Source organism: Myodes glareolus, chromosome 7, assembly GCF_982192425.1.
Source record: "Myodes glareolus chromosome 7, mMyoGla1.1, whole genome shotgun sequence".
Classification (NCBI taxonomy): Eukaryota; Metazoa; Chordata; class Mammalia; order Rodentia; family Cricetidae; genus Myodes; species Myodes glareolus.
Genome location: NC_142032.1, coordinates 15,264,703 through 15,548,668, shown reverse-complemented (window position 1 = coordinate 15,548,668; position 283,966 = coordinate 15,264,703). Strand labels below are relative to the sequence as shown.

General features: G+C 47.5%; 5 protein-coding genes, 1 long non-coding RNA gene and 1 other non-coding gene across 28 annotated transcripts in view; 4 read left to right on the top strand and 3 right to left on the bottom strand.

Moving 5' to 3' along the window:
• Positions 1-91,010, top strand: part of Sufu (SUFU negative regulator of hedgehog signaling) — a 93,465-nt gene extending 2,455 nt beyond the window's left edge. The window contains exons 2-13 of one of the 4 annotated variants that reach the window (XM_085694042.2): positions 2,346-2,480; positions 23,837-23,973; positions 27,422-27,463; positions 52,416-52,558; positions 53,227-53,312; positions 53,554-53,626; positions 56,397-56,553; positions 58,312-58,423; positions 74,811-74,945; positions 76,928-77,066; positions 85,413-85,481; positions 87,794-91,010. In XM_085694042.2, the coding sequence (XP_085550168.1) occupies positions 2,346-2,480; positions 23,837-23,973; positions 27,422-27,463; positions 52,416-52,558; positions 53,227-53,312; positions 53,554-53,626; positions 56,397-56,553; positions 58,312-58,423; positions 74,811-74,945; positions 76,928-77,066; positions 85,413-85,481; positions 87,794-87,883 (1,318 nt within the window). In that variant the 3' untranslated portion in view covers positions 87,884-91,010. The remainder of the gene's footprint in view (positions 1-2,345; positions 2,481-23,836; positions 23,974-27,421; positions 27,464-52,415; positions 52,559-53,226; positions 53,313-53,553; positions 53,627-56,396; positions 56,554-58,311; positions 58,424-74,810; positions 74,946-76,927; positions 77,067-85,412; positions 85,482-87,793) is intronic. The other 3 variants (XM_085694039.2, XM_085694043.2, XM_085694040.2) reach the window with 3 other exon arrangements.
• On the bottom strand, positions 19,293-19,399 carry LOC125403651 (U6 spliceosomal RNA). Its single transcript, XR_007233018.1, has one exon. It is a non-coding gene; the product is annotated as a U6 spliceosomal RNA (small nuclear RNA).
• On the bottom strand, positions 62,849-80,943 carry LOC125403596 (uncharacterized). 2 transcript variants are annotated; one of them, XR_007233003.3, is made up of 3 exons: positions 80,786-80,943; positions 66,839-66,952; positions 62,849-63,056 (listed from the first exon to the last, which is right to left on the bottom strand). It is a non-coding gene; the product is annotated as an uncharacterized LOC125403596 (long non-coding RNA). The 2 variants fall into 2 exon arrangements; XR_015003321.2 differs by lacking the exon at positions 62,849-63,056 and adding an exon at positions 65,018-65,307.
• Positions 91,011-111,857: 20,847 nt separating the features above from the next.
• Trim8 (tripartite motif containing 8) lies at positions 111,858-126,134 on the top strand. Its single transcript, XM_048439042.3, has 6 exons — positions 111,858-112,808; positions 122,118-122,213; positions 122,604-122,837; positions 123,980-124,011; positions 124,142-124,257; positions 124,576-126,134. The coding sequence occupies exons 1-6, from the start codon at positions 112,239-112,241 to the stop codon at positions 125,181-125,183; spliced, it is 1,656 nt and encodes a 551-aa protein (XP_048294999.3). The 5' UTR covers positions 111,858-112,238; the 3' UTR covers positions 125,184-126,134.
• A 14,381-nt stretch (positions 126,135-140,515) lies between these two features.
• On the bottom strand, positions 140,516-198,282 carry Arl3 (ARF like GTPase 3). Of its 4 annotated transcripts, none has more exons than XM_085694050.2 (7): positions 198,137-198,282; positions 178,666-178,809; positions 170,104-170,220; positions 154,122-154,172; positions 151,801-151,986; positions 150,366-150,540; positions 140,516-140,789 (listed from the first exon to the last, which is right to left on the bottom strand). In XM_085694050.2, the coding sequence occupies exons 1-7, from the start codon at positions 198,137-198,139 to the stop codon at positions 140,578-140,580; spliced, it is 888 nt and encodes a 295-aa protein (XP_085550176.2). In that variant the 5' UTR covers positions 198,140-198,282; the 3' UTR covers positions 140,516-140,577. The 4 variants fall into 4 exon arrangements, with proteins under 4 accessions (XP_085550176.2, XP_087763959.1, XP_087763960.1 ...); XM_087907833.1 differs by lacking the exon at positions 198,137-198,282 and adding an exon at positions 182,935-183,016; XM_087907835.1 differs by lacking the exon at positions 198,137-198,282 and adding an exon at positions 182,935-183,016 and having other exon boundaries at positions 140,649-140,789; positions 150,366-150,434.
• Positions 198,283-198,435: 153 nt separating this feature from the next.
• Positions 198,436-218,325, top strand: Sfxn2 (sideroflexin 2). Of its 6 annotated transcripts, XM_085694046.2 has the most exons (13): positions 198,462-198,556; positions 203,399-203,530; positions 205,434-205,616; positions 205,772-205,942; positions 207,924-208,022; positions 210,551-210,626; positions 210,851-210,936; positions 212,703-212,763; positions 213,046-213,112; positions 213,676-213,725; positions 214,017-214,066; positions 214,755-214,911; positions 216,621-218,325. In XM_085694046.2, the coding sequence occupies exons 3-12, from the start codon at positions 205,456-205,458 to the stop codon at positions 214,903-214,905; spliced, it is 972 nt and encodes a 323-aa protein (XP_085550172.2). In that variant the 5' UTR covers positions 198,462-198,556; positions 203,399-203,530; positions 205,434-205,455; the 3' UTR covers positions 214,906-214,911; positions 216,621-218,325. The 6 variants fall into 6 exon arrangements, with proteins under 6 accessions (XP_048294991.2, XP_085550171.2, XP_085550174.2 ...); XM_048439034.3 differs by lacking the exon at positions 203,399-203,530 and having other exon boundaries at positions 198,436-198,556; positions 214,755-214,802; XM_085694045.2 differs by lacking the exon at positions 203,399-203,530 and having other exon boundaries at positions 198,436-198,556.
• Positions 218,326-221,080: 2,755 nt separating this feature from the next.
• Positions 221,081-282,706, top strand: Wbp1l (WW domain binding protein 1 like). Of its 10 annotated transcripts, XM_048439032.3 has the most exons (5): positions 221,113-221,253; positions 230,135-230,218; positions 267,525-267,739; positions 277,083-277,244; positions 279,383-282,706. In XM_048439032.3, the coding sequence occupies exons 3-5, from the start codon at positions 267,616-267,618 to the stop codon at positions 280,114-280,116; spliced, it is 1,020 nt and encodes a 339-aa protein (XP_048294989.1). In that variant the 5' UTR covers positions 221,113-221,253; positions 230,135-230,218; positions 267,525-267,615; the 3' UTR covers positions 280,117-282,706. The 10 variants fall into 10 exon arrangements, with proteins under 10 accessions (XP_048294984.1, XP_085550182.1, XP_048294989.1 ...); XM_048439027.3 differs by lacking the exon at positions 230,135-230,218 and having other exon boundaries at positions 221,081-221,253; positions 267,525-267,627; XM_085694056.2 differs by lacking the exon at positions 230,135-230,218 and having other exon boundaries at positions 221,095-221,253.
• Positions 282,707-283,966: the final 1,260 nt, after the last annotated feature.

The window sequence follows — 283,966 nt, the reverse complement described above, 5'->3', positions numbered from 1 at the left end:
TGAGGGGTGGCTTTTTAGCTAGTGGACCCTGGCTGGCAGGGGTTCTCCAGCTAAAAGTTGAGACTTTCATAAGCAAGGCAAGGATCAAAGCGGGGAGGTAGAGTCTGGTGCCCTGGGTCCACTCTAGTCCTGCAGAGAAGTCCTATAGAGAAGTCAGGGGTTGAGAATTAAGGTCAGGGATGCTGTAGGCCGTTAGATCACATCTTTTTCTAAATATAAAACACGATTTTCAACCTTCATCTGAGTGTGAGTGATAGACCAGCACTCTCTGAGTGTGAGTGATAGACCAGCACTCATCTGAGTGTGAGTGATAGACGAGCACTCATCTGAGTGTGAGTGATAGACCAGCACTCTCTGAGCTTGGTTATTAGGCTGTTTGAATCTTTTTGTTTGTTTGTTTTTCGAGACAGCGTTTCCCAGTGTAACAGTCCTAGCTGTCCTGGAACTAGCTCTTGTAGACCATGCTGTCCTCAAACTCACAAACATCTGCCTGATTCTGCCTCCCAAGTGCTGGGATTAAAGGTGTACGCCGCCACCACCAGGCTCCCTGACTCCTCTTAAGGCCTCTATTTGATGTGACCTCTTCTGGGAGTCTGTCTGAAGGAGCTACAACATGCTGGCAGGTGGAGCAGGGCAGCCAACACAGTATCACTACTTGTTGCTGGACAGACCTAGGCTGCAACAAAGACTCTTGGGATTTCCAGTAGGAAGTTGGAGAGAATAAGGAGCCTGTCTTTTTTAGGATTCTGCAGCCATAATGGGGTCCTCTATCCTTCCCCAAAATGTTTCTAAATTCAACTGATTATGGGTTTAAGTCAAATGATTTGGTGAAATCACAGTTAAAGACAGACAGAGGCCAGGTGGTGGAGCACATGCCGTTAATCCCTACACTTGGGAGGCAGAGGCAGGTGGGTCTTTGTGAGTTCGAGGCCAGCCTGATGATCTACAAAGTGAGTTCTAGGACAGCTAGGGCTACACAGAGAAATCCTAAAAAAAAAAAAAAAATTTAAAAGAAAGGAAAACAAACAAAAAGCAGACATAGAGACTTGTCCCCTTACCTGAATCACTCAGGTGAGAGTTAAGCTGTTTAGAGTGACTTTCTTTCTTGTAAATTCTATAAGTAACTTAGTTTTTCCCCCCCAGAGAATAAAGATTTCTGCAAAGGCTAATAACATCCTGGCAAAGAGGATGAAACCAGACTTACTGGTTTTAAGATAGGGTTTGAATTGCATGGTCCTGGCACACTTGCTGGGATCTCCTGTACCATGTCTTCTGTTTGGTTGTTAGCGTTCCCTCAGTAATTTAGCTCACTTGCAATGTGCACTGCTGTCCATGTCCCAGGCCAGGCAAGGTGTCTACAGTCTGTGGAACAGTCCATGTGAGGCAGCTCAACTGTGGGGTTCATGGGCTCAGTGCACACTCTCTTCTGCTGATGGTTTCCATTTAGTGTGCTTTTCAAGTCTGTTTTCCTGTCCACTCTGAAGAAAAGTACTCTTATCTGTTGTCTGCTTTCTTTTGCCTAGGCACTAATTGCTAAAAGAACTTTTATTGAGTTAAATCTCCAGTGAGGTAATGATTGAATCTCTTCCTCAACTGCTTCTCTGTTGGATTTATGGGGAGACTTAGTGTGATCCTTACAAGCTTCAAGTTGTGAAATGTCCCAGCTCTCCCTTTGAGACAGATTCCTCCTGGGATGCTCTTTAGAATGCATGTGCTGACAGGGTTTGGTCTGGGTCGTGGTGTAGTGCTCTGTGCAGAGCTGGGCTAGCTGATGCTTGGACTTTGTAGCTTGCAGTGACTAAGTTTTGACCTGTGGTGTTCAGGCCAGGGTCTGTGCAGACCAGAGGCTTTGTGTGTATTTAGAAGAAACGATATTAGAAGGCACAGTATAGGCTTTCAGGAACTAGCTGTCTAAGAGACAGGTATAGAATGAAACCTGTACTGCAGGAATGATGTCCATTGGTCATACTCTGGATAGTCATTCAACAGAAGCCATTGATGCATCTCTTGAAGCCTGGCATGCTGTCAGGCACCATAGAAGACTCCATTTGGAGTCAGCAACTTGAAACAGGAGAAAGCAAAATGTGCAACCAGCAAGTCTGCTTCATTTCTAAAAGAGGCCCTGTCTATTGGAGGGAAGAGGAGGGAGTTTCTTGACCGTGTGGGATCACATAGCCTCAATGCTTTTCCTTGGCCCATTGCTAAAGAGATTTTTGCCCTGCTTTAGTTATCTTTTGTTTTAGGTCCCTCTAGGATGGGGATTCGGGTTTGTAGAGCAGAGCCTCTTACTTGATATATTCTGGTTTCCAGGTTTAAATTGACACCTTGTGTTTTGTCTTTTGCAGGTTGGGTGGTCCAGACCCATTGGATTATGTTAGCATGTACAGGAATATGGGGAGTCCTTCTGCCAACATTCCTGAGCACTGGCACTACATCAGCTTTGGCCTAAGTGATCTCTATGGTGACAGCAGAGTTCATGAGTGAGTGTATGCCACTGTCTTTCCTTGACCCTAAGTCTGTTTCTGAGGTTTTATTGGACATGTGTGATGATGTTGGTTTTGTGAGGGTGACACTTTTCAGTGTCCTCTCTCTGCTTCTGTCTTCTGCTTGTGCTGGTCAGCTTGGAACTTGCTATGTAGTTTAAGCTGGTCTTGAACTGGTGATCGAAGGGCTGCTTGTAGAATTGCTTAGGTTGGTCTTGAACCTCTCTATCCTCCCGTGTCAGCCTCCTGAGTGACAGGGTTTGCAGATGTGTGCGGCCAAACTTGCATTCATCTTGCCTGCCCTGTCTACTTCATTGTTAGCACTGATCTGCTTCTGTTCTCTGCCCTCTGTCTTTTAAAATCTTACCCTTTTTGAGCTTGCAGAGATGGCTCAGCCGTGGCTCAAGTGGTTAAGAGCACTGACTGCTCTTCTAGAGGACCCAGGTTCAATTCCTGGCACCCACGTGGCAGCTTACACTGTCTATAACTCCATTTCTAGCAGAATCAGTGTTGTCCTCTGGCCTCTGCAGGCAGTAGACACATAACTGGTGTATAGACATACGTGCAGCCAGAATACCCATACTCTAAATAATAGAATAATTAAAAATTTTTCTTACTCTTCTCCTTGATTTCTTTTTATAATCACCTAGTATATGTTTTAATTCCAAAACATGATATCAAGCAAAATGTAGTTAACTTAGTATTTAATCTTCCAAAATTACAATGAGAATAATTATAAAAGCTAACAACATTTTTTAAATCACTGATTATACACTGGGTACTCTTTTAGTTATTCTATACATGTGTCACTAATGAGTTTAGTTTTCAGCCTAAAACTGTGAAGCTGGTAGATGATAACATGTGCCCCACTTAGGAGCGAGGGAATAGAAACATGAAGAGCTTCTATGACTTAATATTATTTCTCAGCAGTGTGATGACCAGGATCGATTGAATGACTGGGTGATTGATTTGGAGCCAGGATTTAGATGTTGATAGTCTGGGTCCTCAATCAGACTCCTTCAGGATCAAACCCGGGTCCTCGGGCATAGTAGCCAAGTGCTGCATCATGGAACTTCATCTTCAGTTCAGATAGTCTATAGTCTGGGTTCTTTTGAGACAAGTTCTTACTATGTAGCCCCAACATGCCTGGAACTCACCATGTGAAAGTATTTAACAGAGCAACATGAGAAATTTAGGACTACAGCAGACGGGGGTTATGATCATCTTCATTAACACACCACCATCTCCAGAGTCGGTCTCTGGAGGTGACCAGGACCTGTCAGGACAGGTGGAGTCTTATGACTTTCCAGCTGGCCTACACTAAGTACCCACTACCCAGAAAGAACGATGAGGAAAGAGACCTCCCTGTTACTAGATTCTCTTGTTATTGCTGTTTTACGAATAAGGAAACTGAATTGCTCAAGCCTCACATCTTGGTTATAAAAAAATTGGAGTTTGATTTAGATTGAACCCAGAGTTTGAACTCTTAAATTACTGCACTGTACCATACGGACTCCTTGCCCACAGGTCAGGCTAGCTCTCTCTGTCTTTTGTTAGGCTCTGCAGCCAGGCCTCCCCTCTTCTCCAGCACACGGCAGAGGGAGAGAACCAACTCACAGCTGTCCTCTGAGCTCCATACTCTTGGCATGGCACACTGGCACATTCATCCTTGTACAAAGGGCTTAGTTAGCGTTACCATGGGGTGAAACACCGTGACCGAAAACAGCTTGGGGAGGAGTGGGTTTATTTAGTTTACATATCCTGAATCACGGTCTACTGAGGGAAGCTAGAGTGAGAATCAACACCAGGCAGAAACCTGGAGACAGGAACTGATGCAGAACCCATGGCAGAATGCTTGCTCCTCATGACAGCACCTAGCTCCACCAGACCAGGGCAGTACCACCTACTAAGGGCTGGACTTTCCCAGGTTAGTAACTAATTAAGAAGTGGTATACATCTTTAATCCCAGGGCTCAAGAGGCTAACCTCTTCTACATAATGAGTTTCAGGACAGCCAGGGCTATGTAAAGAGACCCTTTCTTAAAAAAAAATAAAAAAATAAAAAATAAAAAAGATTTCTTTTTACTGTTATTATTATTGTTGTTGTTGTTGTGTGTGTGTATATGGGCACATGTGCATGCAGATTCCCATAGAGGCTAGGAGAGGGAGTTGGATCCCTTAGAGCTGGCATTACAGGCAGTTGTGAGCCATCTGATATGGATGATTATAGGAGGAGGGCCCAGCTAGCTTAGCCCCAAAATAACCACACAGAAATTGTATTAATTAAATCACTGCTTGGCCCATTAGCTCTAGCCTCTTATTGGCTAACTCTCACATCTTGAATTATAGAAATTTATCCCATTTCTATTAATCTGTATATTGCTATGTGGCAGTGGCTTACCGGCAAAGGTTCAGCATGTCTGACTCTGGTGGCTGCTCCATAGCATCTCTCTGACTCCATCCTTCTTTCTCCAAGCATTCAGTTCTGTCTTCCCTGCCTACCTAAGTTCTGCCCTATCAACAGGCTCAAAGCAGTTTCTTTATTAACCAATGAAAGCAATACATAGACAGAAGGACCTCCTACACCAGATGGTGGGAACTGAACTAGGCTCTTCTGAGAGAGCAGCAAGCACTCTTAACCACGGAGCCATCTCTCCAGGTCCCCTCCCCACCATGAGGAATTATTACCTCTGAAGTATAGACACAGAAATTCGGGGGTGCTTACTATGCAGTTGGTAAAGTAAAAACCATATCTGGTGGCACCAAAGTCTGTTCTTGGCCATGGTGTTGTGCCACTTTCTCTCTGTTCCTACCATGTCTCTCCTAGTAGCTTTTTTCCACAGAGCTTGTTGAGGCATTTCCTCTTGCTCAGGGGAGTCCTGCTTGGTAACCCTAAGGTGAAGAACAAGTGACTGGCATGGCCATTTCCACCCATGTTCTTTCCCACCTCACATTCACTAGAGAGAACAGGATGAGAACAATTGTTTGCACCAAAATTGCTTGCCATACAGGCATGAGGAGCTGAATTTGGTTCCCCAGCACCCACAAAAAAGCTGGGCACAGTGGTGCACACCTGTAATCTTCACATTGGGCAGGTGGAGACAGGAAGATGCCTGGAGCTCACTGGCTAGTTAGTCTTACTGAGCTCCAGGCTCAGTGAGAGACACTGTCTCAAAATATAAAATGGAGAGCAATGAAGAAAGACTCCTAGTGTCAACCTGGAGTCTCCACACATGTGCGTACCTCATGGACATGTGCACGCACACATACACACATACACACACATGTATATTGATATTTGGATGTTGAGGATTGTCCTCAGTCCTCTCACCCCATGCAGGGTGCACACCCTACCACTATCCTACACATTAAGAGTCTAAAACCATAAAAATTATGTCATAAGATCACATGGTATTTTGATACATATATCAATTATGTAGTGTTTAAACAACTTCATTTCATATGTTATATATATATTTTTTAATGGTTAAAGTGGTTAAAGCATTCCAAATCAGTGGCTGGAGAGATGGCTCAGTGGTTAAGAGCACCAGCTGCTCTTCCAGAGAACCCAGGTTCAATTCCCAGCACCCACATGGCAGCAAACAACTGTCTGTAACATCAAGATCTGATACCCTCACGCAGACATACATGCAGGCAAAACACCAATGCAAATAAAATAAAAATAAGTTATTTTAAAAAATTTCAAATCCTTCTTTTTAGCTTCCTGAAAAGTGCAGTACACTCCTGTTGTGCATGGTACCCATTGTTCAGTTGCTCCGTGTTTCTTGAACTTCGTCCCTTTAGTTGCTTGATCAGCTTCTCCCATGCTGCTCTTCCACTCTCCTCCCCTGGGTCCCTGGTTAGCCACAGTTTCATTCCCCTTCCTGTGAGTGAGTGTATCAATGGGTTTGGGGGGTTGTTTGTTTGTTCTTTCCTGAGACAGAGTTTCTCTGTGTGTATCCTTGGCTGTCTTGGAACTCTCTGTAGATCCAACTGGTCTTGAACCTCATAGAGATCCACATAGGGAACCTCTGCCTCCGAAGGTTATTTTTGTTCTTGATTTTTTTTCCGAGACTTTTTTTTTTTTCCTTTGTGTAACAATCTTAACTGTCCTTGAACTCAATTATATACCAGGCTGGCCTTGAACTCACAGAGATCCATCTGCCTCTGCCTCCCAAGTGCTGGGATTAAAGGTGCTTGCCACCACTGCCTGGTAATTTTTTTATTCTTATGTCTGGGTGTTTCGTATCCCTTGGAAGAACAAACAGCCAATGCTCTTAACTGACTGAGTCATCTGTCTAGCCCTTGGTTTTTTGAAATAGGGTCTCATGTCCTTGCTTTAGATTTGGTATGCTGCTGAGGATGACCTTGAACTTCTGATCCTCCTGCTTGCCCCACCCCACTTCTGGAGTTACAGCCGAGTGCTACCACAGCCAGGTTTATGTGGTGCTGGGCTGGAACCCCAAGCTTTGTGCATGCTAGGGAGACAGTACCAAATGAGTCACACCCCAGCCCAAAAGATTTTGAAGAAGCTGTTTCTGAAGTTGGACGATGACGTAGATCCTAGTTTGGAGCAGCAGGAGAGTTTTCTAGAAAGTGAAAGACTACCCACAATGCCTTCAGTAGAAGAGACTGCCCTTCCCAGCCCCCACACTTGGGAAGTGTCAGTTAACTGCACTTGTTAAGCCTGCAGCTCTGGCCGGCTCCTTTGTGGACAGGCAGCTATGGATAGAGTGGGGACATTTGTGGGGCTGTGAAAGCCATAACATTAGTGCCTTTCTCTGAGGATTTCTGATGGCTCCTGGTACCTCCAGAAACCCTCACTAGCCAAAAAGTTCCAGAGGGTCAGATCATTACATTTAATTGGAGGTGGGGTGCAGATACCTGTGCCCCGATGCATGTGTAGAGATTAGAGGACAATCAGTCTTCTCTTCATCATCCCAGGACCAAACTCAGGTGGTCAGGCTTGATTGACATCAAGCACCTTAACCAGCAGATCCATAGACCTCTAGTTTGTAATTGCTCTGGTGTTGGGTATCAGACCCAGGGCTTTGCGTATGCCGCCAGGCAGGCTCCCTAGAAACCCAGGCTCCAGGCTGAAGTTGTCAATGCTGAGAATTCTGTTTTCCCTGTCCACCAGAAAAACACTGTGGCATTGTGTGTGTGAAAGAGTGCATGTGTGTGTGCGTACATGTGTCTATGTGGAGAGTGTGTGTACACTTGCCTGTTTGCTCGTGGAGGAAGCTTGACTTCAGCTATGTTCCGTCACTCTCTACTTCTTTTTTGTAAATTCATACTTTTTAAAAATATTTATTTATTTATTTATTGTGTATACAATATTCTTTCTGTGTGTATGCCTGAAGGCCAGAAGAGGGCACCAGACCTCATTACAGATGGTTGTGAGCCACCATGTGGTTGCTGGGAATTGAACTCGGGACCTTTGGAAGAGCAGGCAATGCTCTTAACCACTGAGCCATCTCTCCAGCCCTCTGCTTTGGAATCTCTCACTGTGTCTTACTCAGGGTAACTATTGCTGTGGTGAAACACATGACCAAAAGCATCTTGGGGAGGAAAGGGTTTATTTTGCTAATACTCCCACATCTCAGTTCATCATCAAAGGAATTCAGGGACTGGAACTCAAGCAGGGCAGGAACCTGGAGGCTGGAGCTAATGCAGAAGCCATGGAGGGGTGCTGCTTACTGGCTTGGCTTGCCCCTTACAGCTTGCTCAGCAGTTTTCTTATAGGAGCCAAGACTTCCAGCCCAAGGCTGGTCCCACCCATACTGGGCTGAACCCTCCTACATCAATCACTAATTAAGAAAATGCCCCATAGGCTTGCCTATCCCTAGATCTTATGGAGGCATTTTCTCGATTGAAGTTCCCTTCTCTCAGATGACTATAGCTTGTGTCGAGTTGACATAAAAGCTAGCCAGGACATCCACTAAACCTGGAGTTGGCTATTTCGGCTACATTGGCTGGTCATTAGGCCCTCAGAATCCACCTGTTGCTGCCCTCATCCCCACTGGGGCTACAATCCTGTACTGCTGGGCTCAACTTTTACATGGGTGGCAATATGATCTATGTGCTCAGGTTTTCATTGCATAGCGAGCCCCTTACCCACCAAGCCATCTCCCCAGCTTATCTATCTATCTACATCTGAATATTTTTTTCTGAGATAGGATCTCGTGTAGTCCACACTGGCCTTGGAGCTTTATACCTAGTTGGGCAGTGTTGATATATGCCTTTAACTCCAGCACTCAGGAGGCAGAAACAGGTGGGCGAATCTGAGTTCAAGGTCAGCCTGTTCTATACAGTGAGTTCCAGGACAGCCAGGGCTACAGAGAGAAACCCTGTCTTGAACAAATAAAAAACAAACAAGCAAGTAAGCAACAAAAAACTTCAAAAAACCTTTTATATCTGCGGATGATCAAGAATGCCTAATCCGGAGCTGGAGAGATGGCTCAGAGGTTAAGAGCATTGCCTGCTCTTCCAAAGGTCCTGAATTCAATTCCCAGCAACCGCATGGTGGCTCACAACCATCTGTAATGGGGTCTCCTCTTCTGGCGTGCAGGCATACACACACAGACAGAATATTGTACACATAATAAATAAATAAATAAATATTTTAAAAAAATCCTCTTGCTTCCACCTCCCAGGTGCTGGAATTTTAGCTGTTCTCAGAAGCACACCCAGTTTATGGGATGCAGGGATCAACCCAATGCTTTGTGTATGTGCTGCTAGCACTTTACCAAGTTTCAGCTTCTGCCTCCATACCATGTTTGTGCAGGGCTGGGGAATCAAACCCAAGTCTTTATGTCCTAAACCTATCTTAACATAGTGAAGAGTACCTGCCTTCATACTTCCTGTGTTGACTGAGTTTGCCAGCACCTTCCTTGTTCAACATTCTTATTCTAAAATTCTAGCTCTGACCCTTGACTCTTAAATTCCTTCCTACACTCTGCCTCTGATCTATACACTGTATATATACCCTGTACACTGCATCTTCTGCTTCGGGCTTCTCAGTTCTGATCTGCAGTCCTGAGATATGACTAGAATGATCTTGGCCCTCTGACCTGAGCCCTGCAGCTTGCAGGCCTGCCTCTCGGATCCAGAGGACTAGGTTGTGAAGCACGCACACCAGTAAAGCGATATTGACCCCTCTTTAAAATTCACAACATCAGGACCTGGAGAGGAGGCTCAGCAGCTAAGAATGCTTGCTGCTTTTCTAGAAAACCTGAACTTGGTTCCTAGCATTCACGTTAGGCAGCTCACAACTGCCCACAACTCTCCAGGGGATCTAACACTCTCTTCTGGCCTCCATGTGCACCTACACACTCGGGGCATACATTCACATAAATACATAGATACACAAAATAAAAATGCTAAGTTCATAACATTGGGGGCTGAAGAGATGGTTCAGTGGTTAAAAGAATGTACTTCACTTGCAGAAGACCCAAGTTCATTTTCCAGCATCCTCCTCTAGTGACTTTCGACACAACCATCTAATATAACTCCCAGTGGTGTACCACACAACCTTCTGATAACCTGAGTTTGAGCCTTGGAACCCATGGAAAGGTGGAAGGAGGGAACTGACTTTGTGAAGTCCTCTTCCAACCTACACGCACATGCTCAGACACACACACACACACACACACACACACACACACGCACGCGCAATTATAGTAATAAAAAATTAGGTTCTGTACCCTGCCCTTAACTGCCCCAGGAGGAGCTTAGCTCCTGTCTCACCGGACTACTCTCATAGAGACCCCATGGATGAGGAAGTTTCTGGGTAGCAAAGAGCATATTCAGAATCCTGGTTTGTTAAGTGATTAGGGTAGTGGTTCTCCATCTGTGGGTCATGACCTCTTTGGGGGTCGAACAACCCTTTTACAGTGGTCACATATCAGATATCCTGTGTATCAGATATTTACATTGTGACATAACAATAGCAAAATTATAGTTATGAAGTAACAACAAAAATAACTTTATGGTTGGGGGTCCCCACAACATGAGGAACTGTATTAAAGAGTCGCAGCAGTAGAAAGGTTGAGAATCACTGGCTTAGAGGCTGGATAACAAAATGGGAAGCTGTGTCCTCAACCTAATTACTCCATACTGAGGAAGCAATACTTTTAAGCTGAGCATTCCTGTGGTTGGCTCCATGTTACAAAGTGACACTTGGCTCCATTTTTTAAGTGCAGAAGCAGAGGCAGAGTGGCTCTGCATCTGTTGCCTGTAGACACCATCACCTGTCCAGCACCATCACGAGATACTATCAAAATAAAGTAAGTTGTGCACCTAAGTTCAGAGGCTTTTCTCTTTTCTTTTTCCTATTGTTTTTTCAAAACAGGGTTTGTCTTTTGTAGTCCTGGCTGTCCTAGAACTCACTCTGTAGACTAGGCTGGCCTTGAACACACAGAGATCTATTTCTACCTCCCAAGTGCTGGGGTTAAAGGTGTGTGCCACCACTACCCAGAGTTAGTCTGCTTTATTATATCATCCAGGACCACCTGACCAGGGGTGGAACTGCCCTAAATGGGCTGAGTCCACCCACATCAATAATTAAATCAAGAAAAGCCCATAGCCTTTCATGTAGGCCGGTCTGATGGAGGTATTTTCTCAATTAAGGTCTGCAGAGTGAGTTCCAGCCCAGTCAGGGTTCACAGAAAAACCCTATCTCAAGTGGGGGAGAGAGAGAGAGGAGAAAGAGAGAAAGAAACTTGAACAAGCTGGGAAGAGCAGGCCATTAGAATTCCTCCCTGACCTCTGCTTGCTTGCGTTCCTGCCCTGACTTCCCTTCATGGTGGACTGTGAGCTGGAGGACATCATAAGCCCTGTCCTCCCTCCCCAAGTTCCTTTGGTCATGGTGTTTATCACAGCGATAGAAAACTCAGACATCCAGTTCTGGAACTGAACTTGGGTCATCCGGGGATTGAACTTGGACCACCAGTTTTGTGCAAGTACCTTTGCCAAATACTGATCTCCTCACTGATCTAGTCAATCTGTCTGTCTTCCTACCTATATAACTATCCATCTATCCATCTACCTTCCTTTTTTTACTTGGGGATGGGGTATAACAGGGTCCTACTGAGAAGCTCTGGCTCCATAGCACTGGGTGAAAGGTGGCCCAGTTGTAGTTCCTTTCTTTTTGTCTTTGTTTTTCAAGACAGGGTTTCTCTGTGTAACGGCCCTAGCTGTCCTGGAACTAGCTCTGTAGACCAGGCTGGCTTCGAACTCACAGATACCTGCCTTCCTCTGCCTCCCAAATGCTGGGATTAAAGGTGTGTGCCACCACTAACTGGCATAGTTTCTATTTCTTTCTTTTTTAAAAAAATATTTATTTATTTACTTATTATGTATACAATATTCTGTCTGCAGACCAGAAGAGGGCACCAGACCTCATTACAGATGGTTGTGAGCCACCATGTGGTTGCCTGGAATTGAACTCAGGACCTTTGGAAGAGCAGGCAATGCTCTTAACCGCTGAGCCATCCCTCCAGCCCATAGTTTCTATTTCTTAAGAACATCTTGGGGGGCTGGAGAAATGGCTTTCTGCTGGTTATAGAGAGGCCCCTAAGCACCTCCGAAAGTTTGGATGGATAGAGGGGGAAACACTGAGTGAAAACTGACAGGTGACACAGTGATGTGCCCAAATTCAGTCTCCTTCCTGCTCTGGCATTTCCAAGGTCAGGTTGCAGACACTGGATTCTCACCCTGCTGGCTCCAGTTCGAAAACTTTTCATTCTTGTAACCAGGGGTTTTAAATAGAGAAAGGCTTTGGAGTTAGATTTCTAGAAGCATTGGCCATGTGGACCTGTTGGTGTTATACTAGTTCTTTTACAGGGACAGTATGATAGCATGTCATATAGTCAGGCTCTGGACCATCTCTGCTCAGAAGCCCTCCTGTGACTTCTGTTGAGTACTCAGGTAAAAGCCATTGGCCATGCATAGCCTTCCGAGTCCAGCCCTCACTACACTGTGGCTCCTCTCCTGGTGTTCTTGCCCTTCCTCCTCCTGCTCCCTGTTCTCAGCACTCTTCTGCCTCAAGGCCTTCCTACGGGCTTGCCCTGTAGATAGGCTCACCCCGACTCCCTCCCCTCCTTAGGCATTTCCTCAAACAGCCTTCTCTAGCCTCCTTTCTTTTCTTCTCTCTCTTCTCCTCCTTTTTCCTGTTTTTCTTCTTTCGAGACAGGGTTTCACTATGTACAACAGGATGCCTTGAACTCACAGAGCTCCACCTTTCTCTGCCTCGGACGCTGGAATTATCAGACGTGCACCATACTGCCCAGCTTGGCCTCTGTTTAATTTGGGAACCTTGCACCTGTACGTGAAGCACTGTCCTCCTTTTCATGACTAATTCTTTAAAACATGTAGTCATTGCCTTCTAACTTAGGATGTTCATTCTCTGCCTCCCCGAGCGTGTTAGTAAATACACATGTTTTTACTTTATACACTGATGTTTCCTTGATGAATCCAGTATTCATTGGATGTTGAACAAGAACATTGAAGGCGGTTTTCATCCCACATGTTCAGCTCTTGTAGAAAAGCCCTCCACCCCAGAGAGATGTGTCCTAGCACCAAGTCCAAGCACTGAGCTCAGGAGAGAGTGTTTCTTCCATTCAGACTCAACTGTGGAGTTCAGAAACACTCCAGGGCCAGGTCAAGCCTTTCTCTGGGAGTGATGTGTGATGTGGGTAAAGAGGCCTAACTTGGCTTAGGGACTTAAGCTTAGATGAGGGACTCAGCCCTGCACTCAGTGTGTGGGAGCTCTTGGTCTGTTCCATGGATTTCCAGGGTGCATTATGGAATGGTCTTGTGCTCTGTTCAGTGCTGGGGTACCTTGGAGAGTAAGGCAGGCAGGGTTCCTGCTCTCCCAAGTCTTAGGTTCTTAGGGAAGACATGTAAATGTATGGATAGTTTGAGAGTGCAGACCCTGGGTTCAGAATAGAGTGGGGGATGGAGTGTTGAGAGAATAACTGAGAATTAAGGTGAGTGGAGGATAAGGCGCATTTTACAGTGAGACCAGTATCAGTTTGTGTGAAGCTTTGAGACCTTGGTGACAAGGTGACAGCCAGGGCTGCCGTGTTATACAACTCTAGGGACACTGATTGTACTGTTCTGCAGTTGGTCCTCCCTGGAAGGCAAGATGCTTAGAGTCCTGACCATCCAACTCTGTGACAGACCTAGATAGTGAAGACTGCTACTGCAGAGTCGAAGCAGGTGTGACCTTGAGGCATTCTAGGACAGAAGGAAGGCCAGTGTGGTCCTAGAGAAGGCCAGGGGACAGGGTGAGCATGCAGTCTGAAGGCAATGTGAGAAGTGTGGTAGTTAGCTCTGGAGAGATGGCTCAGTGGTTAAGAGCACTGGGGTGTGGTTCTTAGCATCTTTATGGCAGCCCACAGTCTCTTCCAATTCAAGAGGGTCTAACACCCTCTTCTGGCCTCCTTGGGTACCAGGCATCCACATGGTGCACATACATACATTCAGGGGAAAAAAAAAAAACCAACAAAAAAACCCAAAACAAAACAAAAAAAAACCAAAAAACCCAACAGTACTTATAAAATAAAAAAAATAAATAAAAGGTTCAAAAAAATGCGGTAGCCAGAACCGGAAAGATGGCTCAGCAAGTAAGAGCACTTGGTGCTTTTATGGAGAACCAGTTTTCAAATCCCAGCACTCACAAGTGGTTCACAACCATTCATATCCAGTTCCAGAGGATCCAATGCCTTCTGACCTGCTCCAGCATTAGGTACACGTGTGCTGTGTGTACATACATCCAAATAAAACACTCATCACACATAAAAAATTAGTCTTAAAAATATAATTAAAATAAACTGTTTCATTTTGAAAAAAGAATATGGCAGTCAGAAAAATGCATGGTTGGCTAATGGGGACACAGCTATGCCGTATGAATGCAAGAGTGGCATTTCAGTGAACTTGACCAGAGTTGGGGCTCTGCTCTAGTGTGAAGCAGAAGAATGGAGTTAGCTGATGACTGCAAGGGTGGCTGCAGGGCAGCGTCAGGAAGGTGCTTGAACCCGACAGACAGTCAGAGGAGAGAAAGCTCCTGGCTCTTTATCTCTTATCTTGTCTGTAGTTTGATGTCCCGGTCTGATTGTCTCCTTGAAATGATGGGATTGTCAGTACCACTTGGCATTGCTCAACTCTGACGTGATGTACCCCGTGTACAGCACACACAAAAAGAACAACCCTTGCCCTAGGGGGACTGAGACGCTGGAAAGATCATGTCCTTGGTCTTCTAAGGCACTGGCTGCTTAAAGCTTTAGGAGATGGTGGGTGGACAAAGGGCCTCTGGGCAGATCTTCTGGCTCTTGAGTTATACACCTGAGTGCCGAGAGGCCCACTTCCCAAATCAGATTGTGACTTGCCATCATTGGTCTAGTTTGTCTTCTTAATTTTTAAAGGTTTTGTAAGGTTGTTGCTTAAAGTCAGAATGAGGAATGGCAGCTGTCAGAGTTTTTTTTACTTTATTTTATTATTATTTGGGGGGCATGGTGAGACAAAGTTTCTCTTTGTAGCCCTGGCTGTCCTAGAACTCTTTGTAGACCAGGCTAGCCTCAAACTCACAGAGGTCTGCCTGCTTCTGACTCCCGAGTTCTGAGATTAAAGGTGTGCACCACCACCGCCTGGCCACTCACAGCTCTTTTTAGCTTGCCCAGCTGGTTTGGGATTCCTCTGGGTTTGAGCACTGTCCTCTGGAGGTGGTTGTGAATGCAGGGAGCAAGGTCTAGCAGATCTTCCCACAGGGGAGGGTTGACTGAGCCTCCACTGCTCTGTGGGAAAGGGTCTGCTGCTCCTGCCTTTACTTAAATTCCACACCTTGGTCTGGGAAGCTCTTTGCTCCCTGAAAGCCCAGGACAGAGTTAAGCTCCTAAAGTATTGGGAGCAGGAAAGTTTGTCTGGTTGTATTCTTAGCTGAATCTGTCCTGGGAACTACTGCTTTAAACCTGAGGAATGCTGTGGGAACGTGGTCCTTGGCCCCTGGCAAGGCATCTCGGAAAGGGGCTGCTCCAGTGAGTCAGATGTGTGCTGTCGAGTCTGATTGGACAGGGAGTAGCAGACAGCAGGCATTTGAAGGGCAGAACTGACAGTCTCTGCTCTCAGGGTGAGCATGGTCTCTATTGCCTCTCTCTGATTCCTTTTCTCCTTTTGCTGGGAACTGAACCCATATCCCTAGGATGATGTTTTTTCTTTCTTTCCTCCCTGACTCCTCTTTACTATCCCACCCTCCTTTTTTATTTTTTGTTTTTGAGGCTGGCCTTGTGTTTGTTATGTAGCTGAGGATGACCTCAAACTCCTGATCTTCCTGCCCGCCCCTCCCCAAATACTAGAATTATAAGTTCTTGTTGCCATATCCAGCTTCCCTTTCTTTTTATAAAGGTTATAGAGAATGGTTTGATGTAACTCAGAGTTTTAAAGAAGTCTTAAATTCTAGAAGAATATTGCCATATAAGCATATCTAAAAATTTTTAGTTTTTTTTTTTTTGCTAAGTTTTACTACCCAGTATAGTATTGTCACTAAACACTGTTTCCTAATGGCTAATGATGTTATCAGTAATTTTGAATAGTTCAACATGAAAACATCCTCTCTGCTTACGTTTATCCGGTAGTTATTTACAGAATTCCAGCATAGAACACAGTAGTGGTCACCAAGTCTAGGACAGCTGGGGAGGTAGCGATGCATTTAATCCCACCACTTGGGAGGCAGAGGCAGGCAGATTTGAGAGAGTTCCAGGCCAAAGTTACACAGAGAAAGCCTGTCTCAAGAAAAAAAAAAGTCTCAAGCCAGGTTTGAGGTCTTGGGGAGGAATTCACAGCCAGGAAACTGGACAAAGCTGGTAGACTCTGGCCAGTGGTTCTTGAATGGCTGTGTCCATGAGTCCAGGAGTTAAAACTTGAGGTGTGAGAGGGTGGGAACAGAGAGCTCCGAGCTGACTCTAAGAAGACAGTCAAAGATGCTCTCCTGCCTGAGGTTGGCAGTCTGTTGCTCTATATGGAGAATGTACCTGTTTCACTGTGCAGATAGGAAACTGGGGCACAGGAGGGTTAATTTGCCCTTGGGTCACCCAGAAGGTACTTGAGGTGATAACATCAGTTCAGTTGGCTTTGCAGCCTGTCTTTGTGCCAGCCTTTTACTGGGCTCCTGGGGCGGTGTGGCTTTGGAGCCCACCCTGGGCTGATGCTGAACTGTCAGGTGATGCCCCCAGTGTCCATTCTACCTCAGTCATCTGTGTGTGTGTGTGTGTGTGTGTGTGTGTGTGTGTGTGTGTGTGTTCACATGCATATCACAGTACATGTGTGGAAGTCAGGGCAACTTATGGGAGTCAGTTCTCTGCAGCAGGGATGGAACTCAGGTCATCAGATTTAGTGGCGAGTGCCTGTAGTGACTCATCTCAGTGACCCCTTATTTTGACTTTTGAGATAGGAGCTTATACATAGCCCTGGATGACCTTGAACTCAAGATTCTCCCTCCTTAGCCTTCTAAGTGCTAGGATATGGTGTGCACCTTGCCCTCAGCCTTTATTTTTCTGAGCCTCATCTTCCTTCATCCAACTACAGGTATTTTTGATAACTTTTGTTTGCTTTTGCTTCATGGATTTTAAATTTTTTGTTTTTTAATTTTATTGATTTTTATTGAGCTCTACATCTTTCTCTGTTCCCCTCCCTGCCTCTCCCCTTCCCTTCAACCCTCTCCTAAGGTCCCCATGTTCCCAATTTACTCAGGAGATCTTGTCTTTTTCTACTTCCCACGTAGATTAGATCTTTGTAAGTCTCTCTTAGGGTCCTCATTGTTGTCTAGGTTCTCTGGGATTGTGATTTGTAGGCTGGTTTTCTTTATGTTTAAAAACCATCTGTGAGTGAGTACATGTGATAATTGTCTCTCTGGGTCTGGGTTACCTCACTCAAAACGATGTTTTCTAGCTCCACCCATTTGCCTGCAAAATTCAAGATGTTATTTTTTCTGCTGTGTAGTACTCCATTGTGTAAATGTACCACATTTTCCTTATCCATTCTTCAGTTGAGGGGCATTTAGGTTGTTTCTAGGTTCTAGCTATAACAAACAATGCTGCTATGAACATAGTTGAACACATATCCTTGTGGCATGATTGAACATCTTTTGGATACATACCCGAAAGTGATATTGCTGGGTCTTGAGGAAGATTGTTTCCTAATTTTCTGAGAAATCGCCACACTGACATCCAGAGGGGTTGTACCAGATTGCATTCCTACCAGCAATGCAGAAGTGTTCCCCTTTTCCCACAACCTCTCCAGCATAAGTTGTCATCAGTGATTATGATCTTGGCCATTCTTACAGGTGTAAGATGGAATCTCAGAGTTGTTTTGATTTGCATTTCTCTGATGACTAAGAATGTTGAACATTTCCTTAAGTGTCTTTCAGCCATTTGAGATTCCTCTGTTGAGAGTTCTCTGTTTAGGTCTGTACTCCATATTTTAAATTGGATTATTTGTTCTTTTGATGACCACTTTCTTGAGTTCTTTGTATATTTTGGAGATCAGACCTCTTTCCGATGTGGGGTTGGTGAAGATCTTTTCCCATTCTGTAGGCTGTCATTTTGTCTTATTGACCGTGTCCTTTGCTTTACAGAAGCTTTTCAGTTTCAGGAGGTCCCATTTATTAATTTTTTTCTCTCAGTGTCTGTGCTAATGGGGTTATATTTAGGAAGTGGTTCCCTGTGCCAATGCGCTCAAGTGTACTTCCCACTTTCTCTTCTATAAGGTTCAGTGTGGCTGGCTTTATGTTGAGGTCTTTGATCCATTTAGACTTGAGTTTTGTGCATGGTGATAGATATGGGTCTATTTTCATTCTTCTACATGTTGATATCCAGTTATGCCAGCACCATTTGTTAAATATGATTTCTTTTTTCATTTGATATTTTTTTTTGCTTCTTTGTTAAAAATCAGGTGTTCGAAGGTGTATGGATTAATATCCGGGTCTTCAATTCAGTTCCATTGGTTCTCCTGTCTGTTTTTATGCCAGCACTGGGCTGTTTTCAGTACTGTAGCTCTGTAGTAGAGTTTGAAGTCAGGGATTGTGATGCCTCCAGAAGTTCTTTCATTGTACAGGATTGTTTTGGCTATCCTGGGTTTTTTGCTTTTCCATATGAAGTTGAGTACCATTCTTTTGAGGTCTGTGAAGAATTTTGCTGGAATTTTGATGGGCATTGCATTGAATCTGTAGATTGCTTTTGGTAAGATTGGCATTTTTACCATGTTAATTCTACCTACCCAAGAGCATGGGAGATCTTCTCACTTTCTGGTGTCTTCTTTAATTTCTTTCTTCAAAGATTTAAAGTCCTTGTCATACAAGTCTTCCACTTGTTTGGTTAGAGTTACTCTGAGATATTTTATGCTATTTGTGGCTATTGTGAAGGGTGGTATTTCTCTGATTTCTTTCTCAACCCATTTATCATATGTGTACAGGAGGGCTACTGATTTTTTTTTGAATTAATCTTGTATCCTTCTACATTACTGAAAGTGTTTATGAGCTGTAGAATTTTTGGGATAGTTTATGTAAACTATCATATCCTCACGCCCAGACCTGCAGAGGTCCTGGCTCAGGCCTCGTTTCTCAGAGGTCCTAGACTCACGCCCAGACCCACAGGAGTTCTGGCTCAGGTCTACTCCCTTGAAGGTCCCAGATTCACACCTGGACCCACAGCGGTCTCTGGTTCTGGCCCACTCACTCAGCAGTTGCTCCCCTGTACCTGCTCCTGTGGAGTTGCCTCAGGCCTCATCTGGTCCAGGTTGCTGTCTCAGTCCTACTAAAAATACGGAACACTTCACAAATTTGCGTGTCATCCTTGTGCAAGGGCCATGCTAGTCTTCTCTGTATCATTTCAATTTTAGTATATGTGCTGCCGAAGTGAGCACTGTTTTTGTTTGTTTTAATGCCCATTCACTTTTGGTAAAATATTCATGATATGGATTGCCATTGCCACCATGTTTAGGTATAGGTTTTTGCATTAGTGTACAGCCATTACCACCTTCAGTTTCTAGAACGTTTTGGTCTTCCCAGTTGAAACTAGACCTATTCAAAATAATAGTTCTTATTCTCCATGTCTCACTGCTGTGGGAACTCATTCAGCCAATGGCCTTTGGGATGCTAGCACCAAATCCCACATCATCTCCCAACATCTAGAAGCCACAGTTCTATTTTGTGTCTAACTATTCCAGTTGCCCCATCTAAGTGGGTGCTTGCAGGGCTGCTCCTTTGTGTCGAGCTTATTTCACTTAGCATGATGTCTTCAAGATTCACTCATTGTCAGATGTGTGTGTGTGTGCTTGTGTTTGAGACAGGGTTTTCTACAACCCAGGCTGGTCTCAAGGATCACTATGTAACTGAGGATGGTTTTGAGTTGTTGATCCTGCTTCCATCTCCCAAATTCTGGGAATATAGGAATATGCCACTACATCCTGTTTGAAGGCTGAATGGTTGACTGTTTCGTATCTGCACATTTTTCTGTTTACTCGCCTTGGCAGTAGGCTTTTGGATTGCCTCTACTGTTTGTGACCCCCCAGCACTGCTGTGAATAATGCGTCTGTCAACAAGGATTTTCAAGACCCTGTTTTCAGCCTTTTGTGTAGATACCCAGACGTGAAATTTCTGCCTCATTGCAGTAATTGTTTCAGTTTTTGAAAATAGCCATGTTTCTATAGCAGCTGCATTGTCACCAGCCATGCCCAGACATTCCACTTTCATGACCATTTGACTTGATGAGGCACTATTTACGTTTGTATTGTAGAGGCTCTAGTGTATGCTTGGATGTCACCTGGTTCCACCTCATCAGGTAGAGGCACAGAGGGCCCTTTCCTTCTCAGAGCTCACACAGATCAGTCTGTTTCCTGCTAGCCCTGACTTTTAGTCATGGTGGTGTCCTAATGAAGCACCAGAAACTTATATAAGCCCCTACTTATAGAACACTGGAATTTTTTTTTTTTTTGATAAATACTACTGGATATGTTTATGCCAAAGGCTTTTTTCCAAATACAAGATTATTCCCTTCTGGTGAGTTCCCAGAACTAGTAACCGTGACTGTGAACAATAGCTGATATGGCATAAAGGTTTTCAGCAGAGCTGTTAGGAGGCTCTGTGGTTAAGGTAACACCTGAAAACCTGATAGGCTGAGTTTGCTCTCCTGGATCCACATGGCGGAAGGAGAGAACCAGCTCCTGCAAAATGTTCTTTGATGGCCACATTTGTGCCGGGGCATGCGGTTCCTTGATGTCCCCATTCATATGCATGCATGCATGCATGTGTGCGTGTGTGTGTGTGCGCGCGCGCGCGCGCACACACACACACACACACACACAGTGAATAAATCTTTTTTGTTTGTTTGTTCTGAGATACAGTTTCTTTGTTTAGCTCTGACTGTGGAACCTTCTAGGTAGACTGGGCTGGCCTTGAACTTACAAAGATCTGCCTGCCTCTGCTTCTAGTACTGAGATTTAAGGTGTGCCATCACTGCCCAGCTTGTGAAAAAAAAAAGTTATGCCTACATAGGACACTTGCTGTGAATGGCAGTTCCAGGATTAGCGCTTGTCTGGCTGAGTCTGTGGTTAGTGTGAGGCCCAGGACATTGTGATGCACTACTACAGACTTTATAAACAGTGACGCGTAGGCCACACTCAATCTCCCAAAACCATTTTCTTCAATAATTAATTAACCTTAAATTACTATAACATTTTTACTTTATAAACTTTTTTGCATATATATATATATAGTGTGGGTACATAAGTATATGTGAGTTGGGGAGGCATGAATGTATGTGTGTGTATGTGTGTGTGTGTGTGAGAGAGAGAGAGAGAGAGAGAGAGAAAACATGTCTCATTGCTCTCATATTTCATCCTAGAAGACATGGCACACAGCTGTTCCTTTGGAGTGGGTCCATTCTCTGGTTAGGCAAACCCTCTTTGGCAGGAGAAAACCTTTGTATGAAGTGGTCCAGACCAAGCCAGTCCCCTTCGGGGAACTTTAAACACCGAATGATTTTGTTGCTTGGCTGTTATTGCCTGGACAGCCTTCTTTGAAAAAGAAATCTGACAGGCCCAAGTCATGTGTTTATCCTAAGGCTGGGCCATTCCAAACTCATGTTTCAGAGTGTTGAGGTTGTGTCCAGCCATCCTGGTGGGTGGTAATCAAACACAGGTGGGAACCATCCGGCTGGCTTTGCCCCTCCTCCTCAGCCAAGAGAGAGCTGGCCTGACCACCACAGAGCTGGCTTAGAAAGCACCCTGTGTGGAGACAGATGGTGTGCACATGTGTGTGTGTGCATGGATGCACACTCCTGCATGTGTGTGCATAGAGCTCTGCTCAGTGAGATGTGGTGTGAGTGCAAATGGCGCAGTGGCTTCTCTCTCTGTACCCGCAGATTCTCGCCCTTGTGCGGTCTATAATGCATATGTTCCTTTTAGTCTGTTTCTCAAGTTTTTGCAGTTAGAAATCATGTATTTTCCTTGGCCCAAGATGAAAGCCCTGGAACAATGGTCTAATGCATTTTACAAAGCTGTCTCTAATTGGTGGCTGCCTGAGATCTTCCTTTTGCCCTAGTGACCCACGTCCCTGTGTAGAATTTTGTTTAGTTGTTGATTTTTGAGACAGAGTCTCACTGTGTAGCTCTGGCTAGCCTAGACCTCACTGTGTAAACCAGCTGGCCTGGAATTTACCTGCCTCTGCCTCTTCAGTGCTAGGATTAAAGGCTGCTCACCGCCATGCCCCAGTCTTTTACAGAGCTTTAAAGTCAATCTCATAGAGCTCTGGATTTCCACACTCTTCCAAACCTGCAGCCTCTGGGAGGCAGCTTGCTTCCTTAATGTAGCTGTTCCCACAGACTTTGTGTAGACTTGACCCAACAGAGTAATTCATCAAGGAAACAAATAGTCTAAATAGTGTCACTTTAAGCAGTTTCTAGCCTTGTCCCCAGGAATCCATGTGTGCCCTCTAAATAGATTCCACTTCCCACCTGGAAACCAGAAAAACAAGGAGACTGCGTGCGCACTCGCACATCCATAGATGCAGTTGCGGTGACTGCAACGATGTCTAAGGATTTGGAAGGCCATTGCATGCAGCTCCTCAGAGGTGCTCTCTCGTGGAGTGGCACCTGGAGGCTGATCTGCTGGGCACACAAAGCAAAAACTGGGACTCCAGTCAGTGTCTTTCTGCCCAGTCTCCCATGCTAGCCTCTTGGACGTTGACAAAACATGATGCTCTGAGGGGTTCCAGGGTTGAACACTGATGGTGTCTTTAGCTCTCAAGACATAGAAGGAAGGTGTTGGCTGTCATTTTAGTTTATGGCTTGAGTTTACATATGTATAATCATTGTGGTTCATGTTTGTACAAGATATAATTACTGAAAATTACATGATGGACATATTTTAACTCTTAACCCTTCTCATCCTGGCAAACTTTTTGGAGTTTTTGGGGACTCCTCCTTAGATACCTCTCTCACCTGAGTAGATGTGGCAACCCCCCCCCCAACCAAGTTCTGCTCTTGAGTAGACATCACTGCCTTCTCCGGTAGTAACCTGTCTCAGGGACTCCCCTGAGACTTGCACTGTTGTCCTTTGGGGTTCAGTGACTAAGGAATGCTCATGGGAGGTTAGAGAAGGTGGCACTCACTGATAGGTGTGGGGACTGACCTTAGGAAAAGAGTGGCACCTGTGACTTAGGAAGCCACTCAGTACAGCTAGGCATGGTGTCCCTGGAGGTGGAGTGAAAGAAGGCCATGTCTTCCCAGAACACACAGCCACACTATTGGATCACAGGAAATGTATTCTTAGCAAACTCAGTGGGTACTCATTAGCAGTCTGAATAAGAGAGAAGCATAAGGAAGATTTTCAGTAGTGTTTCTTCTGTCATATAAAAGGAATGTCCTAGAACCACAAAATTTGGAACTTATAACTCAAGAGTTCCAGTGTAGGAGTTTGGCTGGGCTGATATCGTACATGTATACCCGCAGCTCACTGGAGGGTAAAGCAGGCTTTGGAGAGACTTCTTTTTTTTTTTAAAAAATATTTATTTATTTATTATGTATACAATATTGTCTGTGTGTCTGCCTGCAGGCCAGAAGATGGCATCAGATCTCATTTCAGATGGTTGTGAGCCACTATGTGGTTGCTGGGAATTGAACTCAGGACCTTTGGAAGAGCAGGCAATGCTCTTAACCGCTGAGCCATCTCTCCAGCCCCTTGGAGAGACTTCTTTACCCTGGCATTCCTTTTGAGTTGAGGAAATCTTGTGATGACCACCACACAAAGACTGTAGAACTTTATCCTGTGCTAGTTAAACTGAAAATGTTTTTCTCCTTTCAGATTTACAGGAACAGACGGACCAAGTGGTTTTGGCTTTGAATTGACATTTCGTCTGAAGAGAGAAACTGGAGAGTCTGCCCCACCAACATGGCCAGCGGAGCTGATGCAGGGCCTGGCTCGATATGTCTTCCAGTCAGGTAATAGCCCAGAGGCTGCTGCTGTTCTGGTCCTGTGACTGTCAGTCTGGTGGGCGTTGGGAGCTTGCAGGTGTATTTTGATGTCTGCAGAGTCCTTTCGTGGGTGGGGAACCATGTGGACCTAGGCAGAGACTGTGCCAGTGTCCGGATGCCCTCAGGCTTTGTTGCTGTCTGTCATAACTAGCCTGTTCCCTGTGCCCAGTGGCCTGACTGTCTCCATGTCTGTTTCGAAGCCTCAGGCACATAAGCTAATCTTGGCTCAGCCTGGGCGAATGATAGAGACTGGAACTTGTTCCTTTCCCTCACAGGGTGGAGGGTTGCTAAAATCAGAACTGAGTTAGATTATTCAGATGCCCTCTAAGAGATTGCTCTTTGCTCCTAGTGCCCACTGGGGACTGCTGCAATGGATCTTGGGTAAAGTCTTTGTGCTGGGAATGTTCATACTTTTTATCTCATTCTGTCAGCACCCTCCAGCCTATGAAGGCTTCATAGCCCCAGAATATCTCTCTGTGGCTAGTTATGTGACCTAGATTTTTATCTTTGATTTGGTGTATGGACTCCTTCCCTCTCCATCCTTTCCTAACTATACATAATGGACTTGACAAGTTTGAATGACACTTCGCTAGCCTCTAAGAGCTAGGATGACAGGTTCATACCTGCACCTAGGTGAGAAAGAGAATGTAAGACAGGGGTTGGAGCTGGGTCTTACACATAAAGGCGAGCGCTCTGAGACTGACCTATAGCCAACATACTTTATTTTTATTTATATCAGCATACTTTATTTTTATTTATATTCAACATACTTTATTTTTATTTATATCCAACATACTTTATTTTTATTTTGAGACAGGGTCTCATTAAGTTGTCCAAGTTGACCTTGAACTCACTCTTTAGCCCGATTCAGGCCTGCACCATCAGGTCTAACTTTGAAAATAGGTTTGTCTTTGATGTAGAATTTTATCTTCTGTGGGAACGGGGGCTCTAAAGATGAGGTGGTACTCCACTGCTTGTTAAAACATTCATTTTTGTCCCTACTTAGGGAAATGTAAAGTAAATGTTACAAAATACTCGTAATTTCTAATGTGAAGTAATTTTATAATATAAATCAGATTTGTATTAGTGACTGTTTTATTTTGCCTTTTTTTTGGTGGGGGCACAGAGAGTCTTTATATATAGCTCAAGTTGGCCTTGAACTCTCAATCCTCAAGTGATTAAAAAGGATGTTGGGACTGGGGAAATGGTTCAATAGGTAAAGGTGCTTGCTGCTACCCTGACCACCTGAGTTGGATTCCTGGGATCCTTATGGTAGAAGGAGAGAACCCACTCCTTCAAGTTGTCCTCTGATCTCCACATATATGCCAGGAAACATGTGCCCACACACATATACACAAATAAATGTAATTTAAAAAAAAAAAAAAGGAGGAGCCTGCTGAGCCGTGGCTTGATCCCTGGAACCCAGATAATGGAGAGAACCAGCTCCTCAAATTGTTCTCTGACTTCACGTGTGCCACGGCATGCACCTTCATCTTCAGTAAATAAGTTGTTAGGAGACAAGAACTCAAAGAATCGCTCTACAGATTACTTATTTATTGATAGGAGGAAAAAGAGGGACTAGAGAGATGGCTTAGTGGTTGTTCTTTTTTTTTATTATTATTAAGCATACAATGTACTGCTGGCAAGGAGGTTGTGAGCCACCATGTGGTTGCTGGGAATTGAACTCAGGGACCTCTGGAAGAGCAGCCAGTGCTCTTACCCTCTGAGCCATCTCTCCAGCCCTTAGTGGTTGTTCTTATGGAAGACTTGGGTCCAGTTCCCAGCACATACATGATAGCTCACAACCTCCTGTAACTTCTTTTCTAGCTTCCATGGGCTTTTACTCATGGATGTACAGACATACGTGCAGGCAAAATACTCATATACATAAAACAAAAATAAATACATTTGAGAAAGAGACTCTTCTGACAAAGAAAGGTCTGAGCAAACGCCTCCACAGCTGAGATCAAGCTCCGCAGCACTTACAGCCAAGTGGTACTTTGTGTCTCTCTGTATGTGCTGTTCGTGTGCAAGCCAAGTATGAGAAGATAGCTGAAGAGCACTTTCCAAAAGGCTGAACCTAGATCCCAGTAAGTTACAGCCAAACGTGGCCATACTGTGGGCCATTCCACAGTGCCGCTTCCTGGATTCTGCCCAGCTAGGATTGTCTCTCCAATTTAAGGAAACTTGGTGGTTTACATGCTGTGTTTGATCCCTGATTCAACCCTGGGAGAAAAGGGCGTTTGTAAGCTGACTGGAAAGGTGAACTGTCTGTTAGGAACTGTCACTGCAGCAGTGACATTCCTCGTGCGGCTGTGGTATTGTGGTTATATAGGACACTGTCTTTGTTCTGGGGAGGCAAAGTTTGGAATGCTTATAGATAATGCTAAATGGTCCCGCAAAAAAGTAAGATGTGGGAGAAAGCAAGCGTGAAGTGTTATTGTGATTAGGGTATCTGGATATTCACATTACGCCTTCTGACTTCCCTATAGAACTGGAAATTTTTGCACTAAAAGTTTCCTAAGTGTGCTGACAACTGTGTGCTCTCAAGTCCCTTCTGCACCAGTGGCCCTCACAGCTTCTCCAGTGTAACTGCTGTCACTTATGCCTGCATATGTCTGCAGAGCAATCAGACACTTCAGAACAACAGGGTGACTCTCTCTTTCTCTTTCTCTCTCTCTCTCTCTCTCTCAAAAAAAAAAGATTTATTTATTTATTATGTGTACAATACTCTGCTTGCAGCACCAGAAGAGGGCCCCCAGATCTCATTACAGATGGTTGAGAGCCACCATGTGGTTGCTGGGAACTGAATTCAGGATCTTTAGAAGAGCAGTCAGTGCTCTTAACCTCTGAGCCATCTCTCCAGCCCAACTTCACTTTTAAAGTACAATACCTACTTTCTATTTTCCAGATTTTCTATGACACCATTGTATTAGTTAAGTAATAGGTAAATCGGGTAGTGGTAGATCACACCTGTAATTCTGGTGCCAAAGAGACAGAGGTAGGGAGACTCTGAGCTGAAGGCCAGCTTGGGCTATGTAGTGAAACACTACCTCAAAACAAAATGAAACAAACCAAAAAAAAAAAAAAAAGTAAATAGTTAAATAAGTCTACATTAAGTTTGTTGTTTTGGAATTTTACAGAGAGTAGTAAGTTATTGAAACGCAGGAAAGTGATGAGAACACAATGGTCCCTGATTGAGACAAGAGCTGCCTCTGGCACACAAAAGGTAGCACCTGGTATTGGTTTTTGCTTTTGTTTTGTTTTGTTTTATTTTGTGTTTAGAGGCAAACTCTCTCTGTGTAACCTAGGCCAAGTACTCGACCTTCTTCTGCCTTAGTTTCTTGAGTGCTAGGCTACTATGCTCAGTTTAAGTACTTTTTTTTTTCTCTTTCATACTGGGAATGGATCACAGGGCCATGTCAACCTTACAGTTGCAGAAGACAACATCGAGAAGGTTAGTAACACGTTCAAGATCACAGATTTCATAGGTGTGAAGGCAGGATTTGAGCCCAGGTAATGAATGAAGTACATTTTACCCCCAGTATTGTGTTGACAGGAACTCTGTGGACATCTGGTCTACCTGATGTCACAGGCTATACAATGAAAAATTTGAAGATCATCCATGTGGATAAATGCTGCTGGTTCACATGGCCACTCTGCTCTATGATGGCTCGCTCAGTGTTAATGCTCAGTAGGGTGACAGTCTGCAGTTCTTGAAAAATGGGGGAAAAAAGCATTTATAAAATCTCCAAAATCCTCTTAAATATGTATCTTTTATTTTTTAAAGCATTTGTGTGTGTGTGTGTGTGTCTGCAGCTACATGTGTGTGGAGGTTAGAGAACAACTTTGGTTGTAGTTCTTCAGGAACTATCTGCCGTATATATTTGATGACTTATTTTTATTTTATGTATATGTGTGAATGTCTGCATGTATGTATGTGTACCACATGTGTGCCTGGTGCCTTCAGAGGCCAGAAGATGGCATCAGGAGTGACAGGCTATTGTAAGCCAGCTACCATGTCAATGTTAGAAATCAAATCTCAGTCCTTTGTAAGAATAGCAAGTACTCATAACTGCTGAGCCATTTCTAGAGCCCCCAGTTCATTAGTTGTGGTTCACAGGAGACTGCCTGGCCAGCAAGCCTGAGATCTGCTTCCTCCTCCTCCAAGTGCTGGAATCCACAGGTGTATGCCACAGCATCCAGCCTTTTCTTTTAACTTTCTATTTATGAAAAAATCTGTGTACAAAATGCATATGTATCTGTGTAGTGTGATGAATTTTCACAAACTGAACAGACCCACATAACCAACACCCAAATCGAGAAATAAGCTAGTCCTCCAGAATCTCCGCATGTGCCTGACGGTGCCGTCACCACTCTTCCTCCCTGAATTTCCAGCACCTTTATCCTCTTGTTTTTGTTGTCTGCCATATTTATTTGTTCTTACAGGCCCGTGATCTTAAGACTGTATTGAATCAGGAGGTGGTGGTGCACGCCTTTAATCCCAGCTCTTGCGAGGGAGAGGCAGTTGGATCTCTGTGAGTTTGAGGCCAGCCTGGTCTACAGAACAAGTTCCAGGACAGCCATGACGTTACGCAGAGAAACCCTGTATAAAAAAGAAAGAAAGAAAGAAAGAAAGAAAGAAAGAAAGAAAGAAAGAAAGAAAGAAAGAAATGAAAAGAAAAAAAAAGAAAAAGAAAAAAGAAAGAAAAACTATATGGATCAGCAAACTCTTTTGCCAGGTTGTGATGGTTTGTTTGATAATGTCTTGCTTGTGCCTGTCAGATGCCTGCCTCAGCAGACCGTGGACATTTGGTGCATTGTCTTGCCCTAATGTAGAAAATCAGCAGTAGTCATGCAAATACAATTATTTAATTTGTATTTCACATTGTAAACCCAACTTGAATGAGATGTTGCTCTGAGGTTTTTGTTTTGTTTTGTTTTGTTTTGTTTTTTTGTTGTTTGAGATAGGGTCTCACTATGTAGCCCTGGCTATTTTCTGATTTTATGTAGTTGATTTGGGTACTTACCTAGGAAGCCCTGTTGTAAATGCAATGGAGTCAGTATGTTTTAGTGGGGCCATAAAGGAAACATTGATGCAGGATCTCTATAGCATGATTAGCTGCTCTTTAGATTGGATTTAGGCTGCTCAGGCTTTCAGAGTGGAACATTCTCAGCTTCAGAGAAAACCCCTCCTGTGGCTTGTAGCTGTCTCTAACCCCTGTGTGGTACACTCTACAGGGTCACATATGATCATAGTACACAGAATTGTGTGTTCTTTACTTGATATGTCCACAGATATACCTACATGAATAAAAGATATCAGAATTCTGTCTGGTAGCCTTGCCTCTCTGTTCTGTCCACTCTAAACCCATTAACTTCATACAAAGTACTCCACCCTCTTCCCCACCTAGTTGCATGTGAAGACATGCTGAGCAGTGTTGTCAAATGAGTGTTGAGACCTGCTTTTCTGTATTAAATATCAGGCAGATTTAGTACCAGATCAATGGCAAGCAAAGGAAAGAGGAATGAACTCTGGTGTGTGTAGAGCAGGGGGCGGCAATTGTCTTCACAGGGCCATCAGACAACAGTAGGCAGCCTCTGAAGTTTGCTCCAGAGTAACTCAGATGGGCCCTTAACTCATCTCTGGCCAACCCACTGGAAGGTTTGCTGAGTGTTGGGAAGCTAAGCCAGAGACAAAGGGGAGCAGAAACAAGTGTGGCCAGGGAAGGAACTTCTATAGATGGCAAAGCCTTCCTCCTGACTTTACTTGGCTTGTGTAACAGGAACACACAGGGGTTCAGGTGTTGCTTGATCTGTGTACTCAGTGGTGATGGTTTTGGTGTCGTGTGCCTGTCTTGTATTACATGATGATAACACTATATCCTTCTTCCAAGTTCTTAGTCTGCGGACCAGCAGTTGGAAGATTTTTTTTCCCCAATGCTTCTATGTCAGTCCTGAGGAGGGTTTCAGATCAGTTCTGCCAGGGTCATTTGACTACAATTGTTGGCAGCAGTGGTCCAAGTACAGCACCAGGGTCTATATGTAAGGTCCCGCTCACCCTTACTTCTAACTACAGAGGGTGGCAAGGGGATTCCTTAAGTAAGGAGTAACTGTTGGTAGAGAAAATAGGTGTGGCTCTGGCTGGCAAAATCAGTTGTTGATGGGGGGTGGGCGGTAGAGACACCTCTTAGTTCCGTGGTGGTGTGCACTGGGAGGATTGGTTAGAGCGGGCACCCTTCGTTCTGTCTCCTTGCGTCTTGATGTCCTGACAAGTGGGACAGCACTCTGACTAGAGTGCCCGACAACGACACTTTGTGCAGAATCAGCCAGAAGGGGGGCTGATCCCGTCTGGGTTGGCTTTCATTCAACACTATGGCTGCGGACCTGTGCTCTGCTCTGCTCTGGTCTGCTTCTCAAAGTGGCTTTCTCCTAGTCCAGGGATGACTGCACCTCAGGTCTACAGACAGTCTGAGCAATGCCTTTCCTTTGAAGACAGGTCTGTAGTGTAACAGCATGAAGGGACTGGAACCTTCTGTGCTGTCTGGCAAGAGAGCAAGCTGTTACAAAGCAAGGCTGGCCACACATTGGTCTCCTGCTCATGCTGGTCTCTTCCAGCTTCTTCACCATTGTATTTGTTACTTTCTTGTGACAAAGTTCTTGACAGAAGCAGCTTGAGAGAGGAATGGTCTGTTTCTGCTTAAGGCCTCCCAGAGGTTTGTATACAAGGAAGCCAGAGCAGGAGCGTGTAGTGCCTTGTTGCCATCTTAACCTTAAAGACCTGTTCCCAGCGTCCCTCTGCACCCACTGGGGACTAAGTATTCAGACACAGATGCCAAGGGGGACATTCACTTTCGGGTAGCATTGCAGATGTGTGACAAAGCTAGGAGCCCCTTACTGGAATCAGAACACTATGATGTTTGGAGCCTCCAACTGTCGCAATCTTGAGCCTAGTAAAACCTCTGTGTGTTATTAGGTTATCCAGCCTCAGGTATTTTGCTATAGCAACACAGAGAATAAGGCTGCAGGATACAGGGTCCAGATGAACAGAACAGTATCTACTGCTCTTTTTTTTTTTTCTTTCTTTCTTTCTTTTTTTTTTTTTCAAGATAGGGTTTCTCTGTGTAGCTTTGGAACCTGTCCTGGAACTCACTTTGTAGACCAGGTTGGCCTCGGACTCATAGAGATGCTCCTGCCTCTGCCTCCCAGTGCTGGGATTAAAGATGTGCACCACCACCACCTAGCTTAGTGTCTCCCACTCTAGAAAGCTGCAGACCCTGCCTGGAGTCCAAGGAACCTTGCCTACTGGTCAGGACCTGGGACAGTACAAAAGTGTCGTGAGGGAAGAAGAGAACGTTCCAGTTGTAGGACAGACAGTTGTCATTTCACCTGCTCCTGCAGATTTAGAGCCAAATCTAGCCTCTGGCAGAGTCCTTTGGAATGTCTGGAAGGTTTTCATGGTAAGCACATCAACACTCAGGAGCAGACATTTCAACCTCTGACTTCTCTATTTTGCAGTCAGTTTCTCTTCCTTCCCATTCACTTTTAACTTTTTGATCAGTTTATTCTTTCTTCTCAGATGGCCAGTGACAGCTCTTGCCCTACCCTCTGGGTTTCATTAGGAGGATGCCCCACCCCCATGCCATCTTGTGCTGCAGGACTTGATTCCTGAGTTGTTCTGCAGGAGAGAGCATCTGCTCTCAGTTCAGCTGTGGGTGGGTCTTAGCCAAAAATTCCAGGCCAACTTCACTTGAATTTTTAGGAAAAACACGGTCCCTACCCTTGTAATTGACACAGCGTAAGTTCACTTGCCTTTGCCTGCTGCTGTTTAATGGCAACCCCGTGACGGTTCAGACTCAAATAGGAAGACAATGGCGATTCCAGCAGGGACCTTTTCCTGAGCTGCCAGATCAGGGCAAAGGACCAACTGAACTGTCTGTGGTACTGACAGACTGGCACCACAGGGCTGGTTTTTAAATATTTCTTTTCTCTATTTATAAAAAAATTTGCCGCAGCCAGGGCGAAGCATGTACACACCTGAAATCCCAGCACTTTGGTGGTGGAGGCAGAAGAATTGTGAGTTTGAGATCATCCTTTGCTCTGTAGCGAGTTCAAAGGCAGACTGGGCTACAGGAAATCCTATCTGAAAAGCAAAAACAAACTCATAAATAATTGTTTGCTGGGCAGTGGTAGTACATGCCTTTAACCCCAGCACTTGGGAGGCAAAAGGCAGGTGGATCTCTGAGTTCAAGAACAGCCAGGGCTACACAGAGAAACCTTCTCTTGAAAAAACAAATAAAAATAAAAATTGTTGATTTTAAAACTCAAACAGATATGGCATTCAGAATTTTCTAATGCTCAGCAGCTCTATGTGTGTGCCTCCAAGACCGTCTAATGAACCCTGCTTTGTATGCTCTGGCCTCTTGAGCCTCCAAGGATCCAGAGGAGGAGCTGGGGAGAGGAACAGTTTTTCTTCTTCTGCGCTAGTTTACTTGTTTGCCTTTTGTGTACCTGGGTGCTAAAGATGCTGGGAATCCGAAGTGAAAGAAACAGGATTCATCCTAAGATAGAGACAGTGACTGGGAGATGAGCAAATGAGAACTAGATTCTGTAGAGAGCCAAGAGGAGGAGCAGAGAGCTCCAGATGCAGTGACTTGGTGGCACCTTTTAGGTCCCAGGGTTGGCGAAGGACAGACTGGAGACAAGAAGGAAGAGAAAGACATTTTTGACAGAGAAACAACATGTGTGCGCCCCTGGAGGAAGGAAAGAGCCTTCTTCAGCCAGCTGAGGGGCTGCGAGGCCTAGATGGGAAAGTGATAAACCTTGAGGCCGTCAGGACTGAGTCTGGATTTGATTCTGGGCAGTGGAGAGCTGCAAATGCCTTTCAAGGAGAGAGAGGGCAAAGGAGGAGCCTGGAGAATGAGGACTTCGTTCCTTATAGTAAGATGTGCTTGGATTTGAGGTACCTGCATTTTGGTTTGGGGTGTTTTGTTTTCTTTTGTTTTTATTTTTTGTTTTTTTGTTTGTTTTTTAAATATTTATTCATTTATTATGCATACAATATCTGCCTACATGTGTGCCTGCAGGCCAGAGAGGGCACCAGACCTCATTACAGATGGTTGTGAGCCACCATATGGTTGCTGGGAATTGAACTCAAGACCTTTGGAAGAGCAGGCAATGCTCTTAACCACTGAGCCATCTCTCCAGCCCCCTTTTCTTTTGTTTTTTTGAGACAGGTTTCTCAGTGAAACAGTTCTGGCTGTTCTAGAACTTGCTCTGTAGACCAGGCTGGCCTTGAACTCAAAGACATCTGCCTGCCTCTGTATGTTTGGGTTTTATTAAACATTTTGTTATCTGTGTATGAGTATTTTGCTACATTTGTAAGTGCATCATCTCGTGCATGCTGAGTACTCTAGGAGGCCAGCAGAAGTGTCAGGTCCTCTGGACTGAGTTACATATGGTTGCGAGCTGCCATGTGAGTGCTGGAAACAACCCAAGTCCTATGGAAGAGCAGCCAGTGCTCTTAAGCACTGAGCCATCTCTCCAGCCTCTTCCTTGCCTTCGAGAGTGGTTCTTCCCCAGAAGGTTCTGATGCTGTTCAGGGTTAAAGCTGAGCCATCACCCGCCGATATCTTGCTCTGCCATCCTTGTCCTTGGGAACCTTAGCTCAGAAAGACATTGCCCTGCCGCAGATGCCCAACCTCCCTACTAGCTCCCTAGCATCCCTCATGTTGTGTGCATTACTGCCTGGGCCTCAAGGGAATTCTGAAAGGAGATGCTCTTACCCAGGAGAGCTGGAGCCCTCTGCTTCCTGATTTGGATAAGCTGCCCTCATCGCCCCAGTCAGCTAACCAAAGCCAAATGGGGCTGCCATCTTGCGTTAGCATCATTTTTCTTCCTTCTAGTCTTTTTGATTTTCCTGACATTTTTCCCCCTTTGGCTGATTTATCCTCTTTTCTGGTTGCTATGGATCTGTAAAATATTTTCCCTTTCATCTGTTAGTAATACTGACCAACTGCAAGTCAAAACACTTTCTCTGCATTTCCCGGGATTTTAGATTAATAGCTGAAAGTTTGCATTCCTACCCACAGAAGGAAAACAGGTCAGTCCTCAGAAACGAGCCTGTGCTCCAAAGTCTAAGTGGTTTAGCCTGAACTAATAAATTTAAGCGTTTTTAGGGAAGACAGAGCAGGGTTGGTAAGTACAGCCCACAGGCCAAATTCTGCTGGCCACCTGCCCTGTACAGGAGACTGCGTGGAGTACTGTGTCCCTTGCCTCTGCCATTGCAGCTACTCTGCCATGACAGCAGGGTTAAGTGGTTGAGGGTGGGGTGTAGCTCAGTGGTAGAGCACTCGTTTCACAAGTGTGAGGGCCTGGCTTCAAATCCTCATAAACAAACGAAAAATCATTATATGACCTGTGAAATGCACAAATACTTAGTATCTGGCCGCTCCCGGAAAGCCTGACTTTTTCACTTGGAAAGTGCCTTCCACTCTGATAATACCAAAGTGCAGAGGTGACTGCCTGGAGTCTGAGGTTGCAGAGACTCTGAGGATAGAATCGCCTTAGCTACCTTCTGCATCCCAGCCACTATCAAAGGGGCCCTGTAGCCTAGTGCTCAGCTAAGGAGGGAGGGAATGCTGCAGGCTTGGGGCAAATTCCTCTGGCTTCCTAGGTCTGTATCCGACTTGCAGGCCTGGAGAACCCCTTGGAGCTTTAGTACAAAGAAGCTGTTTACCAGACCTTAACTGGGATAATTTACCCTCAGGCTGGGTCTCTCTTCTCTGGTGTCCTGTGGAGTCTTATTGCTTAACTGTCAATCTGAATGTGGCTCCTTTGCTTTTGTCACCTGCATTTTAGGGATGCTCCCTGCAGGGGGCACTGAAGACCACTGGCCAGAAGAAAGCATGGCTGGAGAGTTGCAGTGCTAGAGCCAGGTTTCTGACCACTCACGATAGGTTGACTTATTATTTAAATTCATTTGTGTCTGTTTGGTTGGCTTTGATGATCCTGACCGTAGGTTTAGTGAGGACTGAGGAATAATGTTGCAGGGCCCCAAGTGTCAGGCTTCCTGGGTTCAAATCCCAGGTCAACCAGGTGACATGCAGAGAACCTTAGGTCAGAGCCATACTTCCCCACAATGTTTCCTTCATCTGAGGAACACAGTTTTAGGTATGGGCAACTGCTGGTGCACTGCCAGGCACACACACAGAAACAAATAATAGTGTTGTAACACAGGCTGGCATCAAATTCACTATGTAGTCAAAGATGATTTTGAGCTCCTGATCCCCCTGCCTCTACCTCCTGAATACTAGGATTACTTTAAAGAGAAATAAATGGAAAGAAAGCCCAGTACTGTAACTCGGTGAGTTCCGATTCTGCTAACAGTATGTCCTCATCATGGGTATGTGAATGACTGGAGAGGGTAGTGATGTGTGGTGAGTCATTGGTGCTTCCTTTCTTCTACCTGCCATATCGAAATTTTCTACAGAGATGAGATTTGTTATTGAAAAATCAAGGACTGAAAAGATGCCTCAGGGGTTAAGAGCACTGACTGCTCTTCCAGGGACCCAGGTTCAATTCTCTGCACCTACGTGGTGGCTCACAACTGTCTGTAATTCCAGTTCTTGGGGATGTTACACCCTCACATGGACATACATGTAGGCAAAACACCAATGTACATAAAAATAAATAAATTAAAAAAATAACTTTTAAAAAAGAAAAGACAAACAGATAACATCAAAACAAAATCAAAGGGACAGCTGCTGGCTTGATCCATTCTTCCAGCCTTCTCAGTAGGAAATGACTGGCACCTCTAAGACAGTCACAGCACTGCCTGAGATCCCTGGAAGTGGATCCCACAGCTAATCAAGCCTTTCTTAGCTTGAGGTTCCAGCAGCATTTCTGACTTATCACGAAGCCCTTTCCAGGAAACTCGACCAGAGAGGAGAAAGGTGCTTGGTGCCCCTCCAGAGAGATGATGGCAAACATGCTGTTCCAGCTACTCGGGCAGCCAAGGGAGCCCAGGAGTTCAAAAGACACTGAGACCAGCTGGACTCCACAGCCTTTTTCTGCTTGGTGACAGTAACTCCAGGCAGCACATTCCTAGGGTGCCACTCTCTTCTGAGCTCTGGGCCTACCTACTCTAAGCAGACCTTGTTTAGTTTTGATACTTTAGGAGAACAGGATACTGTCTGTCACCTTTCACCTGGGCACATCTGGGTCCTCCCATGCTGAGCAGAGTAGTTACCTGAACCTCTGAAGCCTTTGTCCATTGTCTCAGACCAGACTTGCTAACGTCTGTCTTAGCTGGAGCTCTTTAACTTCCTAAATGTGACTTGATTGTTGTTTTCTCGACTGCTAAAATATTGAGGTGATACTAGAAACATGAAAAAAAGCAAGTCATAGAAAAATAGGTAGAGTTACATTTTTGTGTTTAAAAAAGAAAAAATGGGCTGGGTGGTGGCAGAGGCAGGCAGATCTCTGTAAGTTCGAGGCCAGCCTGGTCTACAATGTGAATTCCAGAAAAGCCAGGACTACATAGAGAAACCCTGTCTCAGAACCTCCTCCCCCAAAAAAAGAAAAAGAAAGAAAGAAGGAAAGAAAGAAAGAAATGTGATTTCAACACCTGGACTTCATTCCAGCCCAGAAAAAGCAAAAAGAAATGGGAATTTGATTACTCATCCTCATAGGAAAGTGGAACTGGCAAGATGGAGAAGGTGCTGGCTGATGCCAAACTTGAGTTAGATGCTCAGGACCCACAAGAAGAGAACCAGCTCCTCAAGTGTCCTCTGACTCGCACAGCATGTTCTCTCTCTCTGTCTCATACACATACACACAAATAAATCAACGAGTGTTTTTTTTAAAAAGGTAGGCACAGCTGAGAAGGGGCCGCGAAGAAATGTCGTCGTTGCTGTGCTTCTGTGCTTGGAGTCTTCGGATGACTGTGAGGACTGTGGAACTGAACATGAAGAAGAGATGTCGTCAGCACTTAGCCCGGGAGTGGCCACTTGATTTGTGTCATCCTCTGAGCATGTCTTTGACAGGAACTGATTGGACAGTTTTACTGAGTACCATACATGACGACATACCTTCTACGCCCATCTAGGAAGTCTTTGATGGTTTTTATTTTTAGACAGAGTATCGCTGTGTAGCTGAGGCTGGCCTGAAAGTTACTCCAGAGCCCAGGCTGGCCTCAAACTCATAGCAATCCCCCTTCCTCAGCCTCCCGAGTGCTGGGATAACAGCTGCACAACAGCATCCAGCTTGACTTCTTTGGAGCTGAGTAAATACAGCTCAGTGGCAGTGTTTGTGACAGCCAGGGTGTAGTGCTTCCTCGCATGGAAGTAGAATGGCAGACCCCTCTCCTGATGCGCTTTCAGCCGCCCACCACCACGCCCCCCAGATTAAATACTCTGCAAGGAACATGTATGGGCAACTTGCAACTACGCCCCCTTAGCTGAGGACAAATTCCTAAAGTGGGTTGCCAGGTTACGTGGTTCTGCACGTTTTGCAGTTTGTTGCCTATGGCCAACTGTCCTTTAAGAAGGAACGCAGGAGCCTTGGCGCTGCTGTCTCCTGCAACTGCCACACTCCCGCCTGCAGGAGCCCAGGCTCCAAGGAGATACTGTATCACCTCTAAAGTCCACGGGGGGTCACAGGAGTCTGCCAAGTTTTAAGACTTGAAAGCAGGCTCCATTCCAATATTAAGAAACTTCTCTGAGACTGGAAACTTACTTATAGGCTAAACATACTGGATCTCAACAAGCCATGCTTCCTGCACCAGTCCTGGCAAGGAGTCTGGCCAAAGCACAAATATTATCACTAGTATTCTTATTGCCTCTTCCTACAGTCAGGTCACATAGAATTGCTTATCCTTCCCCTCTTTCCTTTATCTGGAAGTACCAGGACCAGCGATACGGACAGCTAGGATCTGGACTTTACCATACACCTTTGTGTGCCGTCTGTGACCCAGCAGCCCCTCCTAGGCGCCATTTTCTACACAGCGTGTTGGTAAAGGAGAGTGGATCCAGACAAGGGCTGCTTGGAGACTGCCAGTTTCTCTGAGTTGTGCAGTGGGTGAAGAATGGCTAGAAAGGCAAGGATACTGGAGGTACCCCATTAAAGGGGGGGCTGGCAGAGTGTGGGGCTCTGACTCACAGCTGTGCTTAAAAACATGTGGTCCTGCCGCATGGCAAAGGGTTTGCATTTTTGTGTTTAAAAAAGAAAAAATGGCAGAGGCAGGCAGATCTCTTTAAGTTCAAGGCTAGCCCCCTCCCCCCTTAATGGAATTTAACTAGAAAACTGTTAGCTGCTTGTCAGGGCCTGGGAACATCTCCTTATGTGACTAAGCCTTAGGAGGCAGTAAGTAGATTCACCGTCTCAGACACTGCCCTGGTAAAGTCTGGGCAGTGTCCTGTGAGTGAAGCCAAGGCAAGCGGATCTTCCTTCTGCTCTCTTTTCTCTCTCTCCCCCGAAGAGGTAGCTTCTCCTCTCTTCTTCCTCCCCCCTTTTTCTCTTTGCCTCTTTCCCTCCTCTTCCCCCTTCTCCCCTTTCCCTTCCATAACCTACTAAATAAACTATAACAACTTTCTCTGCATGGTGTGCCTATCCGTTTCCCATGGGGCTCCCTGCTCGTGGCCTGCCGCCGCCCCTTGGGAACTGCGCCACAGCGTTTTACCATTACAGTATGGACTTGCCTGATTTGGCTATTTAGATGACTGACCCCGTGGCCGTTTGGTTTTCTGGATTTTTATTTATCTTACTTATTTTGACAGGGGGTCTGTGCAACCAAGAGTGATCTGAGACTCTCTGTACCTGACCTCGTGATCTTCCTGTTTCAGCCTCCTGAGTGCTAGAGTTACAGATGTGTGCCTTCACACCTAGCACAACCAACCATTCTTTTCTTTTTTTTAGATTTTATTTTCAATTATGTGTGAGGCGGTGTGGGTACGTGTGTGTGAGTAAATGCATGTGCCCTCAGAGATCAGAGTCATCATTGGATCCTCCAACAGCTGGAGTTATAGGCAGGTATGAACCTCCAGGTGTGGGTGCTGGGAATTGAACCCAGGTACTTGGGAAGGGTAGCCAGTGATTTTAACCACTGAGCCATTTCTCCAGCCTTAGGCCTTGGTTTTTGTTGTTGTTTTGTTTTATTTGAGATTTTGTTTGTTTTGAGACAAAATTTCTCTCTGTGTAGCTTTGGAGCCTGGAACTCGTTCTATAGACCAGGCTGACTTCAAACTCACAGAAATCTGCCTGCCTCTGCCTCCTGAGTGCTGGGATTAAGGTAGGCACTACCACTGCCCAAGTAGGGCTTGTATTTTTAGTGGGCAGACAAAACATCTAGTGGATGAAATCAATGGGGTTTTACTTGGAATAGCCATGGGCTGTAGCTAGGGGGACCTGTGAGCTCTTTCAGCAGTGAGGAGATTGAGGTGTCCTACCTGCCCCACAGGGAGTTCAGGAATCCAGGGTCTATCTCTGCTAGCCCTAGAGACTTACTTTGGGCACAAGCCTCTTGCTGTGACTCACAGTTTCAGGTACTTAGCTTCCTGGACTATGAAAGGGATTTTTTTTGTCCTCTCTCTGTAATTGTGGCTTTGAGCAAGAAAAAGGAACCCAGGGAGTGAGAGGTTTTAGTTTTTTGGTTTTTGTTTCGGTTTTTTTTTTTGTTTTGTTTTGTTTTTTAGACAGGGTCTTTATTGTGTAACCTTGGCTAGAGTGGAACTCATTTTGTAGACCAGGCTGGCCTCAAACTCAAAAGACCCACCTGCCCCTGTCTTTTAAGTGCCTGTGTTAAAGGTGTGAGCCACCATGCTCCAGCTGAGTGAGAGGTGCTTCATAACATTCCTATAGGAACAACCTTGTATCTCCCTTGGTTAGATTTCTGATCTTCCCAGCTCCTTTTGATGCCAGGCAAAACCTAGAAGGAATACCTTGTATGTTTCATCTTGCTTTTCTTTTGGTTTTGTAAAAGGGTCTCAGTTTTCACTTCTCCTGTGTCTACCTCCTGAGTGCTGGGATTACAGTCTCGCACTCCTGCCCGTCCTTCTTGGTCACGTGAATTCATATTCATTTCTACTCAGAGTCTTGCAATCACATTTAGCAAAATTCATATCAGGCAGAACTAGTTGAGAACCACACTCAAATAAATTTTTCAAGTTTCAAAATTTTCAAAAGATCCGGTAGGGTTGGAAAAGGAAATTCTTCTACCACTTGAGCAGGTGGAAGAACTTCATAAGAGGCTCCCACCTGCAGCAGCTCAGCTATGGCGACTTGGCCCTTTGACCACACGAACTCCCAGAGAACCTCCTGCCTCCCAAGTGCTGAGATTACCACTGAGTGCACCACTACCACCAACATTGTTCTCCTTCCTTTATTCCTTCCTTCCTTTCTTTCCTTTTTTGTTTTTGGTTGGTTGGTTTTGTTTGTTTGTTTGTTTTTGTTTTTTGAGACAGGGTTTCTCTGTGTAACAGCTCTGACTGTCCTGGAGCCTTGCTCTGTAGATCAGGCTTGCCTCAGCCTCCCTAGTGCTGGGATTGAAGGTGTGCTCCACCACCACCCAGCTTTGTTTTTGTCTCTTAAAGAATGGCTCTACGTTAGCCCTTCTCTGTTAGTAGGGCTTCTGTGTGTACACATGTGTAGAAAGGCAGGGTGCAGGTTTGTACAGCTGAAGCTTCAAAGCTCCAGAGTGTCCCATCATTTCCTCTCCCTGCGGGAGAAGGTGGAGTGTTAAAAGGGAGAGCTAATTACCTAGGATGCACTTTGATTTCACTCCTGTGTGATGTGTACGTCATCCTAGTCTGCTGCTGTCTTGGTTTCTGATGTCAGCCTTGCTGCACAACAGAACTCTTGGCTGGAGCTTAGGGATGGGGGTGGGGCAGACAGAGACGTGCAGGCTCCTGTTGAAGCTCACTCAGAGCTGTATTTAATGTCCTTGAGAGACAGGGTTAGTCTGATTTTCCCCAGCAAGAAGAGAGTCTGCTATTCCCTCTTGATGGGTTAGTGCTGCAGGCCAGGCGGACGTGGAGGCTGACTGGAGGAAGGACACTTAGGCCACTGGGCCACATATGGTACCCTTAGGATTAGTGCTGGGTCAGCCCCATCCACAGCTGATGTAAGCATTGCATGGGTGTATGAAGGGCTGCAGAGACCACTTGTGGCCTCCTAAAGCTCGGTGGGTTCTTTACTTCTGGCAGGAAACTAGGTGTGTGCATTTCACTTCTCTCCCAGTGTGGCTTAGAGTAGGGACAGTGTCCCTGCCTGTAATGCCAAACTTGGGATGGGATTATGGAGAGATGCAGTGGGGGCAGCCTGGGGACCCAGTCAGGACCCGATAAGGCAGAGCCAGGAGGATTGCCTTTGAACTTTATTCCTTGCACTGCCTCAGGCAGGCCTGGTTAATTCAGCGACTTCTGGGGAGTCATGATGCTTGTCCCAACCTGTATGTCTGCACCTAAGTGGACTGCAGCACACGTGGGGAGCTCTCGCCCTATTTCAAAGGAGACCTTCTCTGGACCCAGCTCCATTTTGCTGTCCCCAACAGCTGCAGCAGCAGCTTGGGCCATGGAAGGACGGAGCTGGCAGTTTAGATTCTCCCCATGTGCTTGGGTTTCACCCTGGCTCTTCCATAGATGAAGTGCCTCCCAATTGCACTCAATAGTCTGGGAGCATAAACCCCTCAGAACCCCCGCCCTGAGTATGGAGAAAGGACACCTGGGCCTTGACTGACACTGTGATCTGTGAACACCACAGCAAGAGAAGATAAGCTGGAAGTGCAGCTCTGTGGCACAGTGCCTGCCTGGAACATCCAAGGCCCTGGCTTTGGTTCCCAGCACAGTACTGTAGGAACAAACAAGTAAATGTCAAGGCCCTTTCTTGAGAGACTGTGGTTGCTGTGCCATGAGCAGCTTGACCTCAACATCGCCAGGCTTGAGTCTTCAGTCCATCATGGGCCTCCTCCTCTGTACAGCTCCCACAGACTTGATGCCTGGCACAAGAGTGTGTGTGTGTTCATGTGCATGTGTGTGCATGTTGAGTGTGTGTGGTGTGTGTATGTGTGTAGTTGGACTTTCTTGTTAGACTTCCTTTGGACCACCAGTCACCAAATGATGACATGGAGACTTATTTCCAACTAACTTAAAAAAAATATATTTATTTATTTATTTGTTTACTATGTATACAATATTCTGTCTGTGTGTATGTCTGCAGGCCAGAAGAGGGCACCAGACCCCATTACAGATGGTTGTGAGTCACCATGTGGTTGCTGGGAATTGAACTCAGGACCTTTGGAAGAGCAGGCAATGCTCTTAACCTCTGAGCCATCTCTCCAGCCACCTCCAACTAGCTTTTATAACTTAACCCGTTTCTATTAATCTGTGTTTTATCATGTAGCTCTTCACCCCTCCTCCATTCTGTACTTCTGACTCCCGCCATGTCTTGCTGGCAAAATCCGAGCACCTAGATTTATCTCCTGACCTCCTCTCTCTGCCCAGAAATCCTACCTAATCTCTCCTACCTAGCTATTGGCCATTCAGCTCTTTATTACACCAATCACAGTGACATATCTTCATACAGTGTAAACAACTATCCTCCAATATGTGTATGGTATGTGTGTGTGTGTATGCGAGTGGGGGGGGTGAGTAGTCCAGTTGAGTAGTCCAGTATCGGTCTAGTATCGTGTGACCTGCACAGCACACACAGAAGTCAGATAACAACTTGGGAGCTGCTTTTTTCTCTACCATGTAGGTTCGTCAGGCTTGTTGGCCCTCCACCCATTTCCTTGCTTTGTTGCTGTCCCTGGAAAGCTCATGATTATTCTAGGCTTCTCAAAACAGAACTTGGAAGGAACGTTTGCTTTGGACATACAAACCCCAGAAGGAACACTGTCTTCTCTGCCCTGTGAACACCTTACTTCCAAGGGCTGAGTGTGTATATAGGGGGGTGGGGAGATCTACTTTTTCTGTGTAGACCAATGGAACTGTACTTTTACATAGAATACAGGCAGCCCGCTCACCATGCTCCAGGGTTGGGATGAATTTGGAACCCTTGGAGAATGCATTCATTTTTTCAGTGTTTCAAAGGCAGGGCTAATTATTTTTTCAAACAATACCCTTCTTGCAACCCATTTCCCTAAATTTTGCTAATTTGTTACATCCTGGCTGGTCAGGCTTCAGACCACTGAAACTAAAGCTGGACTCTGGGGAGGTAAGGATGGAGTGAGGGTCAATTTGAGGTGTCCATGAGCGTTTCCATACACATTCAACACTAGGCTTGCAAGCATGTACACATACACAAATACACACGTACAGAAATCATACACAGCACAAGCACACACACATATGCAAGCATACACAGAGTTTTAAGAGGTTTCGCTGAAAGGAGTTGTTACTGAGGAACGTGCTGTGGATTCGAGGGGCTTCCTTCCTAGCAGGGGATGGCACTGCCTGGAACCGGCTCCAGGCTCTCTGCTGCCCTGAGTGCACAGCATTCAGGAGGGCTGATGGGGGTCTTTCATGTACCCTTGGGGCTCACAGGAAGGAAGATATGGAAAACCACTCCCCAGCCCCCCACTAGGGATGGCCTTTTACAGACCCCAAGGATTTCCAGTTCCTCTTGGTGAGGAGACTTAGGGAACCAGAGAGGGAAAGAGCCCTTCTAACCCCTGGCTGGACAGCTGCGCCTCTGACCAAGGCTTTATTAACATTTGAAAACCCCTCTGAAGAGCCTGAGCTTCCTGGGGCAGGCTCTGAAGGTTAGTGCGCAGACCTGTGGGGCTTCCCACAGAATAGGGCAAAGCATCCAGGGCATAAAGACCAGGCCGGACTCAAGAATGAGCCCTTTGTGGCTTTGTCCGTAGCTTGAAAACTGTGACCAAGGCTCTTTCATTGTTAAGAAAGACTGTTTCTTGGCCACTGCAGACCCTGGCTTTCCATGGAAGGTTCTGTTAGTGTCACACTCTAAACATTCATAGCAAGGTTCGACTTTCTGGTCAACTCCTCTAATTCAGTAATGCCTTCTGCAGTCTTGACCACACACACGCTCCGGGGAGTGTGTTGGCTCTAGAGCCACAGCTTGGCCTGATATTCTTTTTGTCTTGGAGTACTTCCTAAATTAAGCCCCTTCCCAAATTAAGCCTAAACAGAGTGCTAGTTGATCATTCTTATTTAAACAGTCTGGTTTGCAATTATTTGTTTTTAAATACTTCTCAATAAATGGTTGATAAAAGATCATAGCTCTAACCCTTTACAACCTTTTCCCTGTGTCCGGTCTAAGCCCTTGCCTGGTTTGTGTGGTTCAGACTGGACAGCTGAGCAGCAGGGCGAGCCTGCAAGGGTCTGGCCATCTGTTCATAAATTAGGGGCAATGCTGCCACCTACTGAGCTCTTGCTATTGCTACAGGCTTGGTGGTTGCTGTTTTCTGACAAGTACACATTGATGTGGTGTCTGTTATTCTAGCACTGTGCTGGAATAAATAATGGCACATTGGAGTCATATGCTGAGTACAGACCAGGAAACAAACACTGTGGTTGGGCAATTAGCCTAAGGGTACAACTAGCAAGGGGCAGAGGCCTCCAAACTCCAAAGTTCACCACTGTACCAGTGTCTGTCTGCCCTTGGAGCAGATTTGTGCCCTTGGAGCAGTTGGTGAATGATTGGGACATCCAAGTAACAGAAATATAAATAGTGAAGGTTTTCTTTTCTTCTGAGCCCTTTAAGTCCTGTTGATTTTGTCTTAGTTTAGTAACTTCTTAACCCTCGTACTGCATTGTGAGCTGTGTTTCTTTCCATTTTTCAAAAATGCGTTGTTTCCGTGGTATTGTTTTAAAACTGTCAGATCGTACTGATGGTAAACAACACTGATTTTCACCTTATTCTCCTTGTCTAGCATGATGATAAAAGTGGGTTGTTTTTGTTTGTTTGGTTGCTTGTTTTAATACATTTGTTGGGAAGGAATGTTTGGTGGCGGAGTACATGCCTAATGTGTAAGTCCTGAGTTCCATCCCCTGCACTGAAGAACAAGTAGCTTAGAGAAAAATTAGGTTTGTTTAGGGACTGGAGACCTGGCTCAACTGTTACAAGAACTTACTGCTCTTGCCCCAGGATCTGGGTTTGGTTCCCAGCATCAAGATGACACTCACAACTATGTATGACTCCAGTTCCAGGGTGTCCAGTTTGTTCTGGTTCCTAGGGCAATGCATGTACATGGTTCATATACATACATGCAGGCAAATGTCAAATAAAAGCAAACAAATATTTTTTATAACAGTTTTTAATTTTTTTTTTAGATTTATTTATTTATTATGTAGACAGTGTTCTGCCTGCATGCATGCCTACCTGCATGCATGCCTGCAGGCCAGAAGAGGGCATCAGATTTCATTACAGATGGTTGTGAGCCACCATGTGGTTGCTGGGAATTGAACTCAGAACCTCTGGAAGAGCAGTCAGTGCTCTTAACCTCTGAGCCATCTCTCCAGCCCCCAAACAAATATTTTTAAAAAGTAAAAAGTATGTTAGTGTTATCAAGTGGTGGTGGTGCACAACTTTAATCCCAGCACTTGGGAAGCAGGGGCAGGTGGATCTCTATGAGTTCGAGGCCAGCCTGGTCTACAGAGTAAATTCCAGGGCAGCCAGGACTACAAGGAGAACCCCTGTCTTGAAAGCAAAATGCTATGTTAGAGTCATGGGGAAACAGAGGTAAAGTAATGATGCAGGGCACAGGTGAGGCAGAGAAAGCTCTTGGGAGTGTTGGTGAGCACTGGGAATTGTCCATCCTCTCTAGCATGCCACCTGACTGACAGTCTCAAGGACCCTTTTCTCAACTGCGGATAATGAAATGTTGCTCATATGTCCAAATGTTCATAGGGGCCTGTAGCATGCTGTGCTGTCATGTCACTGTGAGCCCAGGAGGCGTCATGAGAGACGTGGTTTCTCTCCTTTGCCCCCCTCAGCATCATCAGCATCTCCTTCTCATCATCATCATCTTCTTCGTTTTCAAATAGCTTTTGATGGTCCACATAATGTAATAACTCACACTTGCACCTGGAATATTTTCAATACCTTCCAGAGAAGCACATCTAGCCCTTTGACAGCTCATTTTTTATGCCTTCCGGCCGTTCAGCTACCCAAGTGCTCTGTGTCAACAGAGTCAGATAACAGATACATGGTCTTCTTAGTGCAGTTTTTAAAAATTGCATTCATTAATGATATGCACTTGTGCGTGCACGCACAAGTGTGTGCATGTACGTGAATGTGTTCGTGTGTACATATGTGTGTCTGTGTGTGCCATGGTACACATGGAAGTTGGAGGGCCACTGCAGGAATCAGCTCTTTCCTTCTTCCATGTGAGTTGTGGGGATCAAACCCAGGTCCTCAGGCTTCCTAATCGGGGTACTGGGAACCGAACCTGGGTCCTTGAAGGAAAAGCAAATGCTCTTAACACCTGAGTCATCAATCTAGCCCTCCTTGTTTTTTGAGACAGAGTCGCTCAAAAAACCTGGAGCTCATAGCTCAAAGTGGCTGGCAAGCAAGATTCTCCTGTCTCCATCTCCCCAGGGCTTGAATCACAGGCACTAGCTGCCATTCTCAGCTTTTTTCCTGGATTCTGAGCGATTGAACTCAAGTCTTCATGTTTATATAGTAAGCAGTTTGAGCCATCTCTGCAGCCCTGATTTGTTCACATTCTTTCACCCATTTTCTTATGGTATACAAAGCAGTGGTCTCTCCTTGTGCATTGGCTTTAAATTCCTTTTTAAATGTATTGAGCCTCCTTTTATGTGCTAATTGATGTGTTTCTTCTTTGAAAAAACATTTATTCAGATCTTTTGCCCAATTTTAATTCAATTATTTGTCTCCTATTGAGTTGTAAGAGCTCTTTACATATTCTTGACACAGTGTGCTTTATATTTTATGAGGGCTTACCAAGTTTTTGTCTTGACAATATTTTCTATTTTTTGGATGGTCTCTTTTAAAATTGTGTTTAAATATAAATAACATGAAGATTTCTATCTTAAAACACTTGAGTAGTGCTAAGCCTCATCACAGTGCTATACGGCCATTCCCACCAGTCATCTTGAGTACTTTTGTCACTTCCCCAAACTGAACTTTTCACCAGTAAACCAGTTCCTCAGTTGCTGTTCCACTCAGTCTCCGTAGACATGACTACTGGGGTCAGTTCCTCATGTCAGCGGGATCATAAATTATTTTCCCTTTCTGACTGATTTCACTTAATATAATGTCTTCAAGGCTCATCCATGTTGTTGCATAGGTTAGGATGTCTGTCTTTTGAAGGCTAGATAGTATTTCATTTTATGCAAATTACACATTCTGTTAGTCCATTGGTTTATTGATGAACATTTGGATGGCTTCCATGTCTCTGCTTTTGTGAACAGTGCTGCTCTGAGCATTGGCACACAGTCTGTTCAAGTCCCTGCTTTCAGTTCTTTTGAGTTTGTACCCCGAATTGGAATTGCTGGATCATATGGTAATTTTTTTTTTTCTTTTTAGTTTTTAAGGACCTGCCATACTGTTTCCATAGCAGCTGTACTGTTTGACATTGCCACCAACAGGGTACAAGGGCTCTAATTTTTCCACATCAGTCACCAGTACTTGTCATTTTCTGGATTTGTTTTGTTATTGTTTATAATTACCATTCTAATGGGTGTAAAGTAGGCGTGGTTTTGATTTGCATTTCTTTTTTCTTTCTTGATGGTGATATCTACAGCACAAAATAGTTTTGATTTTGATGTTCAATCTGTCGATTCATTGTTGCTTGTTCTTTTGGTATTACATCCAGGAAACCATCGCCTAATCTACACTTTGTTTTCTTCTAAGTGTTCTGCAGTTTTAATGGTCACAGTTAGGTCTGTGATCCCTTTTGAGTCAGTTTTTGTTCATGGTATCCTTTGAATTTGGATAGCCCCTTGTTCCAGCACCATTTGCTGAACAGACTTTCCTCACCTCAGTCTTGCGTTGCCTTGGCACTGTTGTCAGATCAGTGGCCATAAGTGTGCAGCTTTATTTCTGAGCTCCAGTGTGTTGTATTGATCTCTCCTTATGCAGTACTGTCCTCTCTTGGCTGCCGTAGCTTTAGAGCAAGCTCAACACTGGGAGGGTTGACTGAGTGTGAGTGCTCGCCCATTGGAACTAGCATGGTGTGTGGTAAGGCCCTGAGGTGATCCCTAGCCCTGGGAAGACCAGCAAATAAACAATAAAATCGGGAGATTACGTCCTTCAGCTTCACTCTTCTTTCCTTCTCCTTGCTTATTATTTATTTATTTATTTATTTTCAGTTCCAGGAGTTGAGCTCAGAACCTTGTTGGTACTTGGAAAATGTTTTGTCTCTCTGTCTCTTTTCGTTTATCTATGTGTATGAGCAGTCTGCCTGCATGTATGTCAGTGTTGTGCCACATGCATACCTGGTGCCCTCTGAGATCCCAAGAGGACTTTGGATCCCCTAGAACTAGAATTACAGATAACTCTGAGCCCCATGTGAATGCTGGGAACCAAACTCCGGTTCTCTTCAAGAGTAGTGATTGCTCTAACTGCTGAGCCATCTCTCCAAGTGCTCTCTTTGAGAAACAGCCCAGTCCTTGGTTTTTGTTTCTTTGAGTATTTTTTTCTATTAAAATTAGCATAATTGACTTATTTATTTTATTTTATTTTTTGGCTTTTCGAGACAGGGTTTCTCTGTAGCTTTGGAGCTTGTCCTGGAACTAGCTCCTGTAGACCAGGCTGGCCTCGAACTCACAGAGATCCGCCTATCCCTGTCTCCCGAGTGCTGGGATTAAAGGCGTGCGCCACTACTGCCTGGCTTATTTTATTTCTTTTAGATGGGGTCTCACTGTTTTTACACTACATAAACCATGCTAGCCTTGAACTCAAAGAGATCCACACGCCTCTGCATCTCAAGTGCTGGGACTAAAGACGTGAGCTACCACATGAGCAGCTAGGCCTTGATTTTTGAGACAGTTTTATTTTGTAGCCCAGGCTAGCCTCAAGCTCTCAATCCTCCTGTGTTTGGATGTATGTAACCTGTGTATGTGACCACACTTACCTGATTCTCTTCCTCTTGTTTGTTTCAAAATCTGTTCTTGACTGTCTTTGCCCTCTTGGCATTTTTTATGGATTTCATAATGTTTGTACGACTCTCCCAGAGAGACACCTGACATTCTTAGAGAGCCTGAATTGGCTGTACATGATTTGGGAAGTGCTGCTCACCTACTGGTACTGTCTTCTGAGTGGATGACTTTACATTCGTGTGGGTTTGTTTGTTCATTCCTAGCATCTAGAAATAAAAATGATTTTTGCACATTGCCTGTGTACCCTGCCACCTTTGTAAATGTAGTTTCTCATGCATTCCTCAGATGTTGCATGCACAAGCCCCTGATGTTGGAACACAGTTTACCTCTTCCTTTCCAATCTGGATGTGTTTGATTACTTTTTGTGTTCAAGTCTCCTATGGGAACCTCAACTACAATGATGAATACAAGCGGCAAGACACCTGTCTTGCTCCTCATCGAAGAGGGAAATGAGTCATTTGTTTACCATCGAGTACAGTGTCCCTGCCGGTTCTTTTGTCAGAATGAGAATGCTCCCATCTATTCCTAGTTGCAGTGTTTAGTTTAATCGTGAAAAGGTATTTGATTTTGAGCTGGAGAAATGGCTCAGAGGTTAAGAGCACTGGCTGCTCTTCCAGAGGTCCTGAGTTCAATTCCCAGCAACCACATGGTGGCTCATAACCATCTGTAATGAGATCTGGCGCCCTCTTCTGGCGCGGGCATACATGGAGGTAGAATGTTGTATACATAATAAATAAATAAATATTTTTTTTAAAAAAAGGTATTGGATTTTGTGACTTTTTAAATATTTATTTATATATTATACAATATATATGTAGGCCATATATATGTAGGCCATATATATGTAGATGTCTAGCACCACCCTGGTTGACGCTGAGGATCAAACCCAGGACCTCACGCACACAAGACAAACATTCTTATCAACCAAGCTCCATCCTCAGCCCTATTATATTGAGTTTTGTTTGTTTGTTTTGCTTTGTTTTTAAGAGACAGGGTTTCTCTGTAGCTTTGGAGCCTGTCCTAGAACTCGCTTTGTAGACCAGGCTTATCTCAAACTCCTAGAGATCTGCCTGCCTCTGCCTCCCGAGTGCTGGGATTAAAGGTGTGAGCCACCACCACCCAGCTTGATTTTTAAATTAAATCAAGCTAAAATTTTTGGGTAAATGCTACTTGGTTTTTATATTTAACCTCTTTTATATATTGCTGGGTTCAACTTGCTAGTATTTTGTTGGGATTTTTTTTTTCTATATGTATAAGTGATATTGGTCTATGGTTTCCTTTTTCCATTTTCTTTAATTCTTTTGTCTGATTTTGGTAACAGGATAGTATTAGCATCATCTAATGAATTGAGAAGTGTTTCTTTTTCATTTTGGAAAGGCTTATGAAAAATCATAAATTCTCTGGTGTCAGTGGGGTCTGGTAAGGGTTTTTAATTATTAGTTCATGCTGTTTCTTACTTCCAGCAAGCTGATTATAGATATGGCAGTGAAAGGAGAGGGGGCTCAGGAGTGTGCAAGCAGGAGTGCAGAAACTTGAGGGTTTCTCACTAGCCCGCCTTCTCCTCCTCCTCTTTGTTCCTGGGGTCTCCTGATGAGTGAGCACTGTCGAAGTGTGGGCAGCTCCCCGTGCCTGTGTCTGCCTGGGAAAGATAGTTGGGTAATATCAGGTAACATGGGAAGGAGTTTAGAGTTCAGATCAAGACAAAAGACAATCAAGGGCAGAAGCTTCCAGACTTAGGCCTCGGTGTGCAGGCATGCATGGCATGTATGATGTGTTCTGCTTTGCCGTATGACACAGACGTTTAGCAAAGGAAGTTCTCTGCAGCAGATGTGAAATGAGCTCTAAGATATGTAACTGAGTGAAGTGTGAAAAAGTCGTGTATAATTCCATGTATGTTCAAAGGAAGAAAATGGAAAGCAGGGGGTGTAGCTCAGTTGGTAGAATGCTTGCCTAGCGTGCACAAAGCCTGGGCGCTCTCCAGCTAATGGTTAAAAGAACCTGCTGCTCTTCCAGAGGACTCAGGTTGGGTTCCCAGCACCCATGTCAGCCCATGGTTGTCTAAAACTCCAGTTCCAGGGGATCTGACACCCTCTTCTGACCTCCTCAGGCACCACTCGTCTAAGTGGAACCCGCTCTGTAGACCAGGCTGGCCTCGAACTCACAGAGATCCACCTGTCTCTGCCTCCCAACTGCTAGGATTAAAGGCGTGTGCCACCATCGCCTGGCTTCATGCACATTTTAAAGAGAAACCAACAGCTGGATGTGATGGCACATGTCTGTAATCTCAAGACTTTGAGGTGAAGACAGGAGGCTCAGAAGTTGGAGGCCCCACAGGGAGCTTGAGGGCAGCCTGGGAACCTGCTGGTGCACGTGAGCTGGCAAACACAGCACACTGTGAGCACTCAAGACAAGAGTTGGGGTGGGAGGGTACTTAGTACTACACGGAGTGCTCCCCTGTGGCTTTGCTGCCTTAAACATGTTCTGTTTGGTTTTTTGTTTTTATTTTTTGAGACAGTGTTGGCAGGTAGCCCAGGCTGGCCTCAACTCTTGCCTTAACCTCCTGAGAACTAGGGTTACACACATGTGCCTTCACTCTTGGCACTTGGTTTTTTTGTTTGTTTGTGTGAAGCATGATCCTGAGTCTGGGGTTAGTTGTTGTGCTCTCACGGAGGCAACCAGCCCTCAGCAGTCCTGTCTACTGAGGTGTGCAAGGCACGGTCCTGATCTCCTTTTCCCCGAAGTCTCCAGTGTTCCTCTGAAATCCCCAGATCTGCCTGTGGGAAACTGGCAGCAGATCTCCAAGGCTCTGAGGTTGAGTGCTCCCTTTCTGCACTGATTCACCAGAGCAGAAATCCCAGGGAGCTTTTCCACGAATTCCCACTGTTTCCAGCTTCCCTGCTTGCTGATGGTCCATTGGCCCCAGTGGAAAGCACCTCATCCTTAGCCACTTGATCATGCCCGTCCCCGTGTGTAAGGGTACTGGAGGAGCACAGCAGATGCTCAGTCTGGCCTTCCTGGGCCAAGTGACCATGCAACACCAGTAGCCTGTCCTTTTCAAGTGAAGGCAAACACACTGGGTCATCCAAGACCATTTGGTGTTTTGGGAGTAGCCGCAATTCTTCGCTTGTATTGGGAGTGGGCTCATCTGGCTGTTCTAGGAGGCTGGGAGCCTCCCTGGGGTGCATCTTGCTGTTCTAGGAGGCTGGGTAGCCTCCTTGGGGTGTATCTGGCTGTTCAAGGCCCTGCAACCTCCAAGCCTGGGCTTCTGAGATCAGGGCAGATTCCAGGGCTGGATCCAATGCTGAGGTTCCTGCTGTCTCTCCACAGAGAACACCTTCTGTAGCGGGGACCACGTGTCTTGGCACAGCCCTTTGGACAACAGTGAATCGAGAATTCAGCACATGCTGCTGACGGAGGACCCGCAGATGCAGCCTGTGCAGACCCCGTTTGGGGTGGTTACCTTCCTCCAGGTGAGACACCATCTGCTGCTTCAGGTGGTTCATCCTGGTGGGAAAGTCTAGAACAGAGGGGACTGTGAAGGGAGCGTGACAGGCAGGAGATGATGCCTCTTGGTCCTGTCTTCCCTGCCGTGGTCTGTATTAATTCAGATGGTCTGATTTCATCCTCTGCAATGCGAATGTAAGAGGGACATCCCAGCAGGAAGCCAGCTCCAGGCTTACCTCCTGTTTCCTCAGTGGGTGTGAATCTGCTCAGCTGCTGCCCATGCTTGCTTGCAGTTCTAATGAGGGGAAATTTTAGTTGTGTCCTAGAGATTCCCACAGACCTGCAGCTACTGTTGAAACAGCCGCCTGACCTCACCCTACTTCTAAATACCTGACCTGAGGGAGGATCTACTCTGATATGTATGATTCAAGCTGCCCTTAGTTTCTTCTGTAGCCAAGAGCTTGGTTTTGTGCTACTAGATACCTGCTCAGGCCTTGGTGCCTATCTCTGGACTCAGGGACCTTCCAGCTAGGTAGCACCTCCTGAAGGAGCCATCACATTTGGGGAACACCAGCCTAGAAACACAGACTGTATCTATATGCCCCCTACTTGAGATGTCCCTGAGAGAGCCTGGGTAGCTGGACATCTGGGAGGGATGGCCATAAAACACATAGCGTCTCGTCCTGGGCCACAGATTGTTGGCGTCTGCACTGAGGAGCTCCACTCGGCCCAGCAGTGGAATGGGCAGGGCATCCTGGAACTGCTGAGAACGGTGCCCGTGTGAGTACACGTCCCTCGAAGGTGGAGGCCTTAACCCCTGGGTCTTGGGGGTGGGCGTCCTCCCTCCATCCCTCCTGTCGGGTCCTTTGCTTTGCTGTTTGGGGCACTCATTTCCCTATGGTCCCTGGCTACTAACAGTGCCCTGTGTTGTGTGTTCTGGGTCTGGGACAGCAAACAAGAAAGGCTGTTGACTGATGTTCCGTCCAGACCCTCAGTTCCCACCGTCTCTCCTTGTTCACAGTGCTGGCGGTCCCTGGCTGATAACTGACATGCGGAGGGGAGAAACCATATTTGAGATTGATCCGCACCTGCAAGTATGTCTTGAGTGAGGAAAACCTTGCAAGCATTCTTCCAGATAACACTGGCTTTCATCCCGAGAAAATGGAGGAGCTGTGTGTGTGAGCCAGTAGAAATATGGCAGGGAACGTGTTCCCTGAGTTCTGCAGCCCATATAAGAAAACAGATTTCAGCCCAGAAAAGCAAGCCTGACACATGCATGTGTGCATTTAAAGAGAATGGATTTTATTGTATGTAAATTATATATCAACTTAAAATTAGCGCACTGCCAACAAAGGAAGGCAGTCGTAAGGAATGTTGCTTCCTTGCCCTGTGTTCCTTTCCCTGCTCCCCCTTCTTAGCACACATTTTTGGGGAGCCATCCTCCCTATGTCAAACAGCAGCACAGGCTAGGTTGACCCCACAGCCCAGTTGCAGGGTGAGTCTAGTGATCCAGCCATTGTGAAGGAGTCTTTAGACCCCGCCGTGGCTGCCTGGACAGTGGCATGTTCAGAAGAGATGCTCGTGTGGCACCCAGCTGGATTTTGGAAGTTACAGAACACTGCCGCATTTCTTGCATGCTTGTGCAGGGGCAGAAGCAGCAGGCCACACGTCTGCCTTGTTCTTTGGCTCCTTCTGCTCACCATGCCACTGGAGGCAGATCACGGCCCACACTTCTGTAAGGCTCTGGCAGGCCACAGCAGTGACTGGGCATTGTAAGTCATACAGTAGGGGAGAGACCTGTAAAGGAGTAGCTACTGACCTGTGAGTTCTTGAGCATACACCCTCTTCATTCGCAAATGAGACTCCTCCACTCTGCGGTACCTTTAATTCTAATGCTCACACTGCTGCCCAGATCTTTTGTTACCACTACTTTGAATTCACCTTCTGTGTAGCGTCTGTTTATGCAGGAGCCAGAAGCCATGAAGGCTCCATCCCTAAAGCCCTTGTTCTGCAGCCACACCGAGATTCAGTGTGGGGCATGGTAGGCTCTTGTTTGGCTCCTGTCATGAGTGCCAAGTGCTGCTTGAGGCTCTCTTGAGACCCCAGCCAGCAGGACCCATACCACTGACGGTCATTACCATCAAGCCAGAAGCCGGTGGGAGAAAATGTACCTTGCTTTCCCAATGGTTCTATGTACCAAGTGAGCTTTCTGGGGCCTGTTTGCCATTGGTTGTTTTGAAAGCTGGTTCATGTTCCTTTGATCTTAGTTTACTCCTACTGACCAGCTGTGTGCCTAAACGGGCCTGTCCTTCCACTACCTTTTTTTTTTCCTGACACTGGGTGCTAAATCTAGGATCTCATGCATATGAAACAAGACCTCTGCTCCATCCCCAGCCTAGCCCACATTTTACTTTTTGCGATGGGTTCTTACTAAGTTGCCTGGACTGGCCTCAAATTCACTCTGCACCCCAGCAGCCTCTTGAGTTGCTGGCATTATCACAGCAGCCATGGTTCTTTTTTTTTTTTTTTTTCTTTTTCAGCCATGGTTCTTAACTCTTCCTTTTTACATTAAAAATAAGCAATCTAGGGGGCTGGAAAGATGGCTCAGTGGTTAAGAGCATTGCCTGCTCTTCCAAAGGTCCTGAGTTCAAATCCCAGCAACCACATGGTGGCTCACAACCATCTGTAATGAGGTCTGGTGCCCTCTTCTGGTCTGCAGACATACACACAGACAGAATATTGTATACATAATAATAATAATAATAATAAAGCGATCTGGACTAGTGGGGCCATGAACCAACTGTCCTTAGCATTGCCTCATGAAGGGTCTCAGGATAGCCATTGACAGGAAAACCCAGGTTCTCCCCCAGCAGCTCCTGCCTGCACACCCCATTCACCCTTGCTCATGCCTAGAGCACCTAGAGCTGTGGCTTGCCTGCTGTCAGCCTCACCCAGGCCGATGACAACACAGGAAGAAAGAAGAGTGGTAGGAGGCCACCTGTGCCCAAGGCTTAAGAACAATGCCCTTGTCTGGGAGCCCTGAAGAGGCTCAGTAAAGTGTAAGCTTCTGAGGTGCCTACATGACTGTTTAGCTGTTTATGGACAAGGCTGCTAGAGTCTTCCAGATGACCTTTGATCCAAAGCCCAGCACCACAGAACTATGTTTTACCAGAAAACCCAAGGATGTTTTTAGTACAACTCTTCCTTGAGGCCATTTGGAGAAAGTTTAGTCTGAACAGTGCCAATGTCTACACAAAGGCAGGGTCTCTCGGGGAAGCATGCAGCAGTTACTGCCCTCCAGACCCTCCATTTCAACCTAGGAAATGGAAAAGTACCCTATCCAGAGCCCTTCGCCAAAGTTAGCTGGCACCTATAGACAGAGAGCACTTCTGTTCTGGAATAATAGCCCCCTCTAGCTGTTATCATAGGGAACTGCAGGTATGGGTTCCCAGGTCTGGCCTGACTCACACCCTAACTCCTGAAAATGGGGTGGGCAATGCCCATTTTTGGAAAATCAGGAAGAATAGAAGGCTATGCCTTCCCTGAGAAAAATAGATTTTGTCTCTGCTGCATCAGCTTTGAGGGCTTTCAGGCTTTCAAAGGCCGTGGTGCTGGGGGTTGATGGGAAGGAAGCATCCATGGCATGTTCATTCCTCCTGGCTTCCCTGATCTGCTCCCCAGAGGAGTCCAGGGTCTCAGAAGCCACTGTGCATGCAATCAGAGAACAAAGTCAAAGACCCTGAGCTTGCAGCAGCTGTCCACACTCAACACCTCCAAGGCGTTGGAAGAATAGTGATTGGGTGTAGTGGTGACCTTGGGCCACCAGTTCTCTGAAGGAACTCTGACTCTTTGGTTCTTTTCAAGCAGGAGAGAGTTGACAAAGGCATCGAGACAGATGGTTCTAACCTGAGCGGTGTTAGTGCCAAGTGTGCCTGGGATGACCTAAGCCGACCTCCTGAGGACGATGAGGATAGCCGGAGCATCTGCATCGGCACACAACCCCGGAGACTCTCTGGCAAAGGTTGGGGCCTTCCCCTGCCTTCTCTGCTTGCTTCTCAGACTGCCTAGAACGAGTAGACAGTCCACTCATTTATTTTCTGACAAACACTTTTTTCCAATGTGGATGAACTGTATGAGTGTTATCGGCCTGCTTGTAGCTGTTTCCTGTGTGCATTTCAAGCGCACCAGTGGGAGCTATGTGGACATGCTGTTCCTTGGAATCTGAGGTCATGCATGTGAGTGGGAGCCATGGGACAGTTAACAAGAAAAGTCCACAGTCCACCTAAAGACAAGGCAGCAAATGTCCACCACCCACAGAACTGACACAGGTCCCAGTTCTGGCCAAACAGCCCTGTCAAGCCTGTGGATCTCCCTCCTTGGGCCTGCTTGGGCTTTTGACGAGAGTTCCTGAGTGTGAGCCCCCACATTGCCCTACACTGCACTTCAGGAGGCTATGGCAGGGTGCCCTGCTCCCACTGCCTCCAGGGAAGGTCTCAGACAAGGAGGATGTGGCTGTCCTGTTGGACGCTCCCCATGCTGGTCTTGGCTACAGAAGCACTTGTGGTTTTTTTTTTTTTTTCTTTTTTGCTAAGGCTGTCCCTAGCCAATGCCAAAGGAAAGCAACCATTTGCGTCCTTGTGGGAGGCTTTTTGTCTCCTTCTTTTGTTGGTTCTTCTGTCTTCTCATGCTTATTGAAGAATAAGACGCCTTCAGCCCTGAGTAAAATACCTGGCTTTGTGACTTTGTTTGCTTTAGCGATAGAGTCTCAGTAGGGCAGGCTGGCCTCTAACTTACTGTGTAGCCATGGATGACCTTGAGTTTCTGATCCTCCTACTTCCAATCTTCGAGGTGTTGGGTTTCCAGAAGCACCACACCTGGCTTTCTTTTTTTTTTTTTTTTTTTTTTTTTTTTTTCTTTTCTCTTGGTGCTGGGGGTAGAAGCTAAGCTTAAGCACGGACTCTTCTGTAGAACTGTACCTCCACACTTCATGCCGTGTGTTGCCGTGTGTGAGCTGGAGAGATGGCTCGGTGCTTGGGAGTGCTGACTGCTCTTCCAGAGGACCTGGGTTCAGTTCCCAGCACCCACATGGCAGCTCACAGCTGTCCAGTTCCAGAGGACCCACCACCCATGGCAAAACACCAATGCATATGAAATAAAAAAGCAAATAAATAAATAAAAGAGATTTCTGAAAGGACAACTTAAGCCCCAGTGCAAACATCTGGCCCCCTCTCTACTCTCCAGCAGGAGGGGTTCACACTCAGCTGCCTTTGAGCAAAGACTGACCTAAGGAGAGGTTGGTGATCAAGTCCACAGTTACAGTCATCGTGGTTATTTTACTTATTGTTTATTTTTCAGACAAGCTCTCTTTCTCTCTGTGGCATAGGCTGGCTTCTAGTTTCCTGCCTCAAATGTCCCAGTCCTGGGATTAAAGAGACGCACCACCATGCCCAGCACTGTTGGTTTTTGGTTTTTGTGGGGTTTTGGTAAAGGTAATCAACAGCAAGTCACAGCAACACTGGTGGTCATCCCTTCCCTGCTAGTACTGCCCGCCCGCCTTTTCTTCTTTCTTTGTTTGGAGGCAGGATCTCATCATGTGTAGCCCAGGCTAGTCTCAAACTTGTCAAACTCGTATCTTTGCCACCTAGAGCTAGGACTACTGGTGTGTGCCACCATGCTGGCCTTTAGCCAACACACTGCTGTCCTAGGCTCTAGAGCAGGCTGGGAGGAAGGGCTGCTGGGAGCCCAGAGGGCCATCAGGCAACTTCGGGCTATCTTGCAGATACAGAGCAGATCCGGGAGACCCTGAGGCGAGGACTCGAGATCAACAGCAAACCTGTCCTTCCACCAATCAACCCTCAGCGACATAATGGCCTCACCCACGACCGTCCCCCGTAAGTGTCATGTTCCAGGGCTAAGACAAGAGGATGGTATTTTTCCTGAGGGGCTATAACCAAGGATTGCATGAGAGAGATCAGTGCACATAGTTCTGGGTGAAGGGACCTGGGGTCTCTGGGGTTAAGGATAGCCGTGGTCCAGGGACACACAGACCTGTGGTTGAAGGAAAGGTTCTCAAAGGGGACTCTGTAGAGCATGAATGTAAACAGCAGTAAATATTTATATGGGCTGTGTGAACAGACGAGAGTCCAGGTCAGGGCAAAATCTGACTGGGGGCCTCTGAGCCTTGTGGGAGCCCATTGTGCTAAGCCAGTCCCCTTATCTCAGCCGCAGTCAGAGTTGCCCTTCCTTCCTTCCTGGAGCCTGGGCTCTGGCTGATAGCTGCAACCCCTGGGACCTCCTTGTCTGGCCAGCCCTGCACTGCATGCCTGCTGCCGAGGCCCTTCTTCCTGCCTGCCTTTCCTGGGGCCCAGGGAAGGGAAGGGAAATCCTTAGCAGGCCTCTGCTGCCTGTCTCGGGGTCCTGTAGTCCTTGGGAGAAACCAGCCGACCACAGAGGTCAGATCTGCTTCCTTCCCACCTCTTCCTCTGTTAGGACGCAAGTGCAGAGCAAGGCTAGAGCTAGGAACCCTTCTCATCTAGTCTGGATGCCTCGGTGCTGACAGCTCAGAGCAAGAACCTGGCCTGCTCAGGAGATTGTTGGGCCTCAGGTGAAAATGGAGCTGGGCCAATCCTACACCACTAGGATGATCTGCCTGCCTTCTAAGAACCCTTTACTATAAGCTTGTTATGTGATAACCTCAAGTCCTGGGGGCCAGCTGGGATGTGCAGGCCTTCCTTTGGGGGGAACATGAATGAAACAATGAACTGTTCATGGCGAGTGCCGTCTGACTGCACATACAGTTTGTTGGAAGTGACCACAGCTTTGGAGTCAGGCCCCAGTTGCTGATTCATGATCCCCAGAAAGATGAGTGTTACTGCACACTACAGGAAAGATGCCATCATCTAAAGTAGGCAGTGTGTCTTGGAGAGAGAGGATCAGGGTGCACCCAGAACTGCAGCTAGCATGGGAAGCTGCTGAAGGATCTGAGGTGGGGGAGCCTGGCTGTTTAACACCAGTATGTGTCCTGGGAGCGGATTATGGTGTCAAGAGGGTTACTCTGAGCACCCTTCCATCCAGCGCAGCTCACAGGTATACCTGCCTTCCAGAGCTGGAAGAATTGAGCTCTCTAACAGCATGTAGAGGCTTCCATTGCCACTCAGCAGCCCTTAGCTGCAAGCCAATGACTTTCTTAGGTCACTCGTGTTTTGTCGTGGCAGTAGCAGATAGCCAAGCTGTGTCATGGGGCATCTGGAAGCTTTCCACCTGCAGTCTGGACCCTGACCCAGGACTGTACTCCCTAAGCCCCAAGTGTGGCTTCTTGCCCTGGGCTTCTCTGGCACTGGTGGCAGGTCAGAAGTGGACTTGTAGCCTCGAGTAGTTTGCTGAAAATGTAGCTGCTCCTCCCGCCTCTCAGAGGACGCCAGAGCTCTGACAGAGAGCTCTTGCAGAGATGCCCCTTGTTGCCTCTCTTTGACCTGAGACACGCCTGATATCTCGTTCTGTTTCTTATTTATATGTCTGGCTATTGTGCCCTAGACACTGCAAAGGGCACAGACCGGGCTCTCAGTTTCTGTAGACACAACTGGACAGTAAGGCAGCAGGGCTGGGTATTGGCAGAAGGCCGTCCCCTTTGCCCCTACTCTTTGCCCTCCATTGGCTGATACACAGAGATGGGTGAGAATAGATCAGAGGTGCGAACCCTCTGGAGTCTTCTGCCGTCCCTGCAGCTCAAGTGCCCAATCAGGAACCCAAAGCGCTGAAGTCTGGCATCTGGGGAGGGTGGGGGTCAGACCCTCTCCTGAGGTTCTTGGTCCTTGTTACCAATTTGCTAATAAGCAGTTGAGCAATGGTCCACGAAGACCGTTCTCCTGAGTGCCCTCAGCTCTCCTGGAGCCTAGGTCTCTGCTGTCTCAGGCTTGACAATAGCCAGATCGGCTGAGATTAGCAAGCACCATTGTAATATCTGTGCTGTCCACTCTGGGACCTGACCTCATTTCAGACTCACCATAAAGATGGTGACAGAGAAACCCGGCCCCAAATGTGCTGGAACCAGTGTTTGTCCTCCCCTGGGAGGCTGCCATCACAGCATGGGTCCTATTTTGTCTGCCTGTCCAGTTTCCCCTTAGTCAGGACTTTGGGCTGGGCAGCTCTGATGCATGGGTCTTTGTGGCTCTGGATGTGATCGAGGAGGTTATAGAGATGGGTTCGCTTAGAACAGCTGATCAGGCCTCGGCATCAGCAACTGGGTTCTGGCCTACTTGGGGAATTGGGTACTTGCTAATTTCATACATCCATAGCAGCCAACAGTTCATACCAATATTAATTCAATTCATCCCTGCAGCCACTGTGTGAAGTAAATAGTCTTATATTTTTTCCTTTTCCAGAAGAAACACTTGAGATGTAGGGTAAGCAGTTAAGGGTGATCTCAACAGGTGTGGCCTTCCTTGTCCTGTGCTCCGGGACCCTCTGAGGACCTGCAGGCCATGTCTCTGAGATAATAATGATCTCACTTGGGGAACTCGTGTAACTAACTGGTTGTAGCATGACTAGGGACAAGCTCTCACATGACACTGAGGACAAGCTAGGTCCACGTTAGATGACTGGGTGACTGGGTTTGTTTAGCTGTAAGGAGGACCTCTCATTAGCCCCGATGATTTTTAAAATAATGAGCTGTGTCATAGCTGGCTCGTTCTAAAACAGGCCTCATTTTCTTCTTCAGAAGCAAGCATAAACCTATCTCTGGCTCATATTCTACCTCAGGACCATGGGATTTCTTTCTTTTTGGAGGCCCTAGTTCCTGCTTCCCAGAAGGCAGCCCCTCTGGTAACCTGTTCTCCCCCCCCGCCCCCCGCTGTTGCCAGTCCTCCTCCCACTGCCTTCCTGGAAGGAGCGTCCTGGGCCCTCTTTGGGGCGTCTTCAGCAGTTTCACAACCCTTGCATTCCAGCCATGAAATTTGTATCTGCCTTTTCCCAAGATGATCAGTTGAGAAAAGCCTCCTTCGGCTTGCTGGCGCCTCCCTTCCCACTGCCTGCTTGGGTGAGTTTGGGAAGCAGCCCTTTGTGCCACATGAGGACAGCCTGGCCTAGAGCTGTGCCTGCCAACATTTGTTGGGATCCAGGGTGGGAGTCACTGGACGTTCTCTCTATCTGAGGTCCCGGGTCAGCCAGACTCTGGCATTAGCTAGCTCCCCAGCCTTTCCGTTGTGCTGGTAACATGTGGGCATGTGTGGTCAGGTGTGTGCGGGAAAGGTCTGTTTCTATAAGCTTCTGCCAGTGCCCTCTGCCTCACTTAGCCAGTGACTCACTTACTAAGAAGGGGAGTTCCAGAGGAACTCTCTGGGTCTCACATCTTCCCAAAGACGGGCAGGCATTGTGTGTGTTAGAGAGAGAAGGTAGTCAAGGGAGCTCTCAAAGGCAAACTTAGCCTCCCTGCTCAGCCAGGTCCCTATTCATCTAGAATAGCACCGGAAGTTTATGAGGATGCTTCCTGCTTCACCTCCTGGAGAATGATGCTGTCGTAGCATGAATTCTGTTGTGAGGGTCTATCTGTAAGATGCCCAAATACACACATATACACGGAGAGACAGGTACCTCTTCCTTTTTTCCTTCTTTCCTTCCTTCCTTCCTTCCTTCCTTCTTCCTTCCTCTTTATCTATTTCTGCTTAAGATGGGGTCTGTCTCTAGTCCAGGCCTCCCATGTAGTGGGATTACAGTAGGAGCACAATGCCCGCTCAGTTCTGCTCTGAAGTCTCTGCTCCCATTTGCTTGGCCTTCTGATGGGGTGATTTTCCTGCCTCTCACTCACTTCCATCTTGAGTAGTCTGTGCCCTGGCCGGGGACTAGTTCTTTAGAAAAAGTTGCTTGGTTTTGCTCAGCCCATGGGGCCCATGGGGTGTAATTAGCGTTCTGGTTTTCATCCATCCCACCAGTGGATTTGGGTGAAGGAAGGTGAGTTTCCTCCTAGGAAGGCAGCTGGTTGCTGTGGTGCCACTTTGCACACAGGACAGATTTAGATGACCCTGCTGTCAGGGTTGTGTGTTAGGGCAGTAGACAGCCTGGAGCCACTCTGTCACGGTGGCTTCACTCACAGTTCCCATACTGGCAGAGGACAGTCCTTTGCAATGGAGAACAAGCCCAGAAAGAAAGAACCCTGCTCTCAGGGCTGACAATAGGAAATGTCAGGGCCTCTCCGCTCACTGCTTGCTGAACCAGGGTCTTCCTTTTGGGTCCCTCATGTGAGCCAGGTTGTCCTGCTAAATATCTGTACTGCGTTTCTCAGAAAACACACCCAAAAGGGCAGAGAACACAGGCCCAGCAAATCTGTCACAGGTCAGCTTATGTTCTGACTCCTGTCTTTACTCTGCTTCCCCAAAGAGACCAAACTGTGGCCATTGTTCAAGGTTCCTGGCTGGTGCTTTGAATCTAGGTGCAAGCGCTGCATCCTCTCCCTCAGGTTGCACAATCCAGGGTATTTTTATCATCCATCCTTGATCTTCAGTGTCACCCAACACCAGCAGTGAGTCACTTCTGCAGGGAAGGGAAAAGGAAGGTTCAAAGGTGAGAGCTGAAGAAAGGAAGTGACTCAGTCTCAGGGAAAGGGAAGACGCAGGGGTCTTGCCTTACTCCCCAACCAGTGCGACCAGGCTAGGATGGAGTTGCTGGCACCCACAGCTGTTGATGGGTGGTTAGAGAATCTTCCAGAGCTCAGTGCCACTGTTATAGTCTTGTCCTGCCTGCCTCTGCACTGCCTTTTCCCCTTCATGCTCCCATGTGGGATGGCCTATTTAAAACATTACCCTTACTGTTTGCTTGTTGGTGCTTACCAGCAATACTGTGTAGTCTTGTATTGCTGATCTCATCCTAGCAGAGAGTTTGTCAGCATGACAGTGACCCACAGCCCTGTGCTTCCCTCCACCTCACCCTTCCCCAGTCCTGCCCTGAAGGGAGGCTGACAAGTAGTTCTTTCTCTGGAGAGTTCAGAGCTCCGTCAGCAGTCAGAAAGCAATAGGAATAGTCTCCCAGGCGAAAAGCAGAAGCCAGAGGTGGGGCTGAGCTCTGCCAGCCAATTGTACTTCACTTTTGATTTGTTGCCAAGCCACATGTCCTGCTTCCAGGTGTCCCCAAGGAGAAGGTCTCAAGTCATGTGGCCAGTGCAGCCGTCATGACTGTCACAGGATGAGGACTGTGGCTAACAGGAATTTCGGCTGCTTGATTCTTCTTCTTCCCTCCCTCATTGGCACATATAGAAAACTGCAGTGCTCCTTAGGTGAGCGCGGAGAGGCTAAGACCTTTCCAGATGGAGAGAAAGTAGGTGCTGCCAGTAGGTTGGGTGACTAGGGAACGTGCCATAAACCACCCAGGACTGGAAATCCTGTCTTACCTTGACACTGGAAGGTTGGGGTGTTCTGATATATGTGAAAGCCACCTTATACAGTGAGAAGTGTAAATATAGATGTGTTGTTTAGACTGGAAGAATTAGGTTAATTTCTGAATTGCCAACATAGGATCACTCCTTGGTCTTTGGGCAGAGATCAAGTATAAACCATTCCATATACCAGCCCTTGGTGTTCCCAGCACAGGCACAGCCCTGGGCTGGACAGCTAATTCTTGAGGCTGAGCAGGTAGTTAGTTATCTGTCACCACCTCACATGTTAGAGTACTTTTGCCCAGGTTTTATAAGATAGAGTCAAGCCAGGGCATGGTAGTTTCAGGACACAGGACTACACAGAGAGACCCTGTCTCAAAAACACAATAAATAATTGTTATGTGGTGGCAGCACACACTTTTAATCTTAGCACTAAGGAGACAGAGGCCAGCCTGGTCTATAGAGCAAGTTCCAGGACAGCCAGGCCTACACAGAAAAACCTTGTCTCAAAAAAACAAATAATAATAACATTAGCAACAACAACAATATGGTTCAGCAGGTAAAGTAGCTTTCTGCCAAGCCTGGTGTCCTGAGCTGGGTCCCTGGGATTCATGTGGTAGGAGAGAATTGGCTCCTACAAGTTGTCCTCTAACCTCACATGCTGTGGTTTGTGTGTGCATACACATAAATAAATGTAGAGGGAAATGGCTCAGTGGTTAAGAGCATGTGTTGCTCTTACAGAGAACCTAGGTTTATTTCCCAGCCCTATGTGGTGGTAGCCCTGTCACTCTAATTCTAGGGGACCTGATGCTCTCTTCTGGTCTCTGCTGCCACCAAGCATACACATGATTCACAGACATCTCTGCAGGTAGAATTAAATAAATAAATAATAACAATCCAATATTGTAACATAAGTATTTTAAAGAATTGTAAAATTTCAAAAGAAAATGAATCTGTGAGTTCAAGGCCAGCCTGGCCTACAGAGAACTCCAGAACATCTGGGGCTATACAGAGAAACCAAAGGAAAAGAATAAGAAAAAATAATTTAAAGAGTAAAACACAAACAGTGAGGAATGTATAATAATAACTGATAATCTGAAAATCTACATGTGAATGCAGAGGGAAACTGGTATTTTACTTTCCCTGGAAACCCTTGAAGGCATAGGCAAGTGGACACCATTTGTGAGATCTGCTAGCTGTGAGGACGACAGGTGAGACTTCACTTTCCATTGCTGTGATTAAGACCATGACCAAAAGCAGTGACTTGGCATGGAAAGGGTTTATTTCATCGTGCATTTCCATGTCGCAGTCTGTCACTGCGGGAACCTGGGAAGAGGAGCTGAAGCAGAGGTCATGCAAGAATGCTGCTCATTGGATTGTTCAGCCTTCTTTCTTATTCAGCCCGGGGACCTCCTGAGTAGGAGAGACAGTGCACAGTGGACTGGACCCTCCCACATCCACATCCATCATTACTAAGAAAATATCCACAGGCTTGCTTCCACGCCAGTCTGATGGGGGGCATTTCCTCAGATGAGATTCCAGCCTCTTCCCAGATGACTCCAGCTTGTGTCAAGTTGACAAAAGCAAACCTAACCTAAGCAGCAAGGGCTCCAACAAGGGCGGGCAAGGGACCTCAGGACCAAACTGAAGCATGATTCCAGGTGATGGGTGTATAATAAGAACAGAAGACAAGCAACTAGAAGGCAGCGGCAGGAAGATCCCTGATTCCAAGGCCAGCCCGGTCTGCAGAGAGAGTTCCAGGACAGAGTCCAAAGCTACACAGAGAAACCTCATCTCAGAAAACAAATAAATGAATGAATGAATGAATGAATGTCAAAAATTTTGCTGAGCTGTGGTGGCACATGCCTTTAATCCCAGCACTTGGAGGCAGAGGCAAGTAAATCCACAGAGTGAGTTACAGGACAGCCAAGGTTACACAGAGAAGCCCTGTCTCGAAAAAACAACAACAAAGAAAAATTCTGGCAATTAAAAAAAAAGTATATTAAAAACATAGGGAACCCTTATGTGAGGCTAGTGATCTCTGTGACTTTGAGGCCAGCTTGGTCTTCATAGCAAGCTCCAGGTCAGGTCAGCTAGGGCTGCTACATAGTGAGACAGTGAGACCCTGTCTCAAATATATGTGTGTATGTGTGTGCGTATACATATATGTATATGACTCATGAAATAGCTCAGCAAATAAAGGTTCTTACTGCCATGCCTGAACCCACATGGTTGAATGAGAGAACTGACTACCAAAACTTGTCCTCTCCTCCATACATACATCCAACAAACATACATACACAATCAATCAACAAATGAATAAATAAGTATAATTAAAGACTATCAGGATAGGGCAATGGACCAGTCGGTGAAGTTCGATGTCCTCTTCTGACCTCAGGCGCTTGCACCCATGTGTACTTACCCATAAAGATACAGACACACACACATAATTGTAAATAAAATACATCTTAAAAGAGTCATGCTTCACACCTATACTTCCGGAGGCAGAGATCGGGGGTCCATCCAGCCCTTCTACCTGTATCAGCAAGTCTGGGTTCAGTGAAAGAGCCACCTCAACAATAAGGTAAATAGGAATTGAGAAAGACTCCCAACATGGCCTCTGGCCTACCTGCTGTACACACACGCACACACACACACGCACACACAATACACATATCAAGGAATAGCCAGGCGTGGTAGCTTGTGCCTGGGACCCTAGCACTGGTGAGGCAGGAGGATTGGTGTGGTTTAAGGCCAATGTAGGTTACAGAGTCAAGGAAGAATCTGCCGTGTTGACTTTGGCAGCACATCCACTGAGACTGGAAGGACACAGAAGCAGCAGCTAACAGATGAGTGCTGTCTCTGAGGGAAACCTGGAGTACCCTGGACCAGTAGTGAGGAGCGGTTGGCTCTTTAGAAGAGGAAACGGTGTGTTGGCACTTACCTGCAATCAGCAGCCGCAGCAGGAAGCTGGAAGAGGTCAAGCAAGGTGATTGTGAGTTCAGGGCTGTCCGGGACTTCCGTGGTGAGATTCCCATCTCAAAAGACTGAAACAAAACTAAACCAAAAGAAAAGAAACAGAAACACTGTTCTGTGAGCTGTTTCAGTTTGCCCTGCCCTTGCAGAGACGGGCTGACACATCCCAGGTAAAATACATTATACTTGCTGGGCGTGGCAGTGCACACCTTTAATCCCAGCACTTGGGAGGCAGAGACAGAAAAAAAAAAGAAAAAAAGCAACAACAAAACCCAGTATCCTCAAAGGCAAGCCCGCAGGAACTTTGGTTTCCAGGCATCTGGACGAGTTGGAGGCAAACACTGGCAAACCCTCTGAGAATCCCTTAAGAGCCTCTGTTGAAGAGTGAAGGACTCAAGGTGGATCTACTTCTACCCTTCTAGAAGTGTCAGAGGTGGGACTGGCATGGCCTTGAAAGGAAGTACCTGAGCAGGGCAGAGCTCAGGAGGGGAAACCCCAGCCCTGCCAGAGTGGCACCTGGCCTCTAGTCCCCAGAGGGCATCCCCTCAGCCTCAGGGGATTTCGGTATTCAGTGGAAAGGGAGTTCTTGACTGAGGCTGGAAAATGCTGGCTTACAAAAAATGAAACCAGCTCATTTTTCCTCTGTAGTCCTCAGTTCAAAATGCCAGCTTCTGTGAACTGCTGATGTGAAAGGCAGCATATTAAATCTAGCCTTGCTGTGTCTATTTTTCTAGAAGCACCTCTTAAAATAAATTTTTTTTAAAGATTTGTTTATTTGTTATATATCCAACATTCTGCCTCTATGTATGCCCACATGCCAGAAGAGGGCACCAGATCTCATTACAGATGGTTGTGAGCCACCATGTGGTTGCTGGGAATTGAACTCAGGACCTCTGGAAGAGCAGTCAGTGCTCTTAACCACTGACCCATCTCTCCAGCTCCTTAAAATAAAATTTTTGAGAAACACTATCTTGTATTCCAGGGAGGCAACTCTTTTAAGAGCTCAGGGAACCGGGTGGTGGTGGGTGGCACATGCCTTTAATCCCAGCACTGGAGGCAGAGGCAGGCGGATCTCTGTGAGTTCGAGGCCAGCCTGGTCTACAAGAGCTAGCTCCAGGACAGGCTCCAAAAGCTACAGAGAAACCCTGTCTCGAAAACCAAAAAAAAAAAAAAAAAAGGAGCTCAGTAAGCCTGGTGTGGCGGCACAAGTCTATAATCCCAGTGTCTGAGAAGCAGAGACTGGGGGATTGCAAATTTGAGGCTAACCTAGCTTGCATAGGTAGCCCAAGCCAACCTTGCCTACATAATTGGACTTTGTTTAATAAAGTCAGGGGAAGTGTGGGAAATTGTGTATGAGAGAGAAAGAGGAAGAGCGCATGAGAGAGGGTGCACGCGTGTGTGGAGGCTAGAGATAGACACTGAGTGTCTTTCCTCTGTCTCTCAAACCCTGTTTGAGGCAGGGTTTTTCACTGAACCCTGAGTTTACAGATTGGCTAGACTGGCCAGCAAACTCCAGGGATCCACTTGCCTCTACCGTCCTGCCCAGTGCTAGAGTTACAGACACGTACTGCTTTTGCTAGCATGTATGTGAGCCTGCATGAATGTATGTACCACATGAATTCAGGAGAGCATCCAATCCCCTGGAACTGGAGTTACAGGCTGTTTTGAGCTACCACAGGGTGCCAGGAGCCCAAACCTGGGTCCTTCTGCAAAAGCAATCAGTGTTCCTAACCACTGAGACACCTCTCTACCCGCATATGCCCAACTTTCGCTTGACTGCCTGGGCATCTGAACTCAGGTCTCCGAGTTTGTGTGGCCAGCATAGCACTTCACTGGGCCATGTTCTCATCACTGAGGTGGGAGGTTTTTTTGTTTGTTCATTTTTGTTTTTGTTTTTCAAGAGAGGGTTTCACTGTGTAACAGTTCTGGCTGTCCTGGAACTCTCTCTGTAGACCAGGCTGGCCTTGAACTCACAGAGATCCACCTGCCTCTGCCTCCCCAGTGCTGAGATTAAAGGCATGCACGACCACTGCCCAGTGAGGTGGGAGAGTTTTAGCTAAGATGTTGCTCCAGCTTTTAAGTGTATGTTGAATGACTTGTGCTTATCATCTAAGATCTTTGGGTGACCATTTCTTCATCTTTAAGGTGAGGGAAATGACTCCTATTTATAGGGTTGTTATGAAAATGAAAGGAAGTAATGTATATGAAGAGCTTAGCCCAGGAGAAGCACCATTGTCTACACTCAATAAAAAGGTGTCTGGCTCAGTGAGGTGGCTCCGTGAGTAAAAACACTGGCTGTATAACAGAACCCGTGTGAGGGTGGGAGAGAGAACTGCCGCACACGCGTCCTCTGACTTCTGCCTGCGCCATGGCATCCACATACCACACAATAATAACAATTTTTAAAAATTAGAGATATACCAGCATAATTGTGAATAGATCCCTGAAAAGGATGCATAGTCTCTCTAGATAGCAGGGTAGGTATTTGAGAATTAAGCACGTAATTCACATTGTTTTGAGTTTTTTGTTTTATTTTATTTTTGTTTTTTTGAGACAGGGTTTCTCTGTGTAGCCTTGACTGTCCTGGAACTGACTCTGTAGACCAAGCTGGTCTTGAACTCATAGAGATCCACCTGCCTCTGCCTCCTGAGTGTTGGGATTAAAAGCATATGCCACCACCTCCTGGCCATTTTTAAAATAATTTGAATAATATCTAGAAAAAGAGGTATGTTATACCAGCACAAATTAATAGCAGGGAGGGCCAAGAGAGCTGAAATTTTCTGGATATAGTGGTACATGCCTTTAATACCAGCACTCTGGGGGCAGAGACAGGTGGATCTCTGTGTCTGAGGTTAACCTGATATACAGAATAAATTCCAGGACAACCAGGGCTAAACAGAGAAGCTCTGTCTCAAAAAAGAAGGGAGGGAGGGAGAGAAAAAGCAAAGCCAACAATAAAAGCAAAGCTGGCTAAGCATGGTGCGTACACCTTTAATCCCAGCAGAGGCAGGCGGGTCTCTGTGAGTTCCAAGACAGCCAAAGCTGTTAAGCAGAAAAGCCTTGTCTCGGAAAATAAATAAATAAATAAATTAATTAATTAATTAATAACCCAAAGCTGAAATTCAAGGACTGAGTCTTGAATAATAAGTTATGACTGGCATAAAGGACTTTTATTTGTTTGAAACAAGAAAAAAAAACCTAGACCTTGTTGCTTAGACAGAGTAACACTGGGCAGTGACAAAGGGAGCAAAATGTGCTGGAACTGTATCTGTTTCTACATCAGGACAAATGATTGTCAACCCAGGAAGAGCCACACAGGGCAGAAATCCTGCTTTCACTTCCCTTAGGCCACATATACTGTGCCCCCAGAAGAATTCAACAGCATAAGTAGCAGACGAGAGGCGTGTTCATCCGAGGAGTGGAGGAGATGGGTGCCAGCAGACTGAAGCATTGGAAGTTCAGGCTGCTAAGAGCATCTTGTGCTTTCTGGACCAGTAAGCTCGTTATCACTCTCAGAAAAAGTCTGAACTCAATTATTCAGTAAGGACCTTTGAATGGTCCTGGGGAAACAACCCCAAGAGACGCAGTGAGGCACGGTGCTCACCTGTCTGGTAAGACAGAAGACGTGCCATGACCTTGCCTGGGCAGCGTTCAGTCAGACGTCGTGAATGTGCTCTGACATCACAGGCAAGATGGAAAAGTCCAGAGAGCATACAGGAGGGTAATGGGAAAGGTGGATTTATTTTTAATCGGTTGGATGAACATACCCAAAAAGCAATGTTGCCCATCTCTCTGCCCAGCCCAGGACTTTTCTCAATTTAATCAACCGCTGAGTTAAGAATGTCGATAGCAAATCAATCGATTATGTCAGGGATGTGACGTCAGGAAGGAATGCCGAGATGGTGGATGCCGGAGTCAACTTCAGAATCATCTGAACTGCCTGAAACTCTAACCAGATAATGTAGAGTTCTGCCCTTAGCTTCAAATAATCCACCGCACACACTGGAGAGGAGAGGCGGGTAGCCTCTGGGAGAAAACCTGAGTAAGATCCCGTTGACAGAGGGAGTGCTGTATGAGTCGGTAGTGATGAGGTTACAAGGAAAGACAGTTTGATGACAGTTTTAATAGAAATAAACCGCCCCAGACAGGAGTGATCACAGAGCCTCAGATCTGCACTGGTTAGACCACATACTGTATTTGTTCCCACACATGCCACTTCACTTCCGGACATGACACTCTAGCTTTGACGAGCTCCAGTGAATCCCAGGGAGGGTGGCTTGAACGGATGGAGGATTTCAGAACCTTGTCAAGAATGTAGTTGAAAGTTAGGGCCACATATCCAAGAAAAAGAGGCTGTTGATTGAATTCAAGAACAGCCTCCGGGGTGCGAAAGGCTGCCAGGGAAAGATGGATTAAACTACTGGGCTGCGTAAAGGCTGGTGGTTTGAGAATTGCAAAGGCAGATTGCAAGATGACCTGGCCACCATCTCCCGGAGTGGAGCAAAAGCCTTGATTTTCTTTGCCTTTAACCCGGCGTTCTCGGAGCACCAATAGTTGACCAGAACCTGAAGCGTTTGCTCCTTGTCTCCCTTTCAAGCCAGTCTCAGATCTCCTTTCAAGACCTCTGTAGGTCTGGCAGTGGTGGCGCACGCCTTTAATCCCAGCACTCAGGAGGCAGAGGCAGGTGGATCTCTGTGAATTTGAGGCCAGCCTGGTCTACAAGAGCTAGTTCCAGGACAGGCTCCAAAGCTACAGAGAAACCCTGTCTCGGAAAAGAGAGAGAGGAGAGAGAGAGAGAAAAGAAAATTGCCATTATTTGGAGCAGGGGCAAAAAAAATCAAGACCTTTGCAGATCTGGCCAGGGGCAACTGGACTCTGGGCCCAGGATAAAGGCAAACAAGTTTCTGTTAGCCATCGCCGTTCTTGCACTGTTAGATACTGCCTTAGACTCATCTCACTTAAATATGAGCGTGACTCTGCTACACACCTGGAATCCCACTACTCCAGAGGTTGAGTTAAGATGAGAGCAATATGTGTTCAAAACCAGTCTGGGGGTTTGACAGTGGGGTGCTGAGATACCCCAACAGATAAAGTCAAATGCCACAAAGTCTGATGGGCCTGAGTTTGATCCCTGGGCTTCTGGAAGAGGAGGACCAGCCCCTGCGAGTTGTCCTCCGACTTCTATATGCACACACACACACACACACACACACACACACACACACGCGCGCGCGATAAATGTGATAAAATTAAAGACCAGCCTGGGCTACCTGGCAAGACCTTGTCTCAAAAAAGGAAAGAGAAAGGTTGTCATTTGCCAAGGTCACCTGTGATACTTGATACTCTGCCTCATTGAGCATGCTCCTGGATCCATATCCCCTAGGCCTCCCAGTGGCTGTGGGTCATGTCCCCCCAGAAGTCCCTCTTCTTCCCAGCCCCCCTGCCTTATCCTCTATGGAAAACTCAGGAAGAAAGCCCAGCTGAAGAATTAGGCCATGCTGCCGAGCACACTACTTATTTTTTTATGACTAAGATTAAGCTGACAACCATGCAAAACATTGCAAACCTGTGTTGGCTGCAGATTTAATACCTCACCCAGCCCACACAAATAATTCATGCTTCTGCATCGATGTCCAGAAAAAACAAATCAGCAAAAAGCTGGGCTCCTGCGCGTGTGAAGCAGCCGCCTTTCCACCGAGGCAGTATGCCGGAAATACCCAGGCTCCAGGAATGCAGATCTAGCATTTTGAGATTCTTTTTTTTTTTAAAGATTAAAGTATGTTTTCTCAAATGATTGAAGGTTGGTGGGAGGTGTAAATGTGGGCACTTGTCACATTAATTCTTCAGATGATTAAGTTTTTTGCTGCTTCTTGAAAGCTGTTTGCAGTTGGGTTTGATGTCCCCGTTCTGGGTGAGTGTGTTGTAGCAGTTACCAAGGTGACTTTAGCTGACTTTCAACAATTTATTTTTCCCTCCAGCTTGAGACTCTAGCCCTGTGAGCTGTGTGATTCATCTCTACCAGCCCCCACCCCATCTCCCATGGCTATTCATCAGCATTTTTGCCTGGCCCCCTGAGACCGGGATCCTCCAGAAGGTCCCACCCAGCAGGCCAGGCCTCAACGCCACTGGGCAGCATGGCAGCATAAGGGTAGAGAACCTGTCGTCAGATGTAAGGCACATCCTGGCTCTGCTATGTAACTCTGTGGGGCTTGCTGGGGCTGGTGGTAAAGCGTTTGCCTAGTATGCATGAGCCTCTGAGTTTCAGCCCCAGTACTTCCAAAAGTAAAACTGTGACCTTTAGGTTGTTTCAGCTCACTTCTATTTGTAAAAGGGCTAAGAGAGCGTCCATGCTTGTGTGAGGACCTGCTGAGTGACTGTGCAACAGAGAGCCTGGCACAGAGGAAACCTTGACAAACGGCTGCTCTCATGTCCTGTATTCTGCTCTTGTTTGGGCCCCAGAAGCACCCCCATATGACCTTTGAACCCATCAGTAGTGCCTGAATGAGATGTGGGGTTATCCTCGGAAGGCCAGCATAGAAGGTGATCAGATGTTCACAGTTCATCAGCTGGCCTGCCACAGACATGCTCTTTGGCCTTGGATATGTCCCCTCTTTGAAAAGGAAAGAGGTAAATTAAACAGATTGAGTTTCTTTCCAAGCTTGAAATACTGTGAACTTCTTGGCCAGTGTTTGTCTTCTTCACAGGTCTTGTGAAAGTGCTTGCCAAGGGAAAGGTAGTTCCCAAGGCAGCTTTGGGAAACTGTAGGAGGGGATGCCTTGGTGACAGAGCAGTCACATCTAGGGTTGTATCCACCTGGGGAGAGGAGCGAGCTGAGCCACTGCCTTGCCAGTACAGCCGTGCTCTCTGTGGGGAGGGGCTCTGCCTGTCAGCTGAGCCTCTGTGCTCACTACCTTAGTAAGATGAGGCCTGCACCTGAGTGACTGTCCAACCCAGATGTCCTGAGTAGCTCCCGCCTGCTGCTTGAATGATGTAAAAACAAACAAACAAACAAACAAACAAAAATGATCCTTCCCTAGTTTTTTGATGGACACAAATTTTTCAAACAATTTTTGAAGAATTGTTCTGGGTTTCACAGCCCAAACCAGAACCCCGCCTTTTGAATGCTGTCAGTGGATGACCCTCTTTTCCTGCTGGGTAAGATTTGGGAGGTCAGTAAGGACAGCTGAATTTGAAAAGCAAAACTTAGAATGGCAAGGGACCCAGTAGCCCAGCTGTGGGTGGGACCAGATGTTGGTGAGGAGCTGAGCTTGAGAGAGCAGGAGTGACAGCTTAGTATGGCCAAGGTCACCGTCAGGAGGGATCTAGTTTAGGACTTCCATATATGCACACACAACACAACACATATCCACACACATGCATCTGACTCGTAAGGGCCCAACATTCACCCCTCAGCAAGGGTTGCACTATCCCTGCTTAGAGGCTCACTTACATCACTGCCTTGCCTGCCCTATGCAGGGTGTGCTTGCTCAGAGCAGCTAGCTCCTAGAGCTGCTGTTCCATGTCAGCCTTGTAGAGCTCAAGGCAGGAAAAGAAAGGCTTCTCAGAGCACCTGTTGATTCCATGAGGCAAAACAGGCCACTGTGATGTGAACTTGTATATGTGTTGGCCAAAGATGTGGACTCTAGAACCTGACTGACTTCAGGCCAAACACCAGCTCCACTTCTTCACTGGCTACTCAACCTGAACACATAACTTAGCCACTCCAATTCCAGTGTGCCCACCCCATGGGGCGTCGGGAGGCATGGGCAACCAGTGAGAAGTGCTTGCCACCTGCTGGCCCTTGGCTAGTGCATCGTGAAGGGTGTTACCATAGTTAACAGGCACCGTAGTTGCTAACCAGGAACTTGGCCAGAAAATCCCATTTGCTCCTCCCAGTGGTTTTCCCCATGTGCTTAATCTGTCCCTTGCTTGCCTCACAGGAGCCGCAAAGACAGCTTAGAAAGTGACAGCTCCACGGCTGTTATCCCCCACGAGCTGATCCGTACCCGGCAACTCGAGAGCGTACATCTGAAATTTAACCAGGAATCAGGGGCCCTCATTCCCCTCTGCCTAAGGTGAGCTGAAGCACTCCATTCCACAATACCCTGCAGGCCTCAGAGCCTCCACAGTCTGCCTTCCCCCAGCACAGATCAGCTGAAGCTTTGAGCTAGCCATTTTTACAAGACTGGTATCTGTGGGCAGTTGATACCAGAGTGGAGTCCAGGGCTGGATGGAAGAGAGCCTCAGGCAGTTCTGTCCCAGGACTCTGTGTCACTGGCCCCTGCAGTATCCTCCCGCATCCAAGCCTCTGGGTAGCGCAGGTGATTGAGAAGTCTTCAAGCAGAGTAGTGAGGCCAGATGGCCCAGCAGATTGTCACTAGAGAACGACTGTTCTTGGGGGGGGGGGGGTGAGACAGGGTTACTCTGTAGCCTTTGGAGCCTGTCCTGCTCTTACAGACCAAACTGGTCTTGAACTCACAGAGATCCACCTGCCTCTCCCTCCTGAGTGCTGGGATTAAAGGTGTGCGCCACCACTTGGCTCTGTTCTGCATCTCTTAACCTAGAGCAGTCGTGAGTCATAGAGCACATCCCCCATTGGTCTGTCACCTGGGTTGCTATTTTGTTTTGTTGGAATTGGTCTCACTACTGACTGGCCTTGAACTCGCAGAGATCCTCTGCCTCTGAGAGCTGGGGTTAAAGGTGTGGACTCCACACCTGGCTTTCTTATCCTCTGGTTCTCTGAGAAGTTTCAAAGTCAGAGTCCATGGAGAGTAGACGCTGAGAATACTCTTTTGTCCAGGAAGTGTCCTTCAGCTGTGCTTCCCTTTGGGAGGTCGAGTGACCAAGAGAGTCTAGGATGGCCCCTGCCATCCCATAAGCTAAGACACAGGTCATACTGAGCTGTCAGGAGCAGGAGGGTTCTGATAGGTTGGACTCTCCTCCTCTCGCTTGGTGCTTTTCCCATGCAAGACTCTCAATTCTTTACAAACTCAGTGGCCAGCCCAGCAGCCTCCTGAGGGGACCGGAAGCCCAGCTGTGGCTCTTCTGCTATGAGAGTCAGAGCACCCGCCTTGTGGCCAGGATGCAGGTCATGCAGAACACTGCACTAGGCTGGATCTCTTACAGCTGGCTTCCTCCAAACCCTTGGAGTTCCATCCTCACTTTGCTAGCACAAGAGGCAACAAGAATCCCCCTAAACTCAAGGGCACAATGACAAGGAAGAAGGAATTGCATGGTTTGAACACTGCCCACGGATCCAAGAGCCAGGAGAAGTGGGGGTGAGCCAGCCTTAGCCAGCTGCCCAAGCAAAGGTATCCAGTGGTCTGAGTGAACAGGACCTCCCAGGGCCAGCATTAGACTCCAGCCCTGTCCTCCCTTACAGCTGCTTGGGAACAGGCTTGGGCTTTTTGCCTGGGGAAGGGTTAATCCAAAGCAGCCTGAGAATGCAAAAAGCTGGTTTTGCCTCCTTTGCCACTTGGCATTCCTGCCCATTGGTTGTCACTGCCTGCCCTTCCTCCAAGTACATTTCCAGTCTGGGAATTCATGGTGTCTTCTTGCAGTTACCCTGCTTGGCTTCAGACTTTTGTTTTGTTTTTGTGTTTTTAAAGATTTGTTCATTTCCTCTAGGATAACTGCTTAAACGTTACAGGAAAGCCCAGGAACAAGTGAAAGATCCTACACGGGCACATAAGTGTCTGGCTGGGAGGCATGAGTCTTCCTTCACTCAGGACATGGTGCTGGCACACTGCTAACATCCCTCCTTAGCCTCGGTGTTCTCACCTGCCCTGAGGCCCTTTGAGCTCTGGCCTAGACTGTCCACTGGCTAGGGACTCTCAGAAAGATGCCGTTAGCATCTAAAGGTGGTGCCTTTCGCTAGTGTGCTACAGTGCTACAGTGAACATGTTTGGTTAAAGTCCTGTTAGTGGGCAACTGAGCCCTCAGGAGGCACTGGCCAGGTACTCTGCCTTAGGGAACTTTGCTCTGTAGCCCCAGCACTTTGGCTAGGGACTGTGTTTCTGAGCCCAGATCCCAACTGTCTCCGTGTTCCCATCTCCAGGGGCAGACTCCTGCATGGCCGGCACTTCACCTACAAGAGTATCACAGGTGACATGGCCATCACATTTGTGTCCACGGGAGTGGAAGGCGCCTTTGCCACTGAGGAGCATCCTTACGCAGCTCATGGACCCTGGTTACAAGTGAGAAGCGTTCTTTTTCCCTTCCTTTTTTTCCTCCGGCTCTCTACCTGCTGCCTACCCTCCCTCCAAGGGCAGCTCCCTATGGCACCCATCCTGGGCTGGGAGCTGCCTCTTAGGTTCAGAACCTGAGCTCTGTGTGTGGTTATGGAGAATGGGTGCTGCTGCTGTCTTCACAGCTCCAGGGCACTTCCTGACCTTCTTCCACCCCCTGATGCGAGTTTCTCTGATGACAGTGGAGATCCAGGTGCAAGGGGTAGAAACAACTCATACCCTGGGAAATCAAGATACAGGAAGGACATTGGAGGGTGAACAATGTGTGGCTGCCACCCTATATGGGCTATATAGTGACTATATGGAAACCTCTCCAGAATTCATAGGAGTGAACTAGGTAACCACACTGGGCAGGCCACAGTGACCAGAGCTACCCCATGAGCTCCTGATAGAAACCATTGGGCAGAACCTGATAGCTTGTCCAGAGTGCTGTGATTGTGCTCTCCTGCTTGGAACAAGGATCAGAACTGATGTTGAGTACAGTGCTTGGGCTAAGAACCATCTGCCTCTTTCCAGTGCCTACCCTGCCCAGGGCTCCAAGGGTCACTAGCCTAGTCTGCCATGTTCCTTTCTTTGCTTTTGGCTGTGTTTTAGAATAGGGGAAAAGCAATTTACCTCCTTTCACAAGAATATCAAGAAAAGGAAGCAGGACCAGATGTGTTAATGCACACTTTTAATCCCAGCACTTGGGAGGCAGAGGCAGGGGCATCTCTATGAATTTGAGGCCATCCTGCCCTACAGAGAGAGTTCCAGGACAGCTAGGGCTACAAAGTAAGACCCTATCTAAAAAAAGAAAAAAGAAAGGGATTTGGGGCTGCAGAAAGAGAATCTGACCTCCATTCGAAAGGTCACCAAGCTTTGTGATGTGTTAGAGAAAGCATGGGGGAATTACAGTAAAAAGGAAGAGAATTACACTGGCTTTGTGGGTAACCCAGTCTGGGGTCTGCACTACTCTTTATATGGTATGTTTTTGTCTGCGTGTGTCTGCTTGTAGCTGATGCTCTCCTCCCTCACAACAACCTCCTCCCTGCCCCCACCAAAGTCCTAACCCTTAATTAAAACAAACAGCAAACAAAGACTACCAACCACTCTAAGCCCAGAGGTAGGAATGGGAGCTAGTGCTTTAGGGATATTGTGTTCCATAAATTATCTTGCCTTTTTCCACTGTTGTTATTACATTGTTTCATAACAAAATTACTTTGAACCATAAAGTTATAAATACATTTTAAAAGTCCCACTTGGTAACATTAGATTTCTGTCTGTGTGGTGTTGATAGTTACTGTAGCAAAAGCTCCAAAGTGTAACATTTGAAATGAGCCCAGTACAAGTAGACACGGCCTCCCATACCTCCATTCCCTTCCCTAGCCATGTCCCAAGCTGCCACCCATCTCTACCGACAACCAGACAGACTAGTATGGAGGTGGGAGATGGGGATCCCCACAGGTGACCCCAGCCACACAGAGTCCACAGATCATCGTTGCAGTGGATAATGTCATGCTAGCAGGTCTCAGCAGAAGTGTCCTGGGAGTTCATGAGTGTGTGTGTTGCAGTTCAAGCACATTTGGAGGGAATTAAGAACTAGAGTCTCCCTAGACTAAAGAGTGTCTGCTCTTGTATTCCGTCATTTTTTTGTAGAGCATCTTCCCAGCCTGAGGGCTGAGGTGGTCAGCATCTCTGGCTTTCTGCCTGCTTAGGAACCTGGGTTCCCAGAAGATTCAACAGTTATCTGGCACCCCTCAGTCTTCTGGAAGGAAGCCTCCTGCACCCCACCCAATTCCCAAGTTCTTAATCCCCTGGCTGCTAGTGTTCCTGTTCTTGGCGACCCCCCTCCCCGACACACGTTGGCAGCACCCCCAGTGAGTTGGGGCATTGGGCACCCGCTGCCTCCCAGCACTTGGGTCCCCTCCTGTGAGCTGTTGCCCAGGGAACCAGGGAGCGGTGGGAACGAGTTGCTGGCCTCGGCATGTTTCAATCAAGTTGCTGTGCTGGGAGCTGCTTAATCAAAGGCCTGTTACGGGCTCATTAGTGTGGTCCACCATGGGCCGCCCTCAGGAGAGCTCTGGGAAGGCTGGCTCGGGTCCCGCCCTCCAAGCACGCACCCTTGATCACCGAGAGATTTCTCAGGCTCTTTGCAAGGAGCCCTGGGAAACTCTCCATCTGACCTGCCCCAGCCAGCCGGGTTCTCAGCAGTGAAGCCAACACCCACATCAGCTTCCTCCCTGCCTGAGAGCAGTCAGCGTTTTCTGCATCTGTCTGCTGGCCTAACTTTCCCTTTAGGGTCTTGCCTCTGTGGTCATAGACAGCTCCCCAGCTTGTGGGAACTGGGCTTGTCATGACTTGTGGGCCTCTGGGTTGCCTTGCAAGGACCAGCTGTCTCCCCAGGAGTCTGTAGGACCTGAGGTTCCATTCAGTCACAGATCAAGCCCCGCTGTGCCAAGAAGGGGCCCAGGCCTGTTTGGAGAGAGAACCCAACACCCACAGACCTGCCCCTGCTCCCTACAGGCATCACTCACAGGGTCTGGGGTGTCTCTTTGAGCCTTGTGTGCCCTTGTGTGCCCAGGCCTACTGATGGCAGAGGAGCAGGGGTGACTGAAAGCAGTAAGCATAGGACGGAGAGACCTAAGTTGCTGCTTGAACTGTCCCTGTGGGTCATAGCTGAAGTGGGAGGGGCAGGGAGACTGTCTTGCATCAGCCTTCAGCAGCCTTTAGAGTGCTCACTCCCAGCCTTGGCACCTTGTTCTGGCTGCTAGCCCAGACCTCCTATCTCTGACGGAAGGGAAGACATATTCTCCCCATTCTGGGGAAGGGCGACTGAGAGAAAAAGGGAAGGCTAGAGAGCCAGAATCCTTTTCTGCCCTAGTGGGATGGCCTCAGACCCCATCCCAGGCTGCCACCTGCTCCCCCACTTTCTACCACCTCAGAGAGACCTGAAGAAGAGGCGGGCAAGTATAGTTAGAAACTCACACATCAGGAATTGCTGCAGAGGCAGGAATTGGCTTGAGCCCATACTCTTTCCAGAGAAGAGACCTGGCTGCATCTTTCCTGCCCTGTGTCACCCTTAAGATCATGGAACCTGAAAGCCAAGTCCAGAGCTTCATGAGAAGTCTCCAGACCCTGAAGCAGGCCTGCTCCTGGGGGCTGTGGCATGCTTCTCCCTTGGCCTGTTGTCCTGAACTGTCAATCTTCTGAGCAGAGCCCTGCCCAGCACTCAATCAGTTCAGTCATCAGTTCCTAGGCAGGGCAGTCTGAAGGAGGGAAGCTTCAGTCCCAGAGGTCACAGAGAGGGCAGATCACCAAACACAAGGTTATTTTTTTTTAGGCCCTGCAATGCTTTCTCAGCTGTGTGGTGTCTGACAACTCACCCAGGTGGCGCCCTTAGTCCCAGCCACTCCCCACCGGCCCAATGGGAGGTCTCTGGCTTGGGAGAAGACATCTCACAGCTGTTCCCAGTGGGGTCTGATGTTCCCAGCCAGGCTGGGAAACCACTGCTAAACTCTTCCCAACCCAGGAACATGCTCCCCATACTCCTTCAGCCAAAGTCCTGTGTTCTCCTGTTCCCATGCACCCTTTTGGATTCTTTATAGTGGGCAACCTGGGAGTCCCCAGCTCCGGGCACCCCCTTTCTGATGCCTACCATTTCTCCTGCTGGTGAGCCTGGCTATACCTACCTCCTTTGGAGACTTTGGCTTCTGCCATCTCCAGACCTCATTGTTGAGTCCTGTGCCTGTGAAGGTTTACAGCAACAGTAATTCCCTGCTGTGTCAACAGCTGGAGTCCAAGCCTGCTTCTGGTCACCAAAGCCAACTTCTCACCGCCCACCCAGAGCAGGAAATGAGTGAATGCCCCCCCCTCACAAGTACACGCCTCTGCCCCTCCCAGCACGGGAGTGTCCACAGGCTGTTAGCTGGCCCTTGTCTGCCTGAGATGGGGGAAAGGGGAACAGCAGACCTGAGCCCTTGCGAGTCCCCGCCTCACTGCCATCGAGGGCACCAGAGCTGCTCCTTGGCAGGCCTAGTCTCTGTAAAGAGCACATTTCCTTCCTGGAGAAAAGGAAAGGGAGGGAAAGAAAGCCAAAGTTGCTGGGAAGCAGAACAACGTGTCAACACAAGGAGCAAACAAGGCCCAAGACAAAGTGTGGATTGTCATCGTACCAAAGGGAAGGAATGGCATTGTCAGCCGCTCAGACATCTGTTGACCACAGACCTTGGAATGAGTGTCAGATTTGTAGCCTTCTAGCCCCTGCCTGCAGCGCAGCCGGGCCTGCCCAGGGCAGGCATGGACAAAAGATCACTTTTCAGGTTCCTTTCTGGAACTTGCTGGAACCTGGAGAATTGAGAGGTTGTTGACAGTCCTTTCTCACCACCAAGCCAGGCTGTCTGACTGTACCATACATGGCCTGTGATGTGAGCCCACTGGAGTGAGCTCCCAGCCGAGCCTAGATTCCATTCCCTCCCCAATTGATGGTTCCCTCACAGTCAGTCAAATAGTGGTGGAGCTGCAGCCACTGTTAATTTACCCTGTGCTCACTCCTCCTCTGGGCCTCTTTCCTTACACTTCCTCCTAGTGTGATCTCTTGGGGTGTTGTGAAAATGCTGGTGTTTTTGCATCCCCTTGGTACCCTGTTCTAGGGAGCGGGTAGCCCAGCAGCGCCACATTCTCCAGAGCCCTCCAGGGGAATGTGTCACTCAGATTGGTCCAGGGGCCTTTCCTCTACCATTAGAGAGTGTCTCCTCCCTCCAAGGACTATTTGTACATACTCCTCAGTGTTTTGTCCCAGTTCTTCATGCATGCATGGATGACAGAGTGCAGTGGTCGCTATAATAATTTGTCATTGTTTCTGCCGCTCTTTTCTGGGCTGGAGGAACTGTTGAAATGTGTGGACTCAGAGTGAGGTGTGGCGCCCCATGCTCAGGAGAGAGAGGCAGGAGAGTCTCTGTGAGTTTGAGACTAGTCTGGCTTGCACAGGGAGTTCCAGGACAGCTGGGACTAAATAGAGAGACCCTGTCTCAAAACATTAAAAAAAAAAAAAAAAAAAAAAAAAAAAAAAAAAAAAAAAAAAAGGCTCAGTGGTACATAGCATGCTTTCCTTTCTAATTAGCCAGCTCGCTTTTTTTGTTTATTTGTTGTTAGCAGCAGTGTGTTTGTGATGTTCGGTTTCCAGCCCTGTTGAAATGAGAACATACATACTCCTGGCTGGGCTTGAGGGTGCTGTTCTTCAGGTCATTGGTAGAAGCGACCATTACCTCGCTACCCCCCATCAGCAGTCGGCCCTGAGTATACACACCTTTAGAGTCAGTGCACCTTCCCCAAACAGGAAAAGAGCATGCTCCATCACCCAGGCAGGCAGGCAGGCACTGCTCTGAAGCCAAGAAGACTGTCTTCTCCTCAGGAGCCAGTCATCTGCACACTGGGAACTAGAGTTACAGCCTGTGCAAAGCACATCACAGGATCAGTGAGGAGACGCAGGGCAGCTAGCACAGAGCCTGCACACAAGGCAGGTACTGCCCCTGGGATTGGTCACTCTCACTGTCCTGTATTACTGTGGCAGAGGCTGGTCGCTCCAGGGAGATGGTTAGCCTCAGGAGCTCCAAGCCTTAGCCCTGCACAGGCTTTTCCCACAGTGGCATCACAACAGCGAGTCTGTTCCCAGGGAGAGCTCCCAGGAGCTGCTCCATCATAGCTGCCTATCTCCAGTATCCTGTCGATAAGATCTGTTAACATTCTCAGCTCCAGCTCTGAAATCTGCAGAGAACAGGGCCTGTTTGTTCAGTCCAAGCTTCTAAGATTTAACTCCCAAAGGAAATTAAATCAGGTGCCTGGAGCTATGACAGTCTGTCGTGTTTCTTTGCCGAGAATGTCACCCTTAATATCATGTGGATCTCATGTATAATTTTTCCCCTTTAATTCTTTTAAAACAATGTGGTTTCCAGCAGAAACCAGCAAATCATCAAAAGTGAAAATGGACAGCTAGGATTTGTCCCCGTTTGGGGGTCTTGTTATCCCCTCCCCCAACAGAGTACAAAATTAAGTTCACACACAGATGGTGCCACACTTAGTGGCAGCTCTGCTGAAAGCCTCCATAACTCAGCAGTGCAGACCTTTGACAGGGGCGCTGGCTTCGGATTGGGCTGTTGGTGGCCTCACCTTCCTGTTGTTGAAAAACACCCTTGGGAGTCTCCTTGGGTGGCCACCATCCTTGGAAGCCCTCCCCCACCCCATTTTACCCCAGTTCCAGACCTGGTTACCATTCTGGAGAAAGACCCTCCCTGTGGATTATTTATGGGTTAGAAATGAACCCAACCTGGCCAGGACTGGAGTCATTGTAATAGAACTGGGTTTGAGCTCTGCTTGTGCTTGTGCTAGCATTTCAGAGATGGCAACAGCCCCGGAAATGCCGGAAATATGAATGTGACTTTATATTACTCAAGCAGACTGGTGATAACTAGTGGAGAACTCGGCTTGGGGGAGGGGACCCATGGGGTAAGAGGAGGAGGGCTCAGACTCCAGGAAGGAAGGCCAGGTGTGACTGGATGTGGCCAAGGACCAGAAAGTGCCAGACAGGCTGGAAAGAGCCAGCCAACCCCCTCTGGGGAGCTTGGAGGAGGGAAGGAATGAGTGCTTTGGATGGACACTCCCCTGGATACCATTTGTTCGTTCTCTCTCTCTCTTTCTCTGTGTGTGTGTGTGTGTGTGTGTGTGTGTGTGTGTCCTCTCTCTCTTCTCTGTCCCTCCGTGTCTCTCCCTCATTCTTGGTCAGAGCTGTTTGCTCCTGTTTTGGAAAGGTGGATCTGTTCCTCTAGAGAGCTGCTGGTTGGGTGGGAAACAGGCTTACATGTCCAAGAAGAATGAATATGTGAGTCAGTGTCCTTCACCTAAGAGTCTAAAACAGCAGGTTCCAGGCCAAGACATGACATATGGTCTTACTTTGGCCCACAGGGCAGGTGCCTCAGTTTCCCCATCTGGAAGGAGACTGAAAGAGATCAGGTGTGAACAGTCAGCATAGTGTCTGGTATGTTAGAGCTTTTCCTTCTCACTTGCCGCCACCACGCCATCAACTTCCTTGTCACTTCACCTCATGTCACAAAACGGAAACCCCTGCCCTTACAAACTGATCAAGTCCCAAGGGAAACTTCATGGGTATTTTCCCAACCTTCTGAAAGGGAGGGTTTCTCTGAAAGGAGCCCTTCGGCTGGCTTTGCATCCTTTTACTCTTCTTCCTCTGTGCGCTGCACAGCATCTGCCAGAGAAGTAGAGAGCTCCTATAGACCAGGACAGGGAGGATGGAGTAGAAAGGCCCAGGGTCTATAAGGAGAGCATGGATGAGCTCAGCCTGGACCAGGAGATCTGTCTGAAAGAGCCATCAGTTGAGAAAGGCTTAATGGAGCTCTGAGTTGCTGTGGATGTTCCCATTAGCTGAGAAAACTTCCTTAGGGCGTAGTGGTTTTACCTGCAAATAGTGGTGCTAGACAGTCTTGGTCATCAAACCTTGTGGTACCAGGCATCAGAATAAAGCAGCAGACTGGGGAGATGGAGACACTCAGAGAAGAGGTGTCGCAGAAGTCAACATAGCTGCTGACTGGGGCCTGCAGGGACATCCTGAGACATGACCCTGTGGCTGGAAAGGGAAATTCTGAGTGCCAGCCCCCTCTGTGAAGGGACAGGCAGCTCATTCTGCAGCTCAGATTTTTTTTTCTTGGTTTTTACCTGCTATCCCCATCCCCCAGTGGTAGGGATTGAACCCAGGCTTATGTTCCAACACTAGGGTGCATCTGAATCCCAGACAGGGCTTGTATTCCAAAGTCAAACAGATTTCTTTTGTCCTACATGGTTGGAAGAAGTGGGTGGGAACACTTGAGCCTGATCAGGCAAGGACTTTGGCAGTGGCTCTCCTATGGCCTTGGGCTTTCCTGTCCCTCTCCTTTGCCCTGCAACATCCAGAAAACCACACAGCCCAAAGAAGTGGGTATCTGCTGCCATCCAGTTCCCTTCCGAGGCCGGCACTGCCCATCGTCCAGATGCCACCCCTTTCTCTACTGCCACACCCCACCTCGCCGCCCTTCTCTAGCCTATGGTACCAGCAGGTGGCGGGGGGGGGGCATTGAGAGCGCACAATTTTTTTTTTCAGAAGCCTGAAGTACTTTCCTCTGTCCCTAGCACCGATCAGTAGACCATTCCTCCTCCATAGCGAATAGAAACTCCCCTAACTTGGCAATTGGCAAAAGAATTGCATATAGTTTTTGGTTTGTCATTTTTTTTTTTTCCAAATAAAAACCTGCCTTTTGCTTTCTTTCCCAGATTCTGTTGACAGAAGAATTTGTAGAGAAAATGTTGGAGGACTTGGAAGATCTGACTTCTCCAGAGGAAGTAAGCCTGTTTGGTTTCTCACTCAGAGAGGGGTCCTGGGCTTGAGAATGTGGACCTGTGAGCGTGTGTGTGCACCTGTGTGTGTGCACATGTGCACATGCTCACACTTCAATGGGCTGTTTTCCGAAGTACAGGGATAATGTAGAGAGGACTCTGAGAATGTTCAATGACTTTATTTTTCTTCCGTTTCCATGAACCACCTCTCCCCACTCCCACCCTTGTGAGGACACCCAGCAAACTGTCTGAATTGCCAGCTCTTGAGAACCTCATTGAAGAAGCAGCCAGGGCCTTCAGGCTAGAGTTCTCCCCAGCCCCTGCTGTTCCCTGGCAGGTTCTGAACAGAAAGCCCATGTCTGCTGCCAGAGAACATTCCACTGGGGAGTTCTAGTGGGCAGAAGGGGACTCCTGCTCTTGCCTTGGGCCACCCAAGAGCCACACTCCCTTCCTTCTCCAGCTATAGCTTGCCTCTCTCAGCCTCTTCTTGACTGGCTCAAAGCCTGAGGAACTGGCAGGCCAGGTGGGTTATGCCCCCCCTTGGCTTCTTCTCTGGGGTACAGGAATGGAGTCCATAATCCCTTTTGTTTTTCTTCCTTGTTCCTGGCCTCCTCATTTGCAGGGACTTACCTCATCCTGGAAAGTCCCTTCTCCTCCTGCCTCCTACTAAGCAGCACCCAGGCAATAGACAGGCAAGCCTTGCTGGCCCCAGTGCTCCATGGGGTAGTGAAATATTAGCAAGCTTCCCAAGCCCCTGGAGGACCTTCTTGCCCTCCCCGGGCTGCCTATGGCAGAGCCTGACCTTTCCCTCCCTTTGCCCTAATGTGCTAGCTCTCTTACTTCTCAGAGGCCAGGCAGGAGCACCCAGGGGTTGGCTCTCCCAGAACCACACAAGCCTCGGACTCAGGATAGATAGAAACTGCTCAGAGTTGGTCACCCCAATACAGCCATGTCTTCCGTGTCCCCACTCCAGGAATCCAGCTTGATCAATTAATTCATTATGTATTCCAAGGTTATCTAGCACCCAATCCCTGCCAGCCAGTCACCCCTACAAGCTGCTGCCCCAGAGGCCTCTCTTCCCCATTCAGTCAGGCCAAAGCTAGCTGCCCAGAAGGGCTTCCGGAGGTCTTGTCACACTGCAGTGGCATTATGCCAAGCTGCTACTCTGAGCTTGGGTGCTGAGTGGGCGGGAGGGGACAGTCCAGGCAAGACAAACAGGAGCCAAGGGGAGCTTCAGAAAGTAGGTCACTAAAAATGACTTCCCTTTCTACTCTCCTATCCAGAGGCTATCCCCACACCCTGCCCAGTCCCCACTTGTCCTGAGTCTTCAGTCCCCCAGGAGAGGGAGGGCAGAGGGAGCCAGCCAGGAAGTGTTAGTTTGTCCACCTCCAGCCCCACTCCAGGCAGGCTGGGTCATGATTCTGCCCTTCTCTTGCTGGCCCTGACTTGCAGCCTAGCCCAGCCCTAAGACAGTGAGGGCTCCGAGAGCTCCTGTCCTAACCCCAAGTCAGAATTTATTGAGCACCAGCTGTGTGCTAAGCTACATGAAGGTTCTAGAACCCAGAGGAATAAGAAGTCAGCTTCTCCCTTTTCACAGACAGAAGGCCCAGGTAACTGGGAGAAATAAAACAGTCAGGCTGCCATTGATTTCGGATGTGAAAGACCTTGGCCCTCATCTGGGATCACACTGAGCCAAGAACCCTGGGAAGCAGGGTGAAGGGGCAGTGGGTAGTGAAGGATTTCTCCTTCTTAGAATGTATGTAAACCACCTTCATCCTAGGACATGCTATATCCCAGCAGGGTCACATGGGGGGGCGGAGGTGCTGAGCTACAGCCTCCTTCTTTGTTGACCCTTTGACCCAGCCCTGGAGGACAGGTTCTAGATTCCTTCCCACAGTAGCCTCAGAAAGAGAGCCCATGTCCCCTATCCTCCAGCCCTGGGCCTCAGGGAGCAGATTCCTCACATGCTTGTGGCTGGAGGCAGAACCTAGGAAAAGAGCCGAGGGAGGTCTACACAGTCAAAGAACTAGGAAGACACGCCCTCTCCAGTCTGTTGCACGCTAGCTGTGTGGGAGGATAGGAGCACCTGGACCAGCCACATGCACTCGTGTTCGTGTACACACGCACACACGCACACATGCATGCACACACTCATGCACAGCCTGGGCTAGCATTTGAGAGATCTTCAATAGTCTGTCTTGTCCCCAGCATCCTAGGGACAGGTCTGGGCCAGTTCTCTGCCTCTCTCTGGGTACTGTCTTAGAAGGCAGTGGAGTTTGCTAACCAGAAACTCAGGCTCTGTGTTTGCCCCTCCACAGTTTAAACTTCCAAAAGAGTACAGCTGGCCTGAAAAGAAGCTCAAAGTCTCCATCCTCCCTGACGTGGTGTTCGACAGTCCACTGCACTAGCCTGGGCTGGGCCCCACGGGGGCCAAGAGGGGCGCAGTGGCTCCCAGTGACTTCAGTGTGACAGCAGTGTAAAGGAGACGCGCGTGAATAAAAGGACAAGGGTGAGGATGACTGCCAAGTGCTGCACCCACCACAGGCCCCACCTCACCTCCAGCTCAGGGGCCTCACTACCAGCTGCCAAGCTCATGTGACCAGGCCCTGTCCTGCATGCCAGTGAGTGAGGCTGCACCTGTAAAGGTCCCCACCCACCTGCTGCTGCCACAGGTTTGACTGATGTGCTCTGGGGAAGGACATCCTTGTCGCACAGCCAGGTGTGCAGAGCACACGTGTGGACGCACTGCCCAGTCCTACCCCAGCCTTCGCGCAGTCAGGCTGCTCTGGCCTGTGGAACGATTGCTACTTCACGATTGTTTTTGCCTTCCTTATTCTGTTGTGGAAACCGGATGGTATTTTTATTGCTCAGCAGAGATGGCCCAGAAGCCATGTACATAGAGGTTTTTTTGAATAGGACTTCATTCCTAGATGAACTTCATCATTCTCTTAGACAGGGGTCTGGGGGCTCTGCCTCCCCCACACCATCTGCCCAAGAAGGTGCCTGGTGCTGCCTGTCAGCTCTGAGTCCTGAAGGAACCTGGGATAGGGAACAGCTGACACACTCTCTGTGCAGCCCTGCCTGGGGCCAGATATGCCATGGCCTAGAAGGGGTGCCATTGCCTTCCAAATGAACTAGGCTTCTACAAGGCTGTGGGGACTTTAGGGATTCAAGGACATGGAATGATGGTCCTAGCTATGTCTTCCAGTCCTTTTGTACCCAGCCAGGCCTGCCAAGGAGAGGGTAGAGCCCATTGCCTCCTCATCCTGCTCCTCAGGACCTCCAGCTCTTTGAGTCCCCTGTCCCCTGCATTCCCAGCCCCCTGGGCTATGGGACTCTAGCTTATTAAAAACTGAAGAATCAGCCTCTCAAGGTCCCTTCGCTGTCATTTTGCTGGCTGCTCTCTGCAGCCCCATCCTTCCCACATCCCTCCTTTACTCACCTCTCACCTTTGCCTTTTCCTGCAGCCTGGCCCCTAGTATGGGGCCTCATTCTCTCACCCCAGAACTGTAGATCTCTAGCCTCCCAGGAGCCAGCCTGTCTCTGGCCATGTTGAAACAGGGTTTCTCTGTGTAACAGCCCCTGTCTGTGCTGGAACTCACTCTGTAGACCAGGCTGGCCACCCAGCTAGGATTAAAGGCGCCACCACCGCCCAGCTTCTTCATTCTTTAAGTTCTGATCTCTCCAAAAGAAATTTTTTTCTGTAAGGGACCTTGCAAGAGTTCTGCTTCTCAGCTTCCACCACCTATAATGGGTACTGCCAAGGGTACCCCAGGAGGCCCAGGGGTCAACAGCCAAAGAGCTGCCCCCAGGGGGCACATTGCTGGCTGGGGGCTGGAGGAAGCAGGAATTACCCTTTCAAGGAATGGCCTCTTCTACATAGCCCAAATCTAAGCAGTTAGCTCCAAGGCCAGCACTTGGGGGCAGACCCATCTGGAGCCACTGAGAGGCTGGCTGCAGGCCCCCACCAGCCAGGATTCAAGCTTTTCTGGAGTAGACACCATGCTGCCCTGGGACTTTTCCTTTTCTAATTTTTTTGGTTTTTCGAGACAGGGTTTCTCTGTAGCTTTTGGAGCCTGTCCTGGAACTGAACTAGCTCTTGTAGACCAGGCTGACCTCGAACTCACAGAGATCCGCCTGCTTCTGCCTCTCGAGTGCTGGGATTAAAGGTGTGTGCCACCGCCACCCAGCGGGACTTTTCCACAAGAACACTTCCAACCTTACCTTTTTAAAGCTCTTGTCTTCTGAAAGTTTATGGGCCAAGAGATGCTCTCAGTTTGCCTCTATCCCTTGCTGTCTTGACCAGTGTTGTAAGGGTTCCCCTCCCCCATTCTCCCGGAGACCTTCCTAAGGACCCACTGCTGCATTCTGCCCTCCCTTAACCTGGCTTGGGGGCGAGAATGCAAGCTATGTAAATGAGACTCCTGGTCAACTGCTTGCCCTAGGCCTGCAAGGTCTTTGCCACCACCTGCTAGGTGGCCCCATTCTTAAGGAATAGGGAATGGCAGGTAAGCTCCAAATGAGACGTCTCCAGGGCCTGAGATCTCTCCTGCCCCCATCCTGTCAGGAACCTCAGGAATGTCTAAAATCCTGCTGGGGCCAGGTCTCTAAGGGAGCTTAGCGCAGCAGGCTCTCAGCCTGGGGTGACCAGGCCTCCTTTCCCTTGGGCTCCGGTTCCTTCCAGAGGGATCTCAGGGAACAGGTTTGCCATTAGGCTGCTGCTTGGGAAAGAGAGACCCTAACATTGGATGGAGCAAGGCTTACCTTGTCGTGGCCCATAATGGGGGCCCTTTCTTTCCCTCTCTATAGCCTTGTGGAGCTGTTAACCCATCCTGAGGAGGGGTTTGGGAATGTGTTCCATCATGTCCTCCTTTTCTGCAGACTTCCTCCAGGCTGCCCCCATCCTTTGACCTTCCAGGTCCTCAGGACCAGAGCTTCTGAAAGGAAGGACCTTTGCCCTCCTGTTAATTAACTAACACTTCCCCAGGCCTGTGTGGGTCACCAAGGGTGGCAATGCCGCTGCCATGCTGGGGAACAATGTTCTCCTCTTCCAAGTGTGACATGCTGCAACAGGGCCTGTGGAGGCCTTGGGGAGCCTATAAGGACCAGGACATCTGCAGTCCAGACCCTGGGTCCTGGGACTGAATTTTGAGATTGAGTCGAGAGCAGGGAGAGAGCCTGAAGTTTGTGCCCCTATGGGGCGGACCAGCCCATTACTCCCTGAACTGTATTTTTTAAACTTGGTCTCCCCTCTCTGGCTTCCATGATCTCGGTGCCAGGTGAGGTGTCTGGGTCCCTGTTACAAGTCAGGAGCCCTGTAGGGAGACCCCTTCTTTTGTACAAAGATCTGAATGTTGCAATGAGCAGACTTTTGTACATTTTTATATTAGATTTTAATGTCAGTGGCGACTCGGCTCCTGGAGCTGCAGCTGGCTCAGGACTTTTGTAAGAATTTTTGAGTGACTCACTTAGATTTTGTTCCCACTTGTCCCTCTTCCTCTGTGTAATCTAAGTGCATTAAACATATCTGCAGGAGTGTCTGGTTTGTTTGTGTACTTCTTTCTGGCATGCTAGGGTGTGTGTGTGTGTGTGTGTGTGTGTGTGTGTGTGTGTGTGTGTGTGTGGTGTGAGATGTGTGTGACACCAGGGTTTGAACCCATGGTCTTACTGCGTGCCAGGCAAATGCTCTATCCCTGAGCTGTGTTTCTAGCCCTTATTTGCTTCTTTCTTGATGCCTGAAGTAAAGGAGCAAGAAGACTGCGCCTGGCACCGCTCCGAAGTGGGATGAGCCTGGGGAGTGATGCGGAAGTCCAGAAGTGAAGGTGTGCTCGCAGGCGCAGGCGCTCTGCCGCTAAGGCCAACACACAGCCTGCCTTTGTAGGGCTTGTTTCCCTGGAGGTCAGGAGAGCTGGGTCTGGAACACAGTCTGGGGCAGGGAGTGGGAGGCCACCTCCCTGCTGTCTCACTGCTTCATCCCTCTTTGGATTTTGGTTGTTTTTTTTTTTTTAATACTTTTAAAAATTTATTTAACTTTCTTTTATGTGCATTGTTGTGAAGGTGTCAGATCCCCTGGAACTAGAGTTACAGACAGCTGTGAGCTGCCATGTGGGTGTTGGGTATTGAAGCTGGGTACTCTGGAAGAACAGTTAGTGCTCTTAACAGCTGAACCATCTCACACCAGCCCTCATTTTATTTTATTTTTATATGTTTTTTATATTTGTTTGTGTGTGTACCTATTCCATATCACATGTAGAGACGGAACAACTTGTGGGAGTGATCCTCTCCTACCATGGAACTAAGAGGTGTCTTTACCCACTAGTTGTTCCAGTTGCTGCTGCTGCTGCTGTTTGAGAGAGGGTCTCATTGTTTAGCCCACACTGGCTTCAGAACCACCATCTCCTGCCTCCGCCTCCCAGGTGCTGAGATCACAGGGTGGTGCTTTGCCACACCTCTAGCCTTTACTCCCGTTCTTCCTGCTCTTATCAGTAACACTTTTCCCTCGGTTCCAGAGGGATCCAAAGCTGAGAAAAGTTGGCCTTCCTAACTTCTAGTTCTGGGAGTCTTCTCCGGAACAGCTAGCCACTCTACCAGGCATCTAAATTCAGCCTCCTCTTCAAGGGCCTGGGGCTACACTCAGATCTGGAAGATCTCAGAACCAAATGACATAGGCGAGCTTCCCCTTCTAGCAACACCCAAGCTAGGTAAAGAGGCAGGGTGGTATGCCATCCTCCCCCAGGCTGCCTAATGGCATATGCTGGGGGTGGGGGAGAAAACTGCATAGGCATGGCAGCATCAGCATCCACACAGGATTCTGGAAACACTTGGAACCACCTGAGGCCTCCCACATTCTTTCCCTTCCTGCTAGGCCTAGTTTTCTGTCCTAGCACATGGCAGGGCCTTTCTTTTGATCTTCAGGTTGGGCTGGTAGCACTCAGGGGTCTCCACCAGGACTAGTGACAGGTCATGAGATATCACAAGGCAGAGGGATGTCTGGAGACCTTCCCAAGAAGGAAGTCAGTGTCCACCTTTCCCCAGTGACCTCCTCTTGAACTCTGGAAATGGCTGGCTCCCTAGGAGTGGAGTGGGTCATGCCTGGATCCTTGGTCCCTCTGGTGCACAGGACAAGAGAAGAAGTGAGGTGTCTTAGGCCAGATTGACAGGCCCAGGGTGCCAGGCCATGCCTTTTCCCCTTAACTCACCTCCTTACCTAACTGACCTAGAAAGCCCTGGAAGTCAGTAAAGGTCTCACCCCAAAGAGCATAGAGCAGGGGGGTCCTGTGCCTGTGTCTGGGAGACAGTAGCAGGCCATGGATGTCTGGAAAGACAAGAACTTTCTAGAGACCTGGTCTCTAGAGCAGAAGCCTCATTCTTGAAGACCTAGGAGAGAGAGCTGCAATGAGCTCCTGACGTCTCTTCTAGAAGACCTGGGCATTGCTGTAGGCATCTATTCTGCCCCTCTGGGTCCTTCAGTGGGGGCTGCTGCTCCAGCACCATGGGGCTGCGGAGCCCAAGAGATTTGCCAAACTGGCCCAACCACAAGGGAAATGCAAGCTAAAAGTGACTGCCCAGCTTGCCAGGCATTGAGGCAGCTGCAGGTACTGAGAGGGAGGAGGGAGAGGGAGATGGGGGTGGGGCGAGGGTGTGATGAACAGAATGAAGGATAGGTTCCCTGCCTGCAGAGGCAGGTCAGGATGTGGTGGTGTGGGGGGGCAGCCCTTCTTGGGGGACCTGAGCCAGTCCTCTGCTGACTCAGGAAAAATGGGAGAGGCTAGTGAGATATTTCTGCACTTGCTGCCAAGTCTGCTGACCTGAATTAGAGTACCCCAAACCCACGTGGTAGGCAATAACTGACACCCCCATAGTCTTCTAACCTCCACATGGACATTGCAGCATGTGTGCATAAGCACACATAAATATTAAGGATTTTTTTTTTTGGAAGGAAGGCTGTTTTGAGACAGTTTCTCCATATAGCTTTGACATGCCTGGATCCCCCCAGTGTAGGCCAGGTTGGTCTCAAACTCAGAGATCCACCTGCCTCAGCTTCCTGAGTTCTGAACTTAATGCGCCACCATGCCCAGCACACACAAATATTTAACCGATGCTATTTTTTCATGTCTGGGAGAGTTAAGGGCAGACAGAATGGGGAAGGGCCCCTGCTCGCTAGTGGGTATTCCTAGAGTGATAAATAAGAACACGGGGTGAAGAGAACTTTGAGGGGTTGTCGTTAGGGTAGTAGTAGTGTTGAAGCCGGGGGTCGAGGACAGTTCCTTGTTTCTGTGGTTTTGCCCACCCCACTCACTCCCACCTCAGTCTTTGTGAGAAAGTCTCAGGCCATGGAGTACAGGAACTGTCGGGTGGCAGCCTGTAGACAGCAAGGCAGCTGGCCGTTGTCGAGGTCCTGCCGTGACAGTGTGTGAAGGTGTAAGTCACAGACAATCCCACACCAGTTTGGAATTATGATTAATAGAATGGTTATTTATTCAAAGGGGAAAAAACTTACAGATTACCGTCCCAGACAACAGCCCCTCCGCGCGAACAGGAAAGGAGTCCAGGGGCCGGAAACGGAGCCGGAAGACAAAGAGAGAGTGGAGGACAGCCGCTGCTTTTTTTAAAGGGAGAGACCACGCCCCAATGGGCTGGTAACTCAGCGGCGATTGGCTGAAGGAGCTGAAGGAACTCCCACAGCATCTCCCCCTTTTGTTTAAGTAAGAGAGTTCTAAGCCTACTACGCAATTATATACAATAAGTACAAACCTACGAAATTATATACAATAAATACAAATATCCTATTCTAACTAGCTTAAGTCTTGTATAACAAATAACTTGGCCAAGTCATGAAAGGAAAGTAACTACATTTATATAATCTTCAATCCCATCGAAGATCTGAGAAGGGAAATAATGTTATCTGAGTAATTAGGAAGTGCAATCAAACAACTTCCAGAACATGTACCAAATCGCAGAGACAACTGGCTACCTGGACAAACACCCAAAGTCACATTTGCAGCGTTGAAGCAACCAACTTTGGCTAAGGCCTGATGTAACTGACATACCATTTTCAAAGGCAAGAAACTTCAAAACTATCTTACCCTGTCTTGGCAGGATGACAGTCTTGTTTTATCCATTTACGGATATTCTGTAACTCTGTCAGTAGTTGAGGTATGAGCATTTTTTTACCCAAAGGCCAGTTCTGCCAAGAAGAAAGGCTCCAGGTGGAGTGTCTTTGGTGCTCAACATTCTCTCGGGCATAGATCAGTGTTGCCAGGAGTGATTGTGTCTCCCTACCATAGAACTCTGAATTAGATTAAAGGCCATTTTCTACAGCTCTTTGAAGAGGTTGAAGATTATCTATCTATACTGAATATAATCTCTATATATCTAAAGAACCTGATTAGTCTAATTATAAATGACAAACTTAGATGACTGTTGATCTATATAATTCTCAATATCTATCTAACTTAAAGACTGAGATAATAAACAAGTGTGCAATAAATGAGGACAATGAGACCTCCAAATATAAACAATGTGCAAGTATACATTGCAATATGGTAAATATATATCAATACATAAACAATATATAAGTATCTTAATCAGAGGTAGAAGTGTACAATGCAATATGGTAAATATACATATATCAATACAATATATATATACAAATACATAAAAATGTTTTAAACAGAGGTAGAAGCATGAAGCATGCATGCATAAAATAGTCAACATAATTTAACTTTGTATCAATATATAAGAATCGATACCAATATGTTTGTCTAAAAGCAATAACTCACAAGTACAAATCTATTTATCCCATAATCCAATTATCCCTCCTTTTTTTTTTTTTTTTTTTTTTTTTTTTAAGATTCCTGTGCTTATAAAATTCCTCCCCCAACCCTCAACCGTATACTAATTATAACCAACCCCTAAATGATGTCCCTAAACCCAAGGACAAACTTTATTGGGAGAGGGGACATCGTTCTCTAGAATTACTTCCAGCTGTCATGGGGGCGACGTTCTTTCTGGGGGATCCTGTGAAAGTAAAATGATGGTTAAATTTCAAGATCAATGTCTTTTAAAATTGCAAATAGTCTCTGAGTATTTTGTGGAGGTCTGGCCAGAATGTTGTACAAGATGTGCACCATTTCAGCACGTTGGAACCGTCTTGTGCAGCTGGTACCCAAAACAGGTCTTGTAGTAGCGCTATCAGTATCATGACGTCATATCAACCAGGTGGAGTTGTTGTTATGGGGCCCCATCTTCTTCCTGGAAACTTCAAATGTCACTGTAGGAAAAACTCATTGTTCATTGTGGAAAACTTAAACATTAATTATATAGACATATACATGAATACCTATATTCAATGAGAGACATGATAGATATATTTAATGAAGGTATGATAGATATGAAGAAAAGTAAAGATGTTTTCTAAACTCATATTTCTTTCTGTCCCATATCATGGCTCTTGACATGAGACAGAAACTCCAGAAACTCTGGGTTTTTCTTTAAACAACAGGCTTGGAATTAGAGAGGGACTGAGCCAGAGTTCAACTCTAAAACCAGCTCTATAAATTTAGAAATATGATTTAGTATATGGTACTTACAGAACCTATTCAGTTTTCTTGATAGTCCCTATTGGGCCGTTATTTTCCATCTGTCAGTATTCAAATATCCAGGGTCCCTTGAACTTTTCAAAGATCAGTGTTTTCCTGTGGAGATAAGAACAGAACCCTGCCCCCATTCTATATGCTTTTCTTACCACCTGTATGGTTATCATCATTGTAGATGCTGTCATTTCTCCTTTCCAAGAGGTTTCTCCTCTTCAAATCGAACCTTTATTAATTTTGATGGTATCCACAATTTTTCTTCTCCTGTGGAAACAAGAGCAAAACCCCTTCCCCAACGTAGCACATCTCCTGGCTTCCATTGAGAGGTCAGCACGTCTTTGAAATAAACAGGTTGGTTTAGTTCAGAAGTTTTTTCCATTATCCAATGCCTCTCTGCTGCTGTTGTTCCTTTCTCATTAGCATTAAGAAAATTCAAGGTTAATAAAGCATTATGCAATCTATTTCTGGGGGTATCTTTCATCCCTTTCTGTTTGTTTAGCATATCCTTTATAGTACGATTTGATCTTTCTATAACTGCCTGACCTGTAGGATTATTTGGTATACCTGTAACGTGTTTTATATTATAATAAGCAAAGAAGCGTTTCATTTTCTTAGATACATATGCTGGACCATTGTCTGTCTTTATTTGTGCAGGTATACCCATGATGGCCATAACTTCCAATAAATGTGTGATTACCGAATCAGCCTTTTCTGAGCTCAGGGCAGTTGCCCATTGAAAACCTGAATACGTGTCTATGGTGTGGTGTACATATTTTAATTTACCAAATTCCATAAAGTGGAACACATCCATCTGCCAGATTTCATTCCTTTGAGTACCCTTTGGGTTACTCCCTGCAGGCAATGGTGTTTGATTATAGAAAGAACAAGTAGGACATCTCTTTATAATGTCCTTAGCTTGTTGCCATGTAATGGAAAACTCTTTCTTTAAGCCTTTACTATTGACATGATGTTTTTTATGAAATTCTGAGGCCTGCAGAACGCTTCCAATCAATAATTGGTCAATTTCAGCGTTACCTTGTGCTAGAGGCCCAGGCAGACCGGTATGGGACCGGATGTGTGTTATGTACATTGGACAAAGCCTATTCCTAATTATGTCCTGTACCTCGATAAACAATGAAGTCAACTCTGTGTCATCTGGTATGAATTCAGCGGTTTCAATATGCAAAATAACTCTTTCTGCATATTGTGAATCTGTAACTATATTAAGAGGTTCTTTAAAATCCCTTAGCACCATAAGAATGGCATATAATTCTGCCTTCTGGACAGAATTATAAGGGCTTTGTTCCACCTTACTCAATTCTTCTGATTTATAACCTGCTTTCCCTGATTTATTTGCATCGGTATAAAATGTCCGAGCTCCAGTTATTGGAGCATCACGTACAATTCTAGGAAGAATCCAAGAAGTTCTCTTTATGAGGTTAAGTCTATCACTTTTGGGATAGTTGCTGCTAATTTCTCCCAAAAAATTAGCACAAGCTCTTTGCCATGGTTCATTATCTTCCCATAACTTTCTTATTTCCTCAGTAGTAAAAGGCGCTATAATTTCTGCTGGGTCTATACCTGCTAGTTGACGAAGTCTCAGTTTACCTTTTATAATTAATTCTGAAACCTTTTCTACATAAGTTTTTAATTTTTTACTTGGTTTATGAGGTATAAATATCCACTCTAAAATAATATCTTCCCTCTGCATTAAAATCCCTGTAGGAGAAATTCTGGAAGGCAGTATGACTAGGATGGAACTAAGATTCGGGTTGACCCTATCCACATGTGCCTCCTGTAATTTTTCCTCAATCATTGTCAGTTCCTTTTCTGCTTCAACTGTCAATTTTCTGGGACTATTCAAATCCTTATCACCATCTAAGGTTTTGTTTAAATGAACTATTAGATCAGGTGTTATCCCAACAGCTGGTCGTAGACTGGAAATATCTCCTAACAATCTTTGGAAGTCATTAAGAGTCCGTAACCGGTCTCTCCTAATTTGTGCCTTTTGTGTTCGAATTTTCTCTAACCCTATTCTGTAGCCTAGGTAATTAATAGAATCTCCTCTTTGAATCTTTTCAGGGGCAATTTGTAATCCCCACCTAGGCAAAACTTTCTTTACTTCTTCAAACATACTTTCCAAAATATCTTTATTTGAATCAGATAATAAAATGTCATCCATGTAATGATAAATTATGGACTTGGGAAATTGCTTACGAATTATTTCCAGTGGCTTATTAACAAAATATTGACACAATGTGGGACTATTGAGCATCCCCTGTGGGAGGACAGTCCATTGATATCTCCTAGTAGGCTGAGAATTATTATAAGTAGGCACTGTGAAGGCAAATTTTTCTCTATCCTTTTTTTGCAAAGGTATAGTGAAAAAACAATCTTTCAAATCAATAACTATAAGAGGCCATCCTCTTGGTAATAGAGAAGGCAAAGGAATTCCAGATTGTAGCGGACCCATAGGCTGAATTACCTTGTTGACAGCTCTTAGATCTGTCACCATTCTCCATTTACCAGATTTCTTTTTTACAACAAACACAGGAGAATTCCAAGGGCTGGTTGATTCTTCAATATGGTTAGCATCTAGTTGCTCTTGTACCAGCTGTTCCAAAGCCTGTAACTTATCTTCAGCTAGAGGCCACTGCTTGATCCATATTGGCTTCTCAGTTAGCCATTTTAAAGGTAGGGCTGTTGGTACCTCTAAAGGTTTGCTATTGGCTGTGTGTTCTTGTACAGCCTGAATGGCTGGTGACCTTTTTCCATAATACCTCATTATATCCTTCCCAGAATTGTGAGTTCCTGGAACTACAGGAATGTTAATCTGGGTATTCCATTGCTGTAGCAGGTCACGGCCCCATAAATTTATTGCAATATTTGCTATATATGGCCTTAATCTTCCTATTTGCCCTTCAGGCCCTATGCATTCCACCCATCTTGTGCTTTGTTTTACACGAGATAGGGTTCCAATTCCCAGGAACTGAACATCTACCTCATGAAGAGGCCAATTCGGATGCCAGGATTCTGGAGTAATTATACTTACATCCGCACCTGTGTCTAATAAGCCTTCAATAAAAATGCCATTTATACAGACTCTTAGCTTTGGTCTTTGATCGTTAATATACGTTTGCCAAAATATACGTTTACTCTGTCCTCCTGAATTTTTTGACTCATTCTCCACATGTAATTCATCATTTAGACCAGTATTACTTTTTACGGCAGACATTGGAGTTTTTAATTTTCTTGGTGAGACACATTTTCGACTGTAACTGGGAATGACTGGGCCACTTTTGGCTTGGGGGCCTGTGAGAGGCCCCTCAAGGAGTTTCCCGATGGTATCGGGTTGCCTTGTCTGTCTGTTGTTGACCTGCATTCGTTGGACCAATGTCGGCCTTTACCGCATCTTCTGCATATACCTGAAGGCTGAGATCTCCTACTTTTGTCATTCCCAGAGGAGATATTATTCCTAGGATTTCTTTGCCTGCAATCCCTTTTCAGATGTCCTAATTTACCACAATTAAAACACCTGGTAGTTTGATGTCTCCTCATAGCTTTGGAAATCGCTTCTCCTACCCAGGATTCATCGTTATAGCTAAACATCTCAACATTCATTGTATGCTGTATCCATTCTTCCATTGGTGCTGATCTAGATCTTAAAGGCCCAAGTATCTTTTTACATTCAGTATTTGCATTTTCAAAAGCTAGAGATTCAAGAAGTATTCGTCTAGCTTCTGGGTCTGTTACCCCTATGTCCAGAGCCTTAATTAATCTTTGCACAAAGTCAGTAAAGGGTTCTCTCTGTACCTGCCTAACCCTGGTATATGATTCGACCCTTTTTGCTGGATCTTGTATTCTATTCAAAGCATTCAAGGCTGCTTTGTGACATAAGGACAGCACTTCTTCATCATAAAGAGCTTGGACCTGTGGATCAGCATATGCTCCTACACCAAGAATTTGATCTTGGGAAACCTCCACACCTTTTGCTCTTCCTTGCTGTTCCATATGTTTGGATTCTTCTCTGAAATAAATTCCAAACATCAAGGAAGGCCCATCATCTAAAACTGCAGACACTAGCTGAGAGAAATCATGGGGGGTAGCTCTGACATTAGAAGCCCAAGTCCTTATCATTTCCTTAACAAATGCAGAGTGCAAGCCAAAGTTAACGACAGCTTGCTTAATTTCTTTTAAATCATTCATTGCTATTGGTGTCCATCTAGCTTCTTTAACTCCCTTTGAGCCTTTGGAAGTTAACCCTTTGTCAGAATAAATTACAGGGTATGTTGTTAGGACCCTGGGTAAGCCAGTTCTAACAGCTGGTGGTGGCATTGTATCCTGTCCTTGTGCCTTCTTACTCTGTTCACCAGCTCCAATAGTTTCTTCAATCATTTCTAATCTTTTTATCATTGTATCCCTTAAATCCTGAATCTCCTGACCTACCCGTGTTTCTAGTAATTTCACTAAGGTATCAGTTTTTTGGTTCCCATTCTGGAGGTTCATTCTATCTGTTACCTTATCAAAACTTTGTGGTAACATCTGAACGTCAAATTCAACAGCCTGTACCCTTTCAGGTAACTTCCTAGTACCCTTGGACATGGAGTCAATTTTGTCTATCATAGTATCCACTTGTTCAGATAACCCCTGATTTTCAATAATTTTAATCCTTTCAACTAGTTGTTCAATATTAGTCCGTAAAAATCGTATCTTTCTTAATGATAAAATATTGAAAAGAAAACTGAAACCTAGCAACAAGTAAATTAATATATTCCCATAGTCATATAAACCTTGCATGACATAATCCATTGTATTAATAAAGAAAACAGTAAAATTGGCGTTGGAAACAAAAACTGCCATATTACCTCTTGTCTAGTTGGCGGCGCTGTTGCCAAGTTGCGACTAGAACCACTGCAAAGGTGACTTAAACAGGTCCTGTTTCAGTGTCTGCCTTAGTATTTGTTAAAAACTAGGAAATATAAGTTGCTCAAGAAAGAAAGTTTAATTAAATCAATTCCATACACGGAACCAGAAACCCAGAATCCAGGGGTAGAAAAGAGCAACCCGGAAGCCGCGTATGCCTCCACGTGACCGAGTCGTTCTGATTCACGCCACTAAAGCACCGCACTTACAAGGGAAATTTAAAAACAACTCAGAAAAGAGCAAACCAGGCAGGCAGAGACTGTCCCGAGCCTGTGGAGCTTGGGAGGCGTGGGGTTTAACTGAACTGCTGGCTCCACACACAGGGCACAGGCCGCAGCTGAGGGAGGTCTCGTGACTAGCCGAGCTGGTAGCAAGCAGTTGAGTGGGGGGGAAGGGGGGGTTCTACAACCAAACGTGGGGCGCCAGATGAAGGCGTAAGTCACAGACAATCCCACACCAGTTTGGAATTATGATTAATAGAATGGTTATTTATTCAAAGGGGAAAAAACTTACAGATTACCGTCCCAGACAACAGCCCCTCCGCGCGAACAGGAAAGGAGTCCAGGGGCCGGAAACGGAGCCGGAAGACAAAGAGAGAGTGGAGGACAGCCGCTGCTTTTTTTAAAGGGAGAGACCACGCCCCAATGGGCTGGTAACTCAGCGGCGATTGGCTGAAGGAGCTGAAGGAACTCCCACAGCAAGTGTGAGCAGTGAGAACTGGAAATCAGGCTGAGGAGATGGCTTAGCAGTTAAGAGCCATTGCTGTGAAAGCGTGAGGACCAGAGTTCAAGTCCCTAGCATCCACGTAAACACCAGCCACGTGTGCCTCTAACCTGAGCATTGGGGAATAGAAACCGCTGGATCCAGAACCTTGACCGCCAGCGAGAGCTCAGTGAGAGGCCTTGTCTCAAATGAAAAATAACTCTGGACGTGGTGGCGCACGCTTTCAATCCCAGCACTCAGGAGAGGCAGAGGCAGGCAGATCTCTGAGTTTGAGGCCAAGATACACAGAGAAAAAAATAAAAAATAAAAACCAAAAAAGGTGAGTGATAAACATTGGATGTCTTCCTCCAGCCCCTGCACAAAGTAGTCACTGGGTTGGTGTGGTTGTTTTTCAGACCGGCTCAATAGGTAAAGGTTTTCTCACCAAGCCTGGCGACCTGAGTTTGATTGCTGGGACACACGTGGTGGAAGAAGAGAACCAGCTGCTGCCAGTTGCCCTCTGGCCTCCACATGCACGTGTGGTATGCATACATGTGTGCAAGTGGGCGTCTAACTTAGGTCATATCTATACTCAAACATAAATAAATGAATATTTAAACATTTTTTACCTTTATATGTTAAACCGTGTGTGTGTGTGTCTGTGTATGTGTATATGCGCAAGTGTCTGAGGAAATGAGAGGTGCCTGATGCGCCGGGGCTGGAGTTATGAGCCACCTGACATGGCTTCTGGGAACAGAACTTAGGGCCTCTGTAAGTGCTCTTAATTGATGATCCATCTCTCTACCCACAAGAATTTTTTTTTTTAAAACTGGAAAGTATCAGTGGTTCTTCTAGCAAAAGTATGCCAAGAACTTTTCATGCCAAGGCATGGACACAGGCTGGATGTGGGGCCAGGTCGACGGGCACAGACCCTTGCAAGGAAGAGTGAAGGAAGAGAAAAGCTGTCAGTGACACTCTCCTAGTTCCACCCTTCACACTGTGACTAGATGCATCGACCAACTAGCCTGTGCCTGGATGTCTCCATCTGCAGTAGATACTTAGAAAACTTTTGCAGAGATTAGGGGCAGAATACCAGAAGCCGTCTGGTCGCATTTGCCATGCTGTTTGTTTGTTTGTTTGGTTTTTAAGACAGGGCTTTTCTGTGTAGTCCTTGCTGTCCTGGAACTAACTTTGTAGACCAGGCTGGCCTCAAACTCAGAAATCAGCCTGCCTGTGTTTCCCGAGTGCTGGGATTAAAGGTGTGCACCACCATACCTGGCCTGTCTTTGCCATCCTTTAAAAGTATCCAGTCCAGTGTGCAAAAAACATATATATATATATATATATATATATATATATATATATATATATATTTGACTTATTTATTTTGATGTGTATAGGCACTTTGCATGTGTTTCTGTATGTACAACACATATGTGCCTAGTGCTCACAGAGGTCAGAAAAGGAAATCAAATCTCCTAGAACTGGAGTTAGAGGTGGTTATGAGTCACCCTGTAGGTGCTGGGAACTGAACCCAGGGCTTCCACAAGAACAGCAGCAGGTGCTCTTAACTGTTGAGTCATCTTTTTTTTTTTTTTTTTTTTTGGTGCCTGACCTGGAACTAGCTCTTGTAGACCAGGCTGGCCTCGAACTCACAGAGATCTGCCTGCCTCTGCCTCCCTTTGCGCCACCACCACCCGGCGACTGAGTCATCTCTTAACCCCCCCATATACATATATACACACATATATATGTAAATTATATATAGTTTATAGATTATATATATTATTTTTTAAGACAGGGTTTTTCTGCATATCCCTGGCTGTCCTAGAACTCACTCTATAGACCAGGTTGGCATTGAACTCAGAGATCTGCCTGCCTCTGCCTCCCAAGTGCTATGATTTAAGGTGTGTACCACAACCATCCAGCTCCCAATGATTTTTAAAGATAGAATATATAGGCTGGGTGTTTTGTTACCTGCTACCAATCCCATCACTTGGAGGATGAAAGGAGAAGGGTTAGGAGTCTGAGGCCAGCCTGGGCTACAGGAGGCCCTTATCTCAAACAAGCAAGCAAACAAAAAATGTTGATGGAGATAGCTGCTGTGAAGAGATGGGAGGGAGTGTGAGGGGGCTTTTTATATAGGTCAGGGAAAGCCCAAGGCATAGGTGTATTTGAATAAAGGAAGAAGTGAGCTGCAGAGGCCTCTGGGTCAGGCAAGGGAAGAGCTACTGCAAAGCCTAGACAAGCATGTTTGAGGAACCACAGGGGAAGCCAATGCTAGAGCTGAATGAGGTATTTGGTCAAACTGGCCAGGTTATTTGGGGTCTTCTAATACCCTGGCTTTCTTTTCTTTTTTTCTTCTTTTTTTGTTTGTTTGTTTTTGTTTTTTTTGGGTTTTTGTTTGTTTGTTTTTCGAGATAGGGTTTCTCTATATAGATTGGAGCCTATTCTCTGTAGACCAGGCTGACCTCACTCAGAGATCTGCCTGCCTCTGCCTCCCAAGTTCTGAGTTTAAAGTTGTGTGCCACCACTGTCCACCCAGCTCATTTTATTTTATTTATTTTTTTAATATTTATTTATTTATTATGTATACAATATTCTTTCTGTCTCTGTATATGCCTGCAGGCCAGAAGAGGGCGCCAGACCTCATTACGGATGGTTGTGAGCCACCATGTGGTTGCTGGGAATTGAACTCAGGACCTTTGGAAGAGCAGGCAATGCTCTTAACCACTGAGCCATCTCTCCAGCCCCTTTATTTTATTTTTTATAACTTATTTATTTTTATTTTATGTGCATTGGTGTTTTGCCTGCACATATGTCTGTATGTGGGATCCCTTGGAACTGGAGTTACAGACGGTTGTAAGCTGCCATGTGAGTACTGGGAATTGAACGTGCGTCTTTGGAAAGAGCAGGCAGAGCCATTAACTAATGAGCCATCTCTCCAGCCCCAATTATTCATTTTATTTAGAGACAAGATCTAGCTAATGTAACCTGGGTTAGTTTTGACTCCGAATCCACTTGCCTCAGTTTCCCATTTGCTAGGATTACAGGTGGGTGCCACTATGCCTGGTTCATTTCACTTTTGAGAAACAGTTTGTCATGGTTAGCAGTGTCAACTTGATGGGATCTGAAATCTGTTTAGAAGACTAGCCTCTGGGTACACCTTGGGAGGGTATCTAGACTAGGTTAACCTTTAGGCAAAACAGTCAGGGATTATCAATGAGATCAATTGAGAAAGCAAGCCCCACCTAACTGCAGGCACCTCCACCCCTCCACCCATGGGCTGGAGTCCCAGACTGAAAGGAATTGAGTTGAATGTGGAGTATTATTTCCCTCTGCTTCCTGACGGGGCACAACGTGACAGCCACCTCCTCAAGCTCAGGCTACCACAACATACTTCCTCACTACAATGGACTGGACTCCATCCTAGAACTGTGAACCCAAATGGCAGCTGCTTCCTCCTCCTCCTCCTCCACCACCACCACCACCTCCTCCTCCTTCTTCTTTCTTCTTCTTTTCTCTCTTCCTCCTCCTCCTTTCTTCCTTTCTGTTTTGTTTTTGTTTTGCTTTGTTTTGTTCTAGCTCTGTGGACCAGACTGGCCTCACACTCACAGAGCGCCACCAGCCTCTGCCTCCTGACTGCTGGGATTAAAGGCGTGCGCCACCACCACCCAGCAAACCCTTGCTTCTTTAAGCTGCTTTTCTCCGGTGTTTGATCCCAGCAACAAGAGAAATGAGGGCAGATTCTGTGTTGCTCAGGCTGGCCTCCAAGTTCTGTGCTCAAATGTTACTCTTACTTCAACCTCATGAGTGGGACACAATTATGTGCCATGACACGTGACTGTTGAGGATTTTTTTGTTGTTGTTTTTCTTAAAGATTTTTGTGTGTATGAATATTTGGCCTGAGTTGTATGTATGTGCAACACATGCTTGCCTGGTGCCCTTGAACATTAGAAGAGAGTGTTGGGCCCTCTGGAACTAGAGCTACAGACAGTTGTGATCCATCATGTGGGTGCTGGGAATTGAACCCGGGTCTTCTGGAAGAACAGTCAAATTCTCTTAATTGCTGAACCATTTCTCCAGCCCTTTATTTTTACTTTTAATCATATGTACGGGGTGGGGGAGGTGGAGTACCTACAGAGTTGAGAATAGGGCATTGGAACCCTTGGAACAGGAGTTACAGTTTAAACCATCCTCTGTCACTGATTTATATTTTATGGACTCAGCCCATTTGCTGGCACACACCTTTAATCCCAGCACTCAGAAGGCAGAGGTAGGCCAATCATTGTGGATTTGAGGTTTGCCTGGTCTACATAGTAAATTCGACAATAGCTGGGGCTACATAGAGAGACGCTGTCTCAAAAACAACAAAAGAATATTCTCTGCTATGTTACAAATTGATCCCAAGAGGCAAGAGCAGAAGCAGAATCAGGACCCACTGAAATAATCCAGGCAAGAGATTATAATGAAATCATGGATATTTTAAGCAGTCATGGGCTAGGAGGAATAGCTCTGTGGAAGTATATTGTAGGAGACAGGCTATGAGACCTAACACCACAAACAATAAAAATAAAGGCACCTGAGGCTTTGCTGAGTGAGGCTGGGGCTATAACTCAGTAGAGTACATGCTTAGTATGCACAAAGTCCTGCATTTGATCCCCAGCACCACATGTAAAAAATCAGGTATGATGGCATAGGTTTGTAATCTCATCACTTGGGAGACAAAGGCAGGAGAGTCAGGAGTTCAGGATTGGCCTGGGCTATATATAGAGTTTGAGGACAGCCTGGGTTATATAAGACCCTGTCTCAGAAAAACTAAAATAAGTACATAAATGAATGGATTTTCTGAGGGTGACTTCCAGAGAGGCAGAAGGCTCTGGCAGTGACAGGTTGGGGGTGTGTGTGCAGAAATAAGAATATGTTTGGATGTGATAAGTTTGAGATCTTTATTGTTAGCTTCCACTGAAAGGGGCATGTGACAGAGGCAGGCGGATCTCTGTGAGCTTAAGGCCAACCTCGTCTACAAAGTAAGTTCTAGGACAGCTAGGGCTACAAAGAGAAACCTTGTCTGAGGGGGAAAAAGGCACATGAAAGCCTGGTATCCTTGAAGGTGAACTAAGACTGAAGAGAAGGACCTAGCTACAGCTCCTGATGCTGATGGAGTGGATGGGGTAGGGAAAGACAGACATCCTGGTTATTTCTCTCATGTCTGACTGGGCAGTGGTTGAATGGTTACTGGTCTGTGGAGCTACAGAATGCTCACAGAAGCAAGGACAGGCTGCAGTGGGGAAAGAGTGCAAAGCTCAGTTTCTAACCCAGGAGGAAAGGAGATGTGTGGTTAGGAAAAAGGGGGATGGAGAACTGGACTCTCAGAACTGTCAACGTCTCCAGCTTAGAAGAGGCTACATTGTATTTTTTTATCAATGAGTTATCGTATTACACATTATGAGCTTCATCTTGGGTGAAATACCTATTGCTGTGATAAATACCATGACCGAAAGCAACTTGGAGAAGAAAGGGTTTAATTTCATTTTACACCTGTGTCCATCATCCAGGGAAGTCAGGGCAGAAACTCAAGAACTTGGAGACAGGAACAAACGCAGAAGCTATGGAACAGAGCTGCTCACTGGCATGTTCAGTCACCTTTCTTACAGGATTCAGAACCATCAGCCCCACCCAGGGATGGCACCACAATTGTGAGTCGGGTCCTCCCACATCACTCACCATCAATCAAGAACAGGCCTTGCAGGCTTGCCTACAGGCCAGTCTGGAGGGAGTATTCTCTCAACTGAGGTTCCCTCTTTCAAAAGGACTCTAGCTTATGTCAAGTTGACATGAAACTAGTCAGCATAACTACATATAAGTATTAATGTTTTAATTAAGAATTTAAGGGGGCTGGAGAGATGGCTCAGTGGTTAAGAGCATTGCCTGCTCTTCCAAAGGTTCTGAATTCAATTCCCGGCAACCACATGGTGGCTCACAATCATCTGTAATGAGGTCTGGTGCCCCTCTTCTGGCCTGCAGACATACACACAGACAGAGTATTGTATACATAATAAATAAATAAATAAATATTTTTTTTTAAAAAAAAGAATTTAAAAAGGTGCCGGATGGTGGTGGTGCACGCCTTTAATCCCAGCACTCGGGAGGCTGAGGCAGGCCGATCTCTCTGAGTTCAAGGTCAACTTGGTCTACTAGAGCTAGTTCCAGGAGAGGCTCCAAAGCTACAGAGAAACCCTGTCTCGAAAAACAAACAAAACAAACAAACAAACTAAAAGGGCCAGACTTGGATGGTGGGTGGGAAGGTGCCTGTCTTTAATCCCTGCATTCTGGAGGTAGAGGCAGGCAGATCTCTGTGAGTTCAAGTTTCTTCTTACTTATCTGCTTTCAGAAGTTAAGCAGCTTACACTACTTTTCATAAGTACTGTAGGACAAGCTTTAAGTCTAAAACGTGTGAATAGTCTACCTGAAATTAGTAGTAGCATTAATAACAATTTATTGTAAGCAAAGTGCTACATTAATGTGATATTAAGTAAATTCATGACAATATTCGATTCCATGTTGACATACTCAACAAATTTAACATTAAATTTTTTCAGCTGAATTGGATGTAGTGGTGCACGCCTTTAATTCCTGCACTCAGGAGGCAGAGGCAGGCAGTTCTCTGTGAGTCTACAGAGTGAGTCTCAGGACAGCCAGAGCTACAAAAAAGAACTTTAAAAAAGACTTGGGTCTTGCAAGAGAGCTCAAACTTGCAGACTTGAGGATCAGAGCAGAGTCTCCAGAACCCATGTAGGAAGGCAGGCATGGCAGTAGTGCACTGCACCTGTGAATCCCGTGCTGGGAAGTGGAGACAGCCAAGCAAGTCTATTTGGTGGTCTCCAGACAAGTGAGAGCGTGTCTCAGAAAACAAAAAGCAGATATACCTGAGGAACACCTCCAAGCGACACTGTGCTCTGGCCTGGGTACACTTACACTCCACATAGGCTGGCTGGGGATGGAGCTTGGCCAAGGTTTGCCTAACGGACAAAGCTCTGGGTTCAATTGCCACCTCCACAAACTAGATAAAATATTGTGTAAGATAGTGGAGGAAATACATGTGTGTATGTACTTAGCAGGCTATACATAGAATGCTAAGTGCATCTTGGTCCTATTCCTACCTAGCTCCTATTGTTGTTAAGTGGATTCCCTATAGCTAATCAAACAGTAAGTCCTGTTGGTTCTCCTTCCAATATATACCAAGCCCAGGGGCTCACAACTAGCTTAGAGTTCAAATTCCTTCCTGTGTCGGTGACTGGCAATATCCTGTGTGTTCTGGTCCCTATCTCTCTTCCTCCCATGATGCCTTCTTTTTGCCCAGGAACAAGCTTGTGCATTTGCTTTTGCCTTTTAACGAGAGTACTCCTTCCCAGGTTGTCACTAGCCTGATTCTTGGTGCGCATTCAGGTCTTGGCTCAGAAGTCACTTTTACTTAGAGCCTTTGTGTGTGCCTCTTACTTACTTTCAGAAATCATTCTACATATTATTCATTTTTTTAAAAAAATATACGTTTTCCAGGAAATTCCGTGGGCCTGGAAAAATGTCACCAGTATGTAAGAGGTCTTTGTTATTCTATATGCATATTCACGGACTGACCAACTAACTCAGGAGATGTCTATAGTTCCTTAAGCATCAGGTTTCTCGTCAATAGGAAAAGGGATTACTAGCTTGGTAGTTTTAAGCTTCAGAGATGTGAGGGAAAGTATCGAGGAGATAGGGCAATCGCTCCACGGCGAACCTTTGCAATTCCCTGCTCAATTCCTCTAGACACTTGAGCAAACTGATTGACAACCCTTCTTTGCTCTCAGATAAAAAGAGCTACAGCTGACGAGGACCCGGAAAAAACGGTGCCACAGGCAGGCGACATCATCGCCGTTTTAAGAAGCTCGGCCAGAGCCCCTCCCTTAGCACCCAATGTTTAATGTACCGAAGTTAGTGCAAGTCACGTGAGACCTCGGCGGTTCTCCACGCCCTAAGGAGGCGGAGTCTCACCTAGAGGGCCAATAGCATAAGACGCTTCAGGAACAGCCCCAATTCCAGATAGGGAAAGGGGCGGGGCCAAGAGTCTAAGCTGCTGTAAGAGCTCTTCCGGAAAATACGCCCCTCCCCTCCCCCCCTCCCCGTTGATTTCGCTAGTACCGGGTGGGCTGAGCCAGCGGGTGCTGATTAAAGGCGCCGCCTGCCGCTTTCTCCTCGCCTCCCCCCCCATCCCCGGTCTCCCCGCCCCCTTCCCGAGTAGCGGGACCGGCCTTGATGTAGGGACACACACACCCCCACCCCAGCGCTTCTGTCACCCTTGTCCGCGAGCCCTGAGCTCTGCAATCCTCCTGCCTTCTCGCGCCCCCATCTTGCCGGCCTCGCTCTGCTTCGAACCCATTGTATGCGGGGCGGCTGAGAACCCCGGTCCGAGACACAGGACCTCAGTGCGTCCCCTCGGTGGGTCCCGCGGGCCGAGGCCCCTCCCCGCCCGTGCTGATCCAGGCTGGGGCGAGAGTGTCTTTCCCTCGCTGCGCCGGCGGTGGGGGCCGGTGGGCCGCACCCCCAGCCCAAGCGCGAACCCCCCGGCACCCTTTCCTAGAGGGAGAAGAGCCGGAGAGACCCAAGGCAGGGAGAAGCAACCTCGAACTGCCCGGCCTGCTGATCATTTTTATTATCGAGATTATTATTGAAAGGGGGCGGGACCCCAGGATGCGGAGAAGGGGGCCAGAGACGCAGCTATTTCTATTAAACAGATTATTCTTGAAATAATACACGCAAGATGGCTGAAGGTGGCTGTGATGAGAGTGTTGGGCTGGGGAGTGGCTGGTTTCTATCTTTTTACCCCGTTTTTCTTTCTTTCTTTTTTTTTTTTCCCCTCTTGATCTGAGGATAAAGCTCTGAAGCGACAGCCGCAGCGTAGACCCTGCCCGGAGTGCCCGCCCTCCCCTCACTTGAGAAGCTGCGGGAGAGGACAAACGGACCCACTGACCGAGCGACGCCCGCTCCGGACGCGTCGCCCGGGCAGCGCTGGGGGCCACAGGCGCTCGCCGTTCTGCCGACTTCTTCCAATTCTAATCTTTTAAAAAGAATTTTTTTTGGAAAGGACCGGGATGGGTGGAGCAGAGGTGGAGAGGAATCAAGACTTGGCATTTTCCTCCTTCCCTCTCTCCTAATTTGCTGGAGGCCGCCAGCCCTCCCCTTGGAGAAAAAAAAAAATCCCACCAAAGGGAGGGGGGAAGAAAAAAGCGAGCTGCAGGACCCTCAAGCGCGCGCCCGGACCCCGGCCCCAGCGCGGCCGCTGGGAGCTCAAGATGGCTGGGCGCTGAAGACGCACCCGGCCCGGCTGGCTCGGCCCGGCCCCGCCGCCGCAGGCTGGCTCCGACCGCAGCCCGGAGCCTTCCAGGCCGGAGCGGTAGAGGCCGAGAAGAAAAGAAAGTGGGGGGGGAGGGGTGGGGGGGCGAAGGGGGAGGGCCGGGCGGGGGGAGGGGAGGGCCGGGAGCCGAGCCTCCTGTTCATTAGCAGTTGAGAAAAATTCCTTTCTAGTTTGATCAATCCTTGTTTTCCTCGGCGCAGGCGAGCCGCCCGCCCAGCGCGGAGACGAGGAGTGGGGTCTCTCTGCGGCGGGGGCGCCCTGCGCGGGGCCTCCGGGGAGCACAGAAGTAGCGACAAGGGGGTCAGGCCGGAGCACCTCCCGGGCTTCTCCCTCCTCTCTCCCTCCCTCTCTGGTTGCTTTTTTTTTTTTTTCCACTTCTCTCCCTCCCCCTTCCGTTTCTATTTGTGAAGGGAGGAGGAAGGCAGAGGCGGGCTGGTGTCTCTGGCCGGGGACTGGAATTTCATCTGAATGACTGCCCCAGCGCGCACGCAGCGCCCCGCAGTCGGCCCGCCCGCGCCCTGCAACCCGCAGCCGGCCGGCCAGCTGGGGGACGCCCGCGTCACTGCCCGGGGACCGCCGGCGCGCCTTGCTCGCCGGCTCCGGATCGAGCCAGCTTCGGTGCGGCCGAACTAGCTTTCCGTGCCCCTCGGACCTCGGCCGGGAGCCAGGCAAAAGGCGCGGCTCGGAGCAGCCAGGAGGGAGCCACCGTCGCCGCGACCGCCACCCAAGGAAGAGTGCGGCTCCCCCGCTCGGTGCGCCGCGGGGCGCGCCCCGATGTCAGCCGCGGGGCCGAGCGCAGGCCGCGGGACCCCCCTGCCCTAGCCGCGCCGACGGGGAGGCGGCCTGTTATATGGAATTTGGACCACGGCGTTCCCCTCCAGGGCTGGTGCCCCGGCCGCGGCCCTGGCGCAGCCCGCCGCCTCCCGCTAGGCACTCGCCAGGAGGAGGAGACGCAGCCGGCGGCGCGCGCTGCGCGAGGACCCAGGCTCCCTCCTCTGGGGGGCGGGCACGCGGAAGGCGCTGGTGACTGAGCGACTGGCGGGGCCGGCGGGGACCGGAGCTCCGGGCTCGGTGGGTTCCCAGCTGCATCAGACGGATCCCCAGAGTTGGGGAATTCGGGAGGTCTCGGGCCCCCTGCCCGCAGCCGCCATGGCGGAGAATTGGAAGAACTGCTTTGAGGAGGAGCTCATCTGCCCCATCTGCCTGCACGTCTTCGTGGAACCGGTGCAGCTGCCGTGCAAACATAACTTCTGCCGGGGCTGCATCGGCGAGGCTTGGGCCAAGGACAGTGGCCTGGTGCGCTGCCCTGAGTGCAACCAGGCCTACAATCAGAAGCCGGGCCTGGAGAAGAACCTGAAGCTCACCAACATCGTGGAGAAGTTCAACGCCCTGCACGTGGAGAAGCCGCCGACGGCCCTGCACTGCGTGTTCTGTCGCCGCGGCCCCCCGCTGCCGGCGCAGAAGGTCTGCCTGCGCTGCGAGGCTCCCTGCTGCCAGTCCCACGTGCAGACGCACCTGCAGCAGCCCTCCACCGCCCGCGGGCACCTCCTGGTGGAGGCGGACGACGTGCGGGCCTGGAGCTGCCCGCAGCACAACGCCTACCGCCTGTACCACTGCGAGGCCGAGCAGGTGGCGGTGTGCCAGTACTGCTGCTACTACAGCGGCGCGCATCAGGGACACTCGGTGTGCGACGTGGAGATCCGGAGGAATGAGATACGGGCAAGTACACTTCACGCGCGCGCGCGCACCCACACGTATATCCCGCCTAGTGGCTACCCATCCCCACGAGCTGACTCTTGTGGCGTTAATCTAGAGGCCCACTTCCAAACTCTTCTGTGAAAGTTTGGGGGGGACAAGGTCCTCAGCAGAAGGGCCTGGCTGCTGGGTGCATTCTCACACCTGTGCCCTTAGGGTCCCTTTTGCGAGTCATTTATGGAATTGAGGGAGGCTGTTAGAAGTAGTTTTAAGTGTCGCTTTTCTGTTTTGCGCAGCTCCCTCCCCCAGCTTTGTTTCTGTAAGCTCTACGGGAAGTCACCAAGGCAGTGACCCCGGTCCTGCTTCTCCAGCTGCTGTTTATGTAATGAGTGTCCTGGTGCCGCTGCTGTGGCTGACATGATCCATGATGCTGGCATACCAATGAGGAAGTAAACAAAAGCAGCCATGTTAGTTTTAAGCTCTATTGGAAACACATTGGGGGTGGGGGGAAGCTTCCGGAGGTAGAGCAGAACTCTGGTATCTAGCTGGGCAAGGCCTGGCGGTCCAGAGTCATCTCCTACTGTCTGCTATTCCGCGATCCGTCCCAGCAGACGCTCCCCAGGCTGAGGCTGCTCTCTATGCTGCCCGAGCCTGCATGAACAAACCTTAAAGTATGTGTCTAACCCTTTCCTCCCGGCCCTGCCCTCTTACACAGCCCTCCCACATTTGGGGAGGGGAGGTGGAAGACGGAAAAAGAATCCTGTGGGTTTAAGGTTGAGCCGCCTTGAAATCTGGTTTCAGGCAGCTGGCTCCCCTGGGCTGCCGGCTGGGTGATTACGGAACCGCACCCCCTCCCATTGTATACACCCTGCTGCAGCAGCCAATGTCAAAACCGCCTTCCCCCCTCTTAGGCCTCCGGGCCTGGCTAGGGAACTGGACTGGGGCATACTTCCGTCCCTTTCACTGGGAGGGGGCTCCTCCCAGGTTCCTCTCGGGTCCCCTGCCTCTTGGGGTTGAGTCACACAGAAGGAAGGAGTTGATCTGAGCCATCTTGGAGGCGCGGGCTAGGGGTCTTGTGATAAGGGAGCAAGGTTCTGCTTGGTAGGACTGGGAGTGTGTGTTTAGGGTGGGGGCCCCTGGAGGCCAGTGAGGCCTCTGCAGTATGAGGAAGCTGGGTCTCTCCAGAATGTAGATGGGGGCTGTTTCCTTGGTGGTAGGGGTGGGGAGGGGATGAAGACAAGGAGGGGACCAATCTAAATGAGTCACTGTTTAGCAATTAAAAAACATACATATACAACCAACAAAAGGAAGAAGGGCCACCGCAGGCTGAGGGCGGGGATAACAAAATTTGCTGTATAATTAGTTTGCAATTGCATGGGCCAGTTCTAGGGTTTTGTGCCAGGAGAGGCCTCTGGTTTCTTAAAGGAAGTGTGGGGGATGGAGGCGACGAGTCACTCCTCCCCACTAGTGTTGGAAGAGGCCGAGGCCTGGGGAAATGGAGGAGCCCTGTGGTCCTCCTCCCCCGACTCAGGGCAGGCATAGCCTACACTTTACCCAGTATTGAAGCTGCTGCTATTAATAAAGATGGTAGGGGTGGAGGCTGGGAAAGTGCAGGGAAAGGCTGGAGAAAGGACGGCTGGCTGTCCAATTCTCTGTCTGTGATTGGCTGGAGAAAGTGGGTAGAGGGCAAAGAAAAGATGTGACTGAATGGAACAGGAAAGGATTTTGATTGGAGCATGTGCTTGCACCCCTTAAATGCTAGGGATGTCTTGGGGAAGGGAAGAAAACTTAATTATACCTGGTTTGGTATTAGGGCATCCTTAGATGTGTGTCTACATTTACTCTCAAATGGGGAGGAGAGGGTGGCATCATTAGCTTGCAGAGTGTACCATGGGGCTCCTTTCATCAGGCCCTGAACTTATGTCAGCAGTTCCATGATGTGTCTGTCTGCTTGTGTGAGTGGTGAGTTGCATTAGGGCCAGATGTGCAATTCCGTGAGGTCAGCATCTGTGCCCGAGGCTCATCCTCCTCCATCCTTCTCAGATCCATTCTCTCTAGTGCCCCAGGGCACTAGGCTTGGAAACCCTTCAATAGCCCAGTGTCACTCAAGGATGAGCCTGACTTATTGAATGCAGAGGTAGGGGTCCCGCCCTTGGGGAGGGGCTGAGTCCTGAGGAAGCTGAATGGGAGAACCCTGCCCTCTCTCTAGGCTATCCAGGATGGGGGGGGGGGGAGAGAAGGTGTCTTTGCTTCAGCCAGTTTTTTCTGGCTAGCAGGAGTCTGTCTTAAGGGCCTTTGCTGATGCTGTGGAAAGGTATACCAAAATTTTCCAAGGTATAGGTGCAGAGGCACAAAGAACCATAAAAAGAATCTAGGTTCTGCCTGTTGTGTTTCCTCTCCTGCTCTCCCCCATGGGGTTAGGGTCCAAATCAGCTGCCTGGAAATAGCTAACACTACTGAGGGTTTTGGGTGCCCAGACTGGTGGCCCACACTTTAATCCCAGCACTTGGGAGGCAGGGGGATCACTGTGAGTTCCAGGCCAGCCAGGGCATACAGGGAGAGCTTATCTCAAAAAACTAACAAATCCAACACCATCAACAAAAAAACTAACCATCACAACCACTGCTTAATCCTTTCTGGTAGCCCCATCCCCAAATATCTACAAACACCTACTTTTATGTGCTTCAGCCAGGGGCTTGGGTGGAGCATCAGGAAGGGGTGGGAGTTAAGAGTTAGGCCTGTGCAGGCTAGGACATTGCCCCACTCTGCCTTTGAGAGGACTGGATGCCAACCAGACGGGCTTCAAGATCATTCTCTGGGACAAACCTATAGCCTTGAAGTGTTTTCTGTTTGAGTTGTGGGCCCGGGATTGAGACATCCATGGGCTCAGGCCCAGCAATCCTGAATGGACATAATCCCTTCCAGCCTCTAAGTTTAGGGGTTCATCTTAGTAATAGGGAGCTGATGGGAGTTGGGAGTACTCTTAAGACCTCTCTCAACATAGAGAAGACCCTAGAGAAGTCGTGGCTATGTGTGTGTGGCTGGCAGATATCTGTGCTTGAGCTTGTATGGTTTGTGTGCTTCTAGGACCCCAGAAACAGGCTGGAGGCAGTGTTCTCTGGGGAGCGGGATCCCCACTGCTGGCATTAGGGTACTCTGTGCCTGTACGGGAGAGGATACATGGGAACCCTGAAGGGAATCCTCTGAGAGGGTGGCATAGAGATCTCTGTGAAGCTGGGGCTGGGGTCACAGCCCCATTCTGGCAGTTCAGACCCTCTGCTCCCTCTGCCAATAGCAGACAGGGTGGGGAAGCTGTGTGTGCATTGAGGGGTGTGGTGTGAGGGCTGAGTACTGTCTTCCATGGTCATCCTGAATCCTTAGAGAAGGGGCCTGCTTTGACCTCCTGCCTGGGTCCTAAGGGTCCTAAGGCGCAATCCCCTGCCTCTACCATAGCATCCTGCTGCCACAGCCAGGAGCCTGTTACACACTCCCTATAGATTACTCTACCAGCTTACAGTTCGGTGTGTGTGTATCTGTGTCTGTCTGTTGGAACTGTTTTTTCCCCGCACATGAGTATCTCCTAGAAAGGATGTGTGCATGACTGACTTAATTAGGCACTACTTTCCTGTGTGGCTGTAGAGTTGGGCACAGAAGTGTGCTCATGTGTTTGTGTCTGTGATGTAGTGGATATCAGGTGAGAGGGGATGGAATGCAGTGCCCGTTTGTGAATTTCCCTGGACTTTGTTGTTTAGACTGCTACTTACCAAGTGCTTGCTCGGGAAATAGGTGGGCTGGGAACCTGCCAGGGGGCTTGTGACTTTCTTACCTGGGAATCTTTGGAAAGGGATTCACTTTAGGGTCAGCTGTTGCCTGTGGTGGGTGTTGGAGGTAAGAGAGAGCCCCAGTGGGTGCTGCAGAGCTGGAGAGTGGGGAGGGTCTGAGTGAGTAGCCCCACTTGGGCCTCTGCCCTGGGTTGAGCAAGCAAGTCTGACCAGCCTCATCCCTGGCTCTGGGAAAGCCTTCCTCCCTGGCTGGCCTGGCATTCAAACCCAGACAAAGGGGGGCTTTCTCTCTCGCCTCTTTGTTCTGCTGCCCCAGAGGCTGCTCTGTGTGCAGCAAAAGCTAATTCGACTCTGCAGCTGGGAAGCCCTCTCACGCTGTTGGCCTGTGGGGATCGCTGAGGCTCTAGCTTTCTCTTTGCCCTGACTCCTGTGCCTACCACCCTTTATCTCTGGTTTCTCTGGCTTGAGAGTTCACATGGTATCCAAAGCAATGCCTGTGGCAGGGGAGGGGGACTTTTTTTGGTGGGGAGAGGAGTGTGCTTGTGCCCATGGGGCCAGGTCAGATTGGATCCTGGGATAAGGACTTAGGTGGAAAGTAAGGACAGTCACAAAAGCTTAGGAAGAAAGTCCCACAAGGTTCTAAGCGGAGGCCTGGAGCCAGTGCTGGCCTGACCTGAGCAAGTTCTGTTCCAACAGTTCAGCCCCTTTCTGGTCCCCCCACCCTACTCACTGTTGCCATAGGGGCTGCTAGAACCAACCTTGGTCTTGCCTGGAAACCTAGGGCCTGCCTTTGCCCTGGCCCTCAGCCCGATCTCCCTTGACCTTCCTTTTCTTCAAGGTTGACTTGAGGGTTTATTATTATTTATTAACTTTTACACAGCCCTTACTCTCCAAACCTCACCCATCTGCCTGATCTAGTCTGGTAGCAAAATACCAACAGGGCCTAGCTGGTCAGGCTCCAGAGGCACCTGAGATGGCAGGACAGGAGCTAGGTCCTGTGAATACCCCTCTTGGTTGGGTGGGCACCAAGGCATGGAAGCAGTTCTGAGATGCATGGTGCCCTGGAACCATGGAGGGTATGGGAGTTCTTCATAGGCCCAGTAGATCCCAGAATGCCTGAAGCCCACAATTGTGTGTGTGGGGCTTGCTCTGGGGGACTCCCCCAGAGTCCTTGCTCCGTCCATTGCTTTTAGACTAGATATGGTTCCCTTCTCACACACAGTTCAGGACACTTATAGGGGGCCAGAGTCAGTTTGGAAAGTCACTGCTCCCCAGTTTTGGGAGGCCTTGCTGGGAATCAAGCTGGGAGATGGAGCCCCACCTCAGCCGTGCCCACCTTTTCGGCTGCGAGGTCCTTGTAACCTCCCATATGGGAGCTGGAATTCCCTGAGAAGGCAGGTAAGAAGAAGCTAGAGGGAGGGAGGCTGCTGGGAGTGAGAGCTGGTGCTGCTCCTGCTTCCTCCGCCCCTGAGCCTCCAGCATCTTCCTGGAGACGGGGGTCTCACTATGTAGCTCTGGCTGTCCTAGAACCCACGATGTACACCAGGCTGGCCTCGAACTCACAGGGATCGATCGCCCTGTCTCTGTCTCTCAAGTCTTGGGTTAAAGGGGCCAGCTACCATGCTCAGCCCATCTGATTTCCTGATTTGGTAGAATCGGTGTGGGTGTGGTGAAGAGGCAGCAGGTGGGTTTTCCTTCTGCCAATCTCAGTGTTTGAAGTCACGCCCCTCCCCGGCTGCCCCCTGGCTGCAGGGAAGCTGGGGGAAGGGGTTTTCCCAGCCGTGCCTGCCCTGCAGGTCTCACTATGAGCTTCCTTCCTCATCCTGCCCTCTTACAGCAGACCGGAAAACCTCGGAGGTGGCGGAGGGGAAATTAGACCCACCTACCTGTTGGGGCTACTGTTTTCACTGGGCCACGGCTGGACCCATCTTCCCGCTGAGGGCGGGACACTAGGATCCCCGAACAAGAGTGCTTCCTGGGAATGCCTGAGAGGAAAGGAGGCTGAGCTGCACCCAGACTAGGCAGGAGTTGGGGGATGGGGGCAATCTTGAACTGGAGGGCCTCAGTTGGGGTGGGGGAGGGTAAGTCTCATTGACTGGCAGGGTAAGAATCTTTCTTGGCCGGGGTGGGGGGGGTTGGGGGTTGGTGGGAACCTTTGGCTGTATCTGTCTTCTTCCCCTGGGACTCAGCCTTAGTCGCTCCCTCATCTGCTTCTGGCCCTGGTCATCCATGACTTGAGCACGCAGACGGTTGAGAGATTGCAATGGCCGAGCGGGCAGACTGCCTGGATCCTGGTTTCTATCTGGGGTGCTTTGTTCCCGCAAGGTCACACCTATGCCCATAACATAGGCCGCCAGCATGCTATCTAAGCCCCATTTGTTGTATAGGGGAGGGAAGACGGCCTCCTGTTCACAGTGAAGCTTTTTAACAATGTGTGTGTATATTTTACCTGCCTGTATGTAGGTGTACTGTGTGTGTGTGCAGTACCTGCAGACACCAGAAGGTGTTGGAATCCCAGGAACCTGGGTTACAGATGCTTGTGAGCCCATTAGTGCTGGAAATCAAACCTGGTCCTCTACCCAAACAGCTAATACTCCCAACCCCTGAACCAACCAATCCCCAGGAAAGCTTTCTATTCGGGCCCCTTCATTCTCTGGGATCTCCAAAGATCCAGTCTTGTATAGGGCATTGGGTGCAAACATGTGCACTAAAGGTTTCAGGGCCCAGGTTGCTGTGCATGCGTGTGTGCATGTATCAGGCAGTACTCTGGGCACCTCTGCCCACATAGGACCTATATTTATTGTTAGTCTGACCCCTCTGGCTGACAAGGGCAAGGTCTGCTGGGTCACTGAAGAGGAAGAGCCTGCTAGGATGAACTCCAGGCTCTCGTAGCTTAGGGGAGCATTAATGCTCACCCTAACCCCTGCCCTCAACATTTTGATTCTTTGTTTCTAGGCTAGCAACCTCCATAGAACAGGTTTGCCGGAAGTCTGGCTGGCCTTGGTTTCCCCATTTATAAGAGGGGAAGGTAGGGTTGGTTAGGACGGAATTGTTAGGAGCTTAGCTTTGGGTGTGGTGTGAGTAGGGTTTACATGGTGAGACTGAAGGTCCCCACAGAGGAAGAGAAGCACCCCTTGCTGGTGGACACTTCCTTGACCTGAGAGCTGCTCTGCAGAACTTTGCTTGCCTCCTGGGCGTTTCTGTATTCAACAGTAACCAGGTCCTCGGGCCTTTGAAGGGAAGCAGAGGACAGCCACAGCCATAAAGCTTTTTTTTCTTCTTTTTTTTTTTTTGAGATAGGGTCTCCCTTTGTCACCAAGGATGACTTCAAACTTGTGATCTTCCCTCATTTTCCCCAGAGCAGAAACTAAGGCTTGCACCATCATGCCTAGCTAACACCCAGTTCCTATTTGCTGTCACTACCACCCTCTTCCTTTTGTAGTCCAGACTGGCCTTGAACTTTTGGTGATCCTCCTGCCTCAGCCTTACTAATGCTGGTATTTTGGGTGTGTGCCAAGAGGGACCGGACGGGACACCAGAATGTGAGCTGAGGATGGAGCACAGTGGTAGAGCCGCCTGCCCAGCTATGCAGGGCCCCCTCGGTTCCAGCCCCGGGGTTGTGAACCCACAGTAACAGTGGTAGCGCACCTGCTTAGCAGACATGGAGATTCTAGGTTAGAGCTGTCACATAACTTCCTGAGAGTGGCAACATTTTGTGTCCGTTAGTGGCTACATGTAGCCATTGTAATCACTGGCACTGAGGTCCGGTGCTACTGAAAACCCCAAGCAGTGCTCAGTTATCTCTCTCTCTCCCTTTCCTTCCTCCCCACCCCCTCTGGTCAGGGTCTTTCTATGTAGCCCATGCTGGCTCCAGCTCCTAACCCTCCTATCTTGGCTCTGCGTCCACATGCTGGGTTATAGGCAGGTGCTACCATATCTGGTTTACTTTATTTTCTACTAACGTCAGTGTAAAAAGTGGCTGCTATACTAAAGAACACAGCTACTGAGTACGGCAGGATGTGACAGCCCATCACGTGACCAGGATAGGAAGGGACCTGCACTAACTCAGAACAAACAGGGGTCATGGAAAGTTCCTCAGAAAGCAGACAAAGGAGGTGAAGCATTGTTGGCTCCCAGACAGTGACAGAAAAGAAGTGTCCTGGTGAGCAGCCCTGGAGGTGAGATCCCTGAGATGCACAGGGTCACCGAGCCTTCTAAAGGCTCACTGAGAATCTGGCCCAGCCACTTTACCTTACACTCAGGAGGCTGGAGGTCATGTGTAAAAAAGATCGTTCTTGGCCATACTGCAACATTTGAAAGTTGGCAGTCATCTTGAGCAAGAGACACCTTGTTTGAAGAGGTGTGTTTGGAGGTGGGGAAGGGAGGGGAGAAATAAAAAGCAGTTGTCACTCTTGCAGAGGAACCTGCATCCAATTCCCAGTACCACATGGTGGCTTTTCAACCCTCCCTAATTCCATTTCCAGGGGACCCAAGCCCTGTGATCTCTGCCAGCACAGACACATACCTTGTACACATGGATATCCGAGCAAGACAGTGATGCACAAAATAAATACAATTAGTGAATTAAATTTCTAAGGAAAGAACTTGGGGAAGGAGCTTGGTCTGGCAGCAAGTGGATGGTTCTTGGGAGCAGCAGGGCCTTTCTCTCCTGGTCTCACGGGGTGGGGGAGCTGAGACATAACTAGCAAGGACTCACTCCTGAGGCCAGCGCTCAGCCTTGGGAACAAGGAAGGGTAGCTGTGTTGTTACATCATAGAAAAGGACAAATAGAAGGTGAGGCCCTTCAAGAGACTGTGTCACCTTGGAAGGCTGTTTGGCCCACTGCATCTTAGGGTGCGCTACTCAAGATGGTGCCTCCAGGGAAAAGTAGCCTGGCTTGGGTACTCAGAGACCTCCTGCCATATTACCTGGTATGTGCCCATTACTGGCTATATAACTTCAAAGATATATGTTTATTTTTAATTGTGGGGGGGTGCAGGCGTGCACGCGCACATGCCAACGAAGGCCAGGAGTCAGATGTCCCTGAGCCACCTTGAGCTGCCTGACTTGGGTGCTGGGAACCATACCCTGGGTTTCCTATAAGAGCAGTAGGGCATCCTTCACCACTGAGCCATCTCGTCCCCTCCATTGACCGGATGGTGCAACCTCTCTAGGCCTCAGTTTCTTCTTTTGTGAATGAGGATCATAATACAGTACTTACTTCATAGCATTGTGGGGTGATTAGAGGAACCCCCTTCTAGATATAATGAGATGATGGGAGCACAGGAAGCGACGGCTACAAGTGCTTAGTGTGCAAGCTGGCGAAGCCCGCCCTTGGGAAGCTCGGGGTTTGGATGCACATGGAGAGCCTCTCTGTTTCATGGAAAGTAGCTGGTCCTGGGCCTGCGTGAGGACCAGGGCAGGCTGGCTGGTAGAGGTTTCAGGTCATCTTGAATCGAGTCTGTTACCAAAAAGGAGGAATGGTGCTTGGCTGGAAAGGCTAGAGTCTCACCCTGTTCTGACACCACCATCACTCTAACTGTCTCTACAGAAGATGCTGATGAAGCAGCAGGAGCGGCTGGAGGAGCGAGAGCAGGACATCGAGGACCAGCTCTACAAGCTCGAGTCGGACAAGCGCCTGGTGGAGGTAGTAATCCCTGAGCCGGCATGGGGGTAATAGGAAAATGGGGGTACAGGATCGTAGGTGAGTTGGAGTCCCACTGGTTTTAGGAGTGTAACTAGCATGGAGCCCAGTGCTATGACTGGGGCGTTGGTAGGTCATGTGCTACCCTCAGAAGCCAGAGGGCTTGGGGTTCCAGACCCTAGCATTAGAAATTGGGTTGGGGTGTGTGCACACCTTTAATCCCAGCAGTCAGGAAGCAGAGGCAAGCGGATCTCCGTGAGTTCGAGGACAGCCAGGACTGTTATGCAGAGAAACCTTATCTCAGAAAACCAGAAAGTAAATGGGGTTGGGTTAGTGACATCAGGCTGAAGTCACTCTGCTTTTGTGCCTGCTCATCCCTGTCCATCTCCGCAGGAGAAAGTGAGCCAGCTGAAGGAAGAGGTGCGGCTGCAGTATGAAAAGCTTCACCAGCTGCTGGATGAGGACTTGCGGCAAACAGTAGAGGTCTTGGACAAGGCGCAAGCCAAGTTCTGCAGCGAGAACGCGGCGCAGGCGCTGCACCTTGGGGAACGCATGCAGGAGGCCAAGAAGCTGCTGGGCTCCCTGCAGCTTCTCTTCGATAAGACAGAGGATGTCAGCTTCATGAAGGTGGGTCTGGGGACTGCTCTGCGCAGCTGTTCCCAGCTGCTTCCAGCCCAGCAGGATCTCCTTCCTTAGCCTTTGGAGCCACTCTGCATAGGCCAGAATCTGTCCATCTGCTCTTCCTTGTTTGGGGACCTCAGGCAAGTCATAGATCCCTGGGCCTTGACATATACCAGTCCACCATCCTTTATCTATTGTTCCAGATTTTTTTAAACTCCAAAAACTAAAAAACACAAAGTTTGGCACCTCATTTAACAGCAAATACTGGGTAGAACTGACATGGTCAGTTAAGGGTCTTTCTGTGTTTCACATGGTTAAAAAAAATTCAAACAGGTTGTTATAGAAGTGTTGGGCCAGACTATGGTATCCTGTTTGGATCATATGAAATATGTCATATCTTATATGATACAGACATCTTTGCCTTCTTCTGAAATCCAGATGTAGCCAGATTTCAAAGGCCTGTGGACTGGGTGGTAAACACCTTTAATCTCAGCACTCAAAAGGCAGAGGCAGAGGCAGATGGATATCTGAGTTCCAGAGCAGCCTGCTTTACATAGGGAATTCTAGGACATCTAGAACTATAAAACAGAGAGACCCTGTCTCAAAAAAATAAAAGGGAAGGGACTAGTGAGGTGGCTCAGTGGTTAAGAGCACCGTCTGCTCTTCCAGAGGACCCGGGTCAATTCTCAGCACCCACATGGCAGCTCACAAGTGTCTGTAACTCCAGTTCCAGGGGATCTGACACCTTCACACCAATGCACATAAAAGAAACTAATAAATAAATAAAAGGAAGGGACTTGTGAAACCCTCTCCCAGATATAATGGTACAAAGCAGCAGCAGTGCCCAGCTGGGAATGTGGCTCGGATTGGATGGAACTTGCCTACCACACATGGAACTCGGTTTGACCCTCAATACCATAAGCTAGGTTTGTTACCACATGCTCCTGTCATTCTGAACTGGGAAGTTGGGGGCAGGAGGATAGTTCAAGGGCACCCTAATACTTAATTCTACACCAACGTAGGGATCCATGAGACCCTGTTTCAAACAACAGAAGCCATGCCATGGTGGTAGCATAGCGAGTTCTCAATAAATGGAACTGTTCTGTCTTGCCTTTCCCATTGACTGACTCTGTCCTCCTTCCTTGCAGAACACCAAGTCTGTGAAGATCCTAATGGACAGGTGAGCCGATAGCCCCCAGGCCTCCAGACCCTATCTGAGGGAGGGCAGAGAGGGCCATGCCCACTGGTGGGGAGGAAGGGCGGGCTCACTGGGTCCTCCTCACAGCAGATGCCCCGTCCACTGCCCCCAGGACCCAGACCTGCACGGGCAGCAGCCTTTCTCCCCCTAAGATCGGCCACCTGAACTCCAAGCTCTTCCTGAACGAGGTGGCCAAGAAGGAGAAGCAATTGCGGAAGATGCTAGAAGGTGAGGGTGAAGCCTCTGGGCAGGGGTAAATGCCATTGCCGTCTCAAAGAGGCAGCGTAGCTTCACACAGATAGACCTGTGTACATGTGGGACTCTGGGCAGGTAACATTACATTTCCTTGAGATTGGGGTTTTTTTTCTTTCTTTTCTTTTCTTCTTTTTTTGTTTTTGTTTTTGTTTCAGCTAGAAAATGAAAATAGTAAATGCCAACCAAGATGTCACCTATTTGGACCCATAGAGGTTCAGGTCCCACATGGGAAAGGAAACTAGAGTTGTTTGGGCTGGTGCTTCAGCAACATTTACTCCAAATTCTCCACAGGTTCCTTCAGCACGCCGGTGCCCTTCCTACAGAGTGTCCCCCTGTACCCCTGTGGTGTGAACAGCTCTGGGGCAGAGAAGCGCAAGCACTCGACAGCCTTCCCAGAGGCCAGCTTTCTTGAGACGTCATCTGGTCCTGTGGGCAGCCAGTACGGGGCAGCGGGCACAGCCAGCGGCGAGGGCCAGTCTGGGCAACCTCTGGGGCCCTGCAGCTCCACACAACACTTGGTGGCCCTGCCAGGTGGTGCCCAGCCAGTACACTCAAGTCCTGTGTTTCCCCCATCACAGTACCCCAATGGCTCTGCCACCCAGCAGCCCATGCTTCCTCAGTATGGCGGCCGCAAGATTCTCGTCTGTTCCGTGGACAACTGTTACTGTTCTTCCGTGGCCAACCATGGTGGCCACCAGCCGTACCCCCGATCCGGCCACTTCCCTTGGACAGTGCCCTCACAGGATTACTCACACCCACTTCCACCTACACCCTCCGTCCCTCAGTCCCTTCCTGGCCTGGCAGTCAGAGACTGGCTCGACGCTTCCCAGCAACCTGGCCACCAGGATTTCTACAGGGTGTATGGGCAGCCATCCACCAAACACTATGTGACAAGCTAACGCCAAGCAGGCAGTGGACGCTGGGGACCCTACCCCCCAGCCCCGGTGGCTCGGGAGTTATACATTCAGAGACCTGCCCTCCTTTCTGCCCTCCTCTCCCCTTCCTCCATTCTTCCAGGTCTTTTCCATTTGGTTTTGTTTTATTAGGGCCTTGTTTTGATTTTTTTTTTTTTTAATTCATCTCCTGGATGAGGAGGTGCTGGGGGGAGCTGGCCTGGGTAGGGGCTGCAGGTGGCCCTGGAGTTGGAACAGTGTCTATCTCAAGACACTGAGCTCTCCTTTCTTTTCTTTTCTTTCTTTCTTTCTTTTTTTTTTAAAAAAAAAAAAACCCACTCCTTCCTTCTCCTACATAGCTCCCATGGCTAGAAGTCTTGGGATGCCAATTCTCCTCACTTACCCTAGGAGATGGCCCAGTGCCCACTGGCCTGTTTCTCTTCCCTCCAATTTTTCTTCTGGGCAGTTTGAACACTGATGGAGTAAAGAATGACCTATAGATTGTGGAGTTTTTGTTTTGTTTTGTTTTTTAATTTTTTTAAACCAAGAATGATTTCTTCTGCCTCCTTCTCACCAAGTTCCCAGACGGAGTTCAAGGCCACATCTCAAGCAGCTTTGGCACCTTCAGCCTGAGTGGAAACTTAAAGCCAGGAGCCCCAAGTCCAGGAAAGGTGAAGAAAGGACTTTGCCAATGATAGTGACCACAGCGAAAGCAAATAATAATAATATTAATAATAATAAAGAGAAATAAAAGAAATAATGAATAAAAACAATAGCACAGCCCTTGTTGAGGTCAGTGGAGGAGGGGCTGCCTGGATTTGGGTCCTTACCTGAATTTTGACACAGCTACTTCCTATAGAGAGCACTTTGTACGAATCACAGGTATTTATTCTGTAATCTGTCCAGAGCACACACACTGAAATCCGACCTTCTAATAAACATGATGGCGCAGCCCTGCCCTGGCCTTGCTCTCACCCCATTGGCACCCCCAGGCCTAGAGTCCTTAGGCTTTCCTGAACACAGGGCACTCCAAAGCTGCTGCCTCATCTCTCCCTTGATTCTGCCCTCCTGGGTCTAGAAACAATTCCAGACCTGTAAATATCACTTCGTCGGGCTCCAACTGCATCTGCTCTTCATCTTGGGTTCATTTGACAAATGTTTGCTGAAGGCTCCCATACCACAAACCCCTGGTGTCTCTGAGCTTCTGCCAATGTGCGTCTAGCAAAGATAGGTGAGGACACCTTTGAGTCTTGTAAAGTTTACCTGCCTGCTAGCCACAAATACTGTGCATTGCTATATGCCAGGCACTGTACAGGTCCGCAGGCTCAGACATAGGCCCTGTTCCAGGGAGAGGGGCTATTGGACTCCTTTGATGATTTGGGACTTTGACGCTGGAAGGGATAAAGGGGTACTGTGGTTTAAAGGGCAAAGGCAGCAACTGAAAACCCAGGAGGTTCCGTTCTAAACCTGGTGGTGACTACAGACCCCAGGGTTTGAAAAGGGCTCCCTGTTGCCCAGTACACCAAGGCTCCTGGTCTTTGCTTTTGAGACTAACCAGCCTGAACTGGAGATACCCCTAAGTCCTCTGTGTTGGGATTGGTGGCTGGCCCTCTTCTGGAAGGTTCTCTGCTCAGCTGCTAGTTGGTTGCTTTTGGGAACAGGTCTCTATGTGGCCCTGGCTGGCCTGGAACTCGGAGATCTGCCTGCCTCTGTCTCTAGAGCGCTGGCATTAAAGTATGTGTCACCATGCCTGGCTCAGCTGCCTGTTTTGCATGTATCCCTTAAAGTGAACCCACACCTTTTCTCTCTGACTAGCAGAACTTTGCTGGTACCTAGTCTCCCCTCACCCCTGGTCTGGGTGGAATCAGGAAGCCTGGTACACGGTGGGTAGGGAGCCTTGTGACCCCTGTCACTCCACCTCTCAGAAGAACAGGAGGTGCAGTGACATTATCCTTACCTGGTGTGCCGGAGAAGGGGAGCAGGGAGCTTAACAGCTTACCTCTCATGGCTTCTCATTCCCTAGGCTGGCCAGAAGCTAGGAGCACTTGTGACAACAGCTAGCTACCCAGGTTCCTGCACCTGTTTGGGGCTGAAGGGAGGGGCAGATGTCTGCGGCAGGAGGATACTGCTGGGCAGATAGACTCCTCACTCCCATTTGCCCGTCTCCCTGTCTAGCTGGTCGGGAGCTCTGGTACATCCTCCGTGCCAAGAGCTGGAAGCCAAGACACAAAGCCGCCTAATTTCTTTCCCACTTGGCCCAGTTTGTTTTGGCTAATGGAGGGGGAAGGGGTCTTTTCTCCAGGTGCATTCATCAGATTGAGACATGGAGGGGATATCACTGAGGGTAAGTTAGACTGGAACTCCACCCCCATCCCCCTTTGAGGCCTACCCCAACAATCAACTACACAGCTGTGGCCCAGAGCCTGTTTGGGCAGCCAGAGAAGCAGGGAAAACTCCATCCAGCTGTCCCTAGCTACCCAGCTGTCCTGGCTTTGTAGAAGCAGCTGTCATCCACCTCCCAACAGAGTGAGGGGCAGAGGGGGCCCAGAAAGGGCTTAAGTACCCCCCCTCCCTCCAGGATGCAGGCCTACTCAGGAAAGCAGGAAGGAACCTTCCCTATGGTTACCTGGAGTGACAGGCAGAGTCCTAGGGTCCCCACAGTTGCATTGCCCCCTAAGCAAGCTCCTGTGACCCTCACCCCTTTTCAGAGGCCACCACGCCTCCCCTTTCCAGGAAGGGCTGGGAGACAATAACCTTTCTCCACCACCACCCCCGACTGTGGGCGGTGGCTCCTGTGGCCCAGATGTGCAGAACCCGCGAGGAGGCCTCCAGGGGGGCTGTGGTGGGTGGGAGGTTCCTCCGCCACCCTGGCCTGCCAGGGCTCTTTCATGTCACAACCCTCCCCCGACCCAGCCAGAGCCAGCAGCTGGGCAGGCTCCCGTCCTCTCCCGCAGCCTCTCCCAGCTGTCTTTGGGGTGGGGCTGGGCAGCTGGAGAACAGCTGCAGGGCAGGGATGGGGGCTTGTAACTGCCGGAAGCATCTCCTGGCTTGGGGTGGTGGTGGACTGGGGGCAAGACCCGGAGGCAGCCTTCTCCTCTGTCCCTTGTCTCCAAGCATTTGACCCCCAGACTCAAGATCAAACAAACAAACAAATAAAAAGACAAACAAAAAAACTTCCAGCTTCAAAAGACACCTTGGGGCCCAGGGCACCCTGCCTAAAGCTGGATCTGTCATCTCAGCCTCTTTCCCATGTGGAAACCCTGTCATTCTAACTTCTGAATTCTTCCCAAACCCAGTTCACACCCTCCCACTCAGAGCTCAGTCATCAAACCGGATCTCAATCACCTTCTCCCCACTGAGGGTGGGGGTTATTGGTTAACAACTTGGGGAGGGCATCATCAAGCCCCTGGGAGATCCCCTACCCGACCTCTACACCCTGGGGAGGAGGGCCAGCAGGGAGGGTACTGTTGACACTCTCCTTTATCAATGAAGAATACCAGGAATGCGATGCGAATGCGGAGTGCAAGGAGGTGGAGCCGGTATACCCAGAGGCTCTTGGGTAGACTGTCCTGGAGAGGTTGTCCCTGCGTGACTTGGGAGAACTGTTTCTTGGAAGAGCTTTAGAAAGAGTTACCTCCTGGTGGAGCTTGCCTGTAATAATAACAGCACAGATAGGAGGATCAGCAGAGTCTACCTACAGGGACTGTCTCAGAACCAAACAGGACAAAACAATGAAGAAGGAAGGTCTGGCATGGTGATGCTTGCCTTTAGTTCTGGCACTCTGGAGGAATAGACAGGCAGCTTTCTGAGTTCGAGGCCAGCCTGGCACACAGAGGGAGTTCAGGATAGCCAGGGCTGTACAGACAAAGCCGGGAAGCGGGGGCGAAAGAATAAAGGAGGAAGAGGAGGGCTTCCAGGATAAGGAGCAGACTCCAGTCCAGAATCCTAACACTGGTTCTAGAATCTTCTGAATTGCCCTCCCCCTTCTTTCCTTTTCTATCCTAGTGTATTCTATTTATTTATTTATTTTTGGTTTTTTTGAAATAGGATTTCTCTATGTAGCTTTGGCTGCCCAGAAACTCTGTAGATCAGACTAGTCTTGAACTCCAGAGATCCTCCTGCCTCTTCCTCCCACGCCCACTTTTTTTTTTGACTGTCTATAGTCCTGACCTAGAACTCACTACATACATGGACCAGAATAGTCTCCAACTTCCCTCTGCTCAAGTGCTAGTGCTAGGAGTACAGGTGTGTGTCATCATGCTTTTGTGAGAGACAGAGCCTCGTGTGTACAATCTAGGCCCTCCTTAGACTCCCAGTTCCTCTTGCCACAGCCTCCCAAATGCTGACAGGACAGTTAGTGAGGACCTCACAGGACTGAAGCCTGATTCCTTAAAATTAAGAGGGCCAGCCCGGCGGTGGTGGCACAGGCAGATCTCTGTGAGTTCGAGGCCATCCTGGTCTACAGAGCTAGTTCTAGGACAGTCAAGGCTACACAGAGAAACCCTGTTTCAAAAAATACAACAAACAAACAAATGATAGTAGCTCAGAAAGATTAAAGAACAGCCAGTGGTGGTGGTGGTGCATGCCTTTAATCCCAGCACTCGGGAGGCAGAGGCAGGCGGATCTCTGTGAGTCCGAGGCCAACCTGGTCTACAAGAGCTAGTTCCAGGACAGGTTCCAAAGCTACAGAGAAACCCTGTCTCGAAAAACTAAAAATATAAATAAATTAAGAGGGCCAACTGGTGGGCATGATGACACACGCCCTTAGTCCCAGCACTTGGGAGGTAGAGGCAGGAGGATTTCTGAGTTCCAGGTTAGTCTGGTCTACAGAGCAAGTTCTAGGACAGTCAGGGCTGTTACACAGAGAAACCCTGTCTCAAAAACAAACAAACAATTAGCTATTATTCTAGAATTTTCTTTGGAGGCAAGGGGAAATGGGAAACCAATGAGGAAGTGGTGTAGGTACAATTGGGGTTGAAAGTTAGGAGGAATACCAAACTAGAAGGACCTGGACCCAAGAACATTCGTTCATTCTTCATGTTTCTCTCTCTGCCTTCAAGCTGAGTCCATAAACTGTTCTTCTCCTTCAGGGAAAGGTGTAGTCCAGTAGTCTCTGAGGAGCTCACCTTGGCAGACGGCTGGGAGCCCCAAGACATTTCTTCCATGGTGAAAGTAGAAATCTGGGGAGTAGACCTATGGGCATCACACTCTCTGAGTCGGGGGAAGCCTTTGTGAGCCCAGGGCTGCTTTGGGCCAGGCAGTGGACTTACCCCGTCTCCTCCATGGGAGACCAGTTTTCTTCAGTTGTGTGTACTTAGTTTCTCTCTAACTGGGAGTTTCTGCAGCAAACTGGGCTATTTACAACTTCTTGCATTAGATCTTCAGTAATTGGATCTTTCTTAAAAGGGGACCCATCTGTTCTGTGCCCCAGGTTCTGTTTCATTATTTACATGGAGTCAAGACAGGGGTGATATGTGGGGTGATGACGTGCCACTTGTAGAATGGAGGTGAGGGGTGACATAGACACTATCTCAAACTACAGGTCAGAACAGGAATGGGGGAAGGGTTTCCAAGAACAGTGTGAAGAGTTATGAGGACTTCTGGTCTACTTAGGAGGAAACTGGCAGGGAGTGGATGTCCTGGTTGTCAATGGGATGTTGGTATTAAACACTGCTGCAGGGCATCAAACAGGAGTAGGCATAGACACAGATGGACAGCTTGTAGCATAACAGGCATTTACCAGTTAACCATCCCTGCCAGCTGTAGCTCCCTAGGTGTTACCCCACTAAACCACACACTTAGGGTCATCTTCCAATGGTTCACATAGTTCCATGTCCCAGTGGCTTTGAACTTTAGACCCTGCAGTGTAGTGTCAAAGCCTTCACTTCGTCGGTGTAGCTCCACCAACCCTATTTCCACAAGAGGGGGATGGAGACGCAATGAGATGGTGCCCGTGAATGACCAGAGTTGGCGCTGGCCTAGTCAGCTTTCAAACACCGGAAACAATCATAGGTCTGTATTCTCTTGGGATAACCAGACTCTCATGAATGTGGTTGTCTTCCTTGGTATTCTAATTGTGATCCATAGGTAGAGAGTGGTCAGTAATTCAGCGTTCCTCCAGAGGGTCCCAGTTCAAGTCCCAGCAACCATGTCAGGTGTCTGCAACTCTAGCTTCAAGGACCTCTGCACATATTTATATATAATTAAAAACAAAAATAAAGCCAGGCCGGGCAGTGGTGGCACATGCCTTTGAGTTCCAGGCCTGTCTTGTCTAACATAGCGAGATCCAGGATAGGTTCCAAAGCTATATACCAGCTTTGTATATGCCAGCCTGGTATACAAAGTGGGTTCCAGGAAAACCAGGATGACACACACAGAGAAACCCTGTCTCCAAAAACAAAACAAAACAAAAAACAAACAAACAAACAAACAAAATAAAGAAAGAAAGAAAGAAAGAAAGAAAGAAAGAAAGAAAGAAAGAAAGAAAGAAAGAGAGAAAGAAAAAGCCTAATTGTGGTTTCTATGCCAGGGTACAGGCTGCAGGGTTTAACGTTTCTAACAGAGGATATGACTCTCAGTGGAAATATGCAATATTAGTCATCTTTGATGTTTCAGAGTCTAGCACTGGGCCTTTATTCATTCATTCATTCAGTCATGCAGCAGATATCCACTGAGATCCTTCTGGTGTTGGGCATCGCTCCAGTGTTAGAACATTGTAATTGAACACGAACTCTGTCCACCTTAGAGCTGAGGAGGCAGGGACAGATAACAAGCAATAAATAAATAAATAACCTTGGGCTGGTGACAAATACCACAAAGGAAAACAAAAACAAGTGGGGGTGTGCAGGGAATGTGAGAAGGGGTAGAGAGGCCTCTCTGTGTATCAGCCCTAGCTGTCCTGGAATTAGTTCTTGTAGACCAGGCTGGCCTGGAACAGAAATCCGCCTGCCTCTGCCTCCTGAGTGCTGAGATTAAAGGTGTGCGCCACCACTGCCCGGTTGGAAGTTCTTGTATAAGGAGATGGGTAAGCTTTACCAAGATGGTGAAAACTTCAAGAATGCCATGGGGCAAGATCTGGAGATCTTTGGAGCCACGGCAGTGCGGGCCGAAGAAAGGAACACAGGCTGGAAGGGTAGGAGGTGGGGGTGAATGTGGTTGGAAAGAGTGGGGGAGGGAGAGGGTCATGGGTGATGAGGTCATCAGGCAGTGGGGGAACAGCTCCAGGACTTGAGGCCACTATAAGAGCTTTGCTTGCTCAATGAATGAGGGCATGAAAGCCAAGGTCCTACACTAAACCAGGGTGGACCTCACCTTCTAGGCAGGTGGGGCTTAATCCAGTCCTCAAGGAGAGATAAGACAGGCACAAAGCAGGGGCAGCAGCCTCTGGAAGAGTTCCCTGTTAGAGCTAGTGGGGGGCAGGGAGGAGAGCTCATTTAGAACAGAGAGTGTATGAAGTCCATAGTCAAAAGTCTATAAAAGAAGTGATACAGGGGTGTTGGTGTGTGCCTGGAAATCCAACATGGGTCCAAATTGACTCCGGAGGATTGGGAGCTCCCCTGGGCTACCTGGGGAGACCCTGGCTCAAAAAAAAAAAAAAAAAAAAAAAAAAAAGAAAAGAAAAGAAAGAAGAGAAAGGAAAAAAGAAAAGAAAGGAAGAAAGGAAGAAAAAGAGAAACGTTTGTTTTGAGTTGAAAGTCCTAAACAAGGCCTGGAGAGCAGGCTTCTGAGCAGGGACGGCCTTTTTGCACTGACCTCCACAGGGAGAACGCGGCCAGTGGGGAGACAGAGACAGTAGGAAGTACAAGCCAGTGCGGATGTGAGGGCTCAGAAAGGATCAGGGTCAAGGGTGGAAGCCTGGATCAGGCCTTCTCTTCCTCACTCGCCAACCCTGGGCCCAGAGTCAGCAGAAAAATCTCAGCTCCAGGGAGGAGGCAGCACAGAGCCCCAAGCTGCTGAGGGAGCAGGGCAGCCAGATGCCATTGTGTGCCTGCAATCAAGAGGCTTCAGAGGAAATCAAAAGCACCAACGGGGGAAATGATGTGTGCATACTGTCTCTCCCTTTCTCTCTCTCTCTCTCTCTCTCTCTCTCTCTCTCTCTCTCTCTCTCTCTCTCTCTCACACACACACACACACACACACACACACACACACACACACTTCTGCCTCTAAATGGGTCAAGTGAAGGCTGTGGGTGTGGGTTGGAGAGGGAAGGCTAGGAAGTGGGGGGGGGCAGAGGAGCCTGGGCCCCGGTGCCCACTCATTCTCCTGGCATAGGAGATGGCAGCAGCTGCAGGGTGGGGTGGGATGTGAGGATAAATATACACCTCCCCATGCATATGGATAATGCACACAGCTGCCCTGCCTGCTTAGTGTTCATTAGGAGCAACTGTTTCAGGAGCCGTTCGGGCAGGCGGGAGGGTGCCGGGCCCATTCACAGACTCAGGGCAGGGGGCCGCCTGCAGCTGTGCAAGCGCCGCCTCCCGCCCGGATCAGCATCCCGGCCATTGAAAGAATGCTGCTTCCTCCTACTCGCTCTTCGCCCCACTCACTGCCCCGCTAGCTCTTGGAGGTCTCAGGGTGGGAAAGGGGCCCAAGAGTGAGTCAGGAGGAAATGCAGTCTGCCATCGTGGGAGCTCCGTGAACTGAGGGGAAGAGTTGGGCTGGATTAAGTCTTTTGGCTTCAGGATGGGCCGACAAGCAGAGCTGATGCCCTCCTTTCCAAAAGCCATCTGTGGCAGGAAAACTGCTTTAGCCCTGTGTCTGGGAGCTTAAGGGAAGTCCCATCCATATTGGAAAGCCCCAGATCAGCTCGGCTTGCTCTCTGTCTGGGTGCTGGTGTGGTTTGATGATTCTGACCTTTTGGTACAAGTGATGCTGAGGCAGGGAGGCCGATGGGCTCCAGCCCCAAGAGCTAATGGAAGAGGGGCTGTAGAACAGGTTGGAGGATTAATGACATAGATGGGGTGTGACCAGGAGCGGATGTTCAGCTTGTGACCTGCGGATGGGATGGCTTGCCTCCTAGCCACTGTGGTCTGTCCAATGTGGGCCCAAAGGTGATAGGAGAAAGATGGAGACAAATGACAGGCCTCTTGGGCTTCCGTTTTCAAGAATGCTTTCAAGGCATAAACTGTGGGCGAATGGAGGAGGCAGGTGTATCTGTCCTACAGGCTGCCCCCCTCCCCTCCCCTCTCCTCCCCTCCCCTCCCCTCCCCTCAGACAGTCAGAGTGGACTCGGGCTACTCCAAAGACCTGGACGGGAGGCAACAGACTTAGTCAGGCCAGGTCCCGCTCACAGGTGATCCTGGCGGCTTTCTTTTGTTTTGACGGTGGAGCTGGGTCCTGTTTGACGCCTGTGCAGGTGCCCTCAAGAGCAGCCAGGGGAAGTTCAAAGGCAAAGAGTGAGGTCACCTCTGGCCCACCTTGCTGTGCCTTGGAGGCCTGTCCTCCAGCTGCTCCTAGCACTGATGGGCCTGAAGAGAAGAAGGGCTCCCAAGCCGGGAGTCAGCAGGAATCCAAGCCACATGTGTCTCTCTGTGAGCCTTGCTCTCCTCTTCTGGGAACTCAGAACAGCGATGGCTATTGATCTGCTCCTCTAAACCCTAGAAGAGGCAATGGCCCCCAGCGTCGGGTACCCCAGCCAAGGCTTCTGCCCACTCCTGCACCCCATTTGCTCTCTGCAATGTTGTCATTAATATTTCATTTCTCTAGCAGTGGCTTTTTGTCTCTGGAACACTGCCCTTCACACTAAGAAAAGAAACAGCTCTGTATTTCTTTGTGTAGGAGATTCCCGTGTTCTTTCTTTTGAAACAATTTTTTTTTTTTTTGAGACACAGTTTCTCTATGTAGTTCTGGCTGTGGCTGGTCTCGAACTTGGAGCTCCACCCGCCTTTGCCTCCCAAGGTCTTGAAAAAAAAAAAGTCAAAAAGAGTCAAAGAGCCAGGTTAGTCCCAACACAGAAGCAGGAGGTTTCTTTGAGTTTCAGGCCACTCTGGTCTATGGATTTCAGACCGGCCAGGATAACATAGTAAGATGCTGTCTGAAAAAAAAAAGTCAAAAAGTATTTTGGGATTAACAATCCAACAGCCCTGGGTTCAAATTCTGCCTATGTCATCTTGTTGTGAAACCTTGGACAAGTGACTCAGTATCTTCAGTTAACAGTGTCCTTGCAAGGGTTAAATGAAGATTAATAAATATGATGCCTTTGGGGCAAGAGAACACAGTCTTACCATTTTTTTTTTCTCAGCTGACCCTGACACATGAAGGTCTGGTTGCTGGTAGCAGACTGTGCCTCTACACGTCCATGCCTGTGACTGGCACACACACACACACACACACACACACACGTACACTCATCTCTGTATCCACCAAGTGTCGGACCAGTAGATGTACACACACACACACACACACACACACACACACAAACACACACACATCTCTGTATCCACCAAGTGCTGGACCAGCAGATGCTTTGGGGGAACAGGAGCTTTTTCCCCCCTCCCTGCCCTGCTGGTGGTGGCTGCAGCTTCTCTGTGTTCTGCAGTGTTGGAAAAAGAAATTACAGAACAGATTGCAATTAAGGGGGATGGGGGGGCACCGAGGCCCAAAAAATGCAGCTTGACTGAGCGCTAAACTGTGTTTTTGCCTGGAGCCAATCAGGAGCCTCTGACAAGAGCCTGTTCCCACTTACAAATCTAATTGCAGGAGGTGTGGCTGGGATGGCCCTGGAGCCTGGAGGGGGCGGTATGCCAGCCCCTCGGGGAAGGCTGCAGGCAGACCTGCTTGGGTGTTGCTTTGAAAGTCAGAAGGAATGGAGTGGGGGCAGAGGTCTAGGGAGCCTGGGAAAGTCTGCCATTTTTGGTAATAGCTACAGAGATTTCACACAGATCACAGCCTGTGCACAGGGACTCTAATGTATGCGTCCTCCTGGTGAGCATTTCCCTCCTTTACGCACAGAAGCCCAGGCACAAAGTGTCTACTATCTGCAGAGTCACTTTGTTCCTTCTGACTTCCTGTGGGTTCTGGTAACTGAACTCAGGTTGTCAGACTTGGATAGCAAGTGACTTTACCAGATGAGCCGTTTGCCGTCTTTCTTTTCTTTTTTCTTTCTCTCTCTCTCTCTTTTCTTTCGACAGGCTGGCTTCGAACTCACAGAGATCCACCTGCCTCTGCCTTCTGAGTGCTGGGATTAAAGGCCAGCCAGCCAGCTGTTTCATGTTGTTTTTGAAATAGGGTCTTGCTATGTAGCCTGGGCTGCCCTTGAGAGTGCTGGGATTACAGGCCTGTGCCACCCCTGCCTGGTTGAGGATACATATTTGTTGCTTTATTAGTCTTTGGTAGGAATATCAGGTTTATCAAAAGACAAACAAAACAAGAGAATGGCAGTTAAATCTCCCTGAGTATTACAACAATGTCCCTAATCCGGGGTGGGAGTATATGTGAACTAAAAACATCCCCAATGTGGGGGGGTATATGTGAACTAAAAACGTCCCCAATGTGGGGGGGTATATGTGAACTAAAAACGTCCCCGATGTGGGGGGGTATATGTGAACTAAAAACGAGACTTTCTCCAAAACTGAAGCTGAACTGAATGTCAATGTCCTGTAACACATCTAGCATCCTATGCCTTTTCTCTCCTCCCACCTCTGGTCCCCACCCTCCTGCCAGCAGCTCAGCTCGTAGGTTCCAGGTCCTTTGGGGTAGGAAGGACCCTATGGGTAGGTTGGCAAAGGGGAGGACAAGATCTTTGGCTCCCTGAACCTCTGTTGACCACCAAGTGACTTTCACAAGTGTTCCCATCGCCCTTCTGAGGTTTTGAGACAGCCTACGCTACCCTGAAGTCCTGGACTTCTTGCCTCCACCTTCCAAAGGCCGGCGGCCGGCACTGTCTTCTCCCATTGGAGGCTTCCTGAGAGAGGACTCAGTGGCAGGCATCAGGTGGCTGGGCGATTGCCAGCGTCCCTGGTAGTCAGGTGACACGCCTGGTGATGTTCTTGATGTCTCTCCACAGGGGTGAACCTAAGCAAAGGAAGGTAAGAACCCCGCAACTGTGTTGCTGTGGCTTGCAGCCCTGGGCACCAGGAATCCAGGGGGCAGCAGTGCTATCAGAGGAGACACCTGGTGCAGGCCTGCGTGCGGCAGCAGCTGCCGCAACTGCTGGGAGGCGAGCTGTTCCGCTGTTTTCTGTCCTTTGGAAACAGCAGGGCGGGGAGGGGCCCAGCACCCAGGTTTCAGGCTCCAACAATCCTTAATGGTTCTGTGGTCCTGGCAAATTCCTTAACTGAGGCAAGCAAATGCCTCTGTTTCTTCAACTGCAGAGTGGGGCTAAGGCTGCTGGCCAGGTGCATGAGGAAGACTTGCTGCTGCTGCTGCTGCTGCTGCTGCTGCAGTGGCGGTGGGGGGAGCCACATTACCTGGAGATGGCATTCACGCGCATCTTTCTGAACACAGCCTTCCCTAGAGGAAAGCAAGCGCCTAAAGGGCAGAGCCACTTGGGTCCTGCTGGGGCTTCAGCAGAGAGCACGACCCACTCCAGACTGCCTTCCTTCCAGCTACATTCTGTTTGTCGCGTTTTTGACAGACGTCTAAATTATACATTGAGCTTTCCACATGACCAAACACCACGTCCCTTCCTTTGATTATCATTTTCAAAAGGGACTATAAAAAAAGAACCTTTCGATGGATCACACTGAACCCTGAAACCACATGGAGAGCAGAGCTAAAAATAAAGGAAGAAGCGTCCCGAGGAGGAGAGGAAGGAGAAATCAAAGTCCACTGCAGATGGGAATGGAGGCATTGGTCCTGCGGAGGGTGACATGGTGTCACCCTCTCCAGGCCGGGCCGGAAAAGGAGCGGCCAACAGCGAGGGTGGGGCACAGAGTGGCATTAAAAATAGCCACCACTTTAGTCCTTTAGTCCGGAGGGGAATAAAGACATCGTCAAAGCTAGGAGACAGAGGAGGAAGGAGGATGGTGACGGCAAGCCTGTCCTTCTGCAGCATCTCAGGCTGTGGACTTTTCTACCGGGCAGAGCTAACTGCCGGCATAATCGCTGACATGTTCCCCGGCTCAGCCCACATCAATGACACCCTTGTTTCCATAGTAACCAAGGGAGAGTGAAGGGGAAAGGGTGTATTGCACTGGGCGAAGGGAATCCAGCCAAAAGCAGCCACACAGGGAGAGTGGAAGGAGGGCTCAGCTTTTCCCACAGCTGGTTTGGGTATACACTGTGGACTCTGCCTGCCCTCTGGCCTCAGCCCTCACACCCTGCACATTCAGATGCAATGGTGCGCAGAGCAAAAGTCTTACCAGGGCCCACGGGGATGGGGGAGGCATGGGGGAGGCACAGAGGCGGGGTATCCCCTTTCTAGCTTCACAGTCGGTTCTCTGGTTAAGGCCACAGCGGGCAGGGGTGGCACCAGGAGAGGAAAGGGGACCTTACAAGTATTTTGTTTTTACAAATGGGAGCTTTCAAACTCCACATTTTCCAGGCTCAGCTCATCTATCCTGGGAACCCCTGGGGGGTTCAACAGGGCTCACAGGGAGGACAAAAGCCATGACAGCCACAGTTGTCTTTGGTGTCTCTAGCTGAGAAGCAATGTGGACATTTACAGAGGCTTCCCTCAGAGCAGGGCAAGTGCCTCTGCCTGCTGGCTAGGGCCTGGGAGGGCTCTTTAGAACAGGTCCTTCAGTTGATCGTAAGAGACTAAAAATATTTTACAGATCACGTTCTTCCTGAGTCAAAGTCCCCTGCTGCAGCATTCCAAAGCTAGACCTCAAAGCAAGGCATGCAGCCCTTCAGATAGCATCCCGGTGCTCTATTTGGAAGGAAGCGCAAGTCTCAAGGCCAAAGCTCCATCCATAGGCTGGAGAAAGGGCTTTCCTGACTCCTTAAAGCTCTGTCTGCCACCCTTCAGAGCCAGAGAAGCCACTGGGAGAGGTGGCAGGAACTAGCTGGGTGGAGTAAAGGCTTCACCTTCTTTTGTCTGGCAAGCCCTTCAAGGCCTGTCAGCAGCCACAGCCCCCCACCCCCACCCCCGCTTTGTTCATGGAATTCATCCCAGGCCACCTTTCAAACTGTCCAAGCTTCTCCCTCTCCAGAGTCCAGAATAAGCTGGGTACCATGGACCAGGGGCTTCCATGGCATTTTCTGTTAGTTCACACAGAAAGGCGGATTTGGAAAGGGCCACCTCCCAGGATGAGAAGGCAGCTGGCCTCCTTGGACCTACCAAGCATTGGATAGTCTCTTATTTATTCTCTGAAAAGCCCTGAGCTCATGCCCAGAACAGAGTTTAATTCAGGAGCAGGCGCTGCTCTGGCCTGCTTTTGGGGTTTGAGGCTGGGACTTCTGAGGGGTCAGGGAAACATGCTCCCTTTGCCATGGGGGGAGGGGAAGGCCTCTGCACCCCTCCCTATCAGTCCACAGCACATTTTGCTGGAAAGAGTAGAGGAGAGCAATATGGGGTTAGTGGCTTCCCCGGGCACATCCCATGCTCACCCAGCAGCAATGCTCCCTCCCCACACCACCTAGCTGCCAGTACTATAAAAATTGATCTCTCCTCAAAATCGATCTGCCTGGCTTTTCTCAGTGGAGCAGGTTCATGGCAAAGCTGCATTTATTTTTAAAATCTGATAGCATCGGCCTATTGTGATCATTTAAACACAGAATTCTTTGAGCTTTAGAAATCTCCTCGTAGGGCTGCAGTGGAGAAGTCAGCGAACCTGGAGTCTGCTCCCTGCTCCACTGAGCTGGAGCAAGGCTGTTTACGCTAGCCTGAGCTCTCCGTGTGAGTGAGGGCTTCTCAAGGACCTTGTAATTTTTCTGGAATTAAACCTCCCACTTCTTACATTCCAGATGTCATTACAGTCAAAAGTCATAAGAATCTGCTTCCCTGGGTGGCTGGCAGGGGTGAGGGGTAGAGAGGTGTGGGGGGGCTGGGTGGGGGCCTGGAGTGGGGATGTTTCTGTGTGGTGACCTGTTTGCAAGGATTCCCCCCCACCCGCCCCAAAAGTGGGGATTACATACAGCGTCTTACCTACCTGACAAGATGATTTAATCATCTGCTGTCCTCTGCCTCCCCCAGCCTCCTGCTGGAGAGACTAAAGCCCTGGCTCAGTTGGGGACGAGGACAAAAAAAAAAAAAATAATCAAATCCCTGCCCAGCATGGCCAAGCTGTGGTTTCCAACCACCAAGGGAGTGCAGGGCCAGGCCAGCAAAGGGACTCAGCACAAGCGGCTTCTTCCTTTTTTTTGTACAAAAGCCCACTGGGATTGTCTAAACTGCAACGCAAGCTCTTGCTCACTGCGAATCATGTGCTCGGAGACATTTAATACTATTTCAATTATGCAGAGGAAATAATATAATTCCTTTATTTGAAAAACGATACTGAACCTTGGAGATCAGTTAAAATTTACGGCTGGAGAGGGCTCTCCTGAAGCTGTCGTCCCCCTCCTCACACAACGGTGCCTGTGCACAGATGAAAAAGCACTGGGTCAGGAAACAGCAAACCAGTGCTTTCCAGGGCCGAGTTTGGCTCCCGCGGCTCTTGCGGCTCCACCGTCCCCACGCTACTTCTTCTTCGCGTTGACGTTTTTGCAGACCCAGTTCATGCCGTCCTTGGGGGGAGAGGGGCAGAGAGAGGCAGTGTTAGCGGCAAGAAAGATCCCAAGAGCTCAGGCTGGAGGGAACTGTGGCCACCTCCTCTAGGGAGTTCATTGCCCCAGAGGCCCACCTGGCTGACCAGGGCCGGTGGTGACCTCCTGGAAGGGCGGGGGGGGGGGGGGCGCTCTGAGCACAGGAGGGAGCCAGAGGGAGCCAGCAGCTGAACTTGAGATTCATTCTCAGGAACTCCCTCTGAAAAAATAAACACACCTGCCTGGTCCAGGGCTTGACTGTGGCGCTATCAGGAAGGATTCCAGCCATTTTTGGCTTTTTCTAACAGCTGACCTTTGCTAGGGCATTAATTCAATGAGCTACCCTTCTGGTGCCCCAGCGTGTTTACAGTGTGACAGTGTACACTTGGGTTAAATTAAATTTCATTTTGGAAAAACAACCCTCTGCAGTGGGTGTTACTCCACACACGCAGGGGCAATACACACTATGTCTGTAGAGAGGCTTAAAAGCAGCTTCTTGTTGCTTTAAGCCCTACTAGGACAGAGGGAAGGACAGAAGGTTCCCTTAAAGGCACAGTGACCTTGAAACTGTCCTCTTTAGAAGGCTGGAGAGGGACCGAGGTTAAAACACACACACGCTGCCTACAGCCACTTGGTAGGCAGCACAATTCCTCACAGATGCCAGGCCTGTCAGACATGACCTCCTTTTCAACCCCCTCTGGAGCATACCTGGACACGCACCCCTCCCCAGAAACTCCAGCCCTTCAGGCATGTGCAAACGCCCTCAGAAGCACAGACCAGAACTCAAGGTGGGTCCTGCAGGGCATCTTGCCCAGAGTCTGGGGTCTGGGTCTCACATACACATACGTGTGCTATCAAACACACACACACGACCACGTGACGCCCCACACTTCAAACCCCACGTTTCTGATGGCTGTGGATCTGGCTGCTGAACCAGAACAGCTAAGACAGCTTACAGCAGTGAATATCAGCGGACACCTTTGGCCCCAGGACATTAATCCCGTAAACAATACATCACTGCAAAACAACCAGCAGGTACCTTTCTTTCTCCTGGCTAATCTGCCCAGTCACCTGCATTTACAGTGATTAAAACTCCACCAGCTGCCATCAGGGCACTTGGGCAGGAGAACCTGAGGATCTGAGGGACATTGTGCTTTGCCAAGATGAGGCCTGGCCTTGGCAAAGAGCCTTCAGGTGGAGAGCACCTGGCTGCGGCTGGGCAGCGGAGGACAGGGCGAGGGGACCCCCAACGCACATCTGATTACTGGGTCAGCAGCACAACCCGAGAAACCGAGCAGTTTTAAAGCCGTTTTATGAAAAAAGAGTCATTTAAAGAGAGCATGTTTAATTTTAGTAGCTAATTGGTTTCTAGAAAAAAAAAATGATCACCTGCCAGGAGACAAAAAAGAATTTTACACAGACAGGAGGGATGAACAGACAACCATCTTCTCTTGCTCCACAGCTGAAGAACTCAGCACACAGGCAGCACAAACACCCAAGGTGCCTCTGTCTTCACGCTCTCCTTTCCACAGACACAGCGGCCGTCTGTCTCCACGCTCTCCTCTCCACAGACACAGCGGCCGTCTGTCTCCACGCTCTCCTCTCCACAGACACAGCGGCCGTCTGTCTCCACAGACACAGCGGTTTTTTACCAGAGCAGCTTCTCCAGGAAAGCAACTGTCCCCGCACAACGCCAATAGTGTTTTGTCTTTTTTCTTGGTTTATGACTGGTGAAGAAGGGGGTTCCTTTTATTATATCTCAACGAACATAAGGGTAGGGAAAGAGATAGGGAAAATATTTACTCAGCTGCAGACACTCAAAGCGGAAGGTGGAGGGAGCCATACTCTGTGGAGGGGGGAAAGGGGCTTAAAGGGCATGGCCTGCTGAGGGGTGCTGTCCTGCAGATGTCAGAATCTAGAGTGGAGGCCTGCCCAGCATGGTCTTGTCAACAGAGGGCGCTCAGAGGCCAGCACCCAAGGTTGCCCCCAGTCCCTGGTACTATCCTGGGGCAAAGCCCTGGGCCTCTGCAGGGCTTGGGGAGGCCCCTTTGAGTCCCAGCATTTGGGGGCTGAAGGGGAGGGGAATGAGGAAGGCCACAATTCTCTGTGACAATACCTCATAAATCAAGTAAGGGCAAGCTTTGTCAAGTAGCCCACTGGAAAGGAAAGATAATAGTGTTATCCAAAAACCAAGATGGAAGAGTCTAAGCAAGGGACTGGCAGGCTGTCTGGCTTAATATGGCCCATATTTAATTTATAGTCTTTAAAATTAATTCTCATAAGCACCCAGTGAATATATTATTGTTTCCATATTGCAAACAAGGAAATGAAGAATAGAATAATTCAGAGCAGAGGTGGGCCCTGAAATGCGCCTGTCTTCCCACTGAGGACCATACACCAGTCACCGCGTCTCTGGCTGAGGGTGGCGGGAGAAGAGTGCTGCATCTAATTTACAGAGCAACTGGGCAGCCTTGGAAGGCAGGCGGGCAAGGCCATTCCAATGGGTTCTTTTTCCTCATGGCTTCCTTCAGCTGAATACAGGGCAAAGACAGGAGAAACCCCTGTCAAGGAACTCTGCCTGCCTTGCCACAGCTCTAAAACAACCAGAATATTCCTAGTCTGCCAGAATCTAGGCCTGCAGAAGGCTGGACATTCGTGTCCAGTGGATATGGGAGCCTTCTGCTTCTATGTTTAAGAGAACGGTGGACTTCTCTGTGCTTAAGTGAATGGTGGGTTTAGCTTTTCTGAGAGGAGGTGATTGCTTACTTGAAGGAGGCGACTCTGCTGTCTCTGAAGAAGGAAATGAACTCATGGGTTTGTTTAAGGTTGAACCTTTCATTGTTGAAAACTGGTTTGACCAATTTCCTGCGCACTTGATCTTCACTATGGGAATGACTATCTTTGGTGTGAACAGTCTCCCCTTTCCTTTCCCGACCAATCTTGCTGAAACTGAATTTGAATTGATTAGTTTCAATTCAATAATAGAGACTAAAGAGAGACAGGGAACCTCAAACGCTGGTCTTTGTGTGACTTCCTGGAGAGGAAATACAAGTCTCTGTTGTCGCAGGAACATCCCCACAGTGCAGTGACCGTGGGTGGTGCAAGGCTGCCCTGCTATATGGTGGAAACCTACTAACCATCCTGTTCACACTAGTCAGTCCCAGATTCAAGGTGCACTGCCAGCCTGTGGGTGGGGCGGGGCTCTGGCTGCACCGTTCTTTTTGATTTGATCTCAGTTCGGTGCCATCATCGTTGGGTGGATGGAAGGGAGCAGTGGTGGCCATGGTTGGTTGGGCTGGATTTTAAAACTGGGCTGCCTATGTGGTCACTTCAGTAATTGCTTTAGGACGACAAGGCACTCAGACCCTGGCTGAGCCCTGCAGCCTGTCCCATTGTGCCTTTAGGCCCCTGGGGTCAAGGAGCAGCTGAATGCAGGCAGCACACATAAAATATTGCTTGCTGTTCAGTTTTCTGGTGACAAAGGGCAGTGCACCAGGGAGGGAGCAAGCAAATCACATGCCATAGGCTCACTCTTAGTTCATAGAGAGGGCTGCAGATATACAAGTCAGCACCTGTCAGCACCTGAGGTCCGACTGCTGGATATGTAGTCCATGCATGTCTGGAGGAAGTACCGACTGATCCCAGGCCTAGAAAGAAGGACTAGACATCATATTTTTAAATACTGAAAAAATTGGGGCTCGGGAGTGTAGCAGCTCCATTGCAGAATAAGGGCTTAGCAAAAACAAGATACTGGGTTCAACTTCTATTCCTGCAAAGAAAAAAAAAATCAAATTCTGTCAGCAGGCTAGGAAACACGCCCCTAGATCAAGGAAAAAGCAGCAGAGGCAGGAAGCACGGCCCGCACCTCCACGAGCCCACTGCTGACCCTCCTTAGGGACAGAGACGGTGAAGGCACCGTGACTGGTCATCCTTCCCGTTTGGAGAACGGAGGGAAGGAATCGGGGTGATCTAGAGGTGGTGGCCTGGAGAGCAACACCCACGGAACACTGCCCGTTCAAAGTCGTTGGTGCAGGCCGGGGACTGTAGTGACGCCGACCGCCAGCTTCAAACTGCTGACTTCTGCTTTAAATGGAAATCCCGAGCCAGAACAACCAGGCACACTGTGTGTCAGAAAAATGTCTCCAAACCCCTGAAACTACAGCAGCCATACAGACGTGCTCTGGGGAGGAGTCACGGCGGCAGGTGCAAGCAGGATGCTGCTTCTAGAACTTTGTTTTTGACCTAAGCCAGAGCTTTTGTAGGCCATTTCCTACTTAGAGGCTCATTCAGAAGAAAAAGGACAAGGGACCAAGTGCTAGATGGCAGATCCTGGGGGGGGGGGTGGGTGGGCCCTAGCAGACTGCCAAGCCTCCAGGGCATGAAGGGACATTTCCTCCTGATGAAGGGGACTGGCTGAGGGGTTTAGGTAACCCCTCCACATCCTCCTGATGAAGGGAACTGGCTGAGGGGTTTAGGTAACCCCTCTACATCCTCCTGATGAAGGGGTCTGGCTGAGGGGTTTAGGTAACCCCTCCACATCCTCCTGATGAAGGGGACTGGCTGAGGGGTTTAGGTAACCCCTCCACATCCTCCTGATGAAGGGGTCTGGCTGAGGGGTTTAGGTAACCCCTCCACATCCTCCTGATGAAGGGGTCTGGCTGAGGGGTTTAGGTAACTCCTCCACATCCTCCTGATGAAGGGGACTGGCTGAGGGGTTTAGGTAACCCCTCTACATCCTCCTGATGAAGGGGTCTGGCTGAGGGGTTTAGGTAACCCCTCCACATCCTCCTGATGAAGGGGACTGGCTGAGGGGTTTAGGTAACCCCTCCCACACATTTGTCACTTCTCCTTTTCTGCTTTGATGTAACCGGGTCCCTTCTGATCACTCCTCTGGACTACAGTCTTCTCAGCAAGGTGAAGTTGCCAAGATCGATGCTCTTCTCCAGGGTCTGGTGCCCTTCACCTATTCTCTGCTCATGAGAATTTCCCATGAAAACCCGCTTTAATCATGTGAAGGTTGGCCTCCTAGTGGCCATCAGTCAGACAAGGAAAGATCTGCTCTGGACTCTCTCGCGCTGTGTCCACTCTCAGCTGGGCACATGGTATTGTCTTGTAAAGATCACACAAGTGTGCCTGAGAATATCAGATACAAATTCCACCCAGGAATTTCAGCCCAGAATCACCAACTCCCACGGTCTCAGATCATGTGTTCAAACCACTTACCTAGTGACAGTAGTGTACCTGGCCTGCTTGGCCAGAGAGCATAGGGTACATCACCTGTCGGCCTGTGGCTGTTCTCTGGACTAGACCACTCGGGGGTCCTTGCTACTGGTTAGTATGGCACATTTCTAGAGCTGTTTTTGTTTGTAAATGTTTTAGCTTTTACTTATTCATTCATTCTTCTTTTTAATCTTTCTGGTTTTCTTTTTTATATAATTTATTTCTTTTTATTTTATGTGCATTGGTGTTTGCCTGCAAGTGTGTCTGTGTGAGGGTGTCAGATTTTGAAGTTACAGACAGTTGTAAATTTCCATATAGGTGCTGGGAATTGAACCCAAGTCCTCTGGAAGAGAAGCCAGTGCTCTTAAATGTGAGCCATCTCGCCAGCCCCTCATTCATCTATTCTTTCGGCTATTGTGTGTATGTGTTTGGATATAGTGGGGGTGGCCAGGCAAGCCGCGGCATGTGTATGGGGCACAGAGAACAACCCCGCTGGAGCTGGTTCTCTCACACCATGTAGGTTCCAGGGGCCGAGCTTGGGTCATCAGGTTTAGAGTAAGTGTGCTGAGCCTCTTGAAGGCCACCAGGTGTGTCTTGATTGATATCTGCACACATGCGCGCACACACACACACACACACACACACACACAGTGTTCAGACAGCGGATGCTTTTAGCACCCACAACTGTAACACAGATCCTGTGCCGTTCCTCTTTCCCTTTTGCAGACTTTCCTATGTTTCCTTTCTGGGCTGTCAAAGAGGTGGTACCAGATGTCAGCAGCTAGGCCACTCGGCAGTTTCTGGGGAGGCTCGGCGGGGTGAGAACAACATTGGAATTTAGGGAGTTTTTAGTCATTATGATACTGAATTCATATCTGAAAGTGAGCCCTAAATAGCTAAACCTTACAGTCATTTTCCTAGCAAAGTTCTTCATTTGTAGGGATATTCTAAGCCTTAATTAAGAGCCATGAAAGGCCTGTACTTTCGCCAGGCGATCCTGGAAGGGAATTATATTGAAGCGACTCTTTTAAAGGTAAAAACCAAGAAACTGGCTGAGTGCACAGGAGTGTAGGTCAGTGGCATCACCTGAGGGAGGAACATGGTCAATGCTGCCTGATAGTGACAAGCGCTTCTATAGAAGGTTCCATGACCTTTCTCTGGTCCCCAAAGGTTACCATGAAAGGACAATAGACATCAGATTCCCTTCTTAATTAACATTTTTATTAAATAACCCATTTCAAATAATGGTTAAATTCTCTAAATTTATATCATTCTATTAACCATAATCTAATCTCATTAACCTTGAAATCCCAGTCTTAACTATCCAATTCTGCACACCCTGGTACTATCTACAAACTAATTAAGTGACCTTCAAACTATTTGTCCTCTGTACAAAATCATTCTCTTTGCTCTCAGTTCTTTGCTGGATCTCTCTCTCTCATTCATATGATTTCATTTTGATTAATTAATATATTTATCTGTTGTGTGTAAGTCAGCGGATAACTTTTGGGAGTCAGTTCTCTGCTCTTGCCCTGTGGTACTGGGGATCGAACTCAGGTCATTCATCCGGTTAGGTGGCAATCACCTTTATCCACTGATCCGCCTTGCTGACCCTGGATCTCTCTTGATGTCACTTCCTGTGCTATGGCTGCTGCAGGTCTAACCTCGCTTTATTCAGACTGGCTTATTACTTACAGGTGCCCCTCACCACTCCCACCTGCACTGTCTAACTGCCTAGTAGGCTGCTGCCTTGGCCAAAGGGTTCTACAAAGGAGGCTGGGGATGGAGCTCACTGGAAGAGTCTTGCCTACCATGTTCACTGCTCTGAGTTTGGTTTCCAGCTTGGATGAAAGGAGAGAGGGAGAAAGGAAGGGAAGAGGCCCTGTAGGGGGCGCTGTGTACCTTGGTGATTACCCAGACAGGCCCTCCCTGGTTACCCTCAGGTTCTCAGGGTGTATGCCCTTGACTTCAGCGTCACTGTGCCGAGTAGTGACTCTAGATCATTTACTCTGGCTGCCCCTTTCCTATCCACAGCAGGCTGAAGAAACAAGTCTCACTAGTAACTCCAGCTTAGCTTTCCCATGCTTTCTCTACTCTGGCCAAGAGAGAGGTCACAGGACCATGAGCCCACATTCTGATGAACATGCAAGTACAACCCGCTTCCTCTCCTCAGCCCACCTGTACAGTTCCCAACACCTGGATGCCCCTGAGCATCTAACATCCGTGTTCGGAGCCATGCACAAGGGCAGAGTCCACATACTAGAATGCTTTATAACACGGGAAAGCTGGTCTGGGGCTGTAGTTCAGTAGGTAGAGTGCTTGCCCGCTATTCCCATGACCTGGGTTCCATCCTCAGGGATGGAAAAACAACAAGAAAGCTGCCATTTCCCAGTTTATGTCTCACCAAATGACCCTGTACACATGGGCACTTGTGGGCTTAGATCTTTTCCTTTTCCTTTTTATTTTTTGGGTATGTGTAGGACTAGATCTTTTCATATTTCTTTTCTTTCTTTTTTTTTTTTTTGTTTATTTTTCAAGACAGGGTTTCTCTCTGTAGCTTTGGAGCCTGTTCTGAAACTCACTCTGTAGACCAGGCTGGCCTTGAACTCACAGAGATTCGCCTGCCTCTGCCTCCCGAGTGTTGGAATTAAAGGTGTGCGCCATCACTGCCTGGCTAGATCTTTTCATTTTAAAGAGAGTTGTAATTGGACAAGGTTAAATAAGACTATCAGCATTTACCTACTACCAACATCCCATGGCATAGCATACTTGGACTGGGTTGTAAGTGACCCTGAAAAATGCAGTTAAATCAAAGGCCTGATAGACACGCTTGTCCATATAATGGCATATGTGGCAGCAGTTTCATAAGGAAGAATCTAGAAGAACAGTAGTTAGTCCCTTTGTAGAGTAGAACTTAGGAGAGAGAAAACAATTTTTTACTTGCCTTTGAGACAATCTCACATAGCCCAGGCTGGCTGAGGATGGTTTTGAACCTCTCTTCCCTCTTCACCCCCAAGGATGGCTTTGAACCCCTGCTCCTTCTTCACCCCCAGGAACTGGGAATGCAGGCTTGTACTGTCATGCCCACTTTCTCTGTGCATTTTTATGCTACTGAGATTAACCCAGAATCCTTTCCATACAAGACAACCATTCTACCACTGAGTCATGCCCTTAGCTCACCAACTTTATAAACTTTCATACATTTAAAAATAAGAGGAAAAATGCACGTTTGAGATAGGATCTTGTTGGGCTAGCCTAGAACTTCAGGGTATGGAGGAATCCACAATGCCCAGTGGAGCCAGAATCTAGGAAGAAATAAGATTTACAGTGGGGTATGGTGGTTCATCCTGCAATCTCAACCCTGGGTGCTGAGGGAAGAAGGTCAGGAGATCAGCCTCAGTTATGTAGAGAGTCTGAGGCCAGCATGGCTACAAAACACCCTATCTTGGGGCTGGAGAGAATTCTGTAGTTCGGGACACTGGCTGCTCTTCTAGAGGACTGGAGTTTCAGTCCCAGCACCTATGTGGTGGGTAGCTCATAACCAACTGTAACTCTAATCCCAAGGGACTCTGCAGCCTCTTCTGGCTTCCATACGCACAGCACTCATGAAGGTTGCACACACAAAACACCCATACTCATAAAATAAAATGACAATTGTTTTCTTCAAGACAGGGCTTTCTTTGTATAGTCCTGACTGTCCTGAAATCAGCTCTGTAGTCCAGGTTAGCCTTGAAATCACAGACATCTGGCTGCCTCTGTCTCTGGAGTGCTGGGATTAAAGGCGTGCGCCACCATTGACCAGCTTTAAATTTCTTTTTTTTTTTAAATTTATGAAAAGAGACCCTATCTCAAAACTCCAAAATACCAACTCTCCCAAACTTAAACCTCATAGACTACTCCAGAATACATTTTGAAGATTTAACTGTGGTAATCCCTGGGTTCTAAGGAACCCCAACATACATTCATGGAAAACTTTTGGGGTACAGGTATGAGCAGTCTGAGGAGGGGACACCTGTCTAGTGCTAAATGCACTCAACTCTAGAGGCCACACATAGAAGTCAGCCATGACTATTTTTGTTAACAAAGAAAAACAAAACAAAAACCAGGTAGCAAACATGTTAGGACTGACATAATTCTAGGATGTGGTTATTTGCGTGCGATAAAAGCAATCAGACCATCTAATGACAAACCAGTGTCAATGTCTGAGGGGAGGGGACATTAGAAAGGAAAAGCAAGTGGGAAGAGGCTGCGGGCAGTGGTCAAGAACCAAACTTCAGGTCTGCAACCCAACATGCCAAGCTGAGAGAACAGCAAACTGCCATGCTGTTATGGACCTACCATACGCCAAGGAGGGAAGACATGAGCCTAGAGCAGTCTGAACCAGTCCTCGCAGCACTGCTGAGCATCCTGCTAGACAGACCAGATGCTTGAACTTAGGAGTGTGGAGGAGTCTGGTCATCTGAAAGGGCTGACTACGGAGTGCCGCTGAGTTGAGCAGTTTGGTAGGAAGTCCCTGAGTTGGAAATGTGTGACTTATTCTTTTTGAGAATACAGCCTCTTGGATGACTGGGACAGGGCTGTGCTCTGCCCTAAATTAATATTAAACAAGAGGGTGGGGGCTGGAGAGATGGCTCAGAGGTTAAGAGCACCGGCAGCTCTTCCAGAGGTCCTGAGTTCAATTCCCAGCAACCACATGGTGGCTCACAACCATCTGTAATGAGGTCTGGTGCCCTCTTCTGGCATGCGGTTATACATGGAGACAGAATGTTGTATACATAATAAATAAATAAATCTTTAAAAAAAAAAAAAAAAAAAAAAAGAGGGTGTTCAATCTCCTGGTGTACAGTTCCTCAGTATAAAGCATAGGGCTTTGTGTCCATAGAAGCCTCCCAGTGGGAAATCAACACCAGGAGCTGGAAACAGACACCAAGCCCAGGGCAGGGGAGAGAACTAAGAATAAACAGAGGTATTTCAAGGCCAACGAGCATTTGTATGGTTGCGATGATAATCACTTTGGGAGTAGAAGCTTTTACCATCTATAATATTAGCACTGACACTGAATGCCAACACAATCGTCAAACATTTCCAGAGTCAGACCAATCTCCAAGTCACCTCTTGAGCCTTCCTCCAAGTGAGGAGAATATGCTGAAGGTTCCAAGGTTCCTTTGGAACACTTTATGGCACCTGGTTGGTTTCTGGTTTCTTTTTGCTTTCTCTCTCTCTCTTTCCTTTCTGGTTTTTCGAGACAGGGTTTCTCTGTATTGCTTTGGAGCCAATCCTGGAACTAGCTCTTGTAGACCAGGCTGGGCTCGAACTCACGGATTCACTTGCCTCTGCCTCCCGAGTGCTAGGATTAAAGGCATGTACCACCACTGCCTGGCATCTGGTTGGGTTCTAAGCAGCAAAGAACCAACCTCTTTCCATTGCCTTCACTTTCTAGAATGGTTCATCTGCCAATCAATGGCCATTTGCTCCAAATCTTTTTTCCTAGAGTAGTGGTTCTCACCCTTCCTGACGCTGCGACCCTTTAACACAGTCCCTCATGCTGTGCTGACCCCACATAAAATTACTTCGCTGCTACTGCACAGCTGTCATTTTGCTACTGTTATGAATCGTAATGTAAATATCTATGCTTCCTGATGGTCTTTGGGTGACCCCTGTGAAAGGGACCCACAGGTTGAGAACCATTGGTCTAGCTCAACCCTACCAGGGAGGCAGACTGCCTTAGTGAGTTGCCAGGTTGACAGGGAATGGACTCCTGCCAAGGTCTCACCTGGACGCCCTCGCCTGTGAGAGCTGAGCAGGACTGGATCTGCCAGACTCGGTCCCGGATGGTGTGGAGGTTCAGCCCTTCTGCAATTTCAGAGGCCGGGGCTGCTGTGAGCAGGTCCTGCTTGTTAGCAAAGATGAGCACTGGCACACAACTCAGCTTTTCCTCCTCCAGCAACTCTGTCAGCTCCTGGACCATTGGGGAGGAGAGAGGAGAGAAGCGCGAGAACTGGAGAATCGCGTGCATTTGGAATCATTAAGCAGTTAAGTTGATCAGCAGCAACTTTCAAGGCAGAGACTCTCAGGTGGTACCTGTGTAAGATTCCCTAGTAAATTTCTAGGGATGCTGATGACAGCATCTAGGAAGCTCTATTAACAGACTTCCCAGGTGGTTCTGTTGTAAGTGACTTATAGACCACACTGAGAAATACCCCTAGAGCCACTGGTCTTTTGCTTTTTATATATTTTTTTAAATTTTATTTTATATGCATTGATGTGAGGGTGTCAGATTCCCTGGAACCGAGCTACGGACAGGTGTGAGCTGCCATGTGGGTGCTGGGACTTGAACCCAGGTCCTCTGGAAGGGCAGCCAATGTTCTCTCCAGCCCCTTGAGAGGCACCGTTTAAGGAAGAACATAGACAGTGGTTAGAGATCTCAGACTTATTCAAGATAACCACCTACAGGTGTCTTTTTCATTTTTCCTCTGGTGTTGGGGATTGAACCAAGGGCCTTATATATCCTAAGCAGGTGTCCCTCACTGGGTTAGACCCACACCCCCACAATAACTTAATGTGTGTACACACATGTATGCACAGAAATGAAAATGGCAGAGATCACTGTGTCCATTCATCTCTGTCTCCTAAACATGCACCCAAACATCAACAGTCATCAAACACACATCCTGAAAGAACTGGAAGAGACCAGACCTTCCCTGGGCCTCTAGGTCACAGGCAGAACTCCAAACTGCAAGTTAATTCTGTCTGTGGTAAGGAGTACATACACTTACCTAAAGGACAGGCTCTGCCTCTTTCCCTCTAAGCTCATCTTTTAGTTACTTTAAACATTCAGCTTAAAAAAAAAACAACAAAACTGGAAAGCTGCAGGCATAGTGGCACACACTTTTGATCCCAGCACTCAGGAGGCAGAGGCAGGTGGATCTTTGTGAGTTTGAGGCCAGCCTGGTCTACACAGTGAGCTCCAGGACAGCTGGGGCTACATAGTGAGACCCTATGTCCAAAAAACAAAAACAAAGAGACAAAAAAACTAGCCAGCTCAAGAGGCAGCTAGTTCCCAGGACACCCTGCCCCAAGCTCAAGTACAGCACTGGCTCACCGCAGCGATGACCCAGAAACCACTGGGGCACAGAAGGCAGCTGTGATGTCTCCAGGAGACTCCTCAACCCACTTTCCAAGAAAAAGGAATAGAAGTATGGCGATTTCTGCCTTTGAAAACGAGTCAAAATTTCTGCACTAGGACCCAAACATGCCCTAGAGATTCCCTTCACCCTTGCTGCTCCTGCTGGGGACCTCACTCTGGTCTCAATGGGCAGGCCCCCTGCTGCTCTGCCTATGACTATGGACAGAAACAATTCCATCTAACCATGTTGACATGCACCCTGCATGTCATGAAGTCATGCTTAAATTCAAGGCTGGCCTTGTCTCCTTGCTTGAAATGAGTAGCTTAGTTTTAGCCTGTATCTTTCTTCTCATCCTGCTGAATTTGCTGAAGTTACTCTCGGCCAATTAAGTATTGAAAAGTGTAAATAGAAAAGCTAATTGTGATGTTCGTGAGTTTGTTTCCACAAGGTCTGGGGAAAAACACAGAAGGACTTTGGGGTGTGATGTGAAGTTCCATTTGGGCATATATATTCGCATATACATGCAACATATAGATTTAAAGATTTAGTCATTCATTAATTCATTTATTTATTATGTATACAGTGTTGTGTCTGCATATATGCCTGTATGCCAGAAGAGGGCATCAGATTCCACTATGGATGGTTGTGAGCCCCCATGTGGTTGCTGGGAATTGAACTCAGGACCTCTAGAAGAGGAGTCAGTGCTCTTAACCTCTGAGCCATCTCCCCAGAGCCCATCTGCTTATATCTTATATAGTAAATTTGATTAAACTAAAAGGCTTCCATCAAAAGATAGAGTAAAAGACTCGAAACTAATTTCTTTGTGGACAGCTGGTATTTCTGCCTTCTTGACAGAAGGAGCCTCTTCCTTGAACTGGAACAAAAGCCCCTTTCCCTCACACACACTTCAGGTAGATTAATGAATACCTGGTGTTTTGGGAATGAACTGCACATAAGAATCATTTACCTGACCCGTCTCTTCAAATCTTTTTCTGTCTGCACTGTCAATTACATAGATCTGCAAAGGAAAACAAGAAAGTCACTTCAATAAACAGACACAGGGGAGGGAACAGAAGGTCTTCAGAGCTCAGATTAAGCCAACACATAGATACGACCTGGCAATTCTCAGCTCATCTGTGGAAGCAAAGAAAGCTGATGAATTAACTAAGGATGCCCGGAAAACACATGCAGGGGAGCTCCTACGCCAAGGAGGGTAAAATAAGAGCATTCAGTGGCCTCTGGCCTTTTTCTAGTGAGGCCTCCTAGTTCACCAGCTCTTCCTACAGTTCCATGAGACAGACTCACGACTTTCCGATCTCGCACATAAGAAACATGAAGTCTAAACAATAACCTGCCCAAGTTACACCCAGTCTGAGACAAAGCAGGATTCGAACTCAAACACACTAGACAATGAACTCCACAGCTGCTCTCTACCGTGTCTCCAGGCCACCCCATGTCCTCAGATCAGAATAGGATGGTGGGAGGGACCAAAGGGGATGGTCGGTGTTTGGAGGCATCTGCAGTCCTATACTCCTGGGACGTCATTTCTCTGAAGTATCAGCATCTTCTATGCTGACTCTGGGGTCAAGACAAGACACTTCTCTCCTGTCTCTTTCATTACTTCCTTCCCAGGTTGCTGAGAGGTCAAGATTGAAGACCAGAAATAGATGGGCAAGCTATGCTGGAAGATAATGTTGTTTGTGTTTGTTTCCAGGCAGGGTCTCACGTAGTCCATGATGTCCTTGAACTGGCTATGTACTCGAGGAGGACCCTGAAATTTCGATCCTGTCTGACTTGCTGTGTACAGGTGTGTTTTATGGAATCCTGGAGATTGAACTCAGGGCCTCACATGAATGCTAGGCAGCTTCTTTACTACCTCAACTACATTTCCAGCAGAGAGAAAATCTGACTCATTGTAATTTATAAATTTGAAGCTTCCTCCTCAATCCATTATTTTAAGTTAGTACATAAGTAAATGTATAACAATAAGGAAAGCAAAGTTTAAAAGAAAGAGTGAAAAAAATTACCCATAATCACAGCTTCCAACCACATCAGCTATTTAAATTTCCTAAAGAAGGCTCTGCCCAGCCAGAGGCAGTGACACGTTTGTAATCTCAGCATTTGAGAGGCTGAGGCAGGAGGATGGTTATGAGAATGGGGCTGGGCTAGGCTAATTTAGTTTCTTTCTTTCTTTCTTTCTTTATTTTTATGGTTTTCTAAGACAAGGTTTCTCTACATAACAGTCCTGGCTGTCCTGGAATTCACTTTGTAGTCCAGGCTAGCCTCAAACTCACTGAGATCCACCTGCCTTTCCCTCCCAAGTGCTGAGATTAAGGGCATGTACCACCACCACCTGGCTAGTCTAGGTTAATTGCAAATTTACTCTGTAGTGAGACACTGTCTTGAAGAAAAAAGTTTTCCTAATTCTCCATATGCAAATTAAAAAATTAGAAATAAATTTTGTACTTCTAAAACATTTTATTTACTTTATATGTATGAGTGTTTTGTTTGCATGCGTGTCTATGCATCTTATGTGTACCTAATAACCTAATACCCAGACCCAGAAGAAGGTGATGGATTGCCTAGGATTGGAGTTATAGTTGTGAGCTGAGGCAGTGGTGGCGCACAACTTTAATCCCAGCACTCGGGAGGCAGAGGCAGGAGGATCTCTGTGAGTATGAGGCCAGCCTGGTCTACAAGAGCTAGTTCCTGGACAGGCTCCAAAGCTACAGAAAAACCTTGTCTCAAAAAACAAACAAACAAACAAACAAAAAACCCCAAAAACAAAACAAAACAAAAAAACCCTCCCTCTGAAAATGGTTGTGAGCCACCATGTGTCTGCTGGGAATTGAACTCAGGACCTCTGGAAGAGCAGCCAGTGCTCTTAACCTCTGAGCCATCTCTCCAGCCCCCACCTGTTCTCTTTTGGAAAAGAAAACTATCAGTTTTTGCATAATGTTCTTTCATTTAGTCACTAGTGCTCACTACCACAGCAAATCCAAGCTTACATTTTCTTTCAGGAACGGCCTGTGTGTCCACTTGAGAATCGTGTGGCTGGGGTGGGGGTGGAAACGGATGGGATTCAATATTCCTGTGGGATCTGCACCGACCCAGCACTCGTCCACGATCAGCGGACTGTGCACACGCCACAGACACCCTACAAGAAGTCCCTATGCAAAGCACATGTGGCACATGCGTTATTTTTGCTTATTTATTTTTTAAAATGAAATTTAAATTTATTTAGCTATGTATGTTGGAGGCTCAGGATTTGTTGTCTCTCTGTGTAGTTCCAGCTTTCCCGGCACTCACTCTGTAGACCAGGCTGGCTTCAAACTCAGAGACATCTGCCCGCCTCTGCCTCCTGGGTGCTGGGATTAAAAGTGTGCAATACCAGGTACCACCAGGCTTTTTTTTTTAACTAAAAAAATTTTACTCATGTGTATGTGTGTGTCTGTAGGCCTGTGTATGGGTTACCGAGGAGGCCATAGGTGTCATATCCCCTGGAGCTTGAGTTTAGGGCAGCTGATGAGTCTGTTACGTGGGTGCCGGGAATTGAGCTCAGGTCCTTCAGGAAGAATAATATATGCTCTTGACCCTGGGGCCACCTCTCCAGCCTGGACTCCTGCATACTATAAACACAGGTTTAGAAAGAATAAATGTGATGGGAGGGCCTAAATATGATTCCATTAGAATTATCTGCAAGACTAAAGTTTAATTAGGACAATCATAACTGGTGCCATAGGTCAGACCAGGAAGGAAGGAAAGCCAGGTGATTGCTGGGAGGGTGCTCTGGAGTCAGACAGCAGCCTGAAGGGTGTGTGCAGGTCACTGAACAAAACACAAATTACAAAGTAGGGGGAAGGTGTGTATGTAGGGCCAAGGCTGGGAATAAAGCTGAGGTCATTCAGTATCATGAGGAGGAAAAAGTGGAGCCTGCATGACAGAGTTGGGGTTCCACTTGACAGAGGGAGAAAGGGAGCTCACAGGTGTGCCATGGCAGGCTTGTACCCAACAAATAAAAGCAAGGAGTGGAAGGTGTTAAAGAGTTACCACCCAAACCCCAGTGAGTCCAGGGGCTGGGCCCCAAGACCAGCTCCACTCACCAGGGATTTGCCATTCTTTACTGGACATTGCATTCCACTTAATGCTTTTTTATAACAGGTTCCAAAGAACGGCTCTAACTACACACCAGTTCTTTCTTGTATTTAGCTTTGGTCTGTATAGAATTTGAACATGGCTGAAAAAAGAAATCCTAAGACCAAGTCTAGATAGCAACTACCATGCTTCTTCAGAGTCACTGGAAAAAAAAACAAGGGGCAGAAAACTGGCCTCCAAGACCCTCCCTCCCAAGTGTGCTTCCTGCCGGCCCCTGCATGCAGGGTCCGCTTCCTTTGGGAACTCTTTGTCTGCTCAGTGCGTGGGTATGTTCCTGTGAAGTCACACAATAGTTCTTGTTCTTTCTGACTTTGAAAATTTTTTGTTTTAATTCAAAACAAAGTGATCATTAATAAACTTTTTATTCTGGCCTCTAGCAAGGAAGTATCAGAGAAAGTTAAGTACTTATACTTCTGACTTTAAAATGATAGAGACCTTCAAATGGTAAGTCATAAAAGCTATCCGCAGCAAGGCTATAGTCCCCAGCACCTGGGAGGAGGCTGAAGCAATGGTAGCTCACAGGTGCTCTGATTCATTTGTTTTTGGTAGTGGGAGGACCCAGAAAAGGTTCCCTTTCAAAGCTAGAGCAACTTTGGCCCTAACTTTGAAAGAGAGACTGACAAGGCACCTTGTCTCCTCTCCCTCCCTGTGTCCCTTCTCCCTCCTGCTGCCACCTTTTGGCCATTTTATTGCTTCTGGGACTTCCCCAGCAGACGGGGGTGGGGTGGGGCAGCAAGGAGGTGACAAGAGAAGAGAGAGGACAATGGCACTGATAAATTAGGTGTCTCATGGCTCCAGGTTGTCAGTCACTGGTGCCTTTTGTCCTCTTCTAGAAGGAAAGAACTATTTGAAAACATCTGACATCCATTCCTCTAGAGGTCCTCTGTGTCTCCTCCCCTCTCCTCCCTCCCTCTTCTTCCCTGAGACAGGGTTTCAAGACCTAAGCCTGGCAGGCCTGCTTCTGCCTCCCCGTGTGCAGGGCCACACCTGGCTATCCGAGTGGACTGGAAGCTTGCCCTAGCTGCTTCTTTCCATCTTCAATCCCACAACAATCAGTTGTGGCCCTAAGTTCCACGGTTGAAGTCAGATGTCCTCAGCATTACTGTCCTGGAGAGAAACCCTGACCTTCTAAACCCCGAAAGAGCTGTATCATGTCCTAAAGTGCGGCTAGGCAAACTTCTGTGAACTGTCAGGCATAAACAGTTTTGTGCTTCTCCCCCCCCCGCTCCCGCAGTCTCATTCACAGCCACAGAGCCAGGCTGCTGCAGCAAGAAAGCAACAGTGGGAAATCCAAGAACAAACCCAGGCAGCCAGGTTCCAGCAGAACTTCATTACGGGCACTGGAATTTAAATCTCACATCGTTCTCGTGTGTCGCAAAACAGTATTTTCCTTTTGATTTTTTCAACCTCTTAAGAATATAAAAACCATTCTAACAAAAACAGGAGGCAGGCTGGATCAATCTGTCTACCTCTGCTCCAAAGCTAGAGTTTACCATGGCACTCCAGAGAGAATTGAAAAGATTTTACCAGGCAACGAAATGTGTCAAGCCTCAGTTCTGCTCCTGCAGTGGTAGGGCGGCCGGCATAATAGGACTTTTTCTACTAACGATGGAAGATTATTAAACCCAGACAAACATACAGAAGCCATCAACCTGCTCAGGGCGGCTATGAGCCGGGCAGGCAAGCAGAGCTTAGTCTCAGGCCATAGACTGGAACCCCAGGGGAGGTGTGCGGGCGTGTGTGTGTGTGTGTGTGTGTGTGTGTGTGTGTAGAAAACAATGGAATTGACTCTCAACCCTAACTATTATCTTGTGCTAGCATTACGTAGTAAGGCTGTTCTGCTGTTTGCTAGGGTTTGTTTCTCCTGGGCACTCACAGCTACTGAGGATGTGGGATTGGGTCCTGCCATGCTTACACTGCTGTCCACTTTCAAGAGGGTAGAGCCATGTGTAGGCCAGGAAGGTCCCAGAACTCCTTAATGTTCTGACGCACCGCTCCTCCCTTGGCAGTTCATCTAAAGCATCTTTACCTTATTTTCCAGTTTATTTTATTTATTATTATTATTATTATTATTATTTCGGTTTTGTTTTTGAGTCAGGGTTTTTCTGTGTTGCCCTGGCTGGCCTCGACCTCATAGAGATCCGCCTCCTTCTTTGTCTCCTGAGTGCTGGGATCAAAGTAGTGTGCCACCATGCCTGGCTATTTCAGTTCTTTAAAGACAGTGTTTCACTGTATAGCTCTGGCCAGCCTGGAACTTGAGCTGGTCTTGAACCCACAGACAGATCTGTTTGCCTCCCAGAGTACGGGGATTACATCTAGACTTGTTTGACCGTTTTGAGACAGAGTTTCTCTGTGTATCCCTGGCTGTCCTGGAACCCACTCTGTAGACCAGGCTGGCTTTGAACTCAAGCAATCCACCTGCCTCTGCCTCTCAAGTGCAAGTGCCACCATGCCCAGCTTGCCTTTTTTTTTTTTTTTGAGACAGGGTCCTACATAGTTGAGCCTGGCTTTGAACTTCTGATTCCCCTACCTCTGCCCCTGAAGTTCACACTACCACAAGTAGCCTGGTGGGTTTTAGTTTTACATTCTGTGGAGCTGAAATTATGCGTGTGCTACTGAGTATACATGCTGGCCAGAGGACAACCTGCGGGAGCTGATTCTCTCTTCCTAGCATGTTGATCCTCATGATAGATCTCGGGTGGTCAGGCTTGGCAAGGAAGCATCTTTTCCTGCTGAACCATCTCTTTATTATTGAATAATATCCAAAAAAGGTTGTATCCTAGTTTGCTATCCATTCAGAGATTAAAGGTCATCTTGGGTGCTCTTAGTTTTTGACAATCAGGAGGAGTAAAACTGCTACAAACTTGCATCTAGGGCTCGGGGCAGAAGACTAAGTTTTCAGTGAATTTGGATACTTTGCTGCTGCACTGTATCTGTGAGGCTGTTCAGTCCTAAATGAAACTACCAACCGCCTTCTAGAGTGGCCTACAGTTCTGCATCCCTGCAGCAGTGAATGAGCGTTTCCATAGCTACGAGCTCTCGCCAGCATTTGTCACATGGCCAGGCTTGGGATTTCAGCCATTCTAGTAGGTGTGCAGTGACAGCTCTACGCTACTGTGCTTCGCAATTCCCTAAGTATTTTCAAGTGTTTATCTGTCATTTCTCTGTCTTTACTTATTTAATTAATTAGTTTATAGCTTTGAGACGGTTTTATTTATCTAGGTTGGCTTCAAATCTGCTGTGGTATTCTCTTCTGTCTTAGCCACCCAGAAATTTGGGGGTTACAGGCATGAACCACCATGCCTAGTTTCTCTTTTGCCCATTTAAAATTTCAGGTTGTGGCCAGGTAGTGGTAGCTCACACCTTTAATCCCAGCACCTGAGAGGCAAGAGGCAGGTGGATCTCTGTGAGTTCAAGGGCAGCATGGGCTACAGAGTGAGTTCTAGGACAGGCTTCAAAGCTACACAAAGAAATCTCATCTTGAAAAACAAACAAACAAATAAACAATAAATAAATAAAATAAAAGAATAAAATTCAGATTGTTGGGGCTGGGGAGATGGTTCAGTGGTAAACGTTCTTGTCACACAAACCCCACCTGATTTTTGTTCATGAACTTATGAAGAGGTTGGACGCGGTGGCACATCTATAATACTGGCGCTCCTAGCTGGCAGGCAGAGAGAAGGGAACACACACTAACATACAGGAAAATTATCAGGTTGTTTTCTTATTATCTACCCGAGTTACTTGTATACTTTAGATATAAGCTTTTCTATCTGGTATGTTATAAATATCTTCTTCCAGTCTGTAGCATGTTTCTTTGTTCTCTGTTTTTATTTATTTTTTGTGTGTATGTGTATGCAAGTTAGTGCCACAGTGCACACGTGGAGGTCAGAGGACAGCCTGCAGCACTTGGTTTTCTCCTCGTCCCTCCCGGGGATCCCAAAGAGTGACCTCAGCTTGTCTGGCTTGGTGGCATGTGTGAAGCTAGGCTGCTGTGTGTAGCGGGTTCCTCTGGCAGGGAAGCACCTTAAGCAGGAAGGTAAAAAACTCAAAAGAGCTTCAGGAAGTGCCTGAAACTGATTTGATTCAATAGGCCCTTCCCTGCCAGAGCAAGCAATAAAAGTCAAGGGTTCCCTACTGAGGAGAGGAGCTGAGCCCCAAAGAGGACTCTTAAACAGTCAAGGCGCACAGAAGGCTCTGTGACCACACCAGGGGCCTGCAAGAAGCAGAAAGCAGCTGTATTTGAGTCACTTCTGCTCCTGTAAGGAATGAAGGGACTCTGGCCAGCCCAGGCCTGGAAAACATGGCTCTGGCAGTCCTTGCCCTTCTCCCTGATTCCCTCTGCCTTGCTAAAAACCATTAGACTACATCCCTAAAGCTAACCACTAAGGTCTATTCCCTTATTTGGCCTCTTTCTCCTCCTGAGACCAAGGTCCAACTATGGAAGTATTGAAGTCCAGCAATCAAAGGCCCCCTTTAGCTCATGTAATTAACATGCTAGTAACAATGAAATCCTAACACAGGTTTCCTCCTTCCTTTGTGTAAATTGTCATCTGCCTGTGGGCCATGGCTGCCTGCTCTCTACCCAAAGGCAGTCCTTGTCCCTCTGGGACAACTATCCCTTCTCTCTCATCCTCTGTCTCCGGCTTTTGTGTCTTATTTTCTGTTCTCTGTCCTTCTGGGGCAAATAAATCTCCTTTGTGCTGAGAACTTGGTCTTGCAGTGTCCTGAAACTAATCCTTCCAGGTAACCCCTTACCCACATTCCTGTGAGAGCCTTCACTAAAGCTCACTGATCTGACTTAGGTGGTGTATGCACTTTGGTCTGTCATGGGCTTCCTATCTGGACTGAGTAGACGTGTGCACTGTATCTCCCTAGGAAAAGTTTTGGCACACAACAGAATTGGCACCTGCACAGGGACTTGGCAGACCAAAAATGACTTGGGGAGGAGTGAGTGCATGGTCCCAACTGTGTAGCAAGACATGCAACCAAAGGCTGAGGGGCCTGAGTGGGAAGAATCTGTGGAGAAAATTCCAATGCAGTTGTTGTTTCCTCTTTGGTGTGTGTTGGTGTTGGTCCTAGGGCAGCAGCTGCATGGCTCTTGCTTTGGGTAGTGAGACATGTACTAGGCTGAGCCATCAGGATTAGGAGTGTCTGAGGGAGGAATCCCAGGATGGCAGTCTTCCTCTGTGTGGGATGGGGTGACATGCCTGCCTGATGAATACCAGGTGAATACAGAAGGGCCCAAACCAGCTAAAGGGTTAGATGAAATTTTATAGTCCTGGAGATTGATGTACCAGGGTCGAGCCTGTCAACAAGCAGCGGCAGAGGTTGCTTGGCCTCGGCAGTGTGTGGTTAAATATCCATTCGAGGCCGAGATGGCGGCCAAGCAAGAACTTGTTTGTGTAAAGGAGGAGTTGTAATCAGAAAGGGAGACGCGGCTAGCATCCTCTGTGCGAGCCTCTCGTGTGGCAAGTGAGTTAGATAAAAAAGGATGAGATGGAGGCGTTGCTGCTGTTTCTCAAGGTTTGGGGGCCGGAAGGAAAAGAGAATGCAAGTTAGATCCATCCTCAAAAGCCCCTCCTGGAACCCAAGAACTCAGAACCCATGGAAAGATTCAGAGAGTGGAAAAACAAAGTCAAACCCGTGATAAAAGCAATAAAGACACCCAAGGGGCTGATCAGAGACAGAGATTTGTGACCTGGTGTGCAGGGTAAGGTCTAACAACAGTGTGGTATGAGAAACTAGGGTGATCAGGAAATGCGCCGCAGTTGAACTGCTGGAATTGGGGAGGCTTAAAGGAACAGTGAGCAAGCCTGTCTCAGCATGCTCGTGAGGCCCTGGGACATGGGAGTGGAAGGGATCAGTCAGGAACCCTGAGTGAGGTCACTTCCTGTCCCTCTTAGGACAAAGGCTGCAGAACCTGAGAGTGTGCAGGAGGTTGGCCTATGGAAGCCATTAGGAACACTTGGTCATCTCTGTCTGAGTACCCACAAATAGCAGGGGCTGGAGGACCATAGAGGAGGGGCTGATGCTACCGAGGGAACCATGACTAAGAAGAAGAGCTGTGTTTGAACCGCAGTTCACTGGGCCAGACAGAATTTTAACGGAGGAGTTAAAGAACAGGTTGATCCGGCAGGAATTCCAAAGCTGGTGTGGGTCTATAGTGACTTTGCTGAATCCTTTGGTGGGGCAAGATTTTTCTTTCTTTCTTTCTTTTTTTTTTTTTTTTTTTTTGAGACAGGATTTCTCTGTGTAGCCCTGACTGTCCTCAAACTCTGAGAGCCTCCTGTCTCAGCCTCCCAAATTCTGGGATTAAAGCGCACCACTACACCTGGCCGAGACTTTTTTTTTGAGATTGGGTTTCTCTGTAGTTTTGGAGCCTGTCCTGTAACTTGCTCTATAGACCAGGCTCAGACTCCCAGAGATCCATCTATCTCTGCCTCCTGAGTGCTGGGATTAAAGGAGTGTGTCACCATCGCCTGGCCGAGATTTTTACAATAAAAGGTGTTGATAGATCTAAATGACAGACAACACGTAATGAGAAGGTGAGAGGACAACCCAAGGAAAACTTTAGAAAGACAAAGCAGTGAAAGAGCCTGTCTAGGTTTCTCACAGACAAATGTGGCCCGGTTTGTGTCGAGCTGGAGTTCCTAAAGAAAAAGCTGATAGAAAGCCAACGTGCCAAGGAGCCCCAGTTCACAGAAGACCTTCAGACAGAACGCAGGTAAAGACCACCAAGCCTGTCATGGGGGTGGCTAATAACCCCAGAGGAAGAAGGGAGGGTGCGTTCTCTTCCGGTGAAAGGTCTTACTAGGATAAAGATGATTTGTCCAGCCAGGAATTCTCCCAACAGTAAGGTATGGTAAACAGGGGTCAATAGCTACAGTGCCAACCCAGGACCACTCAGACCCAGAGAGTCAGGGGCAGCAGGGGACAGCAGGCCATGAGGAGGTCTGAGCAGATGAAGTCAGGCTACTGGGCTCATTAGGTGTGGAGCACTGCAGTTCCCTGGAAGCGCTCCAGGACAGGGAATGGCTCAGAGAGAAGGACTAAGGTTACAGGAGCTGATTACGTTAGCACCTTCTGTTCGTGCTTTGTACCCAACTTTGGCCTGAGAAGGAAGCAGCTGACGAACGGATGGAACCTTTCCATGCTGTATTAGACCTCGAATATGTCTGACTTTGGTGTCTTTCCAATTGTGGACTTCTAGGGTCACCTGCCACTCGCTGAGACCAGGTGACGGCCGACTTCCAGGGTGCTTCCCTAGGTTATCTTTGTAACCCACTCCTTGTTACGTATTCAGGATGTCGCCTTGCCCTGCACATCCTCTGGAAAGGTTTTGCTATATAGATGATGTAATGCTAGTCTCTGAGTGTTTTGCAGATCTGGAAAGGCAATGGCACTTCCACCTACCTAACCCTGCTGGAGCTCGATTAAAAGGAAAGAAAAAATTTCTATCTGGGTGGAAAAGGACACTCCCAGAGGCCACAAGGTTACTGAATGGAAACCTCAGTGCAGGGGTTGGTTCCCTGTAAGTCCTTGGCCAGGGAAGCCCCTGAGGCCCCATAAACCATAAAACCACTCTCCAATCTGTTGAGCTGCCTGCGGGCTGAGCAGTGAGCTCCACATATTGTACACAGTGTTCTGCCTGCAGGTACCCATGCCTGCCAGAAGAGGGCACCAGATCTCATTACAGATGGTTGTGAGCCACCATGTGGTTGCCGGGAACTGAACTCAGGACCTCTGGAAGAGCAGCCAGAGCTCTTAACTTCTGAGCCATCTCCACATTCTCTATGCTCCCAGCTTTTGTGGGCTGTCACCCATGCTGGGGTGACTGGGGTGACAATATTTTCTGCTCCTGTAAGTAACCCCTCACCCACACTCCTGTAGAAACCCCAATAAAACTCATTGGTCCACCTTGCAGTTGGTTTGGTCCGTCATGGGCTTCCTACCTGGGTGAGCAGATATGGAAGCTGCATCTCCCCAGGAAGTTGTCTTACTGCAGCTGCCTCACCAGTCGGCTCCATTCTCTTATTAGTGCCTTCATAAAACAGAAAGCTTAAATTCTTGTAAAACCCAGCTTATTTATTTATTTTTTCTTTCATGGACTGTAAGGGGGTAAGGTTTGTGTCTAGATGGTTTTGTGCTTTGGTGTATGGATGGTCCCCTGGCCCAGCACCATGTGTAGTAAACACTCCCTCTCCCCACCCCCCAATGTCTCACTCTCTTAGTGAGCAGATTTGGTTATTCATTGGCGGGGGGTGTCTAGTTTTGTGTTCTCTATTTACACCACTGATCAGTTCTTATATTCTTTCCATATTCTGTCTGGATTATGCTACAGCTTTAGAGAAAATCTTTTCTTTTTTTGGTTTTCTTCCCCTTGCTGTCTTGGAACTCACTATGTAGACCAAGCTGGTCTCAAACTCACAGAGATTGATCTGTCTTTGCCCAAGTACTCAGGTCTTATGTGGATATACGTGGCCCCACATTGGGAGCCGTGTGTAAAGAGTCTTTCTTTGTTCCATCTGCCAGCTTCCAAATTATAACATGGAGATTTCTATGGGTCGCTATGAAAGTTTTATTTATTTATTTATTATTTATTATGTATACAATATTCTGTCTGTGTGTATGCCTGCAGGCCAGAAGAGGGCACCAGACCTCATTACAGATGGTTGTGAGTCACCATGTGGTTGCTGGGAATTGAACTCAGGACCTTTGGAAGAGCAGGCAATGCTCTTAACCTCTGAGCCAACTCTCCAGCCCCATTTTTAAAAGATTTATTTATTTATTATATATACAGTGTTCTGTCTGCATGTATCGCTGCAGGCCAGAAGAGGGCACCAGATCTCATTATAGATGGTTCTGAGTCACTGTGTGGCTGCTGAGAATTGAACTCAAGACCTGTGGAGGACCTGTTAGCCAGGACTCCTAACATCTGAGCCATCTCTCTAGTCCCCTGAAAATTTAGCCTTAGCTTAGGCTTGTTTCTAACTAGCTCTTTTTTTTTAAGATTTATTTATTGATTATGTATACAACATTCTGCCTCCATGTATGCCCGCACGCCAGAGGAGTGCCAGATCTCATTACAGATGGTTGTGAGTCACCATGTGGTTGCTGGGAATTGAACTCAGGACCTCTGGAAGAGCAGTCAGTGCTCTTAACCAGTGAGCCATCTCTCCAACCCTCTAACTAGCTCTTATGACTTAAATTAACCCATTTCTATTAATCTATGTGTGGCCACACGGCTTGTGGCTTTTACCTACTCCTGCTTCCCTGCTTCCTCTGCATCTGGCTGTTGAATTCCCGTTTCTTCTTCCCAGAGCTGAATGTCTGAAAGTCCCAGCCATACTTCTCATCTGTTTATCTTTTTTTTTTTTAACATTTATTCATTTATTTTTTACGTGCATTGGTGTTTTGTCTACACGTACATGCCTGTATAGGGGGTCAGGAATTGTAGTTACAGACAGTGTGAGCCTCAGTGGGTGCTGGAAGAGCAGTCTGTGCTCTTAACCTCTGAGCATCTCTCCAACCCTGGCCATTTTGTTTTTTTTTAATTAAGCCAATCACAGTGACATATCTTACACAGTATAATCAAACATCTTGCAACACTGGGATTAAGGTGTGTGCCACCACACCTGCCTCCATGTATAGATTTATACCTAAGGTTTGTATCTAAGTGTTCATATTTTAGATGCTAAGTCATGCTTTGCTTTTAATTTTGAGGTCAAAACAACAAGTCCCCATTTATACTTTCCCCACATATTTCAAGTATTTGTGAATGAAAAAAACAAAAAACAAACAATGCCTGAGATTTGTCTTAAACTATCTAAAAGTACAGTGAAACAAGATTGCACAACCTGAACAGAATAAAGCTGAGTGGCTTTTGTTGTTGTTGTTTGTTTATTGATTGGTTGGTTTCTTTGTTTTTTTGGGGGGGGAGGGACGGGGGTTTTGAGACATGGTCTTTCTGAGTAACAGTCCTGATTGTTCTGTATACCAGGTCGTCCTGGAACTCACAGAGGTCCACCTGCCCCTGTCTCCTAAGTAGTGCTGGGATTAATAGCATTCACCAGCACCACCGAGCTGAGTTTTGTATTTTGGGTTTCAATATACTATTTTGCTTTTAAGCTTTGTGTAAATCTGAACATTTTAAACTAAAACATTGCAGGGTCCAGGGATGTAACGCCACTGGTATAGTGCTTTGTCCAGTGTGCCTGTTAGTTTTTATCACCATGATACAAGTTAGAGTCATTGGGAAAAGAGAACCTCAATTGAGAAAATGCCCCTGAACAGACTGGCCTGTGGGCAAGCCCATGGACATTTTCCTGACTGATGACTGATGTGGAAGGGCCCAGCCCACCGTGGACAGTACTACCTCTGGGCAGGTGGTCCTGTGTGGTATAAGAAAACAGACTGAGCATGACATAAGGAACAAGCCAATAAGCAGCACTCCTCCATGGCTTCTGCATCAGTTCTGGCCCTCACCTGTACCAGGGTTGGACTGCTGGCTGGAAGAATAAGCTGGAATAAACCCTTTCCTCCCCGGGTTGCTGTTGACCACCGCGACATAAGCCCTAACTGAGACGGCTGCTATGCTCATGACCTCCAGCGCTGCGTACAGCTGGGGGTAATAGACACCTGGGCCCCATGGTTTGGGAGATGGAGGTCATCTCAATACATAGCAGAATAAGCCCCTGGGATACGTGGAGCCCTGACTTATTTATACAGAATGACTGGTTGGAGAGGAGTGGTGGGAGCACCCTCCTCCTCTGTCATCTCATTTACCTGAGTCTTTCACCCAGCATGAAGAACAGACTGGAGCCACACTTCAGAGGACCATAAAAAGGATGTGCTGGCGTGATGCCACAGTACACTTGCTGACGGAGGCATAATTTTATATTCTCAGTTAAGGACGACAGTGAGTGGATGCACTTACTATGTCACCCAGGTTCTCCCCAGCAAATCAGACGGTCTCATCCCACAGAGGGAATGAGCAGGCTGGACTCCACCACATGAATAAACAGTCTTGGATCTGGGAGGGAATTTAGAGGTCATGCAGGTGAGGGTGCCTGACATGGCCACACAAGACTGAGGACCCAAATTTGATCCCTGGAGGTCACGTAAGAGGGAAGGAAAGGCTGATACCCTTGTTCTCATGAACCTTCTCTGGTGAGAGAAGGGGCACTAAACAACTGAAAATGTGGATCAAGCAGGGCCAGAGATGCAGCTCAGCAGCAGGAAGCTTGCTGTCGAGAGCATGGATAAGATCTAGGCTACATAGATCTTTAGCACTGAAAAAAGGAAGAAGAAAGCTGGGTGGTGGTGGCGCATTCCTTTAATCCCAGCACTTGGGAGGCAGAGGCAGGTGGATCTCTGTGAGTTCGAGGTCAGCTGGTCTACAGAGTGAATTCCAGGACAGGCAGGGCTACCCAGAGAAACCCTGCCTCGAAAAACCGATAGATAGATAGATAGACAGACAGACAGACAAAATAAACATGATGGTGCCGAAATGCACAGAGGCGGCAAAGCACGCGAGCAGTTGGGGATGACCTTAGCTGTGAGGTGATGCACTGAGGACGAGGGAACCAGAGGCAGAAAGTGAGAGTCACAGACAACTGTGGTTCCAGCACCTGAGGGGCTGAGGCGACTGGTGTAGAGCCCTAGGAAAGGTGGGACCTGAAGAGTTGAGGTCTATGGGTAAGACTTTAGGTTACTGAGAGCGTGACCTCAAGGGTGACTGTGAGACCCTGGCCTCTTCTTCCTTTTCCCTTTCTGCGTCCTGGCCACCGGGGAAGAGCTTTCCTCTATAGGCCTAAGACAACAGCCCATGGTCGGAAACACAAAACCTTGGCTAAGCTGATGAGTCAGCGATGTGCTGCGACAGCAATGAGCGCTCTTAGATCATCCACCCTCCAAATGTAGGATGCCCCAGAACTCAGTCCTGATTTCCCTCTAAGTCACAGCTTTTGTGGTCTCCTCTGGTTTCAGGATTTTGGTTACAATGCACATACTGATGAGTCCCAAGTTATTTCTAGCCTGGAACTCTCACATGAGCTTGGGTCTCATGCAGTCAGCTGCCTATTTGAAGTCTCCCTGTTGGCGGAAGCTCCTCAAGTACAACATGTCCCAAACTGCGTTCCTTTCTTCATCTACTCCTGTTCAGGCACACCCTTTCAACCTTCTCAGTGTATGGCAGCTCCTCCCATCCCAAACCAATGCTGTGCCAGCCATGGCAACAACGCTCCTGTAAGTCTAACATTTGGGAAGCTAAAGCAGGATGATTTCTGTGAGTTCCAGACCACCCTAAATGACAGAGAGACCCTGTTTCAAGGGAAAAAAATAACCCAAAACCCAAAAAACCCCAAATGATGTGGGATTCCCCTCTGTATGCTGTGAATATGTTTTATTACCATTGGTTAATAAAGAAGCTACTTCAGCAAACACACACACACACACACACACACAGAGAGAGAGAGAGAGAGAGAGAGAAAGAGAGAGAGAGAGAGAGAGAGAGAGAGAGAGTGTAGTAGGTGGCGTCAGGGAGACACCATGTAGCTGCTGAATGAGAAAGACGCCCGGAACCTTTCCGGTAGGCCACAGTCTCGTGGTGATACACAGATTAATAGAAATGGGCTAATTTAAGATGTAAGAGTTAGGTAGGAATATGCCTAAGCCGTTGGCCAACCAGTGTTGTAATTATTATAGTTTCTGTGTGATTACTTGGGTCTGGGTGGCCGGGAAATGAATAAGCAGTCTCCATTTACAGCAACACCCCCCCCAGGATTACTTACAAGAATATCCGTATTTTCAAAATAACTCCTCCAGTATGGCCTGATTTTCCTCTGTCCGCCAATGTCCCATACATTCAGTTTAAAACCTTGTGACTGTACACTTTTGATGTTAAAACCCTGAAACAAATGGGAAAAACAAAACAAAACAAAATAAAAAGACCAATTAATTCTTACAGTTATGTGTAATAGCGCACAGAAACTGGGGAGAGATCCCGTGATTTCAAGTATACAACACACATGATGCCCCGCTAAACTATACAGTCAGAAATTCTTATTTTATTTTTATTTTTTGAGACAGGGTCTCACTAAGCTACTAAGCCAGAGACTACAGTTCTGGCTGTACTGGAACTCACTATGTATCAGACTGGCTGCAAATGCCTGCTTCTGCCTCTCAGATCCTGGGATTAAGGGACTGTGCCACCACCCCCTGGCTAAGGCACAGGGATTTTTTTTTTAATATTTTTATTTTTTGTTTTTTTTTTGAGACAGGGTTTCTCTTTAGTTTTGGAGCCTGTCCTGGAGTGCTCTGTAGACCAGGTTGGCCTTGCCTTCTGCCTGTCTCTGCCTCCCGAGTATTAGGACTAAAGACGTTGCCACCACTGTCCAGCAAGGCATAGGAATCTTAATAGTTACTCTTTCTATTAGTTCTGAAGTATTCTGTCAGATGTGATACAAAGTGATAGTGTTAATACTGCAAATGGCTTACTGTGATAATAAAGAAACACACTTACAAAGTTTATTTCATTCAGTAGAATCACTGTTAATAATATCAAGGCTACAAGGCTACTTTCTTTCTCTTTATTCTGAGTCAAGCTCTCAGTGTAGCCCTGACTAAACAGGAAGTTGCTAAGTAGCAGAGGATGGACCCCGTCTTCCCGCCTCCCTTCTCAAACACTGGGTTAGAGCTGTGTGCTGCCACACCTGGCTCACATGATCTTTTCATCTTCTTTATTTCAAGACAGTGTTTCTCTGTGTAACAACTCTGGCTGTTCTAGAACTTACTTTGTAGACCAGGCTGGTCTCAAACTCACAGAGATACCCCTGTCTCTGCCTCCTGAGTGCTGGAATTAACGACATGCACCATCACAGCCTGGCCAATACTACACACACACACACACACACACACACACACACACACACACACACATATGTGTATATATATATACATATATATATATATATATATACATATATATGTATACACACACATACACACACATTATCGGATAAGGAAGTAGGGAGCTTGCCTAGTATGCATGGGCCCTGGGTTCCATCTTTCCAAAGACATGGAAAAATATGTACTATGTATATCTGTATACTTGGATATTACTAAGGATAATGAGACATGAGATTACTATGATTAACACAGACCCCTCTCCATGAGACCTTCAGGATGATAAGTTTAACAGGATACTACATGTAAGTGATAGAAAACAGAAGCTGGGGGCTGGAGAGATGGCTCAGTGGTTAAGAGCATTGCCAAAGGTCCCGAGTTCAATTCCCGGCAACCACATGGTGGCTCACAACCATCTGTAATGAGATCTGGTGCCCTCTTCTGGCCTAAGGCATACACATAGACAGAATATTGTATACATAATAAATAAATAAATATTAAAAAAATCTTTACTTTAAAAAAAACTCAGAAGCTGGATAAGGAAAATGTGGTAGATTTACACGATGGATTACTACTCAGTAGTAAAAATTAATGTCATCTTGAAATTTGCAGGCAAATGGATGGATCTAGAAAAAACCATTTTAAGTGAGGTAATCCAGACCCAGAAAGACAAATATAATATGTATTCAACTCATAAGTGGCTTTTAGACATAAAGTAAAGAAAAACCAGCCTACAGTTCACAACCCCAGAGAAACTAGACAACAAAGAGGACCCTAAGAGAGACATACATGGATCTAATCTACATGGGAAGTAGAAAACGACAAGGTCTCTTGAGTAAATTCGGAGTGTGGGGGTCATGGGCGAGGGTAGAAGGGGAGAGGGGAGGAAGGGGGAGCAGAGAAAAAGGTATAGTGCAATAAAAACAAAACAAAACCAAAAAGAAACCAGAAGCTAAAGTTAAAGATGAGAGAAAAGAACAAACACTAAGTTTAGAGACAAGCACATCTGGAGGAAGAAAAAAAATGTCCTCCTTGGTCAACAGGAAGACAGGAGCTGAGCGGAGGCCACCGCAGGGCAGACAGGGCTGCAGCTGGAGTGTCAGTGGAGCGACGGGGGTCTGCTGGAAGGCACGCTCACTCTCCGAAGTGGAGACCCCATCACAGACCACGATGGAAACCAATGCACGCTCATCTGAATAACCTCAGTAAGCACCTCAGATAAACCTGAAAAGAAAAGCTTTTGCATGCCTTTAATCCCAGTACTCAGAAAGTTGATGCAGGAGGATTGCTGCAAGTTCTAGGCCAGTATGGTGGGCTACTTGTTGAGTTCTGGGCTAGCCAGGGCTACAGACTAAGACTCTATCTCGAAAAACAAAATGGATAAAATTAAATAAAGAAAGAAAAAAAAAAGAGAAAGGGAAAACTTGTTTTTAGGGCAGTTATTCAGAGTAAAACCGGAGGAAAGCAAGCCGTGGCAACTGGGAATTAGTGGAGAGAAACAAGCTAACAAGACCTCTGGGGTTCAGAAGGGACGCACTTCATGAGCAAGAGGGGAAAAAATCCTCTTGCAAGAATGATAAAGGGAGACTAGGATTGGAAACAGTCGACCACTACTTTGCTACATTTCATCCCGAGTAACTGGTATTAGGTGGGTCTGGGAACACCTCCAAAAACACCTGCCCCACCTGGCAGCCTGCCAGCACTGCTGCCTAGCACACCAGGCCCAGCCTAGGCCGGTGGACCAGGGAACACTGCTCCTCAGTTCTGTGGAGGAACACTCACAGAGGACAAACAGGGATGGCACTAACCAGCACTCTCCTAAATCACCCACGACTGAATAAATTAGTCACTCAAGAACTCCAAGGGAAATGTCTTAAAGGTATCATGAAAGCGACAGTGCCTTCTTCATGGTGACTTGCTAACAAAACAACTTGTGTGTATCCTCTCTCTTTCCTCCTTCTTACTGTTGTTTTTTGTTTGTTTGTTTGTTTTTTGTTTTGTTTTTTGAGACAGGATCTACGTAGCCTTGGATGACCTTAAACTCACTATGTAGTGACTGAGGATGACCATAAGTTTCTGATTCTCCTGTCTCCATTTTTTTAGTGCCAGGATTACTGGAGTGTGTCACCATGACCAGCTATAATTTGAAAATTCTATTCTTTAACAATGATATTTATATAGAACCAAGAGATATCAAGCCCTTTCTGGAATGAAGTAGAAAATAAATAGTAGTAAATTCTGTGATGTGACCACATGTTTCAACTCCTTAAACTTCTGGCGTTTGTTTTTGTTTCTTCCTTGCACGAGCTACATTACGCCTTAAACATAAACTCAAGCCAGTGAGATGGCTCGGCAGGTAAAGGCGCTTGCCACTAAGCAGAACATGTGAGTTCAGTCCCAAGGACCCATGGAGTGGAAGGAGAGACCCAATTCCTGTAAGCTATCCTTTGGTTGCCATGTGCTGTGAGCTCCCAGATGCTCTGCTATGGCCCATGCCTGCAGCTTAACCCAAGTAAACAAATGTAATTACAAAAAATAACTTCTTAAATTTCTATAAGTCAAGCCAAGTATGGTGGCACACGTCTTTAATCCCAGCACTTAGGAGGTGGAGGCAGGCGGTAAGGTTAGCCTGGTTTACAGAATGGGATCCAGGATAGTCAAGGGTCATAGAGAAATCCTATCTTGGAAAAAACAAAATAAAATAATTTTTTTTTTGTAATTCATCAGATCCACAGACTCTACTAGGAAACTATTCTAAGGAAATAATAACAAATGAGCACAAACATGCGTACACAGATGTATGTGTTTGTGTGTGTGTCTGTGAGCATGCATGTGTGTGCACAGCAACATATAAGGATGTTCATGCTCTGGGATGTTGTTTAGCTGGGAGAGCTCTTGCTTAAGCAGGAAGCCCTGTCTACAGGTGTAGTGGAGCACACTTGAATCCCTACACACACGAGACAATGGCAGGAGGACCGGGAGTTCAGGGCCATCTTCAGTCATATATCAAGTCTGAGGCCATACTGGGATACAACAGACCTTGTTTAAACAAAAACAAAAGCAAACACAAAGAAAGATGCTCATGATTAATCTGGAGTAAAAAAAGATCATATAAGAAGCTATATTTGCCAGGTGGTGGTAACACACACCTTTAATCTCAGCACTCTGGAGGCAGAAGCAGAGGATCTCTGTGAGTTCAAGAGGCTAGCCTGACCTACACAAAGAAACCATGTCTTGAAACCCAAAACACAAAACAAAACAACAAATAAAAATCAAAATCAACCCCCTCCCCCAAAAATCTACAATATATTATTTTCTTCTTCTTTTTCTCCTCCTCTTCTTGCTCTTCTTCCTCCTCTTCCTCCTCCTCTTTCTCTTCGTGAGACAGTGTTTCTCCGTGTAGCCCTGGCTGTCCTTGAACTCACTTTGTAGACCGGGCTAGCCTCAAACTCAGAGACCCACCTGTCTCTGCATCCTGAGTGCTAGTATTAAAAGCATACACCACCACTGCCTGGCTTCCAAGGCAACTCTTATCAGAGAAAGCATTTAATTTGGGGCTTGCTTACTTTCCGAGGCTTGGTTAATTATCATGGAAGGGAGCATGGTGGCACATGGACAGATGTGGTGCTGGAGATGAAGGCCACCCCTCCTGTCCTCCTAGTCTTCCCTGGTGACTAGGCATTCAAATAGATGAGCCTAGAGGGGCCATTCTTATTCAAAACATTGCAGGCATTATAAATATTTTCTTTTTAAATTCTAAAACAATCCTTTTCATGTGTGCGTACGCACATCACAGCTGAGGTGGAGTCTCTTCAGCACCCAGGTCCCAGGGACCGAACACAAACCCTCCTGTTTGGCGCTATGCACCCTCATCCACCGAGGCATCCTCTTGCCAGCTGTTGTGGTCTCTAGTTTCTCAACTTTACTTATTCAGTAAAGAACATCCTAAGTCTTTTCAAATATTAAACAAAAATAGGGTAAGAGTGTGTTAGAGAGTAAGTATGAACCCTCAACACTGTAAAATTAAAAATTAGCACATCAAACCAAGCCTGAGGGCCGCGCGGGCTGAGTTACAGCGCAGACCGGCTTCTGTTTGCTCTGCCTCCATGGCAGTGCTCTGGCAAACGCAGTCTATTGCCCACACTAAGCCCCCAGCCCTTCTCTTTCTGGCAGAAATCCCGACACACTAATGTGTGTTTTCTGCCTTGTAGGCTAGACCGCTGTAATTTCCTCCTCCTCGGGCTATACATTAAATTTGTTCAGAAGCTGTAAGATTGCTCATTTGGTGGCAGCTGAGACGACTTTTTCTGCAAAGAGTTGTGAATCGCTAAGACTCCCAGGCCGTGAAGTATACACGTCAGCACAGCACCAGGGGATATCACAGCCGTGGACAGAAAACATTAAGGCTGCTGTGCTCACACATCTAAAGGGTTTTAAGTTTTAAGATGAATAGGCTGTCTTGGCCTAACGTCAAGTTTATTTGGGTTTTCTTCTAGGGAATGAGGCCTACAGAAGTCCCTGGCATTCTCTGTCAGGACCTGTCCTTGAGCTCCCTAGATGTTAGCACCATACTTATCCCTGAGTTTTGGTTGCTTGCCCCTTTAGGAAAGAGGAAGGGTGATAACCTGGATCTAAAACAAACGAACCAGGCCAGGAGATGGTGGCGCACGACTTTAATTCCAGCATTTGGGAGGCAGAGGCAGGAAGGTCTGAGTTTGAGTCCAGACTGGCTTATAGAGCAAGCTGAGTTCCAGGAAAGCCAGGTATACACAGAGGATCCCTGTCTCAAATCAAATTAAATCAAATCAAATCTAACTAACAAAATAAATAAAAATAAAACCAACAAACCAGGTTTTGTTTTAGTCTTTCTTTTTAAATTTGAAAAATCGATACATAGCTGGGCATCATGCCGCAAGCCTGTAACCCTGGCACTAGGGAAGCTGCGGCAGAAGGACCCCGAGTTGGAGACTAGCTCTGGCTATACGTGAGTTCAAGGGCAGCCTGGGCTATATAGAGGCTTTGTCTTTGTCTTAAAGAATATGTAAATCTAAAAAGCTGATATGTTTCTTTCAGAGTACCTTTTCTTTCTTAAAAAAAAATTCTTTCTCAGAATTTTTTTTTTTTTTTAATTTCTCTGTGTAGTTTTGGAGCCTGTCCTGGAACTCACTCTGTAGACCAGACTGGGCTCGAACTCATAGAGGTCTGCCTGCCTCTGCCTACTAATTCTTTTTTTTAAGGTTATTTATGTGTATTTTTATGTATGAGTGTTCTGTCTGCATGGATCCCTGCAGGCCAGAAGAAGCATCAGATCTCCTACAGAGGACTATAAGCCCCCATGTGGATGCTGGGAATTGAACTCAGGACCTCTGGAAGAGCAGCCAGTGGTTTTATTTTTTTAAAATTGATTTTATTGAGCTATACATTTTCTCTGCTCTCCCCTCTTCCCCTTCAACCCTCTCCCATGGCCCCCATGCTCCCAAATTACTCAGAAAATCTTGTCTTTTTCTACTTCTCATATAGATTAGATCCATGTATGTCTCTCTTAGGGTCTTCATTGTTGTCTAGGTTCTCTGGAATTGTGATTTGTAGGCTGTTTTTTTTCTTCTTGTTTAGAAACCACTTATGAGGGAGTGCATATGATAATTGTCTTTCTGGGTCTGGGTTACCTCACTCAATATGATGTTTTCTAGCTCCACCCATTTGCCTGCAAATTTCAAGATGTCATTATTTTTTTTTCTGCTGTGTAGTACTCCATTGTGTAAATATACCATATTTTCCTTATCCATTCTTTGGTCGAGGGGCATTTAGGTTGTTTCTAGGTTCTGGCTATGACAAACAATGTGAGCAGCCAGTGCTCTTAATCTCTGAGTCATCTCTCCAGTCTGAGATTTTATTTTTATTTATTTTTTTGTGTATGGGTGTTTTGCCTACATGTATGTCTTTCCATCACATGCATGCAGCTCCAAAGAGGACACAAGAGTGCACCGAATCCCTGGGACTGGAGTTTCAGATGGTTGTGAGTCTCCATGTGGATGCTGGGAGCTGAACTCAGGACCTAGTCAGTGCCCTTAGCCATGAGCCCTCTCTCCAGCTCCTTTCATTTTTTTCTTGTACACTTTCTTTGTGTCCACTTCATAACCAAAGATAAATTCTTTTTTGTTTTGGTGCTGGGCCTTAAACATTCTATAACTTAGCCACACCCCAGCCTTGACTAGGGCCTTTGTTTATTAGTTTAAAATTTATTTACATGCACTTGTGTTCTTTCAGGAGTCCATGTGCACACATACATGCAGGTGCTGACGGAGGCCAGAAGGTGGTGCAAATGCCCTGGAGCTGGAGTTCTGGCAGTTGTGAGCTGCCATGTGGGTGCTGGGAACCGAATCCAGGTCCTTAGTAGGATCCTGAGTGCTCCTAACCACGGCACTGTCTCTCTAGCCCTATTCATTTTATTTTTGGCTTCTTTAAGACAGGCTTTCAGGGCCCTGGAGCTCACTATGTAGACTAGAATGGTACAAACTTATAGTAATCCTTCTCCATCTGCCTCTGAGCTACACATGTCTGCCACCATGCCTGACTAAAACTTTTTTTCTTTTTGAGACATTTTCTGAAGCCTACGCTGACCTAGAACTTACTAGGTGGTCAGGGATTGTTTTAAACTCCTGATTCTTCTTCCTTTGCCTTCCAAGTGCTGTAGTTACAAGCACTTACCACCACTCTCGGAACTAAGTCATGTACCTTGCGCTGGATTCCATCCTTAGCACATTAAAAACAAAGTGTAGGGGCTGTCTAAGTAATGACCATTTAGGCCTAAGGAAGATGACTGAGACATGTGTAAAGACTTAAATTGTGGTAGGATAGACACGGCATGTGTTTGGGACTGGAGCTGAGCCTCTGCTTCCCGAGGGTTAGGATTAAGGCCTGCAGCTCCAATCATTTCATTTGCTTCCTCTTCTTCCTTTCTTTGGGCTAACCATTTTTAAATTATCGTGTACGTATATTTACGCAGTCTGCGTCCAGCCCCAGCATGGCTTTCATCTTATAAAACCCATCTCTTACATCAGGCAAAGCTCCCTACGGTCTCATTCCCAGCTCCAGTAACCACTCCTCCTCCTCCTTCCTGACTCTGTGAGTTGGACAGTTCTAACTACTTCACATGCATGGACTTTCTTGTGTATGTATTTGAAATTTGATTATTCTTAGACAAGATAGACTTTTCTCAGAAACAAACCTTAGCAATATCCTGACTGTGGATGTGACCCCCTGCCTTATTTCCTGCCTTTACTTCCCTGTGATGATGGACTATAACCTGGGACTGTGAGCTACAGTCAACTCTCTCTCTCTCCAGTTGCTTTTAGGCGGGGCATTTGATAACAGCCACAGCCAGGGAACCGGGACAGCTACCTCCACCTTGCCTGGCTGACAGCACTGGGAGCCGAGGGTGCGCTCACCTGTGTAGGTGTGATGTGGCTGATGTCCTCAGATGCGAGCTGTTTCAGCAGAGTCGTCTTGCCGGCATTATCCAAGCCCAGGAGCAGGATCCGCACCTCCTGGTCTGGTGCACTTTTCAGTTTGCGCAAAATAGAGAGCAAGCCCTTGGACAACCATGAAAGAGACAGATTACTGGGGGCAGTGACTGCGGTGTTAGTGACATCAGAATGACTTCCTGAACAAGGCTCTCGGTTGTGGACACCTCATTCCTTTCCACTCTGATGCCATGTGCTCCTTGCTCCTCCCTTCCAAGTCTTAGCAGAAGCGTGGGAACACACGTCCTCCTGCTCTCCCTTTCGGCCTGGCTTACGTCACCCCAGCTCTTCTCAAGTGTGAAGTGCCACCCATCCGTGCTCCTCAAGCCCTTGGTGGACAATTAGGCTGGAATATTCATCATAGCAAACTAGGTCACTGCTCATATTTCCCCATTTCCAGGGTGAAGCTTCTTGCCACGTAGAGAGATATGAGAATTACTTGCCCAATTTAATACAGGACTCTGAGGTGGTGATTGTGCCAAGAGACCTCACACAAACGCTGTCAATGTTCCTAAAACCTGCTGAACTCTTGAGAACTGTGCAACAAGCACCGCCCCCACAAAGTGACACAGTAAAGAAAGGGCAAGGATTCTGTGTGCTGGGGGAGTGACATTAGGACAGGAAACAGAGTGGCCACTAAGGTGGGCAGACCAAGCCAATTCTCAGCAAAAACGCTTAAACTACAAAGAACACTGTGCTGAGGTTTGAGCTCGTAGAGCCTCACTGTAGATCTAAGAGAACCCTGGCTATTAATAGAGATTAAAGACTGCGATCTGGGAGTTGATCAGAGCAGAAAAGGTCAAGTGATGAAGATCAAAGCCCAGTTTTTAGGATGATGGTAAGATCACAAGTTTAGCCACTTAAAAAAAAAAGTTTGTTGTTCTTTTTTTTTTTTTTTAAAGTTTTTGGAGACAGGATTTCTCTGTGTATCTCTGGTCATCCTGAATCTCCCTGTACAGACCAGGCTGGCCTCGAACTCACAGAGCTCCGCCTGCCTCTGCCTTCCGAGTGCTTCCTAAGGTGCTGTCAGAGACACAAATAGGCTGCAAGAAACAGCAGCTGCAGTCTACGCTTAGGCTCTGTTTGTTTCAATTTGTGTTCATGACTTCCGCTTTACAGGGTCGGTGAAATACAGAGAATCCCCGTTTTCCAGATGAAAAATCAGACATAACCATTAGGGAATTATACAAGGCATTCATGATCATGATTTAATCAGTGTTTAAACATTATTCTTTTTTATTATTTATTTTACTTTTTGAGATAGGGTTTTTCTGGATGTCCTGGAACTCACTTTGTAGACCAGACTGGCCTGAAACTCAAGAGATCTGCTGTCCTCTACCTCCGGAGTGCTGGGATTAAAGGTGCACATCACATATTATCTTTAAGTATGTGCATCCATGGGTATCTGTGCATGCGTTATGTGGACATGAATGCGGGTACATGTAGAGGCCAGGAGTCAGATTCACAGTTTCCAGGTCATTTTTGTCGTCGCTGGGAACCAAACTTGGGTCCTCTCCGAGAGCAGTCAGGGCTCTTAAATGTTGAACCATCTCTCCATCAAACCCTTTTCTTGGGTGGGAGGTGTTGGGCACTGAACCCAGGGCCTTGCCCATGACACTGACATATTCACTCAGCCCCTAGCCCTACTTTCTTATTTATTTATTTATTTTTTTTATGGTTTATTTAACTTTTTATTTTATGTGCATTGGTGTGAAGTGTCAGATCCCCTGGAACTGGATCTTCAGACAGTTGTGAGCTGCCATGTGGGTGCTGGGAATTGAACCCGGGTCCTCTGGAAGAGCAGTCAGTGCTCTTAACCACTGAGCCATCTCTCCAGCCCCCCTACTTTCTTATTTAAAAGGCAAGAAAAATTTTATCTTCTATTCATTTGTTTTGTCCTGCAGCTGACAGTCCTAGCCCAATAAGGCATGGTTCAAAAAGAATCAGGGACCAGATGTGTTGGTGCTCACCTTTAACAAACCCAGGACTCAGGTGGCAGAGGCAGGCAGATTTCTGTGAGTTCAAGGCCAGCCCAGTCTACAGAGAAAGTACCAGGACAGCCAGAGCTACAGAGTAAGATCCTGTCTCAACAAACAAACACACAAACGAATGAATCAAAGGTAGTTCAGTTTTAAGGGCATATAATCTAAGATCCCAGCCAGAGTCTTCTAGCCGAGTCTTAGAATATAGAATTACAGCTGGGTGATGGTGGCATACATGCTGTGGAATTCATCTCTGCATGCTGGGTGCTGTGGGAACTCCTTCACCCAATAGCCTTTAAGATACCCAGTTCCCAGTGCATGCTGAGGACTGCAGCTGAGGACCCTTTCTGTGAGTTTATCCCCAAATAAATAAACCTTTATTATACTCCTATTCCAGGCTACTGTGGGAAAACAAACAGGCCCTGCTCAAACTCAGATCTCCCCCCCTCCCAGCCTGTCTGCAGCCTTGTCCCACCCTATGCTGAACTACCCCTCTGGTGTGCAACTTTGCCAGGTTTGGCTCGGTTGGCCCGCTATGGCGACTTTGCCAACCGAGGCATTCACCTCCAACGTGGCGTCTGCCAGGCCTGCTCTGAGCAGGCCAAGCTCTGACTCCAGGAGCAGCGGCTCTAAGCCTGCACCTGGAACACAGGCTTGAAATGTCAGTTCGGATCCGTGAATGCCTGGCCCTAGCTCTGGTCATTAACCTCGCGGCTCAGAACTGCCTGCAAGCTCTGGGTTTCTTAACCTTCTGCCCAACTCAAACCTTTTCCATATGCAGGTGGGCTGCTTTTAAGTATTTAAATGCATTTGTTAGTAATTCTAAGTCTCAGGTAATTCAGGTACTGATCTAGGACCTGCCTTACTGCCACAACTCTGACACCTGCTGGCCAATCCAGATTATTACACCTACAACAATTTTCTGAAAATTATAACGGAGGTAAATTAATTTGACTAATAAATAAATAAATAAATTTGAAAATTGTAAACCAACCTCAAGATAATGGAAGACAGTATCACCATCCAGGAATTTAACAACCTTTTTGTTTCTACTACACGGATGGAATTCTGCAAGAGCTATATGAGCTACTTGGTATATATATTTTTGTGATCATGGCAGCTATTAGCTTTGTTCTTCATATTATATCCTTAAAGAAATGTTTTCATAACAGAGTTAAGAATGAAAAACTTGCCGGGCGGTGGTGATGCACGCCTTTAATCCCAGCACTCGGGAGGCAGAGGTAGGTGGATCTCTGTGAGTTTGAGGCTAGCCTGGTCTACAAGAGCCAGTTCCAGGACAGGCTCCAAAGCTACAGAGAAACCCTGTCTCGAAAAACCAAAAAAAAAAAAAAAAAAAAAAGAAAGAATGGAATGATACAGTCTCTAGCTAAAAGGATTCATACTATTGTAAATGATAACCTTAATTTGACAGGCAAAATTCAATCCATGTCAATGGGTTATGAAAATTTACAAAAGGGTACTGAGAGATTATCTGAAAGGATTCATACTGTTGAAATTCACAATCAAAATCTGTTAAAAAGTTATGGTAAATTTAGCAGATAGGATATTCCTCCTAGAAGGCAATCTACATGCCATCAGATCTCATTACAGATCAAATTCTTGGCGAGGGACATTATGATGAGCAACAGTCAAGCTATTTACAATGAACACATCTTGTCCCTATGCCATACAGCAGCCTTGAATGCTTGGGACAGGATTCAAGAATCAAGAAGAACTGAATCATATACTAAGGTCATACAAGCTCCAAGAGAACCCTTTAACTAACTAAAGCTGTACAAATAGGGGTAACAGATCCAGAAGCTAGACAAATACTTATTGAATCTCTGACTTTTGAAAATGCCAACTTAAATGCAAAAAGATACTTGGGCCTTTAAAGGTCAGGTCAGCACTAATGGATGAATGGATCCTGCACACAGCCAATGTTGAGTCCTTTGACTATAACACTGAGGCTTGGGTAGAAGAAGCAATTTCCAAAGGTAAAAAGAGACATCAAAATGCCAAATGTTTTAATTGTGGTAGAATAGGACATCTGAGAAGGGATTGTAGACAAGGTATTCCAAGAAATAACGTTTCCTCTGGGAATGACAAAAATAGAAGGCCCCAAACTTCTGGGTTATGCAGAAGATGTGGCAAAGGCCAACACTGGACCAATGACTGAGATAAACAAGGAACAAACAAGGCAAACTGTTACCATCAGGAAACTCCTTGGGGTACTCTCGCAGGTCCCCAGGTCAAATGTGGTCCAGTCATTCCCAGTCACTGTGGAGGACATGCCGCTCTGGGAAAATTAGAAAATCCAGTGACTGTTGTAAAAAACCATACTGCTCTGAACGATAGTAGAATAAACATGGAGGATGAATCAAAAATTCCAATAGAAAATAGGAAATATATATTGTGGCAGACTTCTATACATGATCAAAGACCAAAGTTGAGCATGCAAATAAATAACATTGTAATTGATGGATTACTGGACACGGGTGTAAATGTGACTATTATTACTCAAGAATCTTGGCATCCAGATTGGCCTCTTTAGGAGGCAGATGTTCAATTCCTAGGAATTGTAAGTCTATCTCAAGCAAAACAGAGCATGAGATGGGATAGATGCATAGGGCCAGAAGGACAGAGAGGAAGGCAGAGTGAATATGTGGATAATATAGCAGCGAATCTATGGGGTTATGATCTGTTGCAGCAATGGAATACCTAGATTAACATTCCTGCAGTCTCAGAAATAGAACATAAACTAACTCATATTTCTGGGAAGGATATTATAAGGTACTATATTAAAAAAAAAAACAGCCATTCAGGCTGTTCAAACACACAAAACAACTAGCCAACTTTGAGAGATACCTACCTTTAAAATGGTTAGCTAAGAAACCAATATGGGTTAATCAATGGCCTTTAACAATAGAGAAACTGCAGGCTTTACAACAGCCGGTACAAAAGCAACTAGATATTCAGCATATTGAAGAATCGACCAGCCCTTGGGATTCTCCTGTATTTGTCATTAAAAGAAATCTGGAAAATGGAGAACAGTGACAGTTCTGAGAGCAGTTATAAGGTGATTCAACAAATGCACCCTCTATGATCTGGAATTCCTTTGTCTTCCACATTGCCTCAAGGAAGGCTTCCTATAGTCATTGATTTAAAGACTGTTTCTTCACTATACCTTTACAACAAAAAGACAGAGAATAATTTGCCTTCATAGTGCCTACTTATAATTCTCAGCCTACTAAAAAATATCAAAAGAGGATCATCCCACAGAGAATGTTAAATAGCCTTACCCTGTGCCAATATTTTGTAAGTCAGCCATCGGAAATAATATGTAAGCAATTTCCTGAATTTATACCATTACACGGATGACATTTTGCTATCTGATTAAAATGTAGATACTTTAAAAAGAATGTCTGAAGAAGTAAAGGAAGTTTTGCCTAGTTGGGGATTACAAATTGCTCCTGAAAAAAAATACAAAGAGGAGATTCTATCAATTATCTAGGTTATAAAATAAGTTTACAGAAAATTAGAACTCAAAAAGTGCAAATTAGGAGACATTGAATTGCAGACTCTTAATGATTTCCAAAGTTGCTAGGAGACATTTCTAATTTATGGCCCTTTCTGGGATTACACCTCATCAAATAATTCACTTAAACAAAACCTTAGATGGTGACAAAGACTCAAAGAGTTCCAGAGAATTAACAACTGAAGCTGAGAAAGAACTGACTTTGATTGAAAGAAGTCACAAGAGGCACATGTGGTCATATTACCCTCCAAATATTCCCCTACAGGAATTTTAATGCAGAGGGAAGATATTATCTTAGAATAGATCTTTTTTTTTTTTTACCATATAAACCAAGAAAAAATAAAATCTTATGTGGAAAAGGTCTCTTAATTTATTATGAAAGGAAAACTGAGACTTCATCAATTAGCAGAAATAGACCCAGCAGAAATTTAGTACCTTTTACTAATGATAAAATTAAAAAGTTATGGAAAGACAATGAACCATGGCAAAGAGCTTGTACTAATTTTTGGGAGAGATTAACAACTACCCTAAAAGTGATAGAATTAACCTTATAAACAGAGCTGATTGGATCCTTCCTCGCATTGTACGTGACACACCAATAACTGGAGCCTGCACATTCTATACTGATGCAAATAAATCAGGAAAGGCAGGTTACAAATCAGAAGATTTAAGTAAAGTAGAACAAACCCCTTATGAGTCTGTTCACAAGTCAGAATTATATGCTATTCTCATGGTACTAAGGGATTTTAAAGAACCTCTCAATATAGTCACTGATTCACAATATGCAGAAAGAGTTCTTTTGCACACTGAACTATTGAATTTATACTAGATATTACAGAATTGACTTCATTCTTTAGTCAAGTTTAATATATAATCAAGAATAGGCTTTGTCTCATATACATAACACACATTCAATCACATACAGATCTGCCAGGGCCTCTAGCACAAGGTAATGCAGAAATTGATTATTGATTAGAAATGTGCTGAAAATCTCAGAATCTCATAAAAAACATCATGTCAATAGCAAAGGTTTAAAAAAGGACTTTTCTGCTACAGGGCAGCAGGCTAAGCAGATCATAAGGAGATGTCCTACTTGTTCTTTATATAACCAAACGCTACTACCTGCAGGAAATAACCCAAAGGGTACTCAAATAATGAAATCTGGTAGATGGATGTGTTCCACTTCGTAGAATTTGGAAAACTAAAATACATATACCATATCATTGATACCTATTCAGGTTTCTAATGGGCAACTGTTTTGAGTCCAGAAAAGGCTGATTTAGTAATCACACATTTACTAGTATGGTCATCATGGGTATACCTGCACAAATAAAGACAGACAATGGTGCAGCATATGTCTCTAAGAAAATGAAACAGTTTTTTATTATAATTTAAAGCATATTACAGGTATACCATATACAGCTCAGGTAGTTATAGAAAGATCAAATCAAAGTATAAAGGATATGTTAAACAAACAGAAAGGGGTAAAACATATCCTTAGAAATAGATTGCATAATGCTTTATTAACCTTGAAATTTTCTTAATGCTAATGAAAAAGAAACAATGGCAGCAGAGAGACACTGGATAATAGGAAAACTTGAATTAAATCGGCCTGTGTATTTCAAGAATGTGTTGACCTCAGAATGAAAACCAGGAGGTGTGCTACATTGGGGAAAGGGGTTTTGCTCCTGTTTCTGGAGAAGAAAAGCTATGGATACCATCAAAATTAATTAAGACTTGATTTGAAAAGGAGAAACCTCTTGATAAAGAGAAATGACGGGGGGAGGGGAAGCTGGAGAGATGGTTCAGTGGTTAAGAGCCTTGCCTGCTCTCCCAAAGATCCTGAGTTCAATTCCCAGCAACCATATGGTGGCTCACAACCATCTTAATGAGATTTGGTGCCCTCTTCTGGCCTGCAGTGATACATGCAGGCAGAACACTGAATTCATAATAAATAAATCTTTTAAAAAAGAGAGAAATGATGGCTCATTCACAGAGATGACAATCCTACAGGTTGTAAAGAAACCTCACAAGGGTTGGGGCAGGATTCTGTTCTTGTCTTTGCAGGAAAATACCTATCTTCGAAAAGTCAAGAGACCTTGGATATCTAGATGCATAAAGAACCACCACCAAGCAAAAAGAAATCTGACTTATGATACCAATATCCTCTGAAGGGTAAGATATTAATACCTAAACATACATATAATAGTAGTCTTCATTTATTAAAAATCAAAGTTGGCTTTGGAGTTGGACAATGGCTATCCTTCTCTAAATACAAGTATGTTGTTAAAAGAAAAATTCAGAGTTTCTGTCTCATATCAGGAGCCACCTGGTATGGGACAGAAGAAAGATTAAAATCTAGGGACAACTATTATCAAAACTCTGCTTTCAAAAATTTTACTTCTCTCCATACCTATTTTTGTTTCTATGGTACCTTTCTTTGAATATATGTCTATAGAAATAATGTTTTAAGTTTTTACAATCAACAATAAATTTTCCTACAGTAATCTTTAAAGTCTCCAGGAAGAAGATGGGGACACACAACAACGATTCTACCTGGTTGATATGATCCCATTATGTTGGTAGCACCATTTTAAAAGATTGGTTTTGTGTTACAAACTGCTCAAGATGATTCCAAATTGGCTAGATGAGATGGTGCACCTTCTTACAAGGTTCTGACCAGAATTTCAAATAAGAACTTCAGAAAAACCCTACTGACTACTCAGAGACTATCTTCAATTGTACCAGACAGTGATCTTGAAACTTAACCATCATTTTAGTTTTACAGGATCCCATAGGAATAACATTGCCTCCATGAGAGCTGTAAGTAATTTTAGAAAATAACGTCTCCTCTCCCAACAAAGTTTGTCCTCAGGGCTAGGGACATTATTAGGGGTTAGTTATAAGTGGTATAGGGTTGGGGTTGCAAATAAAGTAGACTCAGGGATCTCTCTTAGAAAAAAAGGGGGGGAATGGATGGGATAATAGGTAGATTAGTGTGAGCTTAACCAAAATAATAATAATAATAATAATAATAATAATAAATAATAGTGAGACTACTTATGAGCTATTATTTGTAGACAATTTACATTGGTATAGATTCTTGTATATTGATACAAATTGAAATTATATTGCTATATTGAATATGCTCCTATTTCTGTTTACAATATTTGTGCACCTATGCAAAGTTATTTTGTCATATTATACACATGCATGTTTCTATCTCTGCTTAAGATATTTTGTATATTGATGCAATTTTAGGATATATTTATTATACTGCACTATACATTTCTACCTCTGATCAAGATGTTTATATATTATTTACATTTTGAGGTCATTGTCCTCATTTGCTGCATATTTGTTTAAAGATTGCTTAATTTTTTAATATAAAGCCTTAGTCTTTAAGCTATATAGGCATTAAGAATTACAGGTCAACGCCATCTATTTGTCATACTTATAGTTAGACTAATCAGGTTTTTTAAGATACATAGAGATTGCATTCTGCATAGATTGGTAATCTTCAAACACTTCAAAGAACTGTAGAATATGGCATTTAAATAATTTAGGACTCTGTTGCCATGAGACACAATTGCTCCTGGCAGCACTGATCTACTCCTGAGAGAATGTTGGGCACTGAAGACATGCCAGTCGGAGCTTGTTTTCTTCTTGGCAAAACTGGCCCTTGAGCAAAGAACTGCCCCTGCCTCTACCATTGACAAAATGCATGGTGGACAAGCAGGAAACAAGCAAAAAGACTGGCAAACTTTGCCATGACAAGGTAAGACAGTTTTTCAAATTTTCCTGCCTCTAAAAATGGTCTGTCAGATACTCTAGGCCTTGGCCAAAGTTGGTTGCTCCAACGCTGCAAAATGAGACTTTGGCTGATTGCCCAGGTAGCCAGTTGTCTCTGCCATTTCTTGCACCTTTTAGAAGTTGCTTGATTCTACTTCCTGTTTACTTTCCTGTTTAATAAGGGTAATATTATTTCCCTTCTCAGGTCTTTGATGGGGTTGAAGACCAGATAATCGTAGTTACTTTTCTCCCATGACTTAGCCAAGCCATTTTAAATATAATACTTAGATTCCTTAGGATAGGATAACTATTGAAACATTTAGCATTGGTTTCTTGTTTGATGTTGTTCATGCTGGTTGTAATTCTAATTTTTATGTATGTTTTTTCCCTTCTTTTCCCTGTACAATACTTGATATTTGTTATTATTGTACATAGTTTTGTACTAGGCTTAGAACTCTCTTATTTAGACAAAAGGGGGAGGTAGTCCCAGCACATGCTGAAGACGCATGCAGATCACTACCCTTTCTGTGAGTTTATCCCCACATAAATAAACCTATGCTATACTCCATTCAGGGCTACAGTGGAACTCTTTTGAACGCCAATATTCATGCCTTTAATTCTAGCACTTGGGAGGCAGAGACAGGCAGATGGATCTCTGTGAGTTTGAGGACAGCGTGGTCTATAGAGTGGGTTCCAGGAAGGCTACAAAGTTACAGAGAAATCCTGTCTCAAAAAAAAAAAATTAGAATTACATAAAATGATTGGGTTTGCTAGTCACACTGCACCAGGCAGGGATTCAAGCCAGTTTGTTGATGGAGATCAAATCATATTTCTGTGAACTAATTCTCAGCAGTTAGGTATTTGGACAATGGCACGGAAGTGTGCAGGCGGATTAGCACCCTCCTGGCTGCTTTCTTTGTGGCATCTGTGCTGACCTGCTGAGGACCACATTAACTTCTCTATGCCTCGGTTTTTTTCAGCCCTAAAATGGAAAATTTAGTCGAAGACAGACAAATGTTATGCCAAAAGTTTTAGGGCACAAACTGAATAAATCTGAAACTAACAAAGACAAGCAGTATTTTTTGTTGTTGTTATTTAAGGAAGAACATATTTTTTGCTTCTATTTTCATCTCATTTTGCCCCGGCCACTTCAATTCCATTCCTTCTTCAGGCCATCTTTATGAAAAGTCTCCTAGGTTATTATTGGCTAAAATACTTGGCCTTCATTAAACTTTTAAAAGAACCTGAACAGGAGAGTCTCAGAGTACAGACTAGCTGTTTCAGAAAAAACAGACACAATAGAGAGGTTGGGAGACTGTATGAGGCATTGATAACCAACATCTAAACAAAGTTGTGTCTCGATTTTTATAAGCTATACTGAAATCATTCCTTTAAAATGAATTTATCAAATTAACACATTAAATGCCACAAGTAAATTTTCATGCATTACCCCCAGTGTAGAAACTATCAAGGAAGAATCTGTCATCTTTTTATAGAAAATATTGTATTATTTATAAAGTTTAAAATTAGCATTTTCAGTTTTTCATCAAGTGCCTCCTTGCTATGAAAACACCGAATAGCCGGGCTGTGGTGGCACACACCTTTAATCCCAGCACTCAGGAGGCAGAGGCAGGCGGATCTCTGTGAGTTCGAGGCCAACCTGGTCTACAAAGCAAGTTACAGAACTGGCTCCATAGCTACTGAGAAACTCTGTCTCGAAAAACCAAAACCAAAACAACAAAAAAGAAATCAATGACTAGGGCCAGAGAGGTGGGTCGGAGCTGAGAGAATATACTGCTCCTGCACCCATGTGGGATGGCTTCAGATTGCTTATAACTCCAAGAGGCATACACACATCCACATAATTAAAAAAGCAAAAATTAGATCTTAAACAAGGAGTCACCAGATACATATGCTGTTGCCTGGAGACCAAGTTTTTCTTGCCTACTCATAATGTCTGAAACTGACAATTAAGGCAAGAACATCGACCTCTGCTGCAGCATCCCACTGAAGCGAATGAACTTTCCCCTCATGCGAGGGCTCAGCCAGGGCTGCTTTGCGCGTGTCAGGCAGGCATGCTACCGTGCTACTGCCAGCTTCATCCCCAGCCCGGCCTTTACTTGTTTTGTTTTGAGAAGGGGTTCACAATGTAGCCCTGGCTGGTCTGGAACTCAGTATGTAGATCAGAAGCCTCCACAGGGACCCTGCCTCACAATACAGAATACATACTTTTTCTTGTGGGTTTTAAAAAATTAATTTATTTTTATTTTACGTGCATTGGTGTTTTGCCATGGGTGTCAGGTCCCCTGGAACTGGAATTACAGACAGTTGTGAGCTGCTGTGTGTATGCTGGGAATTGAACTCGGGTCCTCTGGAAGAGCAGTCAGTACTCCTAACCACTGAGTCATCTCTCCAGCCCCATATACTTTTAATTTCTAATGAACAATCTTCCTTATTGGGCAGCAACATCAGCTGCCTCCCCCATAAGTGAAATGACACACACAGAGAAAGTTCAGCTAAAATCTCTTCCCTCCAGTAAAGCGATAAATGGCATCTCAAGCTCGGCCCAGGGAACACAAGTGCTGGTTCAACAATGCACTGTATTAGCCCAAGCATCCAGGACGGGGTCACAGGATTACCAGGGCTCGCTAAACAGGGAAGAGGGTATTTATAGCTAGCAGGGTTCTGGCCGAAAGGGACAGAGTAAGCGGATTTAAGAGGCCAGAGGAAGAGAGCAGAGCAACTCCGCCCTGCGCTTGCGAGTCTCCATGCGATGCTTTAAGTGGCAAATGAAACGACGCAGTCATTAAAAGTTGTGATCATAAATTATAAATTATGACGACGCAGTCATCATAAATTGACGGGGATGGGTCTTACAGTATAAAGACAATGAAATTCATGTTTTACAGTGTAATTTTGACCCAAACAATCATTCATTCAACTGTTGTTAACACCTATAATGTTCTCCAAGCAGAAGAATGAGCAGAAGAGATGTGATCTCTATGTACAGCTTAACTCCCAAGACACTGAATACAGGTAGTGAGTAACAAGAACGCCAGTCAACGGTATGCCTGTGCTGCCAGCTCCAGCATGCACAAGTTATCTGTGCTCTGGGGGGCGGGGGCAGAAGCACTCTGACTCAGCCGCAAAACATTTAAACAAACTCTTCTATAACCAGATCACAAAGACATGTGCGCTGGACTGTAGAGTTTATTTCTTTTTTTCTGACAGATCTCTCATGTGGCCCTTGGTGTCCTGGTCTCTGCCTCCCAGTGCTGGCGTTAAAGGTCCGCACCACCACACCTGGCTCGGACCACAGAAACCTATCTGCCTCCATCTGTTTACACTCAGATCATGGCAGAGGCACGGTGCTCTGACTCCAAAAGACATAAACTAGGTCACTCAAAAAACCCAAGTGGGGAGGGGGTTAGAGGAATGTGCGGACATACAGAAAACACGTACAGCCGTCGAGTAGCTAAGGTTTAAGGACTGCAGCCACTACGCGGCTGAGCACAGGCCCTGCCTAACTAGCTTAAACGGGACGGCTTCAGTCCATCTCACCTCTTAAGGATACTAGTGATGGGAACATCTGGAAGTCTGTCTTCTTTTTTGCAATTATTTTCTAAGATTGTATTTGCTTACTTATTTCCTTTGTGTGCATTGTGTGTTTAAGGGTATGTGCTAGGACAAAGTGCCCGTGCAAGTCAGCAGGAAGCTAGTATGAATCGGAGCACTCCTTCCACTAGATGCGTCCAGGGGATCCAACACGGGTCATAAGGCTGGGTGGTAAGCTCCTTCACCTACTGAGCCAGCTCACCAACACTCAAACTTTGCTGTCTTTCTTATCACCCTCCCACTAAATAGATACAAAGATTGTTCCCAAGGGACACAAGAGGGAAGTCCTCAGACAGTGAGCCCCTCCCAGCGGGAGGCCTGATGAACAGGACTGTACTCAGCTGCCCTGTGTGAGAAACCCTCACCACGATTTCATGGAGAAAATGGGAAAAATTTGTTGAGAAATATGAAGAGGGTTAAATAAGGTGATGCTGTAAGGCAGGGCACAAAGAAGCCACCGAAAACAATGGTTAAAATGTTTTTAAAAAATGTATAGAGCTGGGGATGAACACTGCCAGTACTGTATTTTCTTTTCTTTCTTTTTGAGACGATGTGTGGGAGGGGGTGGGGGGGCGTGTGTGCAGGTGTGTGTGTGTGTGTGTGTGTGTGTGTGTGTGTGAGAGAGAGAGAGAGAGAGAGAGAGAGAGAGAGAACGTGTGCATACACTAGAGATAAGCTAGGTGTGGTGGTGCTCACCTTGAATAATCCCAGCACTCGGGAGGCAGAGGCAGAAGGATCTTTGTGAGTTTGAGGTCAGCCTGGTCTAAATAGTGAGTTCTAGGACAGTCAAGGCTACAGAGAAATCCCGTCTCAAAGAAAGCAATAATAACATAAATCAATCAATCAATCAATCAAAAAAGTAGGGATCGAACCTTGAACAGGCTAGGCGAGAACAGAGCCACCGAACCATGCCCGTCTTCTTAAGAATGTTTTTATTTCAAGGGAGGGCACACTTGTCCAGGTTGGTCTTAAACTCACAGGCTTTCTTCAACGAGCTTCAGAGAGCTCACATTACAGGAATGAGCCACTATGGGTGACTATGGGTGCATTTTCTTTCTTTAAAGAAAAACGTATTTGTTTATTTATTTATTGGTTTTTTGAGGCAGGGTTTCTTTGCAGCTTTGGAGACTGTCCTGGAACTTACTCTGTAGATCAGGCTGGTCTCAAACTCGCTTCTGCCTCCCAAGTGCTGGGATTAAGGGAGGAAAACCATTTATTTTATGTGTATGCTTTAAGCCTGAGAATACAGGGGCACAACATTGGCATAAAGCTGCAGAGGTCAAAAGAGGGTGTCAGATCCCCTGGAACTGGAGTTAGAGGTGGCTGTGTACGGTTGTTGTGTGGCTGTATGCTGTTGTGTGGCTGTGTGCTGCTGCTGGGTGGTTGGGTGCTGGGAACTGAACCTGGGTCCTCTGAGAGAATGGTAAGCTCACTTTAACTATAGAGCTATCTCTCCAGCTCATTTTCTTTATTATTATTATTATTATTATCACTACTATTATTCAGTTTTCAAGACAGAATTTTTCTGTGTAACTCTGAGTGTACTGGAACTCGCTTTGTAGACCAGGTTCTTGAACTCAGAGATCCACCTGCCTCTGCCTCCTGGGCCACTCCTGCCCAGCTATTATCTTTGAATTTTATGTGTAGGAATGTTTTGCCAGCGTGTGCAGGTGCACTACTTAACTGCTGAACCATCTCTGCAGTTCCTTTTTTTAAAACTTTATTTTTTCACTTACTATTTTCTGATCCTATAAAAGTATAAATATGGAAACACTCATCAAAAGTTGTATGTGTATAATTACATATAAGTAGGAAGTAGCCCATAAATAACTGTTGAATTGAGTTCATGGTAAATAACAGTGATTAGGAGATATGCTAAATTGTCATCATTTTGTGTCTTATCAAGAATGGTAGAGCACTTGCCTAGAAACCCCAGTGGAGGGCTGGAGAGATGGCTTTGCCGTTTGGGTACTAGTTGCTCTTTCCTTTTTTTTTTTTTTAAATTGATTTTTTTTTTTACTATTATGTATACAGTGTTCTGCCTGCATGCCAGAAGAGGGCATCAGATCTCATTATAGATGGCTGTGAGCCTCCATGTGATTGCCAGGAATTGAACTCAGGACCTCTGGAAGAGCAGTCAGTGCTCCTAACCTCTGAGTCATCTCTCCAGTCCTTGTTGCGTTCTTTTTGTAGAGACTTAGGTCTCATTCCCAGCAGACAGATAGTGACTTAGAATCATTCGTAATTCCAGTTCCAGAAAATCCAGTGCCTTCTTCTGGCAGGCAAAACATATAAAATAAAATAAATAAAAAAAATGTGATCCTAAGGCCAGGTAAAACAGCTGACTCTAAATGTTCAGGGAAGCCCAGAATACTTTTATTTCAGTCACTCAAAATTAAAAAGAAAAAATAAACTAGTCACAGCTGGAATTTAAAACACACAGCTCACTTTTTTCTTTTCTTTCTTTCTATTTATTTATTTATTTATTTATTTTTGAGGCACAGTTTCCCTGTGTAGTCCTGGCTGTCTTGGAACTTGCTGTGTAGACCAGGCTGACCTTGAACTCACAGAGACCATCTGCTTCCCAAGTGTTGGAATTAAAGGGGTGTGCCACTAGGCCTGGCATAGCTCACTTTTCAATGGTACATTTATCCATAGGACTCATGGGATATTACATGTGACACACTTAATCATGACATTGACCATTTAAATCTAGGGTTCCACTGTCAGTTCTAAGAATAACTTACACTTTGGAAGAAAGAAAGAAAATGGATTTGTAAATTCAAACAATCTCAACTAATTTATCATAGCTTCCCTCCTTCCCTCTCTCCCTGCTCCCTCTCTCGAAGGAGGGGTCTTACAATGTAGCCTTGGTTAGCCTGAAACTCATTATGTAGACCAGGTTGGCCTCTAGTTTAGATAACCACCTGCTTCTGACTCTTGAGTGCTGGCATTAAAGGTGTGCACCACCACATCCCACAATCTTAGCTGCTTATTGTTCACTTTTAAAAATCTCTTTGGGCTGGAGAGATGGCTCAGCAGTTAAGAGCATGTGTTACTCCTGCAGAGGACCTGGGTTAGTTCCTAGCACCTACGTGGTCATTTACAACCATCTGTAACTCCAGTGCTAGGGGAGACAATGCTCTCTTCTGATCTCTGAGGTTAGCAAGGATACGTGGTACACATACACACATGCAAAATACACATCAAATAAAATGAATAAATCCAATAAAATATTTAAATTTATTTTGGAGCTGGAGAAATGGCTCAGTGGTTGAGAGCACTTGTTCCTCCCAGAGGACCTGGGTTCCATTCCCAGCACCCACAGGGCAGCTCACAACCATCTATACTCCAGTTCCAAAGGATCTGAAGCCTTCTGATTTCTGAAAGATATCACAAACTCATGTGATACAAATACATGCATGTAGGCAAAATATGATATAAAAAAAAAGCACTTGATGCTCTCGCAGAGGACTGGGGTTCAGTTCTCAGCACCCACACAGTGGCTCCAATGCCCTTTCCTGACTCCCTTGGGCACCAGGGATGCTCAGAACCCAGAGTGCACACACATGCTCTCAGGCAAAACACTAACACGTATACATTTTTTTAAATTTTTATTTATTTTTTTGTTAGTTTCCATGTCTGCCTACATGCCAGAAGAGGGCATCAGACCTCATTATAGATGGCTGTAAGCCACCACGTGGTTGCTGGGAATTGAACTCAGGACCTCTGGAAGAACAGTCAGTTTTCTTAACCTCTGAGCCATCTCTCCAGCCCCCCACAAATACATTCCTTAAATTTAACTTTGAACATTGAATACTTTAGTGATATTCAACAATACTGTCAATTTGTTATACAATTACATATAGAGGCAATCTACACCTAGAAACATGAGCAGTGGTTCACTTATTATGACCTATAATTATAAATTAAGCAATCAGACAATTATACAGTCCACTCAACTGATAAACTGAAGAAAGTAAGACACCTTTAATGATTCTCATTTATAACAAATCTCATTTTCTCTTGTTTTGGCACGTGGCTCTTTCTTTTAAGGGGATGGCAGTTGGGGCTCCCTAGCTGAGGCTGACCTGGAACTAACTGTAGCAGCCCAGGATGGCCTCTTAACTCATGGTGATCCTCTAAATTTAGCATCTAGAGTACTGGGATTACACGCATGCACCATGCCACCACACACAGACTGGCAGGTCTTTTTAACTGCAGTTCTAATTATTCTCATTAATTTTTTTTAAAAAAAGATTTATTAGACTGTTAAAAATTATTTATTATATATGCCTGCATGCCAAAGGAGAGCAAGAGATCTCATTACAGATGATTGTGAGCCCCCATACGGTTGCTGGGAATTGAATTCAGGTCCTCTGGAAGAGTAGCCAGTGCTCTTAACCTCTGAGCCATTCTCCCTATTTTCATTTAATTTTAAAATTATCTATTTATTACAAGACAGAGTCTCATGTAGCCCGGGCTGGCCTTGAATTCGTGATCCTCCTCCTTCTACCTCCCAAATGCTGAGGTTAAAGGTGTGAGTCGCCATGGCCACTTTCTCAAATCCATTTATTTTCTGTGTAAATATTTATATATGTATTCATTTGTTAAGATAAACTTAGCCTTTAAATGGGCAGCTCGTGTGTAAATAATAAAAAGAAAACACTTGTTAAAATCTGTTTAGCCTGAGGTTAGAAATAACTGCAAATGTAACAAGTATGAAATGTGATTGACAACCTTAGATTAAATAATTCTACTTAACAATTTGACAATGTAAACTGATTATTTTTTGTCAAAATTCATTTGTTCAATAATTTGACCATGAGTTTGAGCTAGCCTGATCTACAGAGTTAGTTCTAGGACAGCCAAGGCTACACAAAGAAACCCTATCTTGAAAAAACAAAACAAAACAAAAACAAACAAACAAAAAATGACCAGAAGTAGTTGTATAATTTTCCTCCTGGACACCTATTTTCTTCTTTTTTGAGACCAGGTCTCACGTATTCTTGGCTGGCCTGGAAATCACTATGTAGCCCTTGAACCTTGGATCCTCCTGCTTCCATCTCTGGAGTGCTGGGATGATAGGCGGGACCGTCCCATTCCGTTTTATCAGGGCTTTATGCCTACTAAGCAAACCTCTACCAACTGAGCTATAGCCTAGCCTTCTTAAGCCAACAGAAGTAGTTCAATATTTTCCAGCCAACCTGCTCTAAATGTCTTGAAACCAAGTTTTCTTTGATTAGCTCTAAAAATATTCATTTCCCCTGACCTATATTTTACTCTCCATCTACCGCATACAAATCGATAAGAAGGGCTGGATCGATGCTCAGATGCTAGCATTCTTCCCGGAGAACAGTATGCACTTCCCAGCATCCACATGGTGGCTCCCAGCCATTTCTAACTCCAATTCCTGGCAACCAAAGCCCTCTTCTGGCCTCTGCAGGCAGCAGGCACACACGTGGTACAAAAGCATATATGCAGGCTAAACACCCATACACATTAAATAAAATAATAATTAAAAAATCAACAAGAAACTGAGTGTCTCCGGTTAAATCTGTCACATACTGTAACTTAAAAGTTGGTGAAGCCTTCATTTTTTTAAGGCTAACGGAGAAAAGGCTTGTTCCAAATTGATGCTCACTCTCTATAGTTTCTCATTCTTTTTAGTTTGAGGGACTTTACTGGGACGAAGACTTTTCGTGTGGCCACATGCAAAAGGACGCTTGCAACAAGTTTGAAGGAAATGCTAGGACATGGGAGGCTAGTTTGCTTCTATCAGCATGGAATAAATGTGGAAAGAAAAATGCTCATCAACAACCATTAGACCTTGCGGAACTTTCAGAGAATAAGTTGGGGCTGCAGGAGCGCACCTACCACGGAGACCTGAAATCAGGCATCCATTCCCGGCGGTACCTCTTTTTGTCTTGGGACTTACTCCCTACACACCTCACTCAGAGACGCGAGCATCTAGGAAAGCTAGGTTACAACTCCCTGGTGCCGCCAGGGTGATCTCAAAGACAGTACACCGCGCCTATCCCACTTCTGGCCGGGTCTCAGGCGGACCCCACAGTTCCGAGGCGCCGAGAGTTCGACTCCATAGGATGATCTAAGCCTGTGTGCCTGGCCTGATCTCCGCAGCTCCCCGGAGCCGCCCTCAACCCAGCGGCCAGAATGATGATGGAACCCAGGTTCTTTCCCCACCAGAGAAGCACTCCGCAAAACCCTTCCCCAAACCTCCGATTCATCGCAAATCCCTCCCTCCTTCTTCCCAAGGCCTAGGCCTCCCTCCAGGGCCCACCTTTGGGGTTCCCCCTTCGCTCCCGAAACCGATCTAGAACCCTACAGAGCCAGGCGAGAGCCATCCCACGTCCCCCTTGGCTTTAAGCGCAGCGCCCCGCCCTGGGCCTGGGGATAGGACCGGGGTGACTGGCCAGAACCACAGGGATCGGGGACCCCCCACACTCACCATCCTCAAGCCGGGTCCCTCCTCCGCCTCCGCCTCCTCCTCCTTCAGCCTCCCCCGTTACCAGGGGTAACTGCTGCGGCACCGCCCCTGACGTCCCTCGCACGCACAGCGAAGGAGCAGAGTAGCGGGATGGGGCGGGGTTCTGCTCCTCTTTACCCAAAGTGCGCAAGCGCGCCAAAGTGCCCGCCTACTGCGCAGGCGGGCTTGGGAGTGGCGGAAGGCTGGGGCAGGTTGGCGAGCGACCCAGCGGGAGGGGCAGAGTCGCCCACGTGGCTGGCGGGAGCCTGTGGACCGTGATTGGTCAGAAAAGGGGGCGTAGTGCGAGGGGGGTGTTCCCCGGCCTTGCCGCGGTCCTCCAGGTCAGGCTTCCAAGTCAGCGGCGCCTGGTGGCAGTCGCCGGGTGCATCCCTTTGGGACCAGGTAAGGGGCTCCAGTGCAGACCGGTTGCACAGCTGCTTCCAGTCCTCGCGTCTCCTGTCTCTGCTCTGTTGGGGCTGCAAGGCACTGCGTGCTGGACTTCCTTCTGCTGAAGCCGCGTGGCGGGTGGGACGGACCAGGGCTCCAGTGGACTTCTCCCTCTGTCCCTCGTTGTCTTCGACTGCCAGGCTTTGGGGCACCCGAGTTATGGGCTGCTCCCTTATCTCCACAGGCTCGTTAGAATCCAGGACAGGTGATGTCTGCTGGGTTCGGGGAGATCGCCTGAGAGAGGGCGATAGGGAGATTGGGGACCGGTCCATAGCGTCGAGGTTAGCTGACAGCGGGAGTGTTAGACTGTCTGGTCCGCTGGATTTTGCTAAGCCACTTTGGACTGCAAGCTCTCCTTCCTACTCCTTCGTGCACAGGATCACTAGAGAGTTACCCTTGCCTCTGTGCCAGGACAGGTTCTCGACACTGGTCCAATCTTGCCAGGCCAGGTTCTCGACTCTGGTCCAATATGCCGTCGGAGAAATCCTATTCCTCCTGGTGGAATGCTTTTTACACAGAATTTATTTCTGCACAACTCTAGAAGTCAGTTACTGTAGGCGATAGAGTTGGGACACGTACTAACTTGTAAACTGTTTATTTTACAATGTTGTTTGTTAACACTGTGGCCTAGGTAGGCGTGCTGTCTGCCCTCCGGGACAGAACCCTGAATGCAGGGGCTTGTGCAGGGTAGACAAGCCCTCTACCACCGAGGTACACTGCCTCCTTCGCCTCAGACTAGTTTATACTAGGAAATGGAGAATTTTCTGACAGCTGATCGTCTAGGTAGAGATTGCTCATGCATGTTTACCTGTTCTCTATCCTTGTCAAGTGCACAGATCATTGCCTGTCACAGAGGCAGTGCTACACAGTATTAGTAGTTTAATCTGGGTTTCAGACTTCACCCCTCTTCCTACCAACCTGGTTAAGATTACAGAAGCAAAGGCAGATTTCTCTTAAATGGGTTTTCAGGATTTTTGTTTGTTTGTTTGTTTCTCCTCTTTTGTTGTTGTTTTGAGACAGAGTCTCACCATGTAGCTCTGGCTGGACTGGAACTCACTGTAGACCATGCTGGCCTTAAATTCACAAATCTGCCTGCTTCCTGGGTACTCCTGGGTACTGGATTTGAAGCGTGAACTACTATGCCCCGCTAGTTTTCAGATATTTTTATATTGAAGTAAAGTACTTTTTTTTTTTTTTTGGTCTTCCTGAGACAGGGTTTCTCTGTGTATCTTTGGCTGTCCTGAACTTGCTCTGTAGACCAGGCTGGTCTCGAACTCACAGAGATCCGCCTGCCTCTGCTTCCTGAGTGCTGGGATTGAAGGCATGCATCACTATGCCCGGCTCAAGTAAAGTACTTTTTATAAAACCTTTTTAAAAACAAACAAACAAACAAACAAGTCCCCAAAACCCCAACTATTTATTTATGTGCATGAATATTTTGTCTTCACGTATGTTGCATGTTTGGTATCCTAGAACTGGAATCAGCCACCACATGGCATGGTCCTGGGCCTACTGGTTTAATGATTACCATCATTCTCCAGCTTGCTCTAGGCAACCTTGACAGTATTTCACTGTTTTAGCAGTCTTTGGTCTGGTCTCCTGGAGTTATGAGCTGCCTCGATCTCCCAAGTACCGTAGCTCAGAGCTATGCCTGTGGTCCCTGATCTGAGTGTTGGTACCGTTTGCTAGAGATCAGTGTTCTCTAGGAAGAATCAGTACTACGCTGCTTTTGTTGTTTTCTCCTCTCTTGTTCCTCTGTTTCTGTCACAATTGCGCTCTCATTTAAAAAACAATGTAAAGTTTGTTTGTTTGTGTGTATGTGGTGATCAGATACTATGTGTATACCGTGAGGACATGACCACTCCAAGGTATGGTTGAGAAGGTTTTTATTGTACACATGTGGCAAAGTATAGCCAGGGGCATCTGGAAGAGTCCAGAGACAGGGGACAAAGTAGTCTTTGGCTAGCAGAATGGAGGAGAGAGAGAGAGAGAGAACCGAGAGAGAGAGAGAGAGAGAGAGAGAGAGAGAGAGAGAGAGAGAACCAAGAGAGAGAGGATCAAGGGAGCGGGCTCAAGAGAGGGGCTGGCTGAAATGGGAGCATTATATAGGAATGAAAAGCTGAGGAAGGGAACCCAGGAGCAGGAGAGGTTTGGGGTAGGACTGGGGTGAGAAGAACTGGGAAGAGCCACTGATTCTGAGTGAGCCTGGAGGCCAGCAGACACTTTGGGATGCTAACACGCTACAGTTAGCCATTTGCCCTGAGTTCCTATCGGACTTGGCGCCATGTTTGTGTGTGGGGGTTAGAAGACAACTCGCAGAGTTTGCTTTCCTTCTTCTACTGTGTGGTTCTGGAGAATGAACACAAGTTGTTAGACTCGGGGCCAAGTGCCTTTGCCTGTCTACTCACCTCACAGCCCTCCCCAACCTTGGTTTGAGACAGTTTCAATGTGTAGCTCAGGCCTGTCTGAAATTATGATTTTTGTTTGTTTGTTTTTGTGTCTCCCCCACCCCTAACAGGGTTTCTTCGTGTAACAGCCCTGGCTGATCTGAAACTTGCTTTGTAGACCAAGTTGGCCTCAGACTCACAGAGATAGCCCGTCTCTGTTTCCGGAGCTCTGGGATTAAAGGCGTGTACCGCCAGCGGAAGTAGACTTTTTGTGTGCCGCAGCTCCCGGGCTCCTTCTACTTTTATAGGTGCTTACCTGTGTTTGTGCGCACTGTATGAGTGTGTGATGCTCACCGAGGTCAGAAGGTGCTGGATCCACTGGAACTGGAGTCACAGATGGTTGTGTAAACCATGTGGAGGCTGGGAACTGAACTCCAGGCCCTCTGCGTTACCACCCAGTCATTTGTGGTGTTTTGATGATAATGGCTCCCAAAAGCTTATATGGTTCTGGGATATTTTGATTGCTCTCTGACACTCCAGATTATCACTAAAGTTTACCTTGAATCACGAGACAGAGCCAACAACAACCTGACCAGAATTAGCCATAGAGATGCCATCAATTTGGATAGAGAAGACAGGAAGAAAAGGGCAGGGACTAGAGTTTGAGCTTTCTTTTATTCATTCATTCATTCATTGGTTTTCGAGACAGGGTTTCTCCGTGTAATAGTCCTACCTGTCCTGAAACTCGCTTTGTAGACCAGGCTGGCCTCGAACTCACAGAAATCCGCCTGCCTCTGCCTCCCGAGTGCTGGGATTAAATGTGCCACCATGGCCCAGCTTGAGCTTTCTTCTGCTTCCGGGATGAGGATCCTGACGTACCTAGGAGATGGTTCCTGATGTATCTAGGAAGTGAACTCCTTTCCTCTACCATGAGTGTTGTTAGATGGAGGAAAATACCTTTGGCATTGGAACCATGCTGCAGGAGTCAAGCAGAGTGAGAGGCAGAAATCAGAGTTCTGCAGTGTACACTTGCAGTCTGGCTTTTGCTTTCTCCTGAGATCACCACTTGAGGTGTTGCATTCAGGGTCAGGCACAGGCGCTATGGGCACTGCGTGTCAGTTACTTACTGTTTACAGATGACTAGCTCCCAACATGGCTTCCCATCACAACAATCCTTTCCCCACATGCTGCTTCCACCTTCCTCTCTCTCCTGCATTCTTTCCCATTGCTTGAGATCACTTTTCTTCGTTTGTCTCTTAAATACAGCAGTTGTCTGGGGCTTATCCTCACTTCTCTCTCTATTCTGAGTAGTTTTGCTGTAAAGTGTTAGCTTTAATGATGTCAGTGCTACTGACTGATGGCAGAAGTTACAAAATAATCCCACACTAGTTCAGAATTACATATAATAAAGGGTTATTTATTTAGGGGAGACTCACAGATCACTGTACTAGATCACAGTCCTCTGCACGAATGGAGAACAGGAACAGAGTCTAGCAGCCGGAAGCGAGAGCCGGAAGCAAGAGAGAGAGGGCAGGCTTTACAGCTGCATTTCTAGTATGAGAGACCACGCCCAAGTGGGCTGGTGTCTTAAAGGTTTTTGGCTGAAGCAGCAGAAGGAGCTCCCACAGCATCTCCCCCTGTTTTTTTTTCAATAAGAGAGTTCCAAACCCAATACAAAACTATATACACTAGGAACAGATATAAAATATAAGATTAGAATTACAACCAGCATAAACAATATTAAGAAAGGAATGTAAGCTAAATGTTTTAATAAACATTCTGTCCTAAGGAGTCTAAGTCTTGTATTGGAAATAGCTTGGCTAGATCATCAGAGGACGGTAACTACTGACTATCTAGTCTTAAAGCCCATCCAAGGCCTGAGAAGGGAGATAATATTACTTGAGTAGATAGGAAGTGCAGCCAAGCAGCTTCCAAAATGTGCAGTGGATGACAGAGACAACTGGCTGCCTGAGCAATCACCTAAGATCTTCAACATTTGCAGTGTCGAAGCAACCAACTTTGGCTAAGGCCTAGAGTAACTGACAGACCATTTTCAGAGGCAGGAAATTTTTTAAAACCGTCTTACCCTGACTTGGCAAAATTCGATAATCTTTTTTCTTGTATCCTGTTTGTCCAGTCTAGACATCGTGCACTTTGTCAGTGGTCGAGGCATGGCCCATTTCTTGCCCAATGGCCAGTTGGGCCAAGAAGACAAACTCCAAGTGGAGTGTCTTTGGTGCTAAACACTCTCTCAGGATTTGGTGTTGCCAGGAGTAGTCATGTCTCATGTCAACAGAATCTGAAGATATTTAAATGCTATGTTCTTTCTTTCTTTCTTTCTTTCTTTTTTTTTTTAAAAAAAGATTTATTTATTACATATACAGTGTTCTGCTTGCATGTATACTTGCAGGCCAGAAGAGGGAACCAGATCTCATTACAGATGGTTGTGAGCCACCATGTGGTTGCTGGGAATTGAACTCAGGACCTCTGGAAGAGCAGTCAGTGCTCTTAACCCCTGAGCCATCTCTCCAGCCCTTAAATGGTATGTTCTACAGATCTTTAAAGTGGTTGAAGGTTACCTATCTATGCAGAATACAATCTCTATGTATCTAAAGAACCTAATTAGTCTGACTAATTTGTATACTAATTAGCATACTAAAAGTATAACAAACATGAATGACTATTGACCTATAATACTTAATACATATATAATTTAAAGATTAAGACTTCATATCAGAATATTAAACAATCCTTAAACAACTGCAGTAAAGGAGGACAATGACATCAAAATGCAAACAATGTATAAATATCTTAATCAGAGGTAGAAATATATAATGTAATATGATAAGTATATCCTAAAATTGTATCAATATACAGAATGTCTTAAACAGAGGTAGAAACATGCATGCATACAATATGACAAAATAACCTTGCATAGGTAGACAAATATTTTAAACAGAAATAGCAAATATAATTTGAACTTGTATCAATATACCAGAAACTATACCAGTGTAAATTGTCCATAAATAATAGCTCACAAGTATTCACTCTATTATTCAGTATTATTATTAGTATAAATAAGTTCAACTAAATTACCTATTATCCCATTCAGTCTTCCCTTTTTTTTGAGATCTCTAGGCCTACGTAATTTCCACCCCCAACCCCCAACCCTGTGCTAGTAATAATCAACCCCTAAATGGTGTCTCTAACCATGAGGACAAACTTTGTTGAGAGAGGGGACATTGCTTTCTAGAATTGCTTCCTGCTGTCATGGGGGTGATGTTTTTTCTATGGGAATCCTATAAAAGTAAAATGATGGTTGACGAAGACCCCACTGGGAACAGGGCTAGAAATCATTCATGTTCCATTCTGGCAATTAATATGCATTCTGGTCATATTTTGAAAGTTTGAGTGAGGCCAAATTGATAGGTCATTGACTATTTGGAGAAATCAAGACAATATAGCATCTGGGCTGATCATGGTTCTCGCTCACAGATCTTAGAGCTACCTTGAGAGATATGAGAAACAGGGAGACAGGGTAGAAAGCTTCTAGAATTGACAGTGTCATTAAAGAGAAACCCCTGTTCTTTGTCACTGGGATAATAAGAAAGGCTTACCCATCCAAGGCTCAACTTGGCGAAAATACAAATCCATTAGAAAGGAGAGAGCCCCTGCTGTTACAACTACCTATGGACTTGTTTTCCCCAGTTTGGCTGGCAAGGTGCGCAGAGGCCACCACAGCGGTGGACAGAAGGAGCCAGACTGTGTCTTGAACCCGTAGCAGAATTAGAATTGTCCTTGTAAGCCATGAATGCTTAGGGGAAAGCGTTAGAGAGGGCTGAGATCAGACAGAGGTCTGGTGTGTCTCCTAGTGAGCCTGCGCCCTGCATATTCCACAGATGTTTCTGGGGCAGCACTCCTCAGCCCCTGTAGGTGAGGTGGAAAGGCTAGAGGAGACTGGGCACCAGCATTTATCTCTCTGCTTCCTAACTGCAGACACAGTGTGCCCAGCTACCTCACCCCTACTCCTACCACCATGTTTTTGCTGCCGTGGTGGTTAGGCTGTGGTAAAAGAGTTTCTCTGAAGGCAGGCCTAGTGAAGAGCGGAGGGCTTCTATTCTATTTCAGAATGGCCATGTTTCCTATCTCCCTTCTAGGAGTACCGGGGATATTATGCTAGTTTGTGGTGTTCTCTCATTGCCTAGTCAGACTGAGCTCCTCTGAGGCAGACTGCCTCCCATAGTATGATCAAGCACAGGCCTGGCCACTAACACGGTCCCAGGAAACTCTTGTTGGCTATTGCCTAGTTTGATTGCCATTCATAGGGGCCCCTAGATCACAGGGGATGCCTAAGGTCTGGCAAAAGTAGGCAGTCTATGGCTGACAGGGCCTCTGGGGCAAACTGATTTAGGTAGGGGTCAGATCTCATTCACTTTGTTCTTAAGTTTTAGGTTGAATGTGGGCAATATGGAGGCTGACCTGTCTGGCTTTAACATTGATGCGCCCCGTTGGGATCAGCGCATGTTCCTGGGCCGTGTGAAACACTTCTTTAACATCACGGATCCTCGCACCGTCTTTGCATCAGAGCAGGAACTGGACTGGGCCAAGGCCATGGTTGAGAAGAGCAGGTGAGGGGGTTGGCAGGGGAGGGGCTGGAGGTACCAGCACAGCATTGCTGGACTTTCTGAGGGAGGGAGAAACTGAAGGTGAAGGAGTGGGCAGAGGGGCAGGGAGACAGGGATCATCAGGTCGGGTGGTCACTGCTGTTGTTATTGGGTGACAGGATGGGACTGGTGCCCCCTGGCACTCAGGTGGAGCAGCTGCTGTATGCTAAGAAGCTGTATGACTCTGCTTTCCATCCTGACACTGGGGAGAAGATGAACGTCATTGGGCGGATGTCCTTCCAGGTCCCCGGGGGCATGATCATCACAGGCTTCATGCTGCAGTTCTACAGGTGAGCTGAGATGGCGGAGGGAGGGGGTCAAGCTAGGTCGGGAAGCCTGTGGAATAACGGTCCTCTTGATTGGTCCCTTACCAGATGCTGGGCACTGTGCTAAATTCTTTGCCTGAGAGGACTTTTCATTCTCAAGAGCCCTACACACACAGGTGCTGTTTTCGTTTCCCTTTGCTGGTTGGCTCGCTAGAGGCTGAGTGACCATTCGTGACCACAGTCAGCCTGTGGGGGCTGTTGCTGGAACAGACCTCCTCCTCAGTGGATCATCCAGTCTAAACTTTTTATATTATTAGTATCATCATTATTGTTATTTTGAGACAGAGTCTCACTCTGCAGTCCTAGCTGGCCTAGAACTCACAGAGACTCAAACTGCCCTCCAGAGTGCTTGGACTAAAAGATTAAGTCTTTTATTTTTTTCCTTTTTTTTTTTTTCTTGAAGATAGGGCTTCTCATTGTAGCCTTAGCTGTCCTAAAACTCACTCTGTAGACCAGGCTGGCCTCAAACTCATAGAGATTCACCTGCCTCTGCTTCCTGAAGTGCTGGGTTTAAAGGCGTGTGCCATCACCACCAGGGTAAGGATTAAGTTTTTTAAAAATACTTAAAAAAACATTACATTTATTTTATTGTGTGTGCGTGGAGTGGGAGTACCTCTCATTGTGTGTGTGTGTGTGTGTGTGTGTGTGTGAGAGAGAGAGAGAGAGAGAGAGAGAGAGAGAAAGTCAAAGGACTACTTATCAGAAGTGGCTTCTCTTTGCTTCTCTTTCCACCACGTGGGACTTGGGGAAGGAACTTAGGTCTTTACCCACCTTGCCATCTCATCAACCTCCTAAGTTATTTGTTGTTTGTTGTTATTGTTTTGTTTTGTTTTTGAGACAGCATCCCAGTGTAACTCTGGGTGGCCTGGAACTGGCCATGTAGACCAAAAGACCAAACCTCAAACTCAGAGAGATCCACCTGCCTCTGCCTCCCAGGTGCTGGGATTAAAGGTGTGCGCCATCCTGCCTGGCTCCTTTTAATTTCTTCTTCTTTTTTTTTTTTATAAGTTTTATTTTTGTTTTATGTGCATTTGTGTTTTGCCTGCCTGTGTGTCTGTGTGAGGGTGTCAGGTCCCCTAGAACTGGAGTTACGAACAAATGTGAGCTGCCATGTGTTTCTGGGAGTTGGATCTGGGTCCTCTGGAAGAGCAGTCAGTGCTAACTGCTGAGCCGTCTCTCCAGCCCCTCCTCCTAGGTTCTTAAGTAAGAATTCCACAGTGGCTTTATGTTTTGAATGTGACATCCGAATGGAAAAAGAAAAGGCCCCGTTCTTGCTCTGCTTGATTGGGAAGGGAGGAAGCTTTCGGGGTATGACTCTCCCCATCTCCACCTGCTAAGTCCTCTAACCCTGTGTATTCATTTAGTTAGTTGTTGAGCTATGCCTTGGGCCAGTGCCAGGGATGAAGGACTTTAGGCTCTCCCCTCCTGGAGACAAAGAACACAGTGGAGATTGGGAAGTGGTAGGTTGGGGGAAGAGTCATGGAAACAGGACACATGGAATGATTGTCTCAGGGGGGGCAGAAGAAGGGTCAGAAAAAATTCCAAGAAGAAAAGCATCTCAAGGGGCTGGAGAGATGGCTCAGTGGTTAAGAGCATTGCCTGCTCTTCCAAAGGTCCTGAGTTCAATCCCCAGCAACCACATGGTGGCTCACAACCATCTGTAATGAGGTCTGGTGCCTTCTTCTGGCCTGCAGACATACACACAGACAGAATATTGTATACATAATAAATAATTTTTTTTTTTAAAAAAGCAAAGCATGTCAAGCATGTCAACAGAGCAGGATTTTGCCCCGTGTGAAGGGAAGAGGGGATAGCCCAGGCAAAGGGCTCATCCCATCCACAACCCCAGGCTATAAGAAAGGATGGAGTAGTTTAGGGAACTGCAGATGCTGTGGTGCAGCACAGCCCCCCCCCCCTCATCCCTCCTGGTCTTCCTTGTTCTCAGGACAATGCCTGCGGTAATCTTCTGGCAGTGGGTGAACCAGTCCTTCAATGCCTTAGTCAACTACACCAACAGGAATGCGGCTTCCCCCACGTCAGTCAGGTAGGAGACGTGAAATGAAGGCTGTCCGCTCCCTCTGCAGGAGCAGCCCTCTAATCTTAGACTGTCCTCGCTCCCTGGCTGGGCCCACTCTGGCAGGTGGCTGGGGTACCATTTCCCAGTGTTTGAAATACTCAGACCAACTGAGAATATCTTCTTCCCAGACTATTTTAAAATGATCATTCATTTGACTAATATGTTATTCTTTTGTTTTGTTTTGAGACAGGGTTTCTCTGTGTAACTCTGGCTGTCCTGGAATTTGCTCTGTAGACCAAGCAGGCCTTGAACTCACAGAGATCCACCTGCCTCTGCCTCCTGAGTGCTGGGATTAAAGAAGTGCACCACCACTGCCCAGTTTCTCTTTTAAAGATTTACTTTTTAGATTTTTTTAATTTTATTTTATTGTATGAGTGTTTTACCTGCGTGTATGTATGCACATCACATGCACACTGGTGCCTGCAGATGTCAGAAGAGGGCATGGGATCTCCTGGAACTGGAGTTATGGATGGTTGTGAGCTACCATGTGCACACTCAGAATCAAACCGAGTCCACTGCAAGAGCAGCAAGTGCCTGGGCTTTACAGATGGCTCAGTAGTTAGAGCATGGACTGCTCTTCAGAGCCCGACCAGGGCTTCGACCACAAGACCATGGGAGTTGGTGCTCTTCCACAGCCCCCAGGTCCGATTTTTAGCACCTATATCAGGTGCTCCAGCTCCAGGGACATCTGACCTCTGGCCTCTATGGGCATGCACGCATGTACACACACATAATTTTAAGATAAAAAGCAAAAATCAAGCTGAGTGTAGTAGCTCACTTCTTTAATCTCGGCACTCAGGAGGCAGGGGCAGGGGGATCTCTGAATTTCTGGGTAGCCTGAGCTTCAGAATGAGGCCCTGTCTCAAAAACTAAAGAAAAAACGTGCTCCAAACCACTGAGACCTCTCTCCTATCCCAAGATTTATCTTTATTTGTGTGTGTGTGTGTGTGTGTGTGTGTGTGTGTGTTGTGGTTCTATTCTTCACATGTGTGAAGATGTCTGCAGAAGCCAGAGGAGGGAGTTAGATCCCTGGAGCTGGAATTCTGGGTAGTTACGAGTCATCCCATGTGGGAGCTGAGGATTGAACTCCAGTCCTCTGGAAGAGCAGCAAGGTTAAGATGGCTCTTAACCACTGAGCCATCTTGTCCAGAATTTTCCTGAGTGTGTTTTATGTGCCAGGCAAGATTCTAGAAGCTTAAGGTGCCTGGTGAGTAAGATAGCAGTCCTGTTTGAGATCTCTGTGAGCTCAAGGCCAGCTCGTTTTGTGTAGCAGTTACAGGGCCACATACCGAGATCCTGTCTCAGAGCTTACCAAACCAAACACGCAGAAAAGTCTCCTAGCAAAACAAACCCAGTGAACTCCGATTGCGATTCCGTAGTTAGGGAGATGAAAAGCGTGGCTGGACAGCTCTCTTTAGAGAGGCCCCTTGGGAAATCCCTTCTGTAGAGATGGCATCCACTTGGGTTCTAAAAGGTAAGAGTTGACTTAGTTAGTTGTTAGTTAGTTAGTTAGTTAGTTAGTTAGTCTTGGTCTGTTGCTTTTGATGAAACTCCATCATGAAATTAAACTTGGGGAGGAAAGAGTTTATTTCACTCACAGTTTGACGTAGCAATTTATCATTAGCAGCAGTGAGGCAGGAGCCTGAGGGCAGGAGCTGATATAGAGGCCATGAGGGTGCTGCTTCCTCCGTCTGGCTATCTCAGTTTTCTTGCAGAACCCAGAATGGCTGCACCCACAATGTGTTAGGCCCTCCCCGATCAGTTACTAATTAAGAAAGTGTCCTAACATGGGCGGTGGTGATGTGCACCTGTAATCCCACTCAGAAGCCAAGGCAGGCAAGTCTCTGAGATCAAGACCAGCCTGGTCTCCATAGTGAGTTCCAGGACAGCCAGGGCTACATAGAGAAACCTTGTCTCGGAAAGAAAAAAAAAATGTCCTACTGGACTTGCCTACAGCCTGGTCTTTTGGAGACATCTTTCTTTCTTCTTTTTTTCCTTCCTTCCTTCCTCTTTTTATTTTTTTGAGACAGGATTATTTTGTGTAGACCAGGCTGGCCTTGAACTCAGAAGTCCTCCTGCTTCTGCCTCCCAAGTTCTGGGATTAAAGGCGTGAGTCACTACTCCCCAGCTGGAGGCATTTTCTTAATTGAGGTTCCCTTCTCTCAGATGACTTCAGCTTGTATCAAGTGGACAAAACTAGGCAATATATGGGTGCAGCATGTAGGAACCCCGGAGTGTTCTGTAGACAGACAGCAGCAGTGTGCATCGGTCCTGAGGCAGGAAGGAGTGTGAGGCATTTAAGGTACTGAAAGAGGACCAAGGGTGCCCGGCATAGAGTGATGGAAGTGGAGTCTGAGATGACTCTAGAGACAGACCACAGGCCCTGAAGCTCCATTGCTAGAGTTTCTCACGGAAGCCCCGGCCTTGCCTCAGCCTCCTTGGACACTACTCCCAGCACCTATGCATTCATCCATCTGACATTTCTTTTCCACTAGGCAGATGGCTCTCTCCTACTTCACAGCTACTACCACTGCGGTGGCCACTGCAGTGGGCATGAATATGTGGACCAAGGTATGTATGGCTGGGGCTTGCGGCACAGTGGCCACCAGGGGGCAGCAAAGGTCTAGCGAAAACAGCTTTCTTGGCTCGCTACAGGAGTTTGAGGATCCCAGAGTGGATGTCTGGACAAGTCAGCAGTAGTGTTTACTTGCCTCTCTTCCTGTGTAATCCAAAGCCTTTTCTACCCCACCTTTGCATGAACTTGAGTAACTTCCGTTATTCCCTGCCTCCAACAGAGAGCTCCACCCTTGGTGGCCCGATGGGTGCCCTTTGCCGCTGTGGCTGCAGCTAACTGTGTCAATATCCCAATGATGCGACAGCAGTGAGTACAGGGAGCCTTGTTCTCCTTCTCAGTCACGGGGTTAACAGGGAAGGGGAGGAAGCAAGGCAGTGAGCCACTAGCTTCCTGGGACTGAGGTAGGATGGAGAAGACCAAAGGACCCAGCCTCTGAAGGTTCTCAAGGGTGGCCATCTGTAACGGCCCAAAGAATGGTGAGTGATTTAAATATGGTGTGTCGCCGCATGTGACGTGAGGTGGATTGAGCGTGGACATGTGGACCAGATGGTTTTTATTGGTAGTGCTGGGGATTGAACCTAATGCCTCATCCATGCCAGGCAAGCGCTCTGTCCCTAAAGCTACATCCCTAGCTTAGATCCTGTCAAAGCTGTGAACTCTGCCTACTTCCCAAGCCCTTAGACTCGCTTAATGGAGGAAAAGTGGCAATAGAACAGTATCCAGGTGCTCAGAGAAGCCAGGGGAGGAGGTAGACATGCCCAGGAGCCCAGCTATGCTCTCTTCAAAAACTGGTTCTATCTTATAGTTTTCTTTCAGAGGTGGTTTTTTTGTTTTTTTGTTTTTTTTTTTTGTGAGAGGGGCTTACTTTGTATCCTTGGTTGACTTGGGAGCTCACTATTTAGCTCAAGCTAGCCTTGAATTTACAGAGATCCATCTGCCTCAGCCTCCCCAGTTCTGGGATTAAAGGCATTTGCTACCATGCCTGGCTAAAGATTTTAATTATGTGTATGTATATGTGGTGAGTGCAGGTGCCCACACAGACTGGACTCAATGTATCAGACGCCCCTGGGTCATAGGCAGTTATGAGCTGCCTGGTGTGGGTGCTGGGAACCAAACTTGGGTCCTCTGTGTAAACAATAAGTCTTCTTAACCTCTGGGCCATCTCCCCAGTGCTATTTTTGTTTTTTGAGACAGGGTCTCGCTATGTACTCCTGGTTGGCCTGGAACTCACTGTAGGCCAGGCTGACCTTGAGCTTGCCTTGCTCTCCTGCCTCTGCCTCTGCTGGGGTTGCAGTCGTGTGCTACAGGGATGGCTTCTTCTTTTTTTCCTCTTTGCCGTGCGGGGTGTTGAGCCCAGAGGCTCGAGCACACTAGCCACGGTGGCTGTGGAGCTGCTTCCCCGGCCCAGTTTCTGTTCCTTTGCTTTTTCTTTCTGTATTTTTCTAGAACACAGGTGGCATGAGGACTGTCTCTCTCTGACGCCATCGCCATCATGTCTGCGTGTGCGACCACGTTTTGTTGGCAGATGGAGGGTTACCACAGCAGCCCTCGGAGAAGGAGCTTGTGGAATCTTACACATCCCTCCACTCTCTTGCCTGTCTCCGCCTAGCTGGGCATGGCAGATGCGTGAATGTGACTACCCATCCTGGTCTCCACCAGGGAGTCGAGCTTGTCTGAGAACAGAATAGGTACTATTTGGGCAGTGGATGCTAAGTCAGGTACTGGACTCAGAACCTGGTCAGGAGTTCCTACGATTCTCATTAGGTTCCGTGAAGTGGTGCCAGGGTGGTCCTCATTCTCCACATGAGGAACACAGAGGCTCTGAAGGGTAAAAGACGGTCCTCAAGGTCACACATGTGACCTGTAGCTTCTGGAGTCCGTCGAGGCAGTGGACCTGGGGCTGGCTTTCTTGGCTGCTCCTGAGAGTCGCTTGTCAGGCACCATTCACGGGACTGCAGAAGGGAGGGGCTTCCTAGAGCATTGGTCCCTTGGCACTGGTGACCGGATGTGTCACATGCCAGGCAGAGTCCCAGCACCTGTTTCCTAAAGCCCAGAAACTTCTGTTTGTCTAGGGAACTCATCCAGGGCATCTGTGTGAAGGACAGGGACCAAAATGAGCTTGGCCATTCTCAGGTGAGCAAAGGAGAGACTTCCCCCTCAAACCCTGTCCCTCCTAGATGATCGCACATGTGACCTGGCTGCCATTATGGGTTTGAGAAGACTTTTCCCATCCTCATTTTCTCTTAAATACCCCCTCATTTCTTTGTTCAGAACAGGTTTCCAGCATCATTTTAGGTGGGAGGGTTGGGGCCATCCCATCTCCTATACCTGCTCAGACTTTGGCACGAACCTGACTTCCCTCATAGCCCACGCCCACCGACTGAGCGCTTCCTGACATCTCTTCTCTGTCCTCAGAGAGCTGCGGCTGTGGGCATCACCCAAGTGGTTATTTCTCGGATTACTATGGCCGCTCCTGGCATGAGTAAGATGGAAAACACCTCCTATCTTGGGGGCACCCTTGAATATCTGGCAGAGGCCTCGGTTCCCTCAGCTTTCAAGTGGGAGGTGGGATGTCTTCTCAGGCTGTTTCCTTTGAAAGCTGAAAGCCCAGGGAAACACAGGTGTTCTTAGAATATCGGTTCCTCCAATTGGGGGAGCAGGTTAACTTCATTTAGCTGATATTCACTAAGCAACAGTGGGGGGTCCCTGGGAGACAGTGGTAGATGCAGAGCCCCCCAGGGCCCCCTGGTTTCCAGCAGGGGGCGTATTGCAGAGTAGGATACACAATTTGTTTGCATAAGCCTGCAAAACATTTTTCGATTTGAGAAGAATGCTTCGGACCAGGACCGAAGCGTGTCTGCCTTCTGTTAACTGTGAACACATTTTCGGGCAGCATCTTTCTCTGGGACTTGGGGGAGAGTCAGGGTAGCAGTGCCTACGCAGGCTCTGTTTTCTCCCAATGGCGCTGAGGTCTGTGGTCTGACGCAGCAGTGGGGCTTGGGGAGAGCCTACCGTTCCTCCTCTCAGCTGCTCTGTCTCTTCCAGTCTTACTACCTATCATCATGGAACGGCTGGAGCCCCTGCGGCTGATGAAGGTAGGCGGGTTCTCCCTGCCTAGAGCCCCAGCAACTGGCCCTCCCCTCCTTCCCAACAGCCGCCTCCCATCTTAATCTAGTAGAGCTAGTCCCAGTCTCTGCCAACCCCTGTTTCACATATGAGAACAGGCCTCCTGACCCTGTCTGCAGAGAGCCAGGAGAAGCCCTTCTCGCCATAAGGGCAGCAAGTCCTAGACTTCATGCTAGCTGGTGGGGGTGTAGGTGCCGGGCCTGCTGCAGGTGTCTGAGTCCCATGGGGGTCTCTCTCTGTTTTTCTCTTGTCTTGTGCAGAGAGTCAGAGTGCTGCACGCTCCGCTGCAGGTCCTGCTGTGTGGCTGCTTGTGAGTATGTGGTGTTGGTGGTCTGGGGTCTTTGCTGCCTGGAGCACCTGGGACCTGTCTCCTGACCTGGCTTCATAGTGGCTCATGTCATGTCTAGCACCCAGACGGCCAAGCTTGAGTTCTTCCCAGGCTTCCCTCTCCCTCAGGTCTAGAGCAGTTTTCGAGGAGACACAAGAATGAGGAGGCGGAGGTTGGTTGGGCTGTCGTACAGGAAAAGTGGCACTTGACGCCAGTGCCCTAGGGACTTGGCCATTGACTGATGCCATTAATTGTGCCCCCCTGGTCAGAGTCCCTTTCCCTGTGGCACAGGTGACTGTGACCTAGGAGTCTCCAGTTTACCATTCTTAGGTGCAGCGCTATTTTCTTCCTGTGTTGGAATATGGTGTGAAGTAGAGGTTAGTGTGAGGGAGGGACACTGGTTTTTATCACCAAGTCCAGTGAGTTTTCTGGACTACAGTTCAGTGGTAGAGTGCTTGCCTAGTGTACAAGACCCTGACCAGGGCGATGGCACACAGGTATGTCACCCCAGTAGAGGTAGGAACAGGAGGATCAGTTCAAGATCAGTCTCAGCCAGCTCCTGACCCTGGGCTCCGTGACCCTGTGTTAAGGCAGGTCAGCTGTGTGGGCTCAGGGTAGGGTGTGGCAGGCCTCAGGGTCATGTCCCTAACACTCTTCTCCTTTCTTACAGCCTCCTCTTCATGGTGCCTGTGGCATGTGGGCTCTTCCCTCAGGAATGGTATCAGTCATTTGTTGCCTGCTTTGTTTTATCAAATGCTCTGCTCTGCTCCCCCACGGACCTGCTGGGAGAGAGGGACACACGGGACAATAGATGTTTCTAAGGACAGGTGCCCGCCCACCTCAACTCTGGCCTTTTTACGCTGGGTGAATGGCACACCAGTCAGGTCTCCGTGGGGGTGGGGGAGAAGCCAGGAGTAAGAGTTGCTCCCACCTTGGAGAGATGGTGGGGGGCGGGCAACAGGAGACTTATCCTGCTTGGTGAGTGGAGGAAGGCCCCTTCAGGCTGGCTCTGGTCTCTGAGGTTGAACAAGGCGGTTCTTCTGCTCCTGGCTCACATTCCCTCCGTGCACAGACTTGTATTTCTCAGGTTCCTCTGTGTTTCCCGGAAGGGAGGGTAGGAGTAGAGGTGACGGAAAGGGACACCAGCCTGGGGTCAGCTGGAGGCTGGTTCCAGGAAACAGGTGTAGCTGTCGCATGACCTGAGATAGTAGCTGTCCTGCCCTCTGTATGGGTTCTCTGGCCACCTGCTAGTCACCTCCGGAGTCCTGAGCACTGTGATTACAAGCTTGTGGCAAAGACAGAGAGCTTTAGTCCAGGTTGATTTAAAGGTGAAATGTAACATTTATTCTGACTCACAAAGGCCAGTAACAATTTTGGCTGGAAAAATCAGGAATTAGATGAGCGCATAGTTTGAGTTTGTAATCCCACACTGCGGGTAGGGCACAGGGCTAAAGCAGGAGGATCTAGAATTCAAGGCCAGCCTGAGATATATAGACCCTAGCAAGCAAAAGCAATTTAATTTTTTCTTTATAACAACCCCTGTCTCAAAACCTTAAGAAAAGGTCTGGGGAGATGACTCAGCCCTCAGAGCTGAGTCAGATTCCCAGAACCCATGTTGAAAAAGCTGGGTGAAAACAAACAAAACCCCAAAACCTGGGTGTAGTGGTATGTGCTTGTAACCCCAGTGTTAGGGAGGCGTAGACAGGCAGATCCCTGAAACTCGTTGACAGCCAGCCCAGCTGAAAATTGGCGAGTTCCAGGTTCAGTAAGAGATCCTGTCTCCAGACAATAAAACTGGGGACAATTAATCTCTGGTCTCTGTACACATGAGCGCACACATACACACGCATGTACTTGCATACACACACAAAGGGGGGCATAGTCTGACAACCAGGAGGGTTCTGCACTAGGGTCGTTCTATTGCTGTGACAGACACCATGACTAAGAACGGCTCTGGGGAAGGAGGATTTGTCTCGGTATTTCTTATTCACGTGGGTTTCGGTATTCGCTGGTGTTAGCAGGGCCCAGGATGATGTGCACCCTAACTAGTCCTGACCTTGTCCTGCAGAACAGTGTGAAATCTCTTTCAGGGAGACAGGTTCCTGAGGGGAGGCTTGTACATCTGTGTCAAGGTAGGCAGGGAACCAGGGCAAGAACTCAAATAGGAGCTTGAAGCGGAAACCATGGGGGCTGGGAGGGGGGGTGACGGTGGTTGCTGGCTTGTTCACACAGGCTCATGCTTAGCTTTTTCATAGAGCCCCGGGAATGGCGCCACCCACAGTGGCCCAGGTGCTCCCATATCAGTCAACAATCAAGACAGTTCCTCACAGACGTGCCCTCAGATCGGCTTGATAAAGACAGTCACTCAGCTGAGACCCTCTTTTCAGTGACTTTAGGCTGTGCCAAGTTGATAGTTAACGCTCACTAGGATGGGCTTCCTAGAGGTGACATGTAGGGCGGGCTTTCTTCTCAGGGTGAATTGCTAATTGTTTTGGATAATAGCATCCTCATAACCCTGTTTTGGTTTCCTTTTCAGTGAATTACCAGTTTCCTATCTAGAACCAGAGCTGCAGGACACCATCAAGGCCAAATATGGAGACCAAGTCCTCTCCGCCTACTTTAATAAGGGTCTTTAAGTGCTCTTCACCTGCAGGGACCAATCCATCCCCATATGGCCCAGCCTTTTGCCGTCAGCCGTGCACACCTGTGTCCACATTCCTCTTTGAAAGCCAGGCTGGACTGGGGGAGAGTAGGTGGGTGGGGAGATGATTCCTGTTTCCATAGAAACATCCATTTTTTGGACTCCCAAGGATAAAAAATTCAGAAGGGGAATCAAGGTGGTTGGGGATGTAGCTCAGTTGGTAGTGTTTGCCTAGATTCCACAAAGCCCTGGATTTAATCCTTAGCGCCATGTGTTTCAGGCATGGTTGTTCATGCTTGCAGTCCTTGTACTGGGGAGGTGGAGGCAGGAGGATTAGAAGTTCAAAGTCAACCTTAGGTACATGGAGAGTTTGAGGCTAGCCTGAGTTAGAGATAATGTCTCAAAAAAAAAAAAATAGGGGAGGGAACAAGGACTAAGGTATTCCGTCTGCTTTGTCCTCGGTCCCTGTCCTTTGGGACCAGAAGCTGAGGCCATCTCAGCATAAGCTGCTGGTGTCTGGGAGACACAGTTTGGAGTACTTAGGACACCTGTGGCTCTTTTCCAGTCAGGACTGCAGATGTATTGAGTCCCTCTCCTCCTTCCTCCCACTTCCTCCTTCTCAAGCAAGGGAAATGTTTACCTGTGTGATTCTTGAAAAGGCTTCTTATCATTTTATTTTTATTTTTATGTGTATGGATGTTTTGCCTTCATGTGTGTCTCTCTGCACGCAGCATCCACAGAGGTCCAAAGAGGGTGTCAGATCCTCTGGGACTGGAATTACCACTGTGAGCCATCACATGGGTGCTAGAAATCAAACCCAGATCCTCTGGAAGAACATCTCTGCAGCTCCTACTGAGGAACAGAAGAGGGTCAGTCTGTCCCCTGGGGATTGCTCTCTACTCTGCCCCATTGTGCCCTGACTGGGATGCCTCCATGGGAGTGTTGCTAGACTTGAGTTTTTCAGGTGCTGAGAGCTAACTAAAACAGGACAGAAAACTGGACAAATAGTTCCTGTCCTCAGCCCGTTAGGTCAAAAACCAGGGACTGGTGTGTACTGTTAGGAAAGGGACACTGGAGCACAATTCAGCCAGGACCAAAGAGCCTTCAGACTGTACAGCCAAACAGCCATTTCACCGAAGTTATGTGAACATCAAGTTAGCCCTCTGATGATGACTTTATTCTGTCTAAAATCATGTCTAGACCTATTTCTGGGACCCTTATTCTGAGAGAAGTCTCTTTTCTCATTGCTTTGCCTGTTTTACAAGTCCCCTCACACATGTGCCCTACCACACATTTTAGTGGATGATTTCCTGGTGGTCTCCCTTCCTGAACCCATTAGGTTAAATCAAAGAAAAACTGCTGAGTACTGACAGGACAGGGAGCTGTACTCGGACACCTCTGCGAGGAAACCAACCGGGACCAAGAGCCTAGAGAGAACACACAGCAAAGGGCCGCTTAGGTTCCTGTCTTGTTCCTTGAGCCCCCTGGGGACTGTAGTTTACTTGGAGTCGGTGTGTATATAGGGTCACTTTTGTCTGGTGAGATTTGCTGATTCTATTTAAACGCTGTCATTATGAATTAAATAAATGTTTTGAAAGAACGTGAAGCATTGTTCTGCAAACCAAGCTACTACCTCCTGATGGAAAGCAGGATCTGTGGTCTGACTTTGGCTGGGTACATCAGAGGATCTCGCAGCTGTAAGGGACCCTGTCTGATGGCTGGAGACTATGGCCCATCTCCCTAATAAGGGAGAGGATTCCATCTGCCCACCTGTGTTGATGCCCCACTGGTCTCCCAGAATGGGATTTGTGATGCCTTAGAGGATTGGTGAGCGATGATACAGCCAAAGTCACCTGTGCGCGCTCTCTCTCTCTCTCTCTCTCTCTCTCTCTGGATTTGGGAACTGAAAATTGTTTTACATCTTTTAAAAGGCTATAAAAAGAAAAACTAGAATATGTGAAAGGGACTTTGTATATGTGTCATATAAAGTTCTAACGTAAGTCTCCGTATCCTGCAACTGTGGCTCTTAGGAACATAGAGTGGACCCGGCTGGGCAAACCTTTAATTCCAGCACTTGGAAAGCAGAGGCAGGTGGCTCTTCATGAGTCTGAGCTTGTCCTGCTCTACATAGCACATTCCAGGCCAGCCAATGCAACAGAGAGGCCCTGCCTCGAAAGAGGAAACAATGTATACCAGGGTCCCTTGATGCTGAGGAAACACGAACCCAAAGGCTCACCCCAGCTTCCAGTTCTGCAGGTGGAGCCTGAGAACTGCAGCTGTGCTCATTTCCTGGTAATGCTGGTTGCACTAGAAGATAGCGCAACCTTGATGCGAAGATTGCAGCTGCAATTTAGCTTCACACCCATTTTAAAATGTACAATGGAGCACACATGCCATGAAACTTCTGTTTTCTTTGGGATGGAGCCCAGGCTTTCCTGGACTCTTACTTGTCAGCTCAGACTTGTGAATGCTGAGATTCCAGCTGTACACCTCCACACCTGGCCAAATTCATCCTCTTAAGTTATATGGTTTAAAGCTGGGAAGTGGTGGCGCACACCTTTAATCCCAGCACTTGGGGAGGCAGAGGCAGGTGGATCTCTGTGGGTTTGAGGCCAGAGAAATCCTGTCTTGAAAAGCAAAAACAAAAAATTGTATGATTTAGTAATTTCCAGTCACCAAGTTGCAGCGTTGTTGCCACTAATTCTGAATACTTTCATTATCCCTCCTCCCCCCCAAACCCCAAGTTCATTAGCAGTTCCTCGGGCTGTCAGCCCCGTCCCCTTCCAATCAGATCACACTATGGGCCTTCTGTTTCGGGTTTCTCTGCTTAGCATGTTTACAGGGTTCCTTCCTTTTATAAGGGGAAGTTTGATGTTGGCTGGTACGTGAGCAGGAAAGTCTGTTTTTCAGCCAGCTTTTTTTGTTTGTTTGTTTTTAAAGATATATTTACTATGTATAGTGTTCTCTCTGCCCACAGGCCAGAAGAGGGTACCAGATCTCATTATAGATAGTGTTAGCCATCATATAGTTGCTGGGAATTGAACTCAGGACCTCTGGAAGAGCAGCCAGTGCTCTTAACCTCTGAGCCATCTCTCCAGTCCCCCCAGCAGCTTTTTAAAAATGGAAGACTTGGCTGCAGCTTTTCTATTCTACAGACAATCTGGAAAAGAAACATCAGAACTTGAGAAAGTTCTCTGTAAAGATCAGCTTTCCTTAGCTTTCCAGATCTTCAAGTTTCTGGGCATGCCTGTTTCCATAGTGTTTTCCTGAGACAGGGAAACGAAGCCCTGGCTGTCCTAGCACTCACTTTGTAGACCAGGCTGGCCTTGAACTCACAGAGTCCACCTGCCTCTGCTGGAATTAAAGGTCTGTGCCACCACCGTTTCAGCTAAAGTCTAGTCTTGTTTTTTCTTCCCTATTTCCCTCCCTGTATCTCTTCCCTTCCTCTTTTCCTTGTGGCTCACACTGTGGACTGAACTCAAGGCCTGGCCCATGCAAGCTATTTACCACAGAACGACATCTCCCACTCAGCTGGGTGAGTATTGTCAAGGGTGAAGCTGCTATATAGTCATGTTTGGGTTTGTGTGAACCAGTAATGTGGATGGGATTTGAGGAGATGGAGAACTGGCTACTCTGCAGGGCATAGAGAGCCATTTTCATTCAGCTGGAAGATGGTGAGGCTGAAGCGATGAGTGGTGGGTATCAGAGCTGTTTCCGAGTAGAGTCATTAGAATTTCGTCCTTAAAACTCGGGATGGCAGAGCACTGTCTGTAATAGAATTACGGTCGAATAGGGAATTAGAATGGATCTGAGTTGCTCCTTGGTGAGATTGGAAAAGGCATCCTGATAATAGGGCTGCCTGTACTTTAATACAAAAGGTCCCAGAAAATTTCAGGCTGCAATTGGTTTACCCTTCAGAAGTACCCTTTAGAATCATTTATACCTTACCACCTCTTTTTACTTTCCCTTGTCCCACCCCCTAACTGTGGGAACCTAACACTTCCGCCACACTCAAAATGGCCACACACGGCAAGCCTCTTCCATGCATTTGGACGGTCTCGTCCCCAGTTTTCGGTACTTCCGCCACTCTCTGCGGGGCGGGGCGCACTGCACTTTAATGCAGCTCGCAGCATTCAAGATGGCCCGGCTTCCTCCCACTTTTCATTGGCTAAATCACCCAGCACGAGGGGGGGCTGGACTAGAACTAGACGCACAGCTCTCTGGACCAATGAACGAAAGGTAGAAGCCAATGAGGCGCGGGAACTGGAGACCGTCCTCCGCATCTGGGAGGGCATTTGGCCTGGGGCGGGGTGGAGCCGAGCCGGAAGCGGGAGGGGAGAGCGAAACAGGAAAAGAAGGGAAGGAGGAAGCAGAGGGAAGAAGAGAGGGAGGAGGAGGGGTGGCGGCGCCGTGGCGGAGGAGCAGGAGCAGGAGGGGGATGGAGAGGAGAAGGCTCCTGGGTGGCATGGCGCTCCTGCTCCTCCAGGCGCTGCCCAGCCCCCTGTCAGTCAGGGCTGAGCCCCCGCAGGTAAGGGGAGGGCGTCTGGGCCAGCCCGGGGGACCCGGGTGGTCGAGGCCTGGCTGGAGGGGGGGGGTCTCAAGGAGGGTTGTTTGCAAAGAGTTGAGTGTTGTCGAGAGGAACGCCCATGCCTTGCGTGGACAGGGCGAAGGGGGCTTTGGTGTTTAGCTGAGGGACACCTGTGACGATTTGGATGTCAGAAAGATGGCAGAGGCAGTGGTGCCAGGCGACTTGAGGGTCTTTTGAGAGGGCAGGTTTGGTAGGTGCGCCGGAGGAACTATGCTGGATATCGATGCACACTGGCGCCTATGGGGCTCATTTCTAGCTCCGCAGTGGAGTCAGGAGCCAGACTGCGTGCACACCAGTGTGTGTAAGGATCACAGGTTACAGAACTGGCCCCAGAGGGAGAAGGGCCCAGCAGGATATTTATTTCAGGCTGGACAAAGGAAAGTTCTGAGCATCTTGGCTCTATTCTTAGTGCTGTTAGGCATGGCACGTTGGTAGCCTGTTGTTGGAGACAGGGTTCTTGGAAGGTAGGAGGGATGCAGGAGAGTGGAACCCCTCAGGAGGAGGGGCACGTCTGAGCTGTGAGAACCATGCCTTTAGGCTGACTGCCCTGGTCCGAGCCAGCTCAAGGCCTTTGAGCAGAGGGTGGTTCTAATGCCAGTATCTGCAGCAAATGGAGCACCCTAGCTTTTCTTGCTGGGTGGCTTGCTCTTTGTCCAGGCAGGGAAGCTTGCTTGCGTTGCTTCTAGCTCAGGCTGACGTTTCGAAACCCTAATTGAAGCCTTACTCTTGGTGCCAAATTGGGTGGGGTGCAGTAGGGGAATCAACCCCTCCTCTGTTAAATTTGGCAAAGGTTCTGTCATTTTATTCTCTTCCCTTTCTTCCCTTCATTGTCTTTTTTATTTTATTTTTTCCCAGAAAAGCATTCACATGCGCTGACAGTGGGGACAGCCTGTACAGCTTAACACTTAGCCTCATGTTTTGATGAAGAGCAGAAATTGCTAGCAAAATACTTTACCTCTCCCTTAGAGCTCAAGGACCGCCTTTCACGTACGGATCTTGTTTTGCTCCTGAGTGTCCTCTCCCTAAAACAAAAAACAAAACCCACAGATGATTGTGTTTTGTTTTGTTTGAGACGGGACCTTGCTATGTAGGTCAGGCTGGCCCTGAACTTGAGATCCTATTCCTTCAGCCACCCAAGTTCTGGGGTTTGATAGGTTTTTAAGAGAGTTGAAAGTCACACAACAAAATGCAGAGTTTAAAAGCCAAGCGGCCAGCAGCATTCAGTCCATTCTCAGTGTTGTGCAGCCCAGAGGAAAGCCTGCCCCGCTCCCCAGTCGCTCCATATCTCCACCCCATCTCCCGGCCCCAGCTCTTGACCCAGTGGTCTGCATCGTGCCCCCTTGGATTTACCTGTTCTGGGTATTCTGTGTAGGGGAATGCTCCAGAATGTGGAGTCCTTGGTGTTTGATCTCTCTCACATACTGGTTTTGAGGTTCATTTACATTGTCACAAAATAATACACCCCTTTATGTGTGTCCTACAATTTATTTGTCGGGTTATCTGTTGCGGTGTCTTAGTGGGGAGGTATATTTATCTGGGAAATAATATGTGAAAGAAATAGAGCTCATGATAAGACCTTGAATGTATTCCTTTCTAGGGATGGAACCCTTTAGTTTTTAGCCTTTATTGAGGTTCTTTGTTTTCTTAATTGCAACTATAATCTGGCAGGACTGGTCAAGTCAAGTATAGGTATTGACAGAACAGAATCCCAAATGAACCTGCTTCCCATTTCTGTGGCTGTCACTGAGGACTGTTCCCTATAGCCGTTCAATCACCTTTCGGGATGTGGAGACTTTGGAGATGGCCCTGCTGCTAGGAGGAACTGGTCCACTTCTTCTAGGAAAAGAGCTGGGAAGTGGTGGCCCCTGTCATGTCCTGGAGCCTGGGGGTGGCGAGATGTGGAGGAGGCCCTCAGTGTGTGGCTCTGATACAGCTGTCACTCACAGGCTGCTTTCTTAGATTTCTGCCACTTCCAGTACTTACTTTGGGGACAAGGTGGCTTTTGTACTTTGTTCCGTTTGGTTGGGTGCTAGCACTAACCATAGCTATTGTGTGGTTACATACAGTTCCTGTAGAGAGGGGAAGGTTTTGCTATGAGCTGCCCACTCCTTCCTACGCTTTCCACACGTTGCCCTGACAGGGTACACTCCCACCTCACCCCTTCTCCCCCGTGGCCTGCTGTCCAATCAATCATAACAGATATCTATGGTGAAATTGGTGTTTTGGTTTTTAACCTTTGGAATGGAAGTTACAATATAATTATTAACTCTGAATCCATCACAGCTTAGTCAATTTAGGGCTTTTGTTTGGGGCTTTGGTTTGTCGCAGAGAACATCTGTCAGGCCTTTATTTCTCGGTCACTCAGGTGGCACTGGGAACTCTGTGTGGAATGTGGTACCTCACTATCTCCCTCCCTGAGACAAGTCTATCAAATGCCATCTTTTTCTATTTATTATTTATTTTTTTTTGGTAGGGTTTAGCAGTCAAACACCATATCCACTGGGCCACCTGGTAAGGCTCAGTTTTGGCCATGGCGAGGGTGGGTGGATGTAGTTAGACAGGGTCTTATTAGCTATCACCCTGGTTGGAGCGCAGTATGTTGAACAGGCTGATTATCAGCTTGCTGCGGTCCTCCTGCCTCCGCTTGCAAGTGCTGGGGTTACAGGAGTGTACCGCCATGCCCATCTACATGCACACTGAGTATCTGAACTATATGTATTAATCGGTGTCTTTTCCCATTACCGGCTCTTCATCACGGTCGTCTCTTGCTACGCACACCAGGAAAGTTCACCGCCTAGGGACTTCTGCAGTTCGGGACTTCTGGCTAACTCTCTCACGGGGCGTCGTGACTCACAGACGAGATTCCTTGAATCTGAAAAGAATAAAAAAAGCTGCAGCTGCAAACAGGAAGGCCTTGGCGTTTGTTTCCTCCAGTTAATTTATGCTTGAGATAATGTAGTGTTGCTTTCCTTCTGATGTTCAGATCAAACCAGAACACTGGACCACGTTGTTTCAAATGAAGTTTTAGTAGCAATATCTCTGTCCATAAGGTGGTCCAGCCCGTGGTCTGGGTGCAACCTATAGACGCCATCCTTACAATTGCTCTGCCAACTTCAGAACTTTGAGTTCAGATGGGCCCCATTCCTGCTTTTTCTCACCGTGCCCCTCAATTTCATGCCAGCTTTACTTCCCTCTCATGTCTTAGGTTGAGTTTAGAACCACTGCTCCATCCCCAGGCTGCAGTCTGGGGATGCTCGTGCTTCAGCCTCTGAGTACTGGGATGGAGGAAGCACCACACACCTGCTCCATCCTCCATGCTCTCTCTCTTGTTATCTAGAGACAAGGTTTCAGTAGCCCACGCCAGCCTTGACCCTGCTGTGTCGTCTAGGATAACCTCGAACTCTGGTCACACACATAGCTTTTCAGGGCAGTCAGCTGTCACTACTTCTTGTAGAACACTAGGACTGTGTGATCTACAGGATCTAGCTCCCTTTTCCTTGTTTTTGTAGACTGTTAGATTATTCTAAAGTGAGCATTTTATCGAAAACCATTTCCTTTATTCTGTAAACCTTCCTGTTGGAATTCTGATTAGTGGACATTTTGGAACTCCAGCAGGTTCCGGGAACCATCAGATGTGGAACAGAATCTCTTAACTCAAGAATTGGGCAATCGGGAGTGGGAAGGAGGATAACACACACACACAGATTATAATCCAGAAGGGTTGTTCTCGAGTGGAGATGCAGGCAAGGACGAGGGAGCAAGCATTGGGCTGTGCTGTGGCTGAATAGCCAGGGAAGGTTTCCTAGAGACAGCTGTGTTTGGACCACTGTGGGTTCGCGGTGCAGGAGGAGATGGGATCAGAAATGGGCTCATGTGGAAGCTTCGAGTGCAGGTGTGCAGTCAGGTGCAGCCGAGAGGGAGACCCTGGCAGCTGTGGTGAAGTGCCAAGGCGCTCTTGTCTAAGGCTGTGTTCTTTCCGTGGTGTTGGACATGACCTCTGCCGGGGCAGTGCAGTTCAGTGGCTGCTCAGTGCTGCTCAGTGCTTGTCGTTTGGCTAAAGTACCTGAGAAACTGGGTTTGTAACCATATTTAATTTTTATATCTTTTTGTTGTTGTTTTGTTTCGTTTTTCCGAGATGGTTTCTCTTTGTAGCCCTTGCTATTCTGGAACTTGCTTTGTAGACCAGGCTGGTCCTGAACTCACAGAGATCCTCCTACCTCTGCCTCCCGAGGGCTGGGGTTAGATGTGTACACCTGGTTTATTGTTATGATATTTTCACACCTTTAAAAACTTACATAGAATTCAAAGTCAGCCTGGTTTGCATAATGAGTTCCAGGCCAGCCACGACAAGACCCTGTCTCAACAACAACAACAACAAAATTTGCATAATAAATTATCTATTTCTATGTGGTCGTAGAATCATGTCACTATTACTTCTGTTCTAACATTTTAGGTTATCTTATCGCCCTCACCCTCAGAAGGAAGCCCCTAACAATTAGCAGTTGCTCCCCGTCCCTCCTCCCTCTCCACCAGCCCTCAGCAGCTGCCCATCTTCCTTTTCCCTAGATTTGCCTACTCCGTATGTTTCTTATAAAGCATGGACCCGGACTGGTATATTTTGCTAAACATGATGTCTTTATAGTTGCCCTGTGTTGTAGCATGTAGCAATTCTTCGTTTCTTTTTGTGTGTGGTGTTTGCGTGTGGTACACACATATATGGGTCTATATGCCCATGCGCACATATGTGGAGCCTGAGCAGGACGGTCAACCCCCATCTTAATGCCTTGAGACAGTCTCGTGAACTGAAGCTTGCTTTGGCGATGCTAACTGGACAATGAGCTCTTGGATCTGTCCAACTCCTCCTGCTAGTGCTGGCTTCAAGGCTCACACTTTGTCCAGGATTTTGTGTGGGTGCTGGAGATTTGAACTTAGGTCCTCACGGTTACAGGAGAAGTGTTCCATCTTAGTGAGCCATCTCTTCAGACTTTCTTTGTTTCTTTCTATGGCATGGATGCCTCATATTTTATATTTATCAATTGGTGATCGTTTGGGCTGTTTCCACTTTGAAGCTATTTGGATATTGCTGCAGGGAACAGTGGTATAGACGTTTTTGCATAAACACAATGTTTTTATTTTCTCCCACATTTATTAAGTGTGAGAATACATCATTCGGGTGTCTGTGCATGGTGGGTCAGAGGCCAACCTGCAGGACTTGTCTCGCAGATGAGTCCTCGGGGTGAAACCTGGATTGCCAGGCTCTCTGGTGGGCGTCGTTGCCTCTGGAGCCATTTTGGTGGCCCATGGGTGCAGGGTCTCTCTTTGTAGCCAAGTTTCTGTTTTCAGTTCCGTGTAGATACCTAACTGCTGAGCCAACTGGGAGCTCCGGATGACTTTTCAGGGAACCGCCAGACCGCTTTCCAAAGTGGTATGGCGTTTGCTTTACACTGAATAGCTCCATGTAGCTGTTGACTCCGCCGTGGGCAGTGTGATCTAGCAGCTTCCCGCGTGTGGGTTTGGCATAGCCCCACACCATGGGAAAGTCATGGGGTCATGGGCTCTGTGGTCAGGCCATCTGAGTTTCAAATATGACAATACTGAGCGAGTTAATTAATTCTTGTGCCTCAGTTTCCTCCTCTTCAAAATGAGACTAACGTTAACATGTGTCTCACAGACTTATGAGGGGAAAATCCAATGTATAGAAAGACTCTTAGAATGAATGCACTTAGTGGTTAAATATGATAGTAATCCTCATCGCTATTGCTCTTATTGTTGGTCTGCAGGGTGCACTGTAGTTGGCTTGCTAGTGGCACCTGTGTCGAGGGACCCAGGTTGGCGTACTGTGGCGGCAAGCTTCTGACTGTCGTGTTGACAGCTTTGGGCCATTTCAGTCCACTTCCTCAGAAGCTGATCTGTATCTTGTTTGCTTAGCTCCAGCCTCCTTCCCGTCCTCTGTGTCCTCTGTTCGCAGTTCCCAGGAGCAGAGAACAGGGTTCACTCAAGGGCAGCAAGCCTGTAGTTGAAAGCTAAGATATGTCTGCCTAGGTGGTAAGGAAGTGTTCTGTGGTCCTTGAATGATGGTAGGCAGGTGGTTTAGGGGAGTAGGGGTTGACTTCGATGGCCACAAGCCAGTCTGTGTGTTCCCTCCCCCTTAGTGTGTCACCAAGGCCTTCTCTGACCCACCTCTCTTTTTCCCTCTTTCCCCTATTCCTTCAGAGTTTCACTCTTGACTCAGGCTGACCTTGAACTTCTGACAGTCCTGCTGCCTCGAGCTTTCAAGTCCTGGAATTATAGGCATGAGCCACCGTGCCCAACTCCAAGCATTTTTTGTGTGCTCATCAAAGATGTGGGGATGCTTGGAAGCAGCACTGCTGAGAGGGAGCCTGACCCCCTGCCTCAAAGCTCTACCCCATGAGCCTTAGAACTTTGGGCTACTTAGTTAACATGGTTTCCTCGCCTAGAAAATAGGGATAATAAGCATCCTGCTTATGGAATTATAGTGGGAGTTAGTGTTTATAGGTAATGCTTGTGAAACATAGCGGTGCCTGCCATATACTAACTGCTCAGTGGTAGTCTTCCTTGGGGAAGCCTTGAGACTTCTCTATGTACCCAGGATTTGATGTTGGTGGAGTGTGTGTGTGTGTGTTGGGGGGGGGGCTGTCTCTGTAACCACCATAGCCAGTAGAGTAACATCTGCCAGAGTCAGGAAGGTGGTTTCCTGCGACATGACCAGTAGCCAGTGTTAGTGTAGACCTGGGGAGTGTGACCCCGGCTAATGTGTTAGGCGTATTTAAGCTCAGCACAACTTGGCGAAAGCTTCTTGGTGGTGATTAACTAGATCCCATGTGCACGATAAGGCTTACTACCTGACTGCATTGAAACTCTTTGTAAAGTACATGTGATGTCTCCCATAAAGATGACTTCTATAGATTGTGACACCTTCCGTAAAAATAGGTTCTGTAGATTGACAAATTCTTGGTAAGAGTCTGGGGAGGGGATAGGTCCTGGTCACCAGGCTGTTTAGCCCCTCCCAGACTTCTGGGCTGGTAACAGGTTGTGAGTTGGAGGGACAACCTTGTGTGTTTAATATTCCTGGTTCTCTTAGTGGGATCTTTGAGCACAGGGTCCTCAGTGCCTCTCACAGTGGGGGAATTAGAAATCTGTTTTGGTTAACTCGGGGACTGTTTCGGTCCCCACGGCCTGTGCATATCAGAGGAGAAGCGTTTTTCCAGCATGTGTTTTCTTGCTTTGTTTATTCATCTTGGTTTTTTTGAGGTAGGGTTTCTCTGTGTAACAGCTCTGGCTGTCCTAGAACTCTGTAAAACCAGGCTATCCTCGAACTCCAGAGATCTGCCTGCCTGCCTCTGTCTCCCAAGTACTGGGATTAAAGGCTGGTGCTGTCACTGCCCAGAGGGTTCTTATTTTTTCTTTTTCTTTCCCTCCCTCTCTCCCTCCCTCCCTCCCTCCCTCCCTCCCTCCCTCCCTCCATAGCTTTTTGAGACAAGGTCTCACTGTGTAGTCTTGACTGGCCTGGAACTCGATGTGTAGACCAGACTGGCCTTGAACTCATACAGAGATCTTACTTGGTATCGTATTTCTTGGTCATTTGAGCAGATGCACAAGCGTGACAGCTGTGACTCTGGGGGACTGGAGTAGACCTGCTGGTGGCGAGGACCAATCTCGCCTTCAGAGGCCCAGCCTAAGGGAAAGCAGTTTTCAGTTTATTTATAACACTGGGCCGCTGTCACTGTTACCTGAATTTCAGAACCTTTTCCTCACCTCAGAGAGAAATCTCAGAGCCTGGGACATTGCTAGGCATGCACAAAGCCCTGGGCTCGATCCCACAGTGTGGTGGTGAATGCCTGAAATCCCAGTACTCAGAGTGGGTGGCAGGAGGCTCAGAAGCTCAAAGTCACCCTTGGCTCCACAGCAAGTTCCAGGTCAGCCTGGGCTACAGGAGACCCTGTCCCACGGAAGGGGGTGAAGAGTCACCACGTGACTTTCTATAGTTAGTTTCTCTTACTCAGCATGGCGTTGTCAGTGGGTGTCCTTGCTGTATCATGTATCTGTCCTTCCTGCCTTTTGATGACCCACTAATATTCTTCTGTCTTGCTGGACTGTGTTTTATTTTTGTTACTTGTTTACTTTGTTTTTTCTTAGACAGGGTCTCTCTATTATGTATCCCTGACTGCCTGGAATTTTTATGTAGACCAGGCTGGCCTCAGATTCACAGAGATCCACCTGCTTCTGCCTCAGAAAGAGTGCTGAGATCAAAGGTGTGTGCCACCTCTCCAGGCTGTTATTTAAATATCTCTGTTCTCTGGGAATTTCATACATGTGCACAAAGAAATATGGTATCAACCTTCGTTCCCCCTCCCAGCTGCCTGACACGCCATGCTTTGTTTGGCATTCGTCAGCTGATGCTTGTTTGAGCTGTCCAAGCAATGCTGCGGTGACCACTGGTATATGTATCTTTAGGAAATTTTCAGAACTTGCATTGGACAATCTGAGCAGAGCGGTTGGATCATGTGTTGTAGAGGAGCTATGTTTAACTTCGGAGAGCTGGACAGGCCTGGTGAGCAGCTGCATCTCTTCCCACCCCCGCAGCTGTGGATGAGGGTTCTAATGTCTCCCGTTACTTGCAAGACTTGCTAACGTGTGGGTTATTTTGTTTTGTTTTGCTTTACCATGGCAGAGGGGGGTGTGACAGTTTCTCACTGAAGTTTTGATTTGCATCTTCCTGGTGACTAGTGGTGTTGACTTTTGCTGGTTGTTTTGGTTGATTGCGGTGGAGAAGTTGCCTCTGTACATTTTATTTTTCCAGGGCTGGGAATCAAACCTAGGACCTCACATGTGCTAGGCATGCACTCTGCCGCAGCCCTTTCCATGTTCTCCGTTGGTCATTCGTGTAAGTCTTTTGAAGAAAACATCCAGTCTTTTGTCCAGCTTAAGTTCCTTTATCTGCTGGACGGGACAGTGATTCCAGCCGCCTCCAGTGGTCACTGCAGACGTGACTGTGCCACCATTCAGGCTCGGGCTCCAGGACTGTCTAACTTCTCTGGATCTCCTCACTCTTCCCCGGCACTGGGAACCGAGCCGAGCTCCTTGCACATGCTCCTTAGAGGCTGTGTCTGTGAAGCTGTCTCACTCTGTCAGCATTGCCCAGGGCAGCGCCAGCACAGTCATTTCTGTGATTCAAGGTCCGTATGGCCAGAGAAGTTTGTCTCTTTTGGAGGGGGACAGACGTAAACTAACACTTATGCCTCTGCAGAGGCCTGCAGTTAGGAAATCTGCGACTCTTACCAAATATGTGAGTTGGACATTTTTTTTTAGAAAGGTACGAGCTTGTCACTCGGTTTAACCATTGTATCCCATCACATCCCAAGAGATGGACAATAATTTATTAATGTTGCAGGAGAGGATTTTGTATATGAGAATTTAAGAGCTAGGAGTAAAAATCGTATTACAGAATTGAGCCCATGATGTGAATTATTAGTTCTCATAAGCAATTGTTTTGGACTTCTCAGTTCTGTTTTTATCAGAAATGCTCTTCTAACTTCAGCTTCTCTGTTGTTGTTTGTTTGGGTTATTGATTTTTAGGACAGAGTCTCACTATGTGGCCTAGACCTAGAGAGCTGAGCGCCTCGACCCCTCAGATAGTGCCTGGGATTGAAGGCGTGCATTGAGCACACGGCAGCAGCTCAGTGTCCCCTAAGCAGATCTAGTTGATCATAGTGACCCCCAACCAGACACGCCCCTTCCCTTGTCATTCCCTTTGACAGAGCTTCCTCTTCCCACCCTCTGCTTACTGTGTGGTGTGGACGGTTCACTCAGACTCTCCCCTCCATTGCTGGTGTAGAAAGGATTTCTCGAGATTCCTACTTGTCTGAGATTGCACCAATGGTCAGCGAGATGTGGGGACATGAAGAGGCCACCGCTAGCAGCTTTTCTCCTCGTTCAGCTCTCTGGAAGCCTGGGTTGTACCTCCTGTTCCCTTGTGGCTAACTGTACCTGCTGTCTTCGTGGTACACGGCCACACTGCTGAGAGACAGATGGGATGGAAGGGCGCCAGAGATAATAGTGCTGCAGGCGGGCGGGTGGAAAGGGGTCCTAGGGGCCCTGTGCTTTTTTTATTTTTGTTTTTCTTTTTTTTTTTTTTTTAATTTTTTTTTCGAGACAGGGTTTCTCTGTAGCTTTGAGCCTGTCCTGAAACTAGCTCTTGTAGACCAGGCTGATCTCGAACTCACAGAGATCCACCTGCCTCTGCCTCCCGAGTGCTGGGATTAAAGGCATGCGCCACCACCGCACGGCTTATTTTTATTTTTAAGATTTATTTATTTTATGTCTTTAACTGTTTGCCTGCACCTATGTTTGCATGCCAAGTGTGTGTCTTGTGTCCACAGAAGCCAAAAGAGGGGGTCAGATACCCATATAGTTGTGAGCCACCATTTAGTTGCTAGAAATTGAACCCAGGTCCTTTGGAAGAACAGACAGTGCTCTTAACCACTGAGCCATCTCCAGCCCCATCTTTATTATGATTATTATTGCTATTTTTTATTATTATATTTGTGTGCGTATAGGAATGTGTGGGTACACACATGCCGTGGCATGCATGCAGAGGCCAGAGGACAGTTTTCAGGAGTTGGCTCTGGATTCCAGCGGTTGAACTCAGGCTTGTTCGCCTTGTGCAGCAAACGCTGTTACCTGCTGGCCAGTCTCACTGAGCCACAGTCCCTGATTTTGGCTGTGCTTAGGTCGATGCTCTCAGAGTGAGGATAACCGGCACCTCTTGGTGTGGTCAGTTTCTGGCGTTTTTCTTGTCTGCCTTCATTCTCTTAGCAGCAAATGGAACGGGTCCTGTCGGCTCATCCTGCCTTCTCTTAGTATGCTCATTCTTCAGAGAGCTCTGCCGGTGTTTGTGTCGCAGGCCACAGGCGGCAGGAGATGCTGGAACTCACTCTGCAGACCAGGCTGGCCTTTAACTCACAGAGATCCTCCTGCCTCTGCCTCCAGTGCTGGGATTAAAGGTGTGCGCCACCACCAACCGGCCTGATATCATTCTTAGAGAGGCTAAAAAGTTTTCAGATTCTGTCAGTTCTTTTGGGTCTCAGATGAGAGGGCATGGTTGTCTTACCCAGATCTGCCTCATCAAGTTGAGAGCACTCAGATTGGCTTCCACTGCATCTCTAGGTTCATGTTTTCTGTCTCCAGTTGCCTGTGATCTATAACAGGAATACTCCTTCCTCAACCACAGGTGCCCTTGGCTGGGTCAGGATATCCTGCTTCATGGACAAAACTTGTTGCTCCCGCCATTGATTTGGACCACACCACCCCTTCACACTTCTCCCAGACCATCAGTAGCAACTTGTGTGCAGGCTCTTTGCATCAAAAGTGTGAAGTTCAGGGCTGGAGAGATGTCTCAGTGGTTAAAAGCACTTATTGCTCTAGGAGAGGACCTGGGTTCATGTTCCGGCAAGCATATGACTCCAGTTCCTTCTGCTCATCTCCCTGGGCCCTTGGCATGGATATTGTGCACATATATACCTGTAGGCAAGCACTGTACATACCTAATAAATTAAAAATATGAAGTTCACATTCATCCTCCACTTAGTTTCTGATAGCCAGCAGCTGGGAAGGAAATAGAGCTTCCTTCTGACGCAGCCTCACAGGCTCCTTACCTCTAGACTGCGCATCACAGAAATGGCTAGCCTGGGAGCGTGCTGATAGAGGTGGCCCAGAGAGGTTAGCCGGTCCAGGTTCATGAGGCTGTGCTGCAGTGACTACCTTTGTGGGATGAATGTCAAAGCTTCCCTGACGTAGTCTAGTTTAAAGGCAGGTCTCCGGGACATCAGTCACTGGACCATCCTGAGTCCAGTTCTAGGTCACTGCACATTTTCAGACCTTCCTTGTCCCCTCTGGCTAGTGGGGACGAGTAACGTCCTGTTCCTTCCCGCTGCCGACATGGGCGTGGAAATTGCTCCTGCAATTTGAGGTCTGTCTTCGTTGAGTTGATTTCTCGGTGTTCTCTTGGCTTGCTTGAGTTCCTCGTAAGGAACCACGGTGGCTGGGTGTGTTTCGTGGGGAGCTGTACCTTTTCTGTTGTTTCGAACACAGGGACCTTAGAAGAGTTTTGTTTCTCAAGAGTCTGGCAGTGAAGAGCCATGTGTGTAAAGGCGACGGAGTTGGCATCTGCTAATTTGTTTCACTCTTTGAAATGGGAGTACATTTTCAGGGGCACTTTCTAGAGGCCGGAGAGACGCTCCGTGGTCAGCACAGGCTGCTCTAGCAGAGGACTCAGGTTTGATTCCCAGCACTCACATGGTGGCTCACAACTGTCTGTAATTCCAGTTACAGGGAATCGGATGCTCTCTTCTGGAATCAGTGGGCACATATGTAAATGTAGTTAAAAAAGACACTTTGAGCCCTCACTCCTAAGCTTTGGGAAGAAAGCCTGGCTGACTGCTCCTGCCCTTTTCATAATCTGGATCCCTGATGAAGGTATTTTTGAAGTGAGTTGGAAATACGGGGTTAGGTTGGGTATCATGTGACACAAAGCTAAGCATCCTTTGCAAGAAGGAGTGTGTAATAGATCATGTGTAAGATCCAGGAATTGAGGGAAGGCGCTTCCAGTTTGACCCTATTTAATTTCACCATCCCTTATACTAAAAGGTCGTCTCCAGATATTACTAGATGAGGACCAAGTAGCTTCACCTTTTTTCCACGTCATGGAAAACCGTGTGAGGAAGTTAGCTCATGTCCTGGTACTACTGTGAGAAAGGGAGTTTTGCCTCTGAGATGGTTTAAGTGCATATAATTCCTCAACTGAGAAATTGGAGATTTGCAGATAGTGAGGCGCAAGGCCACATGGTGGCACAAACCTATAATCCTGTGTGGAGCAAGGCCACGCGGTGGTGCAAACCTGTAGTCCTGCAAGGCGCAAGGCCCCTGTGGCACAAGCCTGTAATCCTGCGAGGTAGCTGTGGCCAGAGGGGCTGGAAATAAAGGTCGTCCTCTGTTAAGTGGCGAGTTTGTTAAGTGTTAAGTTTGAGGCCACTTTGGGCTACACAGGACTATCGAAGAAAAAAAACCAAATAATAATAATAAATAGGTACACACAGGGTTTCCAGCCCCTTCATCAAACTTGCTGAACCCTGGCTCAGCTCAGTTTCTCTCTTGATCGGGTAGTGGTTTGTTGGATTCTTGTGGCCAGGAAAATGTTACCAGCACTCATTCATTAGGATGGATAATCTTCCATCCATTCTTCCTTTCTTCATGTGTGTGGTGTACATGTATGTGTGTGTGTCCATGCATTGTGTATGTGTGCGTGTGGAGCTCACAGGTTGAGCTTGGGTGTCTTCTTCAATTGCTCTCTCTCTCTCTACCTTATTTTATTGAGACACAGACTCTCACCAAACTTAGGTTATGTGAGACTTTATCAAAAACTAAAAAGAGCACACTTTTGCCCCCAAGTTGCTTAGACTTTAGAGGAGGAGATAGGCTGGGATGGGGGGATCTGGAAGGGCAGTGTCACAAGTGAGTGGAATACTGCCAAGATGCTGTCTCCAGACACTGGGATCTACCACCAGGGCTGCTTTAGGTTGAGCTGATGTAAGCCCTTGGGTTAGCCATCATTGCAGCTGCATGTCCACCAAGGAGGAGGGCACAACATCATCATCTATTTACTTTCTGTCTTTCTATCTATCTATCTATCTATCTATCTATCTATCTATCTATCTATCTATCTACCTACCTACCTACCTATCTACCTGTTTATTTATTTTTCTTTTTTTCAAGACAGGGTATCTCTGTTAGCCTTGGCTGTCCTGGAATTCACTTTGCAGACCAGGCTGGCCTTGAACTCATAAAGATTTGCCTGCTTCTGCCTCCCAAGTGCTGGGGTCAAAGGCCTGCGCCACCACCGCCTGGTTATTTTTATCTTGCCCAAAGTTGACATAAAAATGAAAGGAGTCGGCTTTGGTGGAGCCTGGGCTCCCCATCTGGGTGTGAACCACACGGTCGATGTGACCCCCCCCTTGTTTCTGTCACAGTCCTCTTATTGTTGTCCCCTTCAGTGCTGGAGTTGGACCCGACTGCCTCGAGCCTCACATACACTAGGCCAGCACTGCATCCCTGAGCGGCATCCTTGGCCCTTTTATTCCAGTGTGGGTTAGGAGACGTGAGAAGTGTCTACTGACAGCCTGCTGGTTTCCATTGCTGGCCTCTCCAGTTAGACTTGAACTGTTTACAAGGAAAAACACCCACATTTTGGCACAAAACGTCCTTCATGAAGCTCAGGGTGCAGCTCCTGGGAGAGTCTGTCCATTGTCAGTGATGCCTAGTATCAGTGTGAGCTTCCCAAGCTCTGGACCCAGCATAGTGGATGCTCCTCCCTGGAGGGAATGCCAGCAGGACTTTCTTGTTGGGTGGCAGAAGTGGAAACTGTTGCCAATGAGTTTTGGCTCCTGCAACTTTGACTTCTCTTCCGTCTTTTAAAACACTGAGATTAAAGCCAGGCTGGTAGCCAGTGCCTATAATCCCAGCATTAGTGGGAGGCTGAGGCAGTAGGATCACTGAAGGGCATCCTGAGCTACATAGTGAATTCCAGGTCGGCCTGGGCTACAAAGTGAGACCCCCTCTCAGCAAATCCACATCAGCTGACAATCCACCAAGGCTGAAGCACCGGTGTATCTTCTAGCTCCTCTAACACCTACACCTAGGACAAAGCCAGCTCCGAGGCCATATCGAAGGGAATATAACCAAAGCAGTGGAACACAGGCCTTGGACCCTGAGTGGGATGAGAGCCGTGGAGCTCCTGTCACGCTTTCCACACAGGAAGATGTACTGCTCCACGGGACTCCGGACATACCTGTGTGTCAGCCTCCAGCCTGCTGCCACGGTTTGATCTTCGTTGCTTTCCTTTTCTGGCTTTGTTTTTGTTTTTGTTTGAGACAGCCCTGGCTGGCCTAGACCTCATTGTGTTATGCCAGGCTGACCTCAGACTTGTGGTAATCCTCCTGCCTCTGCCTCCCTAGTACTGGGATTGCAAATGTGTTCCACCGTGCTTTGATTCTTCCCGCTTTTCATTCTTTCTCTGACATGCTCCATGCGTCCATGCTCGGCTCCGCCCCATGCTCATTTCCCCACACAAACCTGACGTATGATTTTGTAGCCACCTTTGTGCCTTTCTGTCCCTCAGTAGCCCTTAGGTTGATCTTTCTACCCAGCCCTTTTATTAATTATGCAGGGCCTGTGTTTGTTTCAGTGTGTGCTTGTCTTTGTCCCAAACCGGGTAACTAAACGTTCTGCTTGCTTTGGCAGCACACACACTAAAAATACCAATACCCCAGGACTAGACTGACTGACTTCATCACCTCCGTTCCTCTGGGTGACTGGAGGCAACCCCGAACATGAGATCACAAATGAGCCCGGGTGACAATGGTAATTAATATCAAAATACTATTTCTCTGTGTGTCAAAACCATTTGGGAGCCGCACAGGCCTGGGTGACATGCCAGTCCCGTCTCCTGAGAGGTGTGCATCCTTAAATGCTTATCTCATTTCACTCCGGCTTGGGTTTTTCTGTCACGGACGTAGGAACTCTGAATAGCTGCTGGAATCTTCCTTTTCTGAATGTCATCTGATGTGGAACAAGTGATTACATATTGCGGCCAAGGACTGCTTCCCCGGCCATCATCCCTGAAAAGCCCCAGAGGAGGAGAGCAATTCTGGGCTCTTCAGGATGCTCCGTGGAAGGAACAAGCTGAGTGACTCAGAACTCCTTGCGAGGGTGTACTTCTCTTGCCTCAGCAGGCCTGCTACGCGCCTGCCCTTGTCCAGCTTCCGGACAGAGATAAGCTCGGATTCTTGGTTCCTGGCAGCTGAGCAATCTCTGCATTACTGCTTGGCAGCAGTTCGTGAATATTTGTCTGGGGTTGGGATCTGACCCATGGCATTCCCCACGATAATTGCTTCAGGATCATTCCGTCAGTACATGGTTTTATCGCATTTGCCCCCTTAACTTTTATTGAGGCACATATTTTAAGTATTCCAACTTTTCCATGCCCATTTCAAAGTTTTAATTTTATTTTGAATTTTATGTATGTGGGAGTGTGTATGAGTGTAGTCTTCTCAGAGGCACCAGATACCCTGGAGCTGGAGTTTCAGACAGTTGTATACTGCTTGTTGTGGCTGCTGGGAATTGAACATGGGTCCTCTGGGAGAGAAGCCACTGCTCTTAACCACTGGGCCAACTCTCCAGCCACCTATGGTTTTCGATGGTCTTTGCTGCCCATGCTCCTGGAAATGAGGCTGCCTTGGGTCTGCAGAGCACCTGCAGGTGTCCTGTTCTGACAACACCATTCTTGCTTTACATTCCTTGACTGTAAAGTTGATACCCCCAGCCCTCAGCTCTCCTGTCTAACCTCAGTGGGTCACATGACCTGGGAACAGGGACAGTTCCGTAATGTGGAGACCAAGGCCCAGGAATGTCTCCAGCTCCGTCCCTGTATGGGCTCTGATATACTGAGAATAAACGAGACTCTTAGGAATCATTCTCAGTCCATGGCATTCACCGCCATCAGCTCCAGTGTGATCCACAAAGGGAATCGGCGGTACCGCCAGGCGATCTGTGCACATATCCGCGTGGCAGCCACCGAGCCCCACATCTGCTGATTGGAGTCTCCCCCGCCCTTGGTAACTCTGGTCTTCTGGTCTCTTGGCTCTTGTGTCATAAGGAACCCTTGGAACCAGAGCCTTCCTTCGCTGAAATCATGCCCTCCCTCAGCCAGCTGAATGCTACCCATTCCAGCTTCTGCCACCGCAGAGAGGTAGTCATCGTGGGCTTGGGGAGTTAAGGTGTTGCCGAGGTAGAGTTTCAGTGTTTGGCTCGTGGTTAGGATTGAACAAATAACTTGAGTGAAAAGTTACAGATGTACAGGTTGCTTTGGAAACACTGTCGAAAGCCTCAGGTGGACGACATGAAAGAGTGAAGCCGAGAATATGCATGTGCTGCAGTGTATTTTAAAATAGGACGCTAACCGGAACCCAGAGGGTAGCGTTGTTGGCAGTGCTGTTGTGGAGGGTTCTCTGGGGAGAGAGGGTAGAGTCAACAGAAGGCTGCCCCACACATGGCTCCAGGGTGGTGAGCAGTGGCTAGCTTACAGCATTCTGACAACGTAATCCTGCTTAATTCTAGGTTAGTGTGACTTCCTTTTTTAAGTTGGTAAATTCGGCGTTTAATTTAATTCTGCATTGACAGGAAGATGACGAAGATTACTTGAAGGAGGCCTTTATTTTTAGCTCATGGAGTCTGAGCCTGGATCACTTGGGATGAATCTTCCAGCTCCACCTCCAAGCTGGCAGCAGCGGCCCTCTCGCTTCTTAAATCCCAAAGCTGACTGGGTTGTGGCGGTGATATTTGTCACTAGGTTGTGATGATATTTCCAGGGCCTGGCTTAAAGTGAGCTCACCTTCCTGAGACTGCCTGAATTAGCTAGCTCCCCTTTTCTGTCTTCACCCCCGGATCTCATTGCTTAGGGAAGCTTAGTCACCGCGGGCTGAGGCGAGAAGTAGGTTAGTGTGAAGGATCGTCAGCACTTTCCTCAGAGCCTTTGCTGCTGGTCTCGCGATGACGCTGTGGGTAAAATGTTGCCTTGTGCTCAGAAACGTATAATCTTGCACAAAGATGAGCCCAGACAGCCACTGATTAGAAGCCCTGTCTGGAGTAGCGGCCACAGAGGGGTGGTTTGTGTGGAGGAAATCAGCCTGTGATACAACATTGATGTAGTTTTGACTTCTTCCCGAGTCACCATTGATGGATATGGTTTAGAAACGCAGGGGTCGGGTGTGTAGCTCAATTGGTAGAGAGCTTGCCTAGCGTACACGAAGTCTTGGGTTCTGTCCGCACCACCATATTATCCAGGTGTGGTGGTACATTCTTCTCTTTCTTCTTTCTTTTCTTTTTTTCTCTCCTTCCTTCCTTCCTTCCTTCCTTCCTTCCTTATTATATATATGAGCACTGGTGTTTTGCTATGGGTGTCAGGTTCCCTGGTGTAGTATGAGGGCCGGCTTGTTGGGGTTTCTGTCCAGCCCAGTACCCCAACAGCCGGCAAGCAACAAAGAAAATCACACACAGGACTCCATAAGGTTATAAACTGATTGGCCCATTAGGTCAGGCTTCTTGTTAACTCTTATACCATATATTACCCCATTATCCTTATCTATGTTAGCCACATGGGCTCAGTACCTTTCTCAGTGTGATAGCTTACATGTTGCCTCTTCGGTGGTCTGCACAGGAGTGGCTGAGAGAGCTTCTGTGTCCCAGAAAACTCCCAGTCTCTTTGCTCCACCCCTACTTCCTGTCTGGCTTTCCCGCCTATACTGCCTGCCTGGCCAATCAGTGTTTTATTAAAATATGATTGACAGAATACAGACAATTCTCCCACACCATTTCCCTCTTTTTTTTTTTAAACAAAAGAAAATACCCATAGTCCATTTGTTGGGAATGTGGGCGTAGTATTTCAGGCTACTTCCTGCTGGTTGGGGGCGCTGATGATCTTATGGGGACCTAAAGAAAATTTAGAGTTATAATCAAGTCCTGACTGGAGTATCCTGTGAGACCTGATCATCTCAGGCAGCGCCTTGAATCCGTTCTGTATGTAGAACTCAGACATCTGGGCCATCTGTTCCTACCAGAGATTGCTCAGGTGGTCTCCCTTGGCCAAAGATGAATTTTCTTAACTCTGAATAAATCCAGAGGCTCTCATTTTCTGTGGAAACACAAGCAAAATCTCTTCTCCAAAGTAACAAACCTTTTGACTTCAGTTTTGAAGCCAAGGTATTTTCAAAATGTCTATCTTGGATTAATTCTGTAGCATTTATAAACACAAGTCTTTTAGCAGTTGTTGTTCCTTCCTCAGCAATCAAACGATTTAAAGAGAGCATAATAGCATACAGTATGAAGATTCTCTGTGCATTTTCCATCTTTATGTGGCTTTATTTTAACCTCTATTTCTTTTATTTTTACTTTTACTTTTTGAGACAGGATCTTTGTATATCTTTGTCCTGGAATAACACTGTAGACCAGGCTGTCTTTGAACTCACAGAGATCCTCCTGTCTCTGCCTCCCCAGTGCTGGGATTAAAGGTGTATGCTACCACACCTTGAATTCACAGAGATCTGTCTCTGCCTCCCAGGCATTGGGATTAAAGGTGTGTGCTACCACACCTTGAAGTCACAGAGGTCAATCTACCTCTACCCCTTGAAGTCACAGAGGTCAATATGCTTCTACCTTCCGGGCATTGGGATTAAAGGTGTGTACCGCCATATGTAGTATGAGGGCCGGCTTGTTGGGGTTTCTGTCCAGCCCAGTACCCCAACAGCCGGCAATCAACAAAGAAAATCACACACAGGACTCCATAAGGTTATAAACTGATTGGCCCATTAGGTCAGGCTTCTTGTTAACTCTTATACCATATATTACCCCATTATCCTTATCTATGTTAGCCACATGGGCTCAGTACCTTTCTCAGTGTGATAGCTTACATGTTGCCTCTTCGGTGGTCTGCACAGGAGTGGCTGAGAGAGCTTCTGTGTCCCAGAAAACTCCCAGTCTCTTTGCTCCACCCCTACTTCCTGTCTGGCTTTCCCGCCTATACTGCCTGCCTGGCCAATCAGTGTTTTATTAAAATATGATTGACAGAATACAGACAATTCTCCCACACCACCCTGGAACCCGGAACAGAAATTACAGACAGTTGTGAGCTGCCATGTGGGTACTGGGAATTGAACATAGGTCCTCTGGAAGAGCAGTCAGTGATCTTAACCACTGAGCCATCTCTCCAGCCCTGACTCTTAATTCTAGAACCAGGAAGAGGGAGGCAGGACCATCAGAGGTGAGTGAGTTTGTGGCCAGTATGGGCCCTATGAGACCCTGTCTCTAAAGTGGGGGTCGAGAGGCAGAAAATGTGACCAGGAATTGATGGCTCAAGCCTGTAATCGCAGCACTTGGAGGGAGAGGCAGAGGATCAGGATATCCTTGACTCAATAGTGAGTTCAAAGCCAGCTTGGGTTACTTGATACCTGTCTCAATCCCTCACTCCCATCAAACAAAAAGAAATACAGAGTAATTCTGTAACCCGTCAAAGAGCGGTGTGGGAGTTATTTAATGGCCGTATTCCTGGCACTGAGAACAGTACCTGGCACACTGTGGGTAGTTAGTGGGTGTGGGATCGATAAACGGGGACATTCACATTGTGGCACCCTTTCCTGAGAACCCTAGGTGCCTGTCTGTCTTGTTAGGTCAGTACAGGCTAGAGAGACTCGAGACATAATTCCGCAGTTGGCTTGCCAAAGTGAAATTGTGTCTCACATGTTTTCTGGTTCCCAGTGGTTGCCGGGAAACAGGAGATGAGGGGAAGGGGTTGAAAACTGTCTCACTGGTCTTCAGTGACTTGTGGACTGAGCCTTGCTGTCCACTCTCATCTGTCTGGCAGTTTAGCCTGTGTGTGACAGCCTGTGTGTGAGAACATGGAACAGCCTGTGTGTGAGAACATGGAACAGCCTGTGTGTGAGAACATGGAACAGCCTGTGTGTGAGAACATGGAACAGACTATGTATCTTGGAGAATACAGTGTTTGCCCCAAAGTGGCTCTCTGGGCTCCAGACAACCATAGAGGCCCTCACTCTGTACATTGCCTTTTCTTCTTCTTTTCTTATAGCAGTGAGTTTGGGATTTGTTCTTACGTGAGCCTCATGTAATGGCTCAGCCTGCTTGTCTTATTCATTTTCCCGTCAGAAATGTCTTTGTGTCCTTGACCGTCAGCCATGACCTGCAGCAAGCACACTGTGTGACTGGCTGGAGTCTAATGATCAGGTACATGCGTGGCCCGCACTGTGCTTGGTGCTGTGTGTTGCTAATTTCTTGTCCTAGGTGGGAGTTCGAGATGGTAATTTGTGGACATCTTGGTTTATATGAGTATATCGCTGAGGGAAAACAATAGCAGAAGCTTCGACAAGAACTATGTGGACTCTTGAGTTGAGGGACATACAATTGATCTGCAGTCTAGGCTACTAAAAATTGACTTTGAACTTCAAAGTTCCCTTTGAAAACTGTGTAAGTCATTTCTGAGCTGGGGGTGTGGCGTAGCACAGTAGGAGAGCCCTTATCTAGGGAGGTCCTGCGTTCAGGCTCAGATCACACCCAGTAGAGTCACTTCTGCAAGCCCACACCCGAATCCGGACCTTGTGCTAGCGATGGTTCTGGTGTAGGACTCAGGTCTGGGGAACGCTCCCACGCGCTGCTTGCTGTTCAGGATGAGAGTTGGCTCGCCTCACCCACCAGGAAAGGTCAGATCAGGACGCTGACCCCAGCGTCTTTGTTTCCTGGGCAAAGCCGGCTGGTCTTCTCCGAAAAGGAAGCCCAGCAAATCTGAGGGAGCGAGCTTTTCTGAACCAAGAGTTGGTTTAAATATAGCTGATGTTCGTTATTGACAGCCTGGAGGGTGTGGCGGGACTTGTTGTACCCTTTGTAGGACGAGTGAGAAAAGATTTTGGCACCTGGATGTGCCCAGTTTGTTTATGAAATATAAACTCCCCTTATAGTGGGGGGCCCAAGGCAGCAGCCAGGTTTACCACCTAAGCAGGGAGAGATGCCCCTCGAGGCCCCCCTGCGCTTGCCCCTTCCCAGAGAGGGTGGGGACAGCCGTGAACTGTGCTCTTGTTTATTGAGCGCCACCCCAGAAGATTGGGGCGGGGTGGAACAGTTTCTGCAGAAGGACAGTAACCAGGCTTGAATTTCTTTCCTGAGGAGAAACAACACCCTGGGACCGAGTCCTTATGCAGAGAAGTGCAGTTCTCTCGAGTTTCCCAGACTTGGTTTATCTGCCAGCCGGGAGCTGGGTCAGAGCGGGGGAGCTAGCAGGCCCCCGCTCTAGGTTGGTCTTGGCATCACGGGTTTACTGCACATCCTCGGCAGCTGTCTGAAGTTTCTCCACTGTGCCTGAACTGATGTCATTTCCCCCTTGGCAGACGCCTGGGCTGTGCTGCGTCTGAGATATGTCACGAGAAGGTGGGGGTGGGTTGGGGCCAGGCGGGGGTTGGGGGGTTGGGAGAGCAGGCAGCCTGCTGGGTCCCAGAACTCTGTTTACTGTCTCTTCTTTGCTCTGAGAGCACTGAACCACCACAGGCCATGCTTACTCCAAGACCTTAACTTTGGAGAGCCCTTTGTTGCTAACGGTAGTGTGGACGATGCTCTTACAGGATGCCTTTCCTTTTGGGGCTTAGACAGGTAATTGACTGGTTCTACATGGATCACTGATTTGGCTGGGGACGGGAGGGAGGGTGGGTGGGAGCCATTGTTGCCCTGCTGTGTTGATTAGGGGGCATTTAGAAAGGATCTCAGTCCTGACAGGCCAGCTTTCACACAGCCTTCTTGCTGGTTGCTCACAGCCTCCAGAGCCATCATGTTCTTCACCCCAGTGTCCCCGGGGTGACCCTAGGGCTGTAGCCGTGAAGCTGCATGTGCTGCTTGGAGAGGAAACCGGTGAAGGGTGAGGGAAAGTGGGGCTCTTGCTCACCCCCCTTTCTTCCTTCTCCATTTTGATTTGGTGAGGTTGGAGAGACTTCTTCCCGGTCCACCGGTTCTGAAGGGACTGGGGGAGGGGTGAGCAGAGGCTCTGAGCCTCCCTTCATTGGGTGGCCCTGTGACTGAGGGACATCCTGGACACTTCAGGGGTGGGGTGGAAACTGTTTGTTTTGGCCTTGCTGGCTGATTTACAAGGCAAACAGACTCCTGTGGCAGAGGCTTGATTACTTTGTGGGCCACTGTTTGAAGTGGGGGGGGGGCGGGGGGCACTCAATTCCTGCTGGTGAATGTGGAATGAGAAAACAGTAACAAGGGACCAGCTGCTGTCCCCAGCATAGATACTGCTCCAAGTATTTGTTCCAGGGCTCTGGAGAGCCGGACACCCACACCCCCTCCTTGGTCTGAGAGGCTTGTCTGTATCGGAATGTGTGACTGTACCCAGCCGCAGGGCTGCCAGAGGGGACAGGCACACACACTGTCTACAACTTGTCCCTGGGGAAGCGAAGCCACTGGTGAGCTCAGGCCCCAGGTCCAGAGGGGAGCCTTGAGGGCAAGGTAAGTGGATCTTTAGGGGTTGCCCGGAGTTCTTTAAAGGTGGTTGTGGGCACAGGACGGCAGCAGGAGGTCCAGGAAGAGTCCTAGTGGGGACCCAGCATCAAACAAGACTGCGGGGGGGGGGGGGGGAGGAGTTGAACCAGACCAGTAACTCTTTTGCAGTGAACACTTGCAGGTAGAGATGTATGGGCAAAGGAGTATACGGCGTGACTTGTTGAGTCACACTGCAGCTTCCATGAAGAGATTTGTAATTGCTTCCCTTTTATAATTTTTTTCACATCTTACTTTCCTTTTTTCTCTTCAATTTTGTTTTATTCGGTGGGGGGGGGATGCAGAGGTTTAGGATGGATGTGAAGGGACAGGCAATGAATGGGATCAAGATATGTGATACGAAGACCAATAAAATAGAGCGGGTGGGGAAAGTACTGGAAACATTGTGTTACCATCCTCATTGAGCTACAGAGCAGACCTCTGATGCAGTTGGTGCAGTGACAGCCCCAGTGTTGTCCTCTGGTACAGTTGGTGCGGTGACGGACCCACTGTCGTCCTCTGGTACAGTTGGTGCAGTGACAGCCCCACTGTTGTCCTCTGATGCAGTTGGTGCAGTGACAGCCCCAGTGTCCTCTGATACAGTTGGTGTAGTGACAGCCCCAGTGTTGTCCTCTGATGCAGTTGGTGCAGTGACAGCCCCAGTGTTGTCCTCTGATGCAGTTGGTGCGGTGACGGACCCACTGTCGTCCTCTGATGCAGTTGGTGCAATGACAGCTCCATTGTTGTCCTCTGATGCAGTTGGTGCAATGACAGTCTTGTTGTGAGCACTTTCTCCTCTTCCTAAGAAAAGTTGCCTTTAGCCTGCACGCATGGTAAATTCTGGAGGGCACCTGATGAAACATCAGCTTCCAGCAGTTCTAGAAAATGATTGGATGAAAATCCCCTTCCCCTAGCAACTGGAGTACAGTAGAAAAAACAGGACTGGAAAGGCAAGGAGGTTTGCGCTCACTCCTCCATGACTGTGAACCCATCTTTGAGATGCAAATAATAATATTTTCTTAAAGAGGGTTTCACAAAAGAATGTGTATAAAACACTAGTACCTTGACTGGCATTCAGTAAGCACTGAACTCTGGTTGTGCATGCGTGTCTGCGTGTGCGAGGTTATGTGCACACATGTACGTGTGAGTGCAGTTGCTCCCACAGGCTGGAGACGTTGCATCCTGGAGGTGGAGGTACAGGTGGTTTTAGCCACCCATGATGGTTGCTAGCAATCAAATTCAGGTCCTTTATAAAAGCAGTGCATAGCCTTAACTGCTGAGCCATCTTTCTAGCCCTGCTCACTCATTATTAAAGGACACGTGACTGCTGTGGTACAGGAGCAAGAAGCTGCAGGTCCCTTTGCAGAAGTTGAATGAGTTCAGTGAACATGTGTTTCTGTCATTCAGCACCGTTGTGCTGACTTAGACTTGAGAAATCGTCTTTTCTTTTCTTTTCTTTTCTTTTCTTTTCTTTTCTTTTCTTTTCTTTCTTTCTTTCTTTCTTTTTTATTTTTTATTTTTAGTGAGGGGTGATTGTTCTCTCTGTAGCTTTACCTGACCTGGAACTTGCTTTGTATACCAGGCTGGCCTTGAACTCACACAGAGATCTGCCTGACTCTGCCTCCCAAGAACTGGGATTAAAGGTGTGCTCCACCCCCACCTGATGGCCGTTTCTTACTTTACCAAGATATTTTCATCTTATATATGGGGGTGGCCAGAAGTTGAAGAAGGCCTGTGTCCCAGAACCCCAGCTCAGCCGAGAGAATGAGATGGTGGCGAACATTGAATTAAAACCCTCCAAGCACCCTGAATGCCCAGCACCAGTTTTCCAGACTGGCTTCTGAACGGCCCTTCCCACTCTCAGCCCTGCATGCAGAAGGATTTGTAGCTTATGTAGTCTTGTTATTTCTAGCATTTCTTTACCTGACTGTCCTGTGTTGGGACCCTGTGCTGTCAGTCTTTGGCGGCAGGTGCTTCCTGTCTGCTGAGCTCCTGTTTACTGACAGTAGCCTGGTGCAAAGATCTGAAGATATAAGGTCCTCTCTTCCAGGGACCTTATACCTGGGACAGTTGTTTGTTATATGCCATATGTTATGAAAGCCCCCTGAAGTAATACTGGCTCAAATGTAGATTTTGTAGATTCCTGTGGGACCCAGGAATAGTATTGCTATTAAGTTGTCCCAGGTGTTTCTGGCTATACCCGAGAGATTCTGGCCTAGGGTTTAGTGACAAGACAGTGTGCTGGGACTGTAACAGAATGCCCAGGGGTACTGTTGAATCAGGCCAGTTGAGTGGACATGGTAGGCGTTCCTGAGATAGTCTCGGGTCTGAGCCTCAACGATGGATGAATCGCTTTCCAGACTGATCAGTTGAGATCTTTGCTTGTTCCTGCAGATGAGAAGAGAAATTGCCTTACCTCTGTGAATCCTGGGATTGAGATTACCTGTTGCAGCACAACCCCTAGGCTTACAGGCATCTATTTTTCATAGAGTAAGAGGGACCCAGTAGGGTCTTTCATCTAGATGGTTAGGTGGGTGGGTGAATAGATTAGATAGATAGATAGATAGATAGATAGACAGACAGACAGACAGACAGACAGTCAGATAGATAGATAGATGTAGTACGAAAGCCACTTGTTAGCTCCTGGCTGCTCAGCCAAAGAATAACTGTACAGAAACTGTATTCATTAAATCACTGCTTGGCCCGTTAGCTCTAGCTTCTTATTGGCTAACTCTTAACATCTTAACCTGTTTTTATTAATCTGTATATCGCCATGTGGCTGTGGCTTAATGGGCAAGGTTTGGTGTCTGCCTCAGGCGGGGCTTCATGGCTTCTCTCTGACCCTGCCTCTTTTCTCCCGGCATTCAGTTTAGTCTTCCCCGCCTAGTTCTATTCTACCCTATCATGGGCTCAAGACAGTTCCTTTATTAACCAGTGGTATTCACAGAATACAGAGGGGAATCCCACATCAGATAGAAAGATAGATAGATAGATAGATAGATAGATAGATAGATAGATAGATAGATAGATAGATAGATAGATAGAGTAGGTAAATAAGTATGGGGGTGAGAGAGAGAGAGAGAGAGAGAGAGAGAGAGAGAGAGAATGATATGACTTCAGTGTCTGTGAAGAACAAGGGACAAGGGAGCCACAGGATATATGAATTCTTTCATGCAAGGGATAGTGAAGATGGCCCACTAGAAGCTGCAGTATTGACCAGAGAACAGTCGTACAGTGTTTAGAGGAGCTGGGGTGTAGAAACTTCCTGGATATGCTGCCATGTACCAGATTTTAGACATGGCGCACAGCCACACTGTCTCTTTATTGTCTCTTGAGATCAGAAAACGGGTTTTCTGGGAGAGAAAATCTAGCGTGTCTTCGGGAAGTCAGAGTGCCGATTATTGGAGAACAGTATTGCAGCAGCAGGCACTCGGCCTGCAGGTAGGAGTGAGCGCTAGTTCACGGTTAAGGTACCAGGCGATGGCTTGGGAGACCCTTGGGATCAGCAGTCCATCTGAGGAGCGTGTGCAGATACAGTTCCAAGCACGTTATAGACACACAAAGAGCTATAAGTGCTCTCCTGGTCCCTAAGAGGTTCACAGCCTCAGCAAATGCTGCTTTACTTCTGTGGGAAAGGCCACTGTGCCTCAAATTGTCCATATCATGGTATGTGTGTGTGTGTATGTGTGTGTGTGTGTGTCCTCTAACACAGGATATAGATAGTGTCCAGTAGAACTGAAAAGAGGCCTTCAGACCTTCTTGGACTCTTTGCCCAGAAGAATCTTTGTCATGACAAGAGACCAACCCCTGGCCTAAGGGACTATTTGTAACCTTTTTGAACAGTTGAGATGGGGGTGGTGTCTTGCTTTATTGTCTTGAGCCCTTCATCCTCCCGTCTTGGCCTTTTTTGTAGCAGGACTATATGGGAGCCCATCACTGTACCCAGCCGCTGTTTGCATTGTTGAGTGACTGCCATCTTCATGCCCTTCTCGGTCCCATGCTGTGTGGACCAGACAGGCAGAGTGCTGACCTAGGTACTCTCTGGGTGTGGAAGTGAGTGAGCAGCCCGAGGGGCTGAGGAGCTGCCTCCCGGTGATAGCTTGGTGAAAGCTTAGAGCGATTGCCCCACACCTGCCTGGCTTTGGTGCCTGGCGTCATCAAAACGAAGCAAACCGAAGTGACCTGAGGGTGACACAAACTCTGCTGAGGCTGTGATGACTCCCAGGCCAGTCTGCAGGGTGAGAGCTCTGACTGGGAGGGAGGGGTAGATTGTCCCCCTGCGGCTTTGGGATGGCTGAATATTAGTCAACATTTGTTTGACCTCAGGATCACCACCCACATGTGACCGATCTTGTCTCTATTTTGCTGGGAGACTGGAAATCCAGAGGTCTGCGTTCCGGTTTATGTCTGGATTAGTATTAGTGACTCGTGCCCTTGTGCTCTGCCCTGCTCTGCGGAGGCCCAGGCTCTGTTCCTAGTCACCCTGACCCCTCTGAGCCTGGCCAGGTTCAGGGAAAATTCAGCGAGATCTAGCTGGGAAGGGGACTGGCCGTATATAACGTGGGTGCTTGTGCTGTCAGAGACTGAGCCAGGAACCTTATCCGGAGTGATTGTAAGAATCTTGCCTCAGCCAGGGGAACACCCTGGCTTTGTCCCTCCATGAGATGTGAGAAAGGCCTATTTTCCTGAGCCTGCCTACGTTTATGTTTGAAGCCATCTCTGCAGAAAGAGGCCACGTTTCTCAAGGAGCGTGGCTTGTTCTGTGACATCAGGACAGGACCTAGTGGACAAGGACCCTATCTGGTGACTTTTCCCCTGGGCGGAGTCAGAGGCAGCAGTCCCTTCCTCCAGTGATTGCTCTTGAGTTTGAACCACCCCCTTTTTCCTTGAAGAGGTCAATTTTAGTCCATGAAAACAGTAATTTGGCTATTTTAGAAACCTAATTTGGTTATATTTTAAAAATGTAAAATTCCTTGTCTTCCAAAAATTTCTTCTCATCTCTTAGCAGACTTCACTGGTTTTAATTCTCCGCCCCTACACCTCTTGCTGTTTGCTGCCAATCTGTAAGTGGACTGAAAGAACCCTGGATGTTGACCTGCCTTCATTTGTGTCCTCAGTAGCCATGGCTTTTTTGGCAGAATTCGAACTCTGGGCCTCACAGGTGGGGGGAGGGTACCTTCTGTTGCTGGGAATCAGTCCTTCAAGGTGGCTGCTGGGCACGTGATCCCAGAAGACTGGGGCAGGAGAATGGGAAGTTGGAAATTAACCTTGGCTATGTAGTAAACTAAAAGCCAGCCTGGGCTATATGACAATATCTCAAAAGAAAGAAAGAAAGTAAAGAAATAATGCCATATTTTTGTATTTCTTTAATCAGTGTTCTCTTCTACAATACGCATTGCATTATAGATTAATGTATATATTAATATATTGAAATGTATTACATATTGTACTTACAAATACGTAAGAGTAAGAACTATGTAGCCTTTGCAATTCTCTGTGTCCATTACAGGAGCTCTGCGCAGTGAATAAAAACATATTTAAGAATTAAAAGATAAATCCTGGTCAGTGACTTAATTCTAAGTCATTCGTTCAACTGCGAGAGAGGACTATCCCACGAGCCACATCGACTCCTGAAAGGCCGTTTGCTCTGCGGTGGCTGGAGTGTGGCGCACTGGCTTCCTTTCCTGGAAGTGCAGAGGGTTTACTAGACTGTGTTCCAGCTCAGGCTCTGCTTCCCGCTGACTTTCTGTTTATTATTGTTTGGCTCTTTTGCTCAACACTTGATTTCAGGAGCTCCCACTGAACTGTGACGCAAGGGCCCAGTCTTGGTTTCTGACAGTGCCTAACTTCTTAGTGTGTGTGGTTTTCAGTCAAGGGTTTGGAAATCCTGCCCACCCACCGACCACAAACACTCATGACATCCTACCCCTGAGCGTGGCTCCATGGCACAATAGGAAGGCCTGGGATAGACTGGGGCAGGCTCCAGCAGACATGGAATGCACAGCCGCCCCGCCACCTGACAGAGGTTCTGAAATTTTGGGCCAGGCCCAGATTGTGCTGGGTTCCTGTAAACCTGTCGTGATCAGGGAGCCAGCGACTCATTTCTTACCCATCTGGGAAATAAACTCACTGGGCTTTGAACCCTGGGAGGTTCTCTGCAGCCTGTTGCCTGAGGAACCAAGAGTATGGGGTCTGGGTGGGAACTGTGTGTGTGGATCTGGGTGGGGGTGCTGTCGGGGAGTGCCTTAGCTTCACAGTCCTCCGATCAGGACTTCCTTATGGGTTTTGGTAGAGTAGGCGCACCTGTGATGGTGACCTCAGTCCTACCCTGGAGTTCACAGAACAGGTCCATGAGCCGACAGAGCACAGTTATGTCACTTATGTAGAACGGCACTCTAAAACGGGGTAGTTTTAGTGTGGCCGTGGCGCACGCAGGTGGATCTCTTGAGTTCGAGGCCAGCTTGGTCTACAAAACAAGTTCTAGGACAGCCAGGGCAACACAGGGAAACCCTGTCTCGAAAACAAATAACAACAACAAACAACCCCCCCAAAAAGCAACAACAGTAACAACAAAACAGGAATAGTTTTGTATGTGTGGGACACCCACACAAACCCCTGTGGGCACCCGTGACATTTAGCAATGTCGAGATCCTGTTGACTGATTCTGGGCTCCTGGGTAATGACATGGAAATTCCTGGGGTAGACTCCTGACACCAGTCTGCTGCTGTTCTGAGGGAGTGGTGTCATGGGCCTTAAAGAGGAGGGCTCGCTGTGCAGCTAGGGCTGGCTTTGAACTCACAGCCTTCCTGCTACAGTCTTCCAGTGCAGGGATTGTAGGCCTGCATCATTGTGCCTAGGATGGCTGATGTAATAAAGGGAAGGCGAATGCACTTTTCCTTGCTTCCGAAGCCTGTGTTTATGACCTGCCCGAAGACTTGGAATCTTACATCTAATTGCCCCCTCAGTCAGCAGGGACCATATCTCATAGATATTTTCTGCCTGTGGGAAGGATATAATACCAAACCCTTCTGGACCTGAAATCTCACCTCTTGCTGTGTGTGATGTGAACATCAACCCCCAGCAGGGCCAGATCTCAGTCTTGCCCAGATAAGTCGCAGCTTACATGGCAGGCGGTAGTTGCTGTAAGAATAGACCGTGTCTCAAGCCATGTACCCCTTCAAGTTCATTGTAAACTGATTCGTAATGGACCCATCCTGTACCCTTTCCTAAACCATCTGAGGCTAGCCTGGCGGTAGTGGCACACACTTCTAATCCCAGCACTCGGGAGGCAGAGGCAGGCAGATCTCTGTGAGTTCAAGGCCAGCCTAGTCTACAAGTTCCAGAGCAGCCAGGGCTGCAAACTAACAAAAATCCAAGGCTATCTTAGCCTCTAAGCAGATTCTCTTTAGAGAATCCTTGTTTCTTTAAGTTTTTCAATCCTGGAGTCAGCCTCTGTGTCCCAAACCTTTTTCTTTCTTTCTTTCTTTCTTTCTTTCTTTCTTTCTCTCTCTCTCTCTCTCTCTTTCTTTCTTTCTTTCTTTCTTTCTTTCTTTCTTTTATCTCATATCTATTTTGGAGAGGCCATTTTTAATGTCACTCTTTGTAGGAGTAAGCAGTTACCTTGAACAATGTTGACCTTTTTGACGCATAAATCTTCAGCCCTGGATTGAAAGCCGACAGCTGCCTGAGTTGAGCTCTGGTGAGTCTCAGCTTCAAACAGGAGCCTCCGCTGTGGAATGAGGACAAAGATGGTACTAAATTGAGGGTCAGAGTTAAAATGAGGAATGACGCTTGGCTTGTGAGTGGTGGTGCTGGTTGGAGTGGTGGATCTCGTAGAATAAGTCACAGCATTCGTAGCTCAGGGGCCCCTGAAAACGGCACCTTTTCCTTTGAGGCAAAGAGATGGGTATTTTAGAGCAGAGAGAGATGGCTCCTTGGTTAAGAGCCCTGACCACTCTTTCAGATGACCTGGGTGTGATTCCCAGCACCCACATAGTAACTTCAATTCCAGGGACTTCAACACCCTCTTCTGGCCTCCACAGGCACCAGGCATGCATGTGGTGCACAGACATACATGCAGGCAAGACACCCATGCACATAAAAATAAGGGAAGGAGGAAGGGGGAGGGGTTTTTTGTTTGACCAAGAGCCATTTTCAGGGTTCTATAAAGTCACTGATGAACTGGGTGATCTCAGGGTTGGGTCTCTCAGTTGGTGGCACTTTTGACCTTTTACAGGTGACAAGGGCAAGCTGACTAAGAGGTTTGAGGAGCTTGAGTGCCCCACACAAGTGTGAATTTTTATGTTATACATGTCACCATTTGGAGAAATGACACCAGGGGCTTTTCTGAGTCACAAGTCATTTAGGGGTGACGGGTGACAGAGGCGAGAGCGCCTCAGTAGTCATGCCCAGGTGAGACTCTGGTTCTAGCCCTCGCATACGTGTACACACACACACACACACACACACACACACACACACACTGAATTGTATTCATTTAGATTGTACTTGTGAAGGGGCAAGATGAACTTGACTGCTTGACCCTTTCTGCGTGTGTGGTGGGGATGCTCAGATGGCTGTAGGGGAGGAGGTCAGAGGCCAACCTTAAATCCTTTCTTGGGACTAGCCCACTGTGTTTCTTGAGACAGAGGGGGCTCACTGATTAGGCTCACTGGCCAGAAAGTCTCAGGATCTTCCCGTCTCTGCCTTCCTAGTGCTGGGGTCACAAGTGTGTGCCACAGTGTCCAGCTTTTCACGTGGGTTCTGAGTACTGAGCTCGGGTCCTCACGCTGGCGCTGTTAACGCTTTGCTGACTGAGTCGTCTTCCCAGTCCCCTCACTTTTTGAGGTAGGGTAGCTCAGACAAGCCTCAGACTCACAGGGGATGATCCTGAGATACCGCGCCTCCTGGGATTCTGAATGTTTGTCCCTGTGCCTGGCTTTGTGTTGTGCTAAGGACTGAGCCCAGGGCTTCATGCATGCTAAACGAGCACTTTACCAACCGAGCTACATCCCCAGCCCCAATCTTGAATGTTTAGGGATCTTTTCAGCAATAAAAATCGAAACATTAACTTTTTTGTTGATTTTTATTGTTGGTGGTAGTACTTTGTTTGTTTTACTTTTGTTTGTTTTTATTTTTTGTTTTGTTTCATTTTACTTTTTGATATGGGGTCTCACTGTATATGTAGCCTTGACTGTCCAGTCTGGCCTTTAACTCAGAGATCGACCTGCCTCTGCCTCCTGAATCCAAAATAAATATTTTACGATTTGCTTTCATTATTATTATTTATATGTATAAGTCTGTGATTGTGTACAGGTGCCCGTGGGGGCCACCAGAAGGTACTGCATTGGTTCCTATGAAACTGGGGTTTCTAGTGATTGTGAGCCACATGATGAGGGTGCTGGGAATTGAACCCTGATCCTTCTGGAAGAGCAGCCAGCACTCTTACCTGCCGAACCATCTCTCTAACCCCTGTGTTTCTGTTCTTGTATGGGTATTTTTTACTTTAAAATCTTGGTGCTCCCCACCCCCAAAACTTCTTTCCTTTCCTTCTTTAAATGAAAAATAGGGGCTGGGAAGGTGGCTCAGTCAGTAAAGTCCCCAGGCTGCTGTGTGAAAAGCTGGATCGGGCTGGAGAGATGGCTCAGCGATTAAGAGCACTGGTTGCTCTTCCAGAGGACCCAGGTTCTATTCCTAGCACCCACATGGCAGCTCACAACTCTAATTCCAGGGGATCAGACAACCTCCATTGACTGCTGCAGACTCTAGGCGCACATGTGTATGCATAGGCAAAACAACCCTATACATAAAATGAATATATATGATTTAAAAAGAAAAGGTAAAGTTACCTTGTGGGGTCAAAACTAGACAATGAACTGCTGCCTGCGGCCCTGCTTGCATACTGCCAGCAGCCCTGCCTCCAGCCTATTTATTTCAGCGTAATAAGGACTGAACCCCCAGAGGGGGTGGGGGGAACCTTACCTAATAGACTTTAAGAAAACCTTGGGGTGTGTTGCAGCTTCGGATTTTCAGTCTGGGATTTTCCTCTAGGGTCAGGTGACTCTTTGTGAGGATGTTGTCCAGGTTCCTAATAGCAACACAGGAAATGGATTTTAATCTCTCTGCTTGCTGCTCCGTTTGGGGGCTGTTTAATGAGGACCCAGTTATGATGTGGCTTCAGCAGTAGCAATATTGGCCAGGTGGGAGTGTGCCGAATGAATGTGTCATTTATTTTTAAAATGCATATTTATGATTTATTGTGTTTTTTACAGAATGGGACAGAGGGTAAATGATTTAATGTGCTCTGGTGGGTAACTTTTGGGCGTGTTTGGGATTCTAGAAAGAACATTAGCCCTCATCTGTTATGAAAAGTGTGGGCTGTTTGGTGGGTGCTTAGTGTACATCCAAGATAGCGGTCTCAAACTTGAATATATATGACATGCATAACCCAGGAGTGTTTTACTTACTTTTTTATAGTTTATTTAGTTTTTTAATTTTGTGTGTTTGTGTTCTGCCTGCATTTGTGTTTGGGCGTCACATATGGACCTTCTGTCCAATGAAGCTGGACAGAGAGCTGTGAGTTGCCGTGTGGGTACTGGAAATCACACCCAGGACTTCTTCAAGAGCAACAACTGCTCTTAGCAGTCAGGCCATCCCAAAAGAGATGTCAACTCGGCTGTGGCAGGATCTGAGGGTGAATCAGGTTGGCTTCTCATTTATTGAAAAAAGGACTTTCTACTCGAATTATACAATAGTTTAGCCAGAGGCAAGATTGAGAGCAGACTGGCTCAATGATTTAAGTACAAAAGTGGCCGTTAATTGATGGCGGCGTTTTTCCTGAAACGACGGTGTGAAGTTCAGCAAGCACCTCTGGGATCGGAGCCCTGCTGGAGCCGGACTCTGGCACTTATTTTCATATTTAAATATTTGTGTATGTATATGTATGTATGTATGTATGTTTTAAGACAATTTCATGTAGCCCAGGCTGGCCTCTAACTTGCTGTGTAGCTAAGGATGGCCTGGAACTCCTCACCCTCCTGCCTGTGCCACCATGCCTGTTTCAGGGAACGTTGTGGAAAAAATTTCAGCCAAGTGGTGGTGGCCCATATCCTTAATCCCAGCATTCAGGAAGTAGAGGTAGGCAGGTCTCTAAGTTTGAGGCCAGCCTGGTCTACAAAGTGAGTTCCAAGTACACAGAGAAACCCTGTCTCCAAAAACAAGGACAATTTTTAGTCACAGATCCCAGAGGTCCTCAGTCTGCATTAATCAATACCTGAGGGGAACCTGGGAGATCCCTGGTGCCCACACAAAGGCGTCACTGGTTTACCCACTAGGGGACTTTGTATCTAGAGAGCAGGACAGAGACCGTAGGGTAGAGCACTCATCAGACTGCAGCTGTGAGACCGAGTCTTCTCGGTGGACTCACTGCCTCTGTTCGGGGAGCTTCTCGCGTAGCTCAGGCTGTTTGGTCTTTGGGGAGATGCTGAATTCCGCCAAACAGCTCAAAGGTCCATGCCCTGTTCTCCAGTGCGCACACAAGGCTGAGACTGGGCTAACTTCCTGCAGTGCCTTAGTGTGTAACTGTCTCACTGTGGAAGAAAGGAAGGTGGACTGGTATGGAAGAATCAGCAGGCCAGGATCCCCTTGCTTATTCCTTCTACCTGTTCAGAGTGTCCCCCGAGTGTCCCTCTTCTCTTAGCTCTTTGTGTAGCCTCAAATTGCATCCTTCATGTTAGGGACGATAACACGGTCTTTACTTCATGGTTGTTAAAGATACAGGTAGCAGGGCATGGTGGTGCACATTTTTAATCCCAGCAATTTAGAGAGCAAGTGGGTTCCTGTGAGTTCAAGGCCAGCCTGGTCTACATAATGAGTTCTAGGACTATCGAGCAAGACTGTCTCAATTCACTGCCTCTTCCCCTCCTCCTCAAATCACACAAGGTAAGTCTTTATAGGTTTAGAAAATAGTTTTCTTTCTCTCTTTTCTTCCTTCCTTCCTTCCTTTTTTTTTTTTTTTTTTGTTTTTTGAGACAGAGTTTCTCTTTTGGATCCTGTCCTGGAACTAGCTCTTGTAGACCAGGCTGGCCTCGAACTCACAGAGATCTGCCTGTCCCTACTTCCCAAGTGCTGGAATTAAAGGTGTGCGCCACCACCGACTGACTGAGAATAATTTTCTTAAGCACCTATGGCTCTCTGAGGACCTAGAGAGGTGGCCCTGAAGGTCCTGCGTTGCCAGGATTTGGCACTCTTTTGTTTCACATCTGTCTTGTTGAGGAAGCTTTGTTCTTTGGTTTCAGTCCCTATATCAGGAGACCTCGTTGCCAGTGAGTCTGTTTCTAGAGGACATTCCTAGGTTCAAGAATGGAAGACAAAATTATTTTGTTGTATACTGTGTAGTTGAAAAGTAAATGTGAGAGTTTCAAAAATATTGTTGTCTTTAAAATCTCCATAACCTATGGGAGAAACTGCTCCGACACTCCTCTGAGCCTCGCCGGAGGGGTTGTGCAAAGCGTAGGAACCCTGCCCTCGGCCGGGCTCTCCCCGAGATTCCCTGCACCCACCCACACCAACCCTCTTTCTGGTCCTGAAACACCGTGTGCTACTGTACGCGCCCCTGCCTAGAGCAGTGTTCCCGATGCCCGTGTAAGCCTGTCTCCTCGTCCTTCAGAGCTCAGTTCTGATGTTGCCATCCCCTGAGCTTCCTGAATTCCACCTAAATCTCTGTCCTCTTTTGCTGTCACGTTATCCTTGTAAAACTTAATTACTCTTTAAATTTTACTTTTATTTGATAATGAGAGTGTATCTAAAATCTTCTTTATTCTGTAATTTCATAAAATGAATCTAGATATCTTCATTACCACCCCAAATTCCACATGTAACTGTTCTGGACTTGTTTTCAGTTGTCTCTGAATATGGCTCATCTTTCTTCCTGGGCATTTTGTTGTCTTCCATGTCCATGTTTTTTTCCAATTGAGAAAAGCATATTTTGCTGGGTAATTTCCTCAAATCTGCTCCCTAGTTTATTAATTCTCTATTTAACTTTGTTAAATCTCTGTTTAACCCATCTATTGAAGGATTATTATTATTATTAATTATATGTGGGATTAATTATATGTGGGTAGGAAGCCTGTGTGTAGAAGTCAGAGGTCAGCGTGCAGAAGTCTTGCCTCCTACCATGTGGGTCCCAGGGATGAACTGAGGTCTTTAGTCTTAGTGACAAGTGCCTTATCTGTTGACGTCACCTCAGCGGCCCTGCATTTTTACTGTCATAGATGGTTTTTCCAAATCAGTCTTTCTCTCTCTCTCTCTCTCTTTCTCTCTCTTTCTTCTCAATCACTCTTCCTTTTTTTCTTTTGGTTTTTGGTTTTTCAAGATAAAATTTCTATGTGTAACCCTGGCTATCCTGGAACCACTCTGTAGACCAAGCTGGCCTTGAATTTATAGAGCTCCACCTGCCTCTGCCTCCTAACTGCTGGGATTAAAGGTGTGCGCCACCACTGCCAGGCCTCACTCTTGCTCTTCCCAAAGACTTGGAGTGCTTTATGACTTTGCCTGGTGTACTTGCTCAGGGGCCCTTCTGATTTCTGTTTGTTTTTTTTTTTTTTATGATTCAGTGGATAAGAACATTTTTTTAAAATATTTATTTATTTATTTATTTATTTTGTATACAACATTCTGCCTCCATGTATGCCCACACGCCAGAGGAGGGCGCCAGATCTCATTACAAATGGCTGTGAGCCACCATGTACTTGCTGGGAATTGAACTCAGGACCTCTGGAAGAGCAGCTGGTGCTCTTAACCGCTGAGCCATCTCTCCAGCACCCACTTCTGATTTCTGTACCATTATTTTGTACTGCCAAAACAAGCATTGGTTGCCAGCTTTCCTTTGCTTGTATTCTTTTCTCATAGTTTATTTTTCCTTTTGGGCTTTAATTATTTGAAACTTCATCTTTGATTTGCATGTTCACTTGCCAATGCACAAATGTCCAAAGGTGTGCGTGCACAAATGTACAAGGATGTGCATGCCGTGTGTGTGTGTGTGTGTGTGTGTGTGTGTGTGCATGCACATGCACAAAGGCCAGAGGAGAGCCTTGGAAAGTCTTTGATGGCTGCAGAGCCTAGGGATCCACTTGTCCTGATTCCCAGCGCTGGGATTACAAGCGCAAACCCCTCGTACCTGCTGGGTCTCTGCTTTGCAGACTGCTCAAGGACTCATCTTGCATGTGCTTTTCCTGTTGAATCAGTTCCTTACACTCCTTCCCTTCTGTCCTTTTCCTAGATAGGGTCTTACCCTGTACCCCAGGCTAGTTTTTTATTCATGATAATCCTCCTGCCTCAGCTTGCTGAGTTCTGGAATTAGAGTTGTAAGCAACCACACCTGGCTGAAACCTACATACGTCTTCTCTGAGCACTCTATTATCATGAGTTCCTTTTCCTTCCAGCTGCTATGAGCCTATTATTTGATGAATTTTCCAAGTCCTGTTTGTGATGGATTGTGTTTTTATGAATTTTGTATTTTACTTGTAAACCCATCTTCAGTCTCCTTTGTGGGACTCCTTCCCGTGTGTCTTAGAGTTTCTGCTGCGATAAAATTCCATGACCAAAAGCAACTTGGAGAGGAAAGGGTTTACTTCAGCTCAGGGCTCCACATCACAGACCATCATGGAAGGAAGTTAGGGCAGGAATCTGGAGATGGGAGTTGATGCCGAAGTTGTGGAGGGATGCTGCTTCTTAGCTCGCTCCCGTGCCCTGCTCAACCCGCGTTCTTACACGTCCAGGACACCCAGCCCAGGGGTAGCAAAGCTCACAGTGAGCTGGCCGCATTAGTCATCAATTAAGAAAATGCACCACAGTTCGGGAGCAACATTTTCTGACTTGACTTCCAAAATGACTCTAGCTTATGTCAATTTGACATGAAGCTAGTCAGCACCATTGACCCCTTGTCATCTTGACACACAAACACATGACCATTCCACCAGAACCTTTATTTCTCATTTGTCCCCAGGATGGCATGTTAGTGTCATATTTAGAGTCACAGGGCTGGTACTGGCCTGGGAGCTCGGCTGTAGGGCTGGTACCGGCCTGGGAGCTCGGCTGTAGGGCCGGGTACTAGCCTGGGAGCTCGGCTGTAGGGCTGGTACTGGCCTGGGAGCTCGGCTGTAGGGCTGGTACTGGCCTGGGAGCTCGGCTGTAGGGCTGGTACTAGCCTGGGAGCTTGGCCGTGCAGTGCATCTGGAGTTAGTTCTCTTCCGCTGTGTGGGTCCTGGGGATTAACTCAGATTGGCAGGCTTGGCAGCAAGCACCTTCACCCACTAAGCCATCTTGCGAGCCCAGGGACACTTTCTTTCAGAGACGAGGTCTCACAATGTAGCCAGTCTCATGACTCCTCCCTCATGCTCTTGACTGCTGGGATTAGGCAAACAGCACCATGCTCGGCTTGGAAACCATTTTTATTGCATTTGTAGTTTAAAGATCTTCAGGCCGTGCAGGTAGTGCGAGTCCGACCTCATGTTGAGTTAGAGGAAACTGTCTCTGTCTCCATTCAGATCTTCATTCCCCCTTTGTCCTAACGGCTCCTCTATTTCTTCTGATCTCTATTTTCCCTTTGAGGGCTCTATCTTTTTGTGATTTGTTTAGACAGGGTCTTTCTCTGTAGCTTCACCTGTCCTGGAACATGTTACATAGAACATATTGGCCTTGAGAACATGGGTACACCTGCTCATGCCTCCCAAGTTCTGGGACTAAAGAAGTGTACCACCACACTCAGTGGATCCCATATTTATATGCTGGGTCTCAGTTCCACCTCCCTATTTCAGATTGACCCCAGATCATCAAACTAACTCACTTTGCAGGGCAACCGGAAAGGTCCAGCCTCAATTCTGAGCGTGGTTTCTAGTTTCCGTCTGTAATTTCTGGTTCCTGGAGCTCTTCCTTGTGGGCTCAGCATCTAATGAAAACGCTCCTACCGTGTAGCCAGTATTTCAGAGTAGACCTGTTACCTGCTGTCCTTGCTGTCCTGCTTGTGCCTCTGCCCACACATTGCCTGGCAGATTAGTAGTATGAGGGCACTTGGTGCATAGCTAAGTGATTTTGGGGTGCCGGGGAGAGCCAGAAGTGGGCACTCCCCTGCCATTCTCATGAGACAGCCAAGAGAACTAGTATACCGAATACTTCAGCATCCTATAAAGGATTTCAGTTTTCCTATTTTTCCCTCTTAACCTTTAAAACTTCAGTGTTTTCCTAAGATGTGAAGATGACGTTGGCATCAGCCAGTTGCTCCCAGGGTTTTGCAGCCCCATAAACTGGCAAATTAAAACCATGCCTAAAGAACCCTTACTGCCCAGTGGCACTGAGAAAGTTCTCATGTTGATTAAATTGACCTTTCCAGTGCTCAGCTAAGAATAGCAACTACGAGACGTGGAAACTGTTCAGAACACCATTAGCCCCACAGCTTCTGTCGCCACTAAAGAAATGAGATAATGTTTTGCTTATATACAACAGATGCACTGTTCAGCCTTTTCTCATTGTTAGAGTGTTCTCGCCGGTCCTGTGTTGGCTTCAATTGCTTTGTCTTTGTGCCCCTCTGTTTTGTTTGATATCTCTTGGAGCTGCTCACAGTGAGCCGTGGCAGGGCCGTACACATGGAAGAGAGATCGCTAGTTCACCACTGCCGTCCTTAAGGTGAAGAACTCAGCATAACAGCACTTTCTAAAAATGTGTGTGTGGGTTATGCCTGCATGCATGTCTGTGCACCATGTGTGTGCGGTGCCCTTGGAGGCCGGAGGGGACATTGGATCTCCTGGCACTGGAGTTACAGAAGGTTGTTAGCCATTATGTGGTGCTAGGAATTGAACCCCTGTCCTCCGGAGGAGCAGCCAGTGCTCTTGACCACAGAGCCATCTCTCCAGCCCCAAGAACACATAGGTTTTACAGTTCCTCTTTGATATGCTCTGCCTCGTACCTTTTCTTTTCTTTTCTTTCCTATGTGGACTTTTAGATGTCTTTCCAGGAAAGGGTAACTGCGGATTTTTCTTTCTTTCTCTTTCTTTCTTTCTTCCCCTCCCTCCCTCCCTCCTTTCTCTCTCCCTCCCTCCTCCTTCCTTCCTTTCTTCTTCTTTTTCTTTTTATTTTATGTGTATAGGTTTTCGCCTGAATGTATGTATGTGCACCATGTGCCTGCAGTATATGAGGAAGCTGAAAGTAACTTTAAAAATGTCAGTCTGTCTGTCTTCTCCCTGGGTTGTTAGGTCCTGGCTCACCTAACCTCCCTACTCCTCCAGCCATCTCCTAGCCAAAGAAGTTTGCTGAGAGCATTTTTATCCTGGAACATTCTTCTCGGGCCTTTCCTGTAGTTACACACTTTCTAATCATCCTTTCCGTCCCAAGTAAAGCTTACCTTCCTCCCAGAAGCCATCTAGACTGTCTTGATTTGCCTTCGCGTCTGCGTGCGCCATTGTTGTTACACCTGTGATTATTTCATCGCCTTTTATTAGATGCTTTAAAGATCCTCCTACAGTGGGAGGCTTTGTTCACTTGGCATGTGTCCCCCACCCCAGCTCGAGACTGTCAGTAAAGGGGTAAAGGCTGCAGAAGGGGGTAGTGTGTGTGTGTCTTGCACACTTCCATCCCTCGCTGGGGTAAGCGCCTCCTCTTCTACTCCATATAGTGTCAGAGCCTGGTATTTTGAGCTCAGTAGGGAGGAGCTTGGGCACACTCCGCTTCTCATTGCTTGGTGTAGGTGAGGCGCACTGTTCCCAAGTAGACGCTTATTGGAGCTGGGTCCTTGTCATTTCCCTCAAAAGCGAATCATTGATACTCGTTTGATTTGAGCTTTCTCAGCAGCTAAGGATGGGAGAGTCGCAGAAGAGGCCCAGCTTCCACAGGGAGGCCGGGTAGTGGAAAGCTCGGGTCTGGAGTCACGCGAGCTTGATGGGGTCCCTTCCTTGCGTTGCGGCTTTGGGCCCTCAGCTCCCCTTCTCTGCTTACTTCATAGTTCCTTTGAAGTCTCAATAAAGGACTCTGTGGAAAGCATTTAGGGCAGCGCTGGCACCTAACAGTGCTTGCCACAGCAGTTCCCATTCCCCTTAGCCCGCCCTGCCTTTCTGGAGAGAGATCACGTGACTGTTGGCTCATCGTAGCATGTGATGTCCTGGGAAGGGAGAGGGACGGAGAAGACAAGGTTCCAGCCCTCAGGAAAATCACAGCCCATTCTCCAGTTTACCCTCTGGAAAAGGGGAGGGGAGAGACATTTACCACACAGGCCTGGGCCGGGACAGCACGAGTGTCCTGCACTTGAAGAGGCCTGGGGGAAGCGCAGGGAGTCATGGAGAGGGCTGGGAATTTTAGGCTATCCTATTGTGGGCTCTCTAGTTCCTCTTGTGTGTGACGAGCCCCACAGACCGCAGCAGCCTATCCCGTTTTTACTGATGCCCATGATGCTGTTTGGATGGTCCTCCATGCCCAGCAGTGACCAGGGCTCACGGAACAATGCTGATAGCCGCCTGGGGAAACCAGCCTTCCGAGGCTGCTTATTAAATAAACCTTGTGCAGGAATGGGGCTTTGGTCTCAAGACCCAACTCACTCCTAACTACTTGAACTCTGTGGGTGCTGACCTACAAGCAGTCTTTGAACCCCCCTCTCAGTGGCGATCTCATCTCTGGCTGGGCTGCTGCTTATGGAGGGGCTTGAGTGAGAGGAGCCATGGAGTTTATGAACTCTTACTTTGACTTGTGGATGCCATGACGGAGGTGGGATGAGGCAGGGGATTTGAAGAAACCAGACAGAGCCTGCCCTTAGCATGCACGAGACCTTGAGTTCCATTCCCAGCACCCAAACCAACCAAACAACCAAACAAAAGAGCCTTAAGGTTGAAGATGTGACAGGTCACGTTAAATGACCCTAGGGCAGTCATGTCACTTGCCCAGAGCCTTGTTCCTCTGAAGTGACAGGTCTGAGATGGAACCTAAGCCCGCCACGTTCTCATCCCTGTAACCTGCCTTCGTCCTCCTTCATCCTCCTTTGTATCTTGCATGCTAATGGCCTCTGAGCCCACACCCTGTCTTCTTTACTGCCTGCCTCCTTTGCTTTCCTGTTCCACAGAGGGGCAATTCCCTAGAACAAGACTGATGCAGAGTGCAGGGGTGCCCTGCCTTTGGGGGTGCAGGACGAATGCGGAGGAGGCACAGGGCGGGCTAGGCAGTTGACTTAAAGCGGTTTTGAGGAACTGGGTTAAGGGGTGCCAGGACAGCTAACTCTGCCCTGGAGCCGAGCAGCAAGGCAGAGTGGAGTGGGGTCCTGTTTCTAACAGGAGTGTGGGAGAGCCAAGAGCAGAGCTGACACCAGTAGGTCATGAGGGCGTTACTTGTTTAGATTTCAAGTGTGTTTGTCACCTGGGTTGTGTAGCCGCCTGTGCCTCATCTGGTGGGTTTTCCCCAGGCAGAAGGATTTCTTTGCTCTCTGGATTTATTTGCTAGGGTAGAGGAAGCATGCCCTGTTTTAAAGCTACATGAATACTTTAAACTTGCTTTTCAAGCTAGTGTCCAAAGAACGGCATTGGCAGGACTTGGTGAACTTGGAGAGACTTGATATTCTCATTAAAGGAGAGGTTTGCTCTGAAGCCAGAGTGGCTGGGTTCTGGGGACGTAGCAAGCGCAACTCTGCTGTCTCCACACGCACCATGCCTCTCAGAGGCCTCCAGTCAGACAGCCACTGCTAGATAGCATCCTGCTTTCACTGGGCTCGGGACGCAAGAATAAAGAACCCCGCAATGCCGCGAGACTCGCTGTCAGCCTTTACCGCCGCTTTGTGGCTTCCTTCAGAGCTCGTTCATCCTGAGGTGTGAGAGTTCTTTCTTAAAATTAGTGTTGTCTTCTCTTCTTATGTGCATGTGGGTATGCACACTTCCTGTGTGCTTATGAGTACACACATGATACAGCACACAGACAGATGTCAAGAGGATAACTTCTGGGAGTTGGTGCTCTCCTCCCATTGTGGGTTTGGAGGATCAAACTCAGACTCAGTTTACCCATTGAGTCATCTTGCTGGCCTGAGTAGAAGACTTTAAAGAGCTGTGGGAACCCTGAGGGTGTGTGGAAGAGATGTGCCCCGCAGAAGGATCTGGTACACACTTGTGCCCATTCTCCTGTCTCCTATAGCTGCCTGGACTCTAGATGCTCACCAGAGTGCTTTGTTTATGCTTGAAGCCAACGTAGTAAGGCTAGGACTGACCAGCCGTCTGCCGGGATGGACACCAGTGGGCAGGGGCAGTGGATGCAAATGTAACCTGTCGGGTTGCATTTCTTTGCCTGAGCAGGGTTTTTCTTCATAGCTCTGAGCTTGTTAAAGTTGGGAACAATGTTTTCTTTATCTCTGTGTTCCACTTACCCAAGATGGTGCTTGGCACAGACTGATTATAGTAAATGAAACACCGAAAGCCAGGTGTGGCAGGTGGCTTGTGTAAGTTTCATCATACTTGTGTGAAGTTGCTCAAAATACTTATTAGCAGAGGTTAAGGTTGGCTAGTATGTTACTTCATCTGTGTGTGTGTGTGTGTGTGTGTGAGAGAGAGAGAGAGAGAGAGAGAGAGAGAGAGAGAGAGAGATGTGTGCACCAGTTAGGGTGTCTGTGCACGTGTGTGCATGGGAAGGCTAGAGGCTGACATTTACTGTCTTTCTCAATTGCTCTCCACTTCATTTTTTTAATATATAATTTATTTTATGCTCACTGGTGTTTTACCTGCATGTATGTCTGTGTGAGGGCATCAGAAGCCCTGGAACTGGAGTTACAGACAATTGTGAGCTGCCATGTTGGTGCTGGGAATTGAACCCAGGTCCTTTGGAAGAACAAGCCGGTGCCCCTAACCACTGAGCAACCTCTCCAGCCCCTCCACTTCACTTTTTGAATGATGGTCTCTCACTGCACATGGTGTTTACCAAATCAGCGAGGCTGGCTAGCTGGCAAGCCCCAGGCATCTTCCTGTCTCCATCAGGTTCTTTACGTTGTGATAGGCTCCCCCTCTTGCACCTACCTCTACCATGTTGCTGCACCACCATGCCCAGATTTTTATGTGGGTCCTAGGGATCCAAACTTAGTTCCTAATGCTTACACAGCAGGCACACTGCCAACTGAGCTATCTCCAGCCTCTGCCTCCTCTTTGACACAGATACTGTATCCTAGGATGGACTCTGCTCACTGTGAAGCCCAAGCTGGTCTTGAGCTCAAAGCAGTCCTCCTGCCTCAGCCTCCAGAAGTTTAGGCTTACACATGTAGCCACCATGCCTGGTTAGCATTTCATAGCTTTAGTGGGAAATAGATTTTAAAAATGTTCGCTCCCATCCTTGTCCACCAGTGCTATGAATAGAATTTGGCAAAGTGCTACATAGTTGCTCGGCAGTGCCCTTTATGTAACTGCCCTGATTAGGGGCCATGTGAATCCTAGATAAAGTCAGGACTTTCAAGACATTATCCAATAAGTAAAAATGCTCTAGGAAATTGAAGTTTCTAGGCCTCCTGAATAGGTTTGCTACATTTTTTTTCCCCCGAGTAAAGACTCAGCGGAAATGATTTTATGGTTTTGTTTTGTGTATCTGTTTATTCGGGGGTTTGTTTTTGGTAGGGTCATGTGTAGCCCAGAGTGACCTTAACTTCTGAGCTTCCTACCCCTGCCCCCTAAGTTCTGGGACCACAGGTGTGCATTATCATGTTGGGTTTTGTTTTGTTTTTGTTGTTTTGTTTTTGAGACAGGGTTTCTCTGTGTAATAGCCCTAGCTTTCTTGGAACTAGCTCTAGTTGGAACTGGAACAGGCTAGCCTTGAACTCACAGACATCCTCCTGCCTCTGCCTCCCAAGTGCCGGGATTAAAGGCTTGCGCTGCCACCATCCAGTCCACCGTGTTGTTGCGCTGACTTCAGTGCGGTGGCTGTGCCTTGATCTTCTGTTATTTCAGCCAGCAACTGCAGTCACCAGCCTGCTTTTCTGGCAGCAGCTTAGCCGCTCAGGCAGTCACCTGGTGGGAATTCTGCTCCCATAGGCACTGGCTCTGTCACTGATGCTAAGGCAGCTTTAACTAAATCTCTATTACTCTGTTTATAAATAAGACTCGAGATTCAAAGGCTGGGGTGAAAACCTGCTAGCTCAGAGAGGTTGAGTAGCAAGCTACCTTTCTCTCCTTGCTGGCGTCATCTGCCAAAGAGAGCGTCCTTCAGCTCTGCCAAACAAACAGAAAGCAGCGCCACTCCAAATCCCACCCTGCTACTTCCTGTGCGTCTCCCTGTCACTTCCGGATGCCCGCTCATGTCTGTGATTGCTTTCTGTCAATTAGTTGCTGATGTCGCCTCCTGTCCCAACATTAATTTTATTTAATTAATGCAAGTGCTAACGTGGGGTTCACAGTGTGACCGAATATCTCCCAACACCATCATCCGCGGTTTATGCAGTGATGGGTTTAAACACATGGTTTCATGCATTCTAGGCAAGTATTCTGCCAACTGTGCTACATTCCCGCCCATGTTTGCTTCCAAACCATCTTCTGAATCTTACTGTTAGCAGTCTGGGAGGGAGTTTGGAAGGGAGATCGGAATGACTGAGTAGATGGTAATTCTAGCGTTCTGTTTGCATTTAGTATTCCGGAAAGTTTTACAGAAAGTGATTTCATTTACTGTTCATCACCAGGGTATCGTCACCTTCCTAGCAACTGAGTTTGACAGTAAACGTGAACTATTTTTCCTTGGACATAGAGTATGCCCCCTTATCTCCCCTCCCCTGTCCTGTCTGAGGGGAGCCTCACTTTTTACCAAGTGGCTTTGTGTTTTATGACCCTTCCCTAATAATTCAACCTTTGTTTTTCTAAACTCTGCTGTGGTCAGGTCTTTTTATTTTATTTATTTATTTATTTATTTATTTATTTTGTTTAATCTTGTTTTTTATCTTATTTCCCTAACGGGTGTTTGGGAGACAGACAGACAGATGACCGAGTGGAGGAGGCGGGGAGAAGTCAGGCAGTGGGTACACGCTGTAGCGTAACCTGCTCCATTGCTTCTTGCTTTTGTAGGATAAGGAAGCCTGTGTGGGTACCAACAATCAGAGCTACATCTGTGACACAGGACACTGCTGTGGACAGTCTCAGTGCTGCAACTACTACTATGAACTCTGGTGTAAGTCCTTGCCCAGGGGGTTCTTGGCGTCCCAGGGTCCCGGTTACTGCCTCTGCTCCTTGGGAAACCGCGGGCTGGCCAGCCTTTTCTGATTCTCTTGGGGACAGTGTTGGTGAGTAGCATCTGCTTCCAGGTTGCGGAAGTGATTCCTTTCTAGAGGAGGAGGGCTTGGGTACCCTCTGGGCACCGTGGGCTGAAGACGGGAACGCAGTCTGCCTCTCCGGAGGTCAAGGTTGTCAGACAGGGCTTTTGCCCAACACACTTTGTACCCTGATCGTTTTAGAACTCAAATGAGACAGTGTTGACGGCCAGACAGAGTGGGAGGATGGGAGTCCGCAGCGGAGAGCAGGCTCAGGTGACTGACGCAGCAGAGGTTCCCACAGCTGCTTCTCAAAGAAACAGCCACAGAATGTTTGCCCAGACGATTCTGGGTCCTCACCCCTACTCCATAGAAAACCAGACATTGAAACGGCTTGTCAAACCATGCCGTTAGCCCTTACTCCCACTGTCCCCTATGGGCCTTTCCTGCCCTCTCTCCACACCCACTCCTCCCAGTCAGTGATATGGTAGGAAAACAGCTAGGACCAGTATTTGATCTGGCAAGGAGATTGGACTCCTGGCTGGGAAGTCTCTCTCCCTGTGAAATGCAATGGTCTCTGAAAGCCAGCATGGGTGGGTCCTCAAATAGGACCTTTTCCTTACCCTTCCCTTCCCAGGACTAAGGCCTCCCGATCTACGGAAGTCTAGTGCGGGAAAGGACAGGGTGTCGAGATCCCTACCAAGCTCCCATGTATGTAAGCAAAAGGAGGGTACAGAATTGCTGGTTTAGAAGGTGCAGGGCTGAGAAACTGGCTAAACAGTGCGGAGTGCCAAGCAGGTGGACTCGCTGTGTTTAAATGTTTTAAAATGCAGATAACCACAGGGTTCAAATTCTCCCTTCCACCCCTTGTCAAAACAAAAGGCAAAGTTGGGCTGCCAAAAAGCACAGAGCTCCAACTTGTTTTTCTGGGGCCTGGGCCCAGCCGGCACCGCTTACGGAAAGAAGTGGGGTTGCTGATGGCCCCATCTCAGATTGACAGAGCCTCCTGGGCTGCGGGGGAGAGCAAAGCCCAGGCCAAGAGGTGGGCCAGTGGCAAGGGCTGGGAGAAGCCAGGGCAGGAAGGTTGTCTGGGAAGAGGGGCTTCTGTCTCATTTCTGTCCACAGTCATCTGTGGAAGCTGGGAGGCCCAACAGAGAGCAGCCTCCCTTGTACAAGTGGCAAGGCTTCCCCACTCCGGGTGTGCGGTGGGGGTGGGGAGCGCGAGGATGGAGACCACAGAGGGAGACATTCGGAGACCTGTGCCCAGTGGTGGCTTCTTGGGCCGGAGATGCCCTATGCGTATTTTTCTGTCCCTCTTATGAGGTTCTTAGGTCTTCCTCCTTATTTGGGGCCTAGCTTTTTCAAGAAGTGTACAGGAGGGGACTGGAGGGTTGGCTCAAGCTATGAAGTTCTCAGCAAAACAGCACATGCTCTTTTGTTAGTTTTTTGTTTGTTTGTTTGTTTAAAAACAGTTTTGCTCATCCTATTTGAACAACGAGAAGGGATCCACCCTATAGATGCTCATTTTTAAAATTTTATTTAGCTTTATTTTATGTGCATTGGAATGAAAGTGTCAGATCCTCTGGAACTGGACAGGTGTGAGCTGCCATGTGGGTGCTGGAACTTGAACCCGGGTCCTCTGGAAGAGCAGCCAGGTGCTCTTAACCACTGGGCAATCTCTACAGCCCTTTTATTTATTTGTTTGTTTGTTTGTTTGTTTGTTTTTTAAGATACATTTTTTTTTGTATATAGTTGGTCTGGAAATTGCAGTGTAGCTCAGGCTGACCAAGAGCTCTAAATTCTGTTACCTCTTCCTCCCAAGTGCTGAAAAAATACACTTCTTGGGCTTGTAACCTGTGCTCCCTCTCACTGCCTTTCAATTCTGCCAGAGATGCAAAAGTAACCGGCATTGAGTTGGTTTCCTACCTCTTGCCCCCCTTTCTGTGGGAGAGAAAACTGAGCCAGTGATCATTGGCAAGGTCAGACAAGGCACCTCTTCGTTTCACAAGAAAGGCCCTGGGGGAAATGCCGTTCCCACCAGCCCTTTTACCTCTGCTGCACTAATTTTGCCTGTGTCCTAAGGACTGACGCACACACAGTGTACAGCCCCACAGCCCACGGGCACATGCTGACCTTGACTTTTGTCCAGCAAGTTTTCGGGTTGCTGTAACCTGAACCAGGCCCCGGGCCCGTGTGAGGTGGGAAGAGATGTTCCTGTTTGACCAGCGCATTGCCGGAGACCACAGAAACCGGTTTGTGCTTGGATTTACTCTGCTGCCAGTCATTCCGCAAACCCGTATTCCAGGGGTCTTAGGCCGCGGTGCGTAGCAGAGGCTTATTTAAACCCAGTCTTCCAGGCCCTGCGTATGAGCTAGACCTGAGAGTAAGCAATTCCAGCAGGCTCTTAATTGATGCCATGACATCTTGTAATTCAGAAATGGGTGGGGCATAGCTCTTACTCTGGGAAGTAATCAGCCAGGAGGCAATGCCGTGCGGGCTAGCAGCACAGAAGTGTGGGGTAAATGCCACGTCGCTGGCTCCTGTTCAGAAGGAATTTGCTTTGTCCAGACAAGATCTGGGTGGCGTCTGTCGAAAAGGTGGCCTCTGAGTGCTCCTTGAGGGTCGAGAGGACTTAAACACGGTCCGGAGACTGCTCTTAACGAAGACACTGTAGGAGAGACCCACGTCCCGCGCCTGTGGGGCTTGCCTGGGAGAGGTGGGATATGGGAAACTTGTATAGATAGTGTTATAGTAGGGTCCTCTGCACCTGTGAGGTCCTCAGGTTGTCTGCTCGCCTTGGGGCTAGAGGCGTTCAGGAATGACTCTATTTTTAGTAGCTGAGAAGTGGCTACCCCTCTCCGGCTCAGGTTGTCTAAGGGCTGAGCTGGAAGGAGGAGGGGCACAGATCACAGAGTCTCCGAGAGTTTCTCTGCATGCTTAATGCCCCTGAAACAGACAGAGCAAGGAGACTCCAGAAATCCAGGAGTACCCTCAAAAAAACAAAACAAAACAAAAAAACCCCACCAAACAAACAAACAAAAACCGTGAAGCCAGGATTCTGGGTTATAGTCTGAGGCCCCTGGCCATTTTCCAGACCACATTTCCCAGGGAGAAGTCAGCATTCTGTCCCTGAGGTGATTTGGAGAAATTTTACTCAAGTTGTTTCCTGGGAGGACGTGAGAGCTAGCAACCTACTTAATGCTGACGGGCTAATACTCACTCCCTGTGGTATTTTAGTTAATATACAAGGAGCTGTCCATATTTGTGAGCTGTGGGATTGATGTTCCAACACATGCACACGTACAAGTTAATTTTATTTCTTTTTAGTTTATCTTTGAAGGACATTTGAGCTGATATCAAGGCTAACTTACGGCATTTAGCTCAGGGCCCTGGGCACGGGCAGGATGGTCAGAGCACAACAGCTCATATCAGCGGGCCCAGCACCTTGTTCACAGCAGGGGCTCAATCAATAGGAGTGGCCTGATTTTTCCACAGAATTTTGCCAAGAACAGAACCTCGAAGCAGACGTTGGACTTGATCCTAACCCATATTTTTTATGGAATGGTTTTCAGGGTGGGGTCAAAGAGGATTTCAAGGAAATCCTTGCCATCTGTGATTAGCCTGTAACAGCAACAGTTATAATAATAAGCCAGAGATGGCTTGATACACAGGCATGGCTTGGTGTAGTTCATATGTGTTCTCCCGGGCCTTAAAATGATTAGAGTTGTTGGAGACCATTGTTCTCCCATTTTACAGGCAAAGGGAATAGACACAAAGCCCCCAGGGTCACAGGTAATTGAGAACTGGGATTTGAACCTGCGTAGCTGTGGTCACCCCTATAGGACAGTTGACTTACAATTCAGATGACAGTATAGTTCTGGAATCTTCATTTCCCAAATTCAGAGATTTCGATCAGCATCAGGGCAGGAGTTCCCAGTGAGGACTGTCAGAGCCAAGGGAGACTCCCCTGTCCTGTGAGAGGAAGGGGCTAAGTATGCTGTGGCTTCCTGGCGGGGAATTTCCTGTCAGTTGAGGAGTGGCATTTTCCCAAGTCTGTCATGAACTCTGGGGCACGTGACTCAGCTCCTACTTTGGACTGTGGTTGTTTTTACAAACATGGTTTCCATTTAGCTTAGCCTGGCAAATGCTGCACACAGCAGGGCCATGACGTGGGGAGCCAGGGAGGAGTCCTCTGGGCTGGTGTGTGTTTGAGGATATAGATAGAGTAGAGAGTCTTTTTTTTTTTTTTTTAAAGATTTATTTATTTATTATGTATTCAGTGTTCTGCCTGCATGTATCCCTGCAGGCCAGAAGAGGGCACCAAATCTCATTACAGATGGTTGTGAGCTGCCATGTGGTTGCTGGGGATTGAACTCGGGACCTTTGGAAGAGCAGACAGAGCTCTTAACCACTGAGCCATCTGGGTAGAGAGTCTTTTTTGTTTAGTTTTTGTACTCTTGTATGACTTTGATTGATTCAGTTTCTCAAAAATTTCCTCCTGCTAGGCATGGTAGCACACACCTATCTGTAATCCTAGCACTTGGGAAACAGGAGGATTGCCCTAAGTTTGAGGCCGGCTGCATCCTGCCCCCAAAACAAAACCAGTAAAACCCACCTTCTTGTATTTCTGAAACCTAGCTAAATTCTAAGATCAGTCCCTTGGGACCAATCGAATATCCCATCACCGCTTAAAGTTCGTTTATAGCCGTGAGCAGCATGATTCCCAGGACAGTTCAGTCTGCTGTTCCAGCAGATGGGGCCAGCTCGATGCCCGTTTCTCTGTCCCGAGGTTGGCAGCCAGCGTGTTGCAGGACCTCTTCTGCTCTTGTGCTGGCCCTTGTTTCGAGCCACACGAGTCTCCTGTTATATGTTATATACTCAGACGTGGTTTATCCAGTCTGAGACCAAGGGGACACCGCACAGCTGGTGCGTGGTCAGGTGGGCAGTGGGGGCCAAGGCCGCGCTGGTGAGCATGTGTCTAGCGTGCACAAGGTCCTGAATTCTGTCCCAGGACCATGAAAGAGGGAGAAGAGAGGGTAGGCGTAATGAGTTTCACTGATGATCACTTACCTTCATTTACTTCTTCCCTGCGTGCCTGTTGGGTTTCCTAATCTTTCCATTTTGTGTTTTTTTTTTTTGGCGGGGGGGAAGAGAAAGCTTTTCCTATACTACTTCAGTTAAGAGTGCCTCTGCATTGTTTTATATCAAAATTCCATTCAAGAATCCTCACGAGGAGATAAGATGGCTCAGTTGGTAACTGCTGATCCCAGACTGTCATGGTGGAAAGAGAGAACCAATTCTACCCAGTTGACCTCTGATCTTTATCCATGTGCACAGAATAAACAAAAATGTAACACAAAACCTTTTAAATGGTTTCTGACAAATACTTAAATCTTGAGTAGGAAACACTGTAGGCACCTGTGGCAGTCAGGGTAGGCTAGGTTTCCTGGAACACATGTCCAAAATCCTAGTGACCAAAACCGACAGGTTTCTTTCTTATTCTTGCTGTATGTCCACTGAAGGTGGAATTGAGGCTTTGTTCCCGCTTGAATGACAGAAACAACTGTCTGGAATGCTGATGGAACGCCAACGGGAGGTGTCACACAAGAAACATTCCGGTCTCTAAATGACAGGCCGCTTATAATTTCTGGCTGTGGGTGGAATTAGTCCCATATTTTCCCCCGACACATAGAGGCTGGGGAGTTCAGCCTTACCTGTGCACCCACAGGCAGAGAATCAGGAATCTTTGGTGTATGTGAAAGGTGGGATGTGGGATTTCTCTTGTTTGCTGAGATGGCCCAGGTTAACTCTGAACTGAGATTGGCCTCCATGCTGGAGTGCAGGTTACAGGCATGTGTCACATGCCCGGCTGAGATTTTCTTTACTTAACAGTTGAATTTAAAGCAAAAGTCATAGAAGCTGAGAATAATGCCTTGGATCACATATAGTAGAGTAGAGTAGAGTAGAGTAGAGTAGAGTAGAGTAGAGTAGAGTAGAGTATAGAAAATGTAGAAGATGGGGAAATACTGGGAAAACGATCCAAGTAAAAATAACATTAATTACTGATTTTAAAGTTGAGCTGTGGGGTAGGGGTTGGAACAGGAGCCAGAGGGCTTGGTGGGAGGATGCTCTCATAGCACCCAGCCCCAGCGGGAAGGCTTGGTGGGAGGACGCTCACATAGCACTCAGCCCCAGCGGGAAGGCTTGGTGGGAGGACGCTCACATAGCACCCAGCCCCAGCGGGAAGAAAACAACCTAGAGCAGCAGCAGTTCTCAGCCCGCTTGTTGGTCTTGACCGTTGGAAATACTTTCCCTATGGGCTCAGGAACCTAGAACACTGCTCAGTAGCAGAGTCACAGTTAGGAAGCAGCAACAAAAGTAATTGGTGGTCATCACAGCATGAGGAACTGTTCTGAAGGGTGGCAGCATTGGGAAGGTTGAGAAGCACTGGCCTGGAGAGAGAGCTTGTTCAGCTGTGACCTGCTGCTCTCACCGTAACCCCAGCGGGTAAAGACGCGCTGGCCTCCAAGGCCGACAGCCTAGAACCGACACCCCATAGTTGTTCTCTGAACCCCACAAACTACATACATACGTACATACACACACACACACACACACACACACACACACCCATGCATGTTTGTACTTTTCTGAAAAGAAAAACAATACACTATATTGTGTGTCTTCTCTAAGTGGTGTCAGATACTCTATGCACAGAGTACACTCCGGACACTTGTAATTCCAGCACTCGGAGGAAGGAAGGTATTGATGCCAGCTTAGCCTATATAGTGAGGCCCTGTCTTAAACAAATAAGCCCCCTTCCCCGGGGGCTGGAGAGATGACTCAACAGTTAAGAGCACTGACTCTTCTTCCAGAGTTCCTGAGTTCAGTTCCCAGCAATCACATGGTGGCTCACGACCATCTTTAATGAAATCAGGTGCCCTTTTCTGGGTGCAGGTACACATGCAGGCAGAATATATGTAATAAATAAATAATCTTTTTTTAAAAGCCCCCAAATATGGCTTATTAAATACAATTAAACTCTATGGCAACTTAAAAAGATAATGGCAACTTGCCATATTGGGCTATTAGCATACTTCATATTTTAAGTTAAATTAATTACATTTATTACCATTCTATGACTTCACTGACCTTACTAAAATTAAAATAATGAGAATAAAAAAGTCATATAGAAAGCATTGGGATCAGCTGGGAGTGGTGGCACACACCTGTATTCTAGCCCTTGGGAGGTAGGGATGGGAGGATCAGGACTTTAAGGCCAGCCTCAGCTATATAGTAAGTTTAAGGCCAGCCTATACCACGTGAGACCCTGCCTCTAAAGGGGAGGTTACTTTATGATGTTAATAAATGCTCATAAATTGCCCTCTGATGTCTGCATTGGAAGTTACCTCCAGACCTTGCACGCACATAAATTATCCTCTGACCTCTGCACACACCTAGGTTATCCTCTGACATTTACACACATATACATGGCATCTACACGGATACATTATACACGCATAGGGTAATTTAAAAAATGTTTCACGATCTCATGCATGCACATACTGTGTTTTTGTCAGATCCACCCTACACAGTACTTTTTAGAAATAAATGTATCATTCGAAAAAAACAAAGCCAGCTGGAAGGTGGTGGCCTAGGTCTTTAACCCCAACACTCAGGAGGCAGAGGCAGGAGGATCTCTCTCTGAGTTTGAGGCCAACCTGATCTACAGAGTGAATTCCAGGACAACCAGGGCTACTCAGAGAAACCCTCTCTCAAAAACAAACAAACAGACAAAGAAAAGAGAAAGAAAAAAAGGCTTAAATTTCTCATAATGCTCTCTCATTATTTGGGGCTGGAGAGAGAGATGGCTTAGTGGTTAAGGGCACTTGTTGCTCTTGTGGAGAACCTGGGTTCAGGTCCCAACATCTGCCTGGATTCTCACAGCGTCTGTAACTCCATTTCCGGGAGAGCCAACTCCCTCCTGACCACGAAGGACACCAGGCAAGCAAACACTTACACATACACATTTTAAAATTTATTTTATGTCTATTTATTTATTCATTTATTTATTTTTGATTTTCTAAGACAAGGTTTCTCTATATAACAGTCCTGGCTGTCCTGGAACTCACTCTGTAGACCAAGTTGGCCCAGAACTCACAGAGATCCACCTGCCTCTGCCTCCCAAGTGCTGGGATTAAAGGTGCGTACATTTTTAAGAGGTCATTATTCTTGTGTCTTTCCTTCCAATCTTTCTCCCATATATGTCTGTATATGTTTAAGCAAAAGTGTACCATTATTTTTTTAAAAAAGTGTTTAAAAGACTTTTCTGTTCAGAACTGAAGAGGTGTTCTCATACTGGGGTCTCCTGAGGCAGTGGGAAATGAGAGGGTGTGGACGTCCACTCCACATGCCCTGCAGTGGAGGAAGAAAGGGAGGTGGTCAGTGTCCTCCGCCCTCACAGGTTTAAGGGACGGTGGCGGGAGGGGGAGTAGTGGGCTGTTGAGGCAGTGGGAGATGGAATTGTACCGAATTATAGATACTGCAGGAAGTCATTTACACTCTCCAGGGAGAGAGGGCCTGAGGCAATTAAAACTTTTCCATCTCTGTTTGGTGATGGTGATTTACAGAGGCGCATGGGGAAAGTCTCAGCTTGTCTCTGATCAGGTTAACCCTAAGATTTCAGGGTTTCTCTGAAACAGCTCTGGCTGACCTGGAACTCACTTTGTAGACCAGACTGGCCTTGAACTCACAGAGATCCACCTGCCTTTGCCTCCCAAATGCTAGGACTAAAAGCATGGGCCATCACTGCCTGGCTATAAAATTCTTATATGATGGGGCTGCTCTGAAATCCCCACAATTGCTGATCTTCTGGGTTGGAATAGAAAGGGGAAATAGGCACCAAGAAAGTCTCAAGTATTTTGTCTAGGATCTCTTACTAGTGCCCAACACATTTAAAATACAGGCCCTGTCAGTGTGCTGAAGTGATCGGTGGCTTGACCCTCCTCACCTTCCCGTTCCCTTCCTTGTATCCTGAGCATATTTCCCTGGAGCAAAAAGATTTTTAAGGGGGCTGGAGAGATGGCTGAGAGGTTAAGAGCACTGACCTCTTCTTCCAGAGTTCAATTCTCAGCAACCACATGGTGGCTCACAACCATCTGTAATGAGATCTGGTGCCCTCCTCTGACCTGGAGGGAAACATTGTATACATACTCAATAAATAAATCTTTTTTTAAAAAAAAATTGTTTTTTTGAATGTGTGGCTTGACATAAAGTGACAGGGTGAGGGTACCGTCTGTGCCTCGTCTGCCAGCTGCGCAATCTCACCGATCCTCACTGTGTGTGTGCCTCTCTGTCTTGCCTCCCCAACTCCCAGGGTTCTGGCTAGTGTGGACCGTTGTCATCATCCTGAGCTGCTGCTGCGTCTGCCACCACCGCCGAGCCAAGCACCGCCTTCAGGCCCAGCAGCGACAGCATGAAATCAACCTGATCGCCTACCGGGAAGCCCACAATTACTCAGCGCTGCCATTTTACTTCAGTACGTACAGTACCCTACCCTCAGGGGCGTAGTTGCACAGAGCCTGTACCCGAATGGTCCTTCAGTGGCTAGCATGCCTGGTGAAGGTTGCCCTCTATTGCTGCACCCAGGGTCGTGGTCTCTAAGTCCTCAGGGCCATTCCCAGGCTCACAACAGCTAGATCTCTGAACCTTTAATAGGCCACATATACACATATACGAATGTATATTATATATACACGTGCACATATATATATTATATATATACATAGGCTAGTATAGGGTCTCATGTAGCCCACACTGGCCTCAAATTCATTATATGGAACCCAAGAATGGTCTTGAAGTAGACTTTTTTTTTTAAAGATTTGTTTATTGCCAGGCAGTAGTAGTGCATGCCTTTAATCTGCACTCAGGAGACAGAGGCAGGAGGATCTCTGTGAGTTTGAGGCTAGCCTTGTCTACAGAGTGAGTTCCAGGACAGGCTCCAAAGCTCAAAAACCAAAAAAAAAAAAAAAATTATTATGTATGCAGGGTTCTGGCATGTAGGGCACCAGATCTCATTACAGATGGTTGTGAGCCACCATGTGGGAGCTGGGAATTGAACTCAGGACCACTAGAAGAGCAGGCAGTGCTCTTAACATCTGAGCCATCTCTCCAACCCTCTGGATTTTTTTTTAAAGGCACAGTCGACGGAAGTGTGTATAATTTTAGTGGCTTGGGGTCTGGCACTCATCCGCCTGAACCCTCCTTGTTGGACTTGCTGCCATGTGGGTTCTTATAGAGTCTCAGTGAAAGAGACAGACAGGAACTTGGTGACGTTACTGAAATCCTGATTCTGGAATTCCCCATACCGTGCTCTCGTGTGATCCACTGAGGCCCCAACCAGGCGTCTTGTCTGAAGCCATCGGGCACATTATACAAAATAATAGCGTCATAAGTGTTCGGACTTCCGTAGCTGGAGGGTTAGCTGCTTAGCATGGTGCCTTGGGTGTATACAGTAAGTGCTCAGAAGATGCTAGCAGCTGCTGTTGCTGTTTTGAGCGAGGTAGATGGTCTGAGCCTCATGGCATTCGGCGTGTTCAGGAGGGAACTCACCTGGCATGTATGTGATGTGCCTTGGGTCACATGGGCCCCTCACTCACCCACTGCTCCTGAGCCGAGTCAAGGTGACGCCTGTCTGTCCTTCCAGAGCATCTTCAACCGCCCTGTAGTGACAGAGGCAGTCTGGATTTCTGACCTTCGGGAAAAATCCCCGTACATGAGATATTTGGAGGGGTAGGAGTAAAAGGGCGTGTGGTCCATAATGCTTACGTTAGGGTCCTTGACTGGGGCCTAAGGACAGATGGAGGGCACAGCCTGAGGAAGAAATGTGGGGCCGGCACTGGAGAGACAGCTCAGCGGTTAAGAGAGAGTGTTACAGAGCCTGCCTATGACCCAAGTTCAGTTCTCACCGACCATAGGGCAGAGTAACTCAGGGTCAGACCATCAAGCGCCCTCTTCTGGCAGCCTTAGGTACTGCGCCTAAGTGTATAGACTCACACTCTCCTTCCTTTCTCTCGCCCTCTACTCCCTCTCACCTACACAAAATAAAAAATGGAAGCTTTTTCAAAGGAAGAAGTGTGGGGCTTGTGTGTCCTGGGAAACAGGTCCGTTCTAGGAAGAAATTGGCCCCCAGCCGGTTCACCACACCTGTCTCCCCTTGTCCCTTAACCCCAGAAAGGCAGGTGGTCCTTGCTCAGGTAGCAGCATCAGGGGTTCTCAGATGACAAGAAGGACCATCGGGTCACACCCACACTGTTCTTCCTGTAGGCCGGTGGTCCTCACCCTGTGTGTTGCAACCCCTTTCTCAGGGATCACATCAGGTAGCCTGTGTATCAGATATTCACATTATGGTTTATAACGGTAGCAAGTTTATAGTTGTGAAATTTCAGCAAATAGAATTCGTGGTTGGGTCCCCACAACGCGAGGACCCACTAAAGGATCGCAGCATTGGGAAGGTCGAGAAGCACTGTTGTAGGCAGTTGCTAGTCCCCTCCCCTTACCCATGGCCGCAGCTCATGGCTCTGCTTCTGAGGTGGGAGGGCCAATAGCAGGTTCAGTGTCCCCTTTGTTAGGATGCTGACCACCACTTAATCTCTCCTCTGTACCTCCTTGTTCTAGGGTTTTTGCCAAACTATTTACTACCTCCTTATGAGGAAGTGGTGAACAGACCTCCGACTCCTCCCCCACCGTACAGTGCCTTCCAGCAGCAGCTGCTGCCCCCTCAGGGTGGCCCTGCAGGCAGCAGCCCCCCGGGCGCTGACCCACCCCAGGGCTCCCAGGGGGCACAGAGCAGTCCTTTGTCTGGACCCAGTAGAAGCAGCACAAGACCCCCGAGTGTCGCTGACCCTCAGCCCTCTGAAGTGCCCGCTGACCGGGAAGCCACCAAAGGCCCTGGAATGGAATCCAGTGGTTCAGTGGCCGGCCACGGGGAGCTGGACCCAGGGGCCTTCCTGGACAGGGATTCGGAGTGTAAGGAGGAGCTACTGAAAGATTCAAGTTCGGAGCATGGTAGTGTATCCCCCGACAACAAAGACAAGACCCCTGGCCGACATCGCCGCTTCACAGGTGACTCAGGCATTGAGGTGTGTGTGTGCAACCGGGGCCACCATGACGATGGTCTCAAAGAGTTCAATACCCTCATCGATGATGGCCTGGATGGGCCTCTGGACTTCTGTGACAGTTGTCACGTACGGCCTCCCGTTGACGAAGAGGAAGGGCTCTGCCTGGCCTCTGAGGAGCAGGCTCGAGAGCCTGGGCACCCCCACCTGCCACGGCCGCCTGCATGCCTGCTGCTCAACACCATCAATGAACAGGACTCGCCAAACTTGCAGCGCGGCAGCTCCCCCAGCTAGAGCAGGCCCTGCCTGCACTCGAGAGCTTGACAGATAACCAGGGCAGGGGACCCCACAGGAGAAGCATTAAGTGACTGAGAAGTGGTGTGGCCACTTTGTCTTTTCATTTTTTTTCTCCCCTCCCGTCCCACTTTTCCCACATCTCCAGGTACAAGTTTGGGGTGTGGATGCCTCCTCTTCCCCCACAAAAGCACAGTGTTGTAGAAGACTGAGAATCTGGTTTTGGGACTCATTCCGCACCCCCCTTTTCAGAGCTGTATCTCACCTGCCTGCTCAGCTGAGAAACGTGTGTCTGGAAAGCCCCCCAGGACTGGGGCTGGGCTCCAAGATGGTTCTCGGTGACATAGTGGTTTGGAAGAGACCTTCGCTGTGTCTCAGTCTGGGAGAGACAGTTTATCTTGGCCCTGAGTGAAGGAAACTTGGGCCTGTGGCTGTCACCTGTGGCTGCCAGTGTCTGCAGAGCTGGCATTGGTCTAATCCTGTGGGAGGGAGAGAGCCGGTGGGCGGGTTGGGGGGGGGCTTGTATCTGGCAAGCCCCAGGTGGAAAGTGCACCCCTGTGTTGTAGAGGGGGCCCTTCCCAGCAGGCTTTGGCTGGCTTCAGCCTGGTTCAGGTATAGACGCTTATCCTGTGTTCTCTGTGTTTTCCTTTAAAACAAATAACCAAGGCTAGCTGGAAACAAGAACCGTATCGGTGGACAGGCAAGAATCCTCTTCTGGACAAGGGAATTAATTCTGCAGCTCTCCCCAGGTTGAGTTTCCAAGAGTCTGGCTATAATGTTGGGCCAGGAGGAGAGAATGCGGTAGTCCTGGCCCTTCCATGAGTGGAGATCTAAGCCTGACGCCTGGTAGAGATATGGCATCCTCCACTTCCGCCCAAGGCTCTATGCCTTGTCTATGCCCAGAGGTGCCCAGTGGTCCCCGTCCATCCTGAACGCAATCTGCAGTCTCCCCCTGTCCTCTGTAAGCAGATGGGCTGAGGAGGTTGTGTGTCCTGGGCAAGGCAGCCTCATAGCCTGGCCCTCACACGGTATTTTCTCTTGAGTTATCCGAGTCTGCTGTTTGTGTGTTTGTTTGTTTGTTTTAAACCGACCACTTAGAAGGAACACCATTATTATCTGTGCTTCTGATGGCTGCCCCCACCCCGAACCTACTGGAGAGGGGTGCCTCACCTGTACAGCCTGTGTAAAGAGTCTCTCAGGCTGGGGGTGACAGTCACCTCCAGCAGGACTTGAGGGCCTGGTTGCTGTCACCGGCTTTGGTAGGAAAAAGGAGCATTAGAAGCAGTTGAAACAAACATTCCCCGCCCAGCCCTGTCTGTGCAAGGAGGGTGGTTCCTCCCCCAGCTCTTGAACGATGATTTGTAGACTCCGCACCGTCCTTAGTGATGAGAGGAGAAAGGAAGAGAAAGGTCCATGTGTAAACACACACACACACAGGTCCAAGGCTGTGAGGTGATGTGTGTCCGCATTTAGATGCCACAAACCAAAATCCTTGTCGAACAAAAGTGAAGTCTACACAGTGATATTGGATGGTGTGTGTGTGTGTGTGTATATGTGTGTATGTGTGTGCACGTGTGCAAGTGTGCGAGTTTTATGTGGCCCCGAGCCCTGTGTTCCTGTGAAGATACTTTGAATGACCATTCTGCTCACGTTAACCACACGTATGGAGCACATATGGCCCTCTTAAGGTAATTTATTTTATGCCTTTACTGTTTACCGAACAAACGTCTGACTGTACTCGGGTGTCACCGGCAGTGCCTCTGTTTGCCGGCGACACTGCCCTCCAGGGCAAGGCTTCTTCCTCAGCTCACCACTGCGTTTGGCACAGTACTCCACGGACACTAAGAGGCCTGCATTCTGTTCCCTGTGTGTGGAAGTGTATTCTGAACGGGTCTCCCTCCCTCCGCTGCGGTCAGATGGCTTGATTGAGTCTTGAGTGACAAGCTTGAACCAGTTGTGGCTCAGACATCGGCCTGCCCAGGATCACCAGGAGTCCCTGGCAGACACCTTGATGCCAGAAGCACGCACCTCCTCTGCCGAGGTCTCGAGGGGTTGGTGTGTGGCCACAGGGCCCCGAGCTGCAGCCCTCACACACCTTGTTAAAGTCCCAGACAACTCAAAACCTACTCTCCCAAAAACGAATCCCTCTTCAGTTAACTAGCGATGAGGTGAAACCCTCTCAGGTTGGGGAGCTGGCCTGAGTGCAGACTGGCTTCACTGAAGCGTTCACCAAGATGACAGCGCCACAGTCTGGGCCCCTGCTGCTTTAGGCCGCACTGGCGCTCAGAGAGAGCACAGGAAATAGGATTTAGGGGCCAGGGAGATGGCTGAGTTGGGTTTCCAGGTCAATGGGAGGAGAGGGTAGGCAGAGGGCTTGGTGCTACGGTCAGCTTTGCAGCCACTAACATTCCTGTGCGAAGCACATCAGCGTCCGTCAGTTATTGTGAATATGTGTATCTTAAGCAATAAGAGTCCGCTGCTCTGAGGCCCTGGGCAGTCTGGGTGACACGTATCCTGTGCTGTGATCGTTCTGAAGACAGAGTGGCTCTAACCACTGTGAGAAGCCCTAATAAAATCAGTCCCAAACGTTCGTTCTGCCACTGTTTTCCTTGCCACACTTCATTTCTGTCTCTTCCTCCTCAGACTTGAGGTCACAATCCTCACTTTTGCCTTCTCCATACCAAGATCAAGTGGTGTCATGTAGCAGTCAAGGGCAGGGTCCTGGGCCAGCAGTAGGCAGAGGTTGCTGCTGAGTCCGTTCTTGGTCCTGAGGAGTTTCTTTCAAATTCCGTTGTTAATATCAGAAATACTTTGTGACATTTCATAAATATATTAAAATTCAATCCCAAAGGCAGAGACAAGAGTTGGCAGACTCCCCAAAGCTGGATTGGTTTGGGGCTTTTTATTTTTTTAGATTATTTTATGCATGTGGGTGTTTTACTTGTGTATGACTGCACCACATGCGTGCAGGACTCACGCAGGCCAGAAGAGGGCACCATCCTCTGGAACTAGAGTTACAGATGGTTAGGGTTAGGATGCTGGGAGTCAAACTTAGGTCCTCTAAACCACTGAGCCTTCTCTCCAGCTCTGGCTTTAGGGTTTTTTGTTTGTTTGTTTGTTTTTTGGTTTGAGATAGGATATCACTGTAGCCCAGATTTTCCAGGAACATCATACATAGCCTTGGCTCATCCCCGTTTCCGCCTCCTAGGGCTGGAATTACAGGAGGGAGCTGCTGCACTCGGCCTTAGAGTTGATACACACAACATGTGTTGAGCCGCCTGTTTTGTGCCCAGCAAATGCTGGATGGACTCTCGGGAAATGTGACAAGCAAGGGCTGTGCACCCCGTTCTCCAGTGCTTGTGGGTGAGATGGCAAAGTACACCTGCGTAGAACAGTCGGCATGCAGGTGAGGTATGAGTAGAGGCTCCGGGACTCACGGGCAGTCTCCTGAGGCCTTAAATGCTGAGCTGGAGGTTCTCAGTGCAATTGTAGGTGTGGATCTGCCACTGTGGGCCAGTGGTTCCTTTGTTCATCTCACCCTCTGTTTAACACATCCTTTAGAACTCAGTTATAAGTCCCTGAACAAAGACTAGTTGCTGCCTCTGCTGGGGAAGGATACCTTGACCCAACACGATTTCTCTTTAGGCAAAGCATGATGATGCTTAGCCTTGCTCCCCTCACAAAAGGGGCTCCTGCTTACTAGGTCTGCTCACCGTGGGTTGAGTCCCCTGGGTAGCGGCTGCATGGTAGTCAGCCCCAATATGTTTGAGAGTTTGAATTAGCCAGACATAGTCTTTGCCCCTGACATTGATCCTGGGCCAAAAGACCCTGTCTTGGCTTCTCAATAACT

Coding starts and splice junctions, on each gene's coding strand:
- Trim8 (XM_048439042.3), top strand. CDS start 112,239: ATGGCGGAGAATTGGAAGAACTGCTTTGAGGAGGAGCTCATCTGCCCC. Junction 122,214..122,603: donor CGGACAAGCGCCTGGTGGAG/GTAGTAATCCCT, acceptor CCATCTCCGCAG/GAGAAAGTGAGCCAGCTGAA. Junction 124,258..124,575: donor ATTGCGGAAGATGCTAGAAG/GTGAGGGTGAAG, acceptor AATTCTCCACAG/GTTCCTTCAGCACGCCGGTG.
- Arl3 (XM_087907833.1), bottom strand. CDS start 183,015: ATGTCCTCCACAGTGACTGGGAATGACTGGACCACATTTGACCTGGGG. Junction 154,173..170,103: donor TTGAAAATACGGATATTCTT/GTAAGTAATCCT, acceptor TTTCCTTTGCAG/ATCTATGTAATTGACAGTGC. Junction 151,987..154,121: donor GATTTGAAGAGACGGGTCAG/GTAAATGATTCT, acceptor CCAATGGTCCAG/GAGCTGACAGAGTTGCTGGA.
- Sfxn2 (XM_085694045.2), top strand. CDS start 205,456: ATGGAGGCTGACCTGTCTGGCTTTAACATTGATGCGCCCCGTTGGGAT. Junction 208,023..210,550: donor GCTTCCCCCACGTCAGTCAG/GTAGGAGACGTG, acceptor CTTTTCCACTAG/GCAGATGGCTCTCTCCTACT. Junction 214,067..214,754: donor GTCCTGCTGTGTGGCTGCTT/GTGAGTATGTGG, acceptor CCTTTCTTACAG/CCTCCTCTTCATGGTGCCTG.
- Wbp1l (XM_085694054.2), top strand. CDS start 244,316: ATGTGTGACTGTACCCAGCCGCAGGGCTGCCAGAGGGGACAGGCACAC. Junction 244,447..267,524: donor AGGGGAGCCTTGAGGGCAAG/GTAAGTGGATCT, acceptor TTGCTTTTGTAG/GATAAGGAAGCCTGTGTGGG. Junction 267,740..277,082: donor TTCTCTTGGGGACAGTGTTG/GTGAGTAGCATC, acceptor CCCAACTCCCAG/GGTTCTGGCTAGTGTGGACC.